This window comes from Lytechinus pictus, chromosome 1 (assembly GCF_037042905.1).
Source record: "Lytechinus pictus isolate F3 Inbred chromosome 1, Lp3.0, whole genome shotgun sequence".
Taxonomy (NCBI): domain Eukaryota; kingdom Metazoa; phylum Echinodermata; class Echinoidea; order Temnopleuroida; family Toxopneustidae; genus Lytechinus; species Lytechinus pictus.
In genome coordinates, this window is record NC_087245.1 from 29,726,014 (window position 1) to 30,014,371 (window position 288,358).

Below are 288,358 nucleotides of genomic sequence, written 5' to 3' on the forward strand. Positions count from 1 at the left end.
ATTTGCAAGCAATATGATCAAGGAGAACTTTCTGTTTGTAATTTCTTAGATTCTAATCATCAGGCTCACTAATTAGAATATATATGCACTGCAGTGTACATATGTATGATGGAATAGCTTGCTTTCTGATAGAGATCTGTTTAATCATCACCTTCACATAGATGTAATAATTTTCCTCCAGAGAGGTCTTCCAATTATCAAAATTTAATGAGCTCTGTGTAATAAAGTTCTAATGGAAGTTTTATGATATCATCAATATCTCTTTCCCAATGAGTATAATGGAAAAACTGTCAGCAGTCAATTCCCATATCATACATCATGGTTCATCAAAGAGTTGACTAACTTCTCGGCTGGTATTCCACGAACATCTGAAAATATGTCTGAAAAGATGACACAATTTTTACCCTATAAAAACTGGACTGCATAAATTCTAGCACCTCTGAAATTGAATTAACCCTTGGACTAATATTTGCAAACACTGTTGATTCTTACCCCATTCTGTTATGCCAAACGTCTGGCTCAGCAGGCGTGAAACAAAAAACGGGAGTTCATGTTCGAGAGGTCAAGGGGTGAAATTGAAGTATTACCCACTAGTATTCTTTTTTTTTTCTTTGTTTTGTTTTATTCTTTGGGGAGGGGGGTAGTTTCTTGCATAGGTCTATGGTTCTTGGGTGTCTTGTATAGTCCAGGGCCCCGTCTTACAAAGAGTAACAATTGATCCAATCAATCGTAACTCTATGGAAATCCATCAGTGTCATAATTTTTCTACAGGAAATTTGCACAATGTCGTATGTAAACAAAGGAGAACACATCAAATTGTCAAGAAATCAATGAATTTATGGATATACATTCATATGTAGAGAATTTTTTTTAGCAAACATGCATTTTATATGTTGACTTTGCTGGCTTTCCATATTTGCAATTGATTGGATCAATCACAACTCTTTGTAAGACGGGCCCCAGATTGTATGCAGCTCGAAACAATGTGGCTTGGCAATACGGACTGTGTTCATGAATTCAGAATTTGTCTACATTATGGTAAATGCACATCTAAGTCAGTGCAGTGCCTGCACCTGGGTAACCTAGGAAACGAGACCTTTGACCAGAGAGTAACTAACATTATTTGACAGTCCCATTCATGAATAAAAAAAAGAGATCGGATGTGGATCGAGTGCGACTTGAGTTGTCCTACAAGCAAAAGGAGGACTCAAATAATGCAGCTTATTCTGATCAACCTGACATGAATTAATATAACTCGCATCCATGAATTAATCAAAGGGGGTAGTAGAAGGCATCAAATTATTTGTGATTGGGTAACATTTTTAGGTTTTACAGAAGGTTCAATTCTAATACCTGGGTCCATTTACATGTAACACAAGGGTTAGCAATTAATTGTGCTCTTGATTGTCATGATTAATTGTACATTGTAGTTAATGCAATCAATCGGTAAAAAAAAAAGTTTATGATGATTGCTAAAGCTTTGTGTTACGGGCACCTGGAAATGGTATGAACCAGCAATGATACAACATACCGTAATCTTTCCCTGTCATGGCTTGAAAATATAGTAGTAAAGCACACAAACCAGATATGAGAAACTATATTACTTGAGTTTTATACCCATTGATGGTTTCTGACAAGACAGGGTTTGAAATGTCACAAGTTTCGGAGTTGTAAAGATTACTTTTGACAAGAGCCTTCTCCCAATTCACTCTATTCCCCAAATTTTGCAAATTACATGTATATTTTCTTTCAAGAATACTGTAATCATATAACTGATGCCAACTCCATCTCCTGTGAGCGTGTATCGGATTTGTAGGGCAGTAAAATCAACATGAAAAAAAAGTAATTTGATCCTGATAAAAGTAGTGGGATTTGTTTAATACTCTATTTTGTTTTGAATTTGATTGACAAGCCGAGTATGACTGTGCCATGAAAGGATGTTTCATGTCAGAAATTGTTCCATGAAAATGCAGGAAAAAAGGGAAGTGGGTTTTAAAAGAAATTATGATTGATATTGAGGAAAACATAACCAATTATTGTTCTGAGTAATATAGAATAGTGTAAACCTTAAAAGGTTATCAATGTTTTGTTGTTGGTATAGTTAATCAGCTTGTATAATTGACAATGATAAAATATTTCAATAATAATATTCATAATAATTTATAATAGATATTAATGATATCTATTCAAAGAGAACTAAAATGCATTAAAAAATTGTCTTCTACACTTTAATATACGAATCAACATTTTAAGCAAAATTTAAACACCGGTATCCAGTTGAGTGACAATGGTTCTACTATCCATTATTCATGAGGATTATACTTTATATTATTACATTATTTCTAGCTATAATACTCAAAGCAAGAGCTAGACTAATCCTTTAGACTATTAAAACATATACAGTGCATTATCATGATGCAAGATGCAGAAAGTTTGTCAACATACCTCAAACATTGAGAAACTAACATTTATGAGGTTGATACTGTTTGTCACTTTTCATAAAGGAGGTATTATTCCTTACTAATATCTGGATTATCTGCCTCCAGATATTTGCATGTTCTTGAACTATCTTTATCCGACCCTCAATAGCTATGGTAGAACTATAAGCTTTGATTGACATCAAGTATCCAAGTCTATAGACACATAATTGATGGGATACCTATGAATGACTTTCAGTGACAGCCCGAGGGTGCTCCAAAATGAAAAGTGCGGATGATACTCTTCAAGAGCGCATAGACTAGGAACTTCTTTTTTTCCTTTCAGGAGTACATGAATGTGCTGAATCCCCTTCTGATAGGAACAGGTGTGTAGAGTAATGCCTCCCAAGTGGTGGGATCAAACCAGGTGGGATAATACCAAGGGGTATAAAGGGATCACTCTATGGGGGTAATGTGACTGAGAATATGGGTGCAGAGAAGGGCGGGGCAGGGGAGCATTTCCCACAGGATTTTCTCAAGATCATGATATAGGCTACCTATCATACTATCATATAATTTCATAATATTTGAAAGACAACATAAAAAAGCTGAAGAAGCTATTAGGGTGGGACAATTAAAAATCTTGAACTTCAAACTTCTCTCACAACTCCTTTATACCCCAAGGGAAAGGGGGAGGGGGGCACTCAAAGATTGGTTCTGTTGGGTTTTTAAAGCTGAAGCTACAAATCATTAGTTGTTTAATAGATGGAAGAGGGTACTCATTACATTTTTATTATTGATAAATTAATACCCTTTTAAAAACTTTTGTGGTGAAATGAGCAAAAATCAAACAGTAAAATGTCAAGCCCCATAATAACAGACAGTTTTGTTTCTGGACCATCAGTTCAAATCAAACTTAATCGAAAACAAAGAGGTGACATTTGATGTTCTGTTCATCTTGCTCCCTCTTTCTCTGCCTGTCTCTATTGCATTTATTATTCTGATTAATATGCCTACCTTATTCTTGGTCTGTGGAGGGGCATGTAGAGGTTTGATCATAGGAAGCATAGTCCGATAAGGGTCCCTCCTCTCAGAACCAGACCTACAGACAGCAAAAACATTGAAGAAAATATACAAGGATTAACAACAAATCAACAATGACATTTAAATAATAATAATAGTGTTGACCCTGAAACAACAATAATAAAGGGAATAATAACAATCAATATATACTCTAAAAACAACCTATTTAAATTTGAATAACTATTTTTTTAAAAGGATCGGTCAAAATAACCAATGATTTGATAAATATGTACCCCCATTGACAAAATTGGTCCAAATCAATAGTAGATTATCTACCAGAACACTAATAACTTCGACCAATCCTTTTTAAGAATGTACTTATCAGACACTAAATGGCAATGCTTATAAAAAAACATTGATTTAACTTCTAAAAATCAAAGCTGTAAGTCCTGCCAAAGAGTAACGATTGATCCGATCAAGCACAACTATGGAAAGCCAGCAATGTCAACATCTTAAATACATGTTCAAAATATTTTCTAGATGTGATGAATAATCATACATTCATTGTTTACTTGAAAATTCAGTGTGCTTCTCGTTGTTTACAAAGGACATCCTTCAAATTTCCTGGAGAAATAATTATGACATTCTTGGATTTCCATTTAGTTTAAATTGATCGGATCAATCGTAACTCTTTGTAAGACAGGGCCCTGATTGTTGTCTTTGTCTGTGATGTGTTGTAAAAATGGATCCCAGAAACATTGTATCTCACTATCATTATTCAATCGCTTCAAGAAAGTGAAAATGTACAAATGCCTGAACGTACCATCCCAATTTCATTATACTATGTATTACAATATAAGAGTCCCCAGCAAAAAATAATAAATGATGACTTTTCAGTCACAGATATCTTGAAAGTCTCTGCACACATTTGATTAAAAAATTGAAAGTGATTTTATTTGTGTAGGGGATCGATACATCATCAGATGAATCATTTCATACCCCCTTCCATATAGAAAAAAATATATTCCTCATGTTCCATAATAAATGGAATTTATGACATTTATATCTGGGAGCTGCTTGCATATGACATACATATTATAAAGTTTTAAAAAATATAGCCATGTATTTTAAACTCCCTTTTACTTTGATGGATTTTCATCAAATATTAAACCAGCACAAATATATTGATCTTTTATTTTATTTTTTTAAATATTTCTTTTGATGTAATAAAAAACAACTTACCACTATAACTTCCCCTTTTAAGTTTAAATTCAGATTGCTTTCCTTAAAAAAAAACAGAGTTTGTGTGTGCAGTACATGATACATAAGGTATTCTGCCCCATGGATTGATCATGGTAAACCCAGCTTTAATAGCAATTTGAATTACCTTTTTCACCTCTATAGGGCCGTCTGCACCATCCCGAAGTTTCAAATTAGCGCGCTATTTCTGATCCGGCAAATTATCCCGATCTGAAAAATCTCGAGATAGTTGGCGGTGCAGACGCAATTATCGCGCTAGTTCGTAGGATTAATCTCGAGATTGCAATCCCAAGTCAACTCGGGTTTATTTGCAAAATAGCGCGCTATTTTACGAATTATCCCGCTAATTCGTCGGTGCAGACGCACTCGAGATTGGACTCGGGGTAATTTATTCATGACGTCAGTCCATAATGCAATTCGCGTTGTTCCACTTCCGCCTTGGTCAAAACATAAACACGTGCGAAAGTCAACTTTATACATGCGAATAGCGTTCATAAGCAACGATGGTGTCCCCACCAGTGAATGGATTTTGGGAGAGACCCCGGGAGAGACCAGACCGAAGGGGGAGGCGCTCATCGCATCGACGATGGTCATATTCAATAACAACACTGACAGCAGTGTTGTCTTATTCCTTCGCAAAATGTGAGCAAATAGCATTTCTTTCCTCCTTCTCCCTCTCTCTCTCTCTGTCGTTGCCTCCTACTCCGCCATCATATTTCACGAAGAATACATCACTTCTTCACTCGCTGAGCTGAAAGGATTGTTGCATAACACCGGTTGAATTCGGCGAAAGTACTAGTGAAAGGAGTTCATTGCTTGCATATCGCGGGAAGTTATTCAAAAGCGCGGGCCGTTGAAACTCCAATATCCGAAAGTGCGCATGCCCGGAATATCGGGCTTGTTGCCTCGCTCGAGCAGATATAGCTCCTCGTGGGATGGTGCAGACGGGGTTTCTTGAATCTCGAGATTAATCGCGAAGAGGGCTGATCGGGCTAAAATCTCGAGATTGAGCAAACTCGGGATGGTGCAGCACCGCCTTATTAGGTGTTAAGAACCAGGAATTACTGATCTATCTTTACATACAATATCTGGTTAAGACCAATACCCTAATCATATCTTTGGGCTATGGAATGGAATTCTGAAGAATAAAACCACTAAAGGTCCAACAGATGAAGTTAAGGTATTTAAAAATGAATGAGTCAAATATGCATTCTGGCAAGAAACCTTTTATAATGAATGTAGGTACAAGTATTATTCAAGTACTTGTATAACTTCTTAATTACAAGAGCAAAAGGTTTAATGGCTACACAGTAAGAATGCTACTGTTTACAATAGCAGGGTGCTACATAACTTTTTAGAAGCACTTGCCCAGTCAGGCAAGTAAATTTTTTTAATAGTTGGAATATACTTGCCCAAAAATCTATTTCACTTGCCCCAAAAAATCCTTGAAAAAAAAGTTTTAACTCTTCACAAAAAAGTTTTGCGGTTTATAAACCATTGACCTTTTTCTCTCTTTTGTCATGAACTGATCTACCTTGTTATTGCATTTCTTTTTCCAAGGTGTTTTTATCTTGCCTGCTATGACCAAAATTAGGGTCAATATCACATCATATTGACCCTAATTTTGGTCATTCTACTGTGAGAATTTTGCTTGCCCAATTCGGGCAAGTTGCTTAGGTCTTTACTTCAAAACTTGCCCGACTCTAACTTTTACTTGCCCCGGGTAATCGGGGAAGTGCTTACAGTATGTAGCACCCTGCAACAGGAACCTTACAGTAGTTGTTTATTAACAGTTTAAACAACCATCCTTCCTTTATTGAGTGTAGATGCTGTATCAAACAGACCATAGTCATGTTTGCTGTGACAGTAATATGCAAATGAAGTTTAATCATCCTGACCAATAATTTTTTACACAAATTACACTTTATCGAGTTTATTCATAATATGTGAAAGTATCATGGTCGAGTGGTTCAGACGAGCCCTTTAAATCATAGGGTCATTGGTTTGAATCCCAGCCATGTAGCTACAGTACATGGAGGTGTTCCATGATAATCATCATCAATGAATGGGTACAGATCTCGAGCTAGCTGCACCAGACAAGTGGGTCAAATTGACTAGATCATTAGTCGACTGGGTAAAACTCAGATGTCATCGTATTTCTACCGTATCCTAGTCAGAAATGACTTTGATTTGGCTAGAAAATAGTGAATTAAAACAACAGTTGCAATTAGCAAATCTAGTCATTTTTTATTGATTTGTTTAAGAGCGCAGACTGTCCCATTTTACAACTTTTTACAAGTCACAGGATCCAGCATTACTACGGAAGCACCTGTATTTACAGGAGCAGATGATAATCGCTTTGAAGTTTGTTTGCTATCTTCATGTAATCCCTTTTGCAAAGTCATTAACATGCTTATGCAGAAATGGCTTCACAATTTAGTGCAAAAGATTTTGAAAAGAGCTTTTAGACCAGAAATGTTTTAATTGTAAATATTATACTTTACAAACTATAATATTAACAGCTTTTGTTGTTTGTAATAGAATACCGAAACATTCTTACTCTAATTGTACTGTTGTGTATATTAAAGATGTTCCATTTTACACTCTACGCACTGACATCACAATGGATGAACAGGCGATTAATCAGCTGTAGGATTGAGCTGAAAATGACATGGGTTTTGAATAAAGTGCAGCATTTATTGTACTTCTCAAGTTTGTTATTGAAATTTCACATTTTTAGATAATTGGCTTTTTGTTATCTTTCACATCTTTAAGAACTGAGAGTGCTGTTAGACTTAAAGGAGCAAACAAATAGCAATGTAAATGAATTATCCATCTTATGGATAAAATTATTTATTATTATTTATTATGCTAAAGTATCTATAGCAAAGTTTGGTGAAAATGACATGGATTTCACTTTAACTGTGAAATGTCCATCTCTCCCATGGGCTGTCTGCCTGTCTGTCTATGTCTCTTTATCTCTCTCTTTCTATTTGCACATGTTCTGATGTGTCCTTTGACCTTTGCAGCCAAAGTCTTTTACAGTGACAAGCTTCTAATATTTTGTTGAGAAAAGCACAAGTTATTATATCAGCTCAATGAGTGGAAGTTATAAAGAGCCCTGTAATTTAATCACAACCTCTTCTGTAAAAAATCATGAAATTTTCATTGATTAGATATTGAGCACACATGCACTTATACTCTCCTCCTCTCACTTTCTGCTTTGTGACACAACAATCTTGGAAAGCAAAGAGAGCTTTCCTTCCACTTCCAGTTACATGACCCACACATACATCATTGTATACATGTAAGAATACATAAGTCATGGGTAGCAATTTCCATTTAAAAAAAAAAGTTTTTCAAACAAATAATTCAGATTTCTTACTTTGAGTGGATGTGAATATATTCCAACCAGTTTAATAATGCAATACTTTCTCAGCCTAATACATGTATGAACATATAAAGACAAAGTGCCTCTAAAGTTTCTTTCAACAGATACACAGTTAGAAAGGGAAAATCTCATCCGTGTGATAAGTACCCACTATAAAAAAGTACGGCAAACCACTAAATTTTAGATTATCGGCTTTGTGTCAAAAGGAAACCCCAAACTGATGTGAAAAGCCGATTATAGAGATGGTTTGGAGCTGCTGGCATTTGGTTGCCTGGCAACCAAATGCCAGGGACTATAGTCTATACTGAAAGAGGAACTTTGTTGGGGTTTCTTTCAAATGACAGAAATTCCTCAAAGATCTAAATCATTCAGAGTTAATTTGGTGTTTATAAAACATTATTGATTGTGATATTTGTACTTTGAAGGCGGCAAGATACTATCAATTATAGTTATGCATGGTAATGGAAAGGTTGTCATGGGAACAGCACAATCATTTTGAAATAATATTTTTATACACCAGGACAGGGTCAATTAAAGATGATCTATCACTCCAATCTGATAGAATTCATACAATTGAATAAAATATGAAGTACATTGTACAATTGTGTATGGGCCATTAGATGTTCAGCTATATCGTCAATAAAATATGTAACACTGTACATTTGATCCACCAATTATCACATGCACTCTAAAAATAAGCAGTTTATTATTATCATGATAATTAAGATTGTCATCAAAGCTCTATATACATGAAAAATACCAATAGAGGGCGATTAACAGTATTGTTAGCTACCCCCCAAAAAAAATCTGTAACAGAGTAATTTATAGATGTTGAGACACAATTCCTGTAATCTTTTAAAGGGTGTACTAGACTAAAAGTTATGTTTGAGGCTTTTATTTTTTAGAGGCATTTTCGACAAAAAAACACACACTCCTTTCTACCCAACATTGGGTAATTTTTTTTCATTCAACCACTGCTCAGAGGGTGCAGTCCTACAGTTGATTCACAGTTTTAAGATTTCAACATGTTGATACAAGATTACTACAAATTTTGGGAGTCTAGACAGTTTTCTTTTGTCTTTCAAGTTTCAAGTAATGAAATAATGATGATATTTACCAAGAGCCTGTATTATGATGAAGGGTGCCTGTGTCTGAGTCTGTCAATAGTGTCTCGACTGTACTTCAAAATACCAATCTAAAGACTTGACTGCTGGCAAACTTCTAGATTAAGCCGATTCAAGATATTTTTAATTAGATTTCAAGAAACATCTACTTGAATAGGAGAGGATTGGTAATATATGGGGGTGTCTCACAAGGAGTTAAAGGACAAGTCCACCCAAACAAATAGTTGATTGGAATATAAAGAGAAATATCAAACAAGCATAACACAGAAAATATCATCAAAATCAGTCGTAAAATAAGGAAGTTATGACATTTTAAAATTTTGCTTAATTTCACAAAAGAGTTATATGCACATCCTGGTAAAAATGCAAATAAGGGGACTGATGACATCATCCACTCACTATTTTTCGTATTTTACTATAAGAAATATTCTATTTTTTCCCCATTGTCCTGTAAAACAAAGTTTATTCCTCCCTGAACGTTTGGAATTATCACTGTTTTAACATTTTGTGGTTCAGTCAAGTTGGTCCTTGTTGTCAAATCTAAATTGAAATATTGCATAATTCAATCAATAAAAAACAAAAGAAATAATGAGGGACATCGTTGACCCTCTTATTTGCATATCCTTGAGTTGTACATATAACTGTTTTGTGAAAAATAAGCTTAACTTCAAAATATCATAACCTTCTTACTTTACATCCAATTTTGATGAAATTTTCAGCATTATGCTTCTTGATTTTTCTCTAATGATTCAGATCAACATATTTCTGGGGTGGAATTGACCTTCAAGTGTGACTTTGAGTCATGTAACATGCAACCTTATTGATTAATATGCAGGAGCATGCATCCTCTTCGGCATGATTTGAATGCAGTGAAGTCTTTATACCACACAAACCTGGGAATTTAATACCCCTTTCATAAACCCAATTATGCGGCTAATAGCAGCATAATTTGGTCGGAAATCGGAGGAGGACCAGAGTTATCCGCATTATTTTGATGCTGCAATTATCCGCATAATAGCGGCATCGGGACCAGATTTTGACTTTATGAACGCATTTTCAAATAATGCGGATAATTGCCATGGTGCGGTCACAAGGTCACCCTTTTCCAACACAACCGCATCGGAGGGGGCGTGTGCAGTTGTCATGACGATTATCCGCCTTTTTCAGGACGGGCGCTCGTAAAAATAGTGCGGATTATTTTCTGAGTTTGTGAACGCAATTTTTATTGTATTATCCGCATTACTCTTAGGCGGCTAATTGGAGGATGGGTTTATGAAAGGGGTATAAGTGCAACTTCAAGTCACACTGAACTCTTTTTGAAACACCCCCTGGGTAAGTTTCTTCTTCCTCTTTGGAATAAGAGGGGTTTTTTAAGTTTGATCATATGATTGAATATTGAATGGAAAAATGAGAGAGTGGTCATTGAATTAATCTTGAAATTTCAAAGATGACTGAATTTTCATGAAAGTCTTAAGAACCCTTGAATGAATATACCCTCCTAGCAATTAGAATACAGATATCCTTCACATGATAAACATGGCACAACAGAAGCTAAAAATATATGCCTTGATCCTAGGTTTTTGGAGATTAGACTTTTCATTGAATAAACCTAATCTGTTAAGATGTAAACTCTCATCTTATCTGTATTAAGCTCTTTTACTGTAAATAGAAGAAAGATTTAATTCTTATCAGTAGTAATAAATCCTTCCATCTTTACCCATCAGACAGGAACCATTTCATGTTTTCATAATATCTGCACTCATCTTCTCTACTTCAAAGCTGAATTGGGGCAGGTTCATAACAATTATTTAAGCCTGACACACAAACATGAATGTTTCCTTGGCAGGATGTTTCCTTACACCTCCAATTGCATCAGTTTGATGACAGCTCAGAAATAGCTCTATCAGTCTATTATAGAGGTTTGACTTACAGGGGAAGTGATGGTTTGAGAAAAATCCATGTAAGTTTAAGAAAGTTATTGAAATTCTATTTTTTTTTTATTTGTGATGTCATATACGAGCAGCTGCCCCATATGCTATATAATATAAATTTCAATACTTCGATCATTCATACTGACTAAAAATGTTCTACTTCCAAAGATCGGGTGTAAAATGATTTGTATGTTGATATACTGAAGGTACAATAAAACAAAAAAAGAAAGATTGTTTTTAGAAAATGACATTTCATTGTTTATTTCAATTCATGATACATAGATAGACCCTGCTCACATATGCCATCCAAATAAAAAAAATAAAATTCTAATAACTTTTTAAATCTTTGATGGATTTCCCTCAAACCTTCATCAACATTTTTTCCATTCTTTTTTTATTTTTACTTTTTGTCAGGGTGAACTTCCCCTTCAAAGCCTCTCATTAGTTTTGAGAAATTCCCAAACATGTTACTTTTTAAAGTAAAAACTGGAATGTGTGTAATAAAACAATTTGAAGGGGATGGTGTATTTTCCCTTTAAAAATCACAAATCTATTCTGCACTGTGTCAGTCTACTTCAGGGACCCTGATATGGCTCTCAGAATTTGACACTAATGATCAATAGACTATACTAGGCATAATCTATACCAATCAAGAATGAAACTGGGAACCACTTGGCAAATCCAGATCTTAATTTGATCTTGAATAGTTCAACTGAGAAACAGTTTATGTAAATGTCATATAAATAGCTATAAACTCAACAAATGAATCATTTATATGGGCATGTTGCAGACATGCAGAAAACATATTGGACCTTGATAAAGTTATTATACTACTTATTGATTCTACATGTACTGTAGTTCACTCTTGTTTACTTTTAAGAAACCACTTTTATAAGTCTACGTACATGTACAATCATGTCATTAAAGAAATAGTGTGTATATTGTGGTATTTATTAGGAAATATTGATATTCTATGAAATTCTAAATTGTGATTGCATGCAAAATGAATGCTATGTGAAAATAGACCCTACAAGGTAAAATATAGGTTAGGCCAACAATTTCATTTTTTTTGCCAACCTCCACTCTTAAAACAAATCAGTCAAATTAACTAGATCAGAAGTCAGCTGGGGGCAACTGATATGTCTAGTCACATTTCTAATGTACATTCTAGTCAGAAAGAACCCTGTTTTTCATTTTCTTCATTTTGATCCACCTCTCTTCATTGCATTTAGAAGTTAAAATCATTCATTATTTTTTCATGGGAACTTATATTTACAAGCTACTGTAGTACTGGTATACTTATTAATATATTCATCAAAGTTCATGTTATTGCATTTCTTTTGTCAAACAGTGAATTCTTGTCATTTAGTTTTAATATGTTAAAGATGAATAATATATATTTTGTAGAATGTGAAACAATAAAACCGGACAAAAAATCTCCCGATGATATAGTCTTTGAATCACAAAATGTCTTCTGGTATAACATTTTCCTTCATTTATTTGTTTCTCCTTCCTCTTTATTTAACTTGACCTTGTTCTATTAATGATGTAATGTTCTTAATGTTCTCTTTGTGTCTTTAATGTGACTCATGTCAAAGCAGGGTGTGAATAGCTAAGCTTTTCATGCTCTAATAAAATGTGATATGACTGCAAATCACGTTTCATCTGTTGTGTAAATAGACCAAATCAAAAAACCTGTTGGATCAACTCTGTTTTTTTACCTTTATTTGGCAATTGGCCCAGGAAGATGACAAGGTATTTGATCAACTCAAAATGGCAGGTACTATTGTTGCACCTGTTGCCATAGTGATGAGTGTAACTCAAGAAGAACTGTGCATCATGAGTTTTCATTTTCTACTTCTTATTTGGAAATGAAGGTTAGAATTTTGTTGCTGATTACTGTACATACATTCAAAATCAATTTTTAACAGGAAAAGCAATTCCAGCAAAACCTTCAAGGCTTCTACATGAAATACAAATCAAAATGTTTATTTCAATTTGCTTGCAAATTGAACACCAAAGCTTTATACTCTGCACTACTTAGCAACACCTTTTTAATGATTAGTTCTGGTATAAGATTCGTGATGGTACATTTAGGCCTAATTATTATCACAGCAACCAAAAAATTATGGTCTTCTGCAACAATAATTACAGTATGAAACATCACAGCAATAAATACCAATATGATTATTTTTTCCCCAACAAATATTTTATTTACTTATTATATTTAGAATGAAGTTGGTGTATCCTAAATTCCACCATGTACCTCTCACACTGCGCGATGAAATGATAATAATTATGGCACTCATGCCGTTTTTATGAAAACAATAATTTTGATCGATTGAATTCAACTAGGTATTCTATTTTCCTTTCAAGAAATATATTTAGGTGCATCTTCCCAAAATGTTTTTTCATCCCATCCTTAACAACTCTTGCCCAGTCTAGCAAGAGGATCAATTACAATAGCCAACCAGTTATCACTATACATCCATTGTCCCCCGCCCCTTTCTATTGTTTGAAGGGGTGCACCAGCAACCCCCTTAGTAGTACCACCAACAATTACCCCCCTCACAAGCACCAGACTATAAAAGAAACCCAATACCAATCAGCATTCTTCTTCTTCTTTTGTGCCATCTACCCCTTTCTCTTCCTTCAATTGTACCTTCTTTCATCATTTGACTTCCCACTTGTTAACAGTAGAGTAATTTTCAAAAGACATATTGACATCTCTGCTGATTGTGTTGTGTTCCCCACCAAAGGTTTGTTTAAATATTAGCAACAGGGAGATGCGACGTGTAATTTTCATATTGATTATTTCTTGGGTGTTGTTGCTATAGATACACTGGCCAGTGCAAGAGATTCAGTGAATAAAAAATATCTTTAAAAATGACTCCACCTTAAAGCTTTAGTATCATTTTCTTTAACAGAATAATACATATTCATTTTTATTTTTACATTTTATGTCATTTTTCTTGAATTTGTTAATGTCATCAAGCAACTGTACTGAAAAGTTAGAAATAAGAATTCCAAAGTGATTTTTGGTGTGATGTCAATTTCATTTTCTAAATTTGTTCATGAAATTATATCTGCCCTTCAGTGTTTAATAAAATAGGAATAATTGTATCCAATTTATTTTGAGTGTAATTTAGATGTGTGTAATTGCCATCAAATGATTCCATTTTTCCCCCACGAATAAATCATGACTTGTGAAATGGATAGTGTAAATGATGCATTCTCTAACCTAGATATTCTTTAACACTCTATTGTTAAATGTCATCTACATAAACACTGGTACATTCGAACAATGGCTACAGCAAGTAGCAACCAAATTGTTATCCTTTCACTGGAGCAAAGGAGAGGACAGGCTGTGCAATTGTGGAATAAATACATAATTGATGTAATTTGACAATTTCAAATTCTATGCATGTGCTCTACTAGAGTTACATGTATAAATAATTTTTGGAAAACATACATTTCAATGCAGACCTCCAAACATTTCTGATTGAACAATAAGGAAGATTTTGCTTGTAAAGTTAGTAAAAAAATGTTTTTGTATAAATGTGCATAGTAATTTGTTTTGTTTTTTAATAGGAAAGTCTTATCTTTAGAAACAATAGCTCATAATTATAAAAGTTCAGATTCCTTACGGTAAGTTCAGAAAGGTTGTGAAACTTTTGATGTCTACATGTAAATGCAATGAAAAAGAATTTGAGTTTCTGAAAAGCCTATATGTGCTTTTGAAAAAAAGCACATTCATTATTACATATTCATTCAAGGATTATAAATGATGACATTAATATGTCAATGAAACATGCATATTTGTGAGCTAGACTAAATACTGGTCATGATGTACAAAAAAGATCTCTCTACATACATGAATTCATAAAATTGACTTTTCTATTTTCATGGGTATTATGAAAGACCCCATGGAGAGCAGAACATGAAGTTGATTCGTAATACAGTATTCATGACTGTGGCATGCATCAACATAAATATTGTCAAGAATTATGAATGACATACATGTAGTGGTACATGTAGTATTGAAATGATGCCTTTATTCATCAGTCTCCAGACTGTTTTAATGAGGAATAAACCGAAATTAATCTGAATGGTAGTATTTCACTAATCATATCATATATTTCAGACATACAATCAGAGATGCCACCCTTCTTCAACAAAAAATTTTCTTAGAAGGAAAAAAATATATTTTAAGGGATTAAAAAAAAATTCCCTCACTGTAATGATTGCCAGTCTATCGATGTCAGATGGCCCATCAAAAAGATGTGGTACAGTCACTGTATTTGGTCACTGTAAAGGATTGTGCAGGTCTTGAACGAAGCATACATTTGCAGGTGCTGCTGCTTCATCTAAGAAAAGAAGGTCATGCATAAACTACGGCACATGATCAGAAATTTATAGGACAACTCCATCCTAACAAAAAGTTGATTTTAATAAAAAGAGAAAAATCAAACAATCAAAACACTGAAAATTTCATCAAAATCGGATGTAAACTAAGAAAGTTATTACATTTTAAAGTTTCACTTAATTTCACAAAATAGTATCCTGGTTGGTATGCAAATGGAGAGACTGATGACGTCATCCACTCACTATTTCTTTTGTATTTTATTATATGAAATATTCTTTTTTTTCTCCTCAGTGTCAAGTGAAACAACAATTAATTCCTCCCTGAGCATGTGGAATTACCATTGTTTAATACTACATGGTTCAGTCAAGTTGGCCTATTTCTCAGATCTGTAAAAAAGGAAATAACGTATAATTCAAACAATAAAAAACAAAACAAATATTGAGTGACGGACATCATTGTCTCATTTGCATGTCACTGAGTTGTGCATATCACTGTTTTGTGAAAAATAAGCGAAACATTGAAATGTCAAAACTTTCTTATTTTACATCCGATTTTAATGAAATTTTCAGCATTATGCCAGTTTGATTTTTCTTTATTTATCAAAATCCACATTTTTCTGGGGTGGACTTGACCTTTAAACAGAAAAGCTATTAATCTGGTAAGATGAGAGGTGATGACTTTTTACCTGATTGCTAAGACAGTATGAATGCTCGTAAACAAGCAACCAGATGACTGAAGGTATAAAGTCCTCTCCAAGGGGCCTGGTAATGGGAATACACACCTTTAATACCAAAGGGCACTGGAACACTCGTTAGGTGGTTTCAGACCGCCTCCAAGTTCGTCAGTTCCAGGTATTCTCTGATCGGGAAATTTACCCCGATCAGAAAATACCAGGTATTTTGGTAATGTGAAAGCAAACTACGCATAATTTCCCCGAAAGAAAATACCCGCTAAATAGTAGGTACTTGGCGAAATTACGAGAACTTTCGCGGGGATTTTTCCAAGGTCGCAGGTATTTTGGCGATGTGAAAGCAAATTACGGGAACTTTTAGCCCAGCGTGTCGTTGGGTGCGGCGCCGTGGGTGGCTGCTGGGCTAGTAGTTTTGAATCTCGCGCCTTGCCTGCTTATTAGACCATACTGCGCATGCTCCTAACTTCAGGAATTTATCCAGAAGTGTATGTTTCGGGGCGGTCTGAATGCAGGAATAATTAATGGGTATTTTTTAGCCTAAAAATGTTCTCGTAATTTAAAGGGGATTCTTGTGATCGAGGCGGTTTGAAACCACCTATTGGGAACTGAATCCGAAACCCCCTCCCTATATACCCACTGAGCTTTAACACATCCTTTGGCATTATAGCTCAGTCAGCAGTGGGGCTAAAGCCTTTTTTTTGACCCCTTATCGCAGGAACCTACATGTACAAAGTAATCACTGCCAATCAGAGCATCAAAGGAACATTTATGATAAATATCTGATTGCCAAGTACACACAGACACTTGTGTATAATTATACTACTAGAAATGTTTCATTAATGATTAATGACACTTGATTTTCAATACATATATGTACAAGGCACTTATCAAACTAAGAACAATGACTTAATAACACCTTCATATTATCATTAATTCATAAGCTTTTCACACCAATGATAACATTCTGCAGTATCATTCAAGAGTGAGCAGAAACTTCCTTGAGGTACCACAGAGTTACTTTTTTCTAATTAAAAAATCATGAAAAGATAGTAAACTTAAAAAATTATCTTGCTTCATCACGCATCAATGAAAGTAAAATAGTGCATTAGGGAAAACGCTCAAAATATTTTTCATAGACCAGCTGCCATATCTCCCGGTTACTTCCTTTCCTTTTTCTATATTCATTGAAATTCACCCACAAGCCTAAATTTTTTTGGTTTTATTTCAATTCTATTTCACAGAGCAGCATAAAACTCTTATAATTGTGGGCCTACATGATGCCTATTAAGGATATTTGCCTCATATCAAAAGTTCTTTCAATTTGCTTTATAGGCTGCAAATATCTCCATTAGCTCAGGGAAACCCAAATTAAAGTTTTTTATCAAAAGCTAAATGTAAGTTTGAGTATATAAATCTAATTTTGATAGGAGTGGTTGGAATCAATCCTTCAGTTTATCACAAGCCAGAATGCTTCAATTAGAACAACAAAGTTAGAATAATTTAGGCTTGCTTGATATTGTATTGATTTAATTTCCAATTTTCCATGCTTTTCCTGATGTAGTAAACACAAGAAACAACATGTGAGACCACACTATAAATGGCAACACTTTTTCAGTAATTTTTCTGATCTTCATTTGCTCATTACTCTGTAATTATAAATTTTCTAGAAGAATCATTTGACAGATATTATTCATATATAGTTTTTGTAATTCTGTGTAAGTTTTGTTCAATTCTGTAAACATTTCATTTTCTATTGTTTATTTTTAAAGCCTTTTTGCATTTTTTTCCTTTATTGCAAACTTTCCACATACATGTATGGATGGGCTCCAGTTTAATGCATATAACTGTTTCACTGAAATAAAGCAGTTTATCAATGACAACAGTTAACAAAACTCCTTAATTTTTCATCTGATTTTGATAAAATAATATTATAGTATGAATGATTTAATATTTCATTTTTCCCCAGATTTAACAATAAGGAAACTCTTCATTGAATTCCAATGGGTTAAAGTATGACAATCCACATACATGTCTATACAGAGACAAATCAAACTTTTTTTACATTACAATGAGGAAAAATAAAGAAGTCTAATAATTCTTTTTATGAAATATAAAAAAGAGTGAATGTGTGACATCGTCGCTTCCATTTGCATTCTGACCGGGATGCACTTAAAGTCTTTAAGTGAAATTAAGCCAAACTCTAAAATGTCACAACTTCTTATTTTACATCCAATTTTAATGTTTTCACCAAAATGCTAGTTTTAACCTTATTATTTGATCTGTTTAAAACAATTTTCTCCTTTTATTCCAATAAAGATTTAACAGTAGAAATTATTCTCATATCTTTATGACAACAGAAAAAAGGGTTCTTAGAGGGTTATAAACTTGAAACATTTAAAGGTTCTCAAAAGCTTCTAAAATTAACTTAAACAGCCACTTTGGAACCTTTTAAGGTTCTTTATAAAATTATAAGGTTCTTGAGCATTAAGAACCTTTCTGGGAACCCTTTTTCTTGAGGGTTCTAAATAAGGGACAAAAGGGTTTCAATTCACAACAGTGTTAAAGGCATAAAATTGTATCACTGGACATTCAATTTATAAAATCTTTTGCAAGCAATTATCGAGTGTATGATTATCAAATAATGAAATAAAATGAATGATTGAAACGACACCACTGGAAAGATGTTAACACCCATGATACAAGGAATATGTCAACATATTTGATACACTGTAAAAAATGAAGTGCTAATTTAGCACTTACAGTGCTTGTATAGTGACTGCACTACGAGTGCTGATTTTTTAGTTCAAATTTAAACTAAAAAATCAGCACTCGTAGTGCAGTCACTATACAAGCACTGTAAGTGCTGAATTAGCACTTTATTTTTTACAGTGTAGGATATCTTACTTGGTCCTAAGGATGGTGAAAAGGAGGCGGCTTTGATTCTCAACTGGATCATCCTCATGGTTCAGATTTGACTGCTTTCCAGACATTGTTTGATTAAAATCTGTCTGAACTGACCACTTCTCATCCTTGTGATACACACTGTTTTATACAAGTTTCACATTGTGATCAGTAACAGCCTCCTGCCTGACTTTGGATGTCAACTACGAACTGAAATAGTGCAAATTCCTCTGTTCCAAATGATCCATCTTTTAAATCTTTTATGTGCAAGAACTAATCCAATATCATGAAATATACAAGTAACAGCCAAACCATTACATCATATTGTCAATGGTCCAGTAAAAAAAACAAGTGGAATGCCTCTGGCGGTCTCACCTGCATCACACGATTCAATATAGTAGCAGTGCTGACTTTGAAAACTACTATGATATAATTATTCACAAAAAACACCATTCATATAATGATACAATACTACGTTCATTGATATTTGACCTTGATCATGTGACCTAAAACTTGTCAGTGATACTTGATTACCCCTATTTCCACATTTTATACATTATATCTATAAACTTTGAAAGTTATGACAGCAATCTAATGATTATCTCTAAAATGACCTAAGTTCAATGAACTTAAATGACCTTTGACATTGGTCATGTGACCTAAAACTTTGACGGGATCTTGATTACTCTTATGTCCAAGTTTCATGAATCAGATCCATAAACTTTCAAAGTTATGATGGTAATTCAACAAATACCCCCTACTTGGCCAAATTTCATTGACCTAACATGACCTTTGACCTTGATCATGTGACCTGAAACTCACACAGGATGTTCAGTGACACTTGATTACACATGTACTCTCATGTCCAAGTTTCATGAATCAGATCCATAAACTTTCGAAGTTATGATGGTAATTCAACAGATACCCCCATTATGGCGAAAGTTCATTGACCTTTGGCCTTGGTCATGTGACCTGAAATGCGCATAGGATGTTCAGTGATATTTTATTATTCTTATGTCCAAGTTTTATGAACTAGACCAATAAAGTTTCAAAGTTATGATGGTAATTCAACAAATACCCCAATTTGGCCAAAGTTCATTGACCCTAAATGACCTTTGACCTTGGTCATGTGACGCGAAACTCAGGCAGGATGTTCAGTAATACTTGATCAACCTTATGTCCAAGTTTTATGAACTAGGTCCATATATTTTCTAAGTTATGATGACATTTCAAAGACTTAACCTTAGGTTAAGATTTTGATGCTGATTCCCCCAACATGGTCTAAGTTCATTGACCCTAAATGACCTTTGACCTTGGTCGTGTGACCTGAAACTCAGGCAGGATGTTTAGTAATACTTGAGTAACCTTATGAACAAGTGTCATGAACTAGGTCCATATACTTTCTAAGTTATGCTGTCATTTCAAAAACTTAACCTTTGGTTAAGATTTGGTGTTGACGCCGACGCCGCCGTCGGAAAAGCGGCGCCTAGATAGTCTCACTCTGCTATGCAGGTGAGACAAAAAAACCATCAGAGCGATTTCCAACATATTTCCAATCTCCACTTAACATGAACTTAATAGTTAAGTCTTTCCCATATCATCAGTACTGGTCATGAGACATAAACAATTTAGAAATCTAATATCTCCTGAAAAAGCTTTACTTCTCAAATGTTGAAGAATAAAATTAGGGCAATCCAAAAATCTGATGAAATGCTCACGGGGGGCATGTGCAATGTAGAATCAATAATTGCAGAAAGCTCTCGTAAAAAATATGTAGAATCAAACGCACGCCATCACAAAGTTTATTTTGAGAAGCCATAGACAAATGCATGAAACTACCATGTAGTTTCCATGTTTGATGCAACCATTGCAACTGAAGCAATACACACTCCGTTGATGAGCTCCCTCTTGCCACTAAACAAATCCTTGTCTAATCACCAGCTCTTGTTAATCATTTAATTAGAGTGAACAACCACCAATCGCAGAAATAGATGATAAACATGTAAATATATGGTCCAATCCAAGTATTGAGACAACACATATCAGAGATGGGAAGATATCATTTACATTGTAAGCTTTTCCGCAAACACTTGTTGTGTGATACCTTGAGACTTCAAACAAATTTTAACACTTTTTGTTTATCATCTGATATCCTTGACAATGGAAAAATATGTTCATGCACATGACATACATTGTACATGTGTATGTTCTTTGCTTATCAATGATGAGGAATTATCATGGTACTTTAATCCTCATTCAAATTATACGATTGAATGATGTTTGAAAGCAAAAGCAAGTACTTGCAGTAGCCTGTACATGTAATCATGAATTTTGATTTGTCAAGGAGATTAAAGCCTGTATTTCAGTAGTTTGCTGTGCAAACCCTTCACTTTTGGAAAATGGTCTGAACATGCAGCCCCTGGCAGTCCCTGCAGTCCCTGGCAGTGATTTGTGCACAGAAGGTCCCTAGACTTCTTCTTCTTCTGTCCTGTGGTATTAGCAACCAGTCAAAAAGTGACTATTTTAGAGGATGAAAAGCTTCTTTCCCTTCATCCTTTTTCTTCTATTTTACATTCTTTTTTCCCCTGCTCATCAGGTTTTTTTTTTCAGTTAATCATTCCTGTTTCTTTGTCTTTTTTTCTTTCTAGAAAGTTGTATTGTATTAGTCTTGTATCAAAACCCACTTGTTCATCAAAGCTTCAATCAGAGTCTGTGCATGCAATTATTTCAATGATGGGAGCAAGGTCACTGTTCCCACTCTTTGAGATACGATGGGCTTTTAACAGAAAAATAGTAGCTTATCAATTAATTAGAGAATCTCATTACTAAAGCACCTCTAATATGTCAATTAGGCAGCAAGCACAATTCATGTAACTCATCTTTGTCATTTTGGGGCATGATAATATTTATTTTTCAGAGGCATAATGAGCATTTATACTTGGTTTCCAGAAATCTAACATTAATATGAAAGGAGTATTGTATCTGGTTCATATGCCTAATAAGTATGCATGACTTTCATTTTCAGAATTCAGGCTCAAGTGAACGATTGTCTACAAAACAAAAATATTGAAGTGAAGTTTCGTTCATGGGTATTAATTGAACGCTGCCATCCGAAACATAATATAATGGTGTAAATCAAATATGAGTAAACATCAAATCTCATATGAAAATTTAGTGAGTGTACATGTACGTTCTTTAGCATTCAAATATCAAATTAAGAACAGAAGTAAAAAGAATCAATGCATCAGTGCGAGTGTAATATGCTTTATGAAGAAAAAAAAAGAAAGAAAAGAGTTGTTTTCCCCACATTCACTGCCCCCCTATCTAATAACTGTTCTAGTCAATAAATGATTATTTTTATTATTTTATTTCTTTTTTGCTCTGATGAAAAAGTACAAAGATGCAATCATGGATCCTCAGTGGTAGGGCCCATGCAATATGTACTCACCTGGCAATACAAAAAACACCCCTCCCAATTACATGGGGGCTCAGGGTAATATTGCCCAAAAAATGCTAAAAAGAGCTTTTGAATTTTGTGTGAAGTCCCAATAAATCCCCACTCAATGCAATTTCAAAGCTTATCCAACACTGCATCTTGGCAATGTGTGAAAAGTAGCCCTTGAAAAAAAATCTGATTATTAATAACCCTTGAGACAATTACAGATAAGAAAATCTAATTTCTTTCGCAATTCCAATACATAAAGAATAGTGTAGCATATATCAACAATACATCCATCTATTATTAAAAGCATAATTGTTTGATAATGATAATCTAATCTTCAATTGATATTAATGAGCTAATAATTCTGGGTAATTAACCCAATTAATAGGTTGTTCGATTAGCTTATTGATAATTTATCACTTCCTCAAAATACATATTAGCTTTCAGAATTCTAAAGGTGATAATTAAATGGTACTTGACAACACCAATATATTTACACTGCAATCAATTGATTTCATCAACAAATTAATAAAATTTGATGCATCTACAGGAAGCTATAAAAAACAAATTAAATTTATCTACAGTATGTGTATAGGAAAATAACATTTGGACCTTGCATAACTTCAGTTTCAAAAAGAAGAACCACACAAAAATTTTCCAAAAATTATGTGTGTTTGAATAATATTGCATGCCAAAACTACAAAATCAAGAGTTCTTGTTGAAAATGATTCTACTTTAATATGCATTATCCTCTGGGAGCAGCCCTGGACAGATCTTATTTTTCAAAGACTGGCCATCATCTTGTGTATCAACTGTCTCCCATCCACAGAAGCTAATAAGCATTATTTCTCAAATCAATCTTTTTTGTTTCATGTTACCTCTAAATCCTAGAACATTTATCTAACAAAAAATAATAATGCCTCAATCTGCTGAGTGACAGGTACTGTGAGATCAATATTCATAGACAGACTGCTGTACCTGTTCCCCCACATATCTCTATTGTCATGATGAAACATTATTTTCTTCTCAGGCATATTGGGATTAATAAAAAAAAAATGTGCACAAGGACTATTTGGAAGTTGCAAACTCAACCTTTGGAGCTTTGCCACTGATGTCTGTCCATAACAAGAGTTTAAGTTAAGTGTGTTGTGAAAGTCAGCCAAGGTGGCCAGATGTTGCACTCAATTGATCTCTTAATGAGGTCTGTAGTACATATGTACTTCACATTGACACCAAATTGATCTTTGCACCCTCATAATGTGTCAAGTGTCTGCCACCATTTCAAATGGTTCACGCTCCGCTTGATGACACATCCAGTCCCATGACAACACAGTTGTTCAACTTGTTCTCCAAGATATGATTTCAATATCAAACTAAAACCCAATAAAACAATTAGCAAACTCTCTGACAAAGTGAGACAAAAGAGTGGCACATTCTCAAATCTTACATAAAATCATGGCATCCACAACAAAATTACAACTGACTGAAATTCCCATCAATCCATACCTAGCCAAGATCATTTTTAATATATGCGGCTACTTTATAAGCAGAATGCACAATGTAGGCATACTTCTTCGACACAAGTGAATTTGTCCATGTGATGTTACTAAACTGGGTTCCAAAAGAAACTTATCAAACTTCACAAGCGCACTACAAACACTCCACTCACTCAAAATGAACAAAATTTTGACGCAAGCTTACTTCAATAATCTTTCACTAAGCACATGGCAATAATTAAAGATTGGTTTAATATCAGAGGCTGTAGCCCCTCAAATCGATTGGTTCAGGAATCCAAAGTCACAAAATGTCAAAAGAAAGACCAATGAAAATGAGATGGGATTAAACAAATTTTCAAGTTTATAAAAGTTCACAGTATGACCATCAGCATGTTTAATTGATTGCCTCAATAAATAAGAAGTTACAGGAAGTTAAAGGTCAAAGTCCACCCCAGAAAATTGTTGATTTGATTGGATAGAGAAAAATCAAACAAGCATAACGCTGAAAATTTCATCAAAATCGGATGTAAAACAAGAAAGTGATTAAATTTTCAAGTTTCACTTATTTTTCACAAAACAGTTATATTCAGAACTCAGTGATATGCAAATGAGAGAGTCAATGATGTCCCTCACTCACTATTTCTTTTGTTTTTATTGTTTGAATTATATATTTCAATTTTTACAGATTTGACAATAAGGACCAACTTGACTTATCCATAAACTATTAAAATAATGATAATTCTGTATGCTCCAGGAGAAATACAATTTTTTTTCACATGACAATGAGGAGAAAATTAGAACTTTTTACATTAAAAAAAATAAAATACAAAAGAAATGGTGAGTGGGTAACGTCATCAGTCTGCTCATTTGCATACCAACCAAGATGTGCATATAGTTGTTTTCTTATCCGATTTTGATTAAATTTTCAGTGTTATGCTTGTCATATATCTCTCCTTTTATTCAATTCAATTTTTTGTTAGGGTGGACTTGTCCTTTAAAATTCACATTTTATACTCACCTATTGAGGTAAAAAAAAAGCATAATGCATGAATGGACTCAATCATGTCAATAGCAGTCAAGCAAAGAATGACCGTTTGGTTGAGACTAAAACTAAGAATTTGTGACTTTGGATTCCGGAACAAATTAATTTTAGGGGCGACAGCCTCTTTATTATTAAACCTAATTATAAAACCAATCTCTCAATTATTGACATGTGCTTTATTATATTGAAGCTAGCCTGTGTCAAAATTTTGTTCATTTTGACTGAGTGGAATTGCGCTTGTGAAGTTTGATAAGTTTCTTTTGGAGCCCAGTTTATTAATACTTTAAGGTCAAGTCCACCCCAGAAAAATGTTGATTTGAATAAATGGAGAAAAATCAACTAGGATAATGCTGAACATTTCATCAAAATCGGATGTAAAATGATGACATTTTATAGAGTTTTGCTTATTTAAAAAAAAACACTATGTACAACTCAGTGACGTGCAAATGAGACAGTGGATGATGTCCCTCACTCACTATTTCTTTTGTTTTTTATTGTTTGAATTACAATATTTCATTTTTTAAAGATTTGACAATAAGGACCAACTTGACTTCATACAATAAGGACCAACTAACTCCACATGTTCAGGGAGGAATTAATCGTTGTTTCACTTGACAATGAGGAGAAAATTAGAATATTTCAAATTTTATATACGGTATTATAATAAAATACAAAAGAAATAGTGAGCGGATGACGTCATCAGTCTCCTCATTTGCATACTGACCAGGATGTGCATATTACTGTATTGTGAAATTGAGCGAAACTTTAAAATGTCATAACTTTCTTATTTTACATCCGATCTTGATGAAATTTTCAGTGATTAGGCTTGTTGGATTTTTCTCTTTTTATCCAAATCAACATTTTGTTGGGATGGACTTGTCCTTTTATAGTTTGCAAAGTGGTCATTAAATCAATGATTTTCAGCTTATAAAAAGTATGATGTACATGTAGTTTGTTGTGCAAAGTTGCAAACACTTCACAGGGAATTTTTCTGAATTAACATGCAGCCTAAAGTCCTTGGAGTGGTGGTGACTTGTGTGTAGAAGGTTCCTCTCAAAAAGAGAAACTTGTATTTTGTGCCAGTCTTGTGCGAAGACCCACTTGGTGATCAAAGTTTCAATCAGGGTCTGTGCCTGCAGACAAGGTATGATCCACAGTCTGAAGCTTGTCCCAGGGTTTCGAGAGATAAACGCTAAACAAATACTTCAAAGCAAACCACTCCAATGTATTGAGCTTTAGACCTGAATGTAAACATGTTTCAACAGGATTTACTGATTCTGAAGTTCAACTGCATGGGCACTTGTATAAAAATATTGTATCAACTCAAGTACATGTACTTATCATTCTCATGATGTCCAAGCCAGATTTGAAATCATAGGGTACTTGGGGGAAATTCCCACAGGAAAATTCACTCAATCCCTCTAACTTGACCTATAGATGGGACAAGTCAACCTACTCAAAAATCAATTCTCTGCCGTATTACTACTTGTTCAGGGCTTACTACATCTAGATATCTGATTTCCCTCTAATGCTTTATGCTACATACATATTAGTTTGAGCAGGGACATCCCTGGTTTGAGGCACCTTTTCAAAAGGTTCATCTTTCAATAATTCTCAGTCATTCACCTAACTTAACAAGGGGGAGGGGGGGTTAAGGTGTAGCTTTACTTTTTGCACCAAACATAAGTTAACAAGGAATTTTCTTGGAGAAAATTCCTTATTATGGTGACTTCTAATATGATTTAACATTCATATTAGTTATTTTGCCACTTTCATAAATGTCTCATTCCTCCCTTCTCTCTCGCTCCATCTCTCTCTATCTTTCTTTTTCTCTCAGTCTCCCTTCAGTGCCAGTGCCTTTCTGATTATTTCACACTAAACAAAACTTCTGCCCTCTTAAGCATCTTCTATGCACAACTTTTTTTTCCCTCTCCTTGATGGTTCACATTCCCCCCCCCCCCCCCGTTATTTCTCTAAATTCCAACAGAAGACATTTTGATTTTGAGGACGGATCACTCCTCTCCAAAATCTTGGGAGACATCTACCCCACACAGCCAAACTCTGACCCAGATGTCATCAGCTATCAAAAACAACAAATTTTGTTTCAATACAACTGGCTTGTTCTATACATCATGACCCATGTTACAGGTGAAGTTGTATTCATGAGATCACAACTTGTTGTATCATTTCATACTGCATATCAAATCAAACTATTGTAAATCCACATTAAAATCATCTATGAAATATCAGCTTTCCTAAAAAGTTAACCAATTTTGAACTGATTCTAATTTATAAAAAAAAACTGCATATACATACATATACAATTAGTATGTGAATGCATTGCATTATCTCATTAAAATATGAAAAATTTCAAGCTCCTTAAAATGATTTTTACTCACACACTTCATACATACGTATTGTTGAAAAAACCCTGTAGCCTGTATCAAACCATTAGAATTCAGACAAAATGAAGAGTCATACATGTACATACATGTAGTATGGATTTGATCTATCAGTATCAAGCAATATAATATTCCAGATAAAGAACTTTATTGCAATAATGTATGAGCTCAGTGATTCATAAACTGAGCTTGCAATATTTTGAAATAAATAGCAATAGGGTACAATGTACCGTTACCACTATAAAAGTGCTACAACTTCATTTACGGTTCAAATTTTTTCCTCATGTACATTATATGTAGGCCCTATGTTATTGTAAAACCCATTCAAATTGAGAGGGTCATGGTATCATTAACTAGTGATTCAATAACCTATAAAAAGAAAACATTTGTGTAGAAAAAAATGATTTCGAAACCATATTCAATTCTAGGACGACAAGTGTTTCTAAAATGTTTTCTAAAAACATATTCACAGTAGCATGTTGATCCCCTATTCCTAATGCAACATGTTTTCTAAAATTAATAATTTTTTAGGTTATCAACCAAGAGTTGGAAACTGAAGATTTTAGCTTAAGTCTAAGTTACTTGTAAAAAAAAAGAGACAAGGGGGAAAAAGGGGGTATCTATCATCTATCATCTCAATGTTCAATGTTACTTTCTTAAAATCTTTGTACAAAAAATATTTATAGATTATAGGTCTAGGTCCAAAGCTATTATAGTCTAGGGCAAGCATAGGAATATGATATTACAACTGATATTGAGATAGGTTCCTACATGTATAAAACCAAGGCAAATGCACAAACCTGAAATGAAGGTGAGATGTAATTTCAAATAATCAGTAAAAAATGGAAATGGCATGAAATAAATTATTTTGAAATCTTGTTAACTTAAAAACCAACCAAAAACAAAGCCAAAACAAGGTAGATCTGAAGTAAAACCTAAGTAATACTTACTCCTTGCCCCCAAACAGATGGTGATGATGGTAGCTGCTCATAATGTATCCTTTCTCCTAATCCATGATCACCTCCAAGTTGGCAATTAATTATTTGTAAGGTATCCTGATCATGGCATTGTTACTATGTTGGCTTGAAAAGTTGTATTATCACGATGCAAATAGTATCAAATTGTGTTTAACTGTCACTAAATTTGTAAGTTAATCTGGCCGAGTAAAATCATGTGTCAGTTTTAACATCTGTTGCTGAAAGAAAAAGCCAAAGGATACCAAAGCCAAAGAGTGATGTATGAAGCTGAAGTCTAGCAAAAGTAACTTATTTCTGAGTATTAACTGTAGTGTTATACTCTAATTTGTGACTGTCTCTGTCATCTGACACTGTCAGGAACAGTGACAGAACCGTCCATGGGCATAGCATAGGCAAAAGCCCAACCTCAGTCCTTATAGCTTCATCAATGTAGGAGGCACGAATAAAAAAAAATCATAAGTTCAGAATACAAAATCAAACACGGAAAACAACACAACAGGAACAGGAGAATTAGTCAGTGTCATTAATAACTCAAGTGGAACAAATCTGAATGAAAATTATATGAACGGTTGGTTAGCACGCGAGTCAGACAGAGCAACGCTTCCTTGACAACGAGGCCCCCGGTCTCTTCCCGCGGTGGCTGAGTCTGTCGTCGAATGGTTGTCAGCCGCTGAACTCGGTATCCATTCATGTAGGCCTAATTAAAAGTAAACCAAACTGCTGAACATCTCAATGCACTTACATTACGAGTTCGTCGTCGTCGTCGTCACGGTCCAAAAACTCCTCAAATAATTAATGTCGTAAACTCTTGACATTTCAGATATTTGGCGACAATCTAAATACGACGAACAAAAAGGAGGACACGCATCAGTTTGGCGATTCCTATTGATTATCGATAACGGATGCGCGATGCTCTGCTGATGATATCGCTGTGTTTCTCTCCTTTTACATGTTTTAGGAGTTTAGCTGAGAGCCCAGCCCAGGCCCAAAGTTCTTAATATCTTAGCTTTTAAAATACATGTTTTAAGCTTATGCACTTTGTTTTCTCATAGTGACAGGAATCATAGGATTGGATTGATAGCAAGATGCCGGTGAAGTGATACCCGGTAATGGGGACTAACTTTCTTTGCCAAATTTCAATGAGGTTTTTAGTTTTTCTCAGTAGAAAACAGACAACTATGTCAAAGTCCACAAAAGTATTTTTTTTAACATATAAAACTTGGTGTAGGGTCTTACATGGGCCCAACAGACTCCAGTAAGCCCCCAGTAAGCATCGGATCAAAGGAAATAAAAGCTGTGGTCTTAAAACTGACACCGTGCTGTCCCTGTCGGAATATTACACCTTTATCTTTCGAACTGGTTGCTTCTTAGTTTTTGAGGGACAGAAAATGGGGTAAAATTTACAAAAAGTTGTGAGCGAGCGAAAATTTGGACAGAGTATTTATGAATTTGTATATCACATTTCACAATTTTTAATTTCATTTTCGCCGTTTCTTGGTTGTGGAACTTAAAGGATGCACCCCGTCACCCCCCCCCCCCCCTCATCTCCTCTGCAAGTGACAAAGCAGACTCAATGGTGAATTAGCCACAAATTTAGAGGAAGTGAGACGTGGCGTAAGGGGCAAAATTTATAAAAAGCTGCTACGAGCTATATAGGCCTATAGAGCATAAACTTATCTACTCTTTCCTTTACTTTTCTATCCCTCTTTCCATTTTCTTGACTGAGAAACTTGACAGTTTTACTCGATGTTGATCATTTATATTTTCCTCTATTTTATATTCCTATACATAATTTTTGCGGTCTCATTTTGGCGGGCCACAGTGTCAGAACGCGGGCCCTATATACCAAAGGGTGCATTTAATTTAAGTAACAAGTAATATATCAGTATGACACTAACACCAACAAATTTACCGCTAGTGTAAAATGACTAATGTAACACCACGGAATGCTGTGTGCAACGACCTTTAGAAACATTCTACGGGCCTAAGTTAACAACTTTTAAGATGTTTCAGAATTAATCATAATGATTTAATTTTCACCTTTTAAGATCTTAAGTGTTCGATGTCAGTATATTGCTGAATAAAATCGAGCAGGTATATAGCCTCTAGGCGTTTTTTTAATATTCTGTTGTTAATAAGTTAATCAATAATGGTTCAAATCAGGCCTAAATTGACATTCATAATTTATTGTGCCATCTTGTTTATTAAAAATATTGCTTTCTGACCAATTTGCATGAAGCTAATCTTCGGTTCGACATTAAACTTTAGTATAAAAAAAGGGGGATTTGGGGGCCACAGCTCAAAAGTTCCTCCACTGAGAAAAGGATAAGAAAATCAAAGAAAGGAAGTGAAACTGAAAGGTAAAATAAAGTCTCACAAACTATAGTTTGGATGCTTTTTTTTCACTTTCAAATACTAGGGACAAATCCTTTAATCAAATATTGATTTCCCTCCTTTTTATCTTTTTGTATTTTTGCACCCCCACAAAGTGCTGCTCGGGAACGTTTCCGCCCCCCCCCCCCCGGATAATCAAAATGGTTTGGATGACTATGCGCCTTTGATGCCATACAATACACCTGCATTAGCCGAATTTCTCAGGACCTAAGATATACTTTTATAAAGTTTGTCATTTCACCATTTTATCTTTTAATGATGATTCAACTTTCTTCTCCTGTTTCAACACTATATGCCTATTGCCTACGGTGATTTAAGCTTTCTAATCTTACAGTTTAAAAAAATACTTTGATAAAAAAAAAATGCGCAGGCCTATAATTACTATTTTATCAAAATAATGATATAATAGTGAATTCGTCTTGAGATGGGGGAAATCTCTAATTATATCAGATCAAATGAGATGAACCTTCTCTTCATATATCGGAGAAGATTTCTTTCTTTATTTTTCATTTATATTGTTTAGGATATCCTTAAGTCCTTTTTGCATCTCATGATCAAGATGTAACGCATTTATCTAATCGGCCTATGTTCTTTTGATGTGAGTCTTTTTTTAATCCTTTTAAATTCGAAGCCGCCTTGTATTGACCTTCAAGAGTATTTACAAACCTATACTCGTCTATTTTTTAAAATCCTAAACACCAAAATAGTCAATAAAATCATGCAACAAAACTCAACGTGTTGACCTCGATCGGCTAATTATAGGCCTCAAGAATAGGATGTACCGTAACATGGGTTATGGATGCTTACTGGGGTATGAATGTATCGGGTAAACAGAAAACAAAAGAAGTTACAGATACACGAAAAGATGAGAGAGGAAAGAAAGATGGCGATGATCGATAAAAATGTTCCTCAAAAGCGTGATCGATTGTGCTACTGGACATCAAATCAATATTTCCAAGCCGATGCTAAGAAACGTTGAAGAAAGGGGTATTTTGGTGGCTTCATTGTTATTATGCAATTTTATTGTGCATTATTTATTATTCTAGTCAGTTCGTACGACGTGCACACTGAGATTAAAAAAAGTACAAATTTACACCCTTCACAATATGGTTCCTTTTGGGAGCAACTGTGCACCCTTAAGGCAGCTCTCTTTATAGTGCGTCCAAGAAAAAAAAAGGAAACTGGGATTCCCATATCATTTTTCTTCAAAGGCAAATTAATCTTAAAATGCCATTGATATCATCGTACAATAATCAATAATCCTCTTTATTTTGATACCTAATAATGTGACGAATATTCACGCATTAATGAGCAAGACGAGTTTGAAATTTTAATGTCAAAATCAGGTCGCGCAGAAAAATTGGACAATATTATTTCGTGATATACGACTACCATGCTTATTCGACGATTGGCTCATTAGCATTTCTCTTTTATTTTTTATAAAGTTTATCTCACTGATCCCTGAAATGAGAGTGGATTCAGATTAACACGTGAGTTTCTGCGCAATTCGTTTCTGATAGGCCTCAATATTTATCGTTTGTAATTGGACATGCGTGGATGATGTGCTAAGCTGTTGGTCTCAAATTAAAGATGAGATTCCTCTCTTACCACAGGCATGACATGTATCAAATTCATAGTAAAAACGTGTTAGATTATTGTAAAATCTATCTCTGAAAACGGGTTTCCTTTTTTGTGGGACGCACTGTATACCTTGTCCCATGCAATACCCTCGCCATTTCCCCTCTCTTCCTTCTTCTCAGCAGAGCTAGGGGTGACGCTTTCCACCCTTATAAAAAATGTTGTTATCCCTTGCCCCTTTTATAGGGCGATTTACCCCTTTCCATCCCTTCATTTTTAGAGTGTTTCTATCCCCCTCTCTATCTTTTTAACATCTCTCCTCTTCTCTCTCAAATCGGATTTTGCCCCAAATTGCACTTTTCCGATATATATTTATCTACCCCTCAGTCATTGCCATTCCCCATCCCTCCCACGCACCTCAGTCCATGTTGCAAACTGCCTTCTAGATGAAGTGACTGTCTGCGGGAGGCCGCAATATACATTTTAACACGTAGACAAGCACTCCGGTTGCTAAGCAACGTGTCGCCAACTTCTTACTTTTTTCTTAGCATATTATCTTTATGTATTATGATTGAAATGCATAAATATCCTCCGTATCAGACTTCAATTATTGCTTTTAGCTTGCGGCAAGCATATCCAGCAGTTGTGGAAAAATTAAATTTTGCCTGTCAAATAAAAAAAACACCTATTTACCAAGGCAGAAAATGAATGACTGATTATTTTATATAATTTTAAAAAGTTTGACGCTCAGTGGAAGGAGATAAAGGTAAATTTTAGAAAACAAAAGAAAACTAGAAATTATGATGTTTAAAATGTATAGTCCGAGGTCTTACCGAGGTCTTCCGAAGTGAATAATAGTCTGCTCCTCAAATCTCTCTTTTTTCTACATAAAATTCATGACCACCGCTCCAACCTGATGTTGAATCCCTAACGTATCGGACTGGAATTGATATACTCGTTTCTGAGAATCTCCAAAACAGTGGAGGGATCACCTAAGAGACAGATTGAAACGATGTTAGGTTTAAGAGGAAGGAAAAAATAAAGTCGCCAAACATAAATTATTATACTGCTCTAAATGATTGTGGCAAGTTACAAACAACTATTAAAACAAGTGGAACGCCTCTGGCAGTCTCGCCTGCATTACGATATAGCAGCAGTGCTGAATTTGAAAACAGCTAAATAATTATTCACAAAAGAAAACACTCATATAAAATACTATGTCCACTGACCCAACATGACCATTGACCATGATCATGTGACCTAAGACATACAATCATTCATATACCCTTATGTCTATGTTTCATGAACTGCATGTGTAGATCCATAAACTTTCTAAGTTATGATGCCAATTCAACAAATACCCCAACACGGCAAAAGTTCATTGACCCTAAATGACCTTTGATTTTGGTCATGTGACCTGAAACACGCACAAGATATTCAGGGATACATGCATGGTCCCAGGTTTCATAAACTAGATCTATAAGCTTTTAAAGTTATGATGGCAATTCCACTAATACCCCCAACATTTTCGAAGTTCGTGGACCCTAAATGACCTTTGAACTTGGTCATGTGACCTGAAACTCGCAAAGGATGTTCAGGGATACTTAATTGCTCTTATGTCTAAGTTTAATGAATTACAAAGTTATGATGACAATTCCAAAAATACCCCCAAAATTATCAAAGTTCGATGACCCTAAATGACCTTTGACCTTGGTCAAGTGACCTGAAACTAGCACAGGATGTTGAGGGATACTAAATTTTTCTTATGTCTAAGTTTCATGAAACAGATCCATAAAATTTCAAAGTTATGATGACAATTCAACAAATACCCCCAACATGGTCAAAGTTTGTTGACCCTAAATTACCTTTGACCTTGTTCATGTGACCTGAAACTTGCACAAGATGGTTAGGGATACTTAATTGTTCTTATGTCTAAGTTTCATGAAATAGATCCATAAAATTTCAAAGTTATATGAAGACAATTCAACAAATACCCCCAACATGGTCAAAGTTCATTGTCCCCAAGTGACCTTTGACCTTAGTCATGTGACCTGAAACTGTTCATTAATACTTGATTACCCTTATGTCAAAATTTCATGAACTAGGTCCATATACTTTCGAAGTTATGAGGATATTATAAAAACTTAACCTTGGTTAAGATTTCGATATTGATTCCCCCAACGTGGTCTAAGTTCATTGACCCTAAATGACCTTTGACCTTGGTCACGTAACCTGAGACTCAGGCAAAATGTTCAGAAATACTTGATTACCCTTATGTCCTAGTTTCATGAACTAGGTCTATATACTTTCTAGGTTATGATGACATATCAAAAACTTAACCTTGGTTTAGATTTCAATGTTGGCGACGCTGCCGCCGCCGTCGCCGTCGGAAAAGCGGCGCCTATAGTCTCACTCTGCTATGCAGGCGAGACAAAAATGATAAACTACTTTTAAAAAATTAATAAACGAAGCAACTTTCTGCTTGCGAATCAGCAACCAAATATGGTTCAGTGGTATATAGCGCAGCCTCATAAACGGAAAACGTCGAGACTTCGATCCCCGGCCGAACATTATTATTTTAATATGCATTGTCCGCAGAACAGTTAATAAGAGTTGAAGTGGTTACCCGTGGGAAAATTTGAATAATTATTACAACCAGAGGACCAACGGTTCTCCTTCCATTCAACAGACATTATGAAGTCGATTATCATAACAGTCATATTAATGCCCTATGACAATGCATGACATTAAACTTTTTTTTACCTGGTCAACCATGCTGGACAAAACCATTCCACAATTACTCTTCCTTAAAATGTTTATGTTATTAATCTTTTTGCAGTCATTGATTAAGGATATACATAATATTCATAATGCACCAGTGGCGGATCCAGGGGCGAGGGCACATCCGGCCTGTGTGCCCCCCCCCCCCCCCCCACCTGAGAGTCATAGTCACTATTTTTAATATAAATATGTCGTTCATACACAAGTTTGCCCCCCCCCCCCTTGAGAGTAACAGCAAATATTTTTATTGGGAATATGTCGTCCATACACAAGTGAGGACCTTCTTTTGTTTTCGCTTGTCAAATTTTCCTGGGAAAATATGTCCCCCCCCCCCTTTGGAGAATCCTGGATCCGCCCCTGATACGCACATCAATAATCATTGAATATTTCATCCACTCTCTCCAAAAGAAATTACCGCAAAATGTTCCTTTTGTGTTTTGTTGTATAAGTTTAAAGGCAATTATACTACTAGAAATCAATTTACCATACACCGATATATTTTTTGAAGAGGAGTGGGTTTCATATTTCCATCGATTTTCATTACATTTTTACAAACTTTCTTTTTGAAGAGGAGGAGAAAAGTTATTTGTGGTGAAAGGAAAGGTACGTGATAGACCATAAATCATTAATGTGGAACATTCAAAACAAGTCGACATGAACTGTGATATATCGTCAAATGAAAATATGATTTGAAAATAGAAATATTTGACCCAGTCGGTTATAGATACAGTGGGAGAGTGATTCCTTTGGATAGGGGGGGGGGGGTGGGTTGGTGCCCCATTTTCGAGACAGGGATTTAAGCATGTACTTTCCAGACAACCACCAATATACAATCAGACGAACATCATTTCCACCATTCACATTTGGGGTATTTTTGAAGGGGCACACACTGTAAAAAATGAAGTGCTAATTTAGCACTTACAGTGCTTGTTTAGTGACTGCACTGCGAGTGCTGATTTTCTAGTTTAAATTTAAATAGAAAATCAGCACTCGTAGTGCAGTCACTAGACAAGCACTGTATAGTGCTAAATTAGCACTTCATTTTTTACAGTACACTTCGTAACCAATTTATATATTTTTAACTTATAAATTTGTGTTTCTGTCACTACAAATGGTTATTCAATATTTTACATCAACTAGTTAATAATCTACTATAACAATAAATGTCTTATCAGCAAATGTATAACAAGATCAGTGTGAATATTATATAAGTCACGGTGAAAGTAATAAAAGGAAAACAAACAAATACGGCACCTAATTTTCGCAGCGAGCTTCTGGTAAAAATACTGTTCATACCTCAATAGAATGCAGTGCACACTAAAGGTATTAAACTCGATATCAAACACAAATCTCGGCAAAACGATCGAGCAACATAATCTCCTCAATAATGAGGCCGCTTGCTTAATATATTTCACTCAGCATGGGGTAGCACCCCCCCCCCAAAAAAAAACAAAAAAAAACATGGTCAACACATTGAGGGATGGAGAGGGAGTGGGGGGGGGGGGGGCTCTCATATTTGTTAATAATACTTTTTGTGCACAAGTCCCCATAAAATAGATAGATAGATAGGTAAAGAAAGAGAGAGAGAGAGTGTGTGTGTGTGTGTGTGAGAGAGAGAAAGAGAGAGGGAGAGGGGGGGGGCATAAAAAGAAAGAAGGATAGAGAGACAGACAGTAACCGCCCCCCCCCCGAAAAATGTTGGAAAATAAATGAGCATGCAGAGAGATGCGATGGGGCAGGAGATCAATGTAAACTGTAAACAATATTGAAGAAGTTCTAAACATTGCAACCGAAAAATAAAACGTTTCTGTCTCGTCGTTATAACAACTGTTGGATTTCAAAGCACACAGATTCTAATTTGATTGGATTTTAACCGTTGCATACGTACAAAATTATTAGTGACAGATCTTATTATTATCGTTTGTTCTGTGTATTGTATTGTGATATCTTTACACAGACGTGAGAAAATGGCAAAATCGGAAACTAATAATTGTTTTTGAGAGTAGCAGTAAGGAGGAAAATAATAAGCACGTGGTTTTTATCATGGTTTAGAGCAGAGACGGGTTTTTATCATGGTTTAGAGCAGAGACGGGTTTTTGTCAAAAATTGAAACGTTAATAGTTTACAGTCCTTCGCGTTGGTCTGATTTTTTTTTATACTCATTTGGATTTGAACTTGGGAGGGGATAGAAACAGGTCGGTAAGGGGGATTTGCTGGCAAACTCTTCCAATTCTGTTTTACTCCGGGGTTTTACTTTATCCTATCCTTCTAACTGTAGGCAATTTTATAATAAGCTATTTTCAGAAAGGGGTCAGCATTATGATTAGCGGATAATGGATTATTGTCATTGCCAAAAAAGTAGTTTAATTGATGAGACGATGTAAACAGTATCGTTATTTCATTTTTTTATTATTTAGTTTTTCAAAAAAACATTTTAAATTCTCAAGTATTTTATTCAAAAAATGTGTATGATATATCTCCCTTGTAACGGAATTAGTTGCATCAATGAATATATCATTCCATTTCTTTCATTCTTGGTGGACAAAATTTAATTTCTTATAATAAGTTCATTAATTGCACATTCTTGAAAACATAGAACTGTTTCACCGAAATAATACAAAGCTTTAAAATGTGATAACTTTGTTATTGCTTGTGAGATATTGTTGGAATTTTCAGTGTTTTGTTTGTCTGATTTAAATTTATCTGTTTAAATCATATTATTTTCAGCCATGAGTACCACTTTAATTTAGTTACGGACTGACTGAAATTTGGGTTTGATATAATCAGACCAGGGAAGTTGGAATTATAATGTCTTGATCAAACAATACGACTATATGGATATGGACAAATTTGATTGCCTTTCTCCGTTATTGTGGAAACATTTAAGGACCTCAATACATCTGTCATGAAGCATTGCTAGAAGATTCTTGCCCCTAATTTCAAATAATGCTTTCCATCTTTCACCGTGGGATCATTCGATATCACTGCGAAGTTTTCAATTCCAGAAGAGAGGAATGACTGTGAACGAAAATAGAACACGGCTTATGATATACCCAACGTGACTTTGGCCCGTATTCTAACTCGAGTTTAGTTTAACAATGGATAGCCAATAGTGACAGAAATCTATGACAGTATATAGGTTCAATTTACCAGCTCTTTTCTCACTAGAATAATTCATAATTGTCTGAGAAAAATAACTAAAAATCAGGGGAATGGACAACGTAACAATCGCGATGTTAACCAAATTTTGACATTTTCATCGCCCCATGATAAGTTCAGCAGAGAGTTATAGGCCTACCATGGCCTATAGATTAAACTAGACTGCAAAATACTGGCCTTTTTAACTGTATATTCCACTTTTATGGGTTATACATATAGGTATACCGCTTATATAAAATATGGCAAATGTGAAATTTCACGGTTCATGACTCTCAATTATTTGTTTTACCATGATGAATCGAATGCGTTTATGCACCACATAGGTTTTCAGTTATACATTTGGAAGCAGAGAGGTGTTTTCCTCCCTTTTGTTTGATGATCATACATGTACAGTAAATATTTGTATTACAAACCTATTTTTTAGCATGGCAATAGTAAAAACTATTGCCCTGCTGAAATCATGCCTATCGGTACATAAGATACATGTATAAGATAATATTATTTTCGTTGACGTGCAACCCCATGAGAAGGATTTTTTTTCTTTTTTACATGCATGTCTTCTAACCAAAATCTTCCAGTTTTGCCTCTGGAAAACAAAGACAAATGCAAGACAAGACAGACGCTGAGCTGCAGACAATTCTCATGGGCACGAACGGTGAGCGTCCTGTTGCCATGGAAACGCCGGCTCTCGTCAGCTCGCAGCAGCAAAAAGGCATCGCTCAAAGTCTATAAAAGAAGAAACGAGATGAGACGATTTATTTTACCTTCTTTGTTTTTGCTTATGCAAGTGATTATTTTGTCATTGCCATATCGATGATGATGATATAATACCCAAGGGCAGAAGTCAGCGACAAATCTTGGATTATAGGCGAGAGTTCACGTTTTAATGAGGGAAAAGTGAAGAGAAAAGAACGGATGATAGGTATTTACGAGAAGGTATGGAGAGAACTTGAAAGTGAAGGACAAGAAGATAAGGATGGATGGAGAAAACAGAATGCAAGAAGGATGAGGGAGATAAGGAGGAGGAGAATAAGATAAAAAGAAAGAAAAAGAAGAAGAAGTAAGGGCGTAGAGAGTGAGGGCGGAGGCGGGAAAAGTAGATTGAAGTTTATCAGTTGATAGAATAACATTTTGATATATAGGTCGGGTGCCTTTTTATTATACTCCCTGCATTTATGATTTCGGTTGGCATGGAAACATTACTCTGGCTCCTGCATGGGCGCTACGCTGGAGGGGGAGGGGGCTGGTTCGTCCCTGAAATATTACAACAAAAATCAAATATGCTAAAGTACATGCAATAAATGGCTGGTCATTATTGGTCCTCCAACGATATTTTCATGGGGATCTTTTCTTCGTATCGTTTGCTTGTCAAATTTCACCACTCCCCGAATTGTCATTTGGCCAGTGGCGGATCCAGGGGAGGGATGGGCGCCCTGGATGACCCATCAATGCAATTTTTTTGGGGGGAGGGGTGGGTCGGATTTCTTGCCAACGAGAAATTTTGTCGAAAATTATTTTGAAAAAAAGAGAAAAGCTTTTGCCGCGCCTTATGAACTCCTGGAGCGCCACCAAGTATCATTGTAAAATAAACTGGGTGCGTTATGTTTAATTCCTAGCATTATGTCAAAAACATGAATATAATTATTTCGTTTTTTGGAATATAATCTGCTGATAACTAATTGTAAAATATAGAATGAATGTTCGTTCGGTCTGGAAGGAATGCTTTGCCCATTGGAAGGGTAAATTGCCAACTCGTCCAATCATCACATGGTCTACTTTCAGTAAGTCTAATGCCATTCCATCCATCAACATTTCGTCTAACATTGATTTCATTTGGCCCAATAACCATTTGGTCCAATCATCACTTCGTCTAATCACCATTTTGTCTACGACCATTTCGTCTCCTATAACCAGTTGGTCTTATATCCATTTCATTTTTATTCATTTTGCAGAATTAACATTTAGTCCAATTAGACCGAATGGTATATGGACTAAATGGGTATTGGACCAACTGATTATTAGTCGAAATGGTGAGTGCAATAATTGGTGATTAGACCATGTGGATAGTGGACGAACTGATGGTAGACCAAATAAAAGTAGACGAGTTGGCAATTGGACGAATTGGCATTAGACGAATTGGAAATAAACCAATGGAAGGGTGTAGCACTGATATCCCCTCTATAGGGGGGGGGGGGGGTAGCGGGAAATAGCAGCGGACGGATCTTTTCTTTTTAAGATTAGACTCGAGTATTTTCTGCATTTATGGTAACTCCCGTAGGAACTCGGCAGGACAGCATTTTTGCTGGTAAACGCCAAGCTGGTATATAACCAATTACCTAGGAAACATTTTACGTCTAGGTTAATCCGTCATAGTGGCTGACCTTATAGACGACATATATTACTCTCGGGCCTTTTTATCAAAGTAGAGACAATGGCACAGCAGGGATTCGAACTCACAACCTTGCGATCAGTGGCGTAACTACGGGGGGGGGGCATGGGGGGCACGTGACCCCCCAATCGGCTGGCAAAAAAAAAAAGCAAAAAAAAAAAAAAAAAAAAAAAACGGGGAAAAGGAGAAAAAGAGGGAGAAAGGAAGCGAAACGTAGTATTGAAAGAGGAAATTATTGTTCATTAAAATGTTATATTATATTATGTTATGTTATATTACATAAGATGCATTTTTTTCATAAATTTATGAAACATTATTTGCTCAGGGCCTATGTCTTCATTGTTCCTGGTGCTCGCATAGACTGTTTAACGAGATATATAATTCTGTAAAACCTCCCGTTTTCAAATCAATATACACCAATTATATTTCCTCGCAATTCGAGTTTTTATGGAGTGACATTTGCTTCTTTTTCATGACTACTTAAAATGATTGCCCTGGCTATTTTAAGGTCTTAATATAAAACATTTCCTGTCCGTGCTAACGTTTGCATTAGTTTGGTGAGATGTATGCTCTTCATGAATTCCTTAAAATATCAATTGTTCTGATCTGAATATCAAAACTTTTCAGCTCGCGCTTCGCGCTCGCATTATTTGGTTAGTGAAATACGTAAGGGCTTAGTGAATTTCTACAAACAAGCCTTAGAATGCCCCTCTTCAGGTCTAAATTTCAAAAATTTTCAGCTCGCGCTTCGCGCTCGCAGTATTTGATTAGTGAGATGCGTATGATAATCGTGATTACAATGACTATAAAAAGCGCTTCACGTGTTCAGATGTAATTCTAACAAAATCACCAAAGGTTGGCACTAGCATTAGATGACTTTGCTTAGATATTTATACTCTAAATGGATTCCTAAAATATAGTCCTTAAAATGTCACTGTTTGTGGTCAATATATACAAAAATTTCAGCTCGCGCTTCGCGCTTGCATTGTTTGTTTAGCGAGACAGATCATGATTACAGAAAATTTGATTATAATGTCCTTTTTTAGGTCTGAAAATCAAAAAATTTTAGCTTACGCTTCGCGCTCGCATTATTTGATCAGTAAGATACATATCCGTTTAATGGCACTGCATGTCCTTAAAATATCTCTAGTAGGTCAGTATACCTGGCAACTGAGCGCGCTTCGCGCGCTCCCTAAGTGACTCGAAATTTTTGCTGGTGCCCCCCCCCCCCAATGCCGTGACCCACGGTACGCCACTGCTTGCGATTATGAGTCCAATGCTCTAACCACTGGACCACACGACCCGTTTGAAGATCTGAGCCCCGTAACACAAAGCTTAAGAATAGCAAATAATTATTAATGGTTGAAAGAACACAATTAAATGCGTGTAACATTGATCTTCATCTAGTTTCCTTCAGCAAGGAATTCATCCACAGTGTGCTGCACTCGACCCAGGTGAGGTAAATGGGTACCGGCAGGAAGTAATTCCTCAAAAAGCTGTGTGCACACACCTGAATAGGTAGCCTCGCTTAGCCGGGGTAATAATAATAATAGCAGGGCCCGGTGGAAGAACAGTTTTCGGAACTGAAGTGGCTACCCTGGGTAAATATATCGTTATTATTATTATTGATTGGTCACACCATTTTGCGATTGATCGCTAGTCTTTGTGTTACGGAGCACTGGAAATTTATATATATATATATATATATATATATATATATATATATATATATATATATATATATATATGTAATTAAAAATAAAAGTGACCAAGGAATCGGGGCTGTGATTTAACCCCTAAACTTAAAAAAAAGAGTACATGAATACTTAAAAAGTTACACAGTGAATTTTTGTATGGTCAGCTCCCCCCCCCCCCCCTCTTTAAAAACCATTCGGCAGTCCCTGTCACAGCAGTGAGTTGCACCAGACTACCCACCGCCATATAATTGGCTTACCTCCAATTCGTCAACGTTAGAAATAATGTTGATGTTTCAAGTCTCTACCCGATTTAAGTGTTGTTTGTCTTCGTGACATTATCCCATGTACTCATTAGCAGTACAATCTATCGCTCCCGATTCCGCCATTGACATCTTCCACTAAAGGTGTCGTATTCACACGTTTCATTCAATTTGCTCAGACTGATGATGTGTAATTTCGCAAGTCTTGTGCGAAAAGCAAATAGTATCAATGACGTCTTTGATCGTCTCCAAATAAATTTGCGTCGCACTAGACAGAATTTTGAGAGGACCCCCCCCCCCCCGAACTATTAATATTAACTCTTTATTTCCGTAACATTAGCTGTGTTTGACAGATAGGCCTACTTTAAAGTATAGTCTCTGGAAATTCAGGTTTTTTTTTGCACACAAAGCTATTGAAGTTATTGGAATACATGCACTAGCGTACCTATACGGGATCTGCCCCCCCTGACGAGCCACAACCCATGCAAAGGACGTATCCCTGCCCCCCCCTGACGAGCTTGAAGACCTTTATTGCCCCCCCTGACGAGCTTGAAGACCTTTTTTTTTTTTTTTTTTTTTGCTTGTCAAATTTTTTGGCGGACGGTTTTGCCCCCCCCCCCCTGTGGAAAATCCTAGGTACGCCACTGAATCATGGACCTGGCCACGGAGGATTAACTATTGTTACTGGGGGTGCTGTAACAATGCTCAGCACCCCCAGTAACAATAGACTAATCCTCCGTGGATAGGTCCCTGCACTGAATACATGTATGTAAGAACAAGAAAATAAGAATAATAAAACGACTGTTTTCGACTCGCGTACTGCCGCCGTAAAGCAAATGCGACTGAGGTATTATACCTCGGTCACATTTCCTTTACGGCGGCCGTACGGCGAGTCGAAAACAGCCTAGTCGTTTTATCAAATTTAATTCAAGCCACCTATATGTAGCTGGTACAAAAACAATGTTAAAACGGCTGTTTTCGACTCGCCGTACGGCCGCCGTAGAGCAAATGTGACCGAGGTATCAGAGGTTTGAATAAAAATGAACGAAACTGCCGTTTTAGACTCGCCGTACGTGTCGGAAGCAGAAAACCACAGCAGAAAATGCTGAGACCTACACCAATGAGGGCGCTGTACTAGAAACAGTTCAATTCAGGAAATAAGTTTTCGAAATAATTATATGCTTAAGTATTGAATAGGTTTTAAATCGTTGTAATTCTATTCAGTTGAATAATCAAATGATTGTGTGATTCAACAAAAGATTACATATAACCCATCATATGTGGAAATTTTTAATATGATTTTGATGAAAAAAAATCAGAAGAAAGTTTCCATGTGGACTTTGTGGAACTATGTATACGAGAAAATACATTTGTAAATAAGTGTCTGAAATCTATCCACCAACCCTCACGAATATCTGTAATAATTTTCTAGTAAAATTCATATCTTACTTCCAGGAAAAAGGTGAGTCGCCATTTGTACAGAAGCGAATATAATACAGCCAAACAAAAGGGAAACTTGGTAATACATCTAAGTTGGAACAGACTGATGCCATTTTTAGAATTCATGTATTCAGACATTATAGACCCATGCATTTGTGTTTCTACTGTGTATGTGTGTTTTTTTTTTTTTTTTTTTTTTTGGGGGGGGCGTTGCTCTTTAAACTGCGGGTGAACAGGGCATTAAGATCAGGCACCAGTCCCCGTAGATATATTTCTAAGTGCTGTTTAATGTAATTTCATTATTATTATTATTAGTTATTTATTGTAAAGCACTTTGATCATATTTTGGTTAACTTGAAGCGCTATACAAGTACCTGGGGGGCCGTTTCATAAAGTTATTCGTAAGTTAAGAGCGACTGGTGATCTTTTCTTACGCGCTAAACCGTCGCCAATGAATATACCATTTACCACAAGATAGGATCACCAGTCGTTCTTAAAGTCGCTCTTAACTTACGAACAGCTTTATGAAACACCCACCTGTTATGTATGTATGTATATATATATATGTATGTATGTATGCTCGATGTATGTGAGTGTATGTTGGGGACATGTGAAGTGGGGGTAAGGCGATGTAGAAGTGGTGTACTTTTTCTTTCTGAATTAAATAAGAGTAATGTATAGAGCTACACAATCCAAATCACTTTTTCATCCTCTTCTTTCTTCCTTTCCCCTTCCACTTTTCTATCCTTTTCTCTTTTTTTTTTTGGGGGGGGGGGGGGGGGGTGTTACTACTTAAAAAATAATGTTGCCCTCTGCCCCTACCCCTGCAAGATAGGCGCCCTTGGGTCTAATAATACTTCATCTACAATCAGTCCTTCTACCAATCATTTTGCCCAATTACTATTTATTAAAGTCATTTACCATTTTGTCTAATTTCCAGTTGGTTTAACACCCCTTATAAATAAGTCTATAAGGTTAAATGAACCAAATTTCAATTTGAAAAAGTAAAAAAAAGAAAAAGAAGAGTGGACAAATTGGAAATTACACCAACTGAGAATTAGAAAAGAGTGGGGATAAGACCAACCATATTGCACACAAAAGGCGATTCGACAAAAATGATAAGAGACCAAAAATATCTGCCCATGTGGTGGGCCTATGTGATAAGGAGCTTGTAGAGTCTGTAGACCAAGTGAATTCAAATAAATGATGTATTTATCATTATTTTCAACAAAAAGTCTAAATGTATCTCAGAGCTGGAATCCCGCTTAGCGTCTTTCACCATCTCCACTGCCTTGTGAATGCTGAAATGGGATTACAATAGAAAAGACGCTGAGGGGATCCTTGCTGAAAGATACCACTCAGACAGTGCCTATTAAAGATAAATGCCAGTTGTGGTAACGATTTCAAAATGAGTTCGTACAGAATCCAATGAAGTGACCACCAAAGTGTCTGTTTGTATAAATAAAAAATATGTGCCAAAGGATTCTGGAAGAAAATGTGTAATTGCTGAGAAATTAGCAAATAAGCATGGGATTCGGGTCAAGCGTCAGGCCGACATTCAAAGCAATATTACACTATCGCACGTGCGCTTATCTGTATTGGTGATCTTTAGTGTGAACATTCTTCAGCGTAGATTTCAAGATTTCACAAAGTTCAGGTTATGTAACTGTACCAGATCTAGATCCTCGGTGATATAGTGACAATTAAGCCGGGTTTTACTGACTTTCTCATGAAATCACTGTTTACTGCAACTACTTTCATTTATCTTTAATATATTTCTTTCATCTAATTATATATTTCTAATATCTGCATGCCAATTACCTACCAATATTTATCTTACATTAACAAACAAATACACAACATTCATGACATAAATTGCGCAGGATTCTGCTCTGTTTTTCAAAATTTACTTTTCAAATTCATAATTTTACAGAAACAAAACTGTTGAGGTCACATTGATTATTGAACATACCAAGTAGTTGGATTTTTATACAAAAATGAGCAAAATAATAAGATACAAATACATACTAAGTATACATATAAAGTGATGACAACATAAACTTTTATATCCTGAAAGCACTTCTGTTCATCTCCAAGATTGTAGAACTCCACTATGAAGCTACATATAAAGGACAAATGCCATAATTATCCACCATTATCATAGTGCTCAAAGTGATCTAGTTAGTTTCTACAACAGCTGCACATACATGTATAAAATTGAGGTGACTTTTGCTTGGGTATCATTTGTAATTCATTCAACTAGGATGTACAGGCTTGGGATTTGGACGTACATGTAATCAACTTTGAAGGTTCATTCGAGTCCCTACAACATGTACAATAACCCAGTTAATAATTACAATGATTATTCATATATTATTCAAATATGCTTGTGTTCAACCATATTTGGAATTTGGTAATGGGTCAAATGAAAGCCAATTAGTTTTAGTGGACAATTAATTCAAGTTATTGACATATCTTAGGAGTCAGGTCATGCAGTGGATCCTTTAAGAGATAGATATCGCAGATTTGTTAAAAATGAATGATTTACTGATAACTGCGTATATATGTCTAACGGAAAAAAAAAGAAAGGTCATTTGTGAAAACTTGCTCTAGTGGCTAGTTACAAAATGGCTTATTAATTGACACCCGCAAACATTGATCTACGCACTGCTACACAAACGTGAATCAATCAGCAATCACACAGATTGATTGTATGAAGATCAATTGCTAGACTTTGTGTGACAGGGCACAGATGTCAATAAAAATTGTACAATCAAACAGAATGAAGCAACTGTCACTATTGTGTTCCTGCATGGTTTCAAAAGTCTAGATCATGCTGAAAGACTGAATTTAAACTAATATTCATCTAGTCCACATAAATGTGTACAAATCCCTGCCAAAATTAGTAGAACATCATCCCTTATTTAAATGACTTTCTTTTCTTTATCAGATGTTTCCGGCGAAGTAATTGGTTTGATAAACAAGTGGAACGCCTCTGGCAGTCTCGCCTGCATTACGCGAGTTGATACAGTAGCAGTGCAGACTTTGAAAACACCTATTAAATAATTATTCACAAAAGAAAAGATAATAAAATGTCCAGTCACCCAAAATGGCCTTTGACCATAACCATGTGATCTAAGACGTGTGCAAAACAATAATTCATACTTGATTACCCTATGTCTATGTTTCATGAACTAGATCCATAAACATTCTAAGTTATGACACCAATTCAACAAATACCTCTAACACGGCCAAAGTTCATGGACCTTAAAAGATCTTTGATCTTGGTCATGTGACCTGACACACACAGGATGTTCAGGATACATGGTTGCTCTTACGTCCAAGTTTCATGAACTATGTCCATAACTCCATATAATTTTTAAGTTATGATGACACCTCAAAAACTTAACCTTGGTTAAGATTTCAATGTTGACAACACCGCCGCCATCGGAAAAACGGCGCCTGTAGTCTCGCTCTGCTATGCAGGCGAGACAAAAATCTTCATAATAAAATTTCCAGTAAGTCGTATAAATTCACAAGCATACACAGATTCAGAAAACTTAACACAGACAATTCCTCATTCCTAATTATTCTTTTAATTATATCCAATTAAAATAATTTCATGATTTATGTCAATTTGAAATTCATACATTTACAAAGTATGGGGGGGGGTAGCCATTATGCTCCAATCTTAAGATCTTGATCGTGACAGAAATTTGCACAATGATAGAAAATGACATAAACTATGGGACTGCATAGCTAAATTTCACTAAATCAATGTTTTATTATATGAATTATTTTGTGGTAAGCCTATAAACAAGCACTTGAATTGCTATTAAAAAATCTAAATGCTTTTCTTTTCTTTTTTCTAAATTTGTGAATTATGGTGTTTTTAATTTTTTGTCTTCCAATATTTTTTTGATAAAAATTGTTGGTGAAACTTTTATGATCATAATCATATCATTTAGTTTTTAATCAGTGAAAGTACAAATGATGATCAGTTATGAATTTTGCCTAAAACAGATTTTGCATTGGATTTGCACATTAAAGACCATTTTTTAACATTATTTGGTCTTACATAATGATGCGTAATTTCACGAGATTAAAGAAAATAAATAAACAATGGTCGCCAAACCTATGGCATACAATATTGAGATGGGGACAAAATTTTTAACAGCTTTTCATATTCAAATTGGCAACATAACTACAATCTGGTCACCTTGTTTTTAATTACTTATTTTCTATTACATTGACAAATTATGGATAAACCAAATCTAATGATTAGAACAACCCAAGAGCAATAAAAGTACGGACAGATCCTAAATTAAGTATCCACTCAAAGCATGTCAACATCATCTAAGCAGATCTCGAAGGAAACAATCATCATCTTCACTGGTGACCTGAGGGGCAACAGCCTGTGTGACATCGCCGGATACAACATCCAGAGCCTTGCATAGAGTATTCATTGGATTGTTCAGGCTCCCCGATTCAGGATTGTCCGAGGGTCCCCCTGGAAAGTTCTCATTCTGAAGGCTAACATCAGAACATGCACTAGGACTTGAAACAGAAGACGATGGAGTCAGCAGGATGCTAGATTGAAAGTCATCCTCTTGGATCGGACTGACATTACCTTCATGACCTTCAGTGTTGCAATTGCTATGGACATCTTCAGCAGCTGGTTCTTTCTGCTTCAAATAGCCTGAAAACTTGCTGGCGGACCGTTCTTTAAAGGCACTGAATGAGTTGATTTTTTGTCGAGGGATCCTCAACTTTTGAACCCTTTTAAGAACAGAGGGAAGCACGGATCCTTTTTCTGTCACGAGTTGGGTTGTACTACCTGGCTTCTTGTCTGACTTTCCTTCCAAGTCTTCACTTTTGATATCTTTCTTTGGTATCGAAGAGTTGATGTTCAAGGAGTGCAAGGTTTGAAGCACAGAGAAATTGTTGGTAACTGGAGTGTAAATCGCCCGTGGTTTGCTTGATTCTTTGACGGAATCTTGACGTTGCCGAGTGATCGATTTTGTGAAATTCCCAAGAAGTCCAGTGAGCACACCAGGAACTTTCTCAGGTGGCTTCTTCTGGTACTTTGCTTTGCTCTGGAGATAGCTGGCAACACTCCTTCGATTGCTCGTGTGTCCATGATCATCAGATTTTGGAGATGCAGCTGCTCTCTCCCACTTCTCGTTATTAAGTTTATCTCTGAGTGACAAAGTCTGTTGTTTTGACACTTGACCTCCAGGTTTGCCGGTTTTCAATGCAGCAGAAGAAATACTGTCCTTTGACTCCTGTGAAGAACTGGCTTGGGGCAACGGAAACTCGGGAGATTGGGGCGGAGTACCAATGGATAAAATGCTAGAAGGTGGCAGTGGTTCGGTAGGTTTAGGAGCCAGGTAGGAATAGTCTGACTTCCTCCTCGCCACCTGTTCTACAGAAGAAGTACTGTTAGACATACCAAGCGGAGATGCACTTTGTCCAATGGCCGCAGGGCAGCTTCTTTTCCTCAGGGGTGCGTTGCAAGAAGTGCTCTCTATATCATGGGTATTCTCAAACATGTGATCATCGTCCATCTCTAGAGCTGCCTCCTGGATGCTAATCATCTGCTGCTGCAGGTCAACACAGGAATAGCATTCACTGTTCTGCCGCTCCCAACCAACCAGATGGATTTCAGATGGAGGGATTGATAGTTCAGGGGACTCCCACAGACACACTGGTGAGGAGAGGCCATCACACTTGATCCATAGCTCTCCTGTTAACAGAAATGGGGATAAATGTTAGATGTGTTTGAACATATAACCAATTCATTACATCATAAGCAGTCAGTAACATGAAAGTTACTATATTACTGAAAAGTGAAAAGTGAAAAAAGTGTAAATGTAAAAGTTAAACCAGACTTCAGAATGCACAGGCCTATGAGAATGAGCGACCACTTACACGTACTTATATTTATCTATATCAAAACTTTTACACGACACTACATTGCAAACGTTTAATCATCCAAGAAGAGCGACGGACATTTCTGATCGGGATTACTCCATTGCTTGCCAGAATTTATTGGCCCCCAAAGTTATAATTTTGGTGCATGGGTTCTGCCAATTTATCATATTTGCAACTGTTAGTTTCTCTGCTGCAATTCTGCAGTGAATGACTCGCAAACATAAAAAACATAAAATATAACATGGAACCAAAAGCTAATTTAGTGCTGTAGTGTAGCCGAACTGCCGAACCGAACACAAAGGCCTGGTTCGGTGGTTCGGCAGAAAAAAAATTAGGCACATTTATTTTACTGGGTCATTCCATCTGGATTCACCCAGTGGTTGCACCCGACCGTCTCAGAATTCGTTGTAATTTGGTACACATAAAATTCACCATGGCCCACGTAAAAAACAAAAAAAATAAGTCCAATTGGTCCGTCGGTTCTCGCGCTACGGCCCGCCCTTTTCTCCTTGTTTTGACAAAAATGGGCGTGACCTTCAACTTTCAATGGCCACTGCGTCGTAATGTGTTGACCAATTTTCATGAAACTGGTACCATTTATTAGGAAATTCAGAGAGGAATCCAAAACATGCATCAAATAATGTATTGGAGCGATTTATAAGGTTGTGACCTTTGACCTTTACTTTGACCTTGAGTTTGACCCCCGGACAAATAATTTTAAAACTTGATTTTCATGTATATTAATTATTTGTATGATATTGACAAAATATGTTAAAACCAATAATGATATTTTATTTCTTCACCTTTTAAAACTCTTCCAAAGATACCATGAAATTTCACTCTAGTCCCACATACTGATATTCATGTTAGTAAAGTGTTTACCAGTTACATGATTTCTTCCAATCTTAAGTTTCAGTATGCAAACACATGAAAAGAAATTAAGCTCATCAGTTCACAAATGAAACATTAAACATTTATGCTCATGAATAGGTATCTGTTTAGGCATTTTGATGTTCAGAAATATATATCATATATATATATATATTCTTGTTAGTAAAGTGTTTACTTTTATCATCAAATTGTTGAGTATATGCCTATTTACTAACAAGAATATATATATATATATATATATATATATATGATATATATTGCTGAACATCAAAATGCCTAAACAGATACCTATTCATGAGCATAAATGTTTAATGTTTCATTTGTGAACTGATGAGCTTAATTTCTTTTCATGTGTTTGCATACTGTAACTTAAGATTGGAAGAAATCATGTAACTGGTAAACACTTTACTAACATGAATATCAGTATGTGGGACTAGAGTGAAATTTCATGGTATCTTTGGAAGAGTTTTTAAAGGTGAAGAAATAAAATATCATTGATTTTAACATATTTTGTCAATATCATACTAATAATTAACATACACGAAAATCAAGTTAAAAAATTATTTGTCCGGGGGTCAAACTCAAGGTCAAAGTTAAGGTCAAAGGTCAAGACCTTATAAATCGCTCCAATACATTATTTGATGCATGTTTTGGATTCCTCTCTGAATTTTCTAATAAATGGTACCAGTTTCATGAAAATTGGTCAACACGTTACGACGCAGTGGCCATTGAAAGTTGAAGGTCACTCCCATTTTTGTCAAAACATAGAGAAAAGGGCGGGCCGTAGCGCGAGAACCGACGGACCAATTGGACTTATTTTTTTTGTTTTGTGCGTGGGCCATGGTGAATTTTATTTGTACCAATTTACAACGGTTTCCGAGAGGGTCGGGTGCAAAATTGCACATTCATTGGGTGAATTGGCATGGAATGACCCTACTACGTTATATAAATAAAAGCAGGGAATACATATATTCAAATATAAAATGAAAAAAAAATATTGGTTAGTGATATTTTTTAAATCCACTATTTAAGCTCACATCTTGTCTTTGATTGAATTGTTATCAACTTAAGAATATTTTATTAACATGAATATATTTTTTCTTCATTAAAGGGGCCATTCCACAGAGAGCAAGACCGCTGAAAGACCTTTCAAAGACCATGAATTTTGGTCGATCTTACAGAGGTCTCTCAATGAACCTACAATGGTCTTTGAGGTCTTACACGAGTCCTGACCAATCTTTCAGCGGTCTTCGTGGTCTTCATGGGCTCCAAAACTTTTTGAAACGGTTCAAAACAGTCTTACAACAGTCTTACAAGAAAATGGTCTTTCAGTGGTCTTTCAGCAGTCTTTCAGCAGTCTTTCGATGAACTTTCAAAGGTCTTAATAGTCTTTCAATGATCTTTCGGCAGTCTCTCAAGATTTTTGCGGAGATCACTGTAAGACTCCTGAGAGATCATTGGAAGATCATTGAAAGACCAGGCAAAGTCCATGGAAAGAATTCTGAAAGATCACTTGTTGCATAAAATATCTCTGAAAGACCATTGAAAGATCTCTGTAAGACTACTCTAAGACCAGTAAGACAAGAAATATCCATCAGTCTTTCAGAGTTCTTTGAGGGGTCTTTCTGAGCCATTCCACAGAGATGACAAATTTCAGTGATCTTGAAGACCGCTGTAAGACCTCATCAATTTTAAGTCTTTCAGTGGTCTTTCAACGGTCTCCGTTCTGTGGAATGGGGGCCTAAATGAGGGGACATTTGAAGCTAAACTCGGTATAAAAGTGTAGTTGAATTACGTATAACTGTAATCGATCATGATTGTGATCGGGCGTATGGTCAGTTCCTCCATGTCTGCGCGGTCTCCCAAGTCTGCGCACCCTCGTATCTGCGCGATTCTAGTAAAAGAAGATACGCAACGAGCACGAACTTTACACATGCATTACATAGACAGGTATTCATAAAAAAATCCGACTCAAAATGGTGGAAAAATGATGATTTCAGGGCATTTCATGTGACGGCCTCAAAATGCAGCCTTTGTCATCAAAATCCCTGAATCGTGTGCAAAGTGAATGAGTGCGCAGACATGGGGTACCATTTTTTTTTCAATCTGAAAATGACTGCCCAAAGGTTTTTCAAGAAAATCTTTTATTTTCTTTCATTTTTTAATGAGAAATTTGGTACACTTACTCTTAATAATATAAAGGAACACTATTAACCAAAAGATTTTGTGAAATAAGAAGAAATTCATGTTAAATCTTAACTCAAATTGTTAGGTGCGCAGACTTGGGGCCCACCATCATACATGTAATTGTTTTGTACTTAATAATAGAAAAAAATCATAACATTTTAGCCCCATAATTTACACAAACAGTTCATTCATTTATTGTTTAAATAGTGTATTGGAAATCATCAATTAATTCACTAAAATATAACTTCACAGAAAACCTTAAGTTTTTCAGCTCGTAAAAATGCTGTGAACCATTGTACATTTCCCATCATGAAAAAAATGATAATATATTGCTCCCGATTGTATAGATTGAGGTTACTTAATTATATTGTTCTCAATGACTACTTATTAAAAGGCTTTTCATTAAAAAGGAAGAATTTAGGGGCAATGCTCCCCTTCTGATTGATAAAAAGTTCATTGTTTTATTCAGGCTGTCCAGTACAACACTCAAGTGCCTGTTCAACACGCAAGTGTCCCGTACGACACACAAGTGTCCCGTACGACACATTATTTTCTTTATGATATATTGACAGAAATATTCAGACAATAGCGGTTTCTAACATAATGAATGTGTTTAGTCTGATAGGATTATCATTATCATCAGCCAAATAAAGTGATTGAAGAAGTCAAAGAGACATAAACTAAGAAAGTTTGGCTTCAATTTAGAGATGTCCCGTACGACACATTTTGAGTGTCCCGTACGCCACAATGTTCTTGAAAATTGTAATTTGTTTTATTTATTCATGAATGTTTATTTTGCTTTCTTTCATAGATGTGTTTGTTCATGGGTAATTGAATATCAATTTCTATGAAAATTATCTGTCCAACTCACAGACTTTAGAGTACAAACTTCAGGTTTCTAAAAAAGCCACTTTTTCTGCGTCCGTACGAGTGTACGGCACATTACTATTTTAAATATGTATTATACAGGATGTGAATTCAAGTCACGTTAAGTCTTGGTTTTCCTAACACTCTGGTAGTACTTGATGATCACCTTTAGTTACTGGAATATTTTTTGATTTTCTTTTAAAAAAACTGTCAAATGTTCTCTAAATGTCCCGTACGACACGTATGGAATCACCCAACGGAGGAACTGATGATGTCATATCCCCACACATTGTTTTGTATTTTATTATGTGACATTATATTTATTCAAATTTTGTCCTCCAAGAATGAAGGAAACTGAACTGATATTGCTGCAACTTATTTGTTACATGGAAGACATATCAAGCAAACATGTACAAAAATATGAAATGATTATGACCAAGATGGCGTGAGATTAACTGAGAAATATAATAAATGGGTATTACACCATGTGGACAGGGCCGTAGCTAGAGGGGGTGTATGGGGGGGGGGTGTGACACCCCCCCAACATTCATGGCAGTCGGCAAAATCATGTACCAGTCGGCAAAATGGAGGATAGGGGAGAAAAAGAAAGAGGGAAGAAAGAGGGAAAGAAAGGAAGAGAAAAAAGAAAGAAGGAGAGAGGGGGAGAAAGAAAAAAAGAAAGAAAGAAAAAAAAAGAAAGAAAGGAAAAAAAAGGTAAGAAAAATAGGGGTACTAACTTCGAAGAAGGTTACGACTTATAGAGTAAAGACAACCAGTTGGCAAATCCAAGTCCATGTAGCCAGGCTTAGAGCCCTACTAGTCAGCAAAATATAAAGGACAAAACAGATGGAGCTATAACAACACACAAAGTAAGCCCCCGGTCCTCCCCCAATATAAACAAGCTTGTGAGTTTGCAAATTATACCACAATTATTGACGATTTAACAAACACATTAGTTTTGTAAAATTAGAGGCAAGACTAGGTAAAGAAATATGGGGTGGGATGAATTTCCAAGGCTTAAGTTGAATAATGTGGAGCGTTGTGGCCCAGTGGATTAGTCTTCGGACTTTGAAACAGAGGGTCGTGGGTTCGAATCCCAGCCATGGCGTAATTTCCTTCAGCAAGAAACTGATCCACAGTGTGCTGCACTCAACCCAGGTGAGGTAAATGGGTACCGGTAGGAAGTAATTCCTTAAAAAGCTGTGTGCGCTATGAACGCCTAGCTTAGCCGGGTAAAAGAGGAGCGCCTTGAGCACCTAACAAGGTGGATATGTGCGCAATATAAATACCCTATATTATTATTATTATTAATCAAAGCCAAAGTATAGTTGGCAAATTATGTGGGCCTATTAAAGTGGCAGAACACTGTATGCTCTACCAGTCAGCAAAGTGATGTACAAGTACTGCCCCGTTTCAGATCTGAAAAGAACAGAACACAAGACTTAACAAGTGGAATGCCTCTGGCCGTCTCACCTGCATCACGCGATTCAATATAGCAGCAGTGCTGATTTTGAAAACTACTATAACTCGCACAAGATGTTCAGTGATACTTGGTTACTCTTATTTCCACGTTTTATGAACTAGACCAATACACTTATAGAGATATAATGGCAATTCAACAAATACCCCCAACGTGGCCAAAGTTCTTTGACCTTACATGACCTTTGACCTTGATCATGTGACCTGAAACTCGCACAGGATGTTCAGTGATACTTGATTACTATTATGTCCAAGTTTTATGAACTAGACCAACACACTTTCAAATTTATGGCTGTAATTCAACAAATACCCCAATTTGGCCAAAGTTCATTGACCCTAAATGACCTTTGACCTTGATCATGTGACCTGAAACTTGCACAGGATGTTCAGTAATACTTGATTATTATTATGTCCAAGTTACATGAATCAGATCCATAAACTTTCAAAGTTATGATGGTAATTCAACAGATACCCCCAATTCGGCCAAAGTTCATTGACCCTAAATGACCTTTGACCTTGATCATGTGATGTGAAACTCATGCAGGATGTTCAGTGATACTTGATTAACCTTATGTATAAGTTTCATGAACTAGGTCCATATATTTTCTAAGTTATGATGACATTTCAAAAACTTAACCTTAGGTCAAGATTTTGATGTTGATTCCCCCAACATGGTCTAAGTTCATTGACCCTAAATGACCTTTGACCTTGGTCATGTGACATGAAACTCAGGCAGGATGTTCAGTAATACTTGATTAACCTTATGGCCAAGTTTCATGAACTAGGTCCATATACTTTCTAAGTTATGCTGTCATTTCAAAAACTTAACCTCAGGTTAAGATTTGGTGTTGACGCCGCCGCCGCCGTCGGAAAAGCGGCGCCTATAGTCTCACTCTGCTATGCAGGTGAGACAAAAACTGACATAAATTCATTCCTTGTGACTGACAAAGTAATGGTAAAGTATGTTTATTTCACCTTCTGAAATATACATATCAATATTAAAGATAAATAAATAAGAGATGAAGGAATGGGGTTAGAAAAAACAGAAAAGATAAAAATTCAAAGCAATTCAACGCATGTTCCCTGATCGTGTACCGGAAATGGTTGATAAGGAAAGTTGAAACAGGAAGTCCAAACAACCTGCTCTCAGTTGCTATTAGGCTGGTAAAATTCATATTCCGAATTTGAAATGTTTTTCCATTGTAAATATTTTCTAAAAAGTGGTTTAATCTGGCCATTTACTGAAAATGAAATGATAAATTTTCAGTTCCGTCTTGGTTCTGACGATCAACGCCGAGTGATTTCATAACACTAAAATACACAGTACAGTCCCATGTACTCATTTTCGTGTTGGAAATATGTTTGAAGTCACTCTAGTGTCGATCTTTCGGGACCAAGAATGGACTGATATTTTATCTTTTTAAAGTAATTGATTGACCAGGTTTAACCACTTTTCAGAAAATAGGGACTTTCTATTTCATATTCTTTGGAATGTGAATTTTACCAGTATCATAACAGTTGAGTGGAGGCTATTTGTCTACTGTTCCGACATTCCCGATCAACACTTTCCAATCGGAGAAGCTGCGTTTGCAATGGCATTGTAATCGATCATGATCATATCTACATGGAATAATCAATGAACAAAAAAATATTATGTTCTTTGTAATTCTGTTTCTGTCCTCATTCTCTCGTTATCAATATTATTTTCTTTGTTTTTTTTATTCAATTTAAAAATGAAAGTAGAAATGACTCTTATTTTTGGTTTCAAGATTGAAATAAATAAAAGAAAGTTATGCAGCAATTTTTATAACCATTCTTTTTAGAAACTAAATTTATTATAAATATACGACAGAATTTTAATATGATAATTTGTTCAAGGGTTGTTTTATATATTAATAATTTAATTGCGCATTTATTGCCGAACCCCGAACCGAACCAAAGTTCGGAAAAAATTCGCCGAACCGAACCCGAACATGCCGCCTGACTTGCAGCACTACTACAATCCCATCTTATGATGACAGTCCTTTTCCTGTAAATTGTGAATGTTATAATTTGGTAGATCATATTTGTTTAGAATTATATTTTTTAATAAATATTTCTTTTCTATGATTCATGCAAAAACAACCACCCAGTAATCAATGTTATGTTTGTTATAGAATGAAGATTGTATTATACAAATAATATGAATGCAGATTAGAAGAAAACAATAAATCAAATCGAATCTTGAGGACAGGGGTAAGATTGTAAACAAATTTAGCAGCCTGCGTCAAATAAGACGATAAATAGACCAATAAATTCAAGCACAAATATTGAGAAATCCTGCATGCAAATCATTTGTCCTTGGTGCAATTTTTTGTGTTCAGTTTAGGTTGAAATGTGATATCATGAGAACATTTTGATATGAATAGTGAAATTAATTTAAAAGCAGTTTTTTTTCCCCTTAATTTTTTGGGCTCCCAAAAATCAAAGTGGGACCTGACGTGTCCATCCTTACCGGCGGAGCACTACTAATAACAATTTCATTGGAATAGAAGGATAACAAAATAAAGACAGACCAACTCTGAATCACTCTTCTGCAACAAGTATTCTCATGTCTGACTTTATAATAATAATAATTCATAAAGCGCTTTTTGCCTGAGGATACAAAGCGCTGCTATTATTACCCCGGCTTTAGCTCAAGCTACCATCACCGGCGCTCAGTGCATGCAAGGAATTGATCCTGCCAGGTACCCGTTCACCTCACCTAGGTAGAGTGCAGCACAGTGCGGATAAATTTCTTGCTGAAGGAAAACACGCCATGGTTAGGATTCGAACCCACGACCCTCTGTTTGAAAGGCGAGAGTCAGAACCACTAGATCACGACGCGCCCGCGTAAACCAAAGAGATATCAGTGAAATTTTCATGAGGGAACTTGAGTGTGTAGAATGATTATTCCAAACATTATATCAGAACTTTGTACTTACTGGAGGGATCTCGCGTCCAGATGACAAAGTGGTTCGGATGACGGATGTACTGAATGATGCAGCTCAGGTGGTACTGTTGTCCATTATGTCGGAAGTCGGGTTGAACCCAAGGTAACTCTGTTGAATTGCCGAGGCCATTGCTGAAATGGATCAGGGGGCATGCTGGCAGTCTGTTGTGAAACAAAGGAAATTATATACATGTAGTAGTTATAATAAAGCAGTAGAGATATAAATTTACACTTGTACAAGCTTGCTTTAAAAGATTATTCATGTAAACTGCAGGGCATACATGTATACAATAATACAATGTATCTTATTAATACATTGGTCATCTTCGCATGAGGTAAAAAGTACAGGTAACAGATCAACAACTGAAATGAGCAGAAAAGAAAAATCAGTTGCACAGGACTAACATAATGACAGATAATTCCATAAAAAAATTATAATATTGCAAGTAGGAACGGTATTCTCAAGATCATAGTAGTCTGCCTATTGATACATATTAAAAGAAATGCCCTTCTTTAATATTTTTTAAAACTTAAGAACACAAAGGACCTCGGACTAAAAGCATCAATACATTTTCTTTCACATTACAATGGATTTTTTTCACATCTCGAGTATGTTTTTTTAAAAGAAAATTGTCATCACTTTCCTCAAGATGCCAATGGTGCTTTTTTTCTACAGCCAACAGATCAGAATCAAATTAAAGCTTTGGTAAATGGTAAAGAATGTGAATTGTAAGTAATATCTAACCATTCTAATCTTACAAACTTGTAGTGGCCATTGAATATGTCTGTACCTATTAAAATTCTAATTTTGATTGATTATGTTTCAAGGACCCTTTCTAGGTAATGATTTTATTTTTCTGTAAAAAAATAGCACATTGAGCATTTTTCAAACAAATTTAGTGATTGAATACCAGCAAGCTACAGACAAAGATTTCCATTCTAAAATATTTAGACCCATTCCATTCTCGAGTTATTTTTGTACTAAAAGAAGAAGGAAAAAACAAACAAAACAATCTTTTTTGATTGGGCACCCTAGGAAAAAAAATGGATGCCTGTTGACCAGCAGCAGTGCAGTGCTTCTAAATTAAAGTGATCTAAAAAATCAATTTAAAATAAAAAGAGTTCAGGGTAGGAATTTTTTTTTCATCTTTTAAGGGCTTTTTCCACATTGAGGTGATGGCTGAATTTTAGGGGCTATTTCTAACATTTCAAGGGCTCCTGTTTTGTGCAACAAGCAATCATGATGTAAAGGCATTTCTTGTTATTCTGCTGAATGAAGATTGATTTTCTAAAACTTCCTTCAATATTGCTGTGGAAGTTATACGGGCAACTTTTAAAAAAGTTGCCCCCCCCAAAGCATAAAATTTGGGGGAATTTTAGGGGCGATTTGGGCTGTCATGAGGGCAAAATCACGCATTGCCCTAATGTATTTCCTACACTGATACTAGTGATAGAGTTAAATAATAGTGGTCCTAAAATAGATACCGGCAAATCAGTAACCCTCTAGTCAAAACTTGGTGTAAGATATATCTTTGTGATTTATATTACAGATGAAGTATATAAAACAAATATGGAATTTGGATGACAGAGAAAATCATCACACCTTATTGCTTTTCATACCAGCCCTTTTATTATCCTAAAGAAGGGTAAAAAGGAATGATAACTTCAACGTTTGCCATCAAGACCAGTCATATATTTGTATACTATATCCCTTACTGAAAATGTGTTGCTATTTGATTGGTCGAGAGCCCTTCACGGGACTAATCATAATTTCACCAGAAAAATGAAATTCATCGGATATGAAAATAGTTCGTGACGTCAGAGTAGAATAGTTTTTTTTCTATTTTGCGTCCGACTGAAAACCACGCAATCACTTGGGCACAGCGCATGACGGACTGCCTCCACCGGGCAAGTCTTGTGATGCAACGGCGCAGACACTTTAGCAGGGGTCCGCTGAGCGCAGCGCAGCGCAATCAAACAGGTAAAAATGCAATGCTGGCTGAATCACAAACTCTGATAAATAAATGTCAATGTGAAATCGCATCTTGCTAGTTTATAATGAATCTGTATGCTGAAAATAAAATTAAAGGACAAGTCCTCCCCAACAAAAAGTTGACTTGAATAAAAAGAGAAAAATCCAACAAGCATAAAACTGAAAATTTCATCAAAATCGGATGTAAAATAAGAAAGTTATGACATTTTAAAGTTTCACTTAATTTCACAAAACAGTTATATGCACATCCTGGCTGGTATGCAAATGAGAAAACTATGACGTCATCCACTCACTATTTATTTTGTATTTCATTATATGAAATATAAAATATTCTAATTTTCTCCTCATTGTCCAGTGATACAACGATTAATTCCTCCCTGAACATGTGGAATTAGCATTGTTTAATACTATATGGTTCGGTCAAGTTGGTCCTTATTGTCAAATCTATAAAAAATGAAATAGTGTATAATTCAAACAATAAAAAACAAAAGAAATAGTGAGTGATGGACATCATCGACTGACTCATCTAGTTGTGCATATCACTTTTTTGTGAAAAATAAGCGAAACATTAAAATGTCATAACTTTCTTATATTACATCCGATTTTAATGAAATTTTCAGCATTATGCTAGTTTGATTTTTCTCTATTTATTCAAGTCAGCATTTTCCTGGGGTGGACTTGACCTTTAATGATGGCCATCATTCCATCATAGAACGATTCGGGCTGCTTGATTTTTAGTCCAGCATGGTTAGTTCACAGCCTTCATAACCGGTAAGTGGAATTAGGAGATCTATCTCACTAGTACAGCCGATGCAGCGCGCAACACTAACCATCCTGAGTGATGCTTGGGAGCTGACGTAGCCATGCAGTCAATTCAGGAACAGCTAGCTTAATGATATGCCAATTTTGCTTTAATTAGAGCTAAGCCGATCTAGATTTTGTTTAGATCATGGAGATGGGCCAATTAGGACTAGATTACCAATATTTTTCGTTCAAACTAATAATTATATAAGGGATATAAAACAAATATACCGGGCGTTTCTTTCGAAATTGTAGTGGAAATCTTTTATCCTCGGTTGGTCCGGCAATGTTACTATTTTCCCTCGGGGCTCGCATCTCTTGGGAAAAATAGTAATTGCCGTACCAACCTCGGATGAAAATATTTCCACTTTACTTTCTCAAACCCGGTATATTTGTATAATACGTACCTATGGTAGATAAGGCGACTTGACTGGTTTGGAACTTTGCACTGCGGGCATGGGTGATACATGGTGAGATTCTGCATACTGAAGTCTTTGGCAGTTGAGGTGACAGATGCAATGACATTCCGATGTCTGTAAAAAAATAAAAGAACAAGAGAGAAAGGTAATTAAGGTAAAAAAAAAGTTTTGTAAATCAAAAATAAAAAATAGAATCAAAATAACTTCTTTACTGATAAGAATGCAATTTATCAAGTGCTTCTATCCACTCTTCAGAGCCCTCATTATTACCCTGGCTTTACTCAAGCTACCATTCCGCGATGTACACACATTTCAAGAAATAAATCGTAGTGCCAGCCACCCATTTACTAAACCTGGATTGAGTGCAGCTGAATAGTCTATTGCTGGAATAAATTATAAATATGAGTGGGATTTCGACCCACCTCTGATGGAATGTACTGTTAAAACTGCCACACCGTAACAGTTAATATTTCAGTGTTTGTAATTTTGCAAATCAAACTATTATACATGAAAAAAGAGTAACATCAAAGCATCAACTACTTACACTGTAACATTGGTGAATCCGCAAGAGAAGCAGTAGAATTCCTTCCTGTAACGCGAAGTGAAGTGCTCTTCTGTGACACCATCCAGTCTCAGGAGTGTTGGAAGGGCAGAGATGGGACTCTCCTCTTTGTTTTCTATGCATCCAAGTTTGGGCTTCAGTATCTCAAAAAGTTTGTTCCGGAGGGTTCGAAGTAATCTAAGAGAAGTTGCAAGTTTGCCAGTACTGGTATCCCGGAGGCGAGAAGTTTGTTTGAATGCAATGCCATCAGGAGACAGAGTGGCTCTGTCTAAAAGAAGAGGATCTAAAAGTCCATCAGTCGAATATTGGGCACACAAGTTACCGTTTGGCAGTTTTCCTTCAATGAAATCAAGAAAATTGTATGAGAGCTCTGAATGAACCAGTTTATCATTCTCTCCTGCCCTTAGGAGATCGCTCTCAAGGTATGCTGATAAAAGTTCTACATCAGAGGTATCTGCTGGTTGCTCAACAGATGTTGAGTTATTGCTGTTAGTTTGTTTACACAAATTCTGCTCGGCTGCTTCAATTACAGTCCCTGCCATATCCTGGGCCGAATCAAAACCATCACATAGCGTCCTCAATGGGGATGTTGTGCCAAGTGCTCGATGACATTGCCGAAGACTTCTGAACTGTACAAGGAGGAGCATGCATACATCCAGCCAACACATGCTATTTTCATTTTGCCATTGTACAATACCTCTGTGAGGGAGTGGAGAGACTGTTGCAGACAAAGGAGCTTGCGGCTGTGACAGGTTGATTTGTTTGTTTGGAGGATTAGGAGCATCAAATTTTTGCAGACTTGTGACTCGTCTCTTACGCTTCCTGCACTGGATGATTTCTGAAGCTCTTCGTTCCACAACTAGATGGGAGCCAGGAGCCAGTGTTGGTAATGATGTACACTAAAAAGAATAAAATTGACAAGCAGTTTGTAAGTGAAAAAATAATGTTGCCTTCACTCAAGCAGATCTCAACAGAAGCTTTGTGGGTAGTATCATTTCATTTTCTATCTAAAATCACTGATATTAGGACAAGGTTCACTGCAAATCAAAGCATTATCTGATGATTTGAGAAAATTAAACACAAAGTTTCAGTTATCTACCGTATTATATAATCCCTATATTTTCATCCACTATCTTATACTTTGAAAGGGGGAGGGGGACTTGCCACCTTCTTTCACACCACAGTAATTGCCAGAATAAATCTATGATGGTTGAATGACTGTAAATATTCTAGACTGGGGATATCTTGAGTATTGTTTTAGTTGTCTTCCTTGGTCCACTCCATTCGACACATTCTGCTCTAAAGAACGGTTATAAAACTGTCTATGACCAACAGATCCCGACTCTGGCAATTACTTTCAGGTGAAAACATTCAGAAGAACTAAACTTGAAAATGACATGAACATTCAATATCTGAGGTTGAATCTTCTTACCTGCTCATCGTTGCACACAAGAACAGCCAGCTCGTCACTGATCTGCATGTAACTAACAGCATTCCACTCATCTCGCTTCAAACACTCCTTGCACCACTCAATGTCCTCTCTTTCTATCTCCTTCTCCAGCTCGGCGATGGGGCCATTGATGGATGCAGGTGCCATGGTGACCTTTTTCTTACGCCCCCTTCTTCGGCGACATTTGCCCACCTAATGAAGTGAAAAGAAAAGAACATGCAAAGTCAAAACCTGCTTCAGGAATTGTGTCACTTAGTTATCATTAAACAAACCCTAAATCTTAAAATTAACATGGAATTATTTTGGGTTTTTGTTCAAGAGAAATAAATGAACTTTATGATCCAGCATAACCCATCATTTTCCTAGTATACAATGCATAAGTGTAATTCATGATAAAAGGATACGTACATGTTGCTTGGGGTTGCGTTATAAAATATGGATTAAGTAAATTGTGTTGTACAAGGCTATATATAAAGCTATTAAAAAGTAAATCTATCTTGGTCACAGCTCAGATTTTTTTCAAACCACAGTAGCTGAATTGGTCTACCTCTACTCACTATACAGTACATTTCAGAAACATGAATGTTCTACTTCAAACAAAGATTTCTGTCTAAAATTGTTTGGATTTCTTACTTTAATAGTTTTAATCTGCCATGTGTAACCAGTCCACTAAAGTATAAGGTCTCAAATCAAAGAGGGGATTCCACTAATTCCATTAGTGTCAAAATTAGAAACCGAAGTATAATTGATTGATAAATAAAATCCCATGGATTTGTATGAGCGTCAAGTCATATAAGTTTTTTTATTATTTTGTTATCACAAATTTGCACAAATCTTCAACCTTGAAGGCAGTCACAGAATTGCATTTCCATTACTTTTGTGAAATGTACAAACAATTGTACAAAAATGTACAAACAATCTGCAGAGTGCGCTTTGACCATGTTGACGGATATGCTACACAGGGCGACACAGGTATAAACTGTAACAATCATTGATGGTAATCAATTGTCACCTTTTTATAAATACATGTAGTGTTATTCTGCATTGATTGAATCACTGAATACTCAATTCTTTTTTAGCTATCTGCAGGTGAAGTGTACTTCTTTGCTGACACAGCAGAATGACTTTGTAAATGTAATAGCAACAATAGTTTTGCCTTGCATTTGCATTCAAGCACTGACAATATATTCATAGTGGGACTACCATTGGGCAGTGAAATGCATAGGCTAGATATTATACTATCAGTTAGCACTGCTACCGGAACATGCACATATCCGCAGAACCAGCACTGCAAAAGTACATGTATAAGAAATATACCCCTGCATAATTATTCTTCACATATCAAGACCAAACACAACTTGATTTGTCGAAGCTACTTTTGGCTTTGAGACACAACATTCAGTCACAAAGCTAAGCTGCTTTTTCGTATTGTCCATTAACATGTATCTAGCATTGCAAAAATATGCAAATGACCTTTTTATGTATTCCTTATCGTAATGTACCATCTCCAATGTATTGACCTTTGACCTTACCGCCTTTGGCAGGCTAGGCTTGATATCAGCCATGCAGACAGATGTACAGACGGACCAACAGACGGACCTAATGCTGCCCTTGCAGTTGGTAACGTGAGACCAAGTTAATGGTCATCAAACACGCGGGACCAAAAGAAGTGGGACCATACCACACTTCTTTGTGTGGTTAAGGCGACGGCTTCTTCTTCCTGAGCTCTTTGCTCCACAGGCAAAAAAATACAGCCAGAGGAGCTATAATAAAAGAGAAAGTGTCAAACATGTTTTAGACAAAAATCAACAACATACAGCACTCTATAGGCCTGAACAACCATCACAGTATATAAATAATCAATGAATTATGTGATATCAGCACAAATACCGGTACACCACTGACATACTTGCAGACAAACCACAGCCACGACTAAGAAACATAAGAGTAGGCCTAAATTCAGTGATAATTGTAGTGAAAAATCAAATATTAATGACACTGTCATGTTTTTTAATGATTGAATACTATAAATCACTGGTTGAAAATGAATCGCTGAACTTACAAAAATACAGTCAATATTCTATTTAAAAAAACATAAAAAAAGCTAGGAAGCACCATATCAACCCATTGCCGGCATTGGCAATATTGAACTGCAATTGCATCTCATGGCTAAAACTGAGATCACATGATGAAACTTCAACAAAATATAATAATCTTTAATATCAAGTTAGATTAAAAAACATCATTGGCACTCGCATTGCAGCGCCTTGCGGATGAATTTTACTTTTTTTCTTTAGAACTGCGATAGGCTGATAAATATCATACTATACAATTCATGATATTTATCGGCCGATGCAAGTATTTTTTAAAATCTAGGTTGGCACTGCTCATGATTTTGCCGTCCTCTATAGACGCATTGCGTCGCTAGGATGCAATCACAAAGACAAGATGGCGACAATAACATACAAGTAAAACGCTCTTCTACTTTTAATGTTTTTTCATTGCATTTCAGCGTCACTTTATAACAAAAACTAACAATTTTTGGCCGTTGCCAACCAACATTTTTGCCCATTTACATAAGTGTTAACATAACATTCTAAACATAACTAGCAGTTTGGCGCATTATTATTATACTTGTTATAGTTGCCCAATTCGTCGGTGCGTGTGAGCCAATAGTATCCCGACCCAGGCTTCAAGGAGAGTAAGCCTACGTGTATAGTAGATGACTTTTACTCTCCAGAAGCCTCAAGGCTCTGAGTATAATTCATTAATTGATGGCATGCTATGAATATGATGATGAAGCAAACACCTCATTTCTCAAATTTATTTTTTTGTAACATACCTAGGTAGGCCCTATTTCATCGAATGAATGGCGGCCACACGATTGCAAGCCGTCTGTGTACGAGGAGAAATAAAAAAATGTTTTTGAAATCCTCGAAACAGACGGCTGCCAGCTGTCTAGGCCAGGCAGGGCCGCGCCCTTCGGCTTTTGCGAGGCCGAGGGAAGATAAAAATTTCTCGTTTTAATCTATTCTAGATTCTAAATTTCTACATTTTTCTAGACAGCTGGCATGTTGGCAGCCGTCTGTTTCGAGGAGTTTTTTTTTATTTTTTAAATTTCTCCTCATACAGAGTGAAGCCAACGGAGTTCAGCTGGACAACCAACATAACAGAGACCGAAGCTTTAGTTTTGGTCTACTACAATTCTAAGTTAGACCTAGTCTAGGGTAGGCTACTTTACAGAAAATATCAGTGAAAATGGGTAGTTTAAACGTCCAAACGTATGTTATAGTTATTGACACAAAGCAGCGCGGACGGAGTCAATGGGGAAATTGAACGTTTTGGGCCAAGTTTGAACCCTTTTTTTCTAATTTCATTTACATGTTGGAATAACAAGACTTGTCTGAATGATCCGATTAGTACCACTTATTTTAATCAAGTAGGCCTAGGGCCTAAGTGATTTTAATATTTATAAAACGAAGGAGATTTTTTTTTTTGTCTTCATTGGGGTCCCTAGTTATACTTAGTCTTGAGGACGCAATGATGATGATTTTTACAATAATGAAATATGGTATCAGGACAACTACCCCCTGGACAATCACCCCCCGGACAACTACCCCCCGGACAATTACCCCCCAAGGACAATTACCCCCCCGGACATTTACCCCCCGGACAATTACCCCCTGAGGACAACTACCCCCCGAGGACAATTACCCCCCGGACAACTACCCCCCGGACAATTACCCCCCCGGACAACTACCCCCCGGACAATTACCCCCCGGACAACTACCCCCCCCGAGGACAATTACCCCCCGGACAATTACCCCCCGGACAATTACCCCCCGGACAACTACCCCCCGGACAATTACCCCCCGGACAACTACCCCCCGGACAACTACCCCCCGGACAATTACCCCCCGGACAACTACCCCCCCGGACAACTACCCCCCGGACAACTACCCCCCGGACAATTACCCCCCGGACAACTACCCCCCGGACAATTACCCCCCGGACAACTACCCCCCGGACAATTACCCCCTATATAGACAAAGGGAGTGCACAGAGTCATACGTCGGAAATAAGAGTTAAAATAAGAGGGAGACGAGTGAAAAAAAAAAGGTCAGGGGATGACTTGGAAAATGATTAAAAAATATATTTCATGTCACTATATTAATTTTTTTCGCTCGCGCTTCGGGCTCGCATAGCCTGTTCGATGAGATACACATCTTGCTAAATAGGCTGATATGTAGCTTAAAATGTCAAGTTTTGAAGTCGATATTACAAAGCATATTTCAGCTCGGACATTATTCATAATTTTGTTTGATTTACAAACTGATTTTTAAGTGCTCTGTTTAATGTCCGTTTTATGGTGTGAATATAACTTGCAGCTTGCGCTATGCGCTAGAATTATTTGATTTGCCAAATTATATAACAAACTACTTAAAACCCCCCTTTTATGACAGTTTACCAAAAATTTCGTCTCACGATTTGCGCTCGCATTTTTGTTAAAAATATATCAACTCACAAATCCTATTCATGATTACAAAAGTGCTTAAAATATCCAGTTTTCAGGCCTCCGTGTCAACACATTTTACTCACTCATTTAGGCTTATTACATTAATAAATATGATAATGAAATTTTCATGAATTCTTAATGACTAAATTGTCCCTTTTCAGAAAAGAATATCGACAATATCACAGTTTCGTATGTTTCATATCGCGCTCAGGAAGAGGAATAAGAAAGTTGTCATCATTTTCATATGATGACAAAATGTCCTTAGACCTAGAATGTCCAGGTCCTAGGTCAAAATAATAATGAAGATATCATTTATTAAGTGCTTTCCACATCCACTTCACAATTTCCATACACAATGCTTTAGATAGTGCTCAAATTCACCATTTTCATACCGGAATATCAAGTATTTTCCGCTCGCGCTTCGCGCTCGCATTGCTTTTTCGATGAGATTAATATCTTGCTCAATATAGGCTGATATGGAGCTTAAAATATCAAGTTTCGAAGTCAATATACAAAACATATTTCATCTCGGATATCGAGCTTTCATTATTTTTTAATTTACAAATTGATTTTTCAAGTGCTCTGTAAAATGTCCGTTTTATGGTCTAAATATTAATATTTTCAGCTCACGGTGCTCGGTCGCATTATTTGATTTGCATAGGCCTACTTCTTTATAAATTCTTACAAACCGTCCTTAAAATGCACCTTAAACGAATTGTATACTATCATGATTGCCAATTTGTATAGAAAAAACACTGTATTTGACTATGTCATATTGTTTACAATTTAGTAAATTTGGTACTTAATTTCCTTCTTTAATGTTTAATTGCTTTCACCCAAGAATAATACACACAAACACACCTTGTAATTTACAAGGTGTTCTTGTGTGTATTATCTTTGCATAAAGTTTTTTAGCTAACTGTATTAAGTTATAAAGCCACATCTTAATCTGGAATGTGCACCAATTGTTTCATAATTCTTAGCTTCTTGTTAGTTGAACTGTTAAAAAAACAGATTTATAGGTCTACTTGACAGTGTTAGTGTTCATAGTTGCGTTATCGACTTTCAATTTTTCTACCTATTAAGGTGGTTTTTTTTACGTTTTATCTATTTGCCTGATTTCTTACCTGAAATTAAACCCAAAATAAATATTTAAAAAAATCAGATCAGTTGGAATCAGGGATATTCAGCATATGTGATTATTATGACTAATCGTGTTCAATTGTTCTATGAAAACTTAGAATGAGGGCCAGTTTACAAATTTTCTGATGTATATATGCATAGCCAAACGGGAGGTTTCGGGTGCAAGCCCCCCCCCCCCCATTTTTCATGATGCAGAAGGCGCCGCTAAACAAAAACAAAAAAGTAAAAAAGAAGAAAGTGAGAAAACAGGAGAAAGAGCAATATAAAAGAGAAAGAAAAAGTTATTAACGTAAGATAAAGTAGAAACCTGTGCCACCAACCAAAACTTACAATGGGTCCCGCCTTATTCTAACATTGATGCTGGAGAGAAGGGGGTATTTTCTGAAGGTAATTGTCTGGGGGGTAATTGTCCAGGGGGTAATTTTCCGGGGGGTAAATGTCCGGGGGGTAAATGTCCGGGGGGTAATTTTCCGGGGGGTAATTGTCCGGGGGGTAGTTGTCCGGGGGGTAGTTGTCCGGGGGGTAATTGTCCGGGGGTAATTGTCCGGGGGGTTGTTGTCCGGGGGGTAGTTGTCCGGGGGGTAATTGTCCGGGGGGTAATTGTCCGGGGGGTAGTTGTCCGGGGGGTAATTGTCCGGGGGTAGTTGTCCGGGGGGTAGTTGTCCGGGGGGGTAATTGTCCGGGGGGTAATTGTCCGGGGGGTAGTTGTCCGGGGGGTAATTGTCCGGGGGGTAGTTGTCCGGGGGGTAATTGTCCGAGGGGTAATTGTCCGGGGGTAATTGTCCGGGGGGTAATTGTCCTCGGGGGGTAGTTGTCCTCGGGGGGTAATTGTCCGGGGGGTAATTGTCCGGGGGGTAATTGTCCTCGGGGGGTAATTGTCCGGGGGGTAGTTGTCCGGGGGGTGATTGTCCAGGGGGTAGTTGTCCTAGAACCATGAAATATACTTCTTCATCATTGACGTCTTGACACTCTTCCCCCAGTCGCATAAGAGAAGGACCATAATAAAGAAATAATTGGTATGAAACTGACAATTATTTTTAATTACGTGATAAATTTTAACATTTGCGAAATAATATTTTTTTCTATAAATTATTCATCAGAACGGCATCGCTAGCCGAAAGTACGTCATACATATTTTTTTAAAGCGGTTCAAGGGTCGACGCTATTGTACTTACATTGTTTACATGTGGATCGAGGGGGTTACTCGGCATCAGTTAGGTAAGAAACCTTAAATTTTTCACATTTTCATGTCATAATTTTTAAAACCTTCCTACACATTAGGCGTAGGAAGGTGTGAAAATTAATGAAATGAATACAATTCAAGTGATTTTTGTTTCAAAAGATGGATTTCCGAGGGAAATCCATCTTTATTATGGTCCTTCTCTTATGCGACTGGGGGAAGAGTGTCAAGACGTCACAATGATGAGATCTTCTACACTTGAATCCTAGTCCTCTCTGCTGAATACATCTACCTTCTCTGACTGACCTCTCTTACAATACATACTAAGCTACATATACCATTTTGTGCAGGATCTCCCTGCTGATCTCCGAAGCTAACGGAGGAAGAAGAAGAAGAAGAAGAAGAAGTATATTTCATTATTTTAAAAATCATCATCATAGACCTTATCGCAAATAGCGTCTGTCGCGTGAGGGCGTCTGTCATCGCAGAGGATGACGGGATGCGAAAGGGGGCAAACGCGGAATCGGCTTTCGGGAAGCCATACAACGCCATATGTTTTGTGTAGTGTCACTCAAAATCCAGGTTTTTTTTTAAGTCTGATTTCTTCGTATTTAAATTATTTTGGATACTTGAATGTAGATTTATAGAACAATCTTTGTATCATGATTGCCCAGTGAAAGTATGAACTCAATACTCACCGTATTTTCGAAGTTTTCTGGGGCTAAACTTGGGAAGATTTTGTGGGAAAAGTGAGACGGTGATTGCGGGTCATTGCCGATCGTCTTTAGAAAAGAGCACGTCGATCGGTGATCCAAATTAGATAGCATATTTTTCCATTAAAGAATATTCATGAGAAACATAATGTAGACCATATATCTCCATATAAATTTAGCTAGCCAAGTTTTTTGTTATTTTGGGGGAAATATAGTCCTTTTTTTGCAAGTCGGGCTGTTTAGTTTGATCATACAATTTCTATATAGGGGGTGCATGAGACAAATCTAAAGCCAAAAATAAGCTAGTATATATATATATATATATATATATATATATATATTTATATATATATAATAATAGGCCTATGACATGCAGAATACTATAAATCTGAATTTATTTAAATTTAAAACATTTTAAGTTTTAATAAAATTAAAAACATTTTATGATCCCGTATAGGCCCTATCCCTCAAACCTCTGTAATTTTATTTTGTCTGAAACTGGATATTTAATTAATATAAATGATATATATTCCATTCTTTTGAAATAAATCTTATTTCAACATTTACATATTCAATTAATTTCATCGCATTCAGTCACTTCTCTTTCAGATCACCTTCCTCATTAAATTCTTTTTTCTTTTTTTTTTTGCTTATTTTTCTATCAATATACTTTCATCTATTCTCATTTTTTGTTATATTTCATTCATTATTTTGTCTATGCATGCCACTTATAAAACTTCAGAATGTCCGACCACGATCCTGAATAATTTGCAATAATATTATGTAGCCTATCTGTGGAGAGAAAAAGAAAACACAGCTCGGTTTATAGGCCTACTCTGAATAAAATCATGATTGAGATAATTATTTATGAAACATGTATTCTTGACTATCGATTGATATTACAAAAATATAACACTAGAATAAAGTAATCAAATCTACTGCAGAGTTTGTTTTATTGATCATCATTTTATTATTGCTTGGAATTCTGGGACCAGTTTCCTCCACTGCCTCGCCGACGTACCCCTGGGCCGAGAGTGCATGCCCGCTGTCCGTGCATACAATTCAAAGCACACAGCAGCTGCACAGCTCAAAATACGCACAGACAGTGCGCGAAAATGAAAGAAAATTGCACTTGTCTTCATAAAATCTGTGGTAATTCTTGCAGCTATAGACGGCACATATATCTCTGCCACCTATGATTAAGAAGAAAAGTAATGTTAGACTCTGGAACAAATATGACGAGGCGTTTACTGGAAGTTAGCAAAATGTTGGCTGCGGGCGTCGATCGTATTTTGATACACTGTGGAAATCGTACACTTTATTGTCGGCTGCTTGCGCTCGCATGGTCGCATCCGGACAACAGCGGCGCTATTGCCCCCTTTGCGATCCCATGATCCTTTGCGTGAATCTATTTGCGATAAGGTCTATAATTATTGCGTCCTCAAGACTAAGTTATACTATAGTCTATAGATGTAGGCCTGCCCTAAGTAGTAAGTATTGTCTAACTAAAAAAAAGTAAAAACAAAAGAAAGGAGGAAAAGGGACAAGAAGGTCTCGACTGGCGATTATTCAAAATATTCATAACCTGACCGGTAATACCATTTAAAAAATGTCCTATTCATTTGGCAGTGAAGCCCACTGCCACTGCCCTAGCACTGCGCTGCAATTGCGTCGAGTGATCGTGACAAAATGTAATAAAAAAAACCTCCACACAAACGTTAATAAACCAGAAATCTGGATCGTAATAACCCAAACATTGTCCTAGTTCGTAAAACATGTAACGAAATTGTAAAAAAATACCTTCGACTTGCAGATGCAAAGCAGAAAAACGGCTGCAGTCAGAGTCAGGTCGCAGTTGATATGTAGAAATCGATCGACGACCAAAAAACGTGGGTAGCGCGCGCGGGCAATTACTTACGCGCGCACGTACCGTACTCTGCGGTGCCGATATTATGTATACAACCTTCAAAACTTACTGAATACTGGCTTATTTTGAAGTTTGCAGATATAAATGTAAGAAAAACAAAAAAGTTAGGAATTTGTCAGACTCAAAACCAAACTTGTTTTCTTTCAAATATAGAGACAGTTTGTAGTTTGTCAATTTTCTTAGCAATAGCCATAATAGCTTCAGCCCAAATGGGTTTTTTACGTACAATTAACAGGACACTCTAGCTATTAATTATAAATAAATATGTTTCAGGGAGAACAAATAGGGGAGTCTTTTCTTTTGATTTTCTACAAAAAATAAGTTAAACCCATTGCTCTGTCAAATAACTTAAAATAAAAAGAACGAATGCTAGATCATACATGTCTATGCGCGGTGCTTATATTCGTTGTTTATATATACTAAAACTCAGGGCTAAAACTCATTTTACTATAGTAGTAGATCTATTTTTTTTCTCAGAGTCCAGTCCGGTATAATCTCATATGAAATGAAAGTAAAATACAATGGCTTGATGTCATGGATTTTTTTCGCTGTCCACCGATCCCCATGCCACCCCCGCCGTACCCTTCCCTGCCAACACAATAGTGCAACTGTGTATTAAATTTTGTCTGGAGGAGAGCAGCAATTATAAGGACATCTCTACTTTCATCGATGAACAGGCTCGATCAGTCCTACAACATCGTTGGAGTAAAATAAAGTAAAGTAAGTATTAAAAAATGATAAATAAAAATACATAGCAAATATACTGCCTTCAGTGAGCCATAAAGCTTGGAAATGGAATTTAATATCCCGGTTTAATATATTCTCAAATTTTTCACTGACACTGACGGTTTCGTTTTTTTCTGGGAAGATATATGTAATTTCCCTTCCCGTTCCTAAGCCCGTATTTTTTTCAGGAGTCGGTTCTCATGCAATAATATAGATCCTGTTCTCATTTGCAGAGGTTTAAGCTCCTTATTTCATAAGCAACTTCTGTATGGTTTCATCGCCATACATCCCAACCGTTTCCGAATCTAGCTAGAGCCCCCCCCCCCCCCCCACCCTTTTTCCGGGATATACGCGAGTAACTTGCCAAGTCGATTTGCAGGACACACAAAAAAATGGTCTGAACACGATTAGACTAGAAATATTGGATTGGTCAATGTTTTATCACGTGACATTCGCGGCGCGTTGATGCAAATTTCGGCATCGCATTCCCATGTCCCCCACGGAGTCTTTTTTTAACGTTACTTATTACAGCTTAACTTGTTACTTACTTGGAAGTTTACAAACAAATTTTTGAATGGAATTCAATTAAATATTTTTCCATTCAAAAATGCCACGGCCTTTACAAAGTGAAAGACAGAATGCGACGCCCGCTAGTACCAGTAAACGGAAAAAAGATACACCTCGCAAGCGGCAAGGGGCAACTTTTGGAACACCAGCTGGAGCTGCACGACCAGCGGGGAGTGGCGGGCGGGAGTTGGGACACACACCGGTGTCATCAGGAAAGAGACGTAAGTAACGTCCTGTCAGTGTCACTCACTGCTCAGTCAGTCGGCAAGCCCTGAAAAAGTAGCTTCTTTTATCTAAGTGATATTCATGACTAGAGGTTTTTTACATTGTTAATGAAATGAGCTTGGTGCGAACCAAAACACCTCTTTTTATTCGGCCATTGGCATTGCCATTGCTGCTATAAATATAAATATTGTCTTTATTGACGAAATTTCATGTTTTTTAATTTTGGTATCTTTGAAGTTTGACTTTGTAAAGAAGAAGAATCATTCTTTCAGGTCATGTGTTTGGATTTTTAAAAGGATGTTGTAATATAGGGAAAACTTTTGATCTAAAACATGAAACAAAATAATTTTTTTCATGCAACAAAAGTTGTTGTTTTCACACTGAATTTCTGTTTGAGCACAAATGATTCTTACTACTAGATCATGATAAAGCTGAAGATCTAACTTAAGCTTTAATTTATTAATATGATATAATTTTTATAAGAAGATGTATTTTACTTTTAGATGGGTCATCAGCCAGCTTTTCATAGGCCGAGTACATTTAGCAGCTCAAAAACAAGAATACTGCGCTCTGATTGCGGGAGGCAGTGTAGCTCAGTCGGTTAGAGCGCCTGTTCCGGATAAGATCGTAGATCTCAACGTGCGTGGGTTCGAGTCCCGCAGCAGCATGCCGGAAGACGTCTAACAAAAAAACTGATGCTAGCGTTGTGTGTCAACGTGCCTCACCGCTGTGTTCAGTGCGGGTGTGAATGCAGTTGGAAAACACTCCGTCCATCGGAAAGGACGCAAATGTTGGTCCCGTGTATAGGAGAGTCACAACCTATTCACGTTAAAACCAATACACTATTCGTCAAAGAGTAGGGTGTTCACCCGGTGTATTGCACCTGCCGGTCCCCGGTACTACAATACTGCAATAATCTTCAGGATTGAAGGAGGCAGTGTAGCTTGAAGAAGAAGAAGAAGAAGAAGATTGGTCATAGAGACCACACACCCACGCAAATTCCAGTGTTCCCCACACTGGGCCTCTGCAAGGTCACACTCACCATGTAGTAATCTCTTCAAATTACTTGTGCGGCGGTTGTTTTGAAAACATTATTCAGCCAATCAGAACTCTGGATTTTATGTTACCCAGAAATTTCAGAAATCTCGTCTTGCACCTTGATGGAAAAAGCTGGCTGCTGACCCATCTAAAAGATGCCACATATCAAGAGTGACATTGTAAGAAAGTATAGAGTTTGAGCTTTCTGATGATATAATTTTTTATAAATAATGTTTGTGCCTAAACCACAAAATGTTGCACAATTTGCAAGTTAAAACAGAGGAAGAAAATTCTGTTTGATGCATCTTTTCAGGTAAAAAATTCACTTATTTATCAAAATATTTTATTCAAAAGAAGTGACCAATATAAAAGAGTAACATTTACATGTACTCTTTCCCATGGTACAAAAATAATCAATATTACTCAAGGAAAAAGTGGTTAAATTCTTTGAGAAAGAAAGTCTCACAATTCACGAGATTTTGCATGGACATGAATTCAGCCACAAGAGGACTTGGATAAATCTTGCTCATTAACACAGGGGCTTGCCGACTGACTGCTGTATACCCAGTTGTTGTGTGTCCGGACTAAGAGGTTGTGTGTCTGGACGATCAATTTTAGGAAGTCGTTTGAAAAAAATTTACAGAAGAAGTTTCATCAACTTTTAGTACAAAATGTAGGAAATATAGAGAACAAAATAGAAGATGATTACAAAACAACTATTGAATTCATGTTTTTAGGGTAATCCAAAGACAAAAAAAGAAGGCTTCAAAAATATAAAGTGTCCGGACACCCGACCCCCCATCCTACTGACCGCACAATGTTACTACAAAAAGTACGACTACAAGCGTAATCAATGCGCTAATAAATATCACAGAGGCCCTGTTACAACAGGTAATGCACTCATCCAATGAACAAGCAATAAGTTAGCGGCTAAGTAGTGTGCACGTTTGCCGGTTTGGCAATGCCAATCAATCATAATGTTTGGCTTATTTTCTCGAGTCTTTCTTTTCGGGACAAATCATTGCTTGATTTTTTACACTGAGTGACCGTCATTTCAGTGTCAGTTTTCATTAACTGTCACACTAACTTACAGCCATACATCATATAACTTGACTGCTAAGTAAATTTGATTCTTTTAATTATTTTTTTTCCGAATTAAAATGAGAGATTGAAAAATGACAATTTTCTTGCCATATTTACTTTCTACCAATAGAGGCGTGCGCAAAAATATGCTAAATTCAAGTTTTTGAGCACTCTGCCTCTGGTGAATACAAAAATTATTCCCAAAATACCAATTGAAAAATAAATTGCAACTGTCTGGAAATTAGTATTTTTGGTCACAAAAGTGATAGTTAGTACATTGTAATGTCTTTTTTTAAACTGGAGTGTGTGCTATGTACTGCATTGCCAATGGCACACCATAGTCCTCGTTCGTAGGATGAGTGCATGTACCTAGCCTAGAGGACTCCATGATGATATTTTTAAATGATTTTGATATTGTCATTACATCACGGAGCCTAGACACGCATGTGACTGTGCCTAGTGAACTATCTAAACGAGATACTTCTTCTCCTTCCTCCGCTGATCCTGGAGATCTACAGCTGGTTGCTGCATTATTAAATAAATAGAGTTATAAGACTAAGAGCACAAAACACTTCCTCTGAGTTAATAGGTATCGGTGATACAGTATGATTAAAGATTTAAGAGAGAAAGGAGGTACGAGAGATGTGGATTTTGTGCAGGAAGAGTAAGAGTTTAGTGGTCAGCTTGTCTTGTATAGAGGAAGATAGTCTTGGATGGACAGGTAATAAAATGGACCTAACAAAGGCTTCACAGCAGTCTTGGCAGAATAAGGAGCAGATTGATGCAGGAAGGCCTAATTTTCTCACTTCCACTTGGAGTTCATCACGTCGAGTGTCAAACACATGGCAGCTAGCTAGCTATGAAGTGGATGGTGTCTTCACCCTGATGACATAAGCGACAAGTGGGAGAAGTACATGTAGCCTTCTTTATCAAAACTAGCCTGCACTGAGTTGGATAGGTCTGACTCACTAGCTGTGACCTGATGACAACAGCTCGTCTAAGAAACTGGGAGCTACTGGAGCTGGGGTATAGTGCACTTGATTTGGTAGATTTTGACTGAATAGCAGCCAGTACCTCATCTTTAACCTTGTTCGTAACTGCCCTATTTGAAGTCTTCTTCCAGGTGATGTAGGAGATGGGTTCGAGCAGAAGAGAGTAGAGGTCAGGGAGATTATACTTGTCCAAGATGAGCTGCCAAGACTTGATGGTGGGGGTAGTCTTGGCTACAGCATGTGGAAGAGTCCTATACTCAAATCTAGTGTGGGGGAGATCCAATTCTTGTCCAATCAGGAGGAGCTTCTCAAGGTCAACTTGAGAACAAAGAGAAGGAGCCCAATGAGAAGAAAGAAAACTTCATCTGCTGCTGTTCTAGGGAGATTGAGGATTTGCTTGAACAGCTGATGTTGTGCCGGATCAAGTCTTTTCTCCATCCCTTTTGTAAGGTGTAATACATGCTGCTCCACAGAGCATACATGGGATGCAATGGACCTTCCACAGGGAAGCATAGTGTGCCTCTTGTGTATGCTCCACTTCCTGTTAGCGCATAGAAACTTTATATGCCTTTTGAGATGATCTTTTCTGTTGGGACTCTCTTGTCACTAGATTTTATGATGCCAAGATGTGGATGTCGGGAAGATGTCGGTACTGTGTCACTCCCAAGATTCCAGGACAGGAGCTGGAGTGCATGTTTACCCTTCATATTTAACATTGGAACTACCGATCCTATTTTTAACTTATTAAATTACATACCTTTATACACCTAATGCGTATAAAGGTATGACCGTTTTGCAAAAAAAGATAGAAAAATGAGAGGTTTCTCACCAGACCAATGTCATGTATCCATTCGTAAACACTGCAAATTTAAAAAGCTTTACCTTTGAACAGCTTCAATATGACGTAGCTTCAATGAGCTATGTTACGGAGTGCCGTTTTGAAGAACAATTCATAGATTAAAAAAAATTATTATTTATTAAATAATAAAATTTGAATATTGATTGTGAATACTTGTTATAAAAATATTTTGTCGCCAAGTCTCTGAGGCCCAACTCATATTATTTTCAGCCTAGAGTACCCCTTTAAAAAGAAATATGAAATCATCACAGAGACTCAGAGAGAGGGCGCTAAATATTCAGAAAATCACATTAAAAAAATTATTCAAATTGATGGTTGAAAAAAACCCAATATTGATACTAGGTCCAACCGTTGTGTAAAATTAGCATACTTGAATACATTTACGATGACCTAAATCTTTCTCTTGTCTCATCATTTTCATAATTGAATTCAATTCAATTTGCATACTGTAATGAATATGTATCTGGCAATCTGCCTTTGTGTCGAATTGGCAGCAACAGTGTTTTTCACATTAAATAGGTGGTTTAACTTTATCCTATGTTTTCATTGGAAGTTGAAACCGAAGATTGAAATACATGTCATTTCATATAAATATAAATACATAGAAATGCAAAAGTAAAAAGATATCAGAAGATAAATTCATCAGCTTGCTCATTCCATACTTTTCACTGAAAATGATAAATGCAAAATTAAAAAAAATCCATGATTTTTCGCATCATTTGGACGATATTGTAATTGTTTATTTCACTATATTGATAAATATAATTATTTTCAATCCAGAGTTTTCCTCTAAAGAAAGTTCAATTCTTATTTTCTCTTAAATGTAGATGGAACAAGACGGTTTAGACCAGGGACTCGAGCTCTGATGGAAATCAGAAAATATCAAAAGACTACTCATCTCCTGCTCAGGAAGCTTCCCTTTGCTCGAGTGGTAAGTAGATTTCTGTTAGGAATTTATCAATTCTCTGCAAATGTACAGTATATTGATTCAGGCCTTAAATCTTGATATATTTTGGGCAAGGCCGTTTTTATTTACAGGGTTTATTACTTCATTACAATTAGAAAATTTGAAAAAGGCCTGGTGCATGAAATTTCTACAAGGCCAATCAGGCTCGGTTTTAGAATGCTCCAAGCCCTGATATGTACAGGAACATATACTGTAAACAAAATATAGAATTCATTCATCAAAACTACTGTATGTCATTTGTTTCCTATTATGTATTTAGTATTTATAAATTCAAATTTTAAGATGAATTTAACCCTAAGAGACTGGTTGATTATGCTATAATATATATATAGCTTTTTCCCCAGATCAAGGCATTTTTTAATCAAAATGAAAAGGCACTTCAAGTATCTTTAAAGAGTCTGTGAAGGATCATTAGTTTTATTTTTTTTTCAAATGTACTTGTGATTAATTTGGTGTACTTGAATTACTATTTGGGCTGATAAATGTACTTTAAAATATCTGGTATTATGTCACGAATTGAATGTCTTTTAAGATGGATCATTGGATAGTGAATATTGCTCATTACAAATAAAAATTGTTTTTATTTTAACCGAGCGTGTATTTCAATTTGTAGGAACACTTGACTGGTAGTCATATTGTCCTACATGTAGGTAGCATTTGAAATGTTTTTAAGAATCAAGTGTTGTATTTTTCATCTGTTCGTCATAGGTAAAGGAAATTTGTCAGATCTTAAACCCATCCTCAGAACTTCGCTGGCAAGCTGCGGGAATTATGGCATTACAAGAGGTGTGTATATTTTGATGATGGTGCTATGTTGGGCAAAGTGTTGGACTAGATTACAAGTTCTATGGTGATGACCAGAACATGGAAAACATTGTTGTATTAAGCTGACAAACCACCTTTGGTTTAGTATCACTTTCTAAACTTTAGAAAGTGATACTAATCAAGCCCTCAATTGACTGAACATAGAGCGATGTCTTCTCCCAACCAGCATTGTTTAAGGGTAGAGCTCACCCAACATAAATTTTACTTGCATAAATATTATAGAAAAATCTAACAAATATAATTTTTTATTGAAATTGGAAGTAAAATAAGAAAATTATGGCATTTGAAAGTTTGCCTGAATTACATAACTCAGATGGTGTTTATAAATTTGAAAGGATCGATTCTACACGATGGAGTATCAGCTAGACACAAATGAGTGAATGCCAAAGTATTTTTGACAGACAATTGTCAGACTTGTGCAAAGAGGGAGTAAATAACATCACATACTTTTTTCTTTTGTACTTTAATATGTGGATTATCAAATATTTGTCAATTTGATAATCACTATGCTCTGGATTAAATCAAAGCAAGTAATATTAAGGATGATTCTAAACGTTAATAAAGTTGCCGAACCATGTGTTACACCGTTAGACTAAATGATGAATGTATTTAAATAAATATGTACAAAAGAAATAGTGAGTGTGAGAGGTGATTGACAATGTCATTTGTGTATCACCCGTGTTGAGCACAACACTGTTTTGGGGAATTAAAGCAATATCATTCATCTCTAACATTGCTGCAGCATATGTGAAAAAATAAAGACCCTTTTTAAATTTCAAATGTTCTGTACAGTATGTAGATGTGCAGGCAGCTATATTAACTTCACAAAATCAATTTAAAAGAGAATTTTCTGTACTTGTGTGACTTTCACTGCCAAATTGTTCAAACATGTATGTGTGGTCCCACTTCTACAGGCAGCAGAAGCGTTCCTTGTCCATCTCTTTGAAGACTCGAACCTTTGTGCTATCCACGCCAAGCGAGTCACCGTCATGCCAAAGGACATGCAGCTTGCTCGACGGATACGCGGGAGAACAGACGGACTTGGGTAGTAGGAATCTTGATTGTACAATATTATTGACGTTGATGGACAGTGATCCTCTTTTAAACCTGTTGCTTCATCAAGTTCCAATGGCCATCGAACATTGGTCTTATAGGCCTGTATTCTGAAGTCTGGTTGTTGAAAGGTCATGGTTTAACATTGTAGGAAGCTGTCATGTTTATATTTTATGATTCTTGTGTTTACTGTGCTCTGTCGCATGCTTTAATGGTATGTTGATGATCATTCCCAGACATTTATGAAATGAATTTGAGCACGCAAAAGTGTTGAGAAATTGATTCTGTACTGTTAGAAGTTTGTTTCAATATTGGCTATCCATACAAAAACCTCAAATTAGGACCTGGAGGGTGTTTCATAAAACTGTTTGTAAAGTTAAGAGCGACTTAAGAACAACTGGTGATTCTTATGGTAAATGATATTCACCATTAATGTTCATTGGTGATTATTTAGCGCGTAAGAAAGGTTCACCAGTTGTTCTTAAAGTCGCTCTTAACTTACAAACAGCTTTATGAAACGGTCCCCTGGTTTAGTTTATTACCCCCAGGTCCAGAATATGGGCCTTGGTGTCTTATAATTAAATTCTCTTTGAAAGCAGGAGAGCTTTGAATGAGATGATTTAAAAGAGATGTGTTTGGAATAATTGACTCTCATGCAATATTGAAAGGAGAAGTACATTCTTGATATAGTGATCATTAGGAAAATTAATTACAATTTTACATACTGTATGTTGAAAATAGGAAGTTATGCCCCATTATTGACAGGGGGGGGGGGGTTGAATATATCTCTTAACTGGTTGTGCCACTAAACCTGTACTCACTTTTAAGGGTCACATTGGTGGAAAATGGTCCCCTTTATTGGAGGATTTTTAATCTAAAATAATGTCCTATTTATGATCTTCTGAATTTTAAAGGGTTAACATATCTGGTATTAATACCGAAATGTCAGAATCATACTCATGATTTATTCTCGGATTTTTCTTCTCCAAAATTCTATCTACATGTATTCGAGCGACACATTGCACTCCCATTCACCCTATTGGGTCATAAACCTTTCTCTCATATTCATAAGGGGATACAAAGCACAATCGCATTTTGCATCACTTTTGGTAAAAAAATCACAGATGCAGACACTTCAATACTCTTGGCCTAATTTAGTGTTTTTTTGGAATTTCATAGAATAATTCTGGGTATGAATCCTGAATAAGATGTTGGTGGAAGGTGAGATGAAATACCCAGAGATGGCTCTCTGTTGTGTGTAATACCAAATTAGCCATTGCAAGAAATTGTGTTTCCTGGAGATTGACCAGGGGCCCATCTTACAAAGAGTTGGTATTGATCTGATCAATCGCAACTATGGACGGCCAGCAAAGTCAACATATAAAATGCATGTTTATTTTTTTTTAATTCTAGATATGAATGTACATGTATATCCTTAAATTCATTGATTTCTTGACAATTTGGTGTGATCTCCGTTGTTTACAAAGGACATTTTGCAAATTTTCTTTAGAAAAAATTATGACACTGATGGATTTCCATAGAGTTACTATTGATTGGATCAATCGTAACTCTTTGTATGATGGGGCCCAGATATACAGTATTTGTAAGTGATATTTTAAGAGAATTTTATGACTAGTATACTGAGTGATTCAAACGAACCTACATGTATATAATGAATTCGTTTTAAAAGAGGATCACTATCACTATTGTAGATAAAAATGTATATTTTAATAGTTTGTTAATACAATCCTTGTGAAGTTTGAATATTGAGGCAATTTTTGCATCTCACTTTGTTCTTCCATTTAGTGTATTTGAGAGTAATGTAATCTTATCACAGTTATCTTGTTTCATCTTCTTTTTTTTTTCAAGTCTAATCGGCATTGTCTTTCTAGGCTATGGGAATCGTATTCCAACTGCAGAAGAAACATTTCAAGATTGTTGCAAAAAATAATTATAATTGGCAATCCTGAAACTATTAGGCAAATAACGTAATTGTTTTTGTAATTACAATTTCAATTGCAAATTGGAAAGTGATTGATGTTTTATTTTGTCTTCCAGTTTTTAATAGAAGTTCAACCAATTTTATGTGGATATATTTATGCATTCATTGATGTTTGATATTCAAGAAACAATATATTTCAAAATTTCAGCAACTGAAATAATTTTAAGTGTATTTAAATAGCCTATCCATTTAAAGCATAGGGCTTGCCTGTTACTAATGGTACATACATGTACATGGCAAGGACATAGCCCAAGTGCTGCTCATCACTGGTGAAATCATTATTCATTTGTCATTCATTTTATGTACATGGATGATTCATGAGACATCCCTTTTCAGGTGATCAATTCTTTTTTTTCCACCAGTCAAATATCTCTAAAAGTTGATGTTGCAACCTCATTGCTTATTGGCCTATTTTGGCCAGAGTCTCATAAATATTCATAGGTTTTCTACAATTGAAACAATCTAATTATAAAGAAGGGATGAACATTTGCATTGTAAATACATGTAGTTTTTTTAATATGTATAAACAGAATGTATTGTTTTTATTGTGCAGAGTCATCATTGATAGCAGTTTGTCAACTGAAGAGGCTACCCTGTTGAAATAAAAATGGAAATAAATAAATAAATAGAATTTTAAATAAGCGAATGTATACATTCCACCTAATGCATGAAGTCAGTTCTGTCAAATGTATGTGGTCTTGGAGGGGGGGGGGGGTAGTTTTTAACAGGTGTGTAATATGGCCACTTTAATTTCCTTCATACACTTAATAACATCTGATATTGTTAACCTGAAAATTGTAGGAACATACAAGTTATAGATTAAAAATCATAATACCATCTCAAATTGCAATACATATCTTCATGTTATGATCTGTTCTTGTAATTGGCCAATTATTTTACATGTACATATCTATCCCGATAGCAGTGTGACAAACAGGTGCTATTTCAGTGAAGGTCATGAGAAGCTGTCTGTGCACATTGATTACATATTTTAATTTTTATTCCTTTGTTACAGTGGATAGGTATGATTGAATTTTAGTACATTTTAAGAATAATTTTTAAGGATAGACCCTTCTTGTTGAAAATTAGCTTGAATCAATTTTTTAAATGGTATTTCAAGTTTCGATGATCAAACTCTGTTGTCTCATTCTGTGTGTACATCCAACAAGTCACCCATGTGCCTTTGATTCTGGAAGATTGATCGCAAGTGTTCATTATATCAGTATATTATATTATGGAGTTATAAATGAACTCTCTTCATTTCCTGCAGTCTTCAAGTGCCTTGGATGAAAACTAATTATTAATTTATATTGATATTCATCTTTTTGATAACGCTAGTTAAAATTCAAGTTTGAATTTGTGTGTTTTATTAGGGCCCTGTTGCAGAAACCTTGCATTTTAAGTTTTGAATGCTAATCAAGAAATCGTTCGCATATGAATTTTCAGCCAATCTGATTTGCATTTGAACAATAATGTTGAATGTATCTTTTTAGTGTGACAGGGTCCTAATCAGACAGGGCATAGTTATTTAAAGGGGAATCCAACCCAAATAAAAACTTGTTTTCATAAGGAAAAGAAAAATCAGACAAGTTGATAGGTGAAAGTTTGAACAATATTGGACAAACAACAAGAAAGTTATGAATTTTTAAAAGTTGCAAATATTGGTAATCACTATACCCATGGAGACTTCAAATTGGCCGCATATGGGATGTCATAGTGATGTAAGGCAAGGACTACTCTTCCATGTACTTCAATACATATTATGGCTAAAATGTCATTTTTCCCAAAAGTTTTATTTCAAATTATATTTTTCTTTCATGAGGACATAAAACAATATACTACTGGGTTATATTTAGATTACTGCCCCAGGGGAATGGGTACTTAGGAGAAAACCACAAATCCCTGATAATAAAGTACATGGCCTATGGGAAAGTTGTCCTTGCCCCTTGTCATAATTACCTTACCCAGTTGCCAATTTGAAATCTACATAGTATCAGTGATCTCAATTTTAAAGCAGCTATAACTTTCTTATTGCTTGTCCGATTTCTTTCAAACTTTCACCATTCTGATTAATCTATTTTTCTCCTTCCCAACACAACATTTTATGGCCAAGGCTGGATTCCCCTTTAACAAAATGGCAAGTAATGAATACTGCCTGAAAATGACAAGAGGAAATAAGTGACATATGAAACAAATTTAGTACTTGATCATAAATTACATAGCATGCTCTTTGGGGCACAAATTTATGTATGATCATTCATGTTAAACCAATGGTTCTCAACCTGCTTTATCAATGTTCGTTTGAGCCCCCTTCAATCTTATTGAGGTTCAACTCACAGATTCCGAATAAGGGAAAAGACAGTGTGCATTGAGAAAAATATTTTCCTCTGTGGCAGAAAATGCCATTTTGTGTCACTTGCTTGCTTTTGGCATTGTTGGGCAGATTAGTTCAGATATGATAGAAAATAGTGTGTCTCAAGTACTATTAATTAATTCCATTGTACTATCCATCACATTCTCTGGGTATTAAGCCTTGCCAATAAATTGACTTGTTTTAATTACCCTGTCTGATGCTTCCTTCATTGATATACAATGTATATTTATGCTGCAGTTACATTTCCCCTAAGGCGGCCGTACAGTGAGTCAAAAACGGCCGTTTTATTTTTATTCCAACCACCTTTTTGTAGCCGTTTTCGACTCGCTGTACGGCTGCCGTAGGGCAAATGTAATTGCGCCATTACTCTGCATAAGTTGACCTTTCATGCCTCAATCACTAAAAAGCACTTTTTTCCAGGAAAGTTGTCAGCTCTGACAGTTACTAGTATAAATAGTCAAATGCCTACATTCTCAGTCATAACCAAGGAGAGTGAAACACTTCAATGATCATGCAAAACATTTATTTCTTTTAAGTCAAATTTAAGGAAGCTGAGAAAATATCTGTAGTTCTACAGATTTGACCTGGCAGATGTTAAAGTGAATTTCAGTAATTGGGACCTGTCACATAAAACTAGCAATTAAGAACCCACTGCACTATACGTATGAGAGAAGGGGGAAACCCCGGTGTAGTGGTCCACCTGCACTCCCCCCTATCAGTTATATCGGGAGGAGAGACCTGCGGGTCATTGTGATTCAGTTTGCTTTTCGCCTCCCAGGCATATGCAGGTGACGCCAAACAAATAATATACAAATATACCAGGCTTTGAGTAAGTATAGCGGGAATTATTCATCCGAGGTTGGACTGGCATTACTATTTAGCACATTTTCGACATCATCGCGAAATAGTGAGAATATGTTTGGTCACATGATGCTATTTAAACCAATCAGCATACAGGATTTAATTCATGTAGGATATAATAATTATTTGTATCTACATGTACAGGTGCCCAAGTTGAATCCCTTGGGACCAGAGAAATTTTTTCTAAGATGTAAGCTGCATAATGTTTTTAATATTCTGGTCTGAAATAAAGCTTCGAGATAGGCGATTATTCTACTCGGGGAGGTCGACTTCTGCAGTCTACTGCATGCTGTCAATGACACCCCGCCAATGTTCCAATCAATTTCTATGTCTCCATGGCTAATACCATTAAAAAAGCTTAATAGTTGCCATCTTTGAATAGTTATATGCAACAGGGTCCCTACAGACCTGGAATGTGCAAGAGGCTTTTGCAAAATCTAATCTTGAGCGCTGAATGCTTCTTGGTTCAGGGCCCCCGTTTCATAAAATAATAAAAAATAATACATAAGACTTGTATAGTGCACGTTTTAATACTTAGATGCTCCAGGCACTTGAGCATTAGAGAAAGGGAGAAAAAAATCAAACTTAACATTCAATACATTTTCGAACTTTAACAATGAAAACAATAAGCCGATGTCTGTCAAAAAGCACTTTTAAACAGGTATGTTTTCAGGTTGCCCCTGAAGATGGTTACAGATGTCTGGGTTTTCAAACTTTGAGAGAGAATTACACAGGGTCGGCCCTGCATGAGGAAGGGCCTGTTCACCCATAATTTATTAGAAACTGGAACCTGTAAAAGATTAGATGTTAAGGATCTTAGGGGTCTTGAGGGATGGAAGTTATGTATCAAAGACTTATTGTAACTGGGGGAAGTTCCATTGACAATATGAAAGATATGTGTTCCTTGAGGGGAAACCAGTGAAGACTTTTCAGTAAAGGGATGATGTGGACAAAGTTACAATACGCGCAGCTGCATTTTGCAACTTCTGCAATTTACTAATTTGAGAATGTGGTAAGTGGTTAAGTGTTACACCTATTGTAAATTTGCCATGATTACAACCGCCATGTAACGGCTCATCAGCATATCACAAGCAAGGTTTCCATGGTAGATATAATGAACGGCAAAGTTACAATACTCGGGGATGTCCAAAAGTGTACTGGTACAAGGTTTGGGTCCATGGGTGAACTACTTTGTATTAAATCGGTTCTAAAAGTAACAACAAGATTGTGTACTGTAGCCTTGTATTCTTAAATATAAGTAAAACATCAATGACTGACAGTGACAAGTGGTTTTTCTAATATAGTTTACTATGAAAACTTAGTAATTATGTGTCTACTGATTAAGTATCAGTAAATTAAATTGGTAAAAGAAGTTAACATGAATATACTCCTTATTTTACATTACACATGTAGCAGACAACTTCAGTGAATATTGGAAAAAAAAAACCCAAAACAACCATGTGGATTACTGAAAGTGAATTATTTATACAGCATACAGCACCATGGGCGGAAAGTATAAAAAATATAAAGTTTAGTTCAGACTTTCCTATGACCCAGGAAAAAATAAAACCAATCATCTGAATACTTGAAAATATAATCTTGCACGGAGACGATGCTTGAACGATCAGCAAAGGTGATCTAGGCAGTCTGTCAAGGTCACATTGAGCAAGTGATGGAGCAATCTTCCAGCGTTGAATATCACCCAAGTCACATTTCTCCAGGCAAAATATCAAAGTCACACACAATCCCGTAGTGGTCACTAGGGAACCGTCGACAGCCCGGCAGTCTGTCATTGCCGATCAGTGTGAAAGAACTTATGCTCAAGTTCGTACAGTGCCCCGCTGCGGGTCGTAGGTAGAGGCGATCAAAGCGGATTTTGGGTTTGTAACGTCCCGATTCCCAATCCAGATTGTCATTGGTGGTGGTGTCCCAGGTGAACTTTGTCTTAGGATCAGCTCCGCAGGCTTCCCATAAGTCTATGATTCCTTTAGGCACTCCACCCATGCTGGCAATCTATAACGAAGAAAGAACAAATATAATTAACAAGTCTCTACCAAAAAGTTTGATCATATCAATGAAAGTTTTAGCTTTTGCCAAATTCTACCTCCACATCCAGGTAAGTCTTTAAATATCCGTTTGGAAGCAAAATGGAAGTTGAAAATATGAATCCATAAGAGATTTCGAGGCGAAAAGACAAGTTTTAGAATGTCTGTGATTAGATTTGATGACATATCCACTTGCTCTACAGGAGTGTTCAATATCACAACTCAGAGGACTTAACCCATTTGGTCTAATTGCCACTTAGTCTAACTGTTGTATGGTCTAATACTTACTTGGGCTGTCATATCCGAGATATATAGTCTAATTTGCACTTTGTCAAATAACAATTCGGTTGATAAACAGTTCATCCAATCAGGTAGACCAAGTGGTATTAGACCAAGTGGGTTATGGCTAAAATGGGTATAGCTCTCCACAAGGTTCCTCCGATTGGCATGATGACATGAGGAAACATTATTTTTTCACAATCAACAAATTTTACCTGTTTTCAGTAAGGTTTCACTTGTTGATCTTCAAACCTTACTTTGACCTTAATCCTCATTCTGAACCAAAAACCCTATCGCAATCATTACCTTGACATTATATTTTAAGAGGGACAAGCAGAGGAGCAATTGTTGCCAGAACAATTGTTGCAGGAGCAAGTGTCTCATTACCATGGAAAAAAGACCAAATAAAATGAAAAGAAAAACAAATTTTCAAACCTCTTTATCTCTGAGATTAGTATCCCCTCCAAAGATGACTGCTCTGTCGGGGTCCTTGATCTGCATCTCTCCTAAAGCCTGCTGGAACTGTGCCAGACGCTCAGCCTGTGCTGGGGCAGTGCTCTCAAGATGTGTGTTCAGGAGTGATATGTATATGTTCTTGTAACACGCCTGAAAGGAAATAAATGATCAATTACAATGCACAATCAATAAATCAATCTATCACTCATTATATCACATCTCATTTCTCCTGCAGATTTTCCACCCCATATTCCAGCTATTGACTATTTATCCGTGCAGTTTCAACTTTAGAGCTTCACATGTATGCGTTGAGGAACAGAGGTTTCAAATCTTTCCCCCACCAACTTGTCCCACAGATCCTTAAACCTTTTCACTGATTTGGCTTCCACTATTCAAGCTGGCAGCCAGTTCTAGTCCGATATTCTCCAAAGTTCTTGTCTAGATTTAATTGTTTGGTGGAAAATTTTAACTTGTGTCCTCTTATTGATTAATTGATTGCAGGTGTCAAGATTGAAGAATAAATTAGCAAATTATTCGATCAGTAAATAGACCCTGGTCACCATCATGAACAGTTCATCAGTTCATGTTATGGCATCCTCAGTAAAAGACAAATTAGACTCCAACAAAGACACAGACAACCTGACCCATGTCTTATAATAATGTGCTTCATAGCTTGCTCATTAGACAGCAGGCACTGTGGCAATGACCATAACGATGTTCTGACATTTCACCTATCAAATTAGATAATGACAGTCTCAATCCTATAGTGACTGCTACAGTAAATGCTGATGAGAAAAATGAAATATTCTAGGATATTCTAGACTGAGGCACTATACTCATGAACCAAATTTTCATCTTCAAAGGCAATCATCAGGCATGCCATTCTTACCGCAAGCAGTGCATCCTTGGTAAACTGCCATCAGAGATTTGCGTCCATTTATTAAAGAATCTCCATGTTACATCTTTGTCAGACTTACATTGACCATCAGTAGGTTTCTACCCATCTGGGAGTTCACAAAAGGTTGGACCAAGCTCTTGGTGATGCGGCACTCCGTTGATTTCTTCACTAGCGTACAGGTGAAGTAACTAACTTGGTTGCCTTCATAGATCGAATACTTGGAAGACAGTCTTGCCTTGAGGATTATGTTAGTCGAAGGAACCACCTCTTGGAGGAAGACTACATCTGGAGCTAACCTGAAGATAGAATAATGAACACAATAACCATCCTTAATTGCTTCAATCAAAGATATTTTACTCTTATTTTATAATACTCCTACATCTGAAGCCCAAAGGGATATGCCATCTGCTAATGTATGTGTAAGAAACAATAATATGATTATCTAAATCTGAATCTTAGGCACTGGAAAGGTAGGGGGGGGGGGTAGAAAGATCTGAATATAGAATGCAAAAGTAGCAAATTGAATATGTTTTAGAGACATATTCCATTTGTTTTCACAAGAGAGGATTATTATCTGCTGACCCCCAAATTACAAAAATAACTCAGAATAACTGTAACATCTAGCCAGCAATTCACTGTCCCAGCAAGGCGTACTCCATCTCAGCCTCAGGCACTTTCAGCCTGCTAGCGTCTCTTAGACTAAGACTATAATTTATGAGCAAATGTGAAAATAAAGTATGTTTACTTTTGTAAAAAAAAACTTTTTTCACCATGGGTTAATAAATAAAGAGTATCAAAATGTGATCACAGCTAACAATAATATAAACCAAATGCTTCAGTCTCTGTACCATAGATTGTTCTGCTGAATTATGTTATGGTTACACTTACCTACATAAACCCCAAGAAGAGACCTCTATTTCTGTCAAACAATAATTGCTTTAAATTTGACCAATAGAGAATTGATGAATCGTTAAATAGGAATTCTGTGGAAAAAACAGCAGTTTATGCCTATAGATACTGTACAATCATTTCTGCAACATGAGCCCCAAATGTAAGCCTACTTGTAGTCAAGTGCCTCCTTTCCCCCTGGTATTGTCATTTGATACAAAGTCCTTACTTCATTATGGTATCACAAGCTGCCATCGTTCTCTCCTCGATGTTCCTCTCATCCAGTCCGTCAATGTTCCATGACATCAAACGAAAGATATTTAAATTCTCACTAGCCATTCCTGTCTGCGATGATGCCATCTTGCACAATCCGAGGCTGGACACTGAGAAAGAAAAGTAGATCTATTAAATAACACTGATAAGGTGATACAACGTTGTCAGAAAAAAGTTAAAATGATCAGGAGAAAGAAAAACAGGAAAGCCACACCACTGTAGGCCTTCCCTAGCCTTGCCTTTGTCCATGAGATGGTATGCTGGCCTCATCTTAAAAAATACCAGGGCTATGATAAAGAGCATAACTTATCATAATAAAGAATTATACATAAAATTTAGAATACACTTCACACAACATTTTCAATGTGCAAGAAAATGAGAGGAATAATGCGAAGAGGAAGTAATAATAATTCAATTCAATTTTCAATTCAATTCTGGTTTTATTGTGAAAATGGTACATGACAAAAGTCCGAAGACTCATATTATCATATTTACAAAGTAAAAATGTACATGTATATTATTAAAAGATTACATTATATCACAATTCTAGTGCTAGACAAATAGTCAACAAATAAAGCCAGAAAAAATCATTTTGGACAATCTCAAAAAAGATCAAAATCGATTGAAATAACATTGTAAAACTATCATTTTCAAAATTAAATCAGCAAAGTTGCGAAACATTTACACTCAAAATATCATGATTAAAAGTCCAGCATATTTAAAACTAGAAAAATATGTATATAAAAAAAAATTTTAATAGCAAGACAAATCAAATAATATGTAAGTCCTATAAAAATATAAACCAGATCAATGTTGTGAATAATTGTAATTTATTATTACATTTACAAAGACATTAAGAAAAAGGAATATGAATGGCAAAAATATCATTGTTGCAGCAATTTGTTTTCATCAAATCTTCACCAATCAAAATCTCTAATTTTGCTGGTTTTATTATAAAAAAAAAAAATTAAAAAAAACTTTTTAAATTGTCATAGGGTGAACTTCCCCTGGCTTTGAGCTGAGTGTGGATAAGCTCCGGGGACCAACAATCCAGCCTGGATGAGTGCAATTTTAATTGGCATGCAATTAACGTGCTCATTTCATTGAACTGTAAGTGTTGAACTGTTCGTATATACATACCAAGCAATGTGTGTGGCTAAATGGGCTATTTTGCAATTTTGTAGTAAAGACACCCATATGTGGTGCACACGGGCTGGCTGTATTATTTGTACACTGCCTTTTAGAGTTTTAGACCCTATGACAAAATCATTTAAACATTTTGTAAGGGTGAACTTCCCTCCAAGAAAGGTGCACTGGTCCCAGGCTAGGCATAGCGCATCTCGAACAGTCTCCCTATCAATATCCTTTGATGTTCTTCAATACGAGTATTAAAAAATTAGCTAAAAATTATGAAAACATATTTATTTTCTCAATAACATCCTACAGCAAGACCTTCAATATCTAATAGTGACTGGGAGAACAGCTGGGACATGATGTTCGACCCTACTAAGTGCTCATCACTGTCTCTCACCAGGAGCAGACAGCCTCGATCTTGACCCATCTTTCCACCTGCATGGTCACATGCTGGAAAAGGTGACTGCTGCAAAGTACCTTTGTGTCACTATCCAACAAAACATGGGCTGGGACAGTCATATCAGTGGGATCTGCAGTAAAGCCAGCAAAACCCTTAGCTTCCTTTGAAGAAATCTAAAAATAAGCTCTACAACAGATCAAGGAGAGAGCTAATAAAGCCTTTTTGTGAGACCTGTGCTTGAGTAAGCCTCCTTCGTTTGGGATCCTCCTACAAAGAAACAAATTGATAAGCTGGAGTCTGTAGAGAGATGTGCTGCACGTTTTGTTATCAACAGGTACCACAAAACTAACTAGTGAGATGATCATGACCCTTGCCTTGGCTGGTAGACTCTTCAGCAGCGAAGAAAGATCACACGTCTCTCTATGCTCTTCAAAATAACCTACAACCTTGCATATTGCCCAATAATTAACAAAAAACTTGTCCCACTACCAACTCGCATACAATTCATCGTTCTCACTTAACATTATAATACAAGATGTATGTATGTTTTTTGTAAGCGCTTGGAGAGCTGAGAGAATTTACTTTTCATATTATTAAACTAAAAGTTTTGACTTTGTCTTTGAGTACTGGATTTTACTAACCCAGGGAGCGGGCCATGCAGGGCCCAGGACTCGTCCGTGTAATACTAGGCAGACATGGGTACTCTCCAAAATGGGGTAGAATGGCCAATGGGGTCGCAATAGCACTCCAAATTAAAGGGGTAAAAATAAATTATGCACTCACCTCGATTATGGTCTTATGGATGAAGGTCTATTGACTATTGTATTCCCAGGTCAAAAAACCAGTTAAGGACCAGTTCATCCAACTGGTACTGGTACCAGTTGATTCCAGTTAGCGAACTGGATTCAATATGGAAATTGGAATACTGGAATCAACTGGATTCCAGTTGATTCCAATACTGGAATCAACTGGAATCAACTGGAATCCAGTTGACAAATTGTAACTGGTACCAGTTGGAAATACCAGTTGGCAACTGGTCCTAACTGGTACCAGTTAGCAACTGGTACCAGTTGACAACTGGTCCTAACTGGTACCAGTTAGGACCAGTTGGAAACATGAGTTGTCAACTGGTGCCAGTTGAAACCAGTTGGAAACACCAATTGTAAACTGGTGCCAGTTAGGACCAGTTGGAAACATGAGTTGTCAACTGGTGCCAGTTAAAACCAGTTGGAAACACAAATTGTCAACTGGTGCCAGTTAGGACCAGTTGGAAACATGAGGTGTCAACTGGTGCCAGTTAAAACCAGTTGGAAACACCAATTGTCAACTGGTGCCAGTTAGGACCAGTTGGAAACATGAGTTGTCAACTGGTGCCAGTTAAAACCAGTTGGAAACACCAGTTGTCAACTGGTGCCAGTTAGAACAAGTTGGAAGCACCAGTTAGGACCAGTTGGAAACATAAATTGTCAAGTGGTACCAGTTAGAAACACCCTGCAATGTATAGCATAAACAAAAATGAATCATGTGGATATGTACATTCCCGATCTTTTACTCTTCTCATATAATCACTCCTTCGTTTTCCTTGCGCACACACACATTAGAATATTGGTACCAACATCCCCCCCCCCCCCTCTCAGGCGGTTATTTCAATTATAAATTATCTTCAATTATCTTTACATTGAATGTCCACTCCTGTTATAACAATGTGCATGGACAAGTGAAATAATTATCCTTGCACATAGGACTGATGAAATGAATCAAGGTAAATTTGTAGCATTGTATTGAAACCTTGTTAATTTCCACATGCACAATATAACAGGATTGGACTGTAAACTTGCTCTGGTAAATCAATCCCTCAGTCTCTTGAAATCTGTACCAAAAAACATCAGAGAATGACAAAAGTCACAAAAAACATCTATATGGTATTTAAACTAGGAATTTAATGAAAGAAAATTATGTTACAAACTGTAACATGCTGTGTATAATTCTTGTTTTATGTGTCAACAAAGATCATTAACTTACACAGTAAATATGTAGTCAATCCAATTTTTACATGCTAGCTTGGAGACAAAATTCGAATATAATGCATCTAAGCATTTACCTTCAATAAATAATATGTACTATTTTTAAAGGAATGATAAAGGAGTCTTTTTTTAATTATTATTTATTGAGATCTTGGGGCCCTCACTGGCTCTGAAGAGGAAACGTGAAACAGGTACCTTCCTTTCTTGTAGTGGCACTTGATCTTTGCTGGTAGATGCGATGTATCTGAAGATTAGAAAAAAAAACCAATGGAATGAAAAATAATAAGTACAGTGAATACCGTAATACAAAATTTCAGTGGTGTAAAATTATATCTGCACATAAAGAAAATACATGGGATAGTGAAACTTCTCGTAAGTTCCATATTTCAATGATTCAATTATAAATGATAGACAGCACATCATCATTTTTATTACAACATGTATAGTAAGTTCACATGGTCTTGGGAATACTTCTGAAATTGACATCGCAGAGATGAAATTGCCTCGACCTTATACCTATACATTTATTTTAATAATAAAGACTTAGACTATGTATGTTTGCATATATGTATCTAGGAGTCTATGTTGCACATTATCTGCTAACATCTGATGGGTATTTCATGATTGTCAGTGCCGACTATTTCAGTGAAATCATTGCTTTTGATTGGCTGAGAAGCACTGGCCTCTGACTGTTACTATGGTAACTGTCGGAAAAAGACAACTTGTTAATGCTGACAACTTTCAAAAAGCAGTTCCCAGAACATGTTTAAAAACGCAAGACAAAGCAAAAAAAAAAAAAAAAATGAAATACTAAATTTTATCCGAGGATTAAAGGGATGGTCCGGGCCGAAAATATTTACATCTAAATAATACTTGAGTAAAATTCACAGAGCAAAATGATGAAAATTTCATCAAAATAGGATAACAAGAAGTTATTGAATTTTAAAGTTTATCAATATTTTGTGAAAACAGTTGTATGCACTTCGTCATGAATATTCATTAGGTGGGCTGATGTCACATCTCCACTTTCCTTTTTTTATGTTATTAGATGAAATCATAAATGTTTGATTTTTTCATACATGTGTAAATGATGCGTCTCCATTGTAATGAAATAAGTTGCGTCAATAACTAATGCACCTAATCAGTTGTCAATCCAATTGTCAATAGTTCTTGGTTAAAAATATCTTAATAAACCTAATCTCATATAATAAAATACAAAAGGGCAATTGGGATATGACATCATCAGCCAACCTAATGAATATTCATAAAGACATGCCTAGAACTATTTCACCGGAATAATGCAAATCTTTAAAATTCAAAACCTTAATTAGTTATCAAATTTTGATCAAGTTTTCAGCATTTTGCTCTGTGAATTTTACTCTATTTATTGAGATATGTTTCCAGCCTGGACCATCCCTTTAATTCTACTTCTACGGTACCCCCACACATACTGGTAAGTCAGAGGTAAAAAACAATGAGAACCAATTTAATTTCAAAGATAAAAAAATACTTCAGCCTCCAGATTTAAGAAAAAATTCAGGAAATGTTATTTTAGTTCAGACTAATTGTGCACGTTTCATTTCGGAGGTCAATCTGAAATTATACTTCCAGTTCCAAATTCACGCCATTTGGTTATGCAAAAGCATGAATTAAAATTGATGGGCATGGGCCCATGTCACTGGCTAGCCTAGAGGACTCCATGAAGATAATTTTATCATTTTACATCCTATAAGGTTGCTCGTACAACTGTGTAAACAAAGATAGATTTCCCTCGGAAATCCACCTTTCCCATAATGATTTTTGGGCAAACATTAAATTTTTACATTTTGTAAGCCTTGATACTCTAAATGTGTACAAAGGCTTAAAAAAAAATTAATTGTAAAATGTACAAATTGGAAATTTTCTTACAAAAAGGATCACTTGCTTGCAGATCTTGTCCTCACTGCCTCTGAAGAGTTCACGTGCGACAGGTACATTCCTTTCCTCTACTGGCACACATTCTTTGCTGGTAGATGCGATGTATCTGAAGAATTTTTTTCAAAAACAATGGAGAGAAAAATAATCAGTACAGTGAACAACAGCGAATAACAAATACGTATATATTACAGTGAATAGCAATACATGTCTACACCTAAGGCGGGCAAGGGTTACTACAGAGTGTTGTAAAATTCCATTTGCACTTTAAGAAAAATACATGGGATTGTGAATCAATTTTTACATTGTATTTTCATCACGGAGCCTAGACAAGCCTCCTATAAGGTTGCTCGTACAACTGTGTAAACAAAGATAGATTTGATTTTTCCTCGGAAATCCACCTTTCCCATAATGATTTTTGGGCAAACATTTAATTTTTACATTTTGTAAGCCTTGATACTCTAAATGTGTACAAAGGCTTTAAAAAAAATTAATTGTGAAATGTACAAATTGGAAATTTTCTTACAAAAAGGATCACTTGCTTGCAGATCTTGTTGTCCTCACTGCCTCTGAAGAGTTCACGTGCGACAGGTACATTCCTTCCCTGTACTGGCACACGTTCTTTGCTGGTAGATGCGATGTATCTGAATAGTTTTTTTTTAAACAATGGAGAGAAAAATAATCAGTACAGTGAACAGTGAATAAAAATACGTCTATATTACAGTGAATAGCAATACATGTCTACACCTAAGGCGGGCAAGGGTTACTACAGAGTGTTGTAAAATTCCATTTGCACATTAAGAAAAATACATGGGATTGTGAATCAATGATTCAACTATAATGATAAACAGCACATCATCATATTTATTAAAAAAATGAGTAAGTTCACTTGGTCTTGGGAATACTTCTGAAATCGATGTCGCAGAGATCAGTCCTTCATGTTTATAATTCCATGGAGCTCAATAAATGGCTCTCCTTATGCCTCCGAATTTGCTTTCCTAGACACACTCAATTTTATAAAATGCTCAATTGTTGTAGATTGTTATTAAAATTGTAAATGCAACAGCTGTGTAGCTATTAATTAATCTGTGGTGAAACTAGGCTTGGGTCATGTACAAAAATATCGCGCTCCTCAAAAAAAAATTATAAGTAGGGTGTCCGAACTCATATTAGGCCTAAAAAAAGTGCTAGAATTTCATATTTTACATCTTTAAAACCATTAAATCACCATCTCTTTTCAATAATTCTCATAATAGAAGATACACAAAGACCCCAAAAGAAAACTTGACATCTGAATTACCTAACTTACAGCCTCCTCATATGGAGGGCAGCAACGAAGTATTCGGATCTCCACTCCTGAGTCCTGGCGGTTCTGAGCTGGGCCTTCTTCTGGAAACTACCGCCCGGTACCCCAGGTCATGTTCACTGACTTCATCTCCTCCTCGAGGCTCAGTATGACTCCAGGTGGTTTTGGGTCTCCCTCTCTCCTGAAATACACAGTCAAAAAGTGATAAACAGCTATTCATGAAAAAATCAGACTCTTAAAATGGTGGAAAAAATAATGAATTTCGATTTTCGGCATTTCAAAATCTCATCAAAATCCTCAAATCGTGTGTAAAGTGATTGGTGCGCAGACACGAGGCGCTGGCCACTATCATAATGTTAAATCTGAAATTGAAAATCATAACTGGCCGAGTCTCAGATTTTTTCCAAGACCAAGAAAATCAGTTTCACATTCGATCACATATCTCTCTCATTTACTTATAACAATATATGGAACAATATCAACTGAAAGATTTTGTGAAATAAAAAGAAATTCATGTTAAATCTTAACACAAATCGTAAGGTCAATATGATGTATGTGCGCAGACTTGCACCGGCATGGCAGCCACACATCCACGCCCGGCTAGTCGCGGCCGGCAGGCAGCGCTGAGGGGCAGTAACAGGATGTCCTGACGAACTCTAACGTTACAGCTAGCCCCGCAGCTAGCTGCGAGCCGCGCCATTTAACAAACTACGAAAAGAAAATCATAGAAAATTGTTAACTTACCTGTAGAGCCTACTGCGAATGTCTTAGCTTTCAAGTCATTGTCCAAATCTGGTCCGTGTGATTTCAGTGGTTGAATTATTATTAAAACGGCCTTCTTTACCCTTCTTTATCGCACTAGCACTCGATAAAAGTGCGGTGCAAATTAACGGCGCGGCGAAGATGGCTCTTTCAAATTCAAATTAGATTGGCGGTTTGCGTTTGGCGGCGCTGGTTAATTTGCATAATTATACGGACGATATCGATCAGTGGCACTCAGTGCGCATGCGCAGGCCCGCCCGCGCCCGGTGATTGAAGGAAGATCTGCTGAGTCAGGAATAACGAAATACGAACTTCTTAACATACAAATTTCTTCTTGTTTGGTTTTGGTTGGCAACCAGTCAAGAAATGACGATTTTTGCCTCTGCTTTTGGAGCTTTTTTTTTTCTTTGAAAGTTTAAGAATGAATTAGCTTAATATTTGTTCTTTATTTCTATTTTATTTATTTTCTTTTTATTTGAAAGATAAAGATAGCCTTGCTTAACATGGCAAGGTTGTAAACTAGCAATAAATATGCGCGTTATAAATAGAAAAAAATAGCTATTATATTCACCTTCAAAAATATTTTTAAAATATCAGTGAGTTAAAAAAAGAAAAATACATTAATTTTTATGTGATTTGTAAAAATAGTGTAAAATAGTCCTCTTTAACTTAAATTAGAAAAAAGGGATTAAATAGGAAGAAATTTTTTTCTCGCAACAAATATCTAGGATAACAATTTTTTTAATGTAAACTAGAAAATTTCACTGAGAATAACATGTTTCGATTTAAGTTATATGGTAATATCGAACCACATACTTTAATGAAACTTTTCAAGGTGGAAATATTAAAATTAACATAAAGAATAATTAAGTTAGTTATTATGTAGATATTTTTTTCCTCTTATCCTCAATCGAGCTGTGTATAGGATGGATAAATGCATGGCATTTATTGTGGTAAAAGGCTGAATTACATGAATTTGTACAGAGCAAAATTTCAGTAAACAAATAAGCAACAAAAAAATAACAAAGTATACTAATGTATAATATTGGAAAGGGGATACAAAAAGAAAAGTATACAGGGGGGGGGGGGAGTAATGTCAAAAGCAGGAACGGGCAAAGGTTGGGAGTAGGCTAAATGTATATACCTTTAACATAATGAACATTTTCACATAAATATATATTTAACCAATATTGAATGAATAACAATACATGTAGATTAAAGAGTGGATTGTATGAAATAATACTTGCTTTTTTTTAAGAAAAGTAACGCTTTGTTGATGGTAACAATAATAATAGTTATAGGAAACACATTCATGAATGATAATCATAAAGAATTATCTCAAAAGGAATTAAAAACAAAGATAAGAGGACTTTGAAGTAATATGATCTGTACAAAAAATATAAATATTAATGTAAAGTGGGTTACAGCTATATTGAGCCAGTGACTTGTCGGATAAGAAATTTGAATGATTACTGCAGATATCAACAATTACAAAAATATTTCAAAAGTCAGTTTAAGAGAAGCGACAAATAAAACAACAAAGGTATGAAAACATAGTTATTATATAATATATATATATATATATATATATAAACTCTGTTGGAAATAAATACAATGCATTACCACTATGCCTCTAATATACATATATATATATGTATATATTATATACGGGTTCTTACTAGAATCAACTGGTAAGTCCTATTGGTTCTAACTGGTATCATTTGGTTTGATATTCCAGTATGGTTAATGGGTTTCAAGTGGGTTATGGGTGGCCTATGGGTTCCAACTGGTATAATCTGTTCCAGTTTGGTTTATGGGTTTTAACTGAAATCAGCTGGTAGATATATACTGGTAATGCCTATTGGTTCTAACTGGTATCAATTGGTTTGATATTCCAGTATGGTAAATGGGTTTCAAGTGGGTTATGGGAGGTCTATGGGTTCCAACTGGTAAAATATGTCCCAGTTTAATTGATTTATGGGTTTTAACTGGAATCAACTGGTAGTATACCAGTAATGTATGTTGAATTTTAACTGGTATCAATTGGTTTGATATTCCAGTATGGTTAATGGGTTTCAAGTGGGTTATGGGAGGTCTATGGGTTCCAACTGGTAAAATATGTTCCAGTTTGGTTTATGGGTTTTAACTGGAATCAACTGGTAGTATACCAGTAATGTATGCTGGTTTAACTGGTATCAATTGGTTTGAAATTCCAGTATGGTTAATGGGTTTCAAGTGGGTTATGGGAGGTCTATGGGTTCCAACTGGTATAATCTGCTCCAGTATGGTTTATGGCTTTTAACTGGAATCAGCTGGTAGATATGCCAGTAATGCCTATATTGGTTCTAACTGGTATCCATTTGTTTGATATTCCAGTATGGTTAATGGGTTTCAAGTGGGGTTATGGGAGGTCTATGGGTTCCAACTGGAACACTCTGATCCAGTTTGGTTTATGGGTTTTAACTGGAATCAACTGGTAGGTATACCAGTAATGCATGTTGGTTCTAACTGGTATCAATTGGTTTAATGATATACCAGTATGGTTTATGGGTTTAAGGTGGCATTAACTGGTATATACACCCATTGGGTTTCTATGGGTTCCAACTGGCATCAAATGGTCCAGTTTGGCTAATGGGTTTTAAACTGGAATCTATTGGTAGATAAACCAGAAAGGCCTATTGGTTTTAACTGGTATTAACTGGTGTACTAATTTATACCAGTATAGTTAATTGGTTTCAACTGGAATAAACTTGTATGTTTTCAGCATGTCCAGTTGAGACAATGGGTTTCAACTGGAATATACTGGCATGGTGGGAGTTTACCAGTTGTGCCAATTGGTTTCAACTGGTACCAGTTGACTCCAGTTGAAACCAGTTAAAATTTCAACTGGTTTCAACTGGTTTTTTTACCTGGGTTGTGACACAGAATTTCAGAAACCTAGCTGACATCGAGGCACAAACTGGACCCTCAAAAAAAGGAAAAGTTAGACCTCCATGTCGCGTTTGATCTCTGTATCGATCGGCCATTTTATTTTCAATTTTGAAAGAAGGAGAACGAACGAGACAGAACTTTTCCTTTTTTGACTGGGTCCAGTTAATTTGTGCCTCGATGTCAAGATTCTGTGTCACGATAGACCTTCATCCATATAATCGAGGTAAGTGCACAATTTATATTTACCCCTTTTATTTGGAGTGCTATTGCGACCCCATTGGCCATTCTACCCCATTTTGGAGAGTACCTGCTGCCTAATAATATTACACGGACGAGTCCTGGCCGGGCTCCGGCCCGCTTCACTGGTCGGAGCTCCCTGGGTTAGCTTAGGAATACATGTCCTACTCCTACTTACTTTATTTCTAAAATTACAAATACAAGTTAATTACAAACACAAGCTGACACAGTCAAGATCAACTCCCAAGTGAATAAGAAACTTCAAGTGGTCATCCATGCATCCATCCTTTACTTGTTTAGGCCATCCCAGATCTCATCTCTCACTCAGTCTCAGTGGTAATACTGCAATGTAATTGTAAACAAGTACACGTGGGTTTTGTCACGTGGGTGATAGCATGTCACGTGATGTGTGATGCTTCTGACGTCATTGAATCATTACACAATTTGCTAAATCGACCGGCGATCGAGGCAGCGACTCTTTTGTCTCCAAATTTGTGATGTGAGTCGTATTTATTCATTATTTATTTATTGTATAAAGCTTATTTAAAAATATACATTCTATTAACCATCTCGGGCTTGCACTTTGTAAGCCTTTTTGGGACTTATACTTATAGTTATATAGGCATTATTTCGCATCGCCCGGTACTGCACTGTCTCGGGTCCGTCCGGGCCTGGGCGCGGCGCCCGACAAAATTACGGGAGCTACCGGTACGGTAGTGTCCCAGGGACGTGTGCTCCGCCCCGGCTGAAAGCGACAGTCCCACAGCACAACCCGCCCGCCAGCATGGCATCTGTTCTCTGTTGCGCATGGTCGGGGGGGGGGGGGGGGGTAGCCAGGAGGCTCCTACTCCCAAGTCCTAGACTAGAGAGTAAAATCATTCACTTAAGTAAAGTCTAAAGACAACGTGTGCTTACTCTATCATAATCATGGAGCCAGGGATTGCGTCCCATACCTGTGTGGCTGTGCCTGTGGCACTGTGCGTGTACTGAAATTTTGCCCCCGAGATCTTGTAGAAATGTCGAAATTGATGTTGAACTCCGTTGGCTCCACTCACCAATTACAGAGGCGAAGTTCTAACTCGATCTGTACAGGGACTAAATGGCCATATGTTTATGTATTAAGTTTGGATAAACCAGGGAAGTGGGAGCTGCGCGACAGCCGAAGTAAGTCACTGTTTTTCCCCTTTTAAGTTAATTTTTTCCCCGTTTTGGTGCATTTCAGGCCAAAATGGAATAATAATTTTTGTTTTGGCCCAGTTTTTATATATTTTAATGAAATAAAGACAAATATCGATGAGCCCCGTCGGGGGGGGGGGGGGGGATTTTGCATTGTTTACCCCCTAATGGCGGCTGCACAATCGCGAGTCTTCTGTATACGAGGAGATATAAAAAAAATTAACATGTTAAAAAACTCCTCGAAAGAGACGGCTGCCAGCTGTCTAACAGTAGACTATGCCTGCATTCTCCACTTATCTGGGTTTTTTGGTGCTGTTCCCTTGGAAACTTAAAAAAGTGGCAATTTTGCCTTAGAATGCCTTAGAATGTGTGCTTATTTGGCATGAATTATCAAATCAATGTAATTTTTTCACAGTAGGGGAGACCGGGGTTAGTTGGAACGTGGGGTAAGTTGAAACATTGTTATTTTCTTTAACGTCTTAAAATAAATTTCTGCAATACTGCCCTCAATTTATTGTCATTATCAACAGCCATCCACCATATTACAGACAACACATGTGCAACAAGCCTGGCGACGTTAGAAAGGAATTTTTGTTTTTTTACCTTCTGAGTAATTTTTTTCTCTTTCAGAAATGTTTGATTATCTCAGAGAAGTTTATAGATCAAGTTGGCCAGTTTGGGGTTATAATAGACACTTATTTCAAGCTACAAAATGAGGTTATTAATATGCCATGGTGAAGTCCCTTAATTTTTTGTGCTGTAAGCTTATAAACGTCAAATGGGCCTCCGGGGTTAGTTGGAACAAATTTTAAGGGGCTAGTTGGAACATGTTCCAACTTACCCCAAACATAATTATCAATAAAAACATTGGATATGAGAAAAAAATATATAAATTATTTCACACTCTTCTGAACATGTATTGTATACCATGCTTGTTTTGTTTATCAGTTAGGTCTGAGTGTGCATTTAAGGCCTATTGTAGGCCCCTAATGCAATATTAACCCTTATCAAACTGGGGGGGGGGGTCAATTTGAGCCCTCCCCCCCCCCCCCGCCTCGAGAAATTTCGTCACTCCCCCCTCGCGCGAATTTTTTTTTACTACACTGCTCGCTGACTTTTGCGATGCCTGTGTGCGCGGTTTCGAAATTACGCAACATTTTGTACATGCATGTTCGGATCCAAAATTGCTCAAAAACGTGATTCCATGTACAAGGTCAATGCAAATTGTGTTTTTCAACCAAAAGTCATAAATGTATGATTATTTTTTACTTTTGTTGGTTCAAATAGATTTATTTTATGCTACATGTATTTATGATTGCAAAAGAGTCCCGACAAAGTTCATCGGAAAAAAACAAAGGTTTGAAAAAAAAAGAAAAAAAAAAGAAAAAAGATACATAAATTATATTTTATGCAATTTTTGGTGGATATTTGTTATAAATGTGAAAATTGATAATCTCACCAAAAATTAGTGTAGAGTGGCCAAATGTTCAATGATACACCTCACATAACCATTCGTAAAACAAGCAAACTCAAATCATATCAAACAGCCAGAAGCACCAAATAAGAAGAACCTAAAATATAATGAAGCTGAACTAAACTCAAAATAAAGATGTTGACAAAATGAAGTCCAGTGATGCTCTAATTTATTGGTCTGCAATCTAGACCTCACAAGGCATTGCCTTCACAAATTATATATTCAAATGTATTCAAAATAATGTCACATGATAAATTCAACCAATGGAGAAACAGAGAATGGGAGAACCCAGAAAAGTGGAGGAACCAAGGGTGAAAGGTGAACCAATGAGGATGAGGTAAGATGATATGAATGAAGAAGAATGTTCTGAATGTAAATGAGAAAATAACAATAGAAACATGTGAAGCTGTATGGAGTTGGAATGGCAATGGAATGATGTGATGTAGAAACTAAGGAATGAGAGAAACAGGTGTGTGACAATGGTATGGAAATAGAAAGTGAAGAGAAGTATGGAAAGCAAATGGTGAAATAAACAATAAGATTAAATAAGGCAAAATTCAACTCTTACATAAGCTTCCTTCTTCACTAAAAATGTCCTCATTTTTATAAGTTTCAAATTGATACCAAAAAAAAAAAATCGTCAAAAGTAATTTTCTGAAAACTTTTGGATTTACAAAATGAGGATGAGTACTTTCTTTGAGGAAGGAAATCTATACATTATTTTTGTACATATAAATATCTGCATTTTTAGTTGTTGCATCTGTCAGTAGAACAGTTAAAACTGGTTATCAATGATGATTAACCAAAATCAGAATATCTAGAATTAAACATTCAAATCGGGGCCTTTTTTTTTGCCTCTTACAAATAAAAACAATATTCTTATCAATTCGAAGTGAATAAAAGAACTTACAATAGATGCTGTTCTTCTGCCATTTGCAATATAAGTTCATGAACATTCAAATAATCCGTTTGTCTTTCATGTCAATAAATATATACATGGCATCAGATTTGTTTTGTCACTTTTCAATATACATGTTGCCGACAGAAAGAAATATAACAACTTTTAAAAATGGATTTTGATACAAATTTAAGTTTGTGTCCATTTGAACTGACACATGGAAATCTTTTTTTTTTTTCTTCTTTCAGTTGTTAAAATAAATTCTGTAACAAATTTGGAACTAAGTGCATTTTGGTAAACATGGAAAAAAAATTGTATTCCATTTGAATAAGGGAAAGTATAATATATTTCTCTCCGTGCAAACAGAATATTGTTTGATGATACTAGATTGTCTTGCAGAAATTAGTCTTTTCTCTTTTATTTCCAAGGTATAACATAACTATAAAACATAATTCCTTTTGAATTTGGAATACTTATACATCCATTTTCCATATTTCTTTTTAGATATAAAAACAATTCCAGTTTTTTAAGTATAACTTTTGGAAAAGTTAAAAAAGTTGAAAAATACATACTTATCAAATATTTGAAAATGTGAAACATTTCAGTCAAAACTTTTTCTTGTTTTAAATCTTTTGAATTTTATTTGTTTTAAATCAGTATTATGTAATATTGTTGCTTTTCCAGTTTTCACTTTTGATTTGTTTAGTCTGCTAAAAGTTATTAAAATAGTATTTTATCACATAAGAAAATAATTTGGACTATTTTCTTTCTTTTCACAAAAAAAATCATTCTGACTTTTGGTCTTAAAATGTGAGACTGAAAAGTTTCAATATTTTCTTACAAAACATTGCCATCTTCTTTTTTTCTCGTCTAGTCTTCTGCCCATCATTTGAGAATATAGTGATTGGTAGTTGACATCTGTGGCCATACTTCAGATCTTGAAGCAAGTCCATGTAGTTCGTAATGACTGTCAGCTTGGGTTGGTACCGAGTGTGTATGAAGACGTACAGGTTTGGAGGTGAGCGCCAGGGTTGATGGTACCCTGACCTCCCTTCCAAGAAGAAGGATGATACTCTGCTTTGGAGATCTCAGAGAGAATGAAAGAATCAGAGTTAAAGGTACTCCGATCATTCATCCACGAAGGAGGGTGAATGCTAGAATGGGGAGAAAAATGTGGAGTCTTGAAGTTAGGGTGATTACTGTAGGTGAAAGGAGACTGGTGAAGGATGAAGTTGGAGGCATCATCTTCTATAGGAGACTCAACGATGCTGAAGTCATCTCCAGAGGTAGACTTGATATTGCGAGAGTCAGCTTCTGTGGAAATCATGCAGACATTTGAGTCGATATCTTTCGAGGAAGACCTGGGTTTCTTCTGGTAGTTGGATTGTTTCTTCCCAGTCTTGGACTTTTTCTTACTTGGTCCATCTTTGAATTTTTTCCTTGGTTGGCAAGATGTTGGGTGTAATAACTTGGTTCGGCAGTCTTTGAAGTCTTCCTGTGGTTGGTATGATGAATGGCTGATCCGGGAAGAAGGCTGGTTACCATTGCTTGCGTATTGGTTGGGATGACAAAGATTGCAAGTCTTGCAAAAGTTCAAGATGTCTTGGTGCATGAATGGCCAGAATAGTTCAGACTTGGCTTTCTCCAGGGTCTGATCAATGTCAAGGTGCTCTGCTGACTGATGATCATGGAGAAGTGGCAACATCTCTGGAATGAGATTCCTTGGGATGACCGCTTGGAAGATCTGTTTCACTTTCTTTCTGTCCATCTTGGATCGATAGAGGATGTCATCTTTAACGCAGAAACGAGGTAGTTGCCATAAGTAACGTCTAACTCGTGGGTGGTATTGACGAATCTCTTTTGGCGAAAATCTTTGTCCATCAGTTACAGTCTCTCTCAGTTTCCTTATTTCTCTGTCTTTCATCTGATGTTCGAGAATTTTCAGTTCGAGGCTGGTGAAGGACTTAGCTGGATGAGGACTTCGTTGGTTGATTGAGATAGGTCTGCTGTCAGTGGTTTTCTCCAGATCGGTTTGGGTACCTGCAGAGACTGATGAAGGAAGCATGGGTGTGATGACTGAAACTATTGCTGGAGGAGGCTGAAAATTGGTAGGTGTATGTTGCCCGAGTTGGTGCTCTTGTCTGTTAGAGGGGGCATTCCTCTTGGCTTGGTGTCTTAGAGGGCTCGATAAACTGAGCTGAGGTTGTTGATGTGAGTGCTGGAGTCTCTCTAGCTTTTCTTCTAGTTTCTCTAGACGAAGGAGGACTTGCTGGAGCACTTCACCTACATTCCTTAAGGCAGCAACCCGAGACTCTTCATCTGGTGATGATTGCGATGAAAGGGAGTGGTCTGGTTCGATGAAGGTTGCTTCACTCTTGGAATGCGCATCAAAATGTTTCTGGTTGGTAGAGTTGCTGGATGTCTGGAAGTTGTTCGGGTTGCCTCTTCCAAAAATCGCAGATAGGACAGTCTTAGCTTCATGGAAGTCTTTCTGTCTAGATTCTGAAAAGCTCTCCCAAACTTGCAAGGCGGAACCTGCTAGACACGAGGGAAGGAGGACATGTATACGGCTAGGCGCATCAGGTACCATCTCTACGGCGACTTCAAACCGTCTGACCCATTGTCGAAAATCTTGCCCATCATCTCCTGTGAACGCCTCTGGTAATTCAATGTCAAACATGGTTAAACCTATGTCATCAAATAACTTGACACTGCTGAAAAGGGTAGGCAATTAAGACTAGAAAATCCCAGAATAATTTCAGAGTGCTGGAGAGGGTTGAGCATATACACATGAAGGAGGATGTGACGTAGTTCTAAACAGCTACAAACATTTCAGAAAGGACTTCAAAGTTATGGTAGCACAGCTTAAATGGAAGCAAGGCTGAAAATAACTGTTTCATCAAGCAGCAGTTTACAAAACCAACATGAAGAAGGGTGACTAGTAAAGGCTATCTATGATGAGAATAACAGGATTATACAGGCAAAAGGCTTACCACAGAAATAAGAGCTGGAACTAGCTGAATAGATTGAGTATTGAACTTGACGAAGGATGCTAGGGTGTAAAAATCTTGAAGAAAGGGCGTGGCAGGCTCGGAGTTTCCTGGGTAAGACAACAGGACCACCGCTGCTACCAGTTGTAGAGTGGCCAAATGTTCAATGATACACCTCACATAACCATTCGTAAAACAAGCAAACTCAAATCATATCAAACAGCCAGAAGCACCAAATAAGAAGAACCTAAAATATAATGAAGCTGAACTAAACTCAAAATAAAGATGTTGACAAAATGAAGTCCAGTGATGCTCTAATTTATTGGTCTGCAATCTAGACCTCACAAGGCATTGCCTTCACAAATTATATATTCAAATGTATTCAAAATAATGTCACATGATAAATTCAACCAATGGAGAAACAGAGAATGGGAGAACCCAGAAAAGTGGAGGAACCAAGGGTGAAAGGTGAACCAATGAGGATGAGGTAAGATGATATGAATGAAGAAGAATGTTCTGAATGTAAATGAGAAAATAACAATAGAAACATGTGAAGCTGTATGGAGTTGGAATGGCAATGGAATGATGTGATGTAGAAACTAAGGAATGAGAGAAACAGGTGTGTGACAATGGTATGGAAATAGAAAGTGAAGAGAAGTATGGAAAGCAAATGGTGAAATAAACAATAAGATTAAATAAGGCAAAATTCAACTCTTACATTAGCATTCTACTAGCTTAATAAATAGAGTTAAAGGCAAAAACATACAAAAAACAACAAATTAGGGCAAATTTCATATGCTTATTTGCATAATTAATTAATGAAAAAAATATAAACAATTAATTTTTGTCTTATAAATTTGATGCAGAAGTACATGAAATTGCTGATAGTACACTTAATCGCATGTAAAATCAAACGCACCCAAATATGCGGAATTCTACTAATCAGTCTGCTTGCGTGAGTGGCTGTATAATAGAAAACATTAAGTTCAACGAATCCACACTTTAATATTTTGAACTTGAATAAAATAAAGCAAATTGGCTAAAACCATGTAATATTACAGTTTTAAGTAGTTTTAGTATAATTCTTAATTGACCATGCAGTGTTCCAACTTACCCCTCACCATGTTCCAACTTACCCCGTATTGGGGTAAGTTGGAACGTTTGCGATGGTCTTGTTCAAGGTGGGTTTTTTCAGTAACCATAATAGAGTTAAAAATCTTATGGGGTACATATGAAGCCCTTAGATATATGCTTCAAGCTGATATATAGATTGTTTCTCGAATAAAATCTATTTGGATTTTACAGCCATTTTTGTCAAAAATGTTCCAACTAACCCCGGTCTCCCCTATATGTAATTTAAGTAAAGACTAAATTTCAACACTGTCAACTGCCAAGTCATTTTGTTGAAAAAGTAAGACCAATTTCATTTAGGGGAAACTTCTTTCGTGTCTTGTCTTTCTGTTGATGCCCACAATCAAATTGTTGATTATCATGGCAAAGTTGAAAAAGTTATCTTGACATTTCTGTGCTTATGATTTTTTGTTGGTTTTCTTTTAAGATGAAAAAAGAGAAGACTTTGCTGGGGATGCCATTTATTTGCTGACCCTTGTCAACGGTTGCAGCACACACTACCTCAGCTGGTAGACAATTCAGTCCTTGAAAATATGAGGCAGGAATCAAGATCCTTTTTGTCTCACCTGCATAGCAGAGTGAGACTATAGGCGCCGCTTTTCCGACGGCGACGGCGGCGGCGGCGGCGTCAACACCAAATCTTAACCTGAGGTTAAGTTTTTGAAATGACAGCATAACTTAGAAAGTATATGGACCTAGTTCATGAAACTTGGCCATAAGGTTAATCAAGTATTACTGAACATCCTGCCTGAGTTTCATGTCACATGACCAAGGTCAAAGGTCATTTAGGGTCAATGAACTTAGACCATGTTGGGGGAATCAACATCAAAATCTTAACCTAAGGTTAAGTTTTTGAAATGTCATCATAACTTAGAAAATATATGGACCTAGTTCATGAAACTTATACATAAGGTTAATCAAGTATCACTGAACATCCTGCATGAGTTTCACATCACATGACCAAGGTCAAAGGTCATTTAGGGTCAATGAACTTTGGCCGAATGGGGGTATCTGTTGAATTACCATCATAACTTTGAAAGTTTATGGATCTGATTCATGAAACTTGGACATAATAGTAATCAAGTATTACTGAATATCCTGTGCAAGTTTCAGGTCACATGATCAAGGTCATTTAGGGTCAATGAACTTTGGCCAAATTGGGGTATTTGTTGAATTACAGCCATAAATTTGAAAGTGTGTTGGTCTAGTTCATAAAACTTGGACATAATAGTAATCAAGTATCACTGAACATCCTGTGCGAGTTTCAGGTCACATGATGAAGGTCAAGGGTCATGTAAGGTCAAATAACTTTGGCCACGTTGGGGGTATTTGTTGAATTGCCATCATATCTCTATAAGTGTATTGGTCTAGTTCATAAAACGTGGAAATAAGAGTAACCAAGTATCACTGAACATCTTGTGCGAGTTATAGTAGTTTTCAAAATCAGCACTGCTGCTATATTGAATCGCGTGATGCAGGTGAGACGGCCAGAGGCATTCCACTTGTTTATATTTATAATTATATTGATTCAAATTTCTAACTAGTTATTCATTTCACTGAAACAGCTAACCTCCATGATGTCCGACTACATGAGGATAGCTGGGGCTATCTTCCTGCCCAACCTTGGGGGATTTGCATCGAGCTTGGTCCAGAAACCTGATAAGATGGCATGGTATGACACCCTGAAGAAACCCTGGTGGACCCCACCTAAGAAGGCCTTCGCACCTGTCTGGATATCCCTCTACGCGGCCATGGGGTATTCTTCGTACCTTGTCTGGAAAGATGGAGGTAACGGAACTTTAATCATTGACTGATTTTGTTTCATGAGGGGGGGGGGGCTATAGTTAGGGATACATGACCATGGACAGGGGTGGGGCTAGAGTTAGGAATACATGACCATGGACGGGGGGACAAGTGGGGCTGGTAGTTGCTTATAAATGCCTCACAATTTTTCCTTGAGCCCACTTTTTAATTGTAAAATTTTGCAATGATCCATTTGAAATTTGCATCAGTATTTTGACTTTTTACTTAAAATTCAATCCATTTGAAATCTGCATTATTATTTTGACTTTTTATTTCAAAAATTTTGCATGATCTATACAGCCACAGTACAAGTACATGTAGGACAAAAGGGCATGTAATTTGTCAGTTTGCTCTTTTAAAGTTGTTATCTTGTCATTGATTGCTACATGGAGTTACAAAGCTCATATATCTTGACTTTCAGAATGAATGACGGTATTAATTACTATTTTTTCTATACACGTTTTATGTAAGTGATAAAATTATGCTTGTAGTTATGCTTGTATTAGCTTGTAGTTCTTTTGGTTTATTTCTCATATCTACCATGACAGTGGTTGCGTAATTTGTTTTAGTGACGTTTGAGGGGCCTTGTGTTACAACCGTCGTTATTCGAACTGGTGGTGTATTGAATCCCACAGGAATTTATATGAATATAGGGTATGAAAACAAAACACTTATTATTTACATTATTGTCAAACACTTCTATTTGCAGGTGGTTTTCAAGGCGATGCCTTGGTCCCACTTTGTAGCTATGGAGCATCGCTAGCCCTCAACTGGATTTGGACCCCAGTATTCTTTGGAATGCGCAAGATGGGATTGGTAAGTGCAATTTTTATTACTTACCGGAGAAACAAAAAAACCAAAGATGAGGATACATGTGTGCATAACCTATTGGCACATCATTTGTTCACTGAAATAGATATTTCCAACATTCATAATGGCATCCGCTGGTGTATTTTTTTATCAGGTGAATTGTAATGAAGTGATTAATGTATTATGAAATTATTAATCAAATGAAATTGAAAAAAAATAATGAAAATGAACTATGACCTACTTAAAATAAACACTTAATGGAAAACAGTTCAAATTTTTTTTGACTTGTAATGGAAATAAACAAAATTACAATTTCCATTTATAGAGTATTTCATCATCTAACTTATGTTAATTAATCTACATTTATAAGTGAAAACTCTTAAATAACAACCCTTATTTGCATGACATTATTGCAGGTGGTTTTAAAGGCGATGCCTTGGTCCCACTTTGGTCCCACTTTGGTCCTACTTTTTTCCCCTCCAAATGACAAGTTCTCCCAACTTGAATTATTTCCATTTCATTGCTAAATCAATTTTCTTGATGTGTTTAAATGCAGCCAGGGAGAAATTATCAAAGTTCATATTGTCTACCCTGGAAGGGGAATGTGTCTATTTCTTTTGTTTTTCATATATATCCCGATTCATTGGATTTTGCAAGAGGAATGTGAAATATATTTCATAGTAACAATATATTTTTTTTAATGCAATAATATAATTGGTTTACAGTGCTGAACTGGTAGCTGTGTTGCAAAGCTTTGTCGTGCCATCTGTGAACGAGCCCTTATTACATATATGAGATGGTTAGCGTACATGTAGCTAGAGAAATTTGATAGGTGATGGATATATTATAGGGTTATCACCTAGCCTTCAGTTTAATTATAGAATGGCATGTGAATATGAGGTCATTGAAAGAGATATGATACAGGTTATCTACCCACAGGACAATTACCCCTCCGAGTGATTGACTTTTGAGAATACATAATACTCTGAGAACAGTTCTAATAGCTTGTTGCTGTATTTTAATGCTGTATAATATCATGCATATTTCTTTGCAAAAGTCATATGCCTAAAAATTTTTGAAATAGTTTTGATGCCACATGTGTGCGAATTAAGTAATACATTAGAAGTAAAAGTGGATGTTTTGTTGTGTGTGTTTGTGGGGGGGGGGGGGGGGGGTAAATCCGTAATATGACTTTTTCTCAGCAGAACATGGCTAATATACAGAGTCAATAGACCTAGACCAATGTTTTTATGCTCTTCTTTCTTTTTTCTTTTCTCCACTTTTCTTCCTCTTGCTTTTTTCCACCTTACTAAAAAAGAAAATCATAGGGGGTTGTCCTCTGTCCCTTCTTTAGCGCTGTCCCTGATTTCCTGAGGGGGGGGGGGGTGCCCGGTGGGGGTGGAGCAAAGGGCTAGTCATCTCTGTCAGAGGTGGTAATTATTAAAGTGATAAACAATCTCTACCAGTGTTGTTTGACTATACAAGATCAATTCAAAATGACTCAAGTCAAGTGGGGTGTAAACTGTTGTTGATTTGATGACGTGGGTCATTTTCGGCTCAGGTATGACTACTTTTGTCCTTTAGATGAGATAAAGAAAAGCCTGTCCCTATTCAATTGTCTTTTGCACTTACACATCCATTTGCTTATGAGTTATGATATAATGAGCTGGTATTATTGTTTAGAAACCTATAGTTGCACATTACAATTTTTTCTTCTTTGTGTTTTACACTACATGTAGCATTAAAATTTAACTTGGAGTAGTTCTGTGTGAACACTGCGGTGTTAATCTGGAATAATTCTTTTTGTTTATTGATTTGAAATGAATGTCCTTTGTAGAAAATTCCTTTCACATCAGGTTTACAAAATTACGAATACATATGTACACACAGAGTGAGATAGACTTACAGTATTGTTGGTAACAAAAAATGCTGGATACTTTATTTTAAATAGAATATGTACAATTGAAAATTTAGAAATTAATTATTCAAGTATTAATTGTTCTGTGAATCCATCTCCTGCTCCAATAAGCCTGTTCACGGTTGTAAACTGCGCACGAGCAGAAAAAGGTCATTGGAGACAACCATGAAGGTGGCTTTCAAATTCACTGACATAGGCATTTGTGATTTGATGATTATTCATGTATTCCTTTCAAAACATTTATCACGTCCAAGCTGAAGAGTAATAGATAGAGCCTTCATAATCACTGGTATTTGACAGTAGCCTAAACAATAGTCAAATGTGCCAAAGGCAGACAATAAAACAGATTTCCAAACTTTATCCCTGATGTACTATTCTAGTCACCTGGTCTATACAATGCCTTTTGTTCTTAGAATTCGAATACTCTACCGGTAAAGCTTACGCAACATCTACATTTGAAAATGATAGTGCTTATAATCCTAATGAAAAATCACAAAGGTCATTGGAGAAAAGTTGATCATGAGCTAACCGTGAACTGGCTTATACAGAATAGGTCTGTACTGAGGCTGGGGGTGGAAGGAGTATTGCGATGAAAGTAAATTAAGTGTGAAGAAGTATTATGAAAAGGGAAGTTTAATACCATTTCATTGTAAGAAAAATGCCCCCCCCCCCCTTTCCCCAGCCTATTTGATTACTGTACTATTAAACACATTATATTATTTTCAGCTTTAAGTATGTTTTTCTTCAGACGGCTGATACTCTTTAAATTGAAGGAAATTATACTTATCATCATCATCAGCATTTCAAATCTGTTTCCCTACTTTGGGGGGTTGGACTGTTCATTCCCTTGATGGCCCTGTTCCGTACTGTCCTGTTATTTGGGTCAATGTGGGTGATGTTTGACACTGATTTGTCTTCTTTAATGGATCCCCCCATTGTCTTGTGAGGTCAAGGGGGGCGAAACTATCAAAGAAGACAAAAATATTTTTGAGTTTGACAAGCGACCTTTGTTTTGTATTTTTCCTGCAGTCTGTAGCCATCATCCTAGCTTACTCTGGCCTGAGCTGTGTGAATGTAGCTCTGTTCTACCCCATCAATCGGACCGCTTCCATGCTCCTCATACCCCTCCTTGGCTGGCTCTCCATTGCATCTAGCGTCAACATCTACACTTGGCTAAACAACAGAGAAACCAAGACAGAATAATATCAATTATTATTTAGTGTAATGTAAACTTGGACATTTTTGTGTGATGAATCTGTGAGTTATAAAGAGGGTGTGTTCACATCAGTCTGACTTCTCCTGGGGCCGGTTGCATGAAATGGTCTTTTCAAGGACCGTCTTTCGCGTTCTTGATTTATTTTGATGTGCCATATAAAATACCTTTTTAACAAATTATTTGCCAACATTTGTTTATTTACCCATTAAAATGAATGAACCCATTGTTAATAAATATGATATATTATTTCATAATTTAATTTCAAAAGTTTGCGAAACAATTTTGATATTTGGCAATAAATTTACAAATGGCGTCATATGGTACATCAAAATAAATGGGTGACACAAAAGACCTTCCTTTTGAAGAGTAAGACCCTTTTATGCCATCAGCCTGGAAGTTGTTTTAAATTAAAAATCAAACTTGTATCAGGTCTTAGGGTGTATGTTTCACAAGATGCTAAAAATATCACATTTATGCCATGTACAGTTAATCCTTTTTAGCACTGCCAGGTATTATAACTTGATTGATTATACATTCAACTGGACAGATTATCTTTTGTTGGATTACTACATATTCACATAATCAATTAATCATCTCAACTTTTCTCAAGCATACTTTTAACTTCCATGATATTTTGATTGACAGTTTCTTTTCAAAGTGTTTATATCTATCAATCATTTCACAAAAAATTTGATTTTTCTTTAATAGCTAAGATACATGCCCATTGTCTCCCAAAATGAATACATTTATGCCCCCGTAAATGAAATATATATGAAAAGGGAAGGGTGACGGGTTTTCATAATTAATGCCCGAGGTACAAATAATATTGCTACATGAACTTATCCATGTTAACAGAAAAGTACCATTTACATGTGTTTAAAGGTATTTGATGAAGTACTGTGTGAAATTACTTTAGTATACTGTATATATCTTGAATGTAACGACATAGGAGTGTTGTTGTAAAGTTTTAAATATCTATCTGAAGTAAATGCAGTGCAATTCCTAAGATGATTTTTAAAGATTGTTTTACTGCATGATAATAAAAAAATTTCTTGTTGATATAAAATCTTCTTTGAGAATGGGAATTAAATAATTCAATTCAATTATATTCAAAGTTTATTTCAATCAAACAATCAGTCAATTAATCAATCAATCATAGAATACAAATATATACAGATTTAGATAAAAACAAGTGTTGCTAAATACATACATGAATTATTGAATTGATTTAAAACTGAATGAATAGTAAATTTTGAAGCATTAACTTGAAAAGCACATGAAGATATCTTTGAAGTTGAAAGAACACTGATAAATTACTATCCATATTTGGCTTTGAGAAAGAAAGATTCAGTTCAAACCATATTGCACAAGCCAAAGACAAATGTAATAGAGTCTCAGCAGAGTGCTATTCATTTTTACTTCTTTATCCCTTCTTATGCAGATATTTTGTAATGTTGAAAAAAAAATCCAAGTATGTTTCTTGCCAGATGATCAGTTGGAAGAACTCTAAAACTTCATCATAAATTTATTTGTGTTAATTTTCTTGTGTTAAACAGGATTTGATATGTCTGACTTGTATAATTATGTAGATCTCTCTTTTATAAACTATTTACATTTATGTATGCATTTTCAGTTTATATACCAACTAAGATGTAATTAATTATGTAAAGTAATCTTTGTGAAAATGTTCAATTTTTGTTGGATTTTTTTCTTCAGAAATACATTTATCCCTCGTTTAAAGTTATTGTTCGATGAGCCAAAGATTGTTTGCATTGCATGTGTGTGATATTGTCCAGTCATGTTGTTTTAGTGGGAGAAGGCTTGAAGGGGAAGTTCACCCTGAAGAAAAGTTTGTTGTAAAAATAGCAGAACAAAATAATGAAAAATATTGGTGAAAGTTTGAGGAAAAAGATCAAGAAAGTTATTAGAATCTTAAATTTTGGATTTGTGACGTCATAAACAAGCAGCTGCCCCATATGTCATGTAAATATAAAATACAATATTTTCATTTTTTTAATGGTTCGCTTTGACTTATTCTTGTTTCCTTTTTAGGAATGGGTGTGAAATGATACTGAAGGTTCAGTAAAACCATTTTTCATTTTCTGAGAAAATTACATTTCATTGATTTTGTTACCATAAAATATGTAGGAAAGATGCTTGCATATTACATCACAAATCAAATAAGTTAAATTTTTTATTCAATGATGGATTTTTCTCAAACCTTCAGCAATATTTTTATTATTATTTTTTTTTTGTATTTTACAATAAACTTTTTTTCAGGGTGAACTTCCCCTTTAAAAGCCGGCTTAAAAGTTATGTAAAGAAGGAAGAGAGCACAAACATATTATTTTGTTATATGATTTATATGAAAGTGATTAAAAATGATTCTTGACATTATTTGCTTGTTGAAGATGGAACAAGCATGACAACTGTTCCATACTGATAACAACTTATATGGCCACTTGCTGCCAATATAATGGTTTGCATAATTTTTCTTTATTTCAAAGTCCAATATGCAGAAATTTCATAAGTTTGAATGCTATGGCCCCTGGCTGCCAATATAATGGTTTGCATAATTTTTCTTATTTCAAAGTCCAATATGCAAACATTTCATAGGTTTGAATGTTAATCATAAAAGCTTTTATCTCACTCTGAGTGCAGTTATGAACCAAAGATTTATTTGTTTCGGGGGTTGTTGTAAACTTTCAGAATAATTAGTTACAGAATGTCAACATTTACAGCAAATTTATGCATTTATGCACCTTCTAGTATTGTCATGTATTGGAAGAACTTTCGTGTAATGAACCTTCAGATGAACTGTCAATTTAATGAGTAAATAACTTGAATAACCTGAGGATAAACATATTCAGTATGCTTTGCTCCTTCTTAATGTTCATATTACTCTTCAAGACAATCTACCAACTGCAAATTGACAAAATCACAACATGTAGACGAAGAGGGAAGGGGGATTCTCAAATGAATCATATTAATTTGGTACTGATTGGCAATTGCTTAACTTATGATTATTCTTGTGCACCCTGTTTTGTGTGTAGTCATAATGAATATTTTATGATTAAGTATTTGGAAGCATACCCTTTTCTGTAAAGTGATTTTCATGAAAGTGATGAAATATATATATAAATAGTATTAACGTCAGTTCAATTTCATTTGTCATAATTATTTCCAACTGGAAATGGACTGTCAAATATCTACTACAATCTCATGAAATTTAAGTCTGTACTAACTCAATTCCTTAGATATTTTACCACATTATACTGGTCAATCACATGGTATTAGCCCTCCAAAATCGCCTTTGAACAAGTTTTCTGCCAACTGAAATCATCATGAGACAGTTCATAAAGGAGAAATTCAATTCACCCTGATGATAATTCAGTTTTAACCCCCCCCAAAAAAAAGTATTGTTGCAGGTTTGATGAAAATCTGTCTAAGAATATGAACTTATAAGGTTATGGATGCTTAAAGTTTTATTTTGTGACGGAACAGAAAAGTGGCCCCTCAATATGTTTGGTGATATAAATTCCCCAAATTGCCATTTTTTTGTCAAAAAAATTGAACTCATATTTTATTTGTGCAGGGGATGTATCAGAGGTATCATTTCATTCCTTCTATAAAGGGGTTTGAAAAATATTTTTATTCCCATTAAAAAATTTGAATTGTGGGATTATATCACATTAAGGGGGAGCTGCTCGCATTATATGACACGTACAAATGAAAATTATATTTATGGCTCTCTTATCCTCTGAAGGATTTTCATTAACCCTTACCAATATTTTTCTCTATTATTTCTGCTTTTATTAAAGAGGAAATTCACCCTGAAGAAAAGTTTGTTTCAAAAGTAGCAGAAAAAACAATAAAAAATATCGAAGGTTTATTAAATATTAGGAAAGTTATTAGAATTTAAAGTTTTGAATTTGTGATGTCATAAATGAGAAGATGCAGCATATGCAATATAAAATGCATAAATTTCATTTTTTATTGGTTCATGATAACTCTTTTTTCTTTTTAGGAACAGGTGTGAATGGTTTGTGTATTGTTATACAGGAGGTACATTAAAATCCATTTTTAATTTTTCTCAGAAAATGGAAAAATTGAAAATGGATTTTATTGTACCTCTGGTATAACAATACACAAACCATTCACACCTGTTCCTAAAATATGTAGGAACGCTGCTCACATATGATCACAAATCAAATAATTAAAATTCTAATAATTTTTATAATGCTTTGATGGCTTTTTTTCAAACCTTCGGCAATATTTTTAAAAATTATTTCTTCTATTTTTACCATCAACTTTTTGTCAGGGTGAACTTCCCCTTTGAAACATTCTAAATGCATTTACTGTAGGTTAATTAGATCTTTGAAAGTATTACATTCAAACACATTTAAAAAAAGATCAAGTGGAGGTCAACAATATGTGCTCCTTGGTTGAAATTCAAGTTATGCTCCATTCCAAATGTTTATCCAACATGCTCTTGCTCAGGGATTTTTTTTTTTCGGGGGGGGGGGGGGGGGGTAATAACCCAAAGCTAATGCCATTTTGTCCATATCATTTAAACAATAGAGGTATTATATTATAGAGTTAGTCAACCCAGAAATACTCTTACACTCTTACTTTCTCATTTCTTACTGTTTCCCCTTCCCTTTTTTTCACTACTTTGAAAATCATAATGGGCTGGCACCAGAACCTCTTGATAGGATAGAAGATAACTTGATATTATAATTTTGGCAGTGACAAGATAAGGGAAAGCAGCACCATAATCTTCACTTCCGGGTGGTCTTAGCATATAAAATGTAACTATTGCTACTAGTGGAGAGAAACGAAGACAAGAGGAAGAAGGGATGAGGTCGGGGGAAAGGTCAAGAGACGAGGGATGGAGAGGAAGAATGAAAGAGGGGGAGAGAAGGAATGAGAAAAAAGGAAGTGAGAGAAAAGTGAGAAGCTAGCTAGCTAGAGAGGGCGCTACATCTGATTGCGCAACGGGGTGACATCTAACCATTTCTGGAAAGCGAGACAGCTACATTCGGGCTTTATTTTCTGGTTTTCAAAATAATTGAATAGGCATCAGTGACAAAATATGGAGTACATAGAGACCCAAGATTCAACACAGTGTATGATGTAAGTATTCACTCTAATTTATGAGATTTTTTAAAAAACTTTTCTGTGATATTTCTTACGAGAGCATGCCAGTTGCCACATGTCGCTTCTTTTAAAATAATTTATCTTGTCTTCAGTCCCACGTGCTATAAATTGTGTCTTTAACCATGTTAACTTTCACTTGATTGTGGCTGGCTCGTGGTTTGTGCAGAAAGTTTAAAGAAGAACTGGAAGTAGAACAGTGGAATTTTTTTCCATGCCCATTTATTATTCAAACGTTGGTGAGACCAATCCTGGAATACGCCACTGGTTCACCCCGACCATTCGCCATACAGAAAAATGTACGGGGTGGGATAGACAGCTGGCAGCCGTCTGTTTCGAGGAGTTTTTCAACATTTTTTTATTTTTTTAATTTCTCCTCATACACAGACGGCTCGCTAGCGTGTCGCCACCATTAGGGGAGGTACAATGCAAATTCCCCCCGACGGGGCTCATCGATTTTTGTCTTTATTTCATAAATATATATGAAAATAAATCAAATGGACAAATATGCGAATTAATATTCCCTCTTGGCATTAATTGCCAAAAACCAGGGAAAAATAAAGTTAAAAGGAAAAAAAACAGCGACTTACCGTGGCTGTCGTGTAGTTCCTAGTTCACTCGTTCATCCGAAGTCGATATAACACACAAACATATGCCGTTGGAAGAACTTCCGGGTCAACTGCGTATCAAAACCATTGGCCAATCAGATCATCTCTTTTACGTCGGGTTTATGAATACTAAAATTCTAGACGTTTTTTTCCATTTTCCTTTATCTCTTTCTCTTTCGTTTTCTCTCTTTTTTGTTTTACTTTTCTTTTTATTTTTTATTTCCCCTTTTTTCTATTGTTTCTTTAACTGCTCCTTTCTTTTCCCCTTCTGTAATGTTGACGTAAAGGTCATGGGGCGGAGTCTGACTTTCGTCGGCCACTTTTTCATGAATTATTCATTACCAAGATGGCTGCCCACTAGTCCGAGTCGCAAGTGTCAACTTTCAGAGTTAATCCCCTGATTGCCAATTTTAAAGCGGGAATTTAGGGTAAGAAACTGTCGTTACTTATACATTTTCAGCTATAGGTGCATATGTATGAACTTTTGGTGGAAAATATCGCGGTATCGAGGAGAAAAACAAGAAATTAGCTGTGGCCATTGAGCCCCTGTACAGACGACTGTTTAACTTCGGTCTATGTATTTGGTGAGTGGAGCCAACGTAGTTCAGCGGAACAACCAACATAACAGAGACCGAAGCTTTTGGTCTAGGGGTGGGACTGATCTGAGACCAGTGCCGCTAACACTGTCATTTCTATGTAGGAACGCGCGAAGTAAAAGAGTCTGACTTACCAATTCTTGTGTTGACCCAAATGCAGATTTTGGTTCTACTTTAACAGGATTCCAATGCCCAATGAGTCAAATATCGTCCTTCAATTGAAGATTTCTTTCTAAATCGGGTAAAATCATAAGGAAATTTTTCCTTATTCTCGTCTGGTCCATAGTCTCCTACGCAAGGCTCGACATTAGCGGTGGCCCGGTGGCCCAGGGCCACCAGAAATTCACCTCGGGCAACCATTATTGATAAAATGTTAAGTTTTGGTGGCCCGAATCGGGCAACCAATAATTTTCAAAGTAGCGCAATTTTTCTCCCGATTTTGCACGCATTTATCAACTTTCTACAGTTCAAATTGCAACCCAGTTCGTCATGCGCCCTTTGTGTTGATCTACACACAAAGTTTGCATATTAGTAGAGTTACCAAAAGGTCGGCCGATCCACTGAGCAAAATTGCTATGGGCAAATGAAAAGCCAATTGCAAGTGCGTAAACAGTGTGCATTGCCACCATCGTCTGTTCTCGACGGCAAAAATGAGCATTGAAATGCTTTTCCTCAGCAAATTAGTTCATCTTAGTTACAAATGTTATTCCCTGTGCTTTCTATATTAAAATTGACTTATGTGGGATGAAGTGTCTTACCTTCATGTGGTATCGAAAGTGACGTTTGGAGGTTAAATCCACAAGAAATCCACAGAGTAACGTCGCGTGTATTAGCTATGGAGAAAAATGCGTGCGATCGCATGCGTTGTTGCAAGCTCGAGATGGCGCTGTTGAACTTGGTCTGGAAATTCATAAAAAATAAACAAAAATCCTTTGAGTAGGCTCACAATAAAATCATAAAAAATATACTTTATGGCTTAAACGGCAGATCTCGTGCCCACACATATCATACTGACTGTTGCGTAAGAAACCCTTTTTTCATGATAAAAATATAGCAATAAATGTTTTAAAAATAATGTTTTTCACATGGAATATGTTTGAAACATCTATATTAGAAGAAAAATGTGTTTTTGGAATGAATTCACACTAAAATGATGTTTATACATGCCTGTACTTTTTCATACTACTCAAAAAACTAAATGGGCCGTCAATCAACGTTGGTTACCTCGGCAAGTAGGCGTGGTCTATCGTGAAGTTCGTTGGTGACTTGTCTCTCTCGCTAGACTTTACTCAGCCGCCGAATTTAATTCATTCTCCGCGCACGTGCAACTGCAACTTGTGCACTTATCATCACTTCTGGTGTTTGCCGCATTGAGGACAGATGAAACAATTCTGATATAGTCGCGCGTGTCCAATGAGTGGAAAAGCGCGATCGTTTCATGATCGAATGAAACAGTGTGCCTGTCGAGATAAAATTCATCTGCCATGTTTTTTCTATCATGTTTTATGCAACTGCAAGTTGATTTTTTATTTTATTTTCTTTGATATTTTTCTGTATGAATTTTATTTGAAGTGAATGAATTATGCTGGTGTCCTTGCCATTGAGGACAGATGAAGATGAAACAATACTGATAGAGTTGTGCGTGTACAAGGAGTGAAACAGCGCGATTGTTTTATGATCGAATGAACAGTGTGCCTATCGACATAAAATTTATCTGTCATGTTATTTTCTATGATGTTTTATACAACTGCAATTAATTTGTTACATTATTTTCTGTGATATTTTCCTGTTTATGTATGAATTTTATTTGAAGTGAATTAATAATATTATAAAGATTAATCCAATTAAAACAAAGCAAATAATTGTCGGCTTCATTGTATTCGTGATGAACAAGTTAAGGTATAAAAAAATGATGCTTATTTTTTTATTTGAATGACTGAGTAAATTTGGAATTGAAAAGAACATTTAGTGTTTCCTGTTCTGTGCATTTTTTTTTTCATTTCACATTTCTCGGGATGCGAACCTCCACTATATAATTAATGAATACCATTATAAACAAAAATATTAAAAAAATAAAGACTCGCAAAATTTTTAGTACTAGTGCAACGGTGATTTGTTGATTTTGTTGTTTCATTTACTGGGAGGCATAGGCGGCGGAAATTTGCAGTGGGGGGGGGGGGGGACGGCCCCCCCCTAAAATTGGGGTTGATAACCTTTTTTTTTTTTTTTGCTTGTCAAATTATTTTTTACCTGTGTCCATCACAAAATTTCAGGTAGACCCCCCCCCCTTGGCTTCCGCCGCCAATGCTGGGAGGTACGACAGACAAATACCCGGTGTAGATCAATTTTTTTCCAATGGGGGGGGGACAACAATTTTTTTCCCTGATCGGCGCCGTTAAAAGCCGATTTTTTTTTCTTTAACAAAACGGCACGATCTAACTTTTCTTTTTAATTTTCGCACCGCCAGTAAGAGGGGGTGCCGCCGCCCATAATTGGGTCCGGCACCTGGATCTGCCTATGGAATGGATGAGGAATAAGGAAAGGGGAGAAAGATAAAGGTGTCCCCTCCCGTAATATATCAAATATTTGTTAGTGGATTTTGTCGTTCATTCTCAGATGAGGACTTATTTTTCAACTTTTCCCAGGAATTTTGTGTATGGAATGATTTTTTTCCTAGCAAAATTTCTAGTATACTAGGTCTTGTTTATTTTTTGTATTGAATGCCCCACTTTGGAAAATCCTGGATCAGCCCCTGTCGAAGGTGTATATAGATTAAACTAAACTAAACTTGAATAGGGCTCCACATTGATGATTTTCAAAATTTAGCCATTTCCTATTTTCCCAGTTTAACACTGTGAGGTGAATAATTCAAATGCTTTCACCATCGCTACCATAGAAGGATCCAGAGGGGCCGGTCACCCCCCCCCCCTCTGTTGGCGGATTAAAGACAAAAAAATGGAGAAGGAAGAAGAAACAGAAGGAAAAGAGAGGGGAAAAGGAAGAGGGGGGAAGGGAGGGAGAAAAGTGAATAAAACTAGGGAGGGGAGACTTTGATGATTAAAAAAAAACATCACATTGCTCATTTTCGATGAGCTATACATATTGCTCAATAGGCTGATATATATGAGCTTGACATTTCAAGCTTTGCAGTCAAAATACAAAACATATACTGTACGGTCAGCTAGGATATTTCATTATTCTTTTTTATTTATACCTCGGTCACATTTGCTCTACGGCGGCCGTACGGAGAGTCGAAAGCAGCCGTTTTATTCATTTTTATTCAAACCACCTATATTAAGCTGGTACAAAAAAAATGTTAAAACGACTGTTTTCGACTCGCCGTACGGCCGCCATAGAAAAAATGTGACTGAGGTATAACGAATCAATAAAAAGTGCTTTGTAAAATATTTGTTTTATGATCCGAGTATCAACATTTTTAGCTCACGCTGTGCCCTATAGCATTATTTGATTTGTGGAGTACCTCCTCTTCGTGTAGGCCCTATTCCATAAATTTCTCAAAATATAACTTTTAAGGTCTGATTGTCATATCTTATCAGCTATATTGCGCGCACGTGCTAGAATTGGTGAGTCATGTATACCTAATATATATAAATCAAAGTACTCACATTCCCCTTTTCATTACAATTTTTTTAGTTAATAATAAGTTTATTAAATTAAAAATTTGCTCGCAATTGCCGTTCGCATTAATTTCGTTAAGTACGTTAATTAATGCATCCTATTCATAATGACAAAAGTGCTTATAATCTCCGAGGTTAACACTTTAAAATTGACAAATTTAGCGCTCTCATTAGGCTTATTAGATTAGTAAATAAGATATTGATAACATTTCATTAATTCCTAATACCGTAATTAAGTTGTCACTTTTTTCAGAATGGAAGATCGACATGTCTTTTTGCGCTTGGGAAGAGGAATCGGAAGACAGTCATTCATAATGATGAAAAAATGTCCTTAGAATGTCCCGGTCCTACGGTCCAGAATAACTTCAGCTCGACATGCTTTGCATTCGCCTCATTTTTAAGAGCAATCCATGTCCACTTCACGATTATTTTCCTACACAGTGCAGTGCTTAATTTGACCTTTTCACATCGGAATATCCAATATTTTCAGTTCGCGCTTCGCGCTCGCATTATTGATTTCCGTGATAAAAAGTGTATTAAGAATGCGCAAATTCTAGAACATGCATGTTTATTGAGACGGGCTGCTTATCCTGTATTGAAAACAGCATGCTTAAATTATCTCGCTTCAGATTAGAATATCAAAAATTTTCTTCTCGCGCTTGCATTATACAAGTAAAGGTGTAACCAAGTACCCATCCTTTTCACGATTTAGAAAACATGAATATAAAATAGTGTTCCTTTTTTAGGTCTATATATCTCAATTTTTATCCGCTCACGCTTCGTGCTCCCACTTTGTACCTAAAATATTACTTAGGCCCTATTCTGTTCTGTTCATACACAAAGTGCTTGGAATGTCCATTTTTATGGTCAGAATTTCAAACATTTTTAGCTCGCTTTGCGCTCGCATTATTTTGATTGAACTGTAAACCGCCATTAGCAAGTCCCTCTTCGATCAGACCAGAATGTATATTTCTCTCTTTTCTTTCTTTTTTTGCTCCTCCTTCGCGCTCGCAGAAATTTTATTAAAATACGCATATTGTTCAAGTTCACAAACATTGCCCAGAATGTTCAATTTTGAGGATAAAAAACATGAAATTTCAAAGATATTTTAGCTCGCGCTTCTCACTCGCACTATAGGGGCTATGAGATTATTATATATTGTGTTTTGTGTATGCTGTTTAATGAGAATAAAGAAGTGACTGTTAGGACTACCCCTATTAACTTTGAGCAGAGCAAATATTTTTCGGCCCCTTCCCCGGTTTATTTCTAATTTGTTTAATTGCCAACTCGTCTACTATCGTTTGGTCCATCAGTTCGTCAACTCACCACATAGTCTTTTTTTCATTTAGTATAATGCCATTTCGTCTAATGACCAGTGGACCCAAAAGCCATTTGGTCCATATACCATTTCATCTAATTGGACTATAAATGTTATGAAAATAAAATGGCTATTAGACCAACCGGTTATGTGACTAAATGGTCATAGACGAGATGGTTATTAGATGAAGTGATGATTGGACCAAATGGTTAATGGACCAATGGCTGTTAGACGAAATGTTGATGGACAGATTGGCATTAGACTTATTGAAAATAGACCATGTAGTGAGTGGACGAGTTTGCCGTAGACGAATTGGCACCCCCCCCCCTATTGGCGATACCGCCCATGCACTACTACTTCTTTCTTATCTCATCCTTTTCATGATATATAAAACATGAATAGAGTGTCCCATTTTTAGGTCTAAATCTCGATTTTTTTTCCGCTCGCTCTTCGCGCTCGCATTAATTGTTTTATAGCGACGATCCTGTTCATGGTTACAATTGATTTAAATTTTCCATTCTTTATGTAGAAGTGTCCCCCCAAAAAAATCGGCTCGCGCTTGCATGATTTTATTGTTGAAATATGTAACGTCTCCCCATGGCTAAGTGAAATAAGCAGTCCTTAACAGGTACCTTTTTGATCAGTTGAAAACGTAAACAAAAATCTTACGCTCGCGCTTTAACAAAGATCGGAAATTTGATATCCTTTCCATGCATGATTTAAAATACATGAATAGACATGTCTTGTTTTTAGGTCTAAATCTTCCAATTTTGTGCTCGCACTTCGCATCAATTGCTAAGTTATATACCTATCCTGTTTAAGTTACAAAAAGTGCCTATTATTTCAATTCTGCTCGCGCTTCGCGTTCTTAGTAATTATTTAGTTGCATACACATCTTTTTCATGATAAACATTGCCCAGAAATTTCAAACTTTGGGGAAAAAACACATATTTTTTAATGATAAATTAGCTCGCGCTTTGCGCTCGCATTATATAAAAAAGAGTTATGATATTATATATTTATGTTGATTTATAAGACAAAAGCTAAGAAGTGACATTTTATTCAAAGAAACAAACATAAATCATCTTCGCGCGGCCGATTGGGGAAAAATATGGGTGAAAGAAACCCCCCCCCCCCCTTGGCGAAAGCTGGATCCACCCTTCATCCTATTTATTTCTCTCCTTCCATCCATCTCTCCATTCTTCCAGGAACCGAGGAATAGTTTTGAAAGTGGGGTTAAACATGAAAAATTGATTTTTTTTTTTTTTTTTTTTTTTTTTGGGTATTTTTACCAATAAAATCATTAATGAAAATAATTCGGTACAAAAATCTATGTAATTCTTCTTCCTGTTTTAAACTACTTGAAAAAAAAAACTGGGAGGGGGGGGGGGGTTGGCCATACCGCCACTGCTAGTAATATGATTATACCATCCGTCACTATAAAGATGCTTTGAAGAAAAAATGTTCAAATTTTTGAGATAATCATGAGGATTGCCCGAAAAGAAATCTTTTAAAGAGGGGTTGCTGGCTTTGAAAAAAAAGCCAAAAGAAAGAGATTATCTCTCTAAAGATAAGTTGATTTTGGTCGAATATCATACTAAACTGATTTCCAGGGGGTGCTGCCTCTGGTGCAGGGGCGGCGATCCAGGGGATAGGCGCGGGCTCAATGCCCCGCTTCTAAAAGCACTAAAAAGTGCCCCTTTTCTGTTCCCCCAACTTCGCTCCACTCCCCCTGCCGTACGTGTACAAAAAACGCACCACCAGCCAAAAAAAAATAAATCTTGGGGGTAACTACCCGAGCACCCCACTTCTTAGGGCCATATACAAGGATTCTAATTCATTAATTTTAAAGAAAGCATGAGACATCATATGTTGAAAAAAAATTAAAGAGACCTATTAATGACTGCATGTGGTCCCACCGTTACGCTAGATCTGTGCACAAAATTGCTTTTATATGACACGCAAAAGGGATAGATCTTAGTGGAAAAGTGGGATAAAGCAAACAAGTTTTAGAGACTGCCTTTATTGGCGTTCAATAATATGGGTGATATGATACAAATTCTGCTAGTTTATTCGTACTATTATTTCTGGCCATTGTACTTAGATCTATATTTTATTGTGGAAACATTAAAAAAAAATTATGATACAAATCGAGCGAGGCAAGTACAATGATATGGGGCAGAGTTCCAAGTCTTCATGCCCCAGACTGAATATATTTTGACATCAACTTTCTCTAAAAACAAGTGTTATGTTTTATTTTGTATTATTCATTTTTAAGTATAAGGTTAAATTATAAGTCTCGGAGTGTCAGTTAATGCTGCAAAAGATGTATAAGGCCTACTCTTTTGCAGCACTATCCAGCTACCGCGGCGAGGACGCCCTCCGAGAAGGTAGCCATATCAAAACTAAAAACAAAAAATTCCCCTTAGATTACTGGTGGATCCAAGGGGCATAATTATCGAGAGCCAAAATTGTAATTTGTAACATTAGCATGCCCTTTTTACCCAAGCATGCCCCCTTGAAAGTGAGGATATATATATATATATATATATAGGCCCAATTTTTTTGCTTGTAAATTTTTAGGGACGAAATGACTTTGAATTTTTTGTAAAAACATTTTGTAATGCTTATCAAATTTGCATCGGGAAAATATGCCCTCCATAGGCCCCCCACCAAAAAAAAAGTTTATCAACCCAAATTTTAGGGGAGACCACATGAAATTTTTAGGGGGGGGGGTCCACTGGAATTTAGGGGGCACGCAGGAAAAAAAATTGTCAAGCAAAAAATAAGGTTATCAACAAAAAAATTAGGGGGGGGGCGATTGTCCCCCCACCTCAAATTCAGGGGGGACACGACCCCCCCCCCCCGCTGCCTATGGGGGGACGTTGTTACCCTTTTTTTGCTAATTTTTTTTTCGGTCCCCCCCCCCTTTGATAACCTTTTTTTGTCAAAGATTTTGGTGCCCCCCTAAATTTTTTGACTGCCGCCGCTAATAGTGCCCCCCCCCCCCTTTGGAAAATCCTGGACCCTCCCTTGCCTAGATATAGATGTTTAAAGAATTAATTATTTTGAAAGTCAGAGTGCCCCCGCCCCCCATGCTTTAGTTATCATGGCATAAAACTTGTCATATCTAATCCTTATATCAGCAAGAGGTCACAGCATACTATCCGTCACCAAACGACTGCATTTGAGCCATTTATTTTCTCTTTTCTCTTCTTTCTATTTTTTGTTGTTATTTAATCATTGTTTATTTGGATAAGCTCGGATCCGAGACTAACTGGGACGGTGAACGCACTTTCGTTCGAGTTGTGTATTTACGTAACAATACGCCGAGGCGAGAAAGGACACGCCCACAATCCCTCGTTCAGTGCCGAGCTCTGTGAATACGTGTCGACGAAATTTCAAAATTAAATTTGTACACAAATCTGTCACAATTCGGACCAACTTTAGCCTCAGATTAACAGATATTTAGATCTCTTTGGAACACTAAAAGTCATTCACTTGGGGTTTTTGAATATGCTGATTCAGGTGAGGTACTTTTCAATACTTTTAAACATAGATTTAAAAAAATAGATTTTCGTTTGGGGATCCCTAATATTAGGCCTACAGCTATAGCATACAGTAGCTATTATCTAGCCAGCCGCGCCGGCCGGCTGGTGTGAGCTTTGCATGAAGCCACTGCATACAGCTGTGCTCTAGATCTAGCTCAGCCTGTTCAGACTCCGGGAGCCGCGATAAAAAATGTTGCTGCTAAGAAATCTTCCACAGAACTTTGAAAATCTGAGTCAAAGTCACATTTTACACCAATGAAATGACATTCTACAGTCTATATTACAAAAAATTGGTGTACCCTGATTATTTGCAAGCATTAAGAAGAGGAATTATGACCTCTCTTTTGACTACAAAAGACCGATTTCCAAATGCATTAATACACATAAAACACATCGGTGAGTAAATCACAGTCCCACGTGTGCATTTGTATGTATGCTGATACTTGGCTTCTTTCGAAGCTGTGTCTTTTCTAGCCAAAAATAAACAGACAGTTTCTTTCTTTCTTGTTTATAAATGACTTCTTAAACCACTCTTGAGAAAGTAAATACTTTGGGAAGGCATTTCATTGATATGAAATGTGAATTTTTCCAACATTTTGGCAAATATAGGGAAGGACTTTTCTCACACTTTTTTTCCAGATATAGTTTTCTTCTTATTTTTTTTCTTTCATTTTTTTACAGTGGTTAAACCATTTATACCCCTTCCCATTGAATATGCTTGATAAAAAATGTTTCTACTGAAAATAAAGTAATGCAAACTAAAGGATATGAAAATAGAAATGTGCCATTCCCAGAAGGTAAGTGAAAATTATTTGCTTGGCTTTTAATTATATTCCAGTCAGAATAGACTGTTGCCACAGCTGTTAAAAAATATTCGTAATGGCTTCTTAATTTTCCCCTTTTCCCCATGTTTATATTAATTTGTTTTTATTCATTTTTCTTTCACTTTTCTTTTTTTCTCTCTAAATTTTTTCTTTTCTTTTTTTCCCTGTTCTTTGTTTTTTCTTTCTTCCTTTTCTTTCTTTTGTTTTATTTCACTTATTTCTTTTATTATTTTTGTTTTCTTTTTGTAATATACTTTTTGAAAATTATTTTCATTTGTTTCCCCCTTTTATGCATTGTTCTAATTTTGCAGCATATTTTTCTGTGATTTTCTCCTGCTATAATATGCTGCAAAAGAGAAAACAGAAATAAACTGGATTTGGGGCCTGCATAATCTAGGTTTTAGGATTCAAAGAGGAAGAAATGAAAAACCATTGTTTTGTACATCTATCTGAGTTTGCTATGCACTATTTATTTACTTTACCATTATGAGTGTGTGTCTATACGGAGATAAAAAAAAAGTCCACACAACCTGCGAGCAATAAAATTCATTTATTCTCTTTCAATCATTTCATTTTTACAACGATAGAAACAATTTATATTTTACCACAAGCCAATTAGCAAAGTAAAATAACAGCAAACAAGGTTTACATACAAGATGATAAAGTGAAAGTAACTTAATGGTAGTGGCTGCAGAATTAATATTTCAGAAGTTTGTTTTATTAATTTTTAATGTGTTTCTCTATATTTTTCGGGCCACCAAACTTTAATATCGGGCCACCAAAAAAAATTATTTGATGGTTTTGGTGGCCCGAACGGGCCACCACCAAAAAAAGTTAATGTGGAGCCTTGTCCTACGTAAGTCTTTCAGCACGCCCTCTTGTGCTGAATAAAAGAAAGCTAGCCACTGAACAGTGGCGACCACAGAGCTGGTTACAATAGGCTCCTACCCGTTTCCGGTGAAGCATAATAATACTAATAGGAAGCTCCGTGATCCGGGGACTGTAGTCTTTTTCTCACCTGACACCACTAACGTACCTAAGGGGCAGGGAGGGCAGACTGCACCCCCTGACGAGTCACAACTCATGCAAGGGACGTACCCCTGCCCCCCTGACGAGTCACAACTGATCCCTGTGACGAGCCACAAGTGGCCCCCTCTTTTGAACTTGAAGACTTTTTTTTTTTCTTTTTTTTTTCAAATTTTTAGGCGTACGAATTTGCCCCCCCTTTGGAAAATCCTGGGTACGCCACTGCCTGACACTCAATATTTTGTTCACTATTTTTTTTTTACAGAAGAATTATTGTTGTCACAGGCGGCGGAGGGGGGGGGGGGTACACATTCAATACCCCTTAAATTTCAGGAGGAGGGCAGAGTTCCCCTTAAGAAATAATTAATAAAGAAGAAAAAAAACAAAGAACAAAGACTGAGAAAAAAGTAAGAAATAAAAAATCAAAAGAATTAATTTACGCTCAAAAGAAAAAAGAAAGAAGGGGTAAGGGAAGAGGAAAACAGACAAATGATGCTCTGGATACAGTATACCCAGTTGTTGTGTGTCCGGACAGGTTGTGTGTCCGGACGATCAATTTTAGAAAGTCATTTGGAAAAAATTACAAGCGAAGTTTCATCAAATTTTAGTACAAAATTTTTGAAAATATTATAGAGAACAAAATAGAAGATGATTACAACTATTGAATTAATATTTTTAGTGTAATCTTAAGACAAAAAAGAAGGCTTCAAAAATATAAAGTGTCCGGACACCCGATCCCCCATCCTACTAAGTTAGAAATATTATAGATAAGCCCCCCAAAATAGCCATTTGGAGTTTTTGGACTTTTTTATTCTTTAAACATGTTTATCTAGACGAAACAAAATTGCCAATCTGTCGAGGCTATCGAGACATGTTTACCAGAATGCATCACGAGTAGTGTTTCATCCATCCGGGTGGATGAACCTCTATGGCTTCGTGATATTTTTTTCTTTTTCGATTTGTCACGATCAAACACCATTGAACGAACCAAGAGTAGTGACGGTCACCGGAGGTGGAAAAATCAGTGAGTTTTTAGTCATTTTTCATATTATTTTCAGCAATTAGATCATTATTTGTTATATAAATTTATGTCAAGTATCACACTTGATCTAGTTCGATAAGGTCATGATGTTTGGGTGAGGGAAGGGGAGGAAAATAGTCGATGCTTTTTTTGGCCATGCTAGTGTATACACACGAGAACGAGGTTATATTATAACCTCGTTCGTAGGATGAGTGGAATACGCCTCCCCTGCATGGGATCCCCATTACAAGAAGGATACCCAGAAAATAGAAGCCATTCAGAGAAAGGCAGCTCGTTTCTGTATGGGGAACTACAGACAAACCAGTAGCGTCACAACCATGTTACGGGCCTTAGAATGGGACTCATTGGAAGACAGACGGAAATACAGTAGACTGAGCCTAATGTTCCAAATAATCAAAGGTCTTGTTGCCATCAACCCCAAAAACTTCATCCAGCAAAACACCCGGCAGACTAGAGGAAATAGTATCAAGCTCCAGCGTCTACTAGTCAAAAGGGATGTTCATAGATACAGCTTCTTCCCTCGAACTACCAAAGATTGGAACGAGTTAAACATGGACACAACATTGATAAACTCATTAGACTCTTTCAAATCCAAAGTCAATCAAAAACCTAGCAAGTGACCTGCTTACTTGGTGATTTCACACACATCAATAAAGTTGGCGGAGTACAGCAAGTCTGCATATGCCGACTTAACCCAAGACAAGACAAGATGAGAATTGTTATAAGGTGAAATGTATGTTATACTGAGGTGTGTATCACTCACACAACCACCTACGGCCACGGGTACATTACCGTCGCCGTGCACAGGATAACCACTGGCACGGCACTTGCAATACGTTTATTCGTCTATTTCAAAAATTAGAAATAGATACCTATTAAATGTGAGATAAGCTTTGGATATGAAACTTACCAAACGATATGAAGCCAATTTCAATTCCTCTCTGTCTTTCTGGTACTTTATATCGATGATTTTTCTTGATGTCGAAGCAGGCATGGGCCGATTCGCTGGTTCTCTCTATACGCACAGAGAGGGCGCGCGATATTATTTAATAAACTTGCTCGTTTGCGTCGTTGATGTCAGATCAGCTGTACTGCTGGTTGCGTTCTAGGCGCTCTGCATTTTTTTCGCTGTTCACCGTTATTTTATGATGTAGCGCCATCAGCGATTATACGTGACATGCAACCTGTTGATTTTTTTGGTACGATTTCCTATTATGCGCCGGCGACTTGAATCTAGACTGTTCGATAGGAAAAATTCGCATTTCGATTGTTGTTTGCGTAATTTCCACCGCAGTATTAAGGATCGGACGGAGTAACTGGCTGAGATTTGGAGGTAAGCGTTTAAAATCCATTTTTATAGATACGTTCGTACTGATTTTTAAATTAGATTACATTAGAAGAATAAGAACAAAAAAGAAGATTAAGAACAAAATAGCCATAAACTTATTGTAAGTGCCGTGCCAGTGGTTATCCTGTAATGTACTCGTGGGTGGTATAAACGTAAACTCATAAAAAGATGTTGAATATCTGATATTGTGAAAAATATTAATGTCGAACTCTGAAAAAAGTCTAAAAGAGGAATGAAAAAATATTGAATTATGATTATTCAAATATTTTCTTCAACTCAATTTTTTCCAATTCAATTTCATACATTTTCAAAGCAAAGGCTAAGCATTATACAATACATTGTAAGCAATAGCCTTAGCTACCTTAGCCTTAGCTACCTAAGCCTTAGGCGTAAGATATTTATAAAAATAACAATATATTGGAGGTGACAACTCTGAAAACATGGCTTGTAACCATATATACTTGTATACTAATACTAACTTGTATACTAATACTAACCTCGCAATACGTGTGAGTGGGCTTGTAACGAGTACATCGTCTGACCGTAGAAACATAAGGTCATCGGGCCTACTTGGGAAGTAATAAAAATCTGAAGCCGTGCGAGCCTAAAAGCAACAAGTGAAATATCACCAATTTTCAGGTCCGCTCTGGCTTGTTTCCAGTCCAAAGAGACTCTCAGTATATACATCGGTGTGTTCTTTCCAAAGTCCAAAATCACTAGTGTCAGGGGATGAAGATGCCATATTTGACCTTGGGGTCGCAGGTCAGGAAATCCCTCAGATGCCGGCCTCTTCCGAAGATACATGAAGTCACGCCCCCAGGACAGTTGCTACTAAAAATCCGTACAAACTGACAAAGGAAAAAGACAACAGCAACGTAACAACAACTTGTACAAGTACTACATCTCAAATGAAACAGTTTGAATTCATCGTCAAGACGTCAACCAATCATCCCTTACTGAAACTTGGCAAATCCTTTTTAATCTAGAGCCTAATGTATGAAGTTTTTTTAGTCTTGTCTTAAAACAAAATTTAAAAGATCTTAAATAATTGCTTGATTGTTGAAACAACTTTTTTCTGCTGTGCAAATGCCAACTTTGATCAATAAATTTGATATAAAATGTTTTAAGGATATTCCACAGTTATGTTTGTGAGCATCATGATCTGCGCATATTTTACACTCTGCGCGCTGACTTCACAATGGATGAACAGGTGATTAATCAGCTGTAGGTATGAGCTGATTTATCTCCTTATATGCACTGACTGCAGATCCGATGTGTTATTTTATGAAGCTAATAAACTGGAATTATTCCGAAAAACATGGACCATTTTTGTTAAATTCCTCTACAATTTAAAAAATACTTTACTCCTTAGCGCTGCAAAGCATGACGAATATTACCCCAAGTTTGAATAAAATGGTAGAGTGGTCTGGAACTTTTCCTCACATAGATACAAAGCTTTTTGGGCATTTTTGGGTGTTTTAAAAAGCGCATTTGCTCTAATAAAAGTGCTGATAGTTTATGATAGTTTAAAAACAAGCACATGAACCCATATTATAATGTTTGCACCTCTTAGGTATACCTTCCTCTACAACCTTGCAAAGTTTGGTGAAAATTACATTGGTTTGGAATAAAGTGCAGCATTTCTCATTTTCTTGTACCTCCCAAGTTTGTTATTGAAATTTCACATTATTGAGGTTGAGTGTTATCTTTCGTGCAATTTCTAAGAACTGAGAGTGCTGTTAGACTTGAAAGAGCAAATAGATTATCCATTTTAACGATACAATTATTGATTATATTGCAAAATTTGATGACATTTTCATGGATTTTGACTTAGTAATAGAGCTTTAAACTACTGCTGTTATCTCGTGAAGTCTAAAAATGCCAAATTCTTTTGAATGCGCAATTCTTAAGATCCATTTACGTGAATTTTGAAGCTCTATAGGGCAATTCCAGAAAATTATCAACCTTTTTGTACGTCCGACCCCCATTTTTCTCAAGTTTTACTTCACTTCATAAACTGACCCAGTCATGGTCCTTTGAGAATATAACAGACTGTCAAAAGAACAAGAAATCCGAGACAGAAATTTTCATGAAGGTCCCACGTATAGGGGGTCGGACCCGGGGGGGGGGGGGGTCACTCTCCACATGGACTGCTACCCACCCGTGTCCGACAACCTCAGAAATGCACCCTAAACGGCGTAATGACATTATATAAATTTGCAACCCTAAACGGCGTAACCCATGAGAAAAGCCACCCTAAGTGGCGTGAACAGGGAAATCTCCTTATTTGATACCCTAAGTGGCGTAAAACATCAAAATCGATTAATGTGATACCTGTGGACCATGTGGGTAACGCATGCTGCCTAGTATAGAGCCAGGTGTAAGAGACTAGCTAGAACTGTACAGGGGTAACTCTCATCATGGACCTTATACATGTAGGTCCATGCTCTCATAAGTGCTGTGGTGGCCGCACCGGCGTGTGGGAGGATTGTTTTGTAAATCGCCTTTCATAGTGTTTAATATAGCTTAGGTCTGCTCCCGGGTCTCCTCAAATTTGCACCCCTAAATGGCGTAATTTTCATAACCAAATTAGCAACCCTAAACGGCGTGAAGAGAGAAAGAAAAGGCTACCCTTATCGGCGATTTACGAGCGAATGGTGCTGAAATGCAACCCTTTTTGCCAAAGACGTCGACGCCGCCCGAGTGCCTGAAACGGGACCCTTTTCGACGCTTTTTCCTGACGCGGGTGCGTAGCAGGCCATGTGGAGAGTGACCCCCCCGGGGGTCGGACGTACATATTTTATGGAATTGCCCTATAGCAAAAAATCAAGCACATGGGACCCATGTTAATTTTTTGCATATTTGAAATATTCAGGTGTTAAAGTATCTATGTGCACAGTATGATGAAAATGACATGGATTTTCAATGTTTTGGAGCAAGACTGCGGAACCATTTGCATTTTAGATGGTATATTCACTTTTGCTTGTTTTCGGCGCATTGCGAGCCAACTCGCAATACTTTGGACACTGATAATTTGACAAATGAGCACATGGACCCCATATTTTAACGTCTTCAGAATAAATTCCTCTACAAATCTAGAGAGTAGGATGAAAATGACATGGATTTTGAGTGTATGGGAGCAGAATTACGGAACCATTCGCATTTTAGACTGTATTTTTAGAATTTTGCATGTTTTTGGCGCATTTTAGGCGATTTTCAAGCCAACTCACAACACTTTGGACACTGATAGTTTAAAAACGAGCACATGAACCCCATATTTTTAACTTCCCTACACCTTCGCAATGCATTCCTCTACAATTTTGGTGAATTTGATGAAATGACATGGATTTTGAATAAAGTGCAGCTTAAACTATACTTTTTTTCTTTTTCGAGTAGATTCACGTCTTTTGAAGATTCGTTCTATTAAAGAAAGGCTTTTTCCTTTTTTATAAGATGCCATGCTGCAGATAAAGGAAGGTACAAAGTATAAGGATTCTTGAACAAAAATTTGTATTTAAATATAACCACTGTAGTCTGACATTGATGAGAAACTATGAATCCTGCCTTTTTCAAATGTTGGATATAACTTTTTTTTCTCTTTATCTGTATCCTTTTCTATATATTTATACAAAGATTGTGTTGCCAGTGTGGAACTCCTATTCAGCCCAACCCTGCTAACACGTGTGTGGCTTGTCTTCGGACCCAAGTTGACATCACAGAAGGAATTCCCAAGCAGTCGGCCATCCACTTCTGCAAAGGTTGTGAGAGGTGAATGCTCTACTTACTCTACACAATTTTAATGGGGTAACCACGTGTGAAATGGGTTGTTTTTGTCAAGTAGAGATGAATGAAAATTTTGGTATATTTGTAAACTTGCAACCAGGCAATTTTTTTTATTTTTTTCATTTTCAGCAGCTACTTTCCACAAGTAATTGCGTGAATCTGCAACATTTGATAAGCTTTATCATTTCAATAAACAGGTATTTTCCAGGGCTCCTTTATAATTTTCAATGGCTCTGTTAATTATTTTGGGAGTGAAATCTCCCAAGCCCCCATGTAATTTTCACCCAGATTGCCACAACATGAATACACAATAGTGTCGTATTGTAATTCAATGCTCATCTCATATCAGTTATACATTCTAAGTGTTGATTATTTTATATGACAAATGTATTCTGAAATATCTGCATTTGTTTGATTGCTATCCATTTCATAGCTTAGCTACTTCAGTATCAAGAATTCATCTTTCCATTCATATATACATGTATTTAAGAGAGAAAAATCTAAAATATTCTTGATTTTAATTGCAGAAGTCATTGGTTTCCAACAAATAATGACATGCCACAACAAGTTTTATATTTACCAAAGAGCTGTTGCCTTTGTTTGCTCAATAAACGAGCTGATATGACCTTCTCTTTCAGGTATCTACAGCCTCCAGCCCAGTGGGTTCCCTGTGCATTAGAATCAAGAGAGCTACTTAGTCTCTGTCTCAAGAAACTCAAAGGACTTGCCAAGGTAAGGGATGAGGTCTCACTTTCAGCAGATTTCTTTGTCCTGTTTCATAAAGAATTGTTGTAATGTTATAACAAGTGAACAATTTTTATAACAATTTTACAATCAGCCCGTCAGATTGAATGATTTTAGAAGCTTGCTACATTTATTGCAAATTTGTTATTAAAGTTTAATCAAACTGTTCTCTTTTTGTATTAATAATCAGTAGACCCATTTCTATCAGCCCCAGTTTTTGTCTCACCTGCATAGCAGAGTGAGACTATAGGCGCCGCTTTTCCGACGGCGGCGGCGACGGCGGCGGCGGCGGCGACGGCGACGGCGGCGGCGGCGTCAACACCAAATCTTAACCTGAGGTTAAGTTTTTGAAATGACAGCATAACTTAGAAAGTATATGGACCTAGTTCATGAAACTTGGCCATGAGGTTAATCAAGTATTACTGAACATCCTGCCTGAGTTTCATGTCACATGACCAAGGTCAAAGGTCATTTAGGGTCAATGAACTTAGACCATGTTGGGGGAATCAACATCAAAATCTTAACCTAAGGTTAAGTTTTTGAAATGTCATCATAACTTAGAAAATATATGGACCTAGTTCATGAAACTTATACATAAGGTTAATCAAGTATCACTGAACATCCTGCATGAGTTTCACGTCACATGACCAAGGTCAAAGGTCATTTAGGGTCAATGAACTTTGGCCGAAATGGGGGTATCTGTTGAATTACCATCATAACTTTGAACGTTTATGGATCTGCTTCATGAAACTTGGACATAATAGTAATCAAGTATTACTGAACATCCTGTGCAAGTTTCAGGTCACATGATCAAGGTCAAAGGTCATTTAGGGTCAATGAACTTTGGCCAAATTGGGGTATTTGTTGAATTACAGCCATAAATTTGAAAGTGTGTTGGTCTAGTTCATAAAACTTGGACATAATAGTAATCAAGTATCACTGAACATCCTGTGCGAGTTTCAGGTCACATGATCAAGGTCAAAGGTCATGTAAGGTCAAAGAACTTTGGCCACGTGGGGGGGTATTTGTTGAATTGCCATCATATCTCTATAAGTGTATTGGTCTAGTTCATAAAACGTGGAAATAAGAGTAACCAAGTATCACTGAACATCTTGTGCGAGTTATAGTAGTTTTCAAAATCAGCACTGCTGCTATATTGAATCGCGTGATGCAGGTGAGACGGCCAGAGGCATTCCACTTGTTCAAATTAATCATCATTTCTATTCTGATAAGCCAAATTATCTTGTCGAGGTAGCAGGGGCACATTGGCATTGACATTTCTCAATAATAGTCAGTTCTTGTATAGCGCATAACACATTATGAATAACATCTCTATGCGCTTCCAAAGGACTTGGATATTATTACCCCGGCTGTAGCTCAAGCAGCTTTTACGCGCTGGGCATTTCAAAGAATAAATTCCTGCCAGGTACACATTCACCTCTCCTGGGTTGAGTGCAGCACGATGTGGATTAATTTCTTGCTGAAGGAAGCTATGCCATGGCTTGTGATAAATCCGTAACAGAGAGGCTCGTGCTGTGTTGTTTCAGGACTGTTTTCTTTCAAGTCTTATACAACTTGTAGACCAATTTTGTACTTGTGATCAGAATCCCACAAAGACTAGAGTCTCCAAACAAAACTTAAGCAGTTCAAGGACGTTAGTGCCAAGTTTTAAATTCATACGTAAATTAGCGTGACTAATTCATGTACACTTATGCATGTAATAACCGGATACTGCCAAGACTTAAAATACCGGGGAACTATGAGGATAAATCCTTATTCATTTGTATTCTAATGTATGAATTTGTTGAAAAAATATGTTTAAAAAGGATTGTGTACATTATTTCTCCTTATGATCTTTGTGATCGATATTCATAGTAAGTTGAATGATTCTTCTTATTTGTGTGTGGGTACTTAGGTGAGACTGATAGACGCAGGCTTTGTGTGGACCGAGCCCCATTCCAAAAGGTTAAAGGTCAAATTGACCATACAGAAAGAGGTCCAGAGCGGGGCTATCCTGCAGCAGGTTTTCATCGTTGAGTATGTCGTCCAGGGTCAGATGTGTAATGATTGCCATCGGGTGGAAGCTAAGGATTTCTGGAGAGCCGTTGTTCAGGTCCGACAGAAGGTAAGATTTTATCACATTTGAATATATGCCAGATTAATGCTACAGCTACATTTTGGATTTTAGGTTTGCATATCATTGCATTCTTCTTAAACATTAATTTCAAAGTTAGATTTTAATTACATGTTTATAATTATGAATATATTAGTTTATTCCATATATGCATCAGCCAATTTACAGAAACTCCACAGAATTTTCAAATCTTGGAGATTGTAAAATTATGTAATATTTAATTACTTTTTATATGCGCGTCTAGATGGGACGTATTATGGTATCACGCTCGGTGTCCGTCCGTTAACTTTTCCTTGTTAACGCGATAACTTCAGTTTGACTTAACCCAAGCTCATATAATTTAATGTGTATGATACTAACATGGATCCCAGGAAGCCTATTGATTTTTAGGTCAAAAGGTCAAAGGTCAAGGTCACAGTTACCTATTTTCATCTTACCTTTCTGCAGTCCTTGTAAACGCGATTACTTCAGTTGAACTTATCCTAGGCTCATACAATTTGGTGTGTATGATACTAGCATGGATCCCAGCAATTCTATTGATTTTGAGGTCAGAAGGTCAAAGGTGAAGTCGCCTCCTTCCACTTTTCTTGTTTGACCAATAACTCCATTTGACGCGTTACAGGCGGGCGTATTATGTGCTCGCCTTAGCGACACTCTTGTTGTTATTATTTACTGTACTCTGCAGACTACATGTATTTATAATCTTGCAAGGTACAATCCTAATTTCTGTTGTCTTCATCTCAAATCTTTTTTACAGACGAACCACAAGAAGACGTTTTTCTACCTGGAGCAGTTGATCCTGAAGCACAATCTCCATGTGAACTGTCTGAACGTCAAGCAGCATGACGAAGGCATTGATTTCTACTACGCCTCCAAGGATCAGTCCAATGGAGCCAGGAAGATGGTGGACTTTCTTATCTCAGTCGTCCCCTGCAAGTCAGTTTTAGATATGAATACTAAACTCTTGTTGTATCAATTGAGTATATGAAAATGTTTCATCAACATTTTTGTTCTACTGGTTGTTGGACCTGGCAAATTTAGTTGAGTTTGTTCGGCTGAGTAGCACTGTTAACCAGGTAACTGGCTCAATAAACGGACTTGTCGGTTAAATGTCTGACAAGTCCTTTCGTGAAACGCTCCCCAGGCCAACCCAATTCCATCTCTTTGCCGAATTGGGTTAAACATAGGATATTGTTACTCATTCCTGAGCCCATCTTGTGTGTAATTCATATCCCAGAATTTCACCCCAAAGTGCCCAAAATGGATGAAAAACAGACCGAAATCCTCATTGGACCTACAGTACAACAAAAAACCATTATGGCTTTCTTGCTATACTCAAGATTAATTACTGTTTCATGGACTTGGGCCATTCTTTATACTCGATTGCAGGGTGGTTTTACATGTAGGCATCTGTGTATACATTCTTGAGTTGATGTTACTGTATAGTTGTGTGGAATTAAGGACTTGAAGTGATCCAAGGCCATAGGACACATATTGACTGGCCTTAATGCCCCTCTCACCGACCTCAGATAATTTTTAGGCCCTATTTTGTTTTTCCCATATGCGTGGTAGTATGAAAATGTGTCGTATATAGATAAGTTTGCCTTGCTATCAAAATATCAAAACTTATGGTTTGAGAAATGTTTTTGTAGACTGATCAGAGTTCCAATTTTACAGCTTTTTTTTACCTTGCTGTAATGTTACAAAAAGGTCATTTCATCTGCATTCTAAAGCCTTTTCACCATATATTTTGCTTTTATCCATGACATGAGTTGATTTGAAATTGATGACGATTATTAAAAAGTAGGATCCAATTAATGCAGATTTAATCAATTTGTAGGGGGATCCTTAATTGTCAGCCTTGCCAAACCTCTTTCTTGCTGCTCTTTGCTTTATTCATATTGTTTTTGTAAATGTCTTTAGGAGGTCCATTTCCAAGTAATAACATTACAATGACCCTCATGTGCTTATCTGTGTTTGTGATCTCTCTCTTTTTTTCATTTTTCAGCTTGGATGTCATGATTTTACAAAGTTTAATAGGTCTATGTATTAAATAAACCAGATCTAGATCTGCCACAATATGTTGATTTGAAAGACTTTCTCATGAAATCATCGTTTGCTGCAACTGCATTCTTGTAGCTTTAATTATCATATGTTCTTTTTTGCAGGTACAAGTTATCCCAACAGCTGATCTCACATGACATCCATAATAACACCTACAACTACAAATACACATTCTCTGTTGAGATAGTTCCTATTTGTAAGGTGAGACCATTTCTTGTATTTTGAAAAAAAAATTCCTACCAGGTTTTTATCATTTGTTTCTGTTTCCGTTTCTGTTTATGGTAACTCCCGTAGGAACTCGGCAGGACAGCATGTTTGCTGGTAAACGCCAAGCTGGTATATAACCAATTACCTAGGAAACATTTTACGTCTAGGTTAATCAGTCCTAGTGGCTGACGTTATAGACGACAGATATCACTCTCAGGCCTTTTTATCAAAGTGGAGACAATGGCAGAGTTGGGATTTGAACTCACAACCTTGCGATTATGAGTCCAATGCTCTAACCACTGGACCACACGACCCGATGTGTGCATTGTTTTTTGTTTTTTTATATTCCCCATGAACAAAGAAGTTGACTTTCTGTGAATTCTTTCCTGTGCCATGTTTCACAAACTTTATACCTCTCAGTGGCAATATCAATTAAATCAATCAGCTTTCGGAAATGATCTCCAAATATGTTGATGACTCTCCTTCATGCATCCCAATGATTTATAATAAGTAATTGACATTGTTTGTTTTTTAGGACAATGTTGTATGTCTGCCTAAGAAACTGGCTGCCTCTCTGGGAAACATTGGACAGATCTGCGTGTGTAACAGAGTGTGTAGCACAGTCCAGTTGATTGATCCTAATACACTGCAAAGTAAGCACAAGATCTTATTAATGTACTTTGGTAAAATACTTTTTCAATCATGATTAATATCTTTATGCCCTGATATATCCAGGGGTTAAATTAATCCAAGACCATAATGGCTATGGCCTCATATTGAAAGGTCAAATGCTCCTCTTATTTGCCTGTGATATGATTTGTGGCCTTTTTAATTTTTTTTTATACTTAATTTTAGAAAGCATTTTCTTAATTGAAGAGATGTGTTTTAATTTAGATTTTAAGACAGTTATTGATTGTTTTTTTTAAACCAATTTGCAGGCTATTCCATAGATTTGGGGCAGCAAGGGCCAATGCCCAATCGCCAACTGCTACTTTTGTTGAGCTAAACGGGATCTAGAACAGTAATTTATTTGTGGAAGTGTGCATGCTTCGACTGTGTGATGATGAAAATTGTTACATTACATGGTATTATTCCTTTTTATAGTTGTGGAGCTGAATGCTACAACGTTTTGGCGTAATCCCTTCAGCACGTTGTGTGACCCTCATCAGCTGACAGAGTATATGGTCCTGCAGGTGGAGAGGATAGCTGAAGGAGACATTAAACATGTCAAAGGAGGGGGAGCGAAGTCAAAGAAGGTAAATGATGATGGTGTTTGTAGTAGTGGTGGTGGTGGTGGTTGTGGTGGTGATAGTGGTGGTGGTGGTGGTGGTGGTTGTGATGGTGGTGTCGATGAGAGATTAAGCATTTTCACAGGAGGAAGAGCAAATTCAAAGATTGTAAAAGAAGGTGTTTGTGGTAGTGGTGGTGGTGGTGTGGTAGTAGTTGTGGTAATGATGGTGGTGGTGATGGTAGTAGTGATTGTGGTGGTTGTGATGATGGTGTTGGTAGTAGTGAATTTGATGGTGGTAGTGTTGATGGGGTGGCGGTGGTTATGGTGATGATGGTGGCGATGGTGGTGGCGACCCTGATGATGGTGGAGTGGTGATTATGTGTGCGAGGGGGGGAAGTGATGCTTGTAATGGTGGAAGTGGGAATGGTGGTGGTGATGACAATCATAATGGTAACGGGTGTTATTTTGAGAATGTTGGTTGCATTGATAATAGTGGCTGTGGTGGTGGTTGTCATTATAGTAGTGATGGGGATGGTAAGAACAGTAATTATAATGGTGATGATTGTGATGATTATTGTAGCTAGGGGTGGTGACAGCGAATGTTGTGAGGGTTATGGTAGTGGTGGTGATGACATTGGCAACTTTGTAGTGAATGTGGCAATAATAGTTGTTTGTGATTATTGTTGTGATGTGATTATTACAATGATTAGTATTGTTATTAGGGGGTGGAGAGAGAGGACAAGGAGGATAGCTATCCATATGTTGGTGAATAGTGATCATAAAGATAATGATTAAGCTTATTGTAAATTTGTACTTATTCAAGAGTTTTTCTGTAAATGATCAATGCCCCCTCCCACATCACAAAAAAAATCTTCAATAGAATTATGAAATCGGGGAAATCATCTTTAACTACTTGATTTTTCAAAACACACGTCCTTGATATAATCTAAGTAATATGACTGTCTTCATCATCGCCTTTGTTTAACAATATTATCCCTCCATTTGTGCATCTCTTAGCATCTGTTGGCCGATGTCTGGTTGATGAGGACGCAGGACATGGGTGTGGTCGACACACAGTATCACTGCCGGACTCACCTAGGGCACCTTCTCTCTGCAGGAGACACTGTCAAAGGTCTTGATCTGGTCAATTCAAACGTCAACAACAAACATCTGGAACAGGTAGCAGCATTGTCCATTCCTTGATATGATGATTGTAGTAGCAATCAGCGATTTTGCAGAGTAGTAATTTGTTGTGCAAGGTTTAAACAATGAATTACATGTAAGAGAATGCATTTCAGAAAACAACTCTACTTGTAAATAAACTATTTTATTTAGATGTATTGTAGAAAACGATGGGAAGGAACTTAACCACTAAGAACATACCTGTACTGTTACTTCTAGTAGATTAAAATTAATTTCTTAGATTATTTTACTTGAAATGATATTCATATTTATTCCGGGAACCAATGATTCATCTGAAACTGTTTGGGATGTGCCTGGAGAAATGTCTTGGAATAAACCTCACTATGGTTTCAAGGAAGCTCCAGGTCAGCTTCTCTGCTGATTGATATAGTTGCTAATCATCCATTCTTGACCTGTTGATGTCGGGTACTGTTCTTTGTATCAATATTGTCGACGATTGCTATGAAGCTATTCTGCATTTACTTGCAAACAGTTCTGGGAACAAATCTCTCAAAGGTATTTAGGCTGCTCCAGTTCAGCTTCACTACTACTTGATATAGTTGTCGGTCACAAGTCAATATTTTCAATCCCCGACCCATTAGTGATGTCAGGTACTGTTCTTTTATCAATGTTGTCTCAGCTGTGTCAGGTTTAGCTGGAGCATTGTCCAAAATGATGTGTATACTGCTCCTGTCTTAGCCTTTAGTTGCTTTCCACTGCCACATTTATGCTTAGTCGGTTATTGAAACTTCAATCTTTTGATAGTTCCTGCGATCTGTAACTGATTGAAGTAGGGATATTGCTTGCTTGACCTTTCTTCTGATCTTTGATACTTCCATACTGGTTAGAAATCACTCCTCTTTATGCCAACCCTGGTCCCATCTCATTATTTTTTGTTCATTTATGGCTGAGCTGCATTTAGACTTTTCCAGCAACATAGTTTGCTGCTTTTGTCAGGTCCAACTTCTTCCAAGCGATAGAGTATGTGTGTCCTTTGTTCCTTGGGTTGTTACCATGGCAACATTATGCATTTGATTTCTCACCATTTTGGAAGAGATTGGGCATCAAAATTGTTGAGAACCACATATACTGTACTTGCCTGTTTCTGCTATCAAAGCCTGCTAATTCTCATTTTTCCCCTTTGCCATTGCCAAGTCCTGCAGTAGAGAACCTTTAGACAAAAGATGCAAAGCTGTGGTCCTTTAATAATGCTCCGTTTGTTACTCAGAACTGTACTTGATTAAAAAACGTGATATTATATTTCTTCCTCTTCAACATGAAAATTATTACGATAAGAATGTAAAATTGTACATGGATGCCCTTTCCATGAATATACAATAAAAGTTTTGAATTTGAATTGCAGATTTATACCATAGCAAATTAAATATTTAGTGGCCATTTAACACTGAATATATCCCCAAACAAGGCAAGATTCCCTTTGTTTATGGGGCGCAGCCTGGACCTTTACACATCGTCTTCCACTCAGAAGTCGAACTTTCATGAGAATTATTGTTTCTAATCTTTCAGATGAAAGCAGAGAATGTTCCGGATGTCGTGTTGGTCAAGAAGCACTTTGGTGACCGAAGTCGTCGACATCGCAAGCGCAACTGGAAGCTGAAGACGATGACCAAAGAGATAGCTCTTCATGAGAATGCTGCTGAGAGGGACTACATGGGCTTCTTGGAAGATTTGGAGGAAGATGATGATTACAGGAAGAACGTCAATATTTATCTTGGTGAGAAATAAGTGTAGATTCACTCTTCTCCCTATTTTGTACATATGAGGTTTTGTCAATAATGGTGCAGTCGCATCCACAAAACCGACTCTCACCTTTTGTTGCATAATTATTCATCGTCATAATTATCATCAATATCATTATCATCATCATCATCAATATCATTATCATGAACATCAATATCATCAACATCATTATCATCATCATTATCACAATTATCATTTATCTTTGTTATCATCATAATCATCAACATCACTATTGACATCGTCACCACCATCATCATTGTCATCATCATCATCATCCCCCATCATCATCACCATCACTATTGTCATCATCACCATTATCTTCATCATCATCATCGTCATCATTCTTATCATAGCCATCATTCTTAGAATCCCTATCATCACTATTCTTATCAACACCATAGTGTCAGTGATATTACAATTATTATTGTTACTATCATCTTATTTCGTATTGGTATCGTATAGGAGATTCTGCCCAGGTATGGTAAAAATACTTGAAAATTTAGGGAAAAGAAAGTCATTAAGAAAAATTCCCATTTGCATTTGATTAATTGACATCCATGTCTACTGTTACAGATCGCAGCAAGAACATTGCAGTGGAGAGCAGCGATGATGAGCCGACACCCCAGATTAGTCTTCAGGAAATGCTGGAAGACTTTCACATCGGAGACAATGAGGATGCTGCGCAAGCTGGAGATGAAGCAACAGGAATGGAGTGATACATTAGAGACGCATCAGTTGCAGAATTTCTTCTCTTAAATGAAAATTATGAAATCTTTCGTTAAAAACTGATTCATTTAAAGTTAGAGAACTGGGTATTGATGACATTTAAAAATGCTCATAATTTCAACCCACTGTTACATGCTAGTAGGTCTGTGGGACTGTGAGTACTTGATGATTGCAGATTGTCAGCAAATTTAGGAGAATACCAAAATAGCAGAAAGAAAGAACGAAAAGATCAAATTTGTATAAGGGGAAAATACACACAATAGCACCTAAATTACATTTTCTGGCTCTAAAACAGGTTCCGTGACATTTCCTCTAGTGACAGTTGCTCCGATGGGAAATCTGCATGTTAAGCCAAACTTAATGATTGACCTCCAAAACTAAATAAACCCTAGTCCTTATCCTTACATCATTCTGAATCAATAACTTTATTACAATCGTAACTCTAACCCTATGCCCTCTGAGATATTAAAGGACAAGTCCACCCCAACAAAATGTCGATTTGAATAAAAGGAGGAAAATCCAACGAGCATAACACTGAAAATTTCATCAAAATCGGATGTAAAATAAGAAAGTTATGACATTTTTAAGTTTCGCTTAATTTCACATAATAGTTATATGCACATCCCAGTCGGTATGCAAATGAGGGAACTGATGACATCACTCACTCACTTTTTCTTTTGTATTTTATTATATGAAATATGATATATTCTAAGTTTCTCCTCATTGTCCTGTGATACAAAGTTTTATTTCTCCCTGAACATATGGAATTACCATTGTTTAACATTATATGGTTCAGTCAACTAGGTCCTTATTGTCAATTCTGTAAAAATTGAAATATTGTATAATTCAAACAATAAAAAACAAAAGAAATAGTGAGGGACATCATCGATTCTCTCATTTGCATGTGACTAAATTGTGCATATAACTCTTGAGAAAAATAAGCGAAACTTTAAAATGTTATAACTTTCTTATTTTACATCCGACTCTGATGAAATTTTCAGCATTATGCTTGTCTGATTTTTCTCTGTTGATTCAAATCAACATTTTTATGAGGTGGACTTGACCTTTAAGACCGGAGCACATGTCTTGTCACCTTATAACATACAAGATGAGGTAAACAAATTGATGACAAGATGTCTGTTTAAGGTGTGAAAGATGGTTGTGAAACATCAGTGGAAACGGTTGCTAGTTCATTGTAGGGTCCATCCTGAACACCTTCGTTGAGAGGATTTATTTGATTGGAATGGGTGAAATCCCCATTTGATGAAAAGTATTTTTAAAGTGATTTTCCTTTTCTTTTTTTGATAGAGCCACAAAGTAATGAAGAAAAGTTGTAAAAAGTGAGATCTCTTGGGTACTTCAATCTCATATAGTTCATAGAAAACCACAATTTATCAAAACAACAATCCTCTGTATCTAGATGTATGTGTATTGATATTAAGGACAACCTCTATTCCTCATGTCCTAAATTAACAACAAGTGGAATGCCTCTGGCCGTCTCACCTGCATCACGCGATTCAATATAGCAGCAGTGCTGATTTTGAAAACTACTATAACTCGCACAAGATGTTCAGTGATACTTGGTTACTCTTATTTCCACGTTTTATGAACTAGACCAATACACTTATAGAGATATGATGGCAATTCAACAAATACCCCCAACGTGGCCAAAGTTCTTTGACCTTACATGACCTTTGACCTTGATCATGTGACCTGAAACTCGCACAGGATGTTCAGTGATACTTGATTACTATTATGTCCAAGTTTTATGAACTAGACCAACACACTTTCAAATTTATGGCTGTAATTCAACAAATACCCCAATTTGGCCAAAGTTCATTGACCCTAAATGACCTTTGACCTTGATCATGTGACCTGAAACTTGCACAGGATGTTCAGTAATACTTGATTACTATTATGTCCAAGTTTCATGAATCAGATCCATAAACTTTCAAAGTTATGATGGTAATTCAACAGATACCCCCAATTCGGCCAAAGTTCATTGACCCTAAATGACCTTTGACCTTGGTCATGTGACGTGAAACTCATGCAGGATGTTCAGTGATACTTGATTAACCTTATGTATAAGTTTCATGAACTAGGTCCATATATTTTCTAAGTTATGATGACATTTCAAAAACTTAACCTTAGGTTAAGATTTTGATGTTGATTCCCCCAACATGGTCTAAGTTCATTGACCCTAAATGACCTTTGACCTTGGTCATGTGACATGAAACTCAGGCAGGATGTTCAGTAATACTTGATTAATCTTATGGCCAAGTTTCATGAACTAGGTCCATATATTTTCTAAGTTATGCTGTCATTTCAAAAACTTAACCTTAGGTTAAGATTTGGTGTTGACGCCGCCGCCGCCGCCGCCGCCGCCGCCGCCGCCGCCGTCGCCGTCGGAAAAGCGGCGCCTATAGTCTCACTCTGCTATGCAGGTGAGACAAAAACTAGTTTGTTGATTTCTTCTTTATCCAACACTAAATGTATAGGACGGACATGAATATGTAATATTTCCAGTAATAATATGAGCATGCATTAATATTTTTCTTAGGCCTATTTTATAGGATTGTATGCTCATCACTGTAATAGTATTAATGCTTCTGTAATTTGATCTCATTTGACAAAACAAAATATTAAGGAATGTTCCTATTATATTAGTTTATTTTGAAATCTATTAAATCAAATCGGTTATTTCATTTTAGCTTGTATATTCTATCAAGGTGTTTTAGTTTTGAAGAATCAAGACTTGTGAAGCATGTATGTTTTAGTTGTAGAGAATCAAAAGTTGAATGTTAGGGGCAAAGAGAATTTGTTTGGAGAAAGATACAAAGTTGAGAGAAAGGAAGAAATGGCTAGAACTGGAGAGAAAACAGGAAAAATAAGAGAGGGGGAGGGGATGAGAAACAGGAGGAAAGGAAGAAAGTATGAGATGAATAGAAATGATGATTGAAAGAGGGAGAGATGGAAAAGGAGAGATTAAGTAAAACTTAAATTGGCTGGACAGACTGGAACTTGTCATCAAAATCAGAATCTTTATCATCAGCACAACCACCACCACCGTTATCGTTGTCTTTAAAATCTTTATCATCATCATCATCACTAATACCTCCATCACCATGATCATGATCATCATCCCCATAAAACAGAGAAATAATACAATGTGATCACAAGTTTTTGATCCTCAGCATATTTGAAAACTTTTATTCTCATTTCTTTGGCAGGAAAAGTGGTAAAATACAACAAAAAACAAAAGAACATGGAGAGAATGATAAAGTCTGGCATTGTATTGTCCACACAAATCAATGTTTGGATAAAAACACGCTGAAAAAAAATCTTAAAAATCAATGACCAAGATGATAGTCTAATGGATAATGGGAAAAAGTTCATGCATGAATTACTGGATGCATTTACACACTTCAAAATATATTCTCTGAAAAACATTTAATACATTTTATTTATTTTCAGGAAAAATGAAAAAAAAAATCCTATCTTGGACAGAATGTTCAACAGTACAATGGGGCATATTTAAAAAAAATAAGTTTCTTCATGCCCCCAAATCGAATGACCCTCTGGACTAAATACTGATATATGTAGACACTCTTACATATTGCTTTATTGTGGACTTGGGGTGAATTTCCATGTGTTAATTTGAATTTTTAATATAAATATATGAAGACTGGATAAAAAAAAATAACATTGAATGCAAGAAGGCGGCATCTTGCAGCACATGTTTTCTCACCCATAATCCCTAATACTTCATATGATAGTAATAGCTTATATTTCCTTCAATACATAAATGATGCATGGTGTATGAAAATATAAATTTGGGTAGGATCTTTAATATTCAAGGGGGAAACGATTATCATTAATTGAATAACTTTGTTCTCAAATTTTTGGTAAATCTAACCGCCCTTTCACACAGGAAAAAAAATTGTAATTTGACTGATGATTCCAGTGAAAAATAAGGCTAATGACAAATTTTTAGCACATGTGAAACCAAACTAGAATCATGAATGCTAATCACAATCATGAATTCAAATTCTACTACGGAGGTGAACTGAATTCCAGTTAAGGTTTCACTAAAATTACGGTACAAATTTTCCGTGTGAAAGGTCCGATGATTCTAAAGATGAATTGCAATCACCATTACAATGATGATTCAATATTCATGTGTGAAAAGGCCCTTTGTCGGTAACGACCAATATAGACAGATTTCATATTTACATAGCCTATATTAATCACAATGAAACATGCATCAAATGCACCTAAATATGACAACTATGTATCTAATCCTCCGAATATCAAACAGAAGTAGATAGCTCCCCCATATTTTTATACTGCCTCCTTTCATTTCAAAATGACTTTCACTTGTTATTTACATTTCTGAATATTTTATCTTTAATAGATACATGCAGTACATGAAAATTATTTCTCTTGATGAAATCATGAACATTTCCTGTACAATATACATCAATTACAATTAAATAGTGCAAATGTTTTATGTTGCTGATACACACATGTTATTTACTTATTTCTATGGGGGACAAATCCTAAATATTCCCTGAATATTTCCCTTGGGTCGGTTGTAAATATGGCTTAAATATGGCTACCATCTCAGTAGAAATATATAATTCTAATGTTAGTGTACTCGCGTTTAATGTTTTTACTGTATTTTTTTATATATTGTATATTTTAAGCTAAGAATAAGGAATACATTGTCGATTTTGTATTGCAAATAAAGAGTCAAAATTATATTTTGTTAATTCTATTTGTTAAGAGGGGAAAGGCAAGTCATAATTTTGATATGAGATTATTAGTAACTCTCAAGATAACAATACTGAATCAATTAATCACTGGCAGTATCATTGGTCAAAATCCCTGATCCGTGATTCTCTCGGAAGATAATACTATTATGTTATTCACATATAACAAAATTTATGTTAAAAAAGCTCTAAAACATGGTTAGTTTCAAATGAAAATATGAAAACTTGATCTCTGAGAATGATAAATGTCATGATAGGCACTATTAAAGGTCAAGTCCACCTCAGAAAAATGTTGATATAAATCAATAGAGAAAAATTAAACAAGCATAATGCTGAAAATTTCATCAAAATTGGATGTAAAATAAGGTTATGACAATTTAAAGTTCCACTTATGTCTTTACAAAATAGTTATATGCACAATTTAGTTGCATGCAAATGAGAAAATCAATGATGTCCCTCACTATTTCTTATGTTTTTGATTTTTTGAATTATACAATATTTCCATTTTTACAGATGTGACATTAAGGACCAACTTGACTGAACCATAACATATTAAACAATGGTAATTCCACATGTTCTGGCACAAATAAAACTTTGTTTCACAGGATGATGAGGAGAAAAATAGAATATTTCATATCATAAAATACAAAAGAAATAGTGAGTGATGTCATCAGTTCCCTTATTTTGCATACCGACCAGGATGTACATATTTTATAACTATTTTGTGAAATTAAGCGAAACTTAAAATGTTACAACTTTCTTATCCAATTTTGATGAAATTTTCAGTGTTATGCTTGTTAGATTTTTCTCTTTTAATTCTAATAAACTTTTTGTTGGGGTGGACTTGTCCTTTAGCATCTATAACATGAGGTACTACTCTAGTATACCCCAAAATAAAATAGATAAACTATTATAATGATTATGTCATCGGCTTTATGGTACAAAAGATATTACAATTGGGTTTCAACCCATGTATATTTTTCAAAAAATAGAATCATTTTACATCGTATATATATTTCACCTCACCTAGAACATTGAACGTTTTCAAATAAAACTCTAAAATATTGTGCAACAAGTATTTTATTCCATGATTTTCTCAACACAAGTCTTCTTATTGTTAAATGGTGATTCATTATTAAACAAAGTTCTCATAATTATATGTACAAAATACTGTTTTTATCCACAATTTGGATTTCTTGCATCTCCATATCAAAGATGATATATCTGGCTTTGAAATAAATAGACTCTATGAATTTGATTCACATCCAAATTTCTTTTTATAAAAATACTGATTAGCAATATAACTAGCTCTATTTCTTTAAGTAAAACTAGTACATGCAGGTGTTTCATAAAGCTGTTCATAAGTTAAGAGCGACTTCACGAACGACTGGTGATCCTTTCTTAAGCACTAAATCAATATCAATGGATGGTGTATATCATTCAACACAAGAAAGGATCACCAGTCAGTCGCTCGTAAATTACCAACATCTTTATGAATTGCCCATCCGGTTGCCAATTTGAAACCCCAATCCCATCAAAACAGAGATTTGGGTCAGCTTAAATGATCCTCTGGCTTGTCAAAACCTGTTCAACCCAAGTCTTTCACTCGGCCAAGATGGCAGGCCAAAGCTTTTTTGGAGCAGGCAAAAGCACCAGGCGTAACCACGAACACAGGCAAGCGTACAAGCTTTAGATTTGAGCTGGCTTCCTCGCCGGAACCAACACTGCCTGGCACAAATATTTAGACAACCTAAGTGGTTTCACATCAACATTTTGGCAAACCAGAAAGATATTTTAGGAAAGGGGCAGGGATGTGCTGCTGGAGGCCGGAATTTCTGAATCACGTACTGGAGGAAACCTCCCATAGACTTTTTACATGTGACTCGGCCTAAAGCTAGGGCCAAGGCCGGCAAAATGTGACCTTGAGACATGCCTCAACTACATCCCTAGAAAGAGGTACTTGCTTTCCAGGGCAATTGCTATAGATCACTTTAATATACCCACTATTTTTTTACTGAACACGGCCCCAAAACACCTTTTGCACCTTCAGAAAAGTTTCATTTGAACATAGTTTCACAAAATTGGTCTCTGAATATACAGTACTTCAGCAACATCTTGATAAATTAATGGTTCGCACAACCATGTGGAATGCAGAATGTTCAATCTTTGGATAACTACCCACATGATCTGTTTGATAATACATCAATATCACATCGCTTTTAAAAGAACTACAAACAAATACGAGCAATCTATTCACAATCACATGACATGTTTTCATATACATGCATATACAATTTCCAATTTTTTTACTCAATATCATAAAAGAGAAAAACTTTCTATAGAAAACAGAAAGATATTAGAAACATAATTTCCACAAGTCTTCTTTAGAGCCCATACTCTGACATCCTTTTTTCTTAATTTTTTATAGGAGAATGTGTAAATAAGATTACACACCTTATATATGTTTTAAATCTATGATAATAATAATAAAGTAATATTTTACCCCATTTTGTTGTTGTTCTGCAAAAAGACAGATCAGGAAGTAAGGCACTACAGTCCATGTTTATTCCAAGTTTAAAGAACTAAAATAATTGCAAAATCATCTGCTGAAGCTCTTATTTGTCCAAAAGCCAACTTGTGGTAGAGCATGCCCTCTACTGCCAACACTTTCTGTGAGGTAACTCAAATAATAGGGTCACTCAGATCGGGCAAAGAAAATCTTTGGGTGGTATATCTGCCACAAATAGTTCAAAAATCTATGGGGCCCTCATAGCAATCAATAGCACAATGATAGAAAAAGAATGTTACTGTTTAAAGTGAAAATCAACTCTATAACTGCCATTAAAAAACATATATTCACTATATTTTACACAGACAACACACACACACACACACAAATCAATGCCCCAATAGGGGTCTGCACTAAAGCACCATACAGTGCACAACATGGCATTTCTACAAGTATATCTTTAGCATATATGATATTGCAACAAAACACAGGTTCCTTTTCCAGTTTCACTCGGAGAAAGAGCTCTGTGGGTATGTTGGGTCGTGCCTGGCAGCGCGACGACGTCTTGGTTGGGTTTTATGTATGGTTAATCTACGTCATGGAGGTGATGGAGGAGGTGTGGTGTGACGCCTCCAGGCTCTGGGTGTGGCCGCTCGCTGACCCTCCGACCGATGTCTCCTGGTGATGCATGATGGGAGAAAGGTTGGAATGGGATGCATCTAATCCTGGGCTGGTAGGACTCATAGGAGGGGACGTCGCATCGCTCTCGTGGGACATGGAGCGATGGTGAAGGAGCTGGGAGAATTTGGAATGGGATGCCCCTTGGCGGGGGCTACCAGGAGCCCCTATCTCCCCTTCCTGGGGCATGGAGCGGGGGTGGATCAGCTGGTAGAGCTTGGCAAATGTGTTAACACCAGACTCTGTATAAAGAGAAAAAAAAGAAAGAAAGGGTAAACATCAACTTCAAAGAATAACTGTACACAGTACACTGCATTAAATGATTATAGGGTACATAATAACAATGAAGAGAAAAAGAATTGTGAAACACAGGAAAACTTGATGTAAAAAGAGAGCATCAAAACTAAGGAACAAAATATGAAACCAAACCTCTTGTAAAAAGATCAAAGGTGGAAACAAATGTAAGCAGAGGAGTTATAGAAAATAGAAGAAATATCAAAGTACAAGTAATAGAGAAGAAATAAGAAAGGGGAAAGAGAAAGAGAGAGTGATATAGGAGATCTATGTAGATAAAGTAGGATATTTTTTCTAATGCTAAATTAAAACCATGTAATGTAATTTCTCAATTTCATTACAATGAATTTAAGATTGAATTATTTCCATCAAATTCAATTTACAACATACTATACAAATCAATGCCAATAGCCATCTATCCGCACCCTGAACTTTGGATGCTATGGTTTCTATCCCTATTCCTTTAATGTGCATCACTTCAAAATTATCATGAATGCATTTTAATTTCAAAGCAGTTATGATGACATAAATCTTTGAAAACTGTTACCTTTGTAAATATTGCAACCCAAATTCATGCCTACAATGTACATGTATATGTTCAATGTTCTTGTTCACATCAAATGTCAGTTTCACATCAAATGTCAGTTTCACATAGATTATTAGTTACTGTCACTTTACCTGTTCACATTAGAAAATGTACACAAATACACAGACACTCTAATATCAAATAATGTATCTTAAATCTGGAAAATTGACAATATATTTTTGTAAAGATTATACACTACATGTATGCATATAGCCTGAAGAAAAATGTGTAATCTAGGTGTTGTAATTGAAGGATGGTTCATGCAGATATTGAGAAAATGTAAATAAAATTTTCCAAAAACTACCTATATCAAACATGTTAAATAATTTCAACAATTTTTTCTATCAATTCAACAATAAGAGAGCATTCTAAAAACTTCTTCACAGTATAAATTTGGTACAGGTTCAATAATGTAAATTTTAAAGTATTACTCTTTGTTCTTCGTTCTAATGATCAATCTTGCCAAACAATTGTATCAACTCTAATGTAACTTTATACTAATATCTATAGTCTTTATTTTAGAAAATCACTCTCACTTTTGTATCAGCCTTTTTCAATAATTGTTTTCACTTTTCTAATATACATGTACATGAACATGTACACCGTAGGCCAACTGAACACTAATCTTAAACATCAAAAGTTTTAGTGATATATCAAGACTGACCTTGAAATCATAGGGATATTAATATATACAGTGCGTCCCAGAAAAAACGAAACCGAGATTTAGCGATGATTTATCATAACTTAATCACAAATACAATAGACAAATGACCTACCAATGTAAAGCTTAGAATCTCCTCTTTCATCTGATATTACTTAAATTATTCCTCATTCACGCATGAGCGAGCAAAAACAATTTGAAGAAAGGATACCAAAAACTCATTTGGCGGGGGGTATCTGAATTTCAAAAAGAAAATCACATTTCTTAAAAGTTCAATATCTGCTCTTAAATTTGATACCTCAATTACAGAAAATGGTCAAGAAATAACAAAGTTCTGGTTATTTGAAATAAGGCTTGAATTTCCATAATTTCATTAAATAAACTGTTTTCACCAGTTTCCCACAGAAGCTATCGCATGGTTAACAAAAAACTTAATGCATGGCTGATCGTAAACAAAACGGAGTGTCGAGTGAGTTTGAACGCTAGCCTGTAAAACCGCTTAATTTTATGAAATTATTGAAATTCAAGCCTTTTTTCAAATAACCAGAACTTTGTTATTTCTTGACCATTTTCTGTAATTGAGGTATCAAATTAAAGAGCAGATATTGAACTTTTTAAAAATGTGGTTTTCATTTAGAAAGCCAGATACAACCCGCCAAATGACTTTTTGGTATCCCCTCTTCAAATTGTTTTTGCTCACTCAAGCGTGAAGGAGAAATAATCTAAGTAATATCAAATGAAAGAGGAGATTCTTAGCTTTCCATTGGTAGGTCATTTGTCTATTTTATTTGTGATTAAAATATGATAAATCATCGCTAAATCTCGGTTTCTTTTTTTCTGGGACGCACTGTATAGTGTATCTTAATGCTGAAATTCTACTTCATATTTCATACAGGGACCTAACTCCTTTTTAATTCACAATTTTATACATACTGTATAATGTTAGATTTTATATTGTATATTTCACACAACAAATGTTTCATGATAAGAAAGAATATATTCTTTTACTTTATAATCTTTCATTTTACCTGTCAACAAATTTAAATTGTGAAATCTAATCATCTTTTAAAGTCAGAAATTGAGGACTTTAAAAGTTATCCTCACATACAATGAAGTTTGTATAGTGTGAATGAAGCAAATACTACGTGCAGGGTTGCACACATATCTGACTCAATCAACTTCGTAATGGGATATTGCGCAAATATGCTAGACAGAGTTTGAATACTTCCATTTCATAACAAGCAAAACTTAACTTTTTCCATTTGGGACCTGGACTGAACAATAGAATGAGTCATATTTAGATTTCTATAATGGTGCCTAACTGCCCATTAATATGTCCATGATTAATAGATCAATGGTTTGATGATACTTAGATCTTGAAAAATCTGTTTCCAGCACAATCCATGTAATCATAAAATAAGGGCTTTGATGGGGTAGGATTTGGATTGGAACACAAAAGTACCACCTTTACTCTTAAAATGGTATTCTTTTCTTTTCCCGGCAGAAAGGACAAACTACTGTGACAGTTTTGCACAGATGCACAGATGCAAGAGAAAAAAAAATGATCTCACAAATTAGGTGGTTTCAAACCGCCTCGATCACAAGAATCCCCGTTAAATTACGAGAACATTTTTAGGCTAAAAAATACCCATTAATTATTCCTGCATTCAGACCGCCCCGAAACATACACTTCGGGATAAATTCCTGAAGTTAGGAGCATGCGCAGTATGGTCTAATAAGCAGGCAAGGCGCGAGATTCAAAACTACTAGCCCAGCAGCCACCCACGGCGCCGCACCCAACGACACGCTGGGCAAAAAGTTCCCGTAATTTGCTTTCACATCGCCAAAATACCTGCGACCTTGGAAAAATCCCCGCGAAAGTTCTCGTAATTTCGCCAAGTACCTACTATTTAGCGGGTATTTTCTTTCGGGGAAATTACGCGTAGTTTGCTTTCACATTACCAAAATACCTGGTATTTTCTGATCGGGGTAAATTTCCCGATCAGAGAATACCTGGAACGGACGAACTTCGAGGCGGTCTGAAACCACCTATTGTGTAACCATATCCTTTTCAGGGGGAAAAAATCACATGGCGGCTGAAGGCGATTTGACCCCTGCAAAGCTCAGAACAAAAAAAATGAGCCCTGGAAATCCCCATTCATACATGTAGCAACGCTAAAGCTTAACCAATGTTGCAGATTTAGGCAGTAAGTTGTGCATTTTTTTAGCCTGATCCTTTCCCCACACTTTTGTTATCTACAGAATCAAGCTAATTACTTGTTTGATTTTTAGAAAAATCATTCATCAATTTTGTTGTAATTCATTTATAAACCTAAAGTTTACAATTATAAACAAATTACAGGTGCAGTATGTATGCCAACACAGTCTAAAGATAGTACAAGTATATATCACAACATTTCCTGTTACCGTTCTTTGCTTTTACAGTTTCATATTGTTTCGCTTCATTCAATGCAGGCTAGGATGCATTAGTGCATGTACAGTGTAAAAAAAAAGGCTTAATAGAGCGAACCGGCTGAAATAATATGCATTGTGGTATAAAGTGGTGAAGTCAACAAATCAGAAAATATTTCATACATATGCATTCAATTCTATTAAATTTGCAAATTGAATTATTGGAGAATGTAATTTGATGGTGTACAGACTGTCTCTTTTGTAATTTGGTCATGCATACTGGAGTTTCTAACACTCGTACTTTTCAATTCGATAGGCCAGAATTAATGAAAACAGGGTGAGATGCCGTACCTATATCACAACATACTGTTCACCAGCAGCACAATCCATTTTGTAATTTTGTCATGCGTAAATTATTTTCCCCATCTGATTGTACTTTTCAATTTCATAGATGCCTTAATATCTCAGATACAGTATATTGAACCTACATTAAGATGGTGCAATTGGAAATTTTGCCACACTCTTCCCCCAAACAGATATGGACTTTGTTTATGAGCCAAATTGAAGGATTTCAATTGCAAAAGGTATTACATGCATACTTTTACAATAAAGGTGGTTTCAGACCGCCTCGAAGTTCGTCAGTTCCAGGTATTCTCTGATCGGGAAATTTACCCCGATCAGAAAATACCAGGTATTTTGGTAATGTGAAAGCAAACTACGCGTAAAAATGGCAAAATTACGAGAACTTTCGCGGGGATTTTTCCAAGGTCACAGGTATTTTGGCAATGTGAAAGCAATTTACGGGAACTTTTAGCCCAGCGTGTCGTTGGGCGCGGGCGCCGTGGGTGGCTGCTGGGCTAGTGGTTTTGAATCTCGCGCCTTGCCTGCTTATTAGACCATACTGCGCATGCTCCTAACTTCAGGAATTTATCCCGAAGGGTATGTTTTGGGGCGGTGTGAATGCAGGAATAATTAATGGGTATTTTTTAGCCTAAAAATGTTCTCGTAATTTAACGGGGATTCTTGTGGTCGAGGCGGTTTGAAACCACCTTAAGAGAATAGTTTAAAAGAAAGACGGGTGAGATGGCGTATTTGCTGGTGTTTATTATTAAGTAATTCTTATTTGGCATGCATCTCTCCCGGAGGGGGGCTAGTCAAATATATTGCTGTACGCACGCGTGACAAAAAAAAACACGTTTAAAGGGGTGTTTTTTTTCAGTTTTGGACGCGGGCCACGTGGCACTCGTTAAGGGTATAAAAAACACAAATTTTTAAAAAAAGGGGTAGTTTTGAAAGACTGGTCAATGGTCAATCGCAGGGTCAAACGTATTAAAGGTATGTTTTTTTCCAAAGCTTTTTATTAAAGATTAGCCTATCGTGTTTAGGGCATGTTTTTTTTCCCTCAAGCTTTTTCCCCGGGTTCATATTCTGGCGACAACTTGTTTAGGGGGTTATTTTGCACACAGAGAAAAACTCGTTAAGGGGGTGTTTGGAAATAATTTGGCCAGGCGTGTGTACAGCAATACATTTTACTGTTCTCCCCCCTCCCCCCCCCCTGGGGGCATCTCTGATAAAATATCAGAAATATATAATGGTATACTTTCAAACTTGAAGTTTGAACTTTTAACAACAAATCTATTAAAGACTGAATTACTCAATTTCAAATTCATGCAAAGTAGGCACATGTGTGTAAAACCTTAAATTGGAACCAAGCTCCTCATTTGATATAACATCACTATACTGCAGTCGGCATGGTCATTTTATCACATGCAATCTATTCCCCAGTCCCTGACTAATGGCACTTTTTGATGAGCACAATTTGATAAGCAACATATGTTCTATTGGTATATCTGGAGAGTGGAGGGTATGCAGTAGTACTTTTTCGCATCAGCTGACCTTTCCAGCACAGAATTCAATTGTATTCTAGATTGATGTACGCTGTGCTCAAAATAATCTAATAAAGATTAAAGTATGCCATGAAATACTGCTTGACAAAATACGTAACAGCCTACAAACATGGCAGTTTGCCAATTAGGTGGGGGGGGGGGGGGCTTTGTACATGAACAGTATGCGGGGGGATGTGCTTCGTTGATCACTATAGGGCTGTCTGCACCAGTTTCCAAATTAGCGCGCTATTTCTGATCTGGCAAATTATTCCGATCTGAACAATCTCAAGATTTGTCATGGAGACGCAATTATCGCGCTAGTTTGCAGGATTAATCTCGAGATTGCAATCCCAAGTTAACATGGGATTAGTTGCAAAATAGCGCGCTATTTTACAAATTATCCCGCTAATTTGCAGGTGCAGACGCACTCGGGATTATTTATTCACGGCGTCAGACCATAATGCCTCGCTCGAGCAGGAATCGCTCTTCTTGCGATGGTGGAGACGGGGTTTCTTGAATCTCGAATTTAATCGCGAAGAGGGCCGATCGTGCTAAAATCTCGAGATTGAGCAAATTGGTCTGGTGAAAGCCTGTAGCATCGCCTAATTTCCCCACAACATGCCCCGTTCTGAAGATGCCATCAGGAGTAATTATTTATACTATTATAATTTCAATTGGCCAGGGCATAGAATTGCACATCGATATAAAATAGCTGCAATCCATAGGGCCTACAATGTACATGCATAGGCCTCGCTACAAAAATACAAATACATGGCTGAGAATGGGCTGCAAATATGTGTCCTTCAATCAGTCGCAGATCCAGTAGGATTAGACAATATAATCATAAAGGCCGACTTTTGTGCAAAAACAATTTGGGCCCTGAAATGGCATATTGTGGTCAACCCGGCTAGATCCGCCATGTCCTTCAATGTTCATTGAAAGTCAGTATTTCTCAGGTGCTAGTAGCATACATGTTTTATGGTAAACCCAAGGAGGTAAAAAAATGGTATTAAGAGGCTATAATAATAATAATAATAGCATTTATCAGGCGCCGATTATCTAGTTGCCTACATGTATTTAATGGTGCACTATATATATACTACCCTGGCTGTAGTTCCTGCTGCCAAAGGCGGTTGGTGCATTCAAGGAATGATCCTGCCTGGTACCCATTCACCTCACCTGGGTTGCGAGCAGCACAGTAAAGGTAAATTTCTTGCTGAAGGAAAACGCCCCATGGTTGGGATTCTAACCCACCTCCCTCTGATTGAAAGACGAGAATCGAAACCACTAGACCACAACGCCCCCACATTAAAACTTTTACTATTGTAAGAACAAACGGAGAAGTGGGAGTGAGACACCTCCCTGGTACAAACATGGGTATGAAAATCAAATTCAAATGTCTTTTTTTATTAAAAAATGTACATTTTATTGCACAATAGAATGATGCTTGAGCAGTCTGTTCAGGTGCACAAAGGTGATTGTATTCGGATAATGCCCCAAAAGTGTTTGATACACACGGAAAACTGTTCATTGTATTGGGACAATGCACAAAGTGGTTGTATTGGGAATCTTTTTGGGACAATGCAAAAAAATCCAAGATTCTGTGGTGAAATTATGAACCCTGTGGAGTTTAGTAGGCCTACAGCTGTTGTCTATTGCTAATCTGATCACAAGTCTGCCAAGTCTCTAACTCATATTTCGAGGTAATCATCCCACTATTGGGGTCATGACTTTGACTTCAGGGTGATTCACGCAAAATGCATGCAGAAGAAGCATGCTTTGCCGCTAAAGTTAAAAATCATGCTTTCCCTTTTCATGTTACAGAATTGAGGTCTAGTACATTACAAGTAGGCTATGGACATATGGTCAATGACTAGGCCAGTTCTTTTATATTTCTGCTCAAATCAATTGTAGGAAGCTGTTGAAAATTTGAACCAAATGAGAGATCATTGCAAAACACCATCTTTTTTTCATAAGCCTGTCTACATTCCAAAGGCATTTTCATTGCCCATTTTGAAAATGAAGAAAATCAATGCAAATGAGAGAGTCAACAATATCCATTTCTGAAAATTTGATAACTATTAGTAATTTTTTGATAGAAGCATGATAAATTATAATAATGGACATCACAAATATTAAGGGTGAAGTAAAACCATGACTTACGTCAAAAGGAGGTACATATGGGCAATACCAAGCAAAAGCAGACATTTTCCAAAATTGGCTCTACTGTGTATTTCAAATCTAGAACAACATTTCTGATTAAAACTCATATAAAGGAAATTCATAAAGTGGTATCATAATCAGCCTCAATCAAATTCATGAAAAATATTCCTTGAAATGTTTAATAGGATAAATGCCAGCCAATGTCAATTCAGTGCCAATGATTATTGGTAAATTGAACAATCTTCAGTGTGGATGCAAGAAGTGCTTATATTTAAAAAAAAATGCTATCATATTCACAGGAAAACTGAAAGCACCGGTTTGACCAAAAAGAAAAAAAAACTCAGTAACAAAAATCATAGAGCAGGCAATCAAACCATGAGGATAGTGCAAACATGGCTCCTACTACTAGCAGCTCGAGTTCATGGCATTTTTAATACATCATGGATTTCTGAAAGCCATTCAGATAAAAATCAATGCATGCAAGCAGCGAGGGCTGATTGAGTCAATTCGTCAACAGAGTGAAAAACCCACATTCATCAACTATGACCTTCAATAATGTATTATGAAAAAAAAACCCAGATCTATTCATGCACACTACCACTGTAATAATGTATGTTACCAAGGCAAGCCCGCCATGCAGAAAAAACTGCACAAATATTGTTTTTGAAATGCTTGGATTCATTTCATCATGATATTTCATGTGTGACATACAGGGTCTGATAATTATGCATTTTCTAATATTTCTATGAACAATCTGAATACAAACATCCCTGTCTCCAGCATGTAAATACATATAGGCCTACACCCATTCAAGAAAAGGGCTACCAGTATTTTGTTTGATTAAAAAAACACCTACATTTGTTACATCAAACAAGGAAATAAGTCACAACACTGAACAGCTGTGGTTTCTGTACATTTGGTAGCTAAATTTTAGTAAGATTTTACAATGTGCTTGCTAATTTTTTTTGATAATTTACTTTCCTTGCAGGGTGCTACATAACTTTTTAGAAGCGCTTGCCCGGATGGGCAAGTAAATTTTGAAAAAGTTGGAATATAATTGCCCACAAATCTATTTCACTTGCCCGAAAAAATCCTTGATAAAAAAGTTTTACCTCTACAAAAGAAAGTTTTGCGGTTTTATAAAACCATTGACCTTTTTCTCTCTCTTGTTAATATTGCATTTCTTTTTCCAAAGTGATTTTCTCTTGCCTGCCATGACCAAAATTATGGTCAATATCATATCGACCCTAATTTTGGTCATTCTACAGAGAATTTTGCTATCTACTGTGTGAATTTTGCTTGCCCAATTCGGGCAAGTAGTTTTGGCCTTTACTTCAAAACACTTGCCCGACTCTAACTTTTACGTGCACCTGGCAATCGGGCAAGTGCTTAGGTACATGTAGCACCCTGCCTTGGTTCATAATTGACTGTACATTACAACCAGAGCAGTTGAAATAAGAAGGGGAACTCTGAAAAGTACTACATTTATATGTATTTTCAAGACAATACATTTTTGTTGTAATTGGGCATATAGTGAAATACCAGTTTCTGTCTTTCTGATGTTAATTAGTCTGCAGATTGTATGGATGACGTGACATACCTGCACTCACTTCCCTCTTCCCAAATAAACTTTCAAACTTAACATACATGTAATAAAGGGGTGCAACCAGGGTTGTAATAAAAAACGTTTTTTATTAAAAAAAACCAAATAAAACGTTTTTTATTCTTTTAAAACGTTTTAAAACGTTATTTTTGTAAAAAAAACCGGGTGTTTTAAAACATGTTTTAAAACACACCGTTTAAAACGTGCCAACCCTGGGTGCAACATAAAATAAATAGAATAATAATAATAATGATGATGATGATAATAATAATGATAATATAAAAATATGCAACATTTCTACATGTATTGCAATATTACAATGTTTCTAAGAGCTGCATATCACCCAGCTTTACATGGTGCATGGCTACTCTGATAGGTGCTCACCATTCAAAGAATTTCTTCCTAAAAATACCCATTGGCAACACCTGGGTAAAGAGTGGCAAATGTAGATAAATGCCTTGCCAGAGGATGCGAGTGCTGCAGTGGGATTTGAACCCCAGACCTTGTGATTCAAAGTCTGGAGACTTTATATCCACTGAGATACAGTCCCTCTTACATGTACATGTATAATTACACAGCGAAGCCATATACCTGTTTTTCTTGGGCTAGCCGGAGGTGTGCAGTCTGGAGATCCTATCGGAGACCCAGCAATACCGATGGGCTCTGACCGCAACGAAGCCAATTTCTGATGACGCTGTACCTCACGACACCTCTGTGCTGCTAAGATTGTACCCGTGGGAATTGTAGCCATCTTTCCGTCTTAATCAATGTCCGACCGATACTGAGCAAGTCTAGTCCGATGATACTGCCTGTGTATGGAGAGGAATGAATGAGAAATGAAGATGGTTGAGTCAAGGCAACTCAGCTGAGTAGGTTATCTAATACTGCAGATCTAGCTTCGATTCAGGCTCAAGATATTATAGGTGGAAGTCTACAGTCATACAGATTGTAATGTAAAGTATGAAATCAAATCCAGCTTCACTTTCAACCAATCAGAATCATTAATTCCTTCCTGCAATTTATACATTCCAAAATTTCAATTTCCTGTATTGACATTCATCTCCAAATAATTCAAACATTTTCTCTCACATTTGATGAATTTGCAGCACATCATTGAAAGATTCCTTTGCACCCAGCTCTTATAAACCATTTTGCAAACGCAGGCTCTTTATTTCAGTTTACAAGTTCAGAAATGCCACGTTTTTCTCATGAATTACATTAGGCTGCTATGAAGACTGAGATAATTATATTATTCTACTGTATATTGACCTAGAGAATGCCAATGTTGACCATCCACTAGCTTGTTGCTATCATTTGGCATCCAAGCTACAGATATATCTAATTAAACATGATCATCTCAATAGTATGTTGCCCTCGAACCCAAGTTACATGTACATGTAGTCACCAATTTTTTTTTTTTTTTGGGGGGGGCTTTCTTTTTTCTTTTCCTTCCTCTGTGAACTCCCCATGAATTTGCACCTTTAATGTGCAACATTGCGAATTCCAAGTTTATTAATCAGGCCAATTATTGATAGTACCTGATTGATGTTATGCATCATTGGCATACAGATTGAGGAGCTGGGGAAATAGACCCCCCCTCAAAAAATTTCAGGACCAAGAAAAAAAAGGAGAAAAAAGAAAAAGGAGAGAAATATGATTATAATTTTCTAATTATATAAATAATGTCACAAAATTAGATATTTGTGATAAAAAGGCTTTTTTTTTGCTCACTCGCAGCTAGTTTCATTGTTGAAGTTATACCCCCATACGTCAGCCATGTCTGGCCCATCAAAGTCTTTGGCTCAGAAAAGAGAGAGAGAGAGAGGGTGGTTCAAGACATATCCACAATTACCAAAACTGCCCTCGCAAGTTTTTCACCAAAAATATTCTGGGAAAATTCTAAAACAGAAAATAGTAATACACATGTATGCACGTTTATATGTGTAAGAACTTTACATGTAGCTTCACAAACTCGAGAATAACAGACTATTAAACTCACAACAATTTTTTTTTCCATCTGGTACTTTGAAAAGTTACAAAAACATTGATTGATTGAAGCAATAGAAAGACTTGCATGTCAAAATCTGTGTGAAAAAAAAAGTGCATGCTTGATAGAATCTTCAACAACTCTAATGTGTCTTCCTTTCTCAACTCAGGATTAAGGAGGATAATCCTAATTTTCTCCTTTTTTGTAAATCCTTCATCCTTCACTTGGTACAATACATTGTTCCAATGATGCATTACCTAGGTCCATGGCATAAATGACCAGGTTGTTCAATGAACAAATAAAAATCACAAATAAACAAATTTAATTTGTGCAGTACAGTTTCATCAGAGTTATTCTGAGTTTTCTGACAAAGGCAAAAACATACCATTTTATTTTTTTTATTATTTTTTTTGGGGGGCTAAATTTTACAACTTAATGTCTTAGTCTACAATAAGCTTTAAAATTGCAATAAATTGGGATTTTCTAGAGCTCTTGCTTTTATAATAGTTTCTGGGGCTACTTTTAGCATTTCAGGGGCTAAATCGCCCCGAGCCCCCAAGTAAATTTTTTCTCAGCCCTGACAGAGAGATGAAAAATAATAACAGACTTGAAAAAAAAATGGAGCAAGATCATCCAAGACAAAGTTATGAGAATTTCAATTTGGCAAAATAAGCGTCATTCATTTTCAACATGAAAGTTGATCAGGGATGACAAGCCAGTGGTTCAGAGGACTTCACAACGGCCGCTGGAGATGAGAACAGGTCTATATCAAGCAGTTTATCATTTTCAGTCCTGTATTCATATACATGTATCTTAGCGATTAATCGTATGCTTTATTTTTAATAGCAATTGATAGTACATTGTTGCAATCTATCGACAAAATATATTCTGCAATCATTGCTAATCTTTGCAGGCTCCTGGTCAATTAAAAATTTATTCCATATTTTCAAATACCGTACATGTATTTAACAGCATAAAATGTACACTGTATCAACAAGGCTATCAAGTCACACAAAATCTGTCAAAAAGCCAAAATAAATTCATGTCTATGCAGGTGTACACGTACTTACATAGTATGTATGCAAGTATTAAACATATATTGTAATTTGGAAATCACACAAAAATCAGAATTGTGAATTTGGTGCCAAAGATTTGTCATCATTTTGAAATTACAGTCATTTTTTTTCTCGTTTATCCAGATACTGTACAAGATACCGGTACAATCAGCAATCAATTTCCTAGGGATGACACAAATGACAGAACCAAAAGATCTGCAATGCAATTTCTCTGAATAAACTTACAGAATCCAAAAAACACTGAAAAATATGTTAACATTTTTAGTTTTTTACCTGTGACCTTCCAATTGAACTCTACTTTCCAAAATTTTGACGGCACTTGAATCTTCACAGAGGACGTTAGTTGTCCATGTGACCCGCATGAACCGGCCGGCCTTGTGTACATCGGGGTACAGAGAACTGCTTAGAACTGCGGGGGAACAGGGTTTTATGTAATTCTCCGCCACTGATCAATAATCAAGATTGAGAAACCAGCCCAAGGAGTTTGCACAAAGGACACTTCCCCCTACAGGATTGCAGTCACAATAGAGATCGATACTCTGAAACAGAATGGACCGCCACAGGAGACAATGGGAGTTCTTTTCACGAGTTGGTGACAGACAAAAGAGTAGTGACAGTGTCCCAAACAAAACTCGGTTGTAATTTTTCATTGCATAACCTTGTGTTCTCGAACGCTCTTGCTCCCCCATTCAGTCAATGCATGACCCACTTCTGTAGTTCATGAATCCTCACCCCAATAAGCTAGCTCTATTTTTTTTTTAATTCATTCTGATCTTGAACAGAATGCAGGTCTAGGCTCTCGAGTCTCGAGATAGAGCATAATTAAGAATTTGGCCTACTTTTGATGGTATCCTGACAAGTAAACCCATATATATAACCCTTACCCTCTTGAAGAGAAGTTGTCAAGGGCATAATTTATCCCCCAAGTAAAATTTGGGTTTTGTATTGTCCAAAGATACTGTACAAAAATAACAGAATTACGAGAATGCTACATGGAAATCCATGAAAATTGCATTTAAGATATATTTTTGTTCCTCAAAAGGAAGAGAAACTTTTTTAAATAACATTTTTATAACATTAAATTTTATCCAAAATGTGATGTATTGTAAAATAACAAAATATGATATTTACATCACGTAAAACTTACATTTTTACAAAATTAAAAATGAATGAAAAGAGGTCAAGTTTTAGTGACTTCATAGACCTTCAGAGTAAAAGATGCAAATCGGAAAACAGTAACGGCTGTAAAATCAATAATGGAAGTATTTTGAAGGCTGATGATCTAGTTAAGTTTGGTATATTGTACACAATCCTCAAAACAGTTACCGGTACAAGAAATGATCATTACTTGTAGGGTGCATATTAATCACATAAAGAGAGTCCCTATGGGCTATTCCATGGTTACCCACGTTACATTTGGAGACACCTTGACTCATACTTGGAGCTGTAACTCCATTATTATTGATAGGAACTAAACATCTCTTTATCACAACATAGTATGCAGTCTGACTATCCTTTGTATAAAAACAAAACTTGGGAAATTTCATTATGCTCCTGGCAAATCTTTGAAATGTGTCGGTTACTCATGTTACATGATTTGGACATGCATAAAAAGAAAAGTGGACATAAGTGAAAAGTGTCCTCAGACAAGGCTTTTATGAAAGTTGATTATATCCATTTCAAAGAAGTATATTAGGGAGACAAATTTGTATATAATTAAAAAAATAAAGAACACATGGTTTTTACTAGGGGTGCAGATAAAGTGGTTACTCACGTTACGGTTCAGATGGGCCATATGTACAAAGACACATTGAGCTCATGTCCACCAACCTATGGAATTGCCCCTATGGCCTACATGTATGCACTTAAGATACAGAGTAAGTAAACAAAAACATACACCCCAAAAATTGTCAACTATACAAAATATGCCCTGAAAGAGTATCTTCTAAAAAATAATTTGTTACCATTTTTATAATGGTTATTTTACACTTGGATATAATCAGGAGATAAAATTGCTGTGCCAGAGTAAGGTATGACTGCAGTCAACAGTTTTAAAATAAGTACATGTAGCAAGAAAAACCATTGCAAGCTACTTTTTAAAATGAAATAAACATGATAATCCTTTCCTAAAAAACTTTGTAGAATCAATTAATATCAATAAAATCGGAAAGGTATTTCACAATAAAGCGAAACTCATTAGAGGATTATGACTTCATGGACATTTGGATGAATTTGTTGCAGTCACTATACGTTTGCACAAATCAGGACTCGCTGTATATAAAAGCTATACCCGATTGTTTCCAGAGAGAATCATCTTTCTACACTGTAATGAAATATAAATGATAAAGTTTGCGTACAATTTTAGCTAGCTCTTGACTGGTAATTTTCTATTCAATTATGAATTGCGTTTACTCCTTCTTCTTTTGGGTTGATCTGCCTCCTTCAAGACTGAAGATTCTTGCAGATATGGTTGACGCAGTGTGTGTGTGAGTAGCTGGGTTAAGGTGCAGTGTGCGTATTTACAAGGTGTAAATATACATGTAAATAGTATTGATGATTTAGCTTCTGCCTTCTGTCAAGCTCTCGGGGGGGGGGGGGGGGGGAGGGGGGCCACTTCCATTGACGAGTGGATACCATGTGCGACCATGGGGTCTCCAAAAGCACCCTAAACATATTATTTTCCATGTTCTGAAAATGCACCCCTTAATAAGTATTGGTGTGTGGAAATCTACCCTGCCCTTTACTGCGGCAGCCCGAACACGTACTGTGTTCGGGCTGCGTTGTGATTCACCCCGGCTCACCAGATCAAACCAGATGAGCATCGGGAATCAATCAAAAATACATAAAATTGCACAAAACTGTTACAAAGGAATCAATACATACTTACAACTTGAGGCGCAATATGGGCGCCCCTCAAAACTTCGAAATAATTCCCCAAAACGAAGCAAAAACGTCGGAAAATTTTGCCGGTGTGCATTAAAAGTCGTTTGTACAGGAAGCAATGGAGGATCGATATAGCCTTTTGACGAGGCAACGAGATAAATTGATTTTTATCTTCGTGCTAGCAGAAAACAAAAACAAAAGATAAATAATAGCCTAATCCTTATAAAAACAAAAAATAAAATAATAATCGATTATAATACGTTTATAATACGCTCTTCCTATTAATTTCACCCTGTTTATTCACTGAGGATCCTATAGAAATATACTAGAAGTCTTTGACAAAAGGCTATCGTATGAGGCATGCGAGAAAGGGTAATATGAATATTCATAAGTCTAACTTAGTGGCGTAATTTCTTTTTCGATGGTTTGGCTGCGTGGCAGCCAGTGAATAAATCACTATTTTAACGGCCTTTTGTTTTTATTCGATTAGCTTCTTTTCATGTAATTTTTTTCTTCATTCTTTTCTCGTGTTCTAATATTATTTCTTAGTTCTCCCTCGTGATTTCTTTTCACTTTCTTTATTTTTTATCCCCTTTTCCGTTTTGTTTTTATTATTTTCATATTTTGTTCATCTACTTTTCGTTTCGTAGTTGATTTTCTTTTCCTTTCTTTACTGTTTCATTCTTTTCTTTTTTACTTTTGCTCTTTTTTCTTCGTTTCTTGTCTTTTCTTTTCCCTTTCGTTTTCTTTTTTATTCTTTTTTCTTTACTTTTCTACCTATTGTCTCTATATTTAAATTAGTTTCTTTATCATCTTTTTTTTTTCGAGAGAGATTATGCACGTGGTGTCGCACATTTTTTTTTAATATGCATAATTGAAAACAATTGATACACCTTGTGAGTAAAAAGATAATTTGATAGCCTATTTTATGTGGTTTGTATTGACGCTTGAAATGATGAAGCCTATTCTTTGCAAATAATTTATTTCCTTGTATTATATTAAGAAGTACTAGTAATTTGATATCATTTCATGTTTGTATTTGAGTATTATTCTATTGTTGTAAATTGTTGTAAATTGTTGTACAAAATAATTATTCAGCCTTTGGCTGCGAGGTATGTTTTTAACAAACCATTATTGAATTGATTTTAGCCATATATATGGCTGCTATTTTTTCAAGCATTCAGCTTACGGTAGCCGCCGGTCTCTGCATTTGAATTCATTTGTTATTGTTTACATGAATTATGTCTATATCTTCTTATAACCATAGGCGGCGGAAGTGGGGGCGGGGGGAGTATCCCCCCTAAATTTTAGGTGGGGTTACGAATCCCCCTAAATTTTTTGTTGATAACCTTTTTTTTTTTTGCTTCAATTTTTTTTGCTTGTCATTTTTTTTTGCTTTTCAAAAAAATGTGGAGCCCCCTAAAATTGTTGGCTTCCACCGCCAACTACATTGTCACCGTTGTAATTTGATCATTATGTATGTTTGATTTTAAATAATTGTTATAAATTTGCAATTTTGAATAAATGCAGAAATACCTGCTTTAAAAAGAAAGAGAAATGCTCGCATATATGACGTCACAAATAAATAAAAATAAAACTCTATTATTATTTAACGAGATATATAATCCTGTACCCCCCCCCTGTTATCAAGTCAATATACACCAAACATATTTCCTCGCACTTCGGGTTATTATTGTTTTATTTAGTGACACATGCTTCTTTTTCATGACCACTTTAAGTGATTTCCCCATGTTATGGTCTTAATATAAAACAGTTCCTATCCGTGATTTTCATTATTGGATTGTTGAGATCTGTCTACTCTCCATGAAGTCCTAAAATCAGTCCTTAAAATGTCCCCTTTTCTGATCTGAATATAAAAAATTTTCAGCTCGCGCTTTTCGCTCGCCACATTTGGTCAGTGAAATACGTATGGTCTTAATGAATTCCTACAAACAAGCCTGAGAATGCCCCATTTCAGGTCTGAATTATCTAAATTTTGAGCTCGCGCTTCGTGCTCATAATATTTGATTAGTGAGATGCATATGATAATCATGATTACAATGACTACAAAAAGTGTTTCATGTGTTCAGATGTAATTATAACAAAATCAGCAAGCACTTGGCACTCGCATTAGATGACTATGATGAGATTTATACTCATCATAGATTCCTAAAATATAGTCTTTAAAATCTCCCTCTTTTAGGTCTGAATATAACAAATTTTCCGCTCAGTAGCGTTGTCCTTAAAATGTCTTTATTAGGTCAGTATACCTGCGCGCACACTAATTGACTAAACAAAAATTGCTGGTGACCCCCCCCCCCCCCAATGCCGTGACCCACGGTACGCCACTGAGTGTGACATCAATTCCCATTGTTTGTATGTTTACAAGCATTTTTCATACCATGTGTATGTTGGTAGAGCACGATGAAATCCCTCTGAAACACTAATTTGGTGGGAATTGGTCCATGGTGCCTTGTCGTTTATTTTCACTTGGACTGGTCTACTAGCCATTTCGTCCAGTTACCAAATCGTCTACTATCATTGGTATGCCATACCCACATGGCCTAATTGCCATTTCGTCTACTCACCATTTTGTCTAACAACCAGTTGGTCCAATAACCATTTAGTCCTAACCATTTGGTCTAATTGGACTAAGTGTTAATCGGTTAAAATTATTGGAACTAAAATGGATATTAGACCAAAAGGTTATGAGAGGAAATTGTCATAAACGAACAGGTGATAAGACGAAGTGATGATTGGAATAAACGGTTGGAGCGAAATTTAGATGGAATGTTAATTAGACTAAATTAAGGTAGACCATGTGGGAAGTGAACGAGTTGGCAGTAGACGAATTGGAAATTTACCTTAGATATGACCTCATGAAATATGAATACATGATTTGCCCCTTTGTAATCTAGGAACCAGTCCAATGATTTATTGACTTCAATGGGGCTAATTATGTATACCTAATTTTATGGCCTAATGTAACGGGATTCATTAGGTCTTAAAGCCCCTATCAGCCAATATGCCTACGGACCGATTCCCACCATGTTTGGATGTGGAGGTATTTCATCATGCCCTACCAAACTAGGCCTATAAATCACTCAAATTCGAAGAAGAAAAATTTCGTGACGTCATCACTTTGGTACTCTATAATTTTATTTTATCTAGTAGACTCCAGTAGATTTATAAATTGGGCCACTTGATTTTCAACTGGACCAGTACTAACAAAATTGGATGGTGCTGTTTACGTGGTTTAGTTATTTGCATTTTTTTAAAGCAATAAATCATACTTTAGAGTGACAATGCAAAAGATTCTGAAGAAGTATGTGTAGAGACTTAGAATAGGCCCTATATTTCAAATTAGAGCAGAAAGATTAATTTATGAACCATCTATTCCATCTCATTTAGAATTAGCTTCACGGTACCGTACGCCATGACGTATTTTTCTTTACTTGGGCAAGTGTTGGTCCTGAAAAGGACCACCCAATCTCTTTAAAAAATAAAAAAAAAAGACGTGTTGCATTTTGACCAAGAAAGATCAGTATGGAATCCAGTTGAGTACTACTAGATTAGGACACAAGTAATAATATTGTGACCAGTAACAAACTCCAGTAGACTAATATTATATTAAGACCACTTTAATTTCGAGTTAGTAATTCAAGATCAGTTTGACAAGTGGAATTTCAACTTGTAACTTTTTAAATTGACTGGTCTAGCTTAGTTGATCCAGTCTAATTTCATATGGACAAATATACGCGCAGCACTGAACCAGTAAGACAAGTAACCAATGTTGCAATTTCCAGATCGAGTTACCAGTTGAAATTCTACTGGTCAGACTTGTCCAGTTTAAACTGGTTCTTTGTGATTTATTACTTTCTCCATTAGTTTGTGATGGAGGGCAAAGCACGTGCTCTTTCCGTAACCCGTTGGGAGAATCACGAGACTGTCATTTCCTCTCTGGGCCTCTTCCAGGGCCTGTTTTTGAGGCACCTTTAATTTTATTGCAAATTCTTCTTCAAGTTCCTCCATATTTGCAACGCGAACTACGTTTCTGACGTCAATGTCGACTCAATATTGACCTTGATTCTAACTTATTACATCTCTAATTTAAAAAAAAATGTATTTTGTAAACGCAGTCATGTTTGTTCATAATATACAGATTGAGATAAATATAATTTTAATGAAATGAATTCTTTAAATACTGTTTTTTTTTCTATGTTAAATGCAAGCAAGATTGATATCCATTACTGAAATACCTAAATCGCGATTTACTGTACAAGCTGTTATTTTCGCGTACAGAATTTTTAGCGAATCGCGGGGTCCCGACATTTTCGCGGGTTGTTAAATTCGCGATGGGAAGATGTACAAAACATTTCCACAGCATTCCTAAGAAGCAAAACTAGTGGAAATTACGTGCAAATTCATACTCTTCAAAGTCCTCATGCTGATGTGTCTCTTGTACATAAATATGTCCCTGTAAAAACAGTTACAAACTGTGGAAAAAGGTGGCTTGAATTTCACCTTTTTTTACCTTTAGTTCTGAAAATTCATCATGCCACAATTTGATCTGTAATCTACAGGGTTTAGCAATCTTTGGAATTTGTGATTTGTTCGATTCATTTTTCAAAAAGTTGGTAAAAGTGCAAAAATTTGGAATTTTGTGAACAGAATCTTCACCTCTAAAAGCTCTGGTCATGTGACTTATGAATATTAATGAGTATGCAAATAGCTGCCAATACGTGTGTATAGAGTCAATTAGATGAAAATAAAATCAAATTATTTCATGAAAAATACATTTTGATATTACAGGGAGTGTATGAATATTGATAAAATGATATTAGAAAATAGTTTAGGCTCTGATTTTGTTTGAGAAATTTAAAAAAGTGAAATTCTAGCTAACTTTTTGAATCACTAACTGTACTTTCTAAGCCTTATTTTTTGTACATATACAGGTGCATATCTCCAAATTCCCACTACACAGGATGTTTTCGATTTCTACAGTAAAGCTTTGCTGTTACGGACATTGGCACTGCACGTACGTTAATCCCTCCAACTCAGTGTAAAAAGTGGGCGGAGCTTAATCGGATTTTCGGGCCTAGCAACCCTGTTAGCAACGCCTGTTAGCATCGTTTGGCTCAATCTCCATAATGTCTGCGATATTAAAATCCTACAAACTGATGGAATTATTCAAATTTAGTAAGGCTATGAATGTTTATCATTTACACTGACTATCGGTGTACAAACTCATACCGAATTTAATGGCAATTGCCTGTTATATTACGAATTATCAGTCATTTTGATGAGTGATGCAAAGTGCCAAAATTTATGAAAATATAGCGTAAATTTTATATAGCATTTCAAAATCCTTATTTTCAATATCCCCATAATTTTTTGTTGTTTAAAAAAATATCTTATTACATTTACCAGAATTTTCCCGACCTGATAACGTTAATAGATTACTGTTTCTCGGCTTTATGAGGAAATGCCAGACCTTCAAAATCAGGTTAATTATTGTTATATTTCTAACAGAAAATTGTTAGATTCGAACTACTATACCAACTGTACGCCCGAATGAGGGTTATCATCTCGTATTGTTGTGTAAATGATACATATCAATTCATTTTAGGAGTGTAGTAATCCATGTTAGATAATCTTTTTCACGATGAGTTTTGTAATGAAGAGAAAAAATCAAGTTCATTCTTGGCACGCGAGCCGCAGAATGATAAATTTTAGTGTGCGCAGACGGGGCTGATCCCTAGTGTGTCGGACGGGATTATCTAGTCCCATACTGGTCATGCTGGTTTCGGGTGGTATATTCCACGATGACCACTGTCCAGTTTTATAGTGCTTAATGTTGATACTTAATCTGTGAAATGAATAGTTTACCGATATCTAAAAATGCTCTAATATACCTGACACATGAATGATTTCATTTTTGAGAATTATCATTTCTTTCGACCTGCATGAATCACAAAAAGTCAATCATTAGTCCCCTTTCTCTGCTACTGAGACTGACGAGGTGGTAGAGGGAGGGGGGGGGGGGTAATCATCTCACCGTGCTCACTGCCGCCCCAGCCAAGTGTGTTTGATACATTTTAATTGCAAGGGCTTCTCCTCCTCCTTTATCTCCCTGTTCTCTCTTTCTTTGTTTTTGCTTTCGTGCCATTATATATCTCAAAGATCAGCTCTCCCTATTTAAATTTCCACTGTCTTGTATTTTTCCTTCCCTCCTGTTATGGTCAAGCTCTCAAATAAAGCTTGCCCTATTAATATTTGACCCTCTGTCATTCTACCGGCCTGCAATCTCCTTTTGGCCCCTTAATTCTTTTTTTCTCTCGGCCTCGACCCCTCCCCATGCAATCTATTTCATCCAACCCTTTTACTCCCCCAACTCACCATGATTATAATTTATAATCACAAGAGCCTGGTAATAGGCATATTGAAGGTCTATAAATATTGATACTACTTTCATTTTAACAAATAATTTGAGTCCCCCCCCCCCCCCGGCGGTCATGCAGGTTGGCTTCATATGTTCCATAATGGTAAAGGCGGTCGTGGAATTTACAAAACATATAGTTGTTTTATATTTTCTGTTTAACATATACCGAGATGCTGATGACATTGGACAAACTTAACACGATATTTCCCAAACCTATATTTTTAACTATACAGTCAATGTTACACATTCTTGACATCAGTTTGACTTTTTGTAATTAAGGAAAGAAATAATAATCACCGAAAATGAAATAATTTATGTGTCAGGTATATTCCAAGTATTTTTAGACATCGGTAAAGTATGAATTTCATAGACTGAGTATCGAAATAAAACACTAAAACTGCACAGTGGTCATCGCGAGGGGAAAAGGTACGTGAAATATACCACCTGACTCCAGTATCGGACTGGATAATCTGAACGGACAGCCCGGGCGATCAGCCCCGTCTGCACACGCTAAAATTTTGCATTCTGCGGCTCGTGTGCTAAGAATGAACTTGATTTGTCTGTTCATTACGTAACTCATCGTGAAAAATGTTATCCAACATTGATTGCTACACTCGTAATATTTAATGTTATGTATGATATACACAAATTTATGTGATGATAACCCTTCTTCGGGAGAACAATGGTATAGTTGTTCGAATCTAACTATTTTCTTTTAGAAATATAACAAAAAATAACCCGATTTTGAAGGCCTGAAATTTTCTTATGAATGATGGAGAAAATAAGCTACCAACGTTATCAGGTCTGGAAAATTCTAGTTAATGTAATAAGATATTTTTTAAAACAACAAAAAATTATGGGGATATTGAAAATAAGGATTTTTGAAATGCTATATAAAATTTACGCTATATTTTCATAAATTTTGGCATATTGTATCACTCATCAAAATGACTGGTAAATCGCCTTCTTACACACACTTGCTTATAATTTCGATATAGGTTGATACACCGATAGTCAATATAAATGATAAACATTCATAGTCTTACTAAATTTAAACGATTTCATTAGTTTTTAGGATTTTAATATCGCAGACATTTTGGAGAGTGAGCAAGAAGATGCTCGTAAGCGTCGCTAACAAGATTGTTAGGCGACCTACCGCGAGAGGGCTTTTATAATGGCGGGCTCCACTGAGTTGATACATAGCCTATAGGCGGTGAACGTACGTGACTGACTAAGAAATGTGTCAATATTTTCGCGTGTTGTTAAATTCGCGGCCGATCGGCAATTCGCGAAATCCGCGAAAATAACAGCTTCTACAGTATTTGAAAAGCAAGTTCGTGATTCGACCGAAGTTTTCTTATCTCTTCTTGTAATGCATATTCATTAACCTTAACAGTGACGACATCTTATAAATATTCATGTTGCGCATGCGCATACATGTTTTTCATTTAATTCAACATGGCGATTCGTACGAAATCCGAAAATTGATCCTCTATTGTACGATTCCATCAAATTTTCATAATTTTAAGGAGAACGTATCTTGAACTCAGATTGTTTAGGTAAGGTCAGTCCTAACTGTCGTATTTTTGGTTTCGTTTTATCATCCATGTTTTTGTAATTTAGCGATTAATCTAGTGCATCAGTGCACTCCGGTGAGAACGAGTGGGAGCGTTCAGGACCTCGACACTGTCTAAAGACGTCGTGTCGAGGTTCCCGGGGCAACCCTGCCCTTAACAAGTATTCGAAGCAAAGCGATACCTTGGCAAGTATTCTTTGAATTGAACCCCTAAACAAGTTAAGTGTTATTTTAATTGTTAAATGTCACGGACTTCGGTCGTCGATTTTACCTTTACCTGCATCATTGGGTTTAGTACGGCCCCACCTACCACACCTCGCGCAAATCGGACTCTAAAATACTTAGTGATGACTGTTGGTTCAAAAAGTAGCCTACATCCTTTATAAAACATTTTAGTCTTTTATACCCTCCCAAATTTGACCCTAAACACGTAGCTTTCTGAGCGAAATAGATACCTTTTTTCATTATTTAGTGTTTTTGACACCCTTATTACATTACGTTCGTAATGTGCCCTATCTTGAAAAAGACGTCCTTTTTACGTGTTTTTGGTCGCAGATGGTATCCATTCGTCAATGCAAGTGCCCCCCCCCCCCCCCGGGTCAAGCTTTGACAGGAAGGCTTTTGGACTACTCCATTGACAAACAAGCCCAAATAAATGAAACCTTGAGCATAAAATATGTTTGTCATTTTGCCTCCGACGAAGATTCTGCTAGGATCGAAAGCTTAGGCCCCTTTTGACTCTCTAATTTACTCCATTGGCTCTCCTTTATTAGATAAGCAGTTTTCAGCAGCTTTTTTTCAGCCAAAATATAAAAACAAAGTGATATTGTTTGTTTTTCTCGTAATACTTCCAAAATATGTTGTAATTAATTTTTCTATACCTTTTTGTAATAGGTAAGAAGTAATGTTTACGATTTTCTTTCGTTTGTTCTGCACGTGCTGAGCACTGACTAAATCAAGGGAATACTGACACTGTTTACTATATCTAGCAGTCATCTTGACAACTTTACTAACAAGTTAGATCTCCACAATTAAAGGAAATAAATAATCGTGGTGCCGCAGAAATGCCGAATGAGGCCAATCGCCCGTTGACTTTCGCCGGAGAAGAAATGTCAGTGCGAAAGGTACATTTTTTTTCTTCGCCGGGGAAGTGAGGAATGCGAGGCAGAGAAGTTCGCCGGTGGAAAATGAAGAGGGCAGTATGAAAGGTGTATAAGCAGCTAAGCTTATCAACAAGCACTTTAGCCATCTATTTTCTTTGATAATCAGGCATTCAGGGGCTGCAGAACAGCAGGGGGGGGGGGGGGTGCCTAGGGGGCTTCAGCTCCCCACTCATTCCTTTTCAAATACAAACAATCTACTTATTTAGATCTGTTACTTTATTTAGAGTCTGTTTTGAAGATCTATTGTTTAATTTTGGCAGGGCCATACCATGTCCATGACTCCATGGTCAGCTTAGCCCCCTCCCCCATGATAAAGATTCACTCATATTCATAAGATTATTAAGACATAACTCAGTCAGACATAGCGAATGATGGAGTATAAGTAAAACTATAATTACAATTTACATCCATGATACATCCACTCACACAAAAACACACACACACAAAAAAAAAACACTATTATAGTATGCGCATGTACCATGTCCACCCTAGCCAGGAGGCTTCTAGATAAATGATTTTTACTCTCTAGAAGCCTCCTGGGACCTGGCTAGTCCACCCATCAACCTCGCCCGCCTGCATAAGCAAGCACCGCCGACCCTCCCTGGCTGAAGCCATCGACATCGTCCCTGGGCCGGTCAGTGCTTGGCCTTGCCCTTGCCTTGGTTGGGCGGCTCTGATTCTGCATCTGCCAAGTTCGTGCTCAACTCAACAGCAACAAGATGGGATGTATTTGAAAAATGATGCTTACCTCTGTTTTATACCAATAAGTGTTCTAGGTAAGCCTAAAAGCAACATTTAGATAATAACAATCAATGGACGATGTTTTGTTGTCCAAATCTGAGATGCTTGCTCAAGTTGCTGTTTCATTTCAATCAAGATATTATATTATGTGCATGCGCTGCGTGATCAGCTGGACTGCTCAATTTGTGAATTAGTCTAATAAAACGTGCGTTTTTGGTATACACAAAATTATTTGGAAGACAACTATCACAAAATGTCCGATTTGACGTCATACCCGAAACGTAATTTCTAAAATCATTAAATGAATATCTGTTTTGATTAACGTTTCAATCGAATTATACCATCATCTTCACTTATTCGAGATAATAATTTGTGAATTTGAAATGAAGTGTCTAGTTGTGCCTGGGGCTTTGTTTACATCTAGAAAAACCACCAATCAGAGCAGCAGCTGAGCGAATGACTTTGACATCGCTTTGCGTCCTTCGCTTCATGCACAGGATAGGCTATGACAAGGGCTAGGGGATCGGGGGGGGGGGGGGGGGGTGGTGAGAAAGGAGGGAAATTGAGTTATTGTTTGTTTTAAATATTCTTTTGTTCGTTTCTTCTCGTGACATCAATATTCATAAATATGACAAATAATTGTCATGAACTGACAAATAACTATAATACTAGTAGGCCTACAATATTTAAAGGACAAGTCCACCCCAACAAAAAGTTGATTTGAATAAAAAGAGAAAAATCCAACAAACATAACACTGAAAATTTCATAAAAATCGGATGTAAAATAAGAAAGTTATGACATTTTAAAGTTCCGCTTAATTTCACAAAACAGTTATATGCACATGGTTGATATGCAAATGAAGAGACTATGACGTCATCCACTCACTATTTCTTTTGTATTTTATTATATGAAATATGAAATATTCTAATTTTCTCCTTATTGTCAAGTGATACAACGATTAATTCCTCCCTGAACATGTGGAATGAGCATTGTTTAATACTATATGGTTCAGTCAAGTTGGTCCTTATTGTCAAATCTATTAAAAATGAAAAATTGTATAATTCAAACAATAAAAAACAAAAGAAATAGTGATTGATCGACATCATCGACTGACTCACCAGGTTGTGCATATCACTGTTTTGTGAAAAATATGCGAAACTTTAAAATGTCATAACTCTCTTATTTTATATCCGATTTTGATGAAATTTTCAGCACTATGCTAGTTTGATTTTTCTCTATTTATTCAAGTCAGCATTTTCCTGGGGTGAACTTGACCTTTAAAGGAATATGCTCCGAGCTGAAAATGATATGATATAAATTAACAGAATAATCAGACCAAAAAAAAAACACTGAAAATTTGATCAAAATCCGACAAGGAATAACAAAGTTATGGCATTTTAAAGATTTGCAGCATTCCGGTGTAACATTTTTTAGGCATGTCTTCATGAATATTCAATGAGCAAACTTGAAGATGTAATTTCCCCACTTGTTCTTTTGTATATTAGGTTTATTCAATTTTTTTCTACCAAGAGAGACGGATGAACTGTTTGAAAATTGGCAGTGCCCGAAATGTATTCTCCAAAGTGTATTACCTTTTTGGAATGATCCTGATCTATCTACTGAAGTCGTGTATAACTGTAATAATATTTCTGTCGACGCACATGATGATATGTCAACCGAAACTAATGATTTTGCTCTAAAAGATATTAAAGGTATAAAATTAGCTCATCTTAATGTCAGAAGCATTGTTAATAAAGTTGCTGATTTACAATGTTGGCTGAATAATAACCCTTATGATCTACTAGGAGTGTCAGAAACATGGTTAACAAAAGAACATTCTGATAGCTTGATTTCTGTTAAAGGTTATAAGTTTGAGAGGAAGGATAGATGTACTCATGGAGGTGGAGTGGGATGTTTTATATCAGAAAATTTATCGTATATAAGGAGATTGGATCTTGAATCTGTTGCCTTAGAAATAATTTGGTTGGAGTTGCAACGTAGCAATAGTAGCTCATTATTTATTGGTATACTGTATAGAAAACCGGATAATCATTTAGATTTTTTTGACAGTCTTGAAAGTAATCTTGAGAAATTGTATACAGTTACAAACAACGTCATCCTTCTTGGTGATTTTAACTGTAATATGCAAACCATAAATAATCTTTCTAGAAAAGTTTCCAGTCTCCTTACTACAATGCAAATGACACAGGTTATATCTGAACCCACTAGAATTTCACCACATAGCCAGTCAGTAATCGATTTGGTATGTATTTCTGATGCACTTGTTGACAATATTATTAAGTCAGGAGTGCAGCCCGGGGGGGCCACTTCCATTCACGAGTGGATACCATGCGCGACCATGGGGTCTCGAAAAGCACCCTAAACACGTAATTTCCATATTCTGAAAATGCACCCCTTAACAAGTATTGGCGTGTGAAACCCTACCCTTAACAAGTATTGGAAACAAAACGATACTCTTGGCAAATATTCCCTGAAATCAACCCCTAAACAAGTACAGGAATGTTTTATTGTTACGGGTCCTTCGGTCGTCGACTTTACCTTATTTGGTTTAGTACGACCCCACCTTCTACACATCGCGCAAATCGGACTCTAAACACGAAGTGTTGGGGCAAAATGGACATCCTTTATAAAACTTTTTTTTTTTGGTTTTATCATTCCCGCAAATTCGACCCTAAACACGTAATTTTCCTAGCGAAATAGACACCCTTTTTTCATTATTTTTGTGTTTTTGACACCCTTATCACGTTACGTACGTAACGTGCCCTATCGTGAAAAGGACATCCTTTTTACGTGTTTTTTTGGTCGCGCATGGTATCCACTCGTCAATGTAAGTGGCCCCCCCCCGGGGAGTGCAGTCAGCTGGACTTAGTGATCACTCTGTGATTTTTACTGCAATTAAAGGGAAACATGAATCCTTTTCTCCGAAAATAACTAAATGTCGTTCATTCAAGTACTTTGACAGTGAGAAATTTAAAGATGATGTAAGGAAAGTTGATTGGCATGAGTTTTATTCCTGTGGGACTGACGTTGAAAAATTGTGGCACTACTTTAAAAACACACTCCTGGACATTTGTGACAGGCATGCCCCCGTGATATCAGTGCGGCAAAAACAAAGAGGGGTACCTTGGATAAATGATGATTTTTTGGTGTTAGCACGCGAAAGGGATTATTATCGAAAGCAATTTAGAAAAACAAGATTAATTTATTGGTGGAATAAATTTCAGTTTTCCCGTAACAGAGCTAATAACTTGATTAAAAATTTGAAAAAGAAGTATTATCAGGACAAATTTAAGGACTGCGAAAATGACATAAAAAAGAACTGGAACATTTTATCGAAGCTTATACCTAAGAAAAATAAAACCACGAGTCATGATGTTAAATTAACAATTGATAATGATCAAATACCTAGCAATGAAATAGCTCACGTTCTAAACAAAGCCTTTAATGAAGTCGGCTCAAGGTTGCAAGCCGCTTCGGGTAATTTCTCGAAAGATTTATTAAACAATTTACAAACTCTGTTTATTCCAGATTGTGAATTTAAATTTTATGCAATCAAAAAGGAGTATATGTTTTGAAAGAACTATTACATATTGATTGTTCGAAAGCGGTCGTAGTAGATGGCATTCACCCTAAGTTTCTTAAGCTGGCAGCAGAGAGTATAGCTGGCCCTTTAACCCATTTATTTAATGCAACTTTACAAACTAGTGTTATTCCAGAAGATTTTAAAACAGCAAGAATTACTCCTGTACATAAGGGAGGATCATTTGATATTGACAATTATAGACCAATTTCTGTGCTTCCAGTCCTGTCCAAAATACTAGAGAGAGCAATACATGATCAATTGTATAAGTACTTAAATGTAAATGGTCTACTTGCTAATTGTCAGTCTGGCTTCAGACCGTCTTATTCTACTGCCACTTGTCTAACTGAGATTACAGACTTTTTGAATGATAAAATGGACCGAAAACATGTTACTGGTGGTATTTTCTTGGACTTACGCAAAGCGTTTGATGTTATTCCTCACAATTTTATACTTGCAAAACTTACTGAGTATACTATATGAATACAACTGGATGGAATCGTATTTAACAGACAGAAGGCAATTTGTAATGATTAACAATTGTCGCAGTGAATTTTTGAAGATAAAATCAGGTGTCCCACAAGGATCTATACTGGGTCCATTGATATTTTGTATTTTTATTAATGACATGTGTAATTTGAAATTGCATGTACATTCTAAAATGTCTCTTTATGCTGATGATACCGCCATTTTTAATCACGGTGAATCAATTAAGGAGGTACAAAAGTATTTGCAAGATGATTTTGATTCAATAAGTAAATGGCTAGACTTAAATAATATGCATTTACACCCGCAAAAAACAAAAGCCATGGTATTTGGTCAAAAGAAAAAGTTGAGGGGTGCTTATTTGTCAGTGAAATTCAGGAACATACAATTAGAAAATGTAAAAAAGATTAAATACTTAGGTGTCATGCTCGATCCGGGCTTGACTTGGTGCGAACATATTACTAATATCGTTTGTAAAATATCTCGGGCAATAGGTTGTGTAAGGCGGATTAAGCACTTACTGTCCTTTGATATTATGAAGAAGCTGTACTTTTCTATGGTTTTACCTTACATTGATTACTGTATTACATCTTGGGGAAGCAGTGCAAAAATACATTTAGATAAGATACAAAAACTTCAAAATAAATATGCCAGAATGCTTTTGAAAAAAGATTATAATACATCACAAATTTCTTTGTTGCAGTCACTGAAGTGGCAATCAGTAGATCAGCGTATAAAATATCAGTATTGTGTTCTTGTATATAAAATAATGAATGATTTAGTTCCAAATTATTTAAAACCTTTAGTATGTAAACGGCCCGTGAAATACAGGACACGGTATTCTTTACGATGCCCCCTTCAGCTTCCCAAAGCTAGAATTGAACATAAAAGAAAATCTTTCGCATATGTCGGACCCAAATTATTTAATGCACTTCCTTCAAATTTACAAGTTTGTACCTCCTTGTTAGTTTTTAAAAAATTATGCAAAGCCTTTCATACGAATTGATAAAGAGCGAAATGATATTCCTTTGATTTACAATGCTAATATGTATGTTTAAATTGTCACTTCCCACTCTATATTTTGGTGTTAATTGTTTCTGATGTTAGATATTTAGTATTTTGTATTTTTGATGTTGTTTGTTGTTGTTGTTCATAGTTATCTTGACATGTATTTTAAACTGCAGCATGGGCGGAAATCCCAGGGGGGACAGGGGGGACGTGTCCCCCCTACTCAAAATAGTAGGGGGGACACAATACCAAATGTCCCCCCTACTATTTTGGTCTTTTATGATGGTAAGAAATACATAATTCTAAATCGAAATAAAACATGTATATTGGGACGAGATGACCTTACTTTGGCGATGATAACCTTTTTTTTTTGCTTGTCAAATTTTCCCGCCCCTTGTCCCTATAGGCAGATCCATGGTGCCGAGGGGCCCGCCCCCTTCTCTTGGCGGAGCAAAAATATGAAAAAGGGAAAGAAAGAAGGAAACAAGGACACTCTTAAAAACGTTGGGCAACATACGGTCCACACAACAATTGGTTAAAACATTATCCAACTCTGGGTAGTTTTCAACCAATACTGTGTAGTTTTCACCAAAAGCACACATTATTGGTTTAAAGCTACTCAGAATTTGATAAAGTTTTAACCAATTGTTGTGTGGACCGTATGTTGCCCAACGTTTTTAAGAGTGGAGGGAAAAGAGAGGAGAAAAAGAAGAGGACGACGAGTGCATAAAATAAGATGAGGGGAAGACTTGGAAAATTAAAAGAATCTTTCATTCAATTCAATTCAATTCTTATATTTCATTTCCATTCAAAACATGCCACTATATAAAATTTTCGCTCGCGCTCGCATTGCCTGTTAGGTGATTTACCCAATCTTGTTCAATATGGAGTTCGAATATCAAGTTTGGAAGTCAACATACAAAACATATTTCACCTCGGAAAACGAACTTTCATTATTTTGTGTAATTTACAAATTGGTTTTTAAAAAGTGCTCTGTAAAAATGTCAGTTTTATGGTCTGAATGTTAACATTTGCTGCTTGCGCTGCGCGCGCTCAAAATTTGATTTATCAGGTACCTATTATTTATGTGTATTCCATAAAGTTTTCAAAATATTTTTTTTCTTTTTAGGTCTGATTGTCAAGACGTATCAGCTAGCGCGCTGCACGCTCGCAATTTGATTGGCGAGTTATATAAATGTTTCAATATAGATTATACAACAAACTACTTAAAATCCCCTTTTCATGACAGTTTATCAAAAAGATTTAGCACGCGATTTGCGCTCGCATTAATGGTTTAAAATATATTAACTGATGCATCCTATTCATAATCACAAATATGAAATGTCCAGTTTTTATGCCATGATATCATCAGATTTCGCGCCCTCATTAGGCATTATTAAATATGATATTAATTTAATAATTAAATTGTCCCTTTTGTTTCATCTCGCGCTTAGCAAGAGGAATAGGAAGATAGTCATTATTTTCATTTGATGACATGTCGTAAGGATGTCCCGGTCCTATGTCAAAACTCAAAGTAATAATAATATCAGCTCTTTTTTAAGTGCAATCCATATCCACCTTACAATTTTTCTTCAAAGTGCTTGAAATATAAAGCTGAAATTTACTTTTTTTTCAGATCGGAATATCAAAGTTTCATGATTTTCATGATTAAAGTTGTATTTAGAATGCCTAGATTCTATAGGTCTTAATATGAAACACGCTCGGGCATGTTTATTCAGATACTCAACTTGTTCTCTAATTTAAATCATTATCCAATTTTTCTGCTCGCGCTTTGTGCTCGCATTATTAATGTAGGAAGACCCCATATTACTCATCATTTTGATGATATACAAAACATGAACAGAGTGGCCCATTTTTAGGTCTAAATCTCGAAAAAAAATTCTGCTCGCGCTTCGCGCTCGCATCAATCGTTAAATTATATAGCTATCCTGTTCACGATTACAAACACTGTTTAAAATTTTCCATTCTTTCTTCAGAAAGTTCAAAAATTTTCAGCTCGCGCTTCGCGCTCGCATTTTTTGATTGTTGAAATATGTAACGCCTTCATGGCTAAGTGCAAGCAGTCCACAGGTACCAGTTCAAAACGTATATAAAATTTTTCTGCTCGCGCTTTGCGCTCGCATTATTAATACTCCTCCTTTTCAGGATTTACAAAACGTGAATAGAGTGTCTCGTTTAGTAAAGATTATAGGACTAAATCTCGAAATTTTCCGCTCCCGCTTCGCGCTCGCATTAATCGATTACTTATATACCTATTATGCTCGAGTTACAAAAAGTGCTTAGAATTTCCATTCTTTTGGTGAAAATGTAAATGAAATCGGCTCGCGCTTCCCGCTCTATTGTTTGATTGTTAAATTCTACTTAACAGGTATCTTTTCCATCAGTTCGTTCCTGCTCGCGCTTTGCGTTCGTAGTAATTATTAAGTTGCATACACATCTTTTTCAGGATAACAAACATTGCCCAGAATCAGTTCAAATTTCCAACAACAAAAAAAAAACATAAAATTTCCAAAAAAAATAGCTCGCGCTTTGCGCTCGCATCTTATAAATAAGGATTATGATATTATATATTAATATATAAGTATAAAGCTAAGAAGTGACTAATGAGGACTACCCCTTCAAAGAAACAAACAAAAATCATCTTCGAGCTGCCGATCGGGGAAAATATGGCTGAAACAAATTTCCGCCCCCCCCTATTGGCGAAGGCTGGATCCGCCCCTGTGTCCCCCCTACCTTTTGGGAGAGATTTCCGCCCCTGAACTGCAGGGCGCCTTTGTAAAGCAGTTCTAAGAACTGAACAGGCCTACCCTGCAGTATAAAATAAATAAAACAAAATAAATAAATAATAAATAAATAAATAATAAATAAATAAACTGAAAAAATTGAATTGACAACTGATTAAGTGCATTAGTTATTCATTTTATAGAGACACATCATATTTTTACACACTGAAATGAAACAATTATGATTTCATGTATAACGACATAAGAAAAAGGCAAGTGGGGATGCGACGTCATCAGCCCACCGAATGAATACTCATGAAGACATGCCCAGGGGGGTTGGAAATGCCTAGAGCTGTTTCACCGGAATAAAGCAAATCTTTAAAATTCAATAACTTCGTTATTTGTTATCCAATTCAATGAAATTTTCAGCATTTTGCTCTGTGAATGTTACTCTATTTATTGCAGGGGTGGTAGAGCGAAGTTGAAAGTGGGGTGGGGGCACAGGGAAAAAAGGGCACCTTTTCTTTCAAAAGGGACATTATCTTAAACATGGCCGTATGCAGACGTTTTTTGCGGGGGAGCAGCAGCACGCATAAACTTTTTAGAAAAAACCTCGAAAGCGAGGGAGCGAAGCAACCGAGCTTATCATTGAGGCGCACTTGTATTTTGTTAAGTGAAATTGATAAATATTGTACATACTTTTGGTGAACTTTGTGAAAATCTGCAGTAAAAAAAAAATGTGAGTGAGTGTGCGTACGGCCATAATCTTAAAATAAAGAAAAATCTTAATCTTAAAACAAAGAAAAAAAATGATCTACCCCACTCACATGACTCATAAAACTTAAGGCAATATTCAGAAAATAATATCATTCCCGAAAATGATAACTTCCTGGAATTTCGTGGATTCCATGAAGAGTGGAAGCACTGGAGGCACATGACACGTTCGTGGGGGTAATTTTTCTGAGGTAAGAAAGGGCACTGATACGAAAAAGGAAAAGTGGCACTGCATGCTAACGGCATAAAACGGATCCTTGTCAGGTGAAAGGGGCACAGGAAATGTTCGTGAGGGGCACTTTCTTTGGGTAAAAAGGGGCACTGATTCGAGAAGGGGCACTTACTAGAAGCACTTACTTGAAGGGAGCTCTTGCTCAGACATAACGTGTCCTTCTCAGGTAAAAAGGAGCACAGAACACGTTCGTGAGGGGGATTTTTTTGGTAAGATTACAGGGGCGGATCCAGCCTTCGCCAATAGGGGGGGGGGCGGATTTTTTTTTCGGCCGCTCGAAGATGATTTTTGTTTGTTCCTTTGAAGGGGTAGTCCTAATAGTCACTTCTTAGCTTTATTCTTATAAAGCAACATAAATTATCATAATCCTTATTTATGTAATGCAATCGCGAAGCGCGAGCGATTTTTTTTTTTTTTGTATTTTGTCCTAAAATTCGAACATTCTGGGCAATGTTTATTTTCTTGAAAAAGATGTGTATGCAACTAAATAATTACTACGAACGCGAAGCGCGAGGAAAATTTTTGAAAAGCATGAAAAGGATGAGTAGTTGGGGACCTTCCGTACAATAATAATTCGATAATTTCATAAAAAGTTACAACAGTTGTAACTCTTTATGAAATGGGCCCCTGATATTTTTCATTATTGAGTTTTGACATATAGGACCGGGACATTCAAAGGACATTTTGTCATTATTCCTATTCTTATTCCTAAGCGCGAGATGAAACTTGTCGATATTCCATTCTGAACAAAGGGACAATTTAATTATTAATCAAGTTATCAACTTATTTATTATTCCAATAAGCATATTGAGAACGCGAAATTTGTTAATATTATGGCCTGAAAACTGGACATTTCAAGCATTTTTGAAATTATTAATAGGATGCATGAGTTAATACATATTTTTAACAATTAATGCCAACGCAAATCGGAGCCGAATTTTTAGATAAACTGTCATGAAATGGGGATTTCAAGTAATTTGTTAAAGAGTTAATATTGAGATAATTATAAATTATCTCAATTTTTACAGAGCACTTTTTAAAAATAAATTTGTAAATCAAACAAAATAATGAAAGTTCGATTTCCGAGGAGAAATATGTTTTGTATAATGACTTCAAATCTTAATATTTTAAGCTCCATATTGAGCAAGATATGTAAATCATCTAACAGGCAATGCGAGCGCGAAGCGCGAGCGAAAATTTTATAGTGACATGAATTTTTTCCCCAAGTCTTCCCCTCATCTTATTTTTATCACTTGTCTTCCTCATCTCATCTTTCCCCTTATTTTTTTCTCCTCTTTTTTTTTTCTTTCCCCCTTTTTTTTGCTCCGCCAATAGGGGGGGGGGGCGGGCCCCTCGGGCCCCCTGGATCGATCCGCCTATGAGATTAGGCACTGATACGAGATAATATCATGGCACTTGCTAACACACAAAACGGGTCCTCACCTCAGGTAAATTGCATTGGGCTTTTTGCATGGCTGCCCCCAGGGGCAGATCCAGGAATTTCCAAGGGGGGGGGGCACATTTTCCCCGAGGAAAACTTTGACAAGCAAACAAAAAGGTTTTAACAAAAAAATAAAGACATTTCGTCCACGAAAAAGTTTGACATGCCAAAAAAAGGTATTTTAAAAAGGTTTTTACATTACATGTTTTAATTGTGCCTCTCTAAGGGAGGGGGGGGGGGGGGGGCACGGGCCGGCTTTGCCCCCCACCTGGATCCGCCGGCATCATTCCCCTCCCCATCTCCCATTCCTCATCCTCCTCCTAGTAACTTAGGGAATTGGCCCCATGGCCGTGTAGACTGAAGGCGTAGTACAAAAGACATGGAACCTATATTCCCCCGAATAATTCTTGACTTTTACCATTAGGCCCTAATGCAAATTTTTACATCAAAATATATAGTTCTATGTCAATAATTTAACTTTTGAAAATAATAAGAATCTCGGCAGAACCTTGATGCAATAATTGACAATTATAGCCCGAGTTTTTTTTTTTTTTTTTTTTTTTTTTTTGGGGGGGGGGGGATTATACATGGAGCCTATGGGACATAGGTCCCTGGCACCTGTATGCGTGATGGCTAGACGTCTGTGTAGTTTAGCACCAAAATAACAAATATGTTTAAAAAAAACTCCTCTAAACAGACGAATTTCATGTATAATTCCATAATAATGACGCATTTGACGGGGCCAGACATGGCGTATGGGGCAAGTTGGCCTGATAAGCTGCGAGCGAGCGAAGCGATCGATTAAAAATCTTGACCTTTATTATAAAAATCTAATATTGTGACACATTTTGTCAAAATATTTAGGATAGGCCTTTTATCATTACTTCTCCCCCTTTCCTTTCTTTTTCTTTCTTTCTTCCCCCTTTCCTTTCTTTTTCTTTCTTTCTTCCCCCTTTCCTTTCTTTTTCTTTCTTTCTTCCCCCTTTTATTTTCTTGGTCGTGAAAATTTTGTGGCGTCCATACAAGCACCCCCCATCTTTACGCCAGTGGGTCAGGGTTTATTGTAATTTGCCTCGCCCGGCGGATGCCTCGAGATAAAATGCCCAGGAACATAATTATGTGTGCGATCGGATAGGGGTTTTCCCTTCCCTATTTCTCTTGGCGCTGGCACGGCTCACTCAGCTGTGTTTACGTTTTCAGAATTTCGCGCGAAAACTGAAGAAAACACGTGTTCGTAAATTCACTCGCGCGCTCGCCCCCGCACACAACTAATAGCTGCGGGAGGCGCTGAAGCGGTGTTTTTGAATAAACATGGCGACCTTATTCTCGTATTTTACCAAGATACCAGGTAAAAAGACAGATAAAACATCACCCAAAGCAGGGGACAAGGCAGAAACAGATAAACCCGTTTCACCTCAAGAGAGTGCAAAGGAAAAAATATCGTCAAAATCTGTTTTTACAAGTAAGTATAGAGACGAGTACCAATGCCGTGCTACCGGCTACAGCCTACAGTACGGCACCTGGGCTGGGGGTTTAGCCATTACAGGTACGTGCGATTTGAATTACTTTGATTTGTCACAGAATGGTGATGTCCTTATTGAACATGTGTGCATAAGAATTGCTTGCAGTTGCACCGAGAATAGTATTGGCCTCCCGTGTGAAGGGGGGGGGGGGGGGGGAGCTGGAGTCGAGCTAGAAGTAGACTAGAAGTGCTGATGACATGGACATGGTGTGAGACTACTGAGAGAAGGAAGGTTTTCATATTTTGTACAGAACAATGAATTCAGCCAGGGATATTCTTTGTAAAAACCGGGTGTCTGGATTTTAAAAATGTGCTATGTCTTAGTAAGACTAGTAAGACAATGAAGATAAATAATTTTCAGTCTTTTCAGAGTGTCTAAGTCAGGATTGCGATATTTTTTGAAAAATCGCAATTAGAGTAAAGTGCCCAAACATCGGACACTTAACTCTTAAGCACAATTGGACCAAAACAAAAATACAATCATTGAATTAAATAAAAATCATGTTTATTTCCGTTGTACAAATATTGAATATTAATGTCATAAAAAATTGAATCGAAAAAATTATGGTAAACGGAAATTATTTACTTACTACCAGCTGAGGCTTGTTTTTTTCCAAAAATCTGATGCAGTTTCCTAATATCGGACGTGTAGACAGTAGAGCTGTGCGCCGCGATCAATTTCGGCGATTTAAATCGCGCTCTAGACCCCAAAATAATTGCTTAATTGTTGATAAAATAATTCATTTTAGCTGGGCAAATGCCGATTTTAATTATTACTAGTATCAATTTTGATATAGAAATAAAAAAATAATGATAATTTACTTTTTAATACCAAACGGACTACATCAATTTTGATATAGAAATAAAAAAATTATGATAATTTACTTACCAAACGGCTCTGAACATTGGACGTCTTCGCTCAGTTGCGCGCGACTTTGTTCTGAAAACGAGCGCGCCCGCGTCAACAGCATGCATTTCCCATTCAATTGGCCGATATGTCCGATGTTTGGGATTGTGCCATATTTGGAAGGGTGTGGAATTTCCCGCCGTAAGGAACCCCTGCGGAGGCCATTGCAGTTTTTTTGCTATGGATCGAACATGTGCGATCTCAGCAGCGATATTTCCGGCGGAAAATCACTTCCCCCCTTACAAGATTTTTTTTGGTCATCGATCTTTTGGAGTCCATAATTAGCGAGGGCCATAAGAATATTTGGAAGTCAAAATCATGGATTCTACCCCTGGATTTAACCCCTGGAATATTTTTTTTGAGCAGCAACTTTGATCTACTGTGTGTGCAGTTCAGTGGCAGGTATGTTCATGTATCTTATGCATTAAAGTCCCATGCCAGTGCGGGTCCCTGTAGTTATGGGGAGGGGGTTGAAGTCATTTTCGTCCGATATTTGGAACTGTCCGATGTTTGGCTACTTTACTCTAGATCTACAGGCCGCAAAAAAGAAGAATAAAATTGAGATTCTAATAGATTTTCAGCATTTTTCTGCCACACAAATAAAAATGTTCAGCTTTCGAGAGTTGTTATTGTTAAAAATGTATTCTTCTTGATGACAAAAACTTGTCCACAGAGTGTCAAGCTAGATAGGTAGGACAAAAGCAAAACCAAAAAACGAAACAGCATTTCTACTAAAAAGGATTACCTAATAATATAGATCTATTCTTTATTAGCATTATTATCATAGACATTGCTCAAAACTTACCTGAAATTTTCCTAAATAGTGAAAAATAAGGCTTGAAAATACTCCATAAAATGTGCCTGGAAATGCATGTAGCATATTGGTCCGTCCCTATAGGCTATACTGTGTGGGCTTGTGGATAAAAATAGGTATTTTACAGTCAGTCTTTATGCTGACCTAGACTGTTTGAGCCTCTGTGAGGAGCCGTGGAAATGTGTTATTGATAGATATTCAATTTGGCTGCCAGAAAATGTGAAGAAGTCGTTACGTTTAACTACATTGTTCACTCATAATATAGAAAAAAAAATTGAGGCCCTATTGACTTTTTGGACACATGTCTACAGCACAAATCTAGTGCCATTGCCTACCCTAGTCAAGATAGTAAATTTTACCCTCTCTCTGATGGTATGATTTTGTTTTTAATTTGAAAATCAGATCACAGTGTAAAATTGTGACAAAGTGAAAAAATTGTGCCAAATGGAAATTCAATTTTCCCAGGTGTTGTCATATACTGGACAGTAGGCCTGGGACGAATGTCATTTTTACCATTCGATTATTTCCTGAAAAAACAATCGAATAGTTCGATTAATCGTCGGGAATCACGTCTTCTAAAATCGCAAATGTTGACCTCCTTATTAGTGACCAAAAATGCAGGAAAATCTACAACTCTCAATGCCACACTTACACAACTGGACCTCACTGCATTGAACATCAGGAGTCTGTTTCTCACAAATGAAAGTATGACTATTTGTTCCCCCTATGACGATGTCAAAAGAAATTGCATGAAAGTTGATTGTAACTTTCAGTTTATTGTTTCAATTAAAAAATTTCCTGAATCAATGCTTTTATACACCCCCGCATAATAAATGAATCAGCCTAGCTCATGTTCACAGCTCAGTCCAAAGTCCAATTACGTCTTTTTTGTCTCCAATTCACAGTAAACAATTCATTCACGCCTATTCTTGTGACAGATACACTTTTGTGGGGGAAAAATTAATCCCTTGCCTACTGCCATACCCAAGCTTGTTGCACTGCCCACGATGCTACATACTGTATTTAAAAACAAATTAATTGCAAAATATTATTCAATTAAATAATTAAAACTCTAAGTGCCAAATTATTATTTTTTGGATAATATTTGAACCTATAACTGGGTCTGTATTTGGAGACTAGTGGAGACATGGAATGAATAGGCAAGGTACGAGTTGGAATTTTATGTTTAGGTCTCTGGGGAAATTGGTGTGCCTGTGTATGGGGGGGGGGGTAATACAGATTGCTTTGCTTTGTTTTGAAACATGAAAGTCCCCGCATTCAATGATTCCAGCCCTACCTTTCTTCCCCCTACCACTCTCTCTCTCTCTCTCCTCACACACGCACACAGATTGGGAGGGGTTGATTATTTTTCTCCGAAGTCATGACCTTTTCTGATATTGGTCACCACGTGCTTGAAAGAAACTCCCATCAGTGGAGCGCGGGCCAATCACAAATCAGCAATTAGCTGTTCTGTGTGTTCTATTTTAAGGCGCACATGTACACTGTGTATCGAGGGGGAAGGCCGGATGGGATCAAATTCATTCGGAGCTCTTTGAAGTTGGTGTTTAACAGTGAATGCAATACTATACAATCATTGTTCATTTTTTGACAAATTGCCTCGGTAACATCATTTTCAAACGTATTAAGTATTTTATTACAATTGTTATTTGTCATTTTTTTGTACTACTTGAGTATTCGAGTTATCCCAAATGTCTAATCGGGATCTGCCGATCAATCGATTAGTAAAAATTTGCTAATCGATTGGCAATCGGCGGTAAGCCATTCGAACCATTCGATCAATCGATGTTTACTCCCAGGCCTACTGGACAGGACTCAACAGTAACCCTACTCTCCTCAGTGTTCCCATATTGAGTAACTCCACTAGTTTTCAAGGAGAAATGGCAGCCATTGATTGCTGTTGATCAGGTCACATCTTGGAGACCATTTCCTTCACTGCCAAAGCGTCCACATCCCGACTGACTAGCACACTACGCTCCTCCTCACTTCCGGAGATCGTCTCAAATACCAGCAAGAACGTTTCCATTTTACATAGCAGAGGAAGTTATGTACGGTAATCATAACATGGATTGCAGGTCATGCTGAAATCCTTGGAATAGTAACTGCAGAAAGACTGGCAAAGGATGCTGGTGCCCGTTTCTCAACATCTGGAAAAGTTATATCTTTGTCCACCAACTATGGAGTTAGTTCTTATCTTACTAAACCTGTTTCACGAAAGGCTTCCTAACTAGAATCCCTTGATATCGATACTGTCGGCAGAAAGAGCAGATGAGACGTAGACTTAGTCACAAAATAGCATAATTTAAAAAAAGCAACATTATGATAAAACTGCTAATATTTTGATGAATTGGGAAATACATCTAATCAAAATAATAGCAGAGGCAAAATATACATCATACATACTCAAACCGTGAAGACTGGAACATTCAATTGATGAGAAAATGAAATTATTAATAATTATTATTATTATTATTATTATTATTATTTATTCAGCAATTCACACAAAATATAACAATGTAAATATGAGTACACAAACAATTATAAATGCAAAATCTTCCTGGCGGTCCTCTGAATGCATCAGTTGGCTGCCGGGGAAGAGGAAAGCAAACTTAATCACTGTAACCGTAATGGTCCCTCTTCCCGACCAACTGGTGCACATAGAAGACCTGTAAGATATAGCATGAAGGTAAATAAAATGTAAAATGTAAAACATTTCATAAACTAAACAACTAACAAAAACAAAGTACAAAGAGAACATGAAACTAATATGTATGATGACACTAGGTCATGACACGATACTGAGCTTAAACATGAGGAATTAATTCTGGCTTAAAAACTATTGCATAAAATGTAAAGTAAGCAAACTGAAACGATGAAGTCTAAAACTGAGAAAAAAGAAGAAAAAAAAAATGAGAACATGTAGTAGCAAGCTGACAAGAATGTCTAAAATTATATATGTTGACCGGTATATAGAAGTTAAGAAAACATGGTAAAAGAAGTGAATAGGTACATAGGCTTAGTGGGCTTCAGGCGATTAAGGAAACTAGGAAAACACATTAAAGAACGAGTACTTCATATATTAAATTGTATACACAATTATAATAAAGAAGCTGCGATGGAACTGTCCAGAAGATGTTTAAATAATGGCAGGAAAAAGAGGGGAAAAAAGCAAAAGAAAAAAGACTCCAGAGACATAAAAGCAGTATAATCAAAATTATAGTTTCGGCTCAAGAATGTCAAAAAAAAGTAGACGAATGAATGATTCCAAATCATACCGTAATTATTAAATTAACCTATCGTAAATTAAACAAAGACTTCAAAAGATAAAGTTAATTGAAGAAGATATGACTTTTCAGCCTGTATTGCCAGGTCTGAAATTTAGAGAGTACAAAGTCAATGCGCAAGTCCCGAGGTAGTTCGTCCCACAGTCTAGGAAAAATGTAAATGGCGGAATCACTTAAACGTTTCGTACGAGCCATCAGGTGATGGAACCTGATATCCTCTTGTCTCCTTTCTATAACTCTGATTTTCAAAGAAATATCACTGCTCTCAACAATTGTTGTAGAGAGCTTTAGCCACGAAGTTAATGAGCAAATATTTCCTACGGGATTCTAGTGAGACCCAATTAAGGAGTCTTAGACGCTCAGGATAGGGCATCTGCTGCCTGCGCTGTTTCAGGATGATACGAGTGGCTCTTCTTTGAATACTCTCAAGCCTGTCACCGAGATTCCTGTTGGTGGGGTTCTACGCAGGTAAGCAGGTAATTTGTAAAGTGCCAGGAGAGCTGAAGTTGCTAAACCCGATGACATGGAGGTGATCAATCCCAGCAATCTATTGGCTTTGCGGGTAATGTAATCAACGTGATCATCCCAAGACAGCTTGGTATTGATTATCACCCCGAGATATTTTGCTTGTAAGACTGGCTCAATGAGAGCTCCATTCAAATGATATACTGGTTCGGCGACGTTTTTCCTTAAACATGAAATTCGCATCACTTTCGTTTTGCTCACATTTAGCTTCATTCCATTGGAAACACACCACTGCGAAACCCTGTCAAGATCACGTTGTAATATTGCAGAGTCCGTGATATCACGTACAGGTCGGTAGATGATTGTGTCGTCCGCAAACAATGCACAAGGTGATTCCAAGCTATTAGGTACATCGTTGATGAACAAATTGAACAACAGCGGACCTAAGACACTCCCTTGAGGAACCCCAGACAGGACAGAAGCCCACTCCGAGAAGGAACCTTTGTATAGGACACGGTGGCGTCGTCCGCATAGAAAGGATTTCATCCATGCCCAGAGGTTACCGCCAATATTGAACATTTCTGAAAGCTTACAAAGCAGGACGTCGTGGGGCATCTTGTCAAATGCACGAGAAAAGTCTAAGTAGACTACATCGACAGGACATGAACGCCGACCCTCCAGGCAGGTAAGCCACTCATTCGTAAGATGTAATAATTGGGTTACACAGGATTTACGCTTTCTAAATCCATGCTGAACGCTGGTGATTGGGCAGTTAGTACTGAGATGGTTTTCAATTGCGCTCACTACAATAGATTCCATCATCTTACTGGCAACTGAGGTAAGCGCAACAGGCCGATAATTAGAGGGATCTGACCTGTCACCAGATTTAAAAACTGGACAGACATTCGCTACCTTCCATGATCCCGGAACTTTGCCTGCCGACAGTGACAATGAGAGAATACGCTGAAATATATGTGAAGACACCGCGGCGGTTCGCTTTAACAGGACAGGGGACAAACCATCCACGCCAGGGGCCTTATTCTCTTGAAGTGAGTCCATGAGTCGAAAGATATCACTGGTCGAAATGTCAAATGACTGCAAGCATTCGATCGGAAATTCACATGTCGGTGGAATAGCTGGCACACATCTTTCCTCCGAAAAGGATGATTGAAAACAGCTGAGGAACTTACTTGCGATGTCGTGGGGTCTACTGAAGACTTCATCATTAACAACAAGAACTGGCGGAGGAGCGTTCCTTTTATGCTCTCGGATGAACGCGAAAAACCGCTTCTTATTATCGGGAAGAGAGAAAAGGTCATTGACATAGAGACTGTATGAGGATCTGATGGCATATTTTGTCTTGTTCCAAATATTCTTGAAGGACAGCCAATCCTCTGCTATCTTTGACCTTGTAGCTTTCCTGAAGAGTTTGCCCTTCAATGAAATCATGGCTTTGATTTCCCTGGAAATCCAGGGCTTCCATCTCCTGGATCTCTTGGTTACTCGGGGGATGGCATCCTTAGCTGCAGCCTCGAAGATGTCTAAGAATCCTTCCCAAGATGCATCAACATCATTGGTATCAATAAAGAGTGACCAAGGAACCAACTAAAGCAAGCGGTTTAGATGATCGAAGTCACCTCGTTGATAAAGCATAAAGTTACGAAGAACATCTCTGGTTGTGAACGACTTATTATTCACGATCCGAAAATGAACGGCGAAATGGTCACTAGGTGTTGGATTAGGACACACACGTGTCTCAGCGAACAGATCACGACGATTGGTGAACAAGTGATCAATCAACGTTCCTCTGGTCGCATCCTGAGGCGAAGGCCTCGTCACTGTATCAACTAGCTGTGTCAGGTCCATAGTGCTAAGCATAGTCAACAGCTGAGTTGCATCAGTCGAGTTGATGTCTAGCAAGTCAACGTTCAAGTCACCCGTCAGTATCACACCAGCATAATCACCCACGTATCGTTGTGTGTCATCGATGAACTCCTGGAGAAAGTCCCAATACTGGACATTAGCATTAGGTGGGCGATAGATGGTAATGAGAAGCCATTTTGACTTACGCATCACAATCTCAACACATGTCATCTCTAGGCAGGGGTGTTCCAATGCAACGAGACGTCGGGGACACAACTTTGCATGAATAACTGTAAGGACCCCACCTCCACCCTTTTCATGGCTCTCTTGAATGTCCTGCCGGTCACGTCGAAACAGAACATAGTCATGGGGAAATCCGAGCTCAGTAGAATCACAGGATTCATTTAACCAACTCTCACATATGCATAAAATATCAGTGGGATTACAACTGAGGTGCGCTATCAAGTCTGGCATTTTATGTCTTATGGAGCGTGCATTGAATACAGTCCCAGATATAGTTGAGACAGATCGACTAGAAGAACGTGAGTTTTCATTGCTAGGACTATGAAGCACAGACGGGCCCGGGCTCGGACATATATCTCCGGCTCTAAGCAAGAGTTGGTATGACGCTGTACAGTTGGGATAGTAGTAGATGTTAGATCCGCTACACTTGGGGCGCTGGGTTGGGGCGGCATATACATCACTACTTAAAATGCTCAAGTCACATTGTACGAGACAATCCTGCTTTTGGAGCAGGATAATAACAACAAACAGACAACTGACTACCTTCATTGTTGATCGAGAAAAGCTCCTTCTTTGTGTAGTGCAGGGTCCTATTGGCAATTCCATTGTCAAGGGTGACCATTTAGGCAAATCCAAACAAAAGAAAAAGGACAATAATAGCCCCAATAGAGAAGACCTTTGCAGCTAGCATTAGTGAGTCCAGCAAGAGAAAGAGCGCTAAGGTAGAGAAGCATCAAGCCAGAGCTATGGCTAGACGAGGCAGGATCTCCTGTACCAGCAAACTTTCCACACTGGGGTCACGGTCAGTCATATTTCAGAACCTAGAATCACTATTTTCTGAAGCAAGAGGATGGAATCCACAAGTCAAACAGGTCCAATGTGATCACAGGACACATACAAATAGGTTGACAAACATTCCAAGCACAACTTTAACAAGAAAACAGAAATTTAACAACAAAAATAGGAGCACTCATGAGAGGTAGTTTTCTCCATCTTTGATGTCCGTCATCACATATGGACCTTGAGATGGGTACCCTTGGGATATCTAATTTTAATAGTTTTATGGAAGTAAACCATATAAAGGTTCTCTTTGTAAAATGATGAGAATTATAGCCTACACTTTTTTATGATTCCAAACATCAAGATATAGTGCAAAATAATTTTTTTCTATATCTTTAGATACCGAAACATGTCTACCATTTGACAAATTCTATGCATAAATTAGAGATATTATTTGTCAAAATGTTGACAAGGGTCTGAAAACAATGAATACGAGTCCAGTTATGGATGGCCTGAAATGGCAGAATATTTTAATATCGATCCAATTATTTTATTATTTCAAAGTAAATGGTTTTGTAGCATTTTATCAAGTTTTTCTCGTTTCTGTGTATTACAAGACTATTATTGAATGATCTATTCCACTTGTTTTGCAATGTAATTTCAACTTCTATGATTGATTATGTAAGCTTATAATTTTTAAATTTTGAGGCACTGTTAAATGTCATTGTCTACCCACGTGATGCCACTATGTCATTACGAAAGAATCATAAATATTTAGTCAGGTTGTTGTCCCAGATCTTGGCAAAGAGGGCTTCGTGAAATGGGTAGCGGACAGGTTGCTCACTTTCTCCGATTTAGTCAAGAACTTAGACTTATGACGGTGTTGAGAAACGGGCCCCTGCTCTCCATGCATTTAATGCTCCTCCCTCTACATCTACTTCTTCCGCCAGAATCACTAAGACCATCCAGAAGAACACTGATACTGTGGCAACGGCGATGGAACAGAGCACTCCCTCGTGTATGCCCTAAATCCCACATGCAACTGTGAACATGATCTAGGCAGACACTTGAACATGTCCTCCTTCACTGCCCACTTCACAACTTGTATCTTAGAGAAGAGATGATGTAATCGATTGGGTGATTTCAAGTCCGGTGTTGGCGTTGGTGTTGGAAGCACAATATGGATTGCTTCCCCTAGCTCTAAAACGTATTCTGAGTTTGTAAAACTGATCCAGATCACATTATTGACATCTCCACATCTAGTGAGTGACATTTCAGGACCATTTTCGTTTTATATTTGGTTTTATACTCGTGTAAAAATTGACCTAACACCAACACCAAAAGGTCAACACTGAAATTGAAATCACCCAATGACATAGGATATCAGGGGACAAACACCTCTTCCTGTCTTCGTGATATGTCTCTCTTTTCTCTTCTTGGCACTAACCCCAAATTATCCCCCCAAATGCAATCTTTAACATCATCATCTTCAGTTCGCTTCATCACAAGCACCAATGTCGACTTTTAACACCAGTACCTAGTCCTAGCAGCTCATCAACCTTGTGACAGACCCACTGAGAGTATACCTAGGAAATCATTTGGGTGTGTAAATGACCCACTCTGAACTACAACAACAACAGCATCTCATAGTAAACGCATGGGGAAATGGCAATCTCATCATACATAAAAATAAGGGTTTGCAATTTATCTCTTGATCCTGATTTCTAATGATCCTCTAAACTTGCCCTTAGCATCAAAAGAAGCACCTCCATAGTTTCTTTCCATACATCTTAAACATGAGTTGAAAATCAATTCTGATCACAAGTTTTCTGCAGGCTGAATTTTCTCCCCGAATTGTGCCACCCCCCCCAATCAGCCTGTTTTATGCTGACACTTTTCAGTGTGGCTTCAGACACCCTACATTAGATTAGAAATCTAATGTAATGTTTTTTGTTACGGAAATAGATTCTTAGACTAGTAATGTGCCATGTGGTGAAAGAAAAAAATCAATGAGCTCAACTACATTGGCTAAATTATAAAATTAATTTGTTTGTTTGATTTAATGCAAAAGTTTTACTTTAAATAAAGACTTTTTTTTGTATGTTTCATTGATTCAAAACAGCATGGAGAGGGTGATTGCCGAAGGCAAGTGGTCATACCATAATTTCCTGAGACATGCTCCAAGACATTATCAAATCACTGAGATTATGTGTTTTGACTGTGTTAATGTTATATATGATCTTGTGTGCTTTAGAACTTATGAAATTAAGCATGACTTTTTCTTTAAGTTTAGTACTGTACAGTCATCTTCTGCCTCTGGTGTATTCTCGTACTTTTGGCAGATGTTGAACTTGTGCAGGTTAAGAGAAATGCATTGGCTATGTACAGCGCAGCAGAAAAACAAGTGTGTCATGACCTACATGTAGGAGAATTTGGTTTCTTGTATCACTTGCTTGAATTGGGGTTACTGTTAGACATTTTATGGCATCTTTGGACAGCCATTTCCACATCCTTATACTAAAGTTATAGTGTCTTGGGAGAATTCTTTCAGGTCTGGGCCAGGCCAGGCAAGATAGCTGGTGCCCTAGACCCATAGATCTGCATCCATCCTACCCAAGATAAATTTTAAGGACGCTCCATAGTTAAGTATATTTTGCGCTATGCGCTTTGACGTCACAAAGGATGAATATGTTATTAATCAGCTATAGGTATGAGTGGATTTTTCCCTTGATCTGCATTCTAATGATATATAAGATGTGTAATTTTATGAAGCTAATTAGCTGAACTATCCATGGAACCATTTTTTGAAAACCTCTACAATTTCAGAATACTTTACTCTGCATTCATGCAAAGTATGACGAATATGACCTCGAGTTTGAATAGACGGTAGAGCAACTTGAGATACTTCCTCGCATAGATACAAAGGATTTTGGACAATTTTGGTGTTTTAAAAAGATCATTTCCTCCAACAAAAGTGCTGATAGTTTTAAAACGAGCACATGAACCCCTATTATTTAATGTTTAGGCCCATACCTTTTATTAAAACTATACCTTTCTCTACAACTTTGCAAATTTTGGTGAAAATGACATGGGTTTTGAAAAAAATGCAGCATTTATTGTACTTTGCAAATTTGGTACAGAAATTTACAATGTTTGAGATAGGTTTTTGTGTCTTTTTTGCAACATTTTAAAGAACTTAAGGTGCTGCTAGCCTTAAAAGGGCAATCGAATAGCAATATGAATGGATTTTCCATCTTAACTATACAGTTCTGAATTATATTGTGAAATTTTATGAAATTTACATAGATTTTGATTGAGTAATATCTGTTTAAACTTAACATAGTGATCCCATTAAGTCTAAAAATGTCCAAACATTGTGAATGCGCATTTCTCAAGAACTTCAAATTGGGTGAACTTCAAAGCTCGATAGCAAAAGATCAAGCACATGTACCCATGTTTTTTTTGCATATTTGGCATATTTAGGCGCTGAAGTACATGTACCTCTGCAAAATTTGGTGAAAATGACATGGATTTCATTTTAACTGGAATGTCCTTAAAAATATCCTATTGATACTCTGCAACATTCTTTATCCCTTTTGATTAACCCCAACCTTTCTAATTTGCTCTCTATTCCATGTTTAGATGGACACCAGACGTTTACCCCTGGAGATCTGGTCTGGGCCAGACTGGAAGGATATCCCTGGTGGCCCAGCCTTGTTTGCAACCACCCCACCCTCCAGAAATGCACCAAGAAGGATGGCAAGCGAGGGCTCGTCCATGTCCAGTTCTTTGATGACCCACCTAGTCGTGCCTGGATCAGTGACAAGTATGTAGAAAACTATCTTCCATCTTGCTCATGATATATTCTTGATTCGCTGTTAAAGTGAGATTTTGAGTGAATTAGATATATAAATTCTGAAGTACGGTAAATGTAAGGTTTTGGTTTTTTGTGAAAATTTATTTTGTTTTGTTTATCCCTTAGTAACTTGAATAAATAAACAAATTGAATGTATGATTTTTTTTTACCCTTTGCCAGCTCAGGCAGATGGTGTGCAGGGCATGGCATCTAGAAACTTCTTTATTTGGGAATCCACCCTTACATGAAATTGTTGTTTACTAAAGCACATAGTAAAAAAAACATATCGTTATTCTGTTAAAGAATGTCCTGGATGCATATCCTTTGTCAATATATGATTTATCAATGAACAGGTGATTTATAAAAAAATATCTCATCCCAAGCAGAAACCTCTCTTCTCTCTAAAGGGCTCAAGTTTTGCCCCACGCCACCAGCAGTTGACCAGATAGCTCTCAGCCAAGACCTCTCTACATTCTATCGCAGGATACGTCTCAAAGAGTTCTCTTTAGATGTACCCCCTTCTGATCCCGAGCCCTTCTACAAGAAAAGCACATGGACTCCACCCAAGAATAGAGTTCCTTCCCTTGAAACTTACATTCAAGCTGTCTCATCCCAAGTTCGCTCCACAGATACCCTCGACAGCAGAGCACATGACAACCTTCCTCGAGAAGAACGCCAGGCTCTCTCATCACTCAAAAACAGGTCCGACATCATCATCAAGCCTGCAGACAAAGGATCAGCCGTCGTCGTTATGGACCGCGAGCAGTACATCGATGAAGCCATGAAACATCTCAATAATCGATCTCACTATGCACTCCTCGATTCTGACCCCACTTGTAATTTCTCCCTACAGATCCAATCGACACTGAATGACATGAAAGAACACAAGCATCTCTCTGAGAAGGCCCACAAATTTCTTTCCCCTACTAATGTTAAACCTGCCCGCTTCTATCTCTTCCCCAAGATCCACAAACCTGGCAACCCCGGTCGACCCATCCTCTCAGGAAATGGTTCCCCAACAGAGAACATCTCTTTGTTGATTACCACATTAAACCCCATGTCTCACGTGCACCCTCTTACATCCACGACACTCTAGACTTTCTCAGGAAACTAAACGACATCAAGGACCAGATACCCGAGACTGCGATCATCGGCACTTTCGATGTTTCTTCACTGTACACCAACATTCCCCATGATGAAGGTATCTAAGCATCATGTGAAGCCTTGGCCGCCAGTGGCCATTCCAGTCCCCCCATATCCGATATCAAATCTCTGATGTTTCATGTACTAACGAAAAACAACTTCACATTCATGGGCAAGCACTATCTACAGATATTTGGTACAGCAATGGGCACTCGGATGGCTCCTTCATTCGCCTGTCTCTTCATGACCAAGCTGGAACAGCAGATGTTAGATTCAGCCCCCTGTCGCCCATGGATTTGGTGGCGTTACATATACGACATTTTCTTCATCTGGACCAGGGAGGAAGATAGCCTCCATACATTAATTGACCACATCAATTCCTTCCACAGGACCATCAAATTCACTTCTGATTTCTCCGAACAGGAAACCCACTTCCTTGATGTCACAGTCCAGAAAAAGCCTCATGGTATTACCACTACCCTGTACACTAAACCCACAGATACCCACCAGTACCTGCACTCATCCAGCTGCCACCCCCATCACTGCAAAACTGGCATCGCTTTCAGTCAAGCCCTCAGACTTCGCCGCATCTGCTCCGAGGACCCTGATTTTTCCCTCCATGCCAGGAATTTGAAGAGACATCTCTGTGCCAGGGGCCACGGTGCCAGGGCAGTCCAACTGGCAATTAACAAAGTTCGTTCTCTCCCCAGATCTGAAGTTCTCAAACCACAAAGTGACAAGGAGACTACTGACAGAATACCGCTTGTGACCGCCTTCCATCCCAATCTACCCCCTCTCCGTCAAATCCTGTGTGATAACCACCACATTTTACACACTTCTGATCGTCTCCAACAGGCCGTTCCCGATACTCCTCTCCTAGCGTACTGACGCCCACCCAATCTCAGGGACCTCATTGTTCGTGCTGAAGTGCCCCCCCTCACTAACCACTCTTCTCCCATACAGCATGGCACCTTCAAATGTACCAGCAACAGGTGCATCATATGTGAAATACACATTCACGAGGGCGACACTTTCACCAGCAACTCTACCAGCCTTTCTCACCAAACTATCCAATCTCCCGTTCTCCCGACCCCATGCCAAAATCTCCCGGATAATTGGGATTTTTAGCTGTTAAATTGTAAAATTCATACAAACGACTGTTTTACGAGTCTAGCATGTTCAACTCCCTTTACACCCACGTGGAACCTCCTTATCACATTTTCATTTTACCCAGTAACTTTTACCAGTTTTTGTATAATTGCACAATGATTTCCAATGTAAATGAAGATAATTTTACTGTACAACTGGTGAATTAGTCTAACAAACCATTTTTTAATGGTTCTGCAATGTGTGTGATGGAAACGCTTCAGCGGCACTCCAGGGACATGCACCCCGGCGCGGCCCTGCCTGGTCTCCAGCCGGCCGCGCCGCGCCAGGAGGCTATGAGAAGGGAAGGCCACGAGCACTGCGAGGCATATTTCGGAAGCTTGTGTGCGCTTTATGGATTTACAAGTGGATAACTATTATAATTACACCCCGACTTTCAGGAATAATTTTATTGACAATCCTGCCTTCCATCCCAATCTACCCCCTCTCCGTCAAATCCTGTGTGATAACCACCACATTTTACACACTTCTGATCGTCTCCAACAGGCCGTTCCCGATACTCCTCTCCTAGCGTACCGACGCCCACCCAATCTCAGGGACCTCATTGGTCGTGCTGAAGTGCCCTCCCTCACTAACCACTCTTCTCCCATACAGCATGGCACCTTCAAATGTACCAGCAACAGGTGCATCATATGTGAGATACACAGTCACGAGGGCGACACCAGAGATGCCAACCCGAAAATTCATCCCAACTCCCGCCCTTACGATTACCATCCTTATCCTCCCGAAATTACGATTTTTTTTGCATTGATCAAATTGGATTGGAAGTACATGTATCGTCTGCTAACTTTAGCATGTAGTAACTCCATTACGTTTCGCTGCTACTAAATTCTGTGTGAAAGGCAGACAAATAAGGAGCAGCGAAAAGCTGGTGCATGTGATATGCCCAACGGGAATCCACTGTGCACCAGGCCGGTAGGCCCGGCTAGCTTTGCGAGGCGTGTGCGCTCGCGGCCGCTGGATTTGTCGAGTTGTGCGATGGAATATCGGTGTGTGATTTCGGCGTATTGATGGGTTGATATTGACACGAAATGGCGGAAAATCAACAAAAAAAGACCAAGAAATGGTCTCAGAAGTATAAGACTGAATACAGTCTCCAGTACCCGTGTATTCGGAAGTCGGAAAGAGGAATCTACCATGCATTTTGCACAATTTGCAGCGTGGACATTAAAGTTGAGCACGGAGGTCGTGATGATATTCGGAAGCACGTAGGGAGCAAACGGCATACGGACATTGCGAAGACGAGATCTTCGAGCTCCACTAGTACCCTGTTGACTTATTTCACCAAGCAAGGGACCAGCGAGGAGGAAGACGTTACCCGCGCTTTAATAATAGTAAAGAGGATAATTCCTCATTATTATAGTTGAACAGGTACTTTTCTTCTATTGTCCCCTCATTTTTTTTACATGTAAAAATGCATATTTCAATTATTTGATATTTTTATTTTTATGTCAAAAAAGTGGGAACAATGTTTTTTTTAAAACATGTGAAATGCTCCAAAATAAGGGTCAGATTGCACCAGAGAGCATCTAGAAACCCAGAGCTTCCAGGGCCCTAAGGCGGGCCCTCGACCCCGGCCGCAAGGGTCGAGCGCTCCGCGCTCGAGATGTGCGCTACGCGCACATAATTTGGTGTCGGTTGAAAATCCTCCCTAATTCTGATTTCCAAAAGTTGGCATCTCTGCGACACTTTCACCAGCAACTCTTCCAGCCTTTCTCACCAAACCAAGGGCAACATCACATGCACTACCACTAATGTTGTATATCTCATCACTTGTAGAGTTTGTAGGGTACAATACATAGGGGAAACCAAGACCACACTCAAGAAACGGTTCTACGGGCACAGATCCACCATCAACACAGAAAAGCTGGACACTCCAGTTAGCCGCCATTTTAACCTTCCCAACCACTCCATCACTGACATGATGCTACAGGGCATCAAATCTTTAGGTACCTGTCCTGACTCAGTCCGTACTAGCAGAGAGAAGTTCTGGATGAGATGACTTCGCACCACCCAACCTCATGGCCTGAACATCCAAGAGGGAACGACTGATTAGTCTTTTCTATCCACTTTCTATATATATATATATATTTTTTTTCCCCTCAGTTCTTTTAGATTAGTTATATTATAGTTTCTTCCTCTACATTCCTCCCATATCTCAATACAGGCTCAGCTCCTATTTTTGCTTTCCACATTCAGGCGATGTAATATATATATATATATTTTTTTTTAAAACATATTTTTTCTCCACTCACCTCTTTTGGACTTACTATATATTTATTTTGTTTAGTTACATGTATGCTGTAGTTTCTTCATATACATTCCCCCTCTCTCATACAACCTCGGCTTCTATATTTACTCTACCCTTTTAGGCAATATGCTTCTCCCTTTTCATATATACATGTCTTGTTTCTACTTTATAGCATTATGGTTTTTTCCCCTCACCCCTAGCGGATTTACAATACTAGTTACACTATATATTTATATATATGTGCATGTTTTGTTTTGTTTTGTTTTGTCTTTTTGCTTTTTCATTTATACTTATGTCTTTTGCACATTATCAGTTGTTCCCCTTTCTTTCCCTTTTTTGCCCCCACTCTTATGCACCAGATTATTATGCCTTTCTTTGTAACCTGTTTGACCCACCTCTCACTAATTCTCTTGTTATTCATCATTTCCTCACACCCCCTATCACTGTTTTGTTCCAGATCCTGTTTGATGTTGCCTGCCCAATTGTCGTAATCCCTCACAGCTTAAGGTCTTTTACTGGCCTTACTTTACTGACTTCCCTTTGTGTCTGCCTACTCCCTTGCTTTCATCCCCTTCTCTAACCTGATTGGTCATCACAACTCTCTAATGCCCTTTTTGTCTCCTTGTTTCTAGTGTTGCTGTTGCATGTCTATGGTCTATATTATGTTTGTTCCACTTTATATGTTTGTCATTTTGCCTCCGACAAAGATTCTGCTAGGATCGGAAGCTTAGGCCCCTTTTGACTCTAATAAAAAAAATATTATTAGTATTATTATGTTGATGATGAATGATGCTGCTGATTGTTATTGAGTTTCATTATTGTACATACTTTGTAAAGACTTGTAGACCCCTACAGAGGGAGCCAGGCCAAGGAATGCCAGTTTGGCTGCAAGTTCCATACCACCAAACCAGATGTGAGGAGGGGAATGGATCAAGCCGATGAGGCACTCAAGAAAGAAAGGGAGGAAAGGATGAAACTTGTCGTCTGCCATGTTCCATCAGAAGATGAAGATGAGGAGGAGGAGGAGGACGAGATGGAGATTGAAGGTGAATTTTATTCAGAGGATGAGTGAAGAGTCAACATGATTTTTTTTTCTGCTGATATCTGTAGCTCTTATGTATACAACCTGGTTTACTTAATGAAATAATGTATTTTTAAATTTTTCCCTAATAAGCTGCATGATTGTTTGCAATATTTAGTTTTATATATTTCTAATAAAGATTGATCCCATTTCATTCAAAATGATAGAGCAATAGTGACCTCTATATCCATGTGTTACAAAAATAATATTTTGTTGTTTATTTCTGGGGTATTCAGTAATGTCATTTCAGGGAAATTCAGAAATGGTCCCATGACATTTGCATCAGCCACAATTGCTCTGCTATAAAATCCACACACTAATAGGATGACTATAAACGTCAACCCTGGATTTTAGTATTCCCTACCCTAAACCTCACACTTAATCTGATATAAAACCCTATTGCAAACCTAACCCTACATCTGAGATGAAATAAAGCCCAGAGTGATTGTCGCAGGGGCAAATGAAGTGTCACCACCGCAGAAATATCCCCTTATTTATTATTCTACTGTCTTTTCTTCATGGGTGTTTAGTCGAGAGTCGATGATGCTCTGGGGTAAGGGGTATCCAGCCAAGTGTTTAGCTAATCTTGAAGTCTAAATCTTTTGAGATTTGCTCTTACTTGTCTGCTGACAATACTCTTACATTTGACAGATGCAAGTGATGGCAGTGCAAGTGAAGACAACATCACAAGCAGTAAAAGAAAGCCAAGAGCAGCTGCTAAGAAAGCCATGAGCACACAGAAGAAGAAACGAAGGAGAATCATGGTTGCCTCTGACAGTGATAGTTCAGGTATACATACAATTTCAGTTTCTTATGTAGACTTTGTTTTTGTCATATAGTATGATAAGAATGATGATGATGATGACGATGATGATGATGATGGTGTTGCTGACGATGATGACGATGATAATGATGATGGTGTTGATGATGATGATGAAATTGATGATGATGATGATGGTGTTGATGATGATGATGAAATTGATGATGATGATATCATTCAGTACTTGTATCCTGAATATCATGTAATTCAATATCTTTATGGGCTTCCAAAGGTCTTGAATATTATTACCCTAGCTTAGCCCAGCAAGCCTTTTACAGTGCACAAGCATTTCTGGGTTGAGTGCAGCAAAATGTAGATCAATTTCTTACTGATGGAAATTTTGTCATGTGGCTAGGAATTGAACCCATGACCCTGTGTTTCACAGTCCACCAATTAATACACTGGGCCACTCTCTACATGAAGACAATTGATGATCAACTGCAACTTGTACATTGCATGATCAGTAAATACTGCTCTAAGCGATTTATAAATGGCTTCGCAGGAGTACTTATTTTTCACTGTCTAATGTATTTACTGTACATGTATGTTTGACCTTTGATCTATTTTAGGAGATGAATTCAAACCTGAAAGTGATGATGAATCTGAAGGAGCCGAGAGCAGTGGAGTGGATGAAGATGACATCTCAGGACCTGAGACGGAGTCAGACCCTGAAACACCAAAGGTCGGTCCATTTGACTGAATAACAGGCTGTTTTTTTTTTAACCCTTTCATCAATTCAGCTTCCAATAATTGCAAATATCAGATACAAAATTACAAGTGATAAATCAATTTCCACTGAAGCAAATGGATTTATGATTGTTGATGCACAAAGCAGACCATCAATCAATCAAACATACTTGATGCTGTTGTTTAAGTTTAGAATGAAGTTATTTTTACTGGTTAAGTTTGTGATTGTAATTTGTATTTGTGAATTTATTGACTTTGTGAGGGCATTGATAGCCCTCACAAGGCTGAAATTAATTACTATTGTGGACAATCTATCTGACACATCTTACCTTAATTTAATGAAAATGTGAAATTACAAAGTTTGACGGGTGTGAATTATAGACACTGCAAGATAATTGATAACTGCCCATACTTGCACAGCACAAAATAAGGGTAAGCAAAGGGATTTCTACCATAAAATACCTTCACAAATTTTAAGTTTGGTCCTGATGCTTGTATATTGCAGCTGCTACAGTAGCATTGAAATTCTATGCTTCAGGTGAAATAAAAATTGAATTAGAAAACCTGAATGTAATACCGACATTGTGATAAGAATTTTGTTATGTGCTTTAAATACATTGTTCAGTGTTCTTTAATATCATTGCATAGTGCAGAGGAAAGTCAATTTTTTCATATCCTAAATGCTAGTATCATTTTATCAAAGAAATATGAGATACATCCCCGCGGTTAATTTGTTAATACCTTCACTTCTTCATTCATAATTATAGAAAGCTAAAAAGCGAAAGAGGGGTTCCACTTCAACTGTCACTCCTTCCACGAAAAAGCCTGCAACGAAGGGTCGTAGCGTACTAACTCCATCTTCTATGGCACGCCCAGATTCGGCTACCCCACCCCCTAAGAAGACGTTTGGCACACCGTCTGTCAGCTCGTCCACCAAAGCTAAGCTCTCTGCATTCCAGTCTCCTTCTGTGAGTTCACATGTTTTATTCTAATCTAACAAATGTCAAATTATTTGTTGAACAGATGAAAAATTTGATTTCCGCTGATTTTTTGTTATTTTGATAAATAAGAGATATGTTGAATTTCTATGTATCACAGATTATCACAGAATAAAAATAAGGTAGAAATTGTAGTTTCATAACAGAACATGTGCATATATGCTATTGTGAAAAATATAGTAAAAATGAGCGATTTTTTTTGAAAATGCTATGAAATTAGCAATTAGCATTGATATTTAAAGGACAACAAAAAGTTGATTTGAATAAAAAGAGAAAAATCCAACAAGCATAACACTGAAAATTTCTTCAAAATCGGATGTAAAATAAGAAAGTTATGACATTTTAAAGTTTCGATTAATTTCTCAAAACAGATGCACATCCTGGTCGGTATGCAAATGAGGAGACAGATGACTCATCCACTCACTATTTCTTTTGTATTTTAACATATGAAATATTATGATTTTCTCCACATTGTCAAGTGAAACTAGTGCTGCCACCAAACGGATATCTGAACGGTTTCCGCCCGCGTGGACGGATAACGGTTTTTATTTTTCGGGTTCGGGTATCCGTGGACTCACCAACAAAATTTTTAAGTTATAGTCGCCAATAAAGGCAATATAATCACCAATATCAATTAGTCTTCTCCAGGAATATATTCCCGCCGAAAACCATCGGTTTTAATTCAGTTTTGAAACATGACCTTATATCAGTTTTGGAGCATGACCGTCCGTGAATGGAGTAAAGTTCCGTTCTGACAACGATGGCGATTTTACTATGGTGTCGCTTAAGATCGTTTTTCTTTCCCGTCTTATGTTTTGATGATTTCAAATGCGTAACTCATCGTATATTGAACTTTAAACGATAGTTGTTAGAATGAAGGGATTAAATCATTAAAGTAGATTAAACATTTAAACAGCATTATTTTTAAGTTAAAAGTGTGGAGGAATCCTTGAGAACGTATTTCCCTCCTATCAAAATATCCTTGACTGGCATGAAGTTGACCTAGAAATAAATCTAAAAATGCCTGTTAATCGAGGCATCTGTTCAGCTCACCAACTCAATTTCATTTCAACTTCTGTTTTAATGTGTACTGTCAATTATTATGATACTGATTTACTGGTGATTATGATAATGGCGGACTTTGTGATGAATGATAATGAGAGTGAAACTGAAATGAATGACGATGATGAGTGATGGCTAGTGAAAATGATTTTAAATGATTATCAAGATTGGTGAAGATGATAGCGATGAATGATGATGAGAATTATGAAAGAATGATAATTGTCAATTGAAAATCTCTTTCATGAATTAATATTTAATATATAAATTACAAAACACACATTTTCCTTTATTTCAGTTTAAATGGCATATCCACTATAAATTTTGATATCCATCATCACGTAAATAACAATACTTAAAAGGCGGTATCGTGCCAGAAAGGTTTATGATGTGCGCCTGCCGAGTATGTGGTCGGTTGTGAATCGACGTGTTTTGCAGTAAAACTTACTGCATGTAAGTGATTAGTTACTGTTACTGTGATTAAATCTTGTCTTGAATTCTTTGTTAGAAGTGTGATTATGTTTCAGAAGTTGAGAAATGAGAAGCTTGGCTATAATTTGGGGAATGGGGAGAAACCCGACATGAAATGAAAATATTTCAAGTACGATCCCATTTGAAGGTGTAGCGAGTGTAATGTGACCAAATATATATCAGACGATTCACTCCAGACACGTCCAGACAGGACAGCACGTGCGTGAGCTGAATGATGTAGGCCTGTCTGGTTTTAGACTTTTAGTAATAGTAGACTCGCACTTACACTCGCCTCAGTCAAATTCATTGCATCTTATTTCATTCGATCGGAACAAAAAAATAAACACACATACTCTCGCAACCGTTAAATGGGATCGTAACGAGGCCCGACTTGTATAACTCAAATAATAGTCATTTACTAATAGCTTACACAGTCATACAATTTACATTTGTAGCCGTAGCCTCGCGCTAACTCACATTAGTCAAATCCTATTGCAAAACAGATTCAACCCAAAATATTCAGCTTCTCGTAATTTCATGGTTTTCAGAAATAATTTAATTAGCGCACGCAGACCCTCGCCATCATTGGATAGGTTCAAAACTCAAATATAACTGAAAATCTGAAATATAACTCAAATAAGTGCAAATGGATATTTTTTATATTTCAGGGTAAAATTTCGTATACTTGTCCGCCGTCTGGTTTTCAGTGTCGGGTATCCGAATATTGAAATATCCGTTTCAAGTCAGGCCTAAGTGAAACAATGATTAATTCCTCCATGAACATGTGGAATTAGCATTGTTTAATACTATATGGTTCAGTCAAGTTGGTCATTATTGTCAAATTTGTAAAAAACGAAATATTGTATAATTCAAACAAAAGAAAACAAAATAAATAGTTAGTGAGGGACATCATCCACCATCTCATTTGATTGTCACTGTTTTGTGAAAAATAAGTGAAACTTAAAAATGTCATAACTTTCTTATTTTACATCTGATTTTGATGAAATTTTCAGCATTATGCTAGTTTGATTTTTCTCTATTTATTCAAATCAACCTTTTTCTGGGGTGGACTTGACCTTTAAATAGAGAAGATTTGAAGTTTTAATTTTTTTCATAAAAAAAATCCTGAGCAGATAATCATTGGTCACTCTACTCGAGTAAAGATACAATACTATTGAAATATGAATGATTTGATTGTCACATTTTTATGTCAGTTTTATTCTTTGTAGGTTTTGAAAGTCTGGAGAAGGTTATGCCATTCAACCATTATAAGATAGTCATATTTCTATAATCGGAATGTGCATGGCTTGCTAATGTTTTTATTTATGACCGGTCTTGCCATAACCTTTAATTGCAATTTTCCATTTTAATACATATTCACATTTTCAGATGTTTTTATTTTTTTGCTGTATTGACATTTTTATACTTTAATACTCTGCCTTATTGCTTATTTTTTATTCCTATTTTTATTTTTTTCTTCTTTTTTGTAATTTTTTTTTTAATGTGATGAATGTGTAAATATGGTACATATAATTTTTTGATTTTTTCAATAAAACATACAAATATATATTTATAGAAATCAGTACAATGTCATATTTTGTAGTGATGGTTTGCAAAGTTCTGTTTACCTGAAAGCATTTAAAAATAGTCTGTTCCAAATAAAAAAAATCTTTTCTTTTATAACAGCCTTCTCCGTCTCCAACCCCTGCATCTGAATCAGACGTAGCACGCTTTCCACATCAGCGACAAGAATGGCTTAAACCAGGCAAAAGAAAGTATGTTTATCATATCTTTCATTATATGATAACTAGATAGATCCTTGTCATTTTTGGTTGATTGGTTGTTTGATATCGATCATTCAGCCCATCTTAGCTTTTGAGTTTCTTCGATACAAGTCTATTCTCTTTCAAGCAGGGATTTGCATTTCACTAGTCTTTTTTGGGCATGATTGAATGTCAGTAGATAGTGATGTTCATTTTGATATGCTCTTTATAAAAACAGTGAAACCTGTGTTAGAGGCCACCTACTTAGAGTAAAAACATGTCTTTTTTGGCCACCAAAATTGTCTCCCATTTGAGAAATATGTTCAAAAGAACCTGTCCATAAAAGCCATATATGTCTAGGAAACTTTGTCTGTTTCCTGTAGGTGGCCTTAATAGAAAGAGAGGTTTGACTTTAGTAAATTTCCACTTTTTTTCAATAGTACAATTCATAATTATGTGTATAAAATATAAGCACATGAACACGGGAATAATTCCTTAGTATATTACATTTCAAACGTAGCTATTCTAAGCTTTCACAGTATAGATAATTTTCCACCTAACCAACTTCACAAAAACAGAGCTATTTGTAATGTATTTTATCATTTCTGAATCAGAGCAGCATTGCATCAGCTTTGAAAAACAGGTGGGAATGTCCTGGGTGTTTGTAAATATCGATGGAGCTATTTCCTGCTGTGTCCATTTCAACATTTCATCCTTTTGTTCTGGGAAGTAAATTTCAGATTCTAGAAGATGGATCACTTGTAGATTTCTACCAATTAAAATTCTCTGATGTACCTTACAGGAACTGAAATGAACTATTACTGTGTAAACAAGTTGGAATGTAAACCTTTAGAATGATTATTATAGGCATAGACACAGTGCCATCTATCTAGAAATAATCTACTCTGAAGAGTGCTATCAGTATTTCCCTGGCTGTAGCTCGAGCTGCTGTTTTCAGCGCTGTGCATTCAAGGAATTAATCCTCCAGGTACCCATTTTCGCACTGGAGCTGAGTGCAGCACATTGTGGGTACTTTTTTTTTGCTGAAGGAAAACATGGCTGGGATTTGAACCAACACCTGTATGATTGAAAGATGAGATTCTAAATCACTAGACCACAAAAAACTTGTGTTGATTCATAAAAGCCAAGAAATTTGTAGAATTTGAATTCAGGGTAAAAAATATACAATAAAGATTTTTCAAAAAGTGCTACAGTGTATATTTGTAAGAGCAATGATAATTATGATGGCACCACAAATTAATGTTTAACATTATTTTCCTCACAGATATTGATGCCTTTCATATTGTAAGACATGCAGAGTTTGAAACATTATCAATCTTTTGGTGTTATGGGACATCATGATTTTTCTTTTTATGTGTGTGTGTATTTAGAGACATCAAAGGCAGACCAGAGCATGACCCTGAATATGATCCCAGTACTCTCTTCGTACCAAAGACTTTCTTGGATAAATGCACCCCTGTAAGTATCCAGTTTCTGCTTAATTTGATTTTAAAAAAATATCAGAAAATCATTATGAATAATGTACAGAACTTGTTCAGTTTTCTTTAAGATTCAAGCTACTTTTCATCATTTTATATATTCCGATGGTATCCAAGTTGCCATTTTAACGAGTATAACAAATCATATCTTGGGGTAGACTGTCACATAGAAATTTAAACAACCGATGTATTGTTTTTTTTTTCACAAATTTTTTTTGTTTCCATTGAGGCAGTCTAAGGAAATGATGGAGGTAGTGAGAGAGAGGGACAGAGAGAGAATACGGGGGGGGGGGGGGGGGGGGCAGACTGAAAAGAAAAGTCAGATAAAAAAAATGAGGATAAAGAGAAATATTTCCCGTACTTTAAGATTTACCATTGCATCGATGTCTCAATTGCCTTAGGATTTTGTCACTAATTTAGTTATGATGTATTTGAAACAGTTATTTATGTTAAAGCTTTCTATACCTTTGTCTTGATTTTCATTCAGGCTATGAGACAATGGTGGGAGATGAAATCCAAGTATTATAATGCTGTTCTTTTCTTTAAGGTGAGATCATATGCAATGCATCTTGTGAATCTTGGGGAAAATGCAGCCGTGGGTATATTTGCAACTGCATTGTTTAACCCTTGGCACGCGTACTTGCACCAATGCACATTCGGTGCCGCGTGAACCTCGTTTTTCACTCTCAAACAATCCATTGTTTCCCTCCCTGAAAATAATAAGCCAGTTCATGGTTAGCTCATGATCAACTTTTCTCAAATGACCTTTGTGATTTTTCATTAGGATAAGCACTTTCATAATTTTCAAATGTAGATGTTGCATAAGCTTTACCGGGAGAGTATTCAAATTCTAAGAGCAAAAGGCATTGTATAGACCAGGTGACTAGAATAGTACATAAGGGATAAAGTTTGGAAATCTGTTTTATTGTCTGCCTTTGGCACATTTGACTATTGTTTAGGCTACTGTCAAATACCAGTTATTATGAAGGCTCTATTTATTACTCTTCAGCTTGGATACATGTGATAAAATGAATATTTTGAAAGGAATACATGAATAATCATCAAATCACAAATGCCTATGTCAGTGAATTTGAAAGCCACCTTCATGGTTGTCTCCAATGACCTTTTTCTGCTCGTGCGCAGTTTACAACCGTGAACAGGCTAATTCAGGACAGAGGGGTTCATGGCCCAGTGCACAAAGAGTTAACATTTAAAGGAAAGTTCAGAGCCTGTCTCAACCTTAGATAGACTGGGTTATTTTGACGCCTAAGAAGACTAGAATGATTAATTAGATGGACATCCTGTTAATGATTACCTAATGATTACCTAAATTGTGTAGAATGTCTAGTTTGGAACGGAATATAAAAAAGGTTCAGCTCGCGCTTCGCGCTCGGATCGAATAATTTTTAAGTGCCCATCCTGTTCATGATTACCAATAATGCTTAGAATTTCCAAACTTTGGGTCATTTTGGAATATAGACAATTTTCAGCTCGCCCTGACAGATAGAGAGATACCCATCCTGCTCATGCTTACAAAACTTCTCAGAATATTCTATTTCCAGGTCTATACACAAGCTATCAAAAATCGCGTTCGCATTATTTTTTTGGACTTATGAAATAAAACTCCCTTAACCATGTTAACTTGTTTGTATGAATAAAGTTAAGATGTTAATAAACGCATTAGTCTTAAGTAAGAACTACACCCTAGGAAACAACAAAAATCAGCATTTAACTCCCCATGATAATACTGATAATAATGATAATAATAATAATTTTACCCAAGTTAGCCGCTGGTAAAAGGGCAATGTCTGTGCTTCCTGGTCACATTTGTTCTTTAAAAAAAGTGGTATTACATCATATTCATGGATAGAAATTACTTTTTATCAAGTCATCATTAAAAAAGTGGTCTGCAGTTGCCCTTTTTCATGTGATTATGATAATTCAACATGCATTTAAGGCACCTGTTTGCCTGACGAGGAGGGGTCGCCATTTTTTTTCTGAAAAGTACACATGAATATGGGCCAAAATTATAGGTCGGGCCCCCGAGGTGCAAAATTATAAATACGCGCCTGGTGGCTCCCGAGCAGATAACACAAAAGGAGAAGGGGAAAGGAGGGAAGAAAAACACGAGGGCAGCCGCACGGCCACCGTACGCTCGACGTACGGCCGCCGTAGACCGTTCTACGCCATGCCTACGGCTAGTCTAATTTCTACGGCGAGCGTAGAAAAGAAAAAATGTTATAACTCCGAGTTAAAATTCTACGGCCACACCTACGGCCTGTAAAAAGTAGGAATCCGCCGTACGTCGACCCTGCGGCCACCGCAGATTTTCTGCGGCCGCCGCAGAAATCTCTCGAATTCAGGTATCTACGGCCACCGTACGGCCGCCGTAGAGCAAATGTGACCAAGGTTTTATTGTTCGTTTTGGGGTGGCAGGTAAAAAAATGTATGCTCATTTAATTTCAGTGTCACTAGTATTCCCTTTCCCTCTATATTGTAGAGAGATATTTTAATTTACTTTATTCATTTCCTTTACCTGTGTGTCTTTTCAGATGGGAAAATTCTATGAGCTGTATCACATGGATGCAGAGGTAGCCGTCAAAGAGCTTGGACTCATCTACATGAAGGTGAATATTACTTGAAAAATTGTACTTAAAGGTATTGGTCAGCATTGATTTAACTTAAAAATCTGATCAGCAAGGTCCCATGTGTCACCTGTGTCTGTGATGTGTTGTAAAAATGAAGCCCTGAAAAAAATGCTCCCAAAAATCAATAAGTGGTTTAAAAAGTGGAGCATAAAGAGATCAGAAACAGCATCCCGATTTTATTCCATGTACTTGAACATGTTTCTTCTTGGATGTTTTATGCACATGAAGAATATTAAATACGACACAAATCAGAGTTCAAGATTTTTTTTAAAAGAAGATTTGTGTAATGTCTTTAATATGAGTTTAGTGAGAAAGCACAAAGGTTTGCCCCTTTCTCATGAATGAACATAATTATGGATATTGACAATAACCAATAGTTCCCAGATGGAGTATATGTGTGACCCAGTAACTTCCAGTAGCTATTGGGCAATTTCATGAAATGATCAACCTTTTTGTACGTCCGACCCCCATTTTCAAGTCTTACTTCACTTAAGAAACTGACCAAGGCATGGTCCTTTGAGACATGTTACAGACTATCAAAAGAACAAGAAATCAGAGAGGGAGTCGGATGTGCATATTTTATGGAATCGCCCTATTATGTGTTAGTATTATCTCTCTCCACTTATTAAACAAAGCGCCTGACAAGAAGGCAGAAGGTCCTTAGTACATGTATGTTGCTGTTTAGGATCAAATCCACAAGTTACCATTCATGATCTCTACTACTGAGCCACCATGCCTGGGGTGGCGTTTCATAAAGATTAAAGTGTGAATTAAAATCATGCTTAAATACCGACGTGCACATGATATTTAACAAGCAATCAAATTGGTTAATCCCCAGAAATGCGCATCCTCTTAGCATGATATTACCAGTGTTTTGATGCGTTATATACCGCCCGCAGCCAGGAATCTAGGTGCAACTTTGAGTCATACTTAAATCTTTGTGATCTCTTGGTGGTATTAAGTACAAAGAACTAATTGTTGAATATTCTTACTTGAAACCAACTGGAAATCATGTAATCCCTGCTCCCTCTTCCATTTTATACTAGGGAGAGAATGCACATTCCGGCTTCCCTGAGATAGCGTTTAGTCGGTACAGTGATACGCTAATCCAGAAGGGGTACCGTGTTGCTCGGGTGGAACAGACGGAGACCCCAGATATGATGCAGGAAAGAATTAAAAACAGTAAGTTAATAATACCATATATTATTTCTTTATTTCATGTTCATGATAATGACTTTCATTCAACTGCCATGCATGAGAAATGAAGGCACATAGAGTCTATATCTTAATATTTATGTATTCATTTCTTCATGGTTCAACAGCTTACATGGTATGAGTAGGATAACAGCAAGCATGGGAATAATAAAAATTAAAGTGGACACACTTTGAAAATAATTTTGGCTAAATTTGGCATAGTTTGATGGGAAAGGGTATGTATAAGTTATTTAAGTAGATAAAATGCTTAAAAACCAAATTAATTTCTTGAAAATAACTTTGGATAGAATCCATTTTCCTTTCTGAACTTGGGAATAATTGGTTGCAAAGCTGCAGTTATGTCACAGGAAGAAGATGGTTTTGAATAGTCATTAGTAAGAAATCTTGAATAATTTTCATGGTGATCATCTTTCATCAGTGTCATCATCATTGTCATCACCACCACCACCATCGTCATCATCATCATCATGATCATCATCATCATCATCAATCATCATTTTATGCAACTTAAGTTTATTCATTCCATTTCATTTTTTCTTTTCAGTGAGCAGATCTGTAACAAAATTTGACAAAGTTGTCAAGAGAGAGATATGCAGGATTTCAACTCAAGGTATGTTGTTTACCTCTGTTCTATTTTTTTTCTTTTCTCTATGTTATTTATCATAATTATGTGGACATTTTCTTGAGCTCCTTACTGTATTTAAAATTTGTCTTGCTTCCTAATCCACAACTTATCTACAAACATTCTGGCCCATATTCTTAACTCGGGTTTGAATCGACCTCTGTTTTGTATAAGTTGTGGGTCAACTATGGAAAGCCTATTGTGACAAAATTATCTAAAAGTAGATGTTTGATTTATGGGACACTGACACTGAAATTATTCTCAAACTGTCTTGGAATGATAAATAGGATAGTTGTCTTCATTTAATGAAAATGGGAAAGATCAAAGCAAATATAATAAAATACAATGTAAACAAAATTTTGACATCTTAGGCTTAGACTTAGACCGTGATCTAAGATAATCAGACTTCATAATATAGGTCGCTGTATTTGACCTCATATCTTGCTTCGTGAAATCATTTATAACATAGTGTATCATTAATAGTCTGTAAACAGTGTTAGTATATGTATTCATTCCTTATTCCTTATAATCGTCACAATGACTCTTGAACTTTGATTACTTCTTTCCTTCTCCTGACATAGCGACAAGAACCTATAACTTTATAGATGGTGATACATGTGAGGCACAGAGCAGCTATCTTCTTGCAGTCACTGAGAGGCAGAGTGACGGGAGCTTCGGTGGGGAGAGTGTCTACGGTGTATGCTTTGTGGAAACATCCATTGGCAAATTCTATGTGAGTAGTTCTCATCGATATGGAATACATCTGCTCTTGAGAATTTTGTGGTTAGGATTGATTGATGTACGGGGCTGCTATTCAATGCTTGCAACAGAAAATTATCATTTTACTTAGGTTTTTGTTTGGAAAATATACTTTGTCAAGTTTTGTATTTGGTTCATGATTTTGGCTTCGTATTTGAATCTATATTTATGTAACCTAATGAGGAGATGTAAGCCAATTAATTTGAAAATCTGTTTTTGTGCACGTCCGAAATAAGAAACTAATGTTAGTGTAAGAAGTAGGCTTCGGTAAGAAGTCTCGGTCATATGTTGGTACCACATTATACACTAAATAGACTAAGAACTGAAATTTTTCTGGCATGATGAAGACAGTATGACGTGCTGAAAAAGATGTGTTTATTATTTCCTATCACTTCTGTAAATTTTTTTAAAGGATTTTTTTGGTTGGAATTTGATGAAGTAGTATTTCATTTCTTGTTTCCTTTAAATATTTATTGCATTTTGCTTATGACTCATGATTTGTTTCTGTTGGCCATTCTGTTTTATTTTGTTTATAGATTGGTCAGTTTGAGGATGACCGTCATAGTTCTAGATTCAGGACACTGATAGCTCACTATCCCCCTTCCCAGGTATGTGATATTCACACACTAATGTTCCTTTCATGGGTGTTTTACAATAATTTTTTAATTCAAATATGGACCCAAAATAAAAATGTGTAAACCAGATTTATAGTATGTTTGTTTGCTGAGAGAAGGCATGTAATTAGAGTGACAAAACTTGGCAGAAAAGAAGGAGACCCTTATGTGTATTGTTGATAAAGACCATTATGTGTGTTGTTAATAAAGACCATTATGTGTATTGTTAATGCCAAAAGAAAACTACTATTCAGAAGTGTCTGATTTGATGGGGAGGTGAATTTTTCAATTTTGGATTCTAGGTTGATTTGTGTGTATTTACACCAATATTGTAGTATTTCTGCCACGTTTTGTCACTAATTTGCATGCCTTCTCTTACCATATGGACATACTATATTTGTTTTCACTCCCCAATTATTTGAAGAACCCTGTCCAGCTGACAGGTTTGAGTTAGCAGGGCAGATTGACAAAATCCTGTAACTCCTTCCGAGTAACCAACATATCAGTCTTCAAATATTTTTCCTTCAGAGTTTGTTGAAAAATCCTCCTAGTTCTAATTAGTCACTTGCATATTGTAAATTCTATAAAATGATAATTTTGGACACCATTCTTACTTTACTGCATGAACCACTCGAGTCATGGTCATATCCAAGTGTTACAACTTTCCATTTGAGCTGTAAAAGTGAGCCCATTCATTTCAGGAGAGTCCCACATGTAGGGTAACAGACATACAGAATGCCCTTATTCAATACCTGTCACCATAATTTTTACTGACAATGTTTTGTTATCAGAGCAGAAACAGTTCTTTCAATGTCTCATAAAATTTACCTGCTTATCAGATCACTGATGTTTCATGATACGCCCCGCAGGTTTTGTTTGAACGCGGCAAGCTCCTCGGGAAGACCCAGCAGCTCCTGTCCAGTAACCTGATGTCCGTCCTCAAAGACTCTCTCCTTCCTGGATCTGAGTTCTGGGATGCTGCTAAGACACTGAAGGTACTCAAGGAGAAGGATTACTTTGAGGATAGCGAGAGAGACAAGGATGAAGAGGAGAAGGAAAGACTGAACTGCTGGCCAGATGAACTGAAAGAGATGCTGTCAGATGGTAGGATTTAATGTTGATGATGATGGTTATAATAATATAATATGCAATGTTTGTATGATATACTGTATATATATGATATATATCTGCACTGATCATACAATTTCACTTTGATATATCTAAGTGCTATGATTTAAGAAAATTGTATAACTCTCCATTACCCAAAATTGTAGACTCTGATGATTTTGAATCCATATAAAAGTCGTTCGATCATCGTATGTAACTGTGAGGAGATCATACATTTAGCAGGATACGATCACCCTACAGGCACCCTACTATAACTGACATATTATTTACATTATGAAAAATAATATATAATACAGAGATGCCAGTCTTCAAGTTATGTATTCTAAAGCACATTGTGTTCTATCTTCTTTTCATGACCAGTGCGTAAAACTGACAGGCATAGTTGGACGTAGTCATGAAAGAATGTGCAAAAAGAGTCTTTAAAAGCTTTTAGTTTCGCATAGAGAAGTTCAGTAGACTCTGCATATGCTGACCTTCCATAAGTGGAAAAATATCCTAATTTGAAGCATTATTTCAGACCAAAATATGCAAAATTGTTTTACTAATATCTTCTTAGTCAAATTTCACCCAAGTCGAACAAAGTTGTGTTGCCCAGAGAGATTTTTAGGAAGACTGACCTGTATTCTATTGTTCAAATAATTTGTTAATCATTTCTTTGTTTTAGCTGATTCTCTTGGATTGACTCCTAAGGAGGGATGTGAGATGGCCCTATCTGCTCTTGGGGCATGTACATGGTAAGAGAGCTAAGTTAGATTGTAGAGATAGTATTTCACTATACATTCCTGTAGTTTACATCTGGCTCTACACACGATCAATTCCCGAAGGGGGTCAAATTTTTACCATATCCCTGCAAAATAATATCATTGGTATATAAAATAAAAAACTAACTGATCTTTCATCGGGGATTTTGGGCAGTAGTAAAAATTCATACCCCTCAATGATCTTGAGACTATGGGCATACTATTTTCTCTCTCTTCGGGGGAGGGGGGGGGGGTAGGCCTATCGTCTCAAGTTCACTTCGGGGCAATAATTTTTACTGTTGCCCTAATGAGCTTTCCCTATTTGTATAATACTGTGGTGACTTTGTTGACTAGCATGGATACAATGCTCAAATATGAAAAACAAGGATTCCATGGAATTTACAATCTAGTGGCAAATTTATCTAATGGGGTCCAGGGCTGGTATACAATTCAAGTCAAAATTACCTTTTTACTTGGCTGAGCAAAATGCTTCTACTTGTATGCATATCACTTTTAAGTATTTTACTTTATCAAGCCAAATTTAAGAAAAAATAATCACAAATAAAAATTGTGACATTACCTCTATTAAAAAGCAAAATATTACACAATGTATGTACCAGTTTCCTCTCTTTTTATGATTTCACTTATTTATTAAGTATCAAATTGAATTGGCGCCCAGGTGTTTTTTTTTAAGCAGGTTTGATTGATCTATCCTGGCAGGTACCTCAAGAAGTGCTGTCTGGAGCAGGAGCTGTTGTCCATGAGGAACTTTGAGGTGTACAAACCTCTAGATGCAGAGCCCACCAAACCCTCCTCACCCCTCCCAACCTTCACATCTAAACAACACATGGTGAGATTATCTAGACCAGGGATAAAGGGGCCAGTTGGACCCCATTGAAACCAGGGGCCTGTTTCATAAAGGACTTCCAACTGTTGTAACTTTGCCATAGTGGCAACTACAATGGTAACAGGGCTCAGCAGCCAATCATAATCGAGGTTACCATGCTAGTTGCCATAATGACAAAATTACAACAGTTGCAAGTCCTTTATGAAACGGGGCCCCTGAAAGGGTCAGAGTGAACTGGGGCCCGTTGCAAAAAGAGTTGCAATCAATCGCAACTCCAAAAATCATGCGCAACTTGATTTTCAACCAATCAACAGCGCGCATTTTTGACTTGCGTTTAAACGCAACTCTTTCTGCAACGGGCGCCTGGAGACTAGTGGTGTAATGAGCCCCCAAAATGAGGGCGCCAGATATGGCGAATGGGGCAGAATGTATACCTAGACTCTTTTTCTTTACAGATGGGTGTTTCATAAAGCTGTATGTAAAGTTACGCACAGCTGCATGCTAGACTGGATTATGTGCTTTTGTGACAGGTCAGTTACATAGGGATATATCATGTAGCACGAGAAAGGGTCACCAGTCGTGGGTTAAGTCATTTGTAACTTAAAAACAGCTTCATGAAACATCAGCTAGGTTCTCTCTGAAGTTCTTGGAAACATAGAAAACTCTTTGATTTTATTCCAAGAAATTTGACTTGTAGGTAGTAACATCTTTTGCATATAATATTTGGTCTAAAACTGGATATGACTCTGGAAGTTTTATTCTGATAGAATAATCGCAATATCTTGAGTTATACAGTAATTTCACCCAAAATAATGCAAGTCAGTATCACACATGATTATGTACATGTGGTGAATGCCTATAATCTGCCCCAGCGTCAGGGGTCATGAAAACATATATATGCATATTATTTGCATATTGAGACAAGAATTTGTCTTGTTGATTATGTTGATACTGATCAAAGTCATGAATATTTGTGTATTTTTTTATTTTTATTTTTTATTTTTTTGGGGGAGGGGGCATACTGATTAATTTTCTCAAAATGTATAGTTGCTTATTTATTATTTATGAATTATGTTTTAAGGTCCTAGACAGTATAACACTGAGCAACCTCGACATCATTGAGAATAGCAGCACCGGGACAAAAGAGGGCACCCTGCTGGAGACTCTAGATCGCTGTCGGACACCATTTGGGAAGAGGCTGTTCAAACAATGGCTCTGCACCCCTCTGTGCAATCCGAAATCTATCAGTGATAGGTTGGTATATTCCTCGCGTAAAAATATCTTCTTTTTTTTAAGATTCATTCTTTAGAGCAGAGCTTTTATGTAGTATTTGTTATGTAGAGTATATTTAAAAAAAAGTTTAAGCAGAATGTCACTGATTTGGATCCCCATTTTAAAGGAACTCCACTGCTTACCCCTATTCCAATACATTCAGTTTAAAGTCTGTTTATATCTACAAAATTCTTAATCATTTGACACCTGAATATCTTATAACACAACCTAAGTATAGTAGTCCTGATAGACTGCTTAATTACTGGTAGACTTTGTATTCCCTGTCGAAACTCCTCTGCTGAAAAAAGTTTTGCTAAATCAGCTGCCAAGACATTAAATCTTCCCTTAAAACATACCTTTGTTCCAGTAATTTATTTTTCTATTAATCTTTAATGTTGTTTTAGACTGGATGCCATTGAAGATATCCATAACAACCCAGACATTGTAGGAGAAGTTGCGGAACTCATCAAAAAGCTGCCTGATCTTGAAAGACTACTCAGCAAGTAAGTACAGTAGAAGATTACTAACTGTGTTCTCAGCATCACAAAATATGCACTTTGCAAACTTAATTATCATGCAAGAGTCTGTAGTATTAGTCTGCAAGCTAAACCCTTTTCAACTTAAATACAATTGTGCTCAAATGTTAGTGAACCCTACCACAGAATGCACTCCTTCATGCTGAGTGTTGAATGCAGACAACAACACTACAATGTCCAGTAAGTCCAGAAAAAACAATGTTCTATTTTATCACCTGACTGTACAATTAAATATAAAAAACATGGCAGAATTTGAACAATTTAAATATGTTCATTTTCTGGTGGGGTTCACTAACTTTTGAGCACCACTGTATATATTCCATGCCCAGTATTTAGTTAAATGATTTGATTATTCAGTGACTACCTGTGCATTATTCCTATGGATATACTCTTCTTCAAAGTCGTTTCTTTTACCAGCCGACTTGAAGGCACAGATGTAGGTATTTTAAAGACATTTCCTTTGGCTTTGATATCTTAGGATCCATACTCTTGGTTCATCCAAGAGGAACTCGGACCATCCAGACAGCAGAGCCATTTTCTTTGAAGATGCAGTGTATAGGTAAGAAACTTTCCTTCTTTATGCTGCTTCTGCTGGTGATGATGAAGAAAATGAAAATGGAGATGATGAAGAAAATGAAAATGGAGATGATGGTGATGGTGATGTTGATGATGGTGATGTTGATTATGATGGTGATGATGGTGATGATGACGATAACACAGGTGATGGTGATAAAGATTGGTAACCATTATGATGATGAAGATGATGATGGAGATGGTGGTGGTGGGGAAGATGATGGTAATGATAATGACAATAATGACAGTGAAATAAAGATGATGATAGCAGTGGTGACAATAACATGTTGATGAGGATCTCATCACGTTCTAGTTGGAGATACGACTGGAGATATAAATGCCTCATTGTGATTAAAAAAATATACCAATGATTTCATTTGTAAAAAAAATCAATAGAGGCTGAGAGGCCGTACATTCTTTCCTTGAGGAATTATTATAGGGTTAACCTGTACCTGTATTATTTTCTTTTCTTTCTTTCAGTAGCGAACATAATATTGTTTGGGGATGAATGATTAAGTCATCCCCCCCCCTCCCGCTTGAATAGCGTGACATCATGTACCTACGACAGTGTTCTTTTATATCTCTTTTTTCAAAGCAAAAAATTTTGTTTGTCTGTTTTTTCTGTAGTAAACGTAAGATCAGTGACTTCATCACTGCACTAGATGGCTTTGAGAGTGGTCTCAAGGTCGTTAAACTCTTCAAGAAAGCTGTGCCAGATGTTAGGTAAGTCTGTTCTCTCATCTTGGACGATAGTTATGATTGAGAGGAAGAAGAGGAGAGAGAGGGGGAGGAGTAAGAAGATGATGTATTAATAGACAAATTTACTGTTGACATGTTCAAATTAGTACAGATATAATCACGTTTTCTGTATGCTATTTTGCCATAATGAAACACATATTATGTAATTTCTCTATTAGCTCAAAGCGAACTCCTCAATTACCTGTTAATTTCCTAGATTTGTCCCTTTACCACACAGATTTATTGCCAGAAGTTATACCTGAAACTACATGTCTTATGTGAATGTTATCCCACTAACCTGTACCGATTCAAACTTTGATATGCAATGTATAAATTATATTTTCTCCTTCGATCTTTGATTCGACCCAAGGTCATCATTACTAAAGGCTTGTGTATCTCTGAAGTTGACTGGAGGCAAGTACCCTGACTATGCGGACACCTTGGAGTTCTTTGAGGTTCGTTCATTTGTTACATAAACAGAGCTACCAACTATTACAAAAATGTTTTACTTAGTACAATTCTAGGATATGAATGTAAAATATGAAAGAGCTTTTAAAAAGTACGAATTAAGGGTTGAAAAGAGTAAAAGGAAATAAAGGGTAGAGGTGAAGGAGCTACTTTCGCATAAGGAATACATGTAAACATGATATTGTATTGAAACACACATACGAGAGCCCGAGATTGTGTGCTTGATACGAGTATGTGTGCTATACAATGGAGGCACTGGCGGATCCAGGGGGGGGGGGCACAGGGGGCACGTGCCCCCCTTTTGAGATATAAAAATGCCATTAAAACAGAGGTGTGCACCCCCACTTTTGAAATTGAAGACCTTTTTTTTTACTTGTCAAATTATTTTGGATACAAAATATCCTTAATTTGTGGTTGAAAACCTTTATTTTTTTTGCTTGCCAACTTTTTCGGGTACGAAATATCCTTAATTTGTGGTTGAATTTTTTTTTTATTTTCTTCCGAAAAATTTGCCCCCCCCTTTTGGAAAATCCTGGATCCGCCCCTGAATGGAGGTTAGTAGCATACCTTAGGAGTTTCGACAATGCTGCGGTTGGCAGCCATGCCAAAGCCGTACCAAAATTGGCGCAGAAGTGAGACACTGCAACGATGCAACAGTTGCACTGGGATTTATGTTTCTTGCAGACGTTGATCATATGACTTTGTCTTTAAGGTTTTTTTAAGGATATATTGATATACAGAAAGTTGCTGTCGAAAAAGAGGGCTCTTCCATTTCAGAAAAAATACCACGTACTCATTGCGAAAGAGAATGTTGAATCTCCTGTGCCCTTGGTTTCAAAACTCTTTTGTTATAATTGCCATGAATCTTCCATGGAAACTTGTCATTGCATGTCTGCCACAAGGATAGACACTGCATACTGTGCAGATCATGTGACATGTTACTGATCCAGAAGTCTGGCATCTTTGATGGGGATTTTCCTCGCTCCTTCAAAGTGGAGGGATTCCGCTTGGCTGTGATGTCACAACTTCTGTCATGTGGACCATGCCATGGAGACCACAGAAGAAGTTTGTTCTTATTATTCCTTCCCGCTTTAAGTTCTTCATCTAGATTTGCCCATCTTTCTATCACACCTGGGGTCCGTTACACAAAGGTTTGCGATGAATTGCAAATATGAAAGAACCGCACTCATTGGCTCCCAGTCAGTATTTTAAACATAGTGCGCATGCAAGGATGATCTTGATTAGTTGCAAACCTTTGTGTTACGGAGCCCTGGTAGAGTTTTTTCCCTGTAGGTCTCCAAGTCCAAAAGGTAATTGAACTTTGACCTGGTGACATGGTACTAGGAATCTGGTACAGAAGATTCTGTGATTAAGAGTTCTTAATAGATGGTCTCTAGTCTATTGAAGGCTGCTAATGTCCTGCAGTATTTCTTTGAAGACATCAAGGGTGCCGTTTGCAGATTTGATGGCAAGGTTAAGATAAGGCTTTCATCTCGTATTGCAACTCAACCACTTGAATTTTTCTTCAAAGTTTCATGAAATGAGTTTTCCAACTTTGCTTCAAAAGTATTTTTCTGCATAAGCTATATATGTACGATATATTAACAGAAATATGTCAAGAGACAGAATAATCAACTCAAATATGCAGACCTTGAACACTGAGCTTGCAGCCGCGGCAGTATCGGATTATCAAGATATTACATAGAAATTTCAAATTTTCTGTGGAGAAAGTATTGTAGAAATATAGATCATGCAGTAAAAATGCTTTTGAAGCAAAGCATGGGCATACAGATGGGGGGGGGGGGGGGGCTTTTTAATGACTAGAAAAGGAAAGGGACAAGGGTGAAATAAATTTTTTCTGAATAATAGGTCAAAATCTATCACAAACTTTGATTTTTGTAATAAAAAATGTTGAAATTTTTGCTTGCTCGCAATTTTTTATTACTTTTATGTGATATGCCATATCTAGCCCCCTCAAAATTTTTTGCTTATTACACCACTGAAGCAAAGTTAGAAAACTCATTTCATGAAATTTTGAAGAAGATAAAGAGCTGTACTTAATTCGAATGCAAAGTAAACATCTAGTCCAGAAAATGTTTAGTTGCATTGCAATGTGTCAGGATTGATGCCACAGCACTTCAGGGAAGTTTTTGATGTGTATTTAAAGCGCTTCCTCTGATCACCATGAGAGCGCTTTCCTTGTCATATTTAAATGACATAAAGATACAAACTAATAATAATGGCATCATGTATTTGAAAAAAAATTATCTCAGATTTACCTTTGTTTGTTGTGTTTCAGACTGCGTTTGATCAGAAGAAAGCAAAGGAAAAAGGAGCCATCATCCCATGTAAGGGTGTCATCCCAGAATATGACAATGCCATCTCCGACATGGCTGACACCAAGGACAGGCTCCAGGAGTACTTGGAGAAACAGAAAAAGAGGCTTGGCTGCAAGGTAGGTTTCTATCCTCTCTGGTCATTTATTCATTACACTTTTGTGTTTGCAGTCTTGGTAATTATTTATTAGTCAGCACTTAGAAATATCTGTATTAAGCACCATATAAAGGTTATTGTTGTTTTTGCTGTTGTTATCATTATTGTTAATATTATTATTATTATCATCATCATTATTTGCATCACAGTAATTTAAAGCGTGGCTGCACACACTATGCCATCTGTTTTCTATGTGGTTTTCAAAGTAATTGTAATCTTGTCTGATATGAAATCCAATGTATGAAATACTTGGAGATCCAAGTAGTGGTATGAACACTAAATTTGATATTACACTCTATTCCGACCGTCTCTTCTATGAATAAACGCAAATTCAATGACATACTAAAATCCTTGAATCTGATTGGCTTACAGCAAATTTGTCAGAGGAAATCACTATTTCCTTCACAAAATACCCCAGGAGTGATCTCAGCACTAACACTGAGCATAATGTTTTCTATAGAGATGTCAGGGATTCCACTCACTGTTATCCTCCTCCTTTTATCACAAAGAACATTGTCTACTGGGGCACGGCCAAGAACCGATTCCAAATGGAGATCCCGGAGTCTGCCCTCTCTCGCCATATTCCCGAAGAGTATGAGCTCCAGTCCTCCAAGAAGGGTTACAAACGCTACTGGTCTCCGACGATTCAGAAGCTGCTAGCGGACATGATGAACGCAGAGGACAGGCGAGATGCTGCCCTCAAAGACTCAATGAGGAGAGTCTTTCATAAATTTGATGAGCAGTAAGTTGATGTTGCTTAAAACCTAGAGAGATTATGCAATTCAGTATTGAACAAGTTAAGGCAAAATATTCCTTAATCTGTCATAATACATGTTAAATTTTAACATATGCCTTCTGAATACGTAACAGGAAGGCAAATTATCTTTATTGTTTTGGAAGTCGGAAGGTCAAAGATGGCAGAGGTCATTATATTAATATATCAAATTTTTTAAATTTTATTGTTATATAGTTATTTTTTGGTGATGGTTTAATTTATTTTGATTAATTGACTTGGTGGTTATGGTTTTTTACCCGATTGCTAAGAAAGCATGAATGCTTGCAAGCAAGTAACCAGAGGACTGAAAGCCAAATGTCCTCTCTGAGGAACCTGGTAATGAGGATAAATACCTTTAATACCAAAGGGCCCTAGAGCATCGAGTTTGCATTGAACACTGGATCACCGCAATCTGAAACTCTCGCTCTACCGCCAGAGCTATTTCTCCTCTATAATGTATTCGTATTCATTCTTGGGTGTGTTGTAGTCTAGTGGCTCTGAACCGTTGAAACTGAGGGTGATGAGTTTGAATCCCAGCCATGGCATATTCTCTTTTCACAAGAAAATTTTCCGTATTGTGGCGCACTCCAACCAAGTGAAGTGAATAGGTACCAGGGGGTGTTTCACGAAGATTTAAGTATGACTTAAGTCACACTTAAATCCAACACGTACATGATATGCAACGCAAACTTATTGATAGATGTGCAGTAGTGTGCGTCCTCATGACACGATCTGACCAATGTGGTCAAGCCTTTCATACCGTACGTAACTCTGTATTTAAAAGCGACTCTTAGTCATACTTAATTCTTTGTGAAACACCCCCCCCCCGTATGATTGCCTGTCTGAATGCACTGAGTTTTGCTTGATAAAGTGGTAGCTCAAGCTCAAGGCGGGGGTAATAATAGTTTGCGTTGTATCCTCTGGCAAAAAGATCTTTAAAAATCAAGAAATTATTATCATCATTTATCTTTGTAGCTACAAGTCCTGGGATGCTGCTGTCCAGTGCCTCTCAGTTCTTGATGTCTTGATGAGCTTTGCTGATTATAGCCAGTCTGCAGATGGCAACATGTGTAGACCCGACATCATACTGCCCTCTGAGAGTGACCAGGTATTTCGCCAAGTCGCAATCTTTTGCGTCACTGACTTTGCGCCTTATTAAAAAAATTGCTTCTATTGGCTTTTACTAATAATAATGATAATGACAATAATAATTATTACAATTAATAATAATAATGATAATGACAATGATAATAGTAATATTTAAAAAATAGTAGTGACATTAATAATAATAATAAAAATAATATTAATAATAATAAAAAAAAAAAAATAGTATTACTGCTACTACTACTACTACTACTACTAATCACAATGTCAAACGCTTAGAATCACCGAGTATTATGCGCTATATAAATGTAATATTATTTTGATCTGAGAAAACCTTAAGTCTCTTGAATATGAATAATATGTTTCATTTGTTCATATCATGTCTATCTTTTTTACAGCCGTACATCGCTATTGTAGAAGGGCGTCATCCTTGCATAGCACATACCTTCGCTGGAGGGGACTACATCCCTAACGACACATTTATAGGCATTAAAAATGTAAGAATACTCTTGCGATAAATTTTTTTTTGAAATCTCTTGTCTTGTTAGACCAATCTAAGATGTTTCTTGCTCGAATTAACTAGTAGAAACCCACATGTAAACTTTTTTATTGGAATGTGATGGTTATGTTTATTCAAGGAACACTTTCAATACCTATCATATTTTCTAGCACTCTTGGACAGTATCATTAATTATTACCTAGACAAGGTGTTTTGGCAGCTAAATAAAGTAGTTGTAATTCGCACGCTATTTTCAATCTGAGACCAAGGTGGTAAACATTTTACCACGTTGCCCTCTTCCGGGTTTTTCTCATCGGGATACTGTACAAAAATAGAGAGCAACTTTTGCCATATTCTTGCAAGTGCAATATTCATGAGTCTGGTTGGAACCAGTTGTGTTATTTAATGCGCAATCTGATTGATGGAAACACGGTAGTGGGCATCCTGTTCGCATAAACTGACCAATGCGGTGATGCGTTATATACTGTACACAACTGAAATTTAGATAATATAATTCTCAGTCACAAATGTTAGTGAACACCCCTCCCCGGATTTGGAACTTGCCCCAACGTTATTGAAATAATTATTCTCTTCTCAGGAGAATGAGATGGATGATGGAGAGGGTAACCATGGCAACAGCAGCTGTATCCTGGTGACGGGACCCAACATGGGTGGCAAGTCAACCCTGATGAGACAGGCGGGGCTGATTGTCGTCATGGCGCAGCTTGGATGCTACGTCCCTGCAGAGGGTTGTAGACTGACACCGGTAGACAGGGTCTTTACAAGGCTTGGTGCAAGAGATAACATTTTATCAGGTGAGTAGTTGACAGCTTTAAAGGGGAATCCAACCCAAATAAAAACTTGCTTTTATAAGAAAAAGAAAAATCAGACAAGTTGATAGGTGAAAGTTTGAACAATATTGGACAAACAACAAGAAAGTTATGAATTTTTAAAAGTTGTAAATATTGGTAATCACTATACCCATGGAGACTACAAATTGGCCGCATATGGGATGTCATAATGATGTAAGGCAAGGACTACTCTTCCATGTACTCCAATAGATATTATGGTTAAAATGTCATTTTTCCCAAAAGTTTTATTTCAAATTATATTTTTCTTTCATGAAGACATAAAACAATATACTACCTGGGTTATATTTAGATTATTGCCCAAGGGGAATGGGTACTTTGGAGAAAACCACAAATACCTGATAATAAAGTACATGGCCTATGGGAAAGTTGTCCTTGCCCCTTGTCATAATTTACTTGCCCAGTTGCCAATTTGAAATCTACATAGTATTAGTGATCTCAATTTTAAAGCAGCTATAACTTTCTTCTTGCTTGTCCGATTTCTTTCAAACTTTCACCATTCTGTTTAATATATTTTTCTCCTTCCAAACCCATCATTCAATGGCCAAGGCTGGATTCCCCTTTAATAATTGCCCCCCCTCCTGTGTTCTGATCTTCATCATGGCACAGCTTGGATGCTTTGTCCCTGCAGAGGGTTGTAGATTGACACCGGTAGACAGGGTCTTTACAAGGCTTGGTGCAAGAGATAACATTTTATCAGGTGTGTAGTTGACAGCTTTAATAATTGCCCCCCCCCCCTCCTCCTCCTCCTGTGGTCTGATCTTCATCATGGCACAGCTTGGATGCTACGTCCCTGCAGAGGGTTGTAGATTGACACCAGTAAACAGGGTCTTTACAAGGCTTGGTGCAAGATATAAAATTTTATTAGGTGAGTAGTTGACAGCTTTAATAATTGCCCCTCCTTCCTCCTCCTGTGTTCTGATCTTCATCATGGCACAGCTTGGATGCTACGTCCCTGCAGAGGGTTGTAGATTGACACCAGTAAACAGGGTCTTTACAAGGCTTGGTGCAAGATACAAAATTTTATTAGGTGAGTAGTTGACAGCTTTAATAATTACCCCCCCTCCTGTGTTCTGATCTTCATCATGGCACAGCTTGGATGCTATGTCCCTGCAGAGGGTTGTAGATTGACACCGGTAGACAGGGTCTTTACAAGGCTTGGTGCAAGATATAAAATTTTATTAGGTGAGTAGTTGACAGCTTTAATAATTGCCCCCCCCCTTCCTCCTCCTGTGTTCTTATCTTCATCATGGTATAGCTTGGATGCTACGTCCCTGCAGAGGGTTGTAGATTGACACCAGTAAACAGGGTCTTTACAAGGCTTGGTGCAAGATATAAAATTTTATTAGGTGAGTAGTTGACAGCTTTAATAATTACCCCCCCCCCCTCCTGTGTTCTGATCTTCATCATGGCACAGCTTGGATGCTACATCCCTGCAGAGGGTTGTAGATTGACACCAGTAAACAGGGTCTTTACAAGGCTTGCTGCAAGAGATAATATACTATCAGGTAGGTACAATGTAGTTGGTAACTTTATGCCCCCCACCCCATCCTGGTCTCATTGTCATCATGGCACAGCTCAGTTGCTCCTTTCCCTATTTTAATTAGATGGGTAATCATTTGTTCAATTTGTTCAATGATTGTTAGATGAAGACTTTATGTCAGCTTGCCTGGTATAGCAATCTGCAATATTTAACTGTAAGAAAGGAACTACTGCACGGACCAGGTGACCGGACCTTGTACATGTAGGTTACATCAATCTACAATTGGGAAAGCTTCTGTTTTCTATTAAATTGTCTGCTTTAAACATTCCTATCATTTGACAAACTGCCAAATCCCAACATCATTGACTACCGTAAGTAACGGACTATAAACCGCACCCGTGGATTAACCGTACCCCCAACTTTGGACTAAAAAGAAAGAAAGAAAAAAAAAAAAAAAATCCTCACAGTTAAAGATTTCAAAGTATCCAAAGAGATTACCGGTATGCTGTTCTTGATCAATTCATCTACAAATGTTTGCAAGAAAGAAAGGTCCCGACAATATTGGCCACTTACTCACTCACTCACCTCACAGTCACAGTGTACACACACACAGCACTGCCGTTCTTGTACATTGCAAACTACGATACTGTACCAGTACATCTTATAAAATAATGATCTGTGTCTTTCCCGCCGTAGGAGGAAGAAACATTCACATTTCTTGCATCACAAACTCACAATCACTTTCAGAATTTGTCTAGCATTCGATGTCTTAGCATGAATTTTGGATACGGGATTACAGGAAGGTTCAAGAAACAAAGAAATTGGCATTTTTTACAGTTGTTTTGACGGCTTCGTGCCGTCTCTCTCGTTGCGTGGTGTACATGGTATCTTATGAAAAGCAAACGGGAAAGAAAAAATAAGCTGCCGCGAAACGGGACTTTGGAGGGGATGGAGGGTAAAATGAATAGCGCCAGCTTAAGTCGCACTATAACCACAATACAACGTAAGCTAGCTCAGCTAACTCAAATCTCGTGCTCGCTCAGCTGTGACAAAATATTACCGAGTATGCTTGGCTTCTCTTTGAACTTAGCCAGGGAACTTCGCTGCTTTGAACCGAGAATAAAGTCGAAATTAGTGTCATGAAGGTGGGTGCGTTTGTTATGGACAATATTTGATAAGATAGTTAATAATCGCTTCTCATTACCCGCGGCTCATACCCCTCTAAACGACATTGCCCTGGGCGGCTACGCCCGGCCACTCGATGTGTTGTGAACTGGCAGACGCCTTACACGTTCGGGAAGGGTTACGACGGGCTGGCTCAGACCCGTCACCGTGGATAAACCGCACCCCCGACTTTTGCTTCTATCCCGCCGAGAAAAAGGTGCGGTTAATAGACCGTTACTTACGGTAAACACTTTTTTACTAGCAGCAATTACCCGTGACAGCACAGGGGGTAGGAGTCACTTTTCTTTATCAAGGTATGTGTGCGTGTGTTTGTGGGGGGGGGGTGATATTCTTGTATGTTCAGCTAGACTGCCTATTCACACTGAAAGCCAAGCAGTTTATTGATGAAATATATTACACAACTGATTCATAGCAGACTTCTCTTTCAATATAGATAGGAAGTTCAATTAAGTTAAGCATCTTGGGTTGAACTGGAGAAAGAACTTCAATAATCATAGCAGAGTGAAATAAAATCGAACTATAAAATGGAAAAATGTATTAGAACATGGTGTATTCAGTAAGCAGTCAAGAGGCAATTATTGTGGTATAGAAATGTTATCATTACATGTATTTGGTTAGAAATAAATATGTAAGTACATTGCACATGTACCTTACAATGTACATTAGACTGCGGTTGTTTGTACTTTGTAAATTAAAAGTTGCTCAATCATGTATAAGTACAGCGGGATGTCGAAAAGAAGTGAGAGTAAGGGAAGGGGGGGGGGTGATAAATCAGTGGTCGGAAAAATGAGTCAGACAGACAGTGAGGAAAATGAGAGACAGACAATGGGAAAAAAATGAGAGAGGGAGGGAAAAATGCAAGAGACCCACACAGGGAAAATGAATGAGAGAGAGACAGACAGAAAGTGGGAAAAATGAGAGAGACAGTGGGGAAAATGAATGTGAGAGACAGTGGGAAAATCAGAGAGATGAAGAGAGAGATAGAGAAATTATAAAGAATACAAAAGAGCGAGAAAGAGAGAAAAGGTTTTAAATGTTAATTGTAATAAAAGATAAGATTTGTATGGCTTCCATGGGCTTTTAAAATGTTTTTTTAAGTAGCCTAGGCCTAGGGCTAGGCTATAGATTTCTAGATCTAGAGTCTTTTAAGTAACGTTAAAGGAGAATGAAACTCTTGGAGCAAGTTAGCTTTTGTGAAAGCAGAAAAATCAAAGAATAAGATCAACAAAAGTTTGAGTAAAATAGGACTAGCAATAGAAGAGTTATGAGCATTTGAATGTCGAGATCACTAATGCTATGGAGATCCTCCAATTGGCAATGCGACCAAGATCTATGATGTCACAGATGAACAACTCTCCCCTTTTGGACACTGAAAATATACCCCAAAACATCTCTTTTTGCTCATTCTAATCATATATGACCAACAATTCATCAATGATATAATGTTGTGAAACCTCTGTACTTGTCCTCTCATAAAGAGAACACCTCACCTTGTAATAGACTCTATAAAAGTGAGAATACAAGTGAAATAAGTACTAAAGTAATGAGGGAGTTGTACGTGTGTGACATCACAGATCTTGGTCGCATTGCCAACAGGAGGATCTAGATGGCATTAGTGATCTCAATTTTCAAATGCTCATAACTTTCTTATTATTTATTCAATCTTCCTCAAACTTTCAACAATATGTTTCTTTGATTTTTCTCTTTGATATGGATTCAGTTGGTTTCAAGGGTTTCATTCTCCTTTAAGTTCTCTCGGCCTAGAGTCTACTGTAGGCTTGATCTATAATCTAAGTTAGATCTAACTCTAGCTGTTAGAACTATTCTGAATTTGAACCCTCTCCCATACAAAATTGAAAAAAAAAGTTTTGTATGGTACTCTGTACTACATCAGCCAAACAAATTTATTATACGTTAGAATTACAGAATAGGGCTTCACTGCAGAATCATTCACAATAAAATAAATAAATCGGTTTGTCAGAAAGTCGTACTCATGGTCAATGGTAACCACTGAGGACCCTTGGGGGGGATACTCGACCCAAAAATTGGTAGGTGTGTGCCGCGGGCGAGACAAAAACCGGGGGCCTTGGAGCGGACTTATTGTAAAAAGGAGGGTCCTCGGAACAGGCTTCGGAACTACAAATGCTTGTGAAATGGGGGTCCTTGGAACGGGTCGCTTGCGTGTGCATCCCTATGGAACGGGCATACGTGTATGCAGCTAGCCCAGCGGCACGGGCGCCGGGTGTGCTCGCGCAGAGGCGATGGTCGGACAGCGCTCATCGGCTGCTTTTCACCAAAATTGCAGCTCATTGTGGCGGATCAATGCGACTGGAACGGCGTAACGAAAAATATGCGAAGCTTTGGAGTGGATTTCTTTCTTCTTTTCTCTCGATAAGAAGAAAATGCTATGCTTCGGAGCGGCTTTCTTACTTCTTTTTCTTAATAAGATGAAAATGCTATGCCCTGGAACGGAAATTTGAGTGTAAAAATGGGGGTCCCTTCCGTGGCACATACCCAATATGCATTATATACTGAGTGCCCCCCCCCCCCGGCCGATAGGGTATATTGTTTAGGTTTGTTTCAGCAGCACATGCATGCAGTCAGTGCATACCGTACCATACCCGGTCGGCATGATTGCATGCATGCATTGTATTTCGCTGACCCGAGAGAGGTAAAAGGGACTGGGAACTTCGAAGCTATATTCAGGGCTGCGAAAAGGAATGCAAAAGAGTTAGGAATTGTAAAAAAACTTTAAATAATGCGACCAAAATAACACAAACAAAATACCACAAACAACCCCTCCATGACAATCTGCGAACAATATAACTATGTTTAGAAAAAATTCCAGCTCGAGTGGAAAACCACGGAGAAAAGCGCCGTCAAACAAACTTGAAGGACACATGATTAGCTAAATTATAGTAAGGATTCTCTAAATGGGATAACAAGCAAGTTTTGAAATAGCATAAAAAAATCATGTGCATCTCAATGACCTTCATCTGCTTATGCTCAAATTGTAATTACGAAATGGTTTATTGACAACATGTTGATAGTTGTATGATTATTTTGATCTTACAAAGAGTAATGATAATAAATGATGAATGCAATTTTTCTTAAAATATTAGAATGCATAAAAATAAAAACATTTCTTTGCACCTCATTGAAGTCCCTCTTTACTGTGCCATTCTTATGATGATGACACTAAATAAAACTTTAATTACATAGGTTATGTAGATTCATATCAATGATTGGTCTTTATATTCCCTTAGGTAATGTCTATCACTGCTTTTTGTGTAATCAGTTGGTTTGCTTGATGTCCACACTAGTGTGTACGTGTAGTTTTTCTATTATGACATATACAGATCAGAGCTGGAGCAAGCATTGTGTGTAAGTTTATCACAAAGCTTAATGCGGACCCTGATGGACAATTTTCATAGACTATATAATATAACATATTTGCCTGGTTTGTCTGTGATAAATATTCCAACTCCCCTACGAAGCTAGAATTTATTCGCTGGCAAAATTTTTCCCTTAATGCTGTGTGCTTGGGGCAAAATATAATCCTTTTTGAAAAAATGTAGTATACCTCCATTGGGAAAATTAACTGTTATATTAAACCACTAGGTGGGCAATATCTGTAATATTGAACATTTTGTTTTCTGTCAGGTGAGAGCACCTTCTTTGTGGAGCTCAGTGAGACGGCCAGCATCCTCAAACACGCCTCCAAGCATTCCCTCGTTCTCATGGACGAGTTAGGGCGGGGCACGGCAACGTACGACGGCACAGCCATAGCAACGGCCGTTGTGAAGGAACTTTCCGAGGTGGTTGGATGTAGGACACTCTTCTCAACCCACTATCATTCCCTAGTGGAAGACTTCTCTCATGACCCGAACATCAGGCTAGGTCACATGGTACGTCATGTGATTAGTTAATTTGTGCATTTCATAATACATGCTTTACCAACAGTCATTATCATGAGAGGCTTGTCGGGCAACCACCTTTTCCTAAGACATACAAGATAGCACTGACCACGAGTAAGAAATGAAAATTTTAGAAATTTGAACTGAATGGTGAATCCCAAGCGTAGGGAAGATAATAAGCTTTATCAGTAGAACAGCCAGCGAGTTCCCTAGAAAATTGTTGTGTTAAATGAGATTGTACTCACTTTGAAAGAGAAACACTGATACATGCATGGTTTGACTATAATAAGGGTGCAATTTGAGCAAATGTATTAAGAAAAACACAAGTTAACCCTTGGTACAATTTTGATTTTTCTGCCTCCACCCTCGGGAGGGGGTGGGGGGGGGGGGCTAGATGTATTATGTAGTTATTCTAATGACTTTTTGATGGATTTACTTTAAAATTTGCTCTCTTATTCATATTGGAAGAAACTCCTGGGTTGCAAGGTCAAAGATTGAAGAGGTTGTTGTTGAAATAAAATGGTTTGTTGGTGTAATTTGGTTAGTGAAGTTTAATAAGAACTAGGCCAAGAGCATTAGGTTTAACATGGAAATTTTTGGTAACAAGCTGATTTTTTCAGGATAGGTCTAGAAATATGTCTAGAATAACATACTAAAAGTCCTCATATATCCTTGAGGGTTTTCCGTAATCCAAGATGGCGTCCAAAATGGCCGCCATTCACAGAAAATGGTCATTACTCACTCATTATTCACCCTAGACATCAAATTTTGGTGCATATTTCATGGTTTATAAAAAAGGGGGTAAAAAGAGCTCTTGATACAGGTTAGAGTAACGTAAGCAGACCAGTATTCCTAAAAATCCAAGATGGCATCTGAAATGGCGCCAAAGCCTAAAAATCCACAATTCATCTATTATGTTAGTATCTTTAATTTAATTTCTATTCAGTGGTGTTCAGGGTCAAGTAGTACATCGGGACAAGTTACAAGGGCAGTCGGTGGTCAAGTATGTCCAAAATTCGAAGATTCCTTCCAAAAATGGGGTCTAAAATGGCTGCTATTACTTACAAATGGACAGTACATTCAATATCTGCCTGGGATATATGATTGTGGTATCTAAACCATGGTTTAAAGGGTCAGATAATACATAAGGACAGCTTAAAAGGACAGTCAGTGGTCCAGTATGTCCGAAAATCCAAGATGGCTTCCAAAGATGGTGTCTTAAATTGACTGCTGTTACTGAAAAATTGACATAAAATAAAAAACAGCTTGTAAAAATGGAGTCTAAAAGTGACATAGTTAATCTATTATCTGCCTGGGAGATGATATTTTGGGGTCTAAAACATTGGTTAAAGGGTAAAATCATGCATAAGGACAAGTTAAAATGACATTGCGTGGTTCAGTATGTCATAAAATCTAACATGGCTTCCAAAAATGGAGTCTAAAATTGATGTTTTTACTTTATGGACATAGTTCATTATTTTGATATCTGCCTGGGATATATGATTTTGGTGTCTTAACCATTCTCTAAAGCGTCAAATAATATATTAAGAAAGTTCAAAGGACAGTCAGTGGTCCTGTATGTCCAAAAATCCAAGATGGCTTCCAAAAATGGAGTCTAAATTGACTGCTGTTACTTAAAAGACATACTTCATTAAAATCCAACTGAGAGATATTATTGTGGTTTTTTTTTGTGGTTTGAAGGGTCAAATAATACATTAGGAAAAGTTAAAGGACAGTCAGTGGTCCAGTTCCAAGAATTGAAGACAGCTTCTAAGAATGGAGTCTAAAATGGCTGTTGCTACATACAAATGGATATAGTTCATTTAATATCTGCCTGGCAGATATGATTTTGGTGCATATACCATGGTTTATAGAGTCAAATGATATATTGGCACAAGTCACAAGGACAGCCAGTCGGTGGTCCAGTATGTCCAAAAATTCAAGATGGCTTCCAAAAATAAAATCTAAATTGACTGCCGTGACTGAAAAAATTGCATAATTATTAAAAATCCACCTTTGAGATATGATTTTGGTGTCTATACTATGTTTTCAAGAGTAAAATAATATTTTGGGACTGTTAACAATTATGTTGTTGTCCATTTTGCCCAAAAAATCCCAGATGGCTTCTAAAATGGTGTCTTAATGACTCCCATCATTTAAAAATAGTGTTAATTCATACAATATCCATCTGTGAGGAATGATTGCAGTGTCAACGCTTAAATGCATTGGGGAAAACTGATCCTATGGCTATGGTTTTAGGAGTAGGTAACAGCAGGCATTTTGCAATAATATTACCCCCTTGGATTTTTGCACATAATGAAAAGCTGAACATCCTTGTTACTTGTCCTATATTTGCCAATTTATTTCTCACAGGTGGATATGAAGTATGACCGTTTTTAAGTGATAGGAGTTTCACACCATTTTGGAAGCCCTGTTGGATTTTCATGCAAAATGGACAATTGCATATCATTGTGAGGAGTCCCGAAGTATTATTTGACCCCTGAAACTATAGACACCAAAATATTATCTCTCACGCGGATTTAAATTTAACTAATGTCCCTTTGTAAGTAATAGCAGCCAATTTAGACTCCATTTTTGGCAGCCATCTTGGATTTTTGGACATACTGGACCACTGAGTGTCCTTTATTTTCTCCTAATGTATTATTTGACCCTTTAAACCATGGTTTGGACAACTAACTATTATCTCCCAGGCAGATATTAAATTAACTACATTGTATGTCAATTTGGTTGTAACAACAGCCATTTTAGACTCCATTTTTACAAGCCGTCTTCAATTTTTTGACATACTGGACAACTGGCTGTCCTTTTTACTTGTCCTAATGTATTATTTGACCCTTTAAACCACACTATAGACACCATATTCATATCTCTCTGGTGGATTTTTAATGAAGTATGCCAATGTTTCAATAACAGTAGTCAATTTATACTCCATTTTTGGAAGCCATCTTGGATTTCTGGACATACTGGACCACTGCATGTCCTTGTAACCTGTCCTAATATATTATTTGACCCTTTAAACAATGTTTTAGACACCAAAATATTATCTCCCAGGCAGATATTAAATGAAATATGTCAATTTTAGACTCCATTTTTGCAAGCCGTCTTCGATTTTTATGTCAATTTTCAGTAACAGCAATCAATTTAGACTCCATTTTTGGAAGTCATCTGGGATTTGTGGACATACTGAGTGTCCTTGTAAGTTGTCCAAATGTACTACTTAACCTTTAAAACCATTGAATGTAAACAAAATTAAAGATACTAACATAAGTAATAGATGAATTGTGGATTTTTAGGCTTTGGCGGCCATTTTAGACGCCATCTTGGATTTTTAAGGTATAGAATCTACCGGTCTGCTTATGTTCACTCTTAACCTGTATCAATAGCTCTTTTCATCCCTTTAAACCATGAAATATGCACCAAAATTTGATGTCTAGGGTGGATAAGGAGTGAGTTATGGCCATTTTTGTCTCACCTGCATAGCAGAGTGAGACTATAGGCGCCGCTTTTCCGACGGCGACGGCGGCGGCGGCGTCAACACCAAATCTTAACCTGAGGTTAAGTTTTTGAAATGACAGCATAACTAAAAAAGTATATGGACCTAGTTCATGAAACTTGGCCATAAGGTTAATCAAGTATTACTGAACATCCTGCCTGAGTTTCATATCACATGACCAAGGTCAAAGGTCATTTAGGGTCAATGAACTTAGACCATGTTGGGGGAATCAACATCAAAATCTTAACCTAAGGTTAAGTTTTTGAAATGTCATCATAACTTAGAAAATATATGGACCTAGTTCATGAAACTTATACATAAGGTTAATCAAGTATCACTGAACATCCTGCATGAGTTTCACATCACATGACCAAGGTCAAAGGTCATTTAGGGTCAATGAACTTTGGCCAAATTGGGGGTATCTGTTGAATTACCATCATAACTTTGAAAGTTTATGGATCTGATTCATGAAACTTGGACATAATAGTAATCAAGTATTACTGAACATCCTGTGCAAGTTTCAGGTCACATGATCAAGGTCAAAGGTCATTTAGGGTCAATGAACTTTGGCCAAATTGGGGTATTTGTTGAATTACAGCCATAAATTTGAAAATGTGTTGGTCTAGTTCATAAAACTTGGACATAATAGTAATCAAGTATCACTGAACATCCTGTGCGAGTTTCAGATCACATGATCAAGGTCAAAGGTCATGTAAGGTCAAAGAACTTTGGCCACGTTGGGGGTATTTGTTGAATTGCCGTCATATCTCTATAAGTGTATTGGTCTAGTTCATAAAACGTGGAAATAAGAGTAACCAAGTATCACTGAACATCTTGTGCGAGTTATAGTAGTTTTCAAAATCAGCACTGCTGCTATATTGAATCGCGTGATGCAGGTGAGACGGCCAGAGGCATTCCACTTGTCTGTGAATGGCGGCCATTTTGGATGCCACCTTGGATTACGGAAAACCCTCAAGGAGAATATCTGACAACTTTTAGTATGTTATTCTAGACATATTTCTGGACCTATCCTAAAAAAATCAGCTTGTTACCTGAAATTTCCTTTCTTAAGCCTATTTTAGCCTAATGCTCTTGGCCTAAACTGAGAAAGATGGGTGTCGAAAATGAAGAAAGGTTTATTATCTAAAGTTGTTATTCTGTTTTGTCACTGTCTCATACTGAAATGTTTTTATTTGTCATGATAGGCATGTATGGTTGAGAATGAGAATGAAGAAGACCCTTCACAGGAAACCATCACGTTCCTCTACAAGTTTGTGGGAGGGGCTTGTCCAAAAAGCTACGGTTTCAATGCCGCCCGATTGGCTGACATACCAGATGAGGTAGGAGCTTGAAATATATATTGAATATATCTTTGTACTAGAACTCAAACAAAATCGCAGCCTATCATTATTTTTTTTCAGAGAGAGAGAGAGAGAGAGAAAAGACAATTCTACTAGTTAGAAGATCTTTAATGTTATTTTTTATTATTTTTTTTACAGTTCCTGATGTGTTATAGATATTGGCCCGAATTCACAAAGGTGGACTAAAGTTATACCCGGGGTATAAAACGCGTCATTTGACGTCATTTTAATCCATGGACTAAAGTTAGCACCTAGGGGCTAACTTTTGCGATTCACAAAGGTCGACTAAAGTTATACCGGGGTATAAAACGCGTCATTTGACGTCACGACTTAGTCAGCTCTTTGGGGTGGACTAAATCGGTGGGTTAAAGTTAGTCCACTGTTTTAACCAATCAGAGAGCAGCATTTCGATTGCGGAAAAGTTTGCTGCAAGAAATTTTTTTTTGGACAGAGACGAGATTCGGTGTGATCGGCTTATCTAAAGCTTCATATTTCACGACTTCGACCGAGATTGTAAGTAAATTACATAATTTTTGGAGCTTAAATCATGACGGAGCCTTCAGTTCCATCTGTAACTATTATTGATAGCTTTAACTTTCCAAAAGGTATACTCGAAAACTTGAAATGGTATCTGAATCATTGTTATCGTCGCGTCTCTAAGCTGCTCAGTCCCAGCCATGTACTTTTGTGTGCGTTCATATCTATGAGCATTGCAGTGCGAGACGCAATTAGCGTACACTACACAGGCCAGGTAGTCGTGATTGAAAGGTCGATACTATTTGCTAGTTATGTCAGGCAGTGATTTTCGATTTCGTGTGATTTTCATGGAATTTTTGTTGTCTACGATACCCCTGCCACTCCTCCTGGCCTGCCACTCCTCCTGGCCCTGCCAACACAGCTACTGTGCATCTAATTTTGTCTGAGACTGAAGCAAGGCCAAGGCAAGTCCAGGCATGCCAGGAGAGCAGCAATACAAATAAGTTTTTTTTAAACACTACAATACAGAGCCGGTCTAACTTAGACATTCTACTCTGGGCTGGCTTTTTCTTGGCTTGGATAGATGGTCAAGCTTTGAAGCTTACCTGGTAGCCATGTTAGAGTTAGTCCTACAACATCGTTGGAGTAAAAAAAAATATTTTAATAAGGGTCAACTCTAAATTAAGGCTAAGCCCTGATTAAATTATTTTTTGAAAAAATATTTAATAAAGATTGGGTTCCACTCACCGCTGTTTACTCCAACAGCTATAAATGAGCTGATTTTACTTATACTAAAACTAAGTTTTACTGACCTTCGGCATTGCATTTGCGATCACTTATAGATTTACGGTGTCGTCAAAACATTAAAAAATAATGGAAATCCTAGGCCTAATTGATTATTTGAGTAGATCTAACTGAGGTCTAACTTTGAAAATTCTCTCTTTTGGGGGTTATTATAAACTCTACCCCACCCTCTTTGTTTCAAGTATTTTTTTTTCACAAGGAGTCCCAATGTTATATTCACATGATACCACAGACAAGTGCATTTGATCTTCAGTCCTCTACATTTGTAGTAGACCGATAAATAGGTTTATTTCTGTCAGGGATATGCTCCCCTGAGATTTCATGTGGCTCCGCAGCATCCCGTCCCACCAAAAAAAAATCAGAAATTGTTGAACGACTCCTCTGAAACAGCGGATTTTATCAATCTACATTTGTAGCTGCTTTATTATTTTTTTCTTTGATATACCTTGACATTGCAGTATGATTGATGAATAAATATTTTTTTCATTATTTTTTTTCTTCCATATCAGCAACAGACCATACATACTCGGCAGATTGTGCTCAATCAAGACAAAGCAAACATGGCTCACAATTTTGAACTGCTGTGCCGTCTTGCAAGAGAGTGAGGTATGCCTTATCAATTCATATTTAAAAAAAATTAAATGTCATTAAAATGGCCTTTTTTAATAAAATATTATTTCTGGGATTTGAATTCATCATGTAATTGTAATTTGTAAATGTATCATGTGACATGTATGTTACTTTTTCATTCTTGTCATAGTAATTGACAAAAAAGAAGAGGGGGGGGGGACCTTGCTTGTGTGTTATTAACATATATATTTGTCTACTGGTCACTAGGCTTGTTGATCTCCAATTAATCCTGACATTTTGTTGAATATTTATTTAAAAGAGAGAAAGAAAGCATTGTCAGTTTGATGAATGCCGGGGGGGGGGGGGTAGAAAAAAAGGTTTAATGAGACTTTGATGAAGATTCATGAAAATATGTTATTCGAAAGTCACTCGCAAGCAATAACCTCTATTTGTGTAAACAAAGTTCCATAAAATTAGTGCCTTGCCTTCATTATTAAAGCCAATTGAAAGTGATTCAGTAAATCAGTTTTCATAGAAGCATCTCTATGACGTGCGTGGTTTGATCAATGATGATGATCAGCAGCAATTGGCAGGTTTTTTTTCTTCACTTTTACAAGTAGGTAAATAGAAAAGCTACTCATGTCAATTAGAATTTTTATCCTATCTTTTTTAAAGGATTTCTGTATAATCTTTCACATTTTGTTCCTCATTTTAAACACTTTTGAATTAAATGAAATTCAAAGAGTAAATTGCCCATTCATGGTGACTCTTAAACACAATCTTTTAACTTCCATGCAGATTCAGCAACACATAGAAAGACCACAGCATGGATTAAGAGACAGGAAGAATCCATTTGAATACTATGAGGATGAACCTCTCAGAGTGGGGTACCAACAGAGAGAACCACACATTGCCTGTCATGTTACAGGTTTTGACAGGACTTTGTTTTATGTCATTGGTGAGTTTTCATGTGCGAACTATAAAGCAGAGGGTAATTGGGGGGGGGGGTCAAATTATGTTCTATGAAAGTGATTTTCCAGGCCAAAAATGATGAGATTTTGATAAAGAACGATTCGACTAGCAAAAACCATCAATATTGGATGGAGAATCATGAATTGATTCAGTTTTAAAGTTTTACATAACTTGGGGGAAACAGTTCTGTGTATCTCATATGCAATATTCATATCCCCACTTGTTCTCTAGTGATCTGAAATCATAATCATTATTTTTTTTCCTCCAGGAATGTAAAAATGGGGTTGACTGCTGATTATATATTTAAGATAGTTATTGCGAGTTCAGAATAATGTAAGGATCAAGGATTGGAAGTATCTAGTCATGAAAATTAAGTTTTATGTGTTGCTTAGCATGCAGATTTTCCATTGAGTAATTGTCGCCAGAGCAAATATCATGGAACCCTTGTACATTCATGTGTGGAAAATGTGTGGATGTGACATCATCAGGCTATTTCTTGCATATTCATGAAAACATGCACATGTTTCACAGAAATAATTAATGCAAAACCTAATATTCATTATTAATCATCCAAATTGTATGATTTTTGTTTCTGCTTTCAGCCAGGAGTACTAGTAATCCCTTACAGGGGAGGGGGAGTGTTGGGGGTATTTCACAGAAAGGTTTTTGTAGGAATGAAACATGTAACCCTTTGGGTTGGAAATAGGTGGGGATTTTATTTTTCTCTCATTTTTTACAATGTAGCAACATTTTTTAATACAAATATGTCATATTCAAGTGGGAAATTATCATGAAGGATGATTTATAACCACCCAAAAAGAAATATTGGTATGTCATTTCAGCTTAACAGAGATATTCTCCATTTTGCATGGATTGTTATTGCAGTAGAGTTTTTTTTTAATGAATCGAAGAAAAATCTCTTTAAGCAGTTCCAGTGCATCATAAAAATCAGGTCATAACAGAAGCACAATGTTTGCAAACGTAAATGGTAAAGTATCAATTGGCTTTCATATCAATAAACCAATTACTAGTACATAACATCACTTATCATTCGATAATTAAAGGTACCTTTTAGAAGATGCAAGCAGACGAAGCAACTATATCACAGTCATCCGTGTGCAGAATCATCAAAGATTTTTCTGAGGCAATAGCAAGGAGTAACAGTCAATGCAGATTCCGATGACGAGAAATTCAAACCACCCAGCGACAATTTGATGATTGCTACAGGTTTCCAAGAGTCATAGGTGCTATCGATTGGGGCCAATCCAGGCCATGTCTGCATCAGGAGTCCTGATGGGGAACAAGCCCTGTACTTAGCAGGAAGAACAGGTCTTCTGTAAATGTATAGGTTTGTATACTCACTCAGTTTTTAATGTGATATTCTCTGTATTCAACACCTACTAGAGGTATGTGATAATGAAGAAAAATATATTGGCCCCTACTACATACTGTCTTTTATCAAGTTTCAATCTTGTTGTTAGTCGTGATTGAAAGGTCGATACTATTTGCTAGTTATGTCAGGCAGTGATTTTCGATTTCGTGTGATTTTCATGGAATTTTTGTTGTCTACGATACCCCTGCCACTCCTCCTGGCCTGCCACTCCTCCTGGCCCTGCCAACACAGCTACTGTGCATCTAATTTTGTCTGAGACTGAAGCAAGGCCAAGGCAAGTCCAGGCATGCCAGGAGAGCAGCAATACAAATAAGTTTTTTTTAAACACTACAATACAGAGCCGGTCTAACTTAGACATTCTACTCTGGGCTGGCTTTTTCTTGGCTTGGATAGATGGTCAAGCTTTGAAGCTTACCTGGTAGCCATGTTAGAGTTAGTCCTACAACATCGTTGGAGTAAAAAAAAATATTTTAATAAGGGTCAACTCTAAATTAAGGCTAAGCCCTGATTAAATTATTTTTTGAAAAAATATTTAATAAAGATTGGGTTCCACTCACCGCTGTTTACTCCAACAGCTATAAATGAGCTGATTTTACTTATACTAAAACTAAGTTTTACTGACCTTCGGCATTGCATTTGCGATCACTTATAGATTTACGGTGTCGTCAAAACATTAAAAAATAATGGAAATCCTAGGCCTAATTGATTATTTGAGTAGATCTAACTGAGGTCTAACTTTGAAAATTCTCTCTTTTGGGGGTTATTATAAACTCTACCCCACCCTCTTTGTTTCAAGTATTTTTTTTTCACAAGGAGTCCCAATGTTATATTCACATGATACCACAGACAAGTGCATTTGATCTTCAGTCCTCTACATTTGTAGTAGACCGATAAATAGGTTTATTTCTGTCAGGGATATGCTCCCCTGAGATTTCATGTGGCTCCGCAGCATCCCGTCCCACCAAAAAAAAATCAGAAACTGTTGAACGACTCCTCTGAAACAGCGGATTTTATCAATCTACATTTGTAGCTGCTTTATTATTTTTTTCTTTGATATACCTTGACATTGCAGTATGATTGATGAATAAATATTTTTTTCATTATTTTTTTTCTTCCATATCAGCAACAGACCATACATACTCGGCAGATTGTGCTCAATCAAGACAAAGCAAACATGGCTCACAATTTTGAACTGCTGTGCCGTCTTGCAAGAGAGTGAGGTATGCCTTATCAATTCATATTTAAAAAAAATTAAATGTCATTAAAATGGCCTTTTTTAATAAAATATTATTTCTGGGATTTGAATTCATCATGTAATTGTAATTTGTAAATGTATCATGTGACATGTATGTTACTTTTTCATTCTTGTCATAGTAATTGACAAAAAAGAAGAGGGGGGGGGGACCTTGCTTGTGTGTTATTAACATATATATTTGTCTACTGGTCACTAGGCTTGTTGATCTCCAATTAATCCTGACATTTTGTTGAATATTTATTTAAAAGAGAGAAAGAAAGCATTGTCAGTTTGATGAATGCCGGGGGGGGGGGGGTAGAAAAAAAGGTTTAATGAGACTTTGATGAAGATTCATGAAAATATGTTATTCGAAAGTCACTCGCAAGCAATAACCTCTATTTGTGTAAACAAAGTTCCATAAAATTAGTGCCTTGCCTTCATTATTAAAGCCAATTGAAAGTGATTCAGTAAATCAGTTTTCATAGAAGCATCTCTATGACGTGCGTGGTTTGATCAATGATGATGATCAGCAGCAATTGGCAGGTTTTTTTTCTTCACTTTTACAAGTAGGTAAATAGAAAAGCTACTCATGTCAATTAGAATTTTTATCCTATCTTTTTTAAAGGATTTCTGTATAATCTTTCACATTTTGTTCCTCATTTTAAACACTTTTGAATTAAATGAAATTCAAAGAGTAAATTGCCCATTCATGGTGACTCTTAAACACAATCTTTTAACTTCCATGCAGATTCAGCAACACATAGAAAGACCACAGCATGGATTAAGAGACAGGAAGAATCCATTTGAATACTATGAGGATGAACCTCTCAGAGTGGGGTACCAACAGAGAGAACCACACATTGCCTGTCATGTTACAGGTTTTGACAGGACTTTGTTTTATGTCATTGGTGAGTTTTCATGTGCGAACTATAAAGCAGAGGGTAATTGGGGGGGGGGGTCAAATTATGTTCTATGAAAGTGATTTTCCAGGCCAAAAATGATGAGATTTTGATAAAGAACGATTCGACTAGCAAAAACCATCAATATTGGATGGAGAATCATGAATTGATTCAGTTTTAAAGTTTTACATAACTTGGGGGAAACAGTTCTGTGTATCTCATATGCAATATTCATATCCCCACTTGTTCTCTAGTGATCTGAAATCATAATCATTATTTTTTTTCCTCCAGGAATGTAAAAATGGGGTTGACTGCTGATTATATATTTAAGATAGTTATTGCGAGTTCAGAATAATGTAAGGATCAAGGATTGGAAGTATCTAGTCATGAAAATTAAGTTTTATGTTTTGCTTAGCATGCAGATTTTCCATTGAGTAATTGTCGCCAGAGCAAATATCATGGAACCCTTGTACATTCATGTGTGGAAAATGTGTGGATGTGACATCATCAGGCTATTTCTTGCATATTCATGAAAACATGCACATGTTTCACAGAAATAATTAATGCAAAACCTAATATTCATTATTAATCATCCAAATTGTATGATTTTTGTTTCTGCTTTCAGCCAGGAGTACTAGTAATCCCTTACAGGGGAGGGGGAGTGTTGGGGGTATTTCACAGAAAGGTTTTTGTAGGAATGAAACATGTAACCCTTTGGGTTGGAAATAGGTGGGGATTTTATTTTTCTCTCATTTTTTACAATGTAGCAACATTTTTTAATACAAATATGTCATATTCAAGTGGGAAATTATCATGAAGGATGATTTATAACCACCCAAAAAGAAATATTGGTATGTCATTTCAGCTTAACAGAGATATTCTCCATTTTGCATGGATTGTTATTGCAGTAGAGTTTTTTTTTAATGAATCGAAGAAAAATCTCTTTAAGCAGTTCCAGTGCATCATAAAAATCAGGTCATAACAGAAGCACAATGTTTGCAAACGTAAATGGTAAAGTATCAATTGGCTTTCATATCAATAAACCAATTACTAGTACATAACATCACTTATCATTCGATAATTAAAGGTACCTTTTAGAAGATGCAAGCAGACGAAGCAACTATATCACAGTCATCCGTGTGCAGAATCATCAAAGATTTTTCTGAGGCAATAGCAAGGAGTAACAGTCAATGCAGATTCCGATGACGAGAAATTCAAACCACCCAGCGACAATTTGATGATTGCTACAGGTTTCCAAGAGTCATAGGTGCTATCGATTGGGGCCAATCCAGGCCATGTCTGCATCAGGAGTCCTGATGGGGAACAAGCCCTGTACTTAGCAGGAAGAACAGGTCTTCTGTAAATGTATAGGTTTGTATACTCACTCAGTTTTTGTCTCACCTGCATAGCAGAGTGAGACTATAGGCGCCGCTTTTCCGACGGCGACGGCGGCGGCGACGGCGGCGGCGACGGCGGCGGCGGCGGCGACGGCGGCGTCAACACCAAATCTTAACCTGAGGTTAAGTTTTTGAAATGACAGCATAACTTAGAAAGTATATGGACCTAGTTCATGAAACTTGGCCATAAGGTTAATCAAGTATTACTGAACATCCTGCCTGAGTTTCATGTCACATGACCAAGGTCAAAGGTCATTTAGGGTCAATGAACTTAGACCATGTTGGGGGAATCAACATCAAAATCTTAACCTAAGGTTAAGTTTTTGAAATGTCATCATAACTTAGAAAATATATGGACCTAGTTCATGAAACTTATACATAAGGTTAATCAAGTATCACTGAATATCCTGCATGAGTTTCACATCACATGACCAAGGTCAAAGGTCATTTAGGGTCAATGAACTTTGGCCGAATTGGGGGTATCTGTTGAATTACCATCATAACTTTGAATGTTTATGGATCTGATTCATGAAACTTGGACATAATAGTAATCAAGTATTACTGAACATCCTGTGCAAGTTTCAGGTCACATGATCAAGGTCAAAGGTCATTTAGGGTCAATGAACTTTGGCCAAATTGAGGTATTTGTTGAATTACAGCCATAAATTTGAAAGTGTGTTGGTCTAGTTCATAAAACTTGGACATAATAGTAATCAAGTATCACTGAACATCCTGTGCGAGTTTCAGGTCACATGATCAAGTTCAAAGGTCATGTAAGGTCAAAGAACTTTGGCCACGTTGGGGGTATTTGTTGAATTGCCATCATATCTCTATAAGTGTATTGGTCTAGTTCATAAAACGTGGAAATAAGAGTAACCAAGTATCACTGAACATCTTGTGCGAGTTATAGTAGTTTTCAAAATCAGCACTGCTGCTATATTGAATCGCGTGATGCAGGTGAGACGGCCAGAGGCATTCCACTTGTTAATGTGATATTCTCTGTATTCAACACCTACTAGAGGTATGTGATAATGAAGAAAAATATATTGGCCCCTACTACATACTGTCTTTTATCAAGTTTCAATCTTGTTGTTGGTCAAATTTTCTTGTAATTTTATACTCTTAATATGTGAAATAAGACAATTTTAAAGATTTCACTGAAGAAAAAAATATAGATAATCTGCTAACTTTCCTATTGCAGGAGAAATGAAAAATAGAAGAAAAAAAATGCATTTTGCTTATTCAGGTAAAGGAGGTATTAATTGCTTGATCAATGAAGATATATTTGCAGAAAGAATACCGAAGAGCAAATTTTCTAATATTCATTTTGTTTTTATCCTTATTGCAGGTATCCGTTGCTCCCCTCTTTGATGAATTCCTGCCTGCATTCTGTTGTCAATAGAAAAGGACGGTGTGCTACGGGTATAAGCATTCCATTGGATTATCTGTGCATGAAAGTGGACACTTGTGATAAAAAATGGTAGCTTGGTTGTAGTGGCGTACCTAGGATTTTCCACAGGGAGGGCAAAACCGTTCGGCCGAAAAATTTTACAAGTTAAAAAAAAAAGGTCTTCAATCACAAATAAAGGATTTCGTACCAGAAAAAAAATTGACAAGCAAAAAAAAAAGGTGTTCAAGCTCGTCAGGGGGGCAGGTATACGTCCTTTGCATGGGTTGTGGCTCGTCAGGGGGGGGGGGCAGAGTGCCCCCCCCCCCCGTAGGTACGCTAGTGCTTGGTTGATAGGATGTATTCATGCATTCCAATTTATCATTAGTGATCAAATGACCATCTTGCTTTTTAAAAACCTAAGTTCACAACATTTTTCTTGTTTGATAAAAGGTTTGGGACGTGAATTCCAGGATATAAATGACACATATGATGGGCTAATGTATAAGCAGGGACATGAGAGTTATAAGCAACATTTTTTTCATGCTTAATTAAGTTTGGCATGAGATGGACTTGGTCTTTCTTATGATTCAAGTCTATTTTATACCAATTTTGTTTTAATCAACAATCAATGTTTTAAGTCTCATGATTTCAATTTCAAAACCTCTTTGTTAATTAAATATTCATTTTTCCTTAGCATTTGCATCTTCTTAATTTATCAAATTTAAATTATAAGACATCATTATTGCTGAATATCCTTTTTTTCACCTATTTTCATAGGCCCTAAGATACATTTCTGTAGTAAGCACTATAAATACATTGCAAGCTATTATCATTTGTTTGATATTACTATTTTATAGAATCATCTTTTAATTTCTTTCAGAAAGATATTTGACAAATTACTTGTGATATCCATGCTTTAGCTGTAGAGTTTAAAATCTTCATTAAACTTTATTTAATCCGTTGTTTATCTATTTTCATTCAGAGTTTCTGAAAACGTAAACATATCATTTATATCATTATGTAAAGAATTTCAATCTACCTTAAAAAGTAATGCACTAAATAAACTGCTCTGTCTACTACACATGTACATATAAGTTTTGATTTTAAAGGTCAAGTCCTCCCCAGAAAAAAAAATCGATTTGAATTAATAGAAAAAAAAATCAACCGAGCATAATGCTGAGAATTTCATCAAAATCCGCGTCGGTTGTAAAATAGGAACGTTATGAAATTTTCAAGTTTGGCTTATTTTTCACAACACAGTTATATGCACAGATCAGTGACATGCAAATGAGACAGTCAATGATGTCCACATGTTCGGGGGGGGGGGGGGGGGGGGGGGGGGACGACTAATCTTGGTTTCACTTGACAATGAAGGGAAAATTTGAATATTTCATCTCGTAGAATTAAAAGAAATAGTTTGCATGCCGACTGGGATGTACATATAAGTTTGTAGTCAAGCAAAACTTTAAAAATGTCATAACTTAATATCTTTACATCAGATTTTGATGAAATTTTCAGTGTTACGCTCGTTGTGTTTTTCTCTTTTTATTCAAATCAACTTTGTGGGGGTGGACTTGTCCTTTTATATCGTTTTCAAGTAATTGTGTCAGGAGAAAACAAAAATGAAATTCTTTTATCAATTCTGTCCATATGCTGCATGGTTCATCGTTCTTGCAGGAGGCAAAAAATAAATTTATATAAGAAAGTCTTATTTTATTTACTTTCAGATAAAAATTGTGCTAAGGAGAGATTAAGGTTATGTGTAAGACAGGGGTGGTGGTAATGGTATGTTGGTTAAGGTTGTGTATGAAGAAAGTCAAGTGATTGCTTGCTTGTGCAGGAGGATATACTTCAAGAAACTTGTTGTAAGGCATAATGCAAAATTATTTATAATAGAACTTAATTGAGAGAAAAGTATTTGGCACGTTAAGATGCACAATAATGTACATGTGATTGAAGCAAATGAGAAATGAAAGGAGTAAAGGTAGCTACATGTGTCACTGAGAGAATTGCCTGTGGTGTTATATTTATAGCATAAATCTTTGTTTAAAAGTTATTTTATTTTAGGAAATTTAGTCCCTTCAGTTTGAAAGTATAGAGGGCGGACCATGGACCACTGACCATGGAAAAAAGTCCCCCCCCCCAAAAAAAAAAAAAAAAAAAAAAAAATATTACCAAGAAAAGAAAGAAAGGTGAAACACATTATTTTCTGAATATTATGTCAAATCTATCACAAAATTGGATATTTGATTATTTTGATATTACAATTTTGAATATTTTTCCTTGCTCGCAAGTTTTTATTTTACCTGATATGCCATATTTAGCCCACTGATATTTCCCCAATTTCAAATATATTATTGTGATTGGGTGGAATACCCTTTACACTTATCCAGGATTGATAAGTCTTTATTTTTCTGATAAGGAAATTGTGTTTCCTTTAAGGAAAAAAATACTGCAAGCATGGTGAATAGCTTGACCCCCCCCCCCCCCCCCTCCAAAGCAAACTGGAGTATATAGGTTAAGGTTGGGAATAATGCGATTGCAAGAGTGACCAGTGAGTGTGGAGGAGCTACTAATGAGTATCTCAGCTCCTTTTAGAGATGTTGGTAGAACTGACGTATAGAATAGGGAGGGGGGGGGGCTTGGGGCTCTTGCCCCCCCCCAAAAAAAAAAAAAAAAAAATCACGACCAAGAAAAAGATAAAAGAAATGAGGGTGAAATAGAATATTTTTTGATATTATGTGAAAATCTAACACAAACTAGGATTTTAATGTCAATTTAAAAGAAATTTTGCTCGCTTAATTTTTTTTTAAAATCAATTTATCGAGATACACCATATAAAAAGACAAGAATAAATAAATGAATTGAAAATATTACTTCGAATGGGAAAGCTAAAGTCAATTCTGAGGGAAAGGAAAAGAGGCACGCTTGTGGACGCGAGATCAGATCAAGGTCATGTCGCTTCACCCCACGCGACGCTGGCCCCATTTACCAAGTACATAACCCAAACAAAGATTCAATTCCATATTTCCATTTTCTATCAAAGCTAGCTCCGGGCAAAGTTCCACCGGACTTCGATAAGGTAGGTAGGATTATACAATCAGATTGGTTATGATTTAATTCAAACAAATGTGCACTTGATCTAGATGTAATTGGCGTGTAACGTTATATTTATTTTTCCGTAGATCTAAGTAACTTCCTCAGGCCTAAAACGCAGTTAAGTTACGGCACGCTATTATAGGCCTAGATCCACGTCTAACTGCACTGTAATACGATGGCGATCGATCTGGACTTCATATTAGACCAAAAAGGCAAAAAAAAAAAAAAACTTTGGTCTCTGTCATTGTTCCGCTGGACTCCGTTGCCTCCACTAACCAATTGAGAAATAAGAAATTGAAAAAAAAATGTGTAAAACCCCCTCGAAAAAGCCGGCTGCTGCAGCTGTCTATAAAAGGTTAAAACTTCTTCACGTTGCAGTGCACCTACCGCACGGTATACCGTACATTGACGGAGTTTGAACTTCTCGATACGGTACGATGCTGCAGGCGCAGTCGAGCTAGCTCGCACGCAGGCAGCGCTAACGTTAGTCCGAACCTAAGTTGGTAAATATTAACAAATAAGTAGGCCTAATGACAATGTTCGTTGTCAACACCTCATTGCTAAGAAATTCAAGTTCATGCTGCTGATACATGATTTTGGGGTTGAGTTCTGCTTCCTAACTCATGTGATGCAATGGCGACATTTCATATGGCCCTAGCAGACGAAACTCTCAAATACGGCACTGAGCATGCTCAGTACTGCTTTATTACACTGAGCATGCTCAGTGCAGTGTTATAATAGTGTAGAGTGGCCAGAGCGGTAAAGGGCGTGGTTCTAAAAACTTACAGAGACATGAGACAACCTCACTCAGTGATTGCCTGTGATGAACTGCCCTGGGCTGAATAACTTTAAACCTCAGGGGTTTATTTGGCATAAAATATTAACATGCATGATTTATATATAACAAAGGTAAATAATGAATATTCAAATATCAAAGATAGCAAATAAAAGAAATACATGAATATACATGGCAAATGAATAGCTGCTAATGAATTATAATGAACCTAAGTCAGAGGGAGAGAACCAATCAGAGAATAAGAACTTAGCAAGAGTCAAGTATGAGTGAACATGAGCATGAACAAAAGAAAGGGATGGAAGAGTGAATCTGGTATGTTGAAATGAATGTAAAGAAGGTGATGGAAGAAAAGATGGAATTTTGATGACTAACAAGAGAAGAGAGGATGATCAAGAATAATGAAAACATCTATAAAACCCTGTTCACACTACAGCTCTACAAACAATATCTCCTCTTACAAATAAAATGTCCTCATTTTAAAATTATCTTCATGTATGAGGAAAAAAAATATTTGACAATATAAAAATGTATGTTTTCAACTATGATATTCATGATATTATGATATCTGAATAAAGTACAAATCAAGTTTACATTTCATATCAATCATGGTGACTTCGAAATATAACGTTTGATTTTTTTTTTTTTAAATGTATGTAATTTTTTTTTTTATATACACATCAATTCTGCAATGACAGTTTTATAAACCTTGATCAAAAAAGTGGCGATCAATTAATCAACATGTTAAAATAATTGTTTCATCATAAAAGAGTATCTTTCAAATTCTATGATCAGAGAAAAACAAATTACATCAATTTGTCGAAGTCATAATCAATTTGACCAAAACTTTGAAAACTTTTTCTTTGTAAAAAGACTAAATATACATGTACATTTTTTTTAATACAATAATTCAATAACTATCTAGCATTGTCAATCGTTATCCAAGCAAAGTATATTTTGTGGGGAAAGCAAACTTCAAATTTCCCTAAAAGTGACATTTTTATCTCAATACTTTTTCTAATTAAATATCACCTAAATTGAACTTTTCACGATTCAACTGACAAATTTTGTACGTCATTCAAAATGTATCGAAGTTTACCTTTGGAAAAAAAAATATACATTGCAAACTTTTCATTTTACTAATAAAATGTGACCTTATTTTGTAAACAAAAGTTTATGAACTCTTCTTTGAATCTTATTTTTACAAGGTTTAGAACCAAAACTGTCCAACATCATATTCTTTTATACATAAAAATATGGATAATTTTCTATGACATATGACCCAAGAATTAAATGATTTCAAAATTGGATCATATATATTCTAAAATACAAAAGAAATTACTTTTTCTCTTGTTACTTTTTATCTTTCGTTCTGCACAATTTACACAATTTCCAATTTTTTTTTTTGGAAAATTGAATACACATTTGACAATTTACAATTTTATGAACGAAACTGCCAATCAAAATGTAAAAGTTCAAGTAAAACAGTTATTTACAGGAAATATTAATGCTTCTGGCATAATCATGTGAAATCAGAATTTTTTGTATATTCCTGTAATAGATTGAAATATGTGTAAAATGGCATCAATCATGAAGGGAATAAACATGTATGCGACGTGCAATATTCAAATGTAATATGGAACTATACAAAATTTCACTAATGCATAAAAGACCTAATTTGCATATTAAAATCATTTGCTTCAGATGTCTGTTTACATTATGAATGAAAAAGTCTTTATAATCAATATTCGATGAGAGTCCAGAATATATCGTCTTGATGAAAAATATGCTGATGAGGCTGATTAACTATGTTTTGATGAAAGTTCAAGTTAGCCTTATATGTAGTAAATTAATATATGGAAAAGGTTAATTTCTTCTCTCTACGCGAAATATTTAAAATGTCCTTGATTTTTTTTTTTTTTGGTTCATCTCGGAAAGAGGGTGTCGACGATAATGTCTTTCAATTATCGGTTATCATATGTCGATGTCATGCGCAATGATGAATTAATCAAATATCAAAATTTATCATTTCTGTGAATTACGAAAGCGTTCTGGTCTAACAATTCTTCTTCCGTAACGTGAGATTGTAACAGTATCGTCTTTTGGTTGAGTTTTATCGCGGGTGTTGGCGTGTTGGACATCAGCTGAACCTGGGCCTGGTGGTTGGACTGGGTTTGGGTCGTCGTTAGCTGACGGGGGGTCAGCTACTCTTCTTTGTTGTGTAGATCCTGGATTGGTGTTAACTGACGGGGGGTCAGCTACCTGTCTTTGGTTTGATGAAGACCTTAGATTGGTTTTCGAATTAGTTACAGAGCCTGGATTGGTTTTTGAGTGAGATTCAGAGCCTGGATTGGTTTTTGAGTGAGATTCAGAGCCTGGATTGGTTTTCGACTTTCCTGACCGTGGCTGGTGGTCAGTCATGTCTGGACGATGCAGGGTATCTGGTCTAGGCTGGATAGGTTCCTCTGACCATGATAAGTGATCATTGGGACCTGATGTAGACATATCTGACCATGATGGTTGATCAGAAGATGAAGGAAGAGAATCAAGAGATCGTGGGTGAACTTCTTGTGCTGGGACAGACTGCCCTGACCATGAAGGTTGGTCAGTATCTGCCTGCTGTTGGGGATGGTCAGTTGACCATTCGATGTAGGAAGGTTCAAACTGTGGTTGAGTGTTTGAAGGAGGGTTGATAGGATGACTTTGGTTAGGCTGTTTGTCTGTTTCTGTTACTGTCTTTGATTGTGGAACTTTGGATCTCCATAACTTGAGACGATTGTGATGGACTACCTTCTGATATTTTTCGTTGTGAATATCAGCTATTCTGTAGTTCAGTCCATCGTCTGAAGAAGATAGGATTGAGTATGGACCTGTCCAATTTGGATTGAGTTTGTTCCTGACGTTTGTAGGATCATGTAGCCAAACAAGATCATTGATGTTGTACTTTTGTGTGCGAACCTTCTTATCATATCCCTCTTTCTGTTGTCTTTGAGAGGATTGAGTTTTCTGTTGAACATACTGGAAGGACTTCTTCAAACGGGAGTGAAGATCCAGTGCATACTGTTCGGGTGGATCAGAATATTGGATAGGTACTGGGCATGTGATGTTGGCTGGTACTCTGGCTTCTCGTCCATGAAGGATGAAGTAAGGGGTCATGCCAGTGGTTGAGTGGACGCTAGAATTGTAAGCGAGTTGGAGTTGGTGAAGGTGGTTGTCCCAATCTCCGCCTTGATCTCTAACGTACCGTGCGAGTTGTTCCTTTATGACGCGGTTAGCTCTTTCCACAAGTCCAGCTCCTTGTGGGTGATAAGGTGTTGACCTTGACTTGCGAATTCCTAGTTTCTGGCATAACTGTTGGACTAATCTGGATTCGAATTGGCGACCCTGGTCGGTGTGTAGAACTTCTGGGATACCGTGTTCAGTTATATAGTCCTCAAAGATATGTTTTGAAACAGTCTGAGCAGTTTGATTCTTCATCGGATAGATGTTAACGTATTTGCTGAAATGATCTACGATGACTAAGATATACTTATATCCTCGGCGAGATGTGGGAAGTTCTGCGATATCTGCAAAGACCATTTGCAGAGGGTGATCTGTAGTTATGTTGCGTAGTGGAGCTTGGTACTTCGGATTAGGAGAGCGGAATGCTTCACATATTGTACATGTTGAACAGTAGTTAGTTATGTCCCGACGCATACATGGCCAGTAGCAGGTTGCTTCAGCTCGAAGTAATGTACGTTGGAGACCAAAGTGACCTGAAGACGGATGACCATGAAGCTCTTGTAATACCTTCTGGATGAGGCTTGCTGGTATTACTGGTTGTTGTGTTGTTGCACCAAACTGATCTAGCTTTGTACGATAGAGGATGTCTTGGTCGATGACTAGACGAGGATACTCCCAAAGAAATTTCCTCATTCGCGGATTGTAGTTGCGAATTTCTCTTACAGAGGGTCTATATCCATCCTTGACAAACTCTTTGACATGCCGAATATCTCTATCTTCGTTCTGATAGTATCGTAGCTCAGATTCTTGACCAGTGAGGGTGAAGGTCTCTGGGGCATCTTGGGGTTGAGTGAATGTAGGCTGGGACTTGTCTTCAGCTTGGCTTTCATGTGTGGCTTGAGTAGAAGAACGAGTCTGCATCACATTGCACTCTAATGGAAGGGCGACTCGAGTAGAGGAAGTGTGGTTCCTTGTCATTACTACATCGTTAGCGACTTGTTCAGGAGAAGATGTAGGAAGACGAGACATAGCATCAGCATTGCCGTTCTGATGACCTTTGCGATGCTTAATGTGGAAAGAATAGGCATCCAGTTCGATTATCCAACGAGCTCGTCGTCCAGAGAGATCGTCCTGAATAGGCACTTTCTCATAACCAAGAAGAGGTTGATGGTCAGTGAAGATGGTAAATTGCTGACCTCTAAGATAATGCCTGAAGTTGCGAACAGAAGCGATGATGGCCCAAAGCTCTCTATCGTAGGTTGACCATTTCTGCTGAGATTTTGAGAGCATCTGGCTGAAGTAGGCAACAACTCTCTCTTGGCCATCTTGTACTTGAGATAGTACAGCACCTATAGCATTGAGCGAGGCATCAGTTGAGAAGTTGAATTCTACTGAGAAGTCAGGGTAAGCTAGCAATGGAGGATTGGTAAGCGCTTTCTTCAAAGTGTTGAATGCGACTTCACATTGCTCTGTCCAGATGAATTTGGCACCTTTCTGTGTAAGAATGGTGAGCGGAGATGCTATCTTCGAGAAGTCTTGAATAAACCGGCGGTAGAACGAAGCAAGACCAAGAAATGACCTGATTTTGGTTGGGCTTTGAGGTCGAGGCCAGGATGATACCTTGGTGATGTTGGATGGATCCGGGAGAACACCATTGGCATTGATCACATAGCCTAGGTAAGTAACTTCTCTACGAAAGAATTGGCACTTAGACGGCTTCAACTTTAGACCAGCTTCTCTGAAGCGATGGAGGACGTCTTTAAGGTTGCGTAGATGATCTTCGAAGTTCTTCCCTAAGACGATAACATCATCTAGATAGACTAAGCATGTGGACCAATGAAGACCATGTAGAACTGATTCCATTAGTCGTTGGAAGGTCATTGGAGCATTCTTCAGTCCAAAGGGCATTACGTTGAAGTGGTATAACCCTGTGCCAGTAGTGAACGCTGTTTTTTCTTTGTCCTCAGGGTTAAGTGGGACTTGCCAGTAGCCGCTTGATAAGTCGATTACTGAAAAGAACTTTGAGGATGAAAGGGCGTCGATTGAGTCATCTTGCCTGGGTATGGGATGTGAATCTTTGATGGTCACAGCATTTAAGGCTCGGTAGTCTACGCAGAAGCGAAATGTCTTGTCCTTTTTCTTGACCATCACGATCGGACTTGCCCAAGGACTGTAACTCTTTTCAATGATTCCTCTTCGCAAAAGTTCGTCGACTTGGGATTGAATGTCTACACGCATAGCTGGAGAAGTGCGGTAAGCTCTCTGACAGATGGGAACATCGCTTGTGGTGGTGATATGATGATAGGTTGAATCGGTCTTGCCAATGTCATCAGATGATGAACTGAAGACATCTGAGTAGGCTGAGAGTAACTGTCCAGCATTCTTCTGTTGACTCTGAGAAATGTCTGACGTAGGGAGTAGTGAAACACTGCATTTCAAGGATGATTGCTCTTGATGTTGATCTTTGCTTACAAGTGGTATTGTCTGACCTGGTATAGTGAAGGAAGTTGGGGAGATTGTAGCATCAAACTTCCAGAAAAAGTCCCATCCTATTACGACGGAGTGACTAATACCTCTTGCGACTATGAATGTGTGTCGTCTACTGGTGTTGCCTAGATGGACCAAGGAGTGAATCGTTCCTAAAATGTCTAGTACTTCTTGGGTGATTGAAGTAGCCGATAAATGACACTTCATTAACGGGCTCCTTTTGGATTTATGTATTGACTCATAAAACTCGCTACTGATGACAGAGATGTAGGAGCCCGAGTCAATGTATGCCAAAGCATACTTGCTATCAAAAGTGATAGGGATGTAGGGTGGTTGCTGTTCCTTTGAGGAGTTATATTCTATGTCAACATGGGTCGGGGTAGTGACTGTTGATGAGTGACCCACGTCACCAACTATTGGTAGTTTCCCTCGTCAAAGCGAACATGACGAGAGGGTGATCTTTGGTATCGTTGATCCAACCTGCCTCTAGGTTCTTGAGTACTGGATGGGGATCGAGATCGTTGTGAATAACGTTGAGGGTGTGTTGATCTACGATGATCATCATAGCGACGTGGACTTGGTGATCGATAACGTTCAGGGTGTGTTGACCTACGACGATCATCATAGCGACGTGGACTTGGTGAACGATAACGAGAAGATTGGTAAGGATAGGGTGGAGGACTAGGAGACCTATGGCGATCAGCCTGGCGATGGTGGGTGTCATGCAAAGATGGAGAGAGCGACAAACCATCCATCTTCTTCTCTATATTGTCCAGTCGTTGTATCAACTTCACGTACAGGGGATCTATTGATGTTGCTGCAACAGGACTTGGAGTTGGATTAAGGGAGACTTGTTGCCTCTTCTCTGTTTGCTGCGCTCTTTCGACTCTTAATGCAATTTGAAGTGCGTCGTTGAGAGTCATACCACCAAGTTCATGTATCTTCACTTGCAATTGAGTGTCGAGACCAGCGATGAACCGGCGAAAACATTCCCCCTCTTTTGCCTCCTGATCGTAGCTAGGAAAAGCCTCTTCAACCATAGTAATAATGGCAGAAGCAAAGACTTCCAAGGGCTCGTTGTACTGTCTAACCCTGGCTGTAATACATGATTTGAAAGTTTCTATGTACTGGGATCTTCCAAACACTTGTGATAACTTGGCCTTGATTAAGCTAAAGTTCTTTTTTTGCGATTCTGGCAATCCTTCGTATACTGTGAACGCCGAACCAGTCAGTCTAGCTGGCAGAAGGATATGGGCCTTGCTAGGACCATCAGGAATAACTTGGATTGCTAATTCAAATCGGCGGATCCATTGATGGAAATCTTTTCCATCTTCACCTGAGAAAATTTCTGGTAATTCTAGGCGAAAATTATTCATCTTGGAGAGAAACAGGTAACAGGAATTAAAATACGTAACTGAAGAAGGAAGACCATGTGGCGATGACTTCTCTCTCTATGATGAAGGATGACTAATTATCTCTCAAACAAGTAAAGAAGATTGCATGTTACATGAAGAAGGTAGGTATATAATTTCTACCAACAATATCATGCAATCATTCAATACTAAGCTTAAAAGAGAATAATTATAAAACTGTCAAACATCAGTCTCGAAGAAGGAAGATAAAATCTTGTAATTGCTGTCATGTACTTGGCAGAATTTAAAGCTATATAAGTATCAACCTTGTCTGAAGTAGGATGACATATGTAAATATAATAGAGTAAAAGTTTGAAGACTTACTCAATTAATGGAGACTTGACTTTCTGTATTTGTCAAAAATTCAAGATGGAGGAAGAAATCTGTCTAAATTGAAGAACAGGAACTCCACATCCAAGTAAATTCACGCTGAGAAGAGCAAAGGTGTCTATCTTGAAGCAGGGTGAATATCAAAATCTCTGAAGTAGGATGAAAATTGCCAACCATGAAGTAGGGTGAATTAATTTTCTGAAGTAGGATGAAATATCATGCAAACTAAACTCAACTCGAAGTAGGGTGAATATAGCTTGAGGCTATCACTTGCTTGAGTCTCTGCCTGAAGTTGTGGGGACCACCGCTGCCACCAATTTGTAGAGTGGCCAGAGCGGTAAAGGGCGTGGTTCTAAAAACTTACAGAGACATGAGACAACCTCACTCAGTGATTGCCTGTGATGAACTGCCCTGGGCTGAATAACTTTAAACCTCAGGGGTTTATTTGGCATAAAATATTAACATGCATGATTTATATATAACAAAGGTAAATAATGAATATTCAAATATCAAAGATAGCAAATAAAAGAAATACATGAATATACATGGCAAATGAATAGCTGCTAATGAATTATAATGAACCTAAGTCAGAGGGAGAGAACCAATCAGAGAATAAGAACTTAGCAAGAGTCAAGTATGAGTGAACATGAGCATGAACAAAAGAAAGGGATGGAAGAGTGAATCTGGTATGTTGAAATGAATGTAAAGAAGGTGATGGAAGAAAAGATGGAATTTTGATGACTAACAAGAGAAGAGAGGATGATCAAGAATAATGAAAACATCTATAAAACCCTGTTCACACTACAGCTCTACAATAGTATGCTAGCTTCAGTCCATGATTTAATCCATGGACTAAAGTTATCACCGGGGTATAACTCAGCCGTGGGTTAAATTTAGCACCGGGTGCTAAAGTTAGTCCATGGATTAGTTAGTCCATCGTTTGTGAATAGCGCGGTGGACTAACTTTATACCCCGGTATTAGTTAACCCCCGACTAAATTTAACCCCGGTATAACTTTAGTCGACCTTTGTGAATTCGGGCCATTGTTTGGCATTGACCATACAAACTTATTGACAATTTTTGAAAAAATTAAATGCATGAGCTCTCAAATTTTGCCAGTTGTAGGATTTGAATGAAAATCATCTTCATTGATATAATTGAGGCCATGAGTTAAGAGATTCAGGCAGTTTCGTATTCAAATATTTGCAGCAGCATTATTTTCCCAAATCATGGATCTGGCTTTATTTGTGGCACTGAAATATTGAGAAAAAAAGAAAAGGAAATTAATAACACCAAAAATTTAAAGTTATTAAGAAAATTACGGCATGAACTTGTGCAATTTTTAACAAGTTATTTTTGGATTTTAACTTTGATTGTTCCACGGCTAATTGCATCAGGTGACAGGACGTCTCTTGTATCTGACATATTTTCAATGTCCCTGTGACAATACTTATGAATAATGATGATAATTGTTCATTCATATTCCTTAATTTATATATGGGTAGAACTAAGAGTATGAAATTTGAAATTTTGAAGTTTTGTTGTAAGGCTTTATCACACTATATCTGAACATGCTTCCTAAAAGGAAGTGAGAATATTGGATTCTTTATTTCCTTCTTCCATCTCATTCACAGATTATTCAGGTTGCTCGTCGGAAAGCCAAGGAGTTTGAGGAGTCGGCCGAGCGAATTAAATCCTTCCGTTCTATTCACAAGATGTGCGGAACATCTTCCAAGCTTGATATCACCAAATTCAAGCAAATCGTGGCACGAGTATGAGATGGAAGAATGTGATCACATCATAATTCTTCTAACCTGCAGATTCAGGATTTCATGACCATCTTCAAGAAATAGGTAGGAACTGTGTTATGAGATCACGTAATATTGCTCGTAATGATATTATTTTCTGTTTTTCTTTTACCCGTGAATGACAAGATTTCATGAGAAATAAGGAGATAGTCTTGGCCCCACCGACATGCATTTGCGAAGTCGTGCTAAGTAAAATCATGGTTCGTAATACGCTAGCCAGAATTGGCACAATATTTACAGAAAGAAAGGGCAGTTTCTTAAGTCTTTTCATGACTTATAGCATAAGACTTAATGACAGGGGCCATATCTGGTGAAGTCAAGACAAATAATTCACAACTCTCTTAGTCTTTTATGTATTCCATCAAAACTTTCAACAATATTCTTATTAAATCTTGCTGCTTTCAATGAAACAAATTTGTCACCCTGGTGAACTTTCCCTTTAAGAGAAATAATAGTCTTCAAGTTCAGTAATTGTCAATGCTGGACTGGACAGATGTCCATGGTCTCAAGAGATTCTACTAAGGCAGACACACTTGTATATAAATAATAATTTTACCTGAAAGGGGCCATTTCTTTTGGCTTTTAAGAGCATTAATATGAAAAATATCTTGGTGATTATTAAGTGGTCATCATGAAGTTATTCCTTTTTTTTTTTTACAGTACTATGCCATGTGGCATCATTTAACCAAATAAATCCAAATGGATTTAAAAGAACATGAAGAGAGCATTGAAAATGAAATTGATGTTGGTGATGATGTCTATGTTTATTCATATGTTACATCAAGTGTAGCCAGTCCTCATTTTCCATCGTTTATTATGTATTTTGCATGTTTATATCACATAGTGCCAAAGGTACAGTATGTGATATTTCATATGGTGCTAATTCTGTATTTAAGGTACTGCATTTTAATTTTGGGGCTAAATTAGTGAAGGTAGTTAAGAAATAGTCACAGATATTAATAACAAAGCGAGTACACATCTTATTTTATGGTGTAATGGGATCCATTTTATAATTTTATTTTGAATGAAAGTGATAATGGCAAGAAGTAAACAACCCCCACCCTGCCACTCCGCTGTGGCCATCAATAACATTTGTACACTGCCAATTATTTGTTTGTAATCGTGTGACTATGTTCTTGTTCTACCCAAAGATAAACTTGTATCAAATAGTTCATTGAGTATTAACATGTACTTTGTACTAATGTGATAGTGGTAGTATTAACTTGACTAATGTCGTTCATTATTGTCTACTCTAATCTGCATTATAAATATAAACATGTAGAGATGATATACAAAAGATCCATTACATGGAGTATATGAAGAAACATGACTCTAGTTCTTCAGTACATGAATAAAATGCAGTAAAATTTCTCTTAATGACCAATCTTCTACAGGAATCCTCTCTTAATAATTTTTTTTTTTTTTCCTTGAATATAATCTCTCATTGCTCAAGTGCTACTACGGTACTACTCAAAATCCGTTCAAAACATCACTCATCTTCTTAACCTTGTTTTAATGTCGCCCGAGCATTTTCATCCTGCATTCCTAAATTTTAGGAGTCTTCCATTCTGAAAATAGTCTTTTCAATTCAGTGTGTGGCCACTGATGAAATACAAATTTTGAATTCCACAATAATACCCTGTAATATCCTGTCTTCAATATTTAAAAGGGTAGATGACCTTGTATAAATATTTGGATGATAAAACACTTTTGCGACTATTGCACATTATTAACATATAATGTACTGTATTAACATAGAATGCACCCACGTAGCTTATTGCGTGCTATGGGAATGTTCTATGTTGACCAATCGTATTGTATTCTATTATACCTAGAATTTTGAATTTTTCTTTGTTGCAAGGTTCTTTTTATGGAAAATTCTTTTTTTTTGTCTGTTTGCCAAAGTTTCATTGTTGGATGTTTAGTATTCCATTATATATGTTATTTGGAAAATGATAACAGGAAAGTAATCTGTTTGTCAGCATTTATGTACGATGTACACGGGTGTACGTACACACGTTATTCAACAAAGTATGTGTATACTACATGTTATGAAACAGTATTCGTAATGAAAATATTTGTAATAAAAAGCTTTTTTTTTGTAAAATCCTTTTGAATGACCACTTTTGCTTAATATATTCATTTACCTGTTGCTCATGATGATTGTCTGCGTTTGCAGAGCAGGGTTGGCTACACCGTTTCGAGAAAACCGGGGGAGCTTTTCTCGAAAGGTGGGGATGAGGGAGGGGAGTCATTAACGCACCTTTTTTGAGACAACCAGGGGAGCTTTTGACAAAATCTGAGTAGTCTCTTGTACCAGCTGTTTATTTGTGTGTCTGTGTAAGTTGGCGCGAGGGTATGGAGGCCTAGGTAATGTGCGGGTGTGTGTGGGGTGTGTTTTGGTGCATGTGTGTGTAACTGAGGAAGGAAAGGAAAAAACAGTTTTGTGCATTTTCTGTTTAGGCCTTTTTCTCTCCGATATTCTAGGCGATGGAAAGCCAGTTTTTAGGTATTTTGCTTCATACTTTTATGCTATTTCTTCATTCCATTGTTTGAAAGATTATGAGATTGAATGATTATGTAAAGTAACATTTTTGGATGGTTTGAGTGAGAAAAGAAAAAGCATGGAAGCTGTGAAAGACATATACATATATATATATAAGCATAGCTTTTAAGAGGCGCTGATTTTCTAGTCACGTATTCAATGTCATATATATCTACATATGTATATTTGAAATTACTGATAAAAGGATGCTTAAAAAGAATATGAATAGAATGATAGGCAATAGAGAGATTGATTGGTGTAGAATGGTGGTTGATTGAAAAAATGCTGGAGAAATTAAAAACCGAACACCCCCCCAAAAAACAAGGACGAAATGAAAACTGAAATCCTAAAAGGTTATTATATAATGTCTTAAGGAGGTTGCCTTAGCAGTACAGGTACCTCTGCCTAAGTTGAATCTCTTGGGACCATGGTAATCTGTTTTTAGTTGAGAGAACTTTAAAGATGATGTTATGAACACTTTTTGCATATTCTGGGGGTGTTTGTCTGAGAGTCGCATTTAAATGCGTAGTTGCGTGCAGTATAGAAGGCATGACCTCATTGGTCAGATATATCGAGCGAAGAGGACACGCACTACTGCGTATAGATCAATAAGATTGCGCGCTGCATATACGAGTCAGCATTTAAGTGCGTCTATATTTCTATATATTTCTATAGTCATATTTAAATCTTTGTGAAACACCCCCTGGTCCATGGACCTGGGAAGCGGGGGTGCTGGGGTGCTGAAGCACCCTCAGAAATTTTCCTGGGGGTGCTGCGTGTATTATTTTCCATAGGCAGCACCCCCACGAAACCCCTGTATTTTTAAAAATATGTTATAATGTACGTAATTATCACATCCGACAATCACAAATCATTTATTACTGTCCTTCACATATATTCCAATAACATATGTCCCTCCAGTCCTAACGCGACTCAATAAAGCTCCGGCACTTCGATACAGACGTGGTTGCGTGCGATACGTGATAACCATACAAACTACTCGATGGCGGGGAGGGACATAGGTGTGGTTGGACTATAGAGATATCTCTAATGGACTTGAAAACTTCCAGGTTTTATGTCGAATCAATAATCAAGTGTGCGCGGGCTCGACCACCCTTCTTTTGTATAAACAATATTACAAGTCGGACAAGAGAAATCAAATTTCAGTCTTTTTCGCCCCACCCCATGGCCCTGGGAAGCGGGGGTGCTGGGGGTAAAACACCCCCAAAATTTAGGGGTGCTGCGTGTGTTATTTTCCATAGGCAGCACCTCCTGGAAATCTGGTAGGTATGATAAAATAATGACAGAAATGTAATGAAAATGAACGACGTATTGTAGAAACCTCCCCCGTTCAGAATTTTCAGACACAGTACTTGAAATAATGTTTAAATTTATTTATTTATTAGAACATGTCTATTCAGGTACAAAAGATCAGCATAATACTGTTTTTTATCAATGACCTGATGAAACATAAGAACAACATAAATCATATCATACATGAAAATAAAGTCAAAATCTAAGTCAAAGATAACGATGCTTAGCAACATAAACAAATATTTTTACTTAAATGATAATATGAATCATGAATACTGAAATATTTCAAGTTATCAAAAGGGAACAGTTACTAATTATAATTCACTCTTTTTCAGATTTGGAATATCAAATATTTTCTGCTCACACTACTGATGTTTATAATAATAAAATGTATTTAGAATGCCCAGATACTAGGTCTAAATCTAATCACGCGCACGCATGTTTATTCAGAACGCAGTTTTTTTTTTTTTGGGAGGGGGGGTACTTCGGGCTTAATGTATTTGTATCAAACACATTTTATCATAATAATTTTTTGTTATCAGATTTTGATAAAATTTCTTCAAGTTATTTAATTTCAAAGTTTAGCAATATTTTGTGAAAATGGTTATATGCATGTCATGAATATTTAATAGGTGGGTTGATGATGTCACATCCACGCTATCCTTTTCCTTATGTTATTACATGGGAGCAAAATTGGTTCATTATTTCATACCATTGTGAATGATATGTCTCCCTTATTATGAAATAAGTTGCAGCATAAAATATATAATGGACTAAATCAGTTTTCAATTCAACTGTTTTGTTCTTGAAGGGAAAATACTGAATAAATCTAATTTTATAAAATAAAATGCAAAAGAACAAGTGGTGATATGACATCATCAGTTTGCTCATTGAATATTAATGAAGACATGCCTGAAACTATTTCACCGGAATAATGCTAATCTTTAGAATGCAATTACTTTGATATTCCTTGTCTGATTTTAATCAAATCTTTATTCTTTTATTCTTCTGATTTTTCTTTATCTATTCAAACCATATTACATTCAGTATGGAGTACCCCTTTAAACGTGCCTGATTATTAAGTTTCAGATCAGAATATCAACAAGTGGAATGCCTCTGCCGGTCTCACCTGCATCACGCGATTCAATATAGCAGCAGTGCTGACTTTGAAAACTACTATAACTCGCACAAGATGTTCAGTGATACTTGGTTACTCTATTTCCACGTTTTATGAACTAGACCAATACACTAATACAGAAATATGATGGTAATTCAACAAATACCCCCAACGTGGCCAAAGTTCATTGACCTTACATGACCTTTGACTTTGATCATGTGACCTGAAACTCGCACAGGATGTTCAGTGATACTTGATAACTCTTATGTCCAAGTTACGAATCAGATCTATAAACTTTCAAAGTTATGGTAATTCAACAGATACCCCCATTATGGCCAAAGTTCTTTGACCTTGGTCATGTGACCTAAAATGCGCACAGGATGTTCAGTGATACTTGTTTACTCTTAAGTCCAAGTTTTATGAACTAGACCAATACACTTATACAGAGATATGATGGTAATTCAACAAATACCCCCAATTCGGCCAAAGTTCATTGACCCTAAATGACCTTTGACCTTGGTCATGTGACGTGAAACTCATGCAGGATGTTCAGTGATACTTGATTAATCTTATGTCCAAGTTTCATGAACTAGGTTCATATATTTTCTAAGTTATGATGACATTTCAAAAACTTAACCTTAGGTTTAGATTTTGATGTTTATTCCCCCAACATGGTCTAAGTTCATTGACCCTAAATGACCTTTGACCTTGGTCATGTGACATGAAACTCAAGCAGGATGTTCAGTAATACTTGATTAATCTTATGGCCAAGTTTCATGAACTAGGTCCATATGCTTTCTAAGTTATGCTGTTATTTCAAAAACTTAACCTTAGGTTAAGATTTGGTGTTGACGCCGCCGTCGCCGCCGGCACCAGAAAAGCGGTGCCTATAGTCTCACTTTGCTATGCAGGTGAGACAAAAATGTTCTGCTCATGCTTCGCGCTCACATTATTAGTGTAGGAAGATATCCAATTACCCATCATTTTCTTGATTTACAAAACATGAATGGAATGTCCCGTTTTTAGGCCTGAAATCTCATTTTTATTTCCGCTCGCGCTTTTCGCTCGCATCAATCGTATAGTTATATACCTATCCTCTTCATGATTAGAAAAGTGCTTAAAATGTCTTGTTGTTTGGTCTAAAATCTCAATTTTGTTTCTGCTAGTGCTTCGCGCTCGCATCAATTGTATAGTTATATACCTATCCTGTTCATGATTAGAAAAGTGCTTAAGGTGTCTCGTTTTTGTCTCACCTGCATAGCAGAGTGAGACTATAGGCGCCGCTTTTCCGACGGCGACGGCGGCGGCGGCGGCGACGGCGGCGTCAACACCAAATCTTAACCTGAGGTTAAGTTTTTGAAATGACAGCATAACTTAGAAAGTATATGGACCTAGTTCATGAAACTTGGCCATAAGGTTAATCAAGTATTACTGAACATACTGCCTGAGTTTCATGTCACATGACCAAGGTCAAAGGTCATTTAGGGTCAATGAACTTAGACCATGTTGGGGGAATCAACATCAAAATCTTAACCTAAGGTTAAGTTTTTGAAATGTCATCATAACTTAGAAAATATATGGACCTAGTTCATGAAACCTATACATAAGGTTAATCAAGTATCACTGAACATCCTGCATGAGTTTCACATCACATGACCAAGGTCAAAGGTCATTTAGGGTCAATGAACTTTGGCCGAATTGGGGGTATCTGTTGAATTACCATCATAACTTTGAAAGTTTATGGATCTGATTCATGAAACTTGGACATAATAGTAATCAAGTATTACTGAACATCCTGTGCAAGTTTCAGGTCATATGATCAAGGTCAAAGGTCATTTAGGGTCAATGAACTTTGGCCAAATTGGGGTATTTGTTGAATTACAGCCATAAATTTGAAAGTGTGTTGGTCTAGTTCATAAAACTTGGACATAATAGTAATCAAGTATCACTGAACATCCTGTGCGAGTTTCAGGTCACATGATCAAGGTCAAAGGTCATGTAAGGTCAAAGAACTTTGGCCACGTTGGGGGTATTTGTTGAATTGCCATCATATCTCTATAAGTGTATTGGTCTAGTTCATAAAACATGGAAATAAGAGTAACCAAGTATCACTGAACATCTTGTGCGAGTTATAGTAGTTTCTGCTGCTATATTGAATCGCGTGATGCAGGTGAGACGGCCAGAGGCATTCCACTTGTTAGGTCTTAAATCTCATTTTTATTTCCGCTAGCGCTTCGCGCTTGCATCAATTGTATAGTTACATACCTATCCTGTTCATGATTACAAAAAGTGCTTAGAATGTCTAGTATTTAGGTCGGAATGTCAAATTTTTCTGCTCGCGCTTGGCGCTCGCATTATTTGATTGTTGATATATTGATTGTCTTCATTGATAACTGCAAACAGTCCTTATAACACGTCCCTTTCGATCATGCCAGAGCGTATATAAAAATTATCTGCTCGCGCTGATCGTGCTCTCAGTTATTTCTTACATCCACATCATGTTCAGGACCACAAACTTAGCTCAAAATGTTCAATTTTCAAAACAAAAAACATGAAATCCCCCCCAAATAGCTCGTGTTTCGCGCTCGAATTATTTTATTATATTTCTAAGTTCTCCTATAAGAATAAAGCTGGCCAAAGTGACTGTCATATATAAGTATATATATATATATATATATATATATATATATATATATATAAATATATATATAGGCGTGTGTTTGGGTGTGTGCATATGTGTGGTGCCCTTAATAATAATAATAATAGCTGGATTTACAAAGCGCTTTTTGCCTGAGGATACAAAGCGCTGCTATTATTACCCCAGCTTTAGCTCGAGCTACCATCACCGGCGCTCAGTGCATGCAAGGAATTACCCCTGCCGGGTATCCATTCACCTCACCTGGGTCGAGTGCTGCACAGTGTGGATAAATTTCTTGCTGAAGGAAAACACGCCATGGCTTGGATTTGAACCCACGACCCTCTGTTTCAAAGGCGAGAGTTGGAACCACTAGACCACGACGCGCCCTTAGAGGTGTGTGTGTGTAAAAGAACAATGGAAGCTTCAATTGTGTCCCCCCTCCACTTTTGAGGAGAGATTTCAGCACCCCCACTGAAAAAATCGTTCCCAGGGCCCCGCCCTGGTCTGAAATAATGCTTTGAGACAATTATTTGACTTATGGATGGTCGACTTATGCAAAGTCTACAGTACATGTAGTTTGTGTTGTGTACTTTGTTAAGGATGAAAAGATAAAGATACAGAAAGATAATTAGATAGGTAGGAGAGGGAAAAGAGGGATAGTAGTAAAAAGCAGGGCCCGTATTCCATAAACAAGATAAGCTTTTTGCTTAAGTCTTAGCAATTTGTCTTAGCATTTTGCTTGTCTAAGAAATCTTCCCTAAGGATATTCTATAAACTTTAAGACATTTGTCTCAAGTCAGACGATATGGCTAAGCCAAAGTCTCAAAGTCAAATTCTATGACCTTCTAAACTGCTGCAGGGGTGACTGCAACAAAATAGCAAAAATGTCATTGAAGTTGTTTTTTCTTAACAAGTTTGATTTTATTGAAACTAATTACAACTATTGTAGTAGAAGAAGAGCATTCATCACCCATATATGGTAAGAATTTTTTATTCAGATTATCTATATATTTTTAATTACCAAAACATTTCAATCCCAAACCGAGTGACTTGCACAGTTTTTTATGTATCAGTCCCATTCATTACTTTTCATGTATTGTTTGTCGAAATCTAAATGGAATAGATTCCTCTCGACATCTTTATTCTACTTCAGTTGAAGTAGACCTAGGGTCTAAGGGAAAACATTTGTAACTTTTGAGACTAGTCTTGGGTCTAACATTAGGCCTAGATCTAGCCTAGGCCCAAGATCTACAACTAATATCCGTCTGTTTGGAGGAGAATTGAACATTGTTTTTACTTTTTACTTTCCTGAAGGCTGAAGCAAAACGTAACTTTGTTAGTCTAGTGCCGTAGTTGAGCAACTGAGACTGAAGCTACACAGGCCTAGATCTAACGATAGACCTATATTAGTATTGGTCTAGGCCTAGAACATGCAGGACTTAGCCTGGCTTAGCCTTAAGACAGGGATAGATCTATCTAGATCTACATGTAGGTCTAGAATAGATCTGACTTAGACCAAAAGCTTCAGTCTCCGACTGTATTTTGGTTGTTCCGCTATTACGAGTACGACACTAAACAATCTAACGTTACGTTGGCCTAGTCTCACCAATGTGATATGACAGTAAATGTCAGAAACTTTTAAATAAATCCCCAGAAACGACGGTTATTCCTGTCAACAGTGCTAGATCTATCGCTACGCATTGCTTGCCAACTATGCCTAAAGTTAGATCTAGTCCTAGTAGTAGTCTAGAGACTAGACATCTGATCTATCTTGCCCCGGGGACCTCAACACGACGTCTTTAGACACAGTACGTGTTCGGGCTGCCGCAGTAAGACATCTATCTAGATCTACTCCTGCTTTTTTTAGGTCCATCTGTTTGTTTGGAGTTTTTATTTTATACATTTTGAGGACTTGTTTAGATCTAGGTTTCCAGGACTAGAAAACAGGCCTAAACCTAGACCAACACTGGCAACAGCTCAGTCTAGACTAGGCCTAGGGCCTAGATTTATATAAGAATTTAGATCTAGGGCCTAGGCGGCCTAGCCTGTGCTTTCTTCTATTCATTCTAGATTCTATTTCTAGCCTATCCGGTAGCCCTAACGTTAGGACTGGCTGATCTAGTCTACTGTTTGATCTAGAAATCTCTAACCTAGGCCTAGATCTAGACTAAATGACTTACTCACAGTAACTTAGACTAAAAGTTAGACCCTATCTAGATCTAGAACTATACCAATCTAGGTGTACATAGGGTCATAGTAATAGGTATAGATCTAGAGACTTGTAGACTCTATCTCAATGTAGATTCTAGATCTAAAAATAGTAAATGTAGGCTAGATCTAGTCTAGTTCTACTCATCTAACGTTAGGCCTGAGAAAGGAAGTAGGCTAGGGATCTAGCATTGGATTATTTCTAGGACTAAAGGATCTTGATCTAGGCTTAGATCTAAACTAGGGGCTGTAGTTCGAAATCTTGAGGTCTAGCCCCCCCCCCCCCCAAAAAAAAAAAAAAAAAAAAAAACTAGAACTAAGCCCTCAGCTACATGTAGTTCTCTATGTAGCCAAACAAAAGTTAGCATTGACCATTGTCTTAATCTTTTTTTGGCGTATACATGTAGTTATCATACAAACACATATTTTGATGAATGAGAAAATGTGTCTTGCAGATTATTTTAGCTCAAAACCTACATTTCATGGACATATAGGCCAATGTCATAAAATGAAGAAGTAGTTCAATACACATCATGCTGTTTACACATTTATTGATCTGATATGCTGTTATTATGGCAACACATTTTCCAATATATGTCTTGCAGATCTACACCTCAAAATCAATTTGTGAGCCAACTTTTATAAGAATTGGTAAAACTGATAAAGGGATTCAAACCACAAGATTTTCACCTAATTTCTTTATATAATATGTTGTTACCTTGGCAACACGATTTCTGATACAGACAAAAATAGTCTTGCACATCTTCAACTCAAGACTATTGTGTGTGCCAAATTTCATGAGCATTGGTTGAAAAAAGATGAAGGAGTTCGAACTACAAGATTTTCACCTTATTTTCGTTATATAATATGTTACCATAGCAACCCGAATCTGATACAGGCAAAAGTATATCTTAGACATCTTCAACTCAAGACTATTGTGTGCGCCAACATTTTAGGAGAATTGACCAGTTGAAAACTGATAAAGTAATTCAAATTACAAGATTTTCATCTAGTTTTTGTTATTTTATTTGTTGCCATGGCAACGCAATTTTTTATAAAGGCATAAAATATACTTTGCACATCTTCACATCAAGACTAACGTTTGTGCCACATTTCATGAGAATTGATTAAAACCTGAAGAAGTCGTTGGAACTGCAAGATTTTTACATAATTTTTGCCCTAATATACCGTTACCATGGCAACACAATTTCCGACACATGCGAAAATGTGTCTTGCACATCTTTACCTCAAGACTTATGTCTGTGGCAAACATCATGAGAAGTGGTTGAAATATTGTTAACTTGTTAAAACCACAAATTTTTCACCTAATTTTCGTTATTTAATATGTTGTTACCATGGCAACGCATTTTTTTTATATAGGCATAAAATATGTTTTGCACATCTTCACATCAAGACTAATGTTTGTGCCACATTTCATGAGAATTTGTTAAAAACTGAGGAAGTAGTTGGAATAGCAAGATTTATACATAATTTTTGCCATAATATACTGTTACCATGGCAACACAATTTCCAACACATGCAAAATTGTGTCTTGCACATCTTTTCCTCAAATCCAATGTGTGAGCCAACTTTCATGAGAATTGGTAGAAAACTGATGAAGTAATTTAAATTTTAAATTTTGGCCATAATATACTGTTACCATGGCAACACAATTTCTGAAAAAGCAAAAAAAAAAATTTCTCACACCTCCTTACTTTAAGACCAATGTGTGTTCCAAATTTCATGAAAATCGGTTAAAAACTGAGGAAGTAGCTCGAAATGCAATATAGGTATAAATTCTTAAAAAAAATTGGCCATGATTTGTTGGATTTAAACCAGGTTGTCTTAAAGCAATTAAGACAACTCACACCTGTCTTAAAGTTAGGGCTAAATTCTTAGCCATGTTGTATTTATAAAATACAGACTCTGCAGTTTTAAGAAAAGTTACTTAGCCATTCATCCTATATCTGTCTTAGTCGCGCAAAACCTCTTAGCCAAATTCTAAGACAAAATTCTTAGCCAATTCTTATGGAATACGCGTTTTGGCTAAGAATTTTGTCTTAGACAGAAAATAAGACAAAATGCTTAGATTTTTGACTTAAGCATGCTTATCTCGTTTATGGAATACGGGCCCAGGATCCTGAAAATAAAGAGATTCGAAGAGGGATAAAGACAATGGAAAACGACAGGGCTTGATATTTTTCAAAGGGAAAGTCCACCCTAACAAAAAGCTAATTTAATAGAAAGAGAAAAATCAAACAAGCATAACACTGAAAATTTCATCAAAATCGGATGTAAAATAAGAAAGTTATAAGTTAAGTTTCACTTAATTTCACAAAATAGTTCTATGCACATCCTGTTTCGTATGCAAATAAGGGACCGATGACATCACCCACTCACTATTTCTTTTGTATTTTATTATATGAAATATTCTAATTTTCCCCTCATTGTCAAGTGAAAGAGTGATTAATTCCTCCCTGAACGTGTGGAATTAGCATTGTTTAATACTATATGGTTCAGTCAGGTGGGTCCCTATGGTCAAATCTGTAAAAAATGAAATATTATATAATTCAAACAATAAAAAACAAAGGAAATAGTGAGTGATGGACATCATCGACTGAATCATTTGCGTGTTACTGAGTTGTGCATATCACTGTTTTGTGAAAAGGTAAAACTTAAAATGCCATAACTTTCTTATTTTACATCCGATTTTGATGAAATTTTCAGCGTTATGCTAGTTTGATTTTTCTCTGTTTATTCAAATCAACATTTTTCTAGGGTGGACTTGACCTTTAAGGATAAAAAGATAAAGATACAGAAAGATAATTAGGTAGGTAGGAGAGGGAAAAGAGGGATAGTAATAAAAAGTATGATCCTGAAAATAAAGAGATTCGAAGAGGGATAAAGCCAATGGAAAACGATAGGGCTTGATATATTTCAAAGGGGAAAATTTGGAAAATTAAGGAGAGTCTAGAATGATTTAAACATTTAAAAGGATATAGAGAGCACAGAAAATTGGATTGAATAAATAATATTAAAAAGAGAGCTTGACAGTCTGCAGTAAAAATAAGAATATAGATGCGTGAAGAGATGAAAATAAGCCACTTCAGCTCTTTTGAACTGTTTTCCCTGCGGGCCCATGAAACATAGCTTTGTTTTTACCCTTCTCCATTCTAAAACGTCTAGCGCCTGACAAGAAGGCAGAAGGTCCCATTTTTAAGTCTTTTTTTTAAGGACCCAGCGGAGATCGAACTGGCCCTAGTTCATAGGGCCAGCGCTCTATACCTCTTGGACACCATATCCATTAATCTGGCTATCAAAATCTATTGCCAGTCAACACAAAGCTTATAAATGGCAAGATCATTCCATCCAATATTTGTAATTTATTTGATGAATTTACTACTCTGATCACACAAAAAGCAGGCGAGTAACATTATTTTTCTGTGCATTTTTTTATTCAGAACATGTGACAAAATGCAAATAACAATCTACTGTTCTAACAACTGTAATGATAGCAATGGTGCTTCTCATAAATGATTTACTGTTACATATTATTGTACATATTTACAGTCATTGGTCCGTATTCTGAAGTCGGGTTTAACTTAGACCATGGTCCAACTCTGTGCTAAAATTATGGGAAGCCAAAAGTGTCAAGATTTTTATTAAGTTGTATGTTTCTTATATTTACTGTGCTCTTTCCTGATTCTTCAATGGTGAAGGCAATCATCCATTTATACTTCCTAGACAATTATGAATGATTTGACAGCCAAACGAGCTGAAATATGATAGCTCTACTGTCAGTGATTTATGTAAGAATTGGCTATCCATACTTAAACCACAACTTTAAACCTGAGTTTAAGTTAAACCCAACTTCAGAATACGGGCCATTAAGTCCCTATTTTCATTTCATTAAATACCAATTCAATGTATTTGCTATGCCAAGCAAATTATTCCACATTTTTAAAGCAGTGTTAACTGGTAAGTATCAAGTAGAAGTCTATTTGTTTTTTTTTGTTGTAATTTCATGCTGTAGATTTTGTCTTTGTCATTTTTTTTTCTTTAATAGCAGTTGTTTTCTTGGTAAATACTTTTTTATAATACCAATAACAAGAGGCTGGTACCAGCCCCCCAAAAAACAAAAACAAACAAACATTCAGTTTGTGTAGTTTGTGAAGTAGTGGCAACTTTATTTGACCACTAAGAATATTGCTTGTATAGTGATTGGCAACCAAAGGTCGGACGACAATATGAAGTCTCTGAGAAAACCAGATGATGAGCTTTTTTTTTTTTTATATAAATAATAAATAGTCATTTGTCATTGGGGGGGGGGAACTGCCCCCATAAATACTACAAGTAAAATCAGATGAATAAAATTATATTAAACCATATCAAATTAATACAATAACTTGATAAGTGTACATTTATAGAAAATGATACAAAATAAAATCAATCATTTGTGGGGGGGGGGGGGGTGGTACTATTGCCCCCTCAAGTTCTACTACCATTAAAATCAAAAGAACAAAATAATATTAAATTAAATCTAATTAATACCTTAACTTGATAAATGTACATCTACAGATATTAATACTAGATAAAATCAATCAATCAATGAATCAATCATAAGGGGGAGAAGGGGGTACATCTGCCTCCTCAAGTACTACTACCAGTAAAATGAAATGAACAAAATGATATCAAATTAAATAAAATTAATACAACTTGATAAATGTACACCTGTAGAAATTAATACAAAATAAATAAATAAATAAGTAAATCAATCAATTAATTAATTAATCAGTCAGTCAATCATAATGGGGGGGGGGGGCGGGCGAAGGGGGTACAACTACTACAAGTACTACCAGTAAAACCATATTGATATAATATCAAGTTAAATAAAATTAATACAACTTTATATATGTACCCCTATAGAAATTAATACAAAATGAAATCAATCAATCAACAAATCAATGAATGAATCACTTAATCAGTCAGTCAATCATGATGGGGGGGGGGGGGGGATGAAGGGAGTACATCTGCCCCCTCAAGTACCACTACCAGTAAAATCAAATGAACAAAATGATATCAAATTAAATAAAATTAATGCAACTTGATAAATGTACACCCATAGTAATTAATACAAAATAAAATCAATCAATGAATCACTTAATCTGACAGTCAATCATAATGGAGGGGATGAAGGGGGGTAAAACTGCCCCTCAAGAAGTACAAGTAAAATCAGATTAACAAAATAATATCAAATTAAATAAGTCAATACAATAACGTGATAAATGTACACCTATAGAAATAAATACCAATCAACGAGTCGGTCAATCATAATGGGGGGGGGGGGGGGGTACTACTGCCACCTCAAGTACTACCTGTAAAATGAGATTAACAAAATAATACCAAATTGATTAAAATTAATATAATATGTACACCTATAGAAATGAATACAAAATAAAATCAGTCAAGCAATCGTAAAGCAAGCAGTGAATCATGTTTCATTCAAAATTGTTTGCTGAGGCATATATCAGAGGATGCTACATATAGTTAAATGTTTGATCAAACCTTAACCTTAAAAGGACTGGGTTATTTGAGATGTATTGATGAATGGGGGGGGGGGGCTTCATGGCCCCCTTCTGATCTCGGCCGCCGTTCGCGCGATCGCGCTGAAGTTTGGCACGCACACTCTTTACCACAAAACTTACAAGCCAGTATAAACGGAATTCTGAAAATAATAAAATAAAATTGCGAAAGCCAATTTTTCCTTATGTAATTCTTTGTTTTTCATTGTTTTTTCAATAGAATTAATACAGACCATTTAACAACTAAAATAAACCCTAAATTAATTCAGCAGACCAATTAGAACGAAAAATAATCACCCTTTTAGGAATTTAATCTCCCATAGACTTTGTACACAAAGTATAAAATTGAGTCAATTTCGGCACGACATTGTCTCGTACAAAGTCACGTGGCGTCGCGATGCCAAACCCGTTTATCTCGAAAGTTGCGCGAGACTCCAAAAAAAAGTCAGAAAATTTTGCGGCGCTATCTTTTTGCGTTTCGGAAATATTGCGCGAAGTATCGGGGGGGGGGGGGGGATCATGGCCCCCAGTCCTTTTAGTGTTAAGTTGACAGCAAACAATGATGCCATTGCAAACATGATTTTACTGTAGTAAATATATATTGCATTTTTCATTCATATCATTCAGCCAACATAATCTCATGTAGATACTTCCAGATGAGAATAAAAAGTTCAGTTGTTAAAATAACTTATTGATGAACATCAATCAATCCCTTTCACAACATCAAACAAAATATATAAAGTGCAAATATGACTTTACTTTTTAATTTTTGTAAAGTATATGTAGAACATTGGTGTTTCTACAGTCAGAAATCAAAAGTAAGACCATCGAAGTGATAATGTAGTAATATTGCACATCCCATAATATAATATCCAACTGATACATATTTCAACAAATATTTTCCTCAACAAAAGGTGGATACTTTACAAAAATATGTCTACTAATTTACCAACCAATTTTATAAGAATACACGAGTACACTTGAAGTTGTTTGTTCATACTGCGCGCAACCAGAGGACTCATCGCATCCTCTCCATGATATTTGATATACATGTATAGTATGAGGATTGTGCTTTTGGAACTATAGCCCAATTTTAAATGAATATAATGAAATCAAATTGAATCAAATCAATAATATAGGAATAGATGACTTAATAAATTAATACAATGTGTATTTATATATATACATGTATATATAAAATTAATCAATCAATCAATAAATCAATAGCGGGTTTTTACTCGGCGTCATACATTTCGCGTTGCAGAATACGTCATCGGCACCAGCATGCTTGAACAACTCGCTTGAAATTGTTTTTTGCAAATTCCAATGTGGCCGGACGGATGACACTGTTCAAATACACCCGTTTACTAAACATATTAAAATCTTTCAATAATAGGCATACTATGTAAACAAAGGTTATTTTTTTCTTGATAAACAGAAGCTTGCTACGTAGCAGTAATGTTTGTAAGTTCATCCTGACGGAATGTTTGTCATAAAGATCTTGAATAATAACAAAAATATTTGTGAAGGTTTGAAGAAAATCCATCAAATATTAAGAAAGTTATCAGAAATTAAATGTTTTGGATTTGTGACATCAAACATGAGCAGCGACCCCATTATGTTTTGTAATATATAATGCATTAATTTCAATTTTTCGTGATTTATGTATTTTTTCTTCATTGGCGGGTGTGGAATAATTTTCCTATTGATATACTGAAGGTACAATAAAAAACATTTTAAATTTTCTGAGAAAATGACTTTTAATCGATTTTTTACAATACGATATGTACAAAAGCTGCTCGCATATGACGTCACATATCAAATAATTGAAATTCTAATAACGTTTTATTCTTCGATGGACTTTCCTCAAACCTTTGCCAATACCTTTAGAACTATTTTTTCTGCTATTTTTACAATAAACATTTTTGTCAGAGTGAACTTCAATTTTAATGGCAAGCTAATGGAATTCCTCTGTATGTGCATGGTTTTTTGGAAATTTGAATGACTTTGTAGAAAGACCGAACCGGAGTGAGATTAATGGTCGTTGCTACCACAGAACAGGCCTAGTCTGTAGGCGCAGACCCCGGGGGGGGGGGGGCACTTACATTGACGAGTGGATACCATGCGCGACCAAAAAAACACGTAAAAGGATGTCTTTTTCACGATAGAGCACGTTACGTATGTAACGTGATAAGGGTGTCAAAAACACAAAAATAATGAAAAAAGGG

At 36.7% G+C, this 288,358-nt stretch overlaps 7 protein-coding genes and 1 long non-coding RNA gene across 11 annotated transcripts; 4 read left to right on the top strand and 4 right to left on the bottom strand.

Annotated features, from left to right (window-relative positions):
* Nucleotides 1-46,046: 46,046 nt before the first annotated feature.
* Nucleotides 46,047-73,244, bottom strand: LOC129260722 (SUMO-specific isopeptidase USPL1-like). Of its 2 annotated transcripts, none has more exons than XM_054898685.2 (7): nt 73,068-73,244; nt 65,248-65,478; nt 63,698-63,907; nt 62,248-63,164; nt 61,692-61,817; nt 58,483-58,652; nt 46,047-49,907 (listed from the first exon to the last, which is right to left on the bottom strand). In XM_054898685.2, exons 2-7 carry the CDS (start codon nt 65,278-65,280, stop codon nt 48,514-48,516), a joined length of 2,850 nt encoding a protein of 949 aa, XP_054754660.2. In that variant the 5' UTR covers nt 65,281-65,478; nt 73,068-73,244; the 3' UTR covers nt 46,047-48,513. The 2 variants fall into 2 exon arrangements, with proteins under 2 accessions (XP_054754660.2, XP_054754652.2); XM_054898677.2 differs by having other exon boundaries at nt 65,236-65,478; nt 73,068-73,154.
* Nucleotides 73,245-74,299: 1,055 nt separating this feature from the next.
* LOC129260752 (uncharacterized) lies at nt 74,300-86,090 on the top strand. The gene is made up of 4 exons (XM_054898716.2): nt 74,300-74,708; nt 79,512-79,615; nt 80,360-80,437; nt 81,391-86,090. Exons 1-4 carry the CDS (start codon nt 74,528-74,530, stop codon nt 81,523-81,525), a joined length of 498 nt encoding a protein of 165 aa, XP_054754691.2. The 5' UTR covers nt 74,300-74,527; the 3' UTR covers nt 81,526-86,090.
* A 321-nt stretch (nt 86,091-86,411) lies between these two features.
* On the bottom strand, nt 86,412-102,724 carry LOC129260738 (tyrosyl-DNA phosphodiesterase 2-like). Of its 3 annotated transcripts, XR_010293690.1 has the most exons (6): nt 102,492-102,724; nt 91,562-91,715; nt 90,524-90,740; nt 89,526-89,696; nt 86,909-88,779; nt 86,412-86,668 (listed from the first exon to the last, which is right to left on the bottom strand). XR_010293690.1 is itself a non-coding variant. In XM_054898697.2 (5 exons), coding segments are annotated over exons 1-5 (849 nt in total). In that variant the 5' UTR covers nt 102,493-102,694; the 3' UTR covers nt 86,412-88,473. The 3 variants fall into 3 exon arrangements, 2 of the variants coding, with proteins under 2 accessions (XP_054754672.2, XP_063956070.1); XM_054898697.2 differs by having other exon boundaries at nt 86,412-88,779; nt 102,492-102,694; XM_064100000.1 differs by having other exon boundaries at nt 86,412-88,779; nt 102,526-102,683.
* On the bottom strand, nt 95,318-99,264 carry LOC135154260 (uncharacterized). Its single transcript, XR_010293694.1, has 5 exons — nt 99,128-99,264; nt 98,378-98,564; nt 97,604-97,721; nt 97,072-97,186; nt 95,318-95,407 (listed from the first exon to the last, which is right to left on the bottom strand). It is a non-coding gene; the product is annotated as an uncharacterized LOC135154260 (long non-coding RNA).
* Nucleotides 102,540-118,885, top strand: LOC129260763 (translocator protein-like). The gene is made up of 4 exons (XM_054898728.2): nt 102,540-102,812; nt 111,548-111,770; nt 112,495-112,601; nt 115,543-118,885. Exons 2-4 carry the CDS (start codon nt 111,557-111,559, stop codon nt 115,714-115,716), a joined length of 495 nt encoding a protein of 164 aa, XP_054754703.2. The 5' UTR covers nt 102,540-102,812; nt 111,548-111,556; the 3' UTR covers nt 115,717-118,885.
* Nucleotides 118,886-120,245: 1,360 nt separating this feature from the next.
* On the top strand, nt 120,246-151,379 carry LOC129260768 (60S ribosomal export protein NMD3-like). Its single transcript, XM_054898740.2, has 12 exons — nt 120,246-120,865; nt 138,471-138,605; nt 139,259-139,352; nt 141,280-141,489; nt 142,256-142,434; nt 143,667-143,763; nt 144,305-144,422; nt 144,874-145,025; nt 146,018-146,179; nt 147,710-147,917; nt 148,517-150,148; nt 151,119-151,379. The coding sequence occupies exons 1-11, from the start codon at nt 120,825-120,827 to the stop codon at nt 148,657-148,659; spliced, it is 1,539 nt and encodes a 512-aa protein (XP_054754715.2). The 5' UTR covers nt 120,246-120,824; the 3' UTR covers nt 148,660-150,148; nt 151,119-151,379.
* A 470-nt stretch (nt 151,380-151,849) lies between these two features.
* On the bottom strand, nt 151,850-169,864 carry LOC129276638 (uncharacterized). The gene is made up of 3 exons (XM_064100032.1): nt 169,570-169,864; nt 166,825-167,042; nt 151,850-156,870 (listed from the first exon to the last, which is right to left on the bottom strand). The coding sequence occupies exons 2-3, from the start codon at nt 166,982-166,984 to the stop codon at nt 156,542-156,544; spliced, it is 489 nt and encodes a 162-aa protein (XP_063956102.1). The 5' UTR covers nt 166,985-167,042; nt 169,570-169,864; the 3' UTR covers nt 151,850-156,541.
* Nucleotides 169,865-193,586: 23,722 nt separating this feature from the next.
* LOC129265505 (DNA mismatch repair protein Msh6-like) lies at nt 193,587-248,681 on the top strand. The gene is made up of 30 exons (XM_064100043.1): nt 193,587-193,850; nt 205,927-206,110; nt 211,539-211,747; nt 212,434-212,571; nt 213,172-213,284; nt 214,057-214,257; nt 217,504-217,592; nt 218,972-219,059; nt 219,567-219,626; nt 221,632-221,706; nt 222,774-222,909; nt 223,487-223,552; nt 224,146-224,297; nt 224,860-224,931; nt 225,807-226,041; nt 226,730-226,799; nt 227,526-227,655; nt 228,734-228,906; nt 229,329-229,427; nt 229,939-230,019; nt 230,661-230,756; nt 231,142-231,226; nt 233,539-233,694; nt 234,242-234,474; nt 235,483-235,615; nt 236,010-236,108; nt 236,709-236,925; nt 243,311-243,555; nt 248,284-248,418; nt 248,578-248,681. The coding sequence occupies exons 1-30, from the start codon at nt 193,700-193,702 to the stop codon at nt 248,623-248,625; spliced, it is 3,969 nt and encodes a 1,322-aa protein (XP_063956113.1). The 5' UTR covers nt 193,587-193,699; the 3' UTR covers nt 248,626-248,681.
* The last annotated feature ends 39,677 nt before the right edge of the window (nt 248,682-288,358 follow it).

What these genes read in the sequence shown, in the direction of transcription:
- LOC129260722 (XM_054898677.2), bottom strand. Translation starts at nt 65,280, where the DNA reads ATGGCTGATATCAAGCCTAGCCTGCCAAAGGCGGTAAGGTCAAAG. An exon ending in TTGTGTGCAACGATGAGCAG is followed by an intron (nt 63,165 to 63,697) that starts GTAAGAAGATTC and finishes TATTCTTTTTAG; the next exon opens with TGTACATCATTACCAACACT. An exon ending in AGTCGCCTTATCTACCATAG is followed by an intron (nt 58,653 to 61,691) that starts GTACGTATTATA and finishes GTTTCACAACAG; the next exon opens with ACTGCCAGCATGCCCCCTGA.
- LOC129260752 (XM_054898716.2), top strand. Translation starts at nt 74,528, where the DNA reads ATGCCACGGCCTTTACAAAGTGAAAGACAGAATGCGACGCCCGCTAGT. An exon ending in GGTGTCATCAGGAAAGAGAC is followed by an intron (nt 74,709 to 79,511) that starts GTAAGTAACGTC and finishes TCTTAAATGTAG; the next exon opens with ATGGAACAAGACGGTTTAGA. An exon ending in GAATTATGGCATTACAAGAG is followed by an intron (nt 80,438 to 81,390) that starts GTGTGTATATTT and finishes CCACTTCTACAG; the next exon opens with GCAGCAGAAGCGTTCCTTGT.
- LOC129260738 (XM_054898697.2), bottom strand. An exon ending in GCTTGTGATACCATAATGAA is followed by an intron (nt 90,741 to 91,561) that starts GTAAGGACTTTG and finishes TTCTATCTTCAG; the next exon opens with GTTAGCTCCAGATGTAGTCT. An exon ending in CTAATCTCAGAGATAAAGAG is followed by an intron (nt 88,780 to 89,525) that starts GTTTGAAAATTT and finishes TCTTCGTTATAG; the next exon opens with ATTGCCAGCATGGGTGGAGT.
- LOC129260763 (XM_054898728.2), top strand. Translation starts at nt 111,557, where the DNA reads ATGATGTCCGACTACATGAGGATAGCTGGGGCTATCTTCCTGCCCAAC. An exon ending in CCTTGTCTGGAAAGATGGAG is followed by an intron (nt 111,771 to 112,494) that starts GTAACGGAACTT and finishes TTCTATTTGCAG; the next exon opens with GTGGTTTTCAAGGCGATGCC. An exon ending in GAATGCGCAAGATGGGATTG is followed by an intron (nt 112,602 to 115,542) that starts GTAAGTGCAATT and finishes TTTTTCCTGCAG; the next exon opens with TCTGTAGCCATCATCCTAGC.
- LOC129260768 (XM_054898740.2), top strand. Translation starts at nt 120,825, where the DNA reads ATGGAGTACATAGAGACCCAAGATTCAACACAGTGTATGAT. An exon ending in GATTCAACACAGTGTATGAT is followed by an intron (nt 120,866 to 138,470) that starts GTAAGTATTCAC and finishes ATTTATACAAAG; the next exon opens with ATTGTGTTGCCAGTGTGGAA. An exon ending in TTGTTCAGGTCCGACAGAAG is followed by an intron (nt 141,490 to 142,255) that starts GTAAGATTTTAT and finishes TCTTTTTTACAG; the next exon opens with ACGAACCACAAGAAGACGTT.
- LOC129276638 (XM_064100032.1), bottom strand. Translation starts at nt 166,984, where the DNA reads ATGGCTACAATTCCCACGGGTACAATCTTAGCAGCACAGAGGTGTCGT. An exon ending in GGCTAGCCCAAGAAAAACAG is followed by an intron (nt 156,871 to 166,824) that starts GTATATGGCTTC and finishes CTCTTTATACAG; the next exon opens with AGTCTGGTGTTAACACATTT.
- LOC129265505 (XM_064100043.1), top strand. Translation starts at nt 193,700, where the DNA reads ATGGCGACCTTATTCTCGTATTTTACCAAGATACCAGGTAAAAAGACA. An exon ending in CTGCATTCCAGTCTCCTTCT is followed by an intron (nt 214,258 to 217,503) that starts GTGAGTTCACAT and finishes CTTTTATAACAG; the next exon opens with CCTTCTCCGTCTCCAACCCC. An exon ending in CTTGAAAGACTACTCAGCAA is followed by an intron (nt 229,428 to 229,938) that starts GTAAGTACAGTA and finishes TTGATATCTTAG; the next exon opens with GATCCATACTCTTGGTTCAT.